Below are 286,706 nucleotides of genomic sequence, written 5' to 3'. Positions count from 1 at the left end.
ATTCATAATGCACTAAAAATTATAAAATATTTTGGTATAAATCCAACAAAATGTTATAAAATATGCTAACTACAAACACTGATGAAAGAAATCAAAGAAGACCTAAATAGAGGAGTTCCCGTCGTGGCGCAGTGGTTAACGAATCCGACTAGGAACCATGAGGTTGCGGGTTCGGTCCCTGCCCTTGCTCAGTGGGTTAAGGATCCAGCGTTGCTGTGAGCTGTGGTGTAGGTCACAGACGCGGCTCGGATCCCACGTTGCTGTGGCTCTGGCGTTGGCCGGCAGCTACAGCTCCGATTAGACCCCTAGCCTGGGAACCTCCATATGCCGCAGAAGCGGCCCAAAGAAATAGCAAAAAGACAAAAAAAAAAAAAAAAAAAGAGAAAACCTAAATAAATAGATATGCTACGTTCATGGATCAGAAGATTCAATATCATTGGGATGTTAATTCTTCCTGAACTGATAAACAGATTTAATCCCAATCAAAATCCCAGAAGGAGTTTTTGTCTTTCTGAAAATCAAAAAGGTGATTCTAAAATTTATGTAGGAAGACAAAGGAATTAAAACAGTCAAAATAATTCTGAAAAAGAACAAAGTTGCAAGACACGTAGTGTGATTTCAAGACTCACCAAAACCTACAGGAATCAAGATAGCATCACACTGGTAAAAGGATGGCCACATAAATCAGTGGAAAAGAAGAGAATCCGAGAACAGATTTAGACAAATACAGCCAACTGATTTTGACAAAGACGCAAGGACATTTCAGAGATGAAAAAGTCTTTTCAACAAATGAGGCTGGAAACATTTGAAACTGAGAGGTTAAAAAAAAAAAAAAAAAAAAAAAAAAAAAACTCAACCCAATTCTTCACCTCTAACACAAACATTAACTCAAAATGGATTGTGTAAACCATAATTATAAAACCCAAAACTGTGAGACTTAAAGGAGAAAACATAAGAGGAAATCTCTGTGACTTTATCTAAGAACATCTAAGCGTTCTTAGATACAATATCAAAAGCAGAACCCATAACAGGACAAAGCTGTATACTAGACTTCATCAAAATTTAAAACTTCAGTTTTTTGAAAGAACTATTAGGGAAATGTAAAAGATAAGACACAGAACAGCAGAAAATGGCTCACCCTTGAACAGCATAGAAACTTTGAAATGTGCAGGTCCACTCATTTGCAGATTTTTTTTTGCAATAAATACATCCTACATACAGTACTATGCTATCCGCAGGGAGTCAAATCCATAGATGCAGAACCTTGGATACAGAGGGCGAACCGTAAAGTGATAAGCGTATTTTTTAACTCTGCAGAGAGTTGGCACTTCTGACCCCACATTGTTCAAGGGCCAAGTGTATTAGCAAATCACATTTCTGATATAGGGTTTGTATCCAGAATATATAAAGAGCTCTCAAAGATCAATAATAAAACAAATGGAGGGGAGTTTCAGTTGTGGCACAGTGGATACGAATCCAGCTAGGAACCATGAGGCTGCGGGTTCAGTCCCTGGCCTTGCTCAGTAGGTTAAGGATCCCATATGGCCGTGAGCTATGGTGTGGGTTGCAGATGTGGCTTGGATCTGGTGTTGCTATGGCTGTGGCATAGGCCGGCAGCTGTAGCTCTGATTCCACCCCTAGCCTGGGAATCTCCATATGCCATGGGTGAGGCCCTAAAAACAACAACAACAACAACAACAACAACAACAACAACAAACCGCAAATGGAGGGTAGTTCAAGATGGTGGTGTAGAAAGATCCTAAACTCACCTTTTCCCATTGACCCAGGAAGTCTGTGGCTACATATGGAGCAATTCTCTCTGAAAACAAACTCAAGTGCTCCTGCACAACAGAGGATAAAAGGGCCATATGGAGATGCGTAGGAAAGACATAGATGCGTCTAACTCAAAACCCCAACCCGAAACTGGGGGGGGGGGTCTCACAAATATGGAGCTTCTCCCTGAGGAGAGAAAGGTTCATGCCTCACAGCAGGTACCCCAACCCTTGAGACCTGGGCCAGAGCCAGAAGGTGACACACCTGGCTTTGAATACCTGCGGAACTACCTCCAGGAGACACACAAGGATGTAGGGAATGGGGCCTCCACACTTAAAGGCTCACATGCAGACTCATTTGCCCCAGGATCCAGTGAAAAAGCAGCTGTTTGATAAGCGCTTGGACCATATGTGAAGGAGACGGACTGGTTAGCCTTAAAGCATCTGTAGGGGCAGGAGCCGGTTGAGACTCTCTCCAAGGATGGAGGCACGGACAAGCGTCATATTTGTACTCTCTCTCTACCTGGCTAGCACTACCTGGCTAAAGCCAGAGGGTTTGCCCCAAACTCACATTCTCCCTCGGCCCTGCTAAACCTAGTGGGCACCTGCAGCCTTCCCAGGGAAGTCCTTGAGTGCTTGGCTCTGGTGTCCATGGGGGCTTGCGTTTCTGGGCCCATGGGTCTGAAACAATCAGAGAGACAGTTCTTGGCAGGCTACCACCTGCAGACTGAATCACACTCCCCGTCTTCCTATAAGAAAGGCCTATTTACATGATTTGGAACTTCAGCCTGGCAGGGGGCTTCAGGTTCACCAAATATCTGGAGGGTTTGGAAGTGCTTTTGGAGAAACATGCTGGGAGATGCTGTCCTGAACTGTCCCTCGACCTCACTATGGCTCATGGGTACCTCCCAGAAAAGAGCTCAGACACATATCTGGAGCCCTGGTTTTTGCAACTGTTGCCAAGGAGCCACCTCCAGACTGCCTGGGCAGGAGGCCAACAGGGTTTATGCTTGTGGCCTCACAAGACTGTGTGTGTATATATTTAAAACATACGTATGTGTTTTAAAAGCTGCCTGAGGGTCTAGTTTCCAATCAGCCTGCAACTATGTGCTGCCCTATATCCCTCTCTCCGGACCACTCACAGGTCTTGGAACACTCTCAACAACTGGGACCTATCAGGAATAAGCCAGGCTGCTTAGATAATCACAAAGGTTCATGAGATAACCAAGAGCCAGGTCAAGGTTAAACAATAAGGTCCATCTCTTACTCAAGGCCATTCTTCAGACTGAAAGAGAAAGCTGTTTCACCTAATACAGAGATAAACACAGAGCCTCAAGGGAAATGAGAAAACAGCAAAAGAACAAGATAAATCCCCAGGGGGAAAAAAAAAAAGAAAATTTTAATGAAACAGAGATAAGTAATTTACCTAATAGAGTGTAAAGTAATGCTTATAAAAATGCTTACAGACCTTGGGATAAGAACAGATAAATACAGTGAGAACTTCAGCCAAGAGACAGAAAATATAAGGAGGTATCAAACAGTAAGTCACAGAGCTGAAGGATACAAGAACTGACCTGCAAAATATACTAGCAGGCTTTAGTAGCAGACCAGGTGAGAAGAAGAAAGGATGAGTGATTAAAAGACAGGGCAATGGAACTCACCCAAACAGAGCAATGAACATAAAAAGGAATTTTAAAAAGTGAAGAGAGTTTAAGGAACCTATGGGACCATATCAAGTGGAATAATATTTGCATTACAGGGGTCCCAGAAGGGGGAGAGACAGAGAAAGAAGCTAAAAACAGACATCCAGATCCAGGAATCCCAGAGAGTTGCAAACAAAGTGAACCCAAAGTGATCCACACCAAGGCATAGTATAATTAAAATGTCAAAAATTAAGGATAAAGAGCAAATCTTTTTTTTCATCTGCCATCTGATAAACAGTAAATCTTAAAAGCAGCAAGAGAAAACCAATCATTTATGTGTAAGAGAATGCCTATAAGACTATCAGCCGATTCATAAGCAGAACTTTGCAGGCCAGAAGGGAGCGGCATGATATAGTCAAAGTGCTGAGATTAAATACTTCCAACCAAGAATATTCTACTCAGCCAGGTTATCATTCAGAATTGAAGCTGAGAGAGTTTTACAGACAAGCAAAAGTTAAATGAGTTCATCACCACTAAATCAGCTTGACAATAAATGTTTTTATTTTATTTTATTTTATTTTATTTTATTTTATTTTATTTTATTTTATTTTATTTTGTCTTTTTGCCTTTTCTAGGGCCGCTCCCGTGGCATATGGAGATTCCCAGGCTAGGGGGTCTAATCGGAGCTATAGCCGCCGGCCTATGCCAGAGCCACAGCAACGCAGGATCCAAGCCGCACCTGCAATCTACACCACAGCTCACGGCAACCTCCGGATCCTTAACCCACTGAGCGAGGCCAGGGATCGAACCCACAGCCTCTTGGTTTCTCGTCGGATTCATTAACCAGTGCTCCACAATGGGAACTCCAGCTTTACAAGAAATGTTAAAGGAACTTCTTTAAGCAGAAAAGAAAGGCACTTAAGAGGAAAAAGAAAACATGAAAGTGAAAAAAACTCCCTGGTAAAGGCACATATATATGTGTGTGTATGTATACATATTACATGCTACTATATATATCTAGTAAATGGAGTGGATTCGTCACGTATGAAGCTAGCGTAAAGGGTAAAAGGCAAAAGTAGTAAAAATAACTACAGCTACAATAATTAATTAAGGGATATACAAAATAAACGGGGAAAAGACAGTCTCTTCAATAAATGGTGTTGGGAAAACTGGACCTGCACTGCCTACTGTGAAAGAATGAAATTAGACGACCGTCCTACACTGTGCACAAAATTAACTCAAAATTGATTAATGACTTGAACATAAGACCTGAAACCACCAAACTCCCAGAAGAAAATATTGGCCATATGCTTCTTGACATGGGTCGTGGTGATCATTTGTTTGGATCTGATTCCAAAGACAACCACAAAAGCAAAAATAAACAGACTCCATCCAACTAAGAAGCTTCTGCACAGCCAAAGAAACAGTCAACCAAATGAATGGGCAACCTACTGAATGGGAGAAGATATTCGCAAATCATATGTCCAATAAGAGGCTAATATCCCAAACACATACACTGAAACAACTCAATAACAACAACAACAAGCTGGTTTTACAATGGGTGGGAGATCTGAACCGATATCTTTCCAAAGACCATGTATAGAAGCAGCATCACTCATCATCTGAGAAATGCACGTCAAAGCCACAGGGAGCTATCACCTCACACCTGTCAGAATGGCAATTATCGAAAGGACAAGAAAGTGTTGGGGAGGATGTGGATAAAAGGGAAGCTTCATGTACTGTTGTTGGGAATATATACTGAGGCAGTCATTAAGGGAAACAGTGTGGAGCCTTCTCAAAAAATTCAAAGTAGAAGTACGATACAATCCAGCAATTCTACAAATTCCACTTCGGGTGTTTATCTGAAGAAAACAAAAACAGTAATTCAAAAAGATATGATATGTTTGTTTGGTGCAGCATTCTTTACAATAGCCCAGATATGGTAACAACCTAAATATCCACCAATGGATGAATGGGGAAAGGGGTGTGTGAGTACACAATGGAATCGTCCTTAGTCATGGAAAAGAATGAAATTTTGGGAGTTCCCATTGTGGCTCAACGGTTAATGAACCCAACTAGCATCCATGAGCATGTGGGTTTGATCCCTGGCCTCCTTCAGTGGGTAAAGGATCCGGTATTGCCGTGAGCTGTGGTGTCAGTCTCAGACATGGCTTGGACCCCACATTGCTATGGCTGTGGCGTAGGCCAGCGACTACAGCTCCAATTGGACCCCTAGCCTGGGAACCTCCACATGCCACGTGCAGCCCTAAAAAGACAAAAAAAAAAAAGGAATTTTGCCATTCATGTCGACATCAGACCTTGAGGGTATTATAAGTGAAATAAGTCAAAGAAAGATAAATATTGTATGATTCCATTACATGTGGAATTAAGAAGACAAAACAAATGAACAAACAAAACTCATAGATACAGAGAAGAGATATGCTGGCTGCCAGAGGGGAGGGCCAAATGGGGAAAGGGGGACAAAAGGTACAATCTTCCGGTTATAAAATAAATAATCACAGGGATGTATGCACCGCAGGCTGGTTATAGTCAATAATAGTGTATTGCATATTTGAGAGTTGCTAAGCATAAATCTTAAAAGTTCTCATCACAAGAAAAGAAATGTTTTTGGTAACTGACGACAGATGGTAACCAGACTTATTGTGATGATCATTTCATAATTTATACCAATATTGATTCATTATGCTGTACACCTGAAATTAATACTTTTTTTTTTTTTTTGTCTTTTTAGGGCCGCACCCAGAGCGTATGAGTTCCCAGGCTAGGGGTCAACTTGGCGCTGTAGCTGCCAGCCTATGCCACAGCCACAGCAACACAGTGTCTAAGTCATGTCTTTGACCTACATCACAGCTCATGGCAACACCAGATCCTTAACCCACTGAACGAGGCCAGAGATGGCACTGGCATCCTCATGGATGCTACTTGGGTTTGCTACTGCTGAGCCACAATGGAAAGTCCTAATATAATGTTATATGTCAGTTATACTTAAATTTAAAAAACAAAAATGTGGATAGATAAATAGAAGAAATGCCCATCTTAAAACTGGGCAAATGATTTCGAACATGTCATCAAAGAAGCTTTACAGACAGTGAGCGCAGGAAAGACGCTAAGTAGCACTATGGAAAAGCTCGTTAAAACCACAATGAGATGCTACTACGTACCTATTCGTAAGGCTAAAATTTTTGCAAAGCACAATACCAACTGCGGACAAGGATGTGGAAGCTGGAACTCCCATACCCCGCGGTGGGAATTTAAAAAGGTACCATCAGGAAAAGAGCTTGGATGTTTCTTACAAAGTTAAACATGCACTTACACCATTCAACCCAGCAATTCTATTCTGAAAAGAAATAAAAACTTGGGTTCCCACAGAAGCCTGTACACCCATGTTAAAAATCACCTTATACCAACGTAAATCACTAAAAACTGGAAACAACCTGTACGTTTTTCACCTGGTGAGTTTTCATCCACCGTATACCACTTAACAAGAACTCAACTACTGAAACAAACAACAAGGGGGCTGACTTCCAAAATCGGTAGCTAAGAGAAGGAAGCCAGACCTACGTCTGCGCAGTTCCATTTACATGACATTCTGGAAAAGACGAGACTCAAGGACAGAGAAAGATGAGCTGTTGTCAAGGGCTGGGGGTTCTGGGGGGGGAGGGTTGACTACACGGGGCATGGAGGAATTGGGGGGAGAGACATGATGGGAACTGTATTATATCTTGATGGCAGTCATGGTTATATACCTGTACATGTGTCGAAATTTAGAGCTGCACACATCCAAAAGAGTGACCCTTACGGGCATGTGAAGTTTTCACGTGAATCTTGAAAATGAACATATGGGCACCTCTGGGTGAAATTTGAATATGGGTTATGTTTTCAATGTTAAATTCCCTGCACTTGATCGCCCTATTGTAGTTTTGAAAGAGAATACTCTTGATTTTTAAGGAGAGCATGAAGAGCGATTTACAGGGAGAAGGTCATGCGGTTACTTTCAAGTTGATCAGGGGAAAAAAAAAAAAAATCCTAGCCTGTACATACAGAAAAAGTCTCAAAGAAACATGGTCAAAAGATAAGTACTAAATAAAGGTGAAACGCACATTCTGAGGTGCACTTTGCTACGTGTAAACAGTTGTTAAAATGAAAAGATTTTAGAAAAAGAAAGGATGGGAGGACAGAAATGTGGAGATGCCAGTACAGGCGATTTTGCTGAGTTCTGCTATAAAAGGAAGCAAAGAAATACGATAGATGTGAGAGATATGGGGCCCCCAGGAGGACTGGCTTTTTTTAAGATGATAAATACTATGCTAAGGTTTTGTGCTGTTGGGAACAATCCAGTGAAGGGGAAAGTTGAATAAATTAGAACCACGATTAAATCTGGCCTCTGTGCCATTAAACCTTTGCCTCCTTCTCCGCATCCTCTTTTTTGCCTTCTCCCCCAGATCACAGGCCCCCAGCCCCCTTGGCTTTTCCCGGTCCTTCCATCCCTGGACCACAGCCAGCTCCTTCCTCCCCTGGGGCCTTTCATATGCTTTACTTTCTGTCTGGAACACCTGTCCCAGCTCTTCTGAAAACCAGCTGCTTCTCAATTGTCCCGTCCCAGCTCCAGGGTCACCCCATCAAACCCCATCAGAGAAGCCTTTGCTGGACCACTCACTCTCCTCCCAGCCAATGTCACATCACCTACTTTCGTTATTTTCACAGCACTTGCCCCAGCGCAAAATCACATTATGTTTTCTGGCTTATTGTCTGTCTCCGTCTCAACACCACCAGAATCTCGATTCCCAGGTGGACCAGTTTTTCTCTGTCTTTCACTTCCACAGCCCATCATGTAACTGGCATCTTTTTGTTAAATCAACTTGGGTGGAATGAATCCATTTCTTAGAATACACTGGTTTGCTGGCAGCCCAATGGCTCCACATGGATTCCACTCCCATGTCTCCCAAACATTAGTTTCTTCTACAGGCTTCTGGTTGCTTCTCTGTTCAAAACATTGAACAGTTTCCACAGCCAACAAGATGAAGTTTGAACTCATCTTTTTTTTTTTTTCACAGCCACACCTGTGGCATTTGGATGTTCCCAGGCTAGAGGTCCAATCGGAGATGCAGCTGCCAATCTACACCACAGCCACAGCAACCCCAGATCCCAGCTGCATCTGTGAACGATGCTGCAGCTCACAGCAATTCCGGATCCTTAATCCACGGAGCAGAGCCACAGATCGAACTCACATTCTCATAGATCCTAGTCAGGTTCTTAACCCTCTAAGCCACAATGGGAACTCCCGATTTGAACTCATCTTGACTTACAATGCACCCAGCTCCGGCCCCTGGCCCGCCTCACCTCTTTCTCTCCTTTCCATGCACCTGAAGCCAGAGCCAGGCTCCAGCATAGGCTGCTTGAGAAATGTACCCTTTCTGAATCTCTCCTCTGCCTGAAATTCCCTTCCACCACACCTCACTGGTCTTTAAGATCCAACTCAAACCTTCACTCCCAAAGGCTTCTAACACCTGACGACATCCACGTGGGAGCTTCACTTCTCCAGGGACCACGAAACAGGGAGCACTTGCTGCATACCACGTATTGGGCCAACTGCCTTCCATGCATTATGTCCCTGAATCTGTACAACTCAATGACAAGGACACAGTACCATCTCCAGGTTATGGATGGAGCAATTAAAGTGCAGAGAAGTGAAGGAATTGGCCCTTCAGGATTCAGCTCCGCACCTGTGGGTGTCCAGAGCCCTAACCCCTAACCACCATGATTAACCACATGACCTTAGGTTAATCAACTCTTAGTTTTCAGATGAGAAAAACTCTCTTTCATGGATGCTCGAGAGCCTTACAATATCATTGGAAGGGAACAGGGAGCAGAACGTTAACACGTTAGCTCTGCTAAGTCGGTGGAGCCCCGGACGGCTGTCTGCTCCCATTAATTGTCTACTTGGGGTCTTCTCTCCCTTCCGGGGCCATCAATCCCCCTTGGGGTCTGCAAAGGGCCTGTACATACGGGGCCTCGGCGGTTTGTCCATCAAAGCTCCATTTGGGGCCTCTGCAAATTGCTCCATTGCTCCAAGGCTGTAAACATTTTACAAGGAGCTCACCATTTAGCACTTTTATCTACATTCCCAGTGAATCCTCAACAACCTCAGCAGGTGGGCACCGCCATCCCAGCATCCATCCTGTTTATGGATCTCCGCACTCCACTGCCACGAGAGAAGGCCAAGTGTACGTCCCGCAATCTGGGCACCGTGCCAAGCACTTAGGTCCTCATTTCACCTGCACAGTCACCCTGTTAGGGAGGCACAATCACTGGCCTCTGATTTCTATCCAAGGAACTGGAGCCACAGAACATGTACCCAGGGAGTTCCCGTGTGGCTCAGCAGGTTAAGAACCTGACATATATCCGTGAAGATGCAGGATTGATCCCTGGTCTTGCTCAGTGGGTTAAAGATCTGGCAGTGCCACAAGCTGTGGCGCAGGTCACAGATGTGGTTCGGATCCAGTGTTGCTATGGCTGTGGCGTAGGCTGGCAGCTGCAGCTCCAATTCAACCCCTAGCCTGGGAACTTCCATATGCCATGGGTAGGGCCTTTAAAAAAAAAGAAAGAAAGGAAACATACCTGGGTTCCCACAGCTCTTGAGAGGCTGGATTAGGATTTGAACCCACGGTCTCTGGCTACAGAGTCCATGCCTCTCACCAGGCAGCCACTTTGCTTCTCGTTCTACTGTGGCTGTGGTCAGCACAGCACAAAGATGTCTGCATCCAAGCCTGGAACCCGTGAAGGTGCGAGGTTGCATGGGAAAGGGGAATTAAGGTTGCAGGTGAATCAGGTTACTAATCACCTGACCTTGGGTTAGAGCAAGCAGCCTGGATTATCCAGGTGAGTCCAAGGTCTCTTTCACTGGGGACCAGGGTGGCAGCAGGTCAGAGTCAGAGAAGGATGCGAAGGTGCAATAGCCCTGCTGGTTTTGACAATGAGCCGAAGAAGGCAGGTGGCCGCTAGAAGGTGGAAAAGGAGTGGATCCTTCCTTAGAGCCTCCAAAGGAACACAGCCCTGATAGCACCTGGATTTTAGCCTTGTGAGATGAGATCCACTTCGTGTTCTGACCTCCAGACCATAAGACACTAAATCTAGGTTGTTTTAAGCACAAAGTCTGTGGTCCTCTGTTACAGCAGCAGCCAGAGCAAATTGAAACAGATGCAAAAGCCACTCACATTTCTGTCCTGCTCAAGGCTGACCAGGCTACCAGGGCTCTGGGGCAGGGTCAAAGGGCAAAGCCCCACCCCAAACACCCTCTCCTGGCCCCCTGCAGGGTGTCCCACCCGAGGCCCTCTCAGCCTTTGTCTGGCTACCAGGCGAAACCAGACATTTTTTTCCTTCTTTTTACACCGTACCTGAGGCATATGGAAGCTCCAGGGTCAGGGGTCACATGGAAGCTGCAGCAGCGACCTACGCCACAGCCACGGCAATATCAGATCCAAGCCACATCTGTGACCTGTGCTGCAGCTTACGGCAATGCCAGATCCTTAACCCACTGAAGCCAGAGTAGGGATTGCATCCACAGTCTCACAGAGACAATATCAGGTCCTTAACCCACTGTGCCATAACAGGAACTCCAAAACCAGACAGAGCCCAGCCTGAAAAGCAAGCAGGGCCCTGTGGGGTTCCTAGCCCCCATTTCTTGATTTTAGGAGCTTCAGCCTCCTTGCTCTTCTCTGGGTTCCAAAGGGCAGGTCCAAACAGTTGCTAATCAGGGAAGGGAGGGGATGCTGAGAAAAGGGAGGAACCGTCAAGAGACAATAGCGCAGCCTTGGGGCAGGATCCTGGTTCCCCCTAAAGGCACAATCTTAACAATATCTTTGAGCTCTTCTGCAGAACTAAAGACCCCAACAAACGAAGGATGTTAACTACTTGATGAAGCGTTCTTCATTCCGGAAAGAAGGAGGACCACCAGAACCAGTCCCAGGGCCACTAAACACCAGCTTTGAAGAAGGCAAGCGTTGCACCTACCCTGATCCTTACCTGTGGCCCTATTTTCCACCCCCAAGCTGTAAGACCATCTCCTATTCTCTCCCAAAAGAGGGCACAGTCTTTAGGGCACTAGCCTGCTGTGGCCTCCTTTGCTTGGCAAAGCAATAAAACTATTCTTTTTCTTCTTCACCCAAAACCCCATTTCCCCATTTCTCTTAGGCACCGAATGTTGGCAAAAGCTTCCCTGCAAATCAGGAACCAGGGCTGGGAGGATAGAAGTCAGGGATCCTACACCACAGGCCTGATGGGCTCCAAAGTCCCCTCCCTGGGGGCAGGGGGTGGGGGGGGGCTGGCAGGCCCCACCTGCCAGGGGCAGAGGGGCTGAAACTCATTACCAGAAACCCCAGGTCAAAGGTGGCGTTGATCTTTTCCAAGGAGCCCCTGGGTTCAAGGAGAGCCTTTATTGAGGGAGGAGTGGAGGCCAGAAGAGAGAGACGAGAGACATCAAATTTGCATGAGGGGAAGACAGGGTTTTAATTACTCCTTTTCTTAACCTCATTGTGCCTTGAGGTATTTTAACATCACTCTCCCTGGCAGGAAGGATTGATTGATCGTCTCTTGGCATTCAGAAACCCTGATTAATGTAAAACTAACCAGTCGTTCTGAACTCTGGGGAATTAATCACTTAAATGTGGGAATTACTCAATAAACCGTTCAAACATGCAATAAACCAAGCCATTAAAAATTAATCGCTCGACATCCCGGCCGTGTAAACAGGGCTAATAAGATCCTGGCAGCTCAGAGTGAGGAGGAAAAGGAGGCAGTAGTGGAAGCAACGCCTTTAACCAGCGGCCCCCCCAGGAGAAGAGGGGATGTGCCAGTGTCCAGGCTACGTGTCACAGATCATCAGGGCAGGTGACCTCTGGTCCCTCGGACAAGGGCAGGCAGGCAAGAAAGAAAGGAAGCCTCCCTGGGCTGTTAGGAGAACATGGTGGAGTTAGAGCTACAACCTGTGACATATATTTACTGAACACCTACTATGTGCCAGGTGTGCTGAGCTCTGCAGTTACAGGCAGACCTCTTTATTGTACTTCGTGGATACCTCATTTTGTACAAATTGAAGGTTTGTGGCCTTCCTGCGTGGAGCAAGTCTATTGGTGCCATTTTTACAAAGAGCATTTGCTCACTTTTTGTCTCCATGTCACCTTTTGATAATTCTTTTTTTTTTTTTTTGCCATTTCTAGCACTGCTCCCACAGTGTATGGAGGTTCCCAGGTTAGGGGTTGAATCAGAGCTGTAGCCGCCAGCCTACACCACAGCCATAGCAACATGGGATCCAGGCCATGTCTGCAACCCACACCACAGCTCACGGCAACGCCGGATCCTTAACCCACTGAGCAAGGCCAGGGATTGAACCTGCAACCTTATGGTTCCTAGTCGGATTTGTTAACCGCTGAGCCACGACGGGAACTCCTTGATAATTCTTATATTTCAAACGTTTTCATTATCATTGTATTGCTTACAGTGATCTGTGATCAGCGATCTTTGATGCTACTGTTGCAAAAAGGTTATGACTCACTAAAGGCTCCGAGGGTAGTTTGCATTTTTTTCAAATAAAGGTTTTTGTTGTTGTTGCTTTTTAGGGCTGCACCCACGGGCATATGGGAGTTCCCAGGCTAGGGGTCAAGTCCGAGCTACAGTTGCCGGCCTACGCCACAGCCACAGCAACGCCAAATCCCAGAGGCAGCTGCAACCTACACCGCAGCTCACAGCAACACTGGATCCTTAATCCACTGAGTAAGGCCAGGGATCGAACCCACGTCCTCATGGGTATTAGTCAGGTTCACTACCGCTGAGCCACGGTGGGAATGCCACAAGTAAAAGTAATTTTTTCTTAGGTTTGTACACTGGCTTTTTAGACTTAATGCTGTTGGGCACTTAATCGGCTAGAGTAGGAAGTGTAAACATAACTGTCATATGCCCTGGGAAAACGAAAATGTGGGGGGCTCACCCCCTGCACTATCTGCTTTATTGCTGGGTCTGGAAATGAACCTGCAGTGTCTCCAAGGTCTGCAGCCGTGATCAAGGAGATGGTGGAGCCGCCATTGGGGTGGGTGTGTGTGTGTGTGTTGGAAAACATATTTGTTTTATAAAGGAAAATAAAGCCGGGGACGAGGGGATATGGGGGTGGGGGTAGTTTCTATTTTAGGCTGATCAGAAAAGGCCTCTCTGAAAAGGGGCCATTTGCTGGAGACCTGAACGGAGTGCGGGCACAAAGCATCCAGATATCCACGAGAGGGAGTGGGAAAGGCCCCGAGGTGCGAGTTACCCAGGGGCTGGAAGGGAGTGACCTGGAGGTGTGGGTTTTGGGGGGGGGGGCAGCCATAGGGGATGCAGGGCGCAGAGCATCTAGGGCCTTGTCAGGAAACTGTAAAGACCCTGGCTTCTATTCCTCTTGCTGCCTAAGTTTTCCAAGCAGAGATGAGAGGCAGGGAAAGAATCACCCGGGGGTGAGGGCGGATGATGAGGCAAAGGCAGGAACCAGAAGACCAGTCAGGAGGCAGCTGCCACCCTTAGGGGCAGCTATGCTGCCCGCCCTCTATCCGTGTCCCCCTCCCCAGTCAACAACCCACAGATGTGGATCTTGCTTTGGATCTGCCCTTTCCCCATTTCCTCCTGTGGTTTGGATGGGGTTCACTCCACTCTCAGCCTCCCAACACGTCTCGTCTAGGGGGCTTATCCCAAGGCTTTGACCACAGGGTTCAGGGATGAACATGTGACCTGACTGAGGCCAAAGAAATGAGGAGTCATCAACTCAGGGATTCTGGGAAAGCATTTTTTTTCCTCTTACCATAGGAGCACCCCCACCCCTGCCCCGCAGAGAAGGATCTTCTCTTGTTTAGCATGTGGGTGCCAGGTCTGAAGTGGCCACAGCCTGATGATGAAGCAGACCCCTGGAGAAGGGTGGAGCCAAGAATGTCACAGAGAAACAGGACCAGGGCGTGACACCATGAACTTCTGGATCAGACTGCTCCTGAAGCCAGATCACCTCTGCAGCTTTCACTTCTTTCTCCCGATCAATTTCCTTGTTTAAGCCAGTTTGGGTAGGTTAGATTCCTTACTGACACAGAACCTTATGCTATGTGTATTATTTCATCTGGGGCTTACAAGTACCCTAGAAAGGAAGTCCTAGAGCCAATTTTCTAATTTACAGATAAGAAAACTGGGGCTCAGTAAAATAAATTGCCTCATGGCGTATTGCTAGGATTTGGCAAAGCTGGGATGTGAGCCCAAGTCTTACTGGTTTAAAAGCCCTCGCTTGGAGCTTCTATTCTCCCTTTTTCTGTGTCTGTCTGCATATGTCTTGAAAACTGTAGGGAACTTCTGCTGGGCTGAATGATTTAATCTGGGGACAACAGGTGCCACATACATGGTTCTCCCCCTACCACCCCTGCCAACCCCACACACTCTTAGCAACATCATTACTAAACAGGCATCACTACCCATTGGAAGAACTCTTTCCTGCAGAGCCCCAAAGCCAGGTGGAACCCCCTCCACGTCCTGCCAGCCACTTGGATCCCCGTGTGAGACAAGGACTAACACAGTCCTGGCAAGATTGAGAAGTAACACCAGCTGCTGAACAATGGCTTCTCAGCCAACACAAACCGCCCTCCCCCAGACCCCATCCTCCGGGGGCCACGGAAGGGAGTGGGTGTGGATGCTGAAAACTGGGAGAAGCTACTTGGAGGCAGGTGGTGGCTGGGCCCCTTGTGGGGGGACAGGAGTCCCAAGGAGAAGATGGCCAGGGACCACCCACAGGGGACAGCCAGAGGACAGCACTGGCTCCCCTCTCCACCCCCCCACATGGCCCCGGTTGGGTCACAAATTTGAAACCCAGCAAAAGCTGCCGGAAAAACATAAAATGGCAACACTGGTAAAAGAAGAAACCAGCAGACCAAACAAACTATTCAGTAAACTGAAATGGTAAGCCGAGATACCCCCACTGGAGGGTGGGATGGGCGAGTCCTACCGAATTGATTCTCCCGAGCTTACAGAAAATTAGAAAAGAACGGAACATTACCAAACTCATCTAACGAGGCTACTGGGATCTGAGTTTCACAATGAAACAAAGATACTTTAATCATTGGAAATCATAGACCCATTTCATTTACGAACAGATTTGTGACATTCCAAAAGCAAGTATCAGCCAGGCAGGTGTTCAGGGCTGACTGAAAAGAATCTGGAAGCAAGGCGGGGTGGCTTTATGGTTGAGAGACAGACTTGAGTCAGACAGCCAGGGTCTAGTCCTGATCCCTCCACTCCTCACTCACTGTAGCAACTCCGTTAGACCCAGATAAGAAGGGGGGGCCTCTGGCCTGGGCCTATGGTAAGCATTGGGACACATGCTCCCTCTATCCCTCAGCCCCAGCATAACAAAACCCCTGACTCAGCATCCACTCTCATAACCAACACTGCTCAGGGCCCAGAGGCTGCCTTGCAGCATCTCCCGCTCAGCATCGTAGAAACACAGGGCAACACTGCTGCAGACACCAGGGGGACAGAGCCTTACACCCCAGGAGGGACTGAGCCACAGAAATGTTTCCGTAAGGGAAGGGATGAATGTGTCAGATCTTTCTCCTAAGCACAATAGACTCCCGCAAAACCAAGCATCATGCCTGGAAATGCTTGTTTCCTTGGGCACGTCATGCTCCAATGTGTGAAGACAAAAAGTACCTGTGACTTGGCTGAATGGGAACAATATGCACCACAGCCTCACGTGGCAGCTCAGAGATATTCTGAGACAGTAGATGGCTCTCATATGGGCACAGGCAGACCTCAGAGACAGCATGGGCTCCATTCCAGACCACCCCAAGGAGAATTTCACAGTAAGGCAAGGCACGCTCATTTTGTGCTTTCTGGGTGCACAGAAGTTCTGTGTACACTATGCCGTGGTCTGTGAAGCGTGCGTTAGCATTATGTCTCAAAAACCAACATATACGCCTTCATTAGAAATACTCTATTGCTGAAGTTCCCATGTGGTGCAGCGGAAACGAATCCAGCCAATATCCATGAGGATGTGGGGTGGATCCCTGGCCTCGCTCAGTGGGTCAGGGATCTGGCGTTGCCATGAGCTGTGGTGTAGGCTGCAGTCGTGGCTTGGATCTCGAGTGGCTGTGGCTGTGGTGTCAGCAGGCAGCTGTAGCTCCAATATGACCCCAACCTGGGCACTTCCATATGCCGCAGGTGCAGCCCTAAAAAAACCACAACGAAACTCCATTGCTGAAAAATTCTAACCGTCATCTGAGCTTTCAGCGTGTCATAATCTTTTCAAAATTGTAACATCAAAGCTCACTGATCACAGACCATAACAAATATGAAAATGACTGGAATATTGCAAGAATTACCAAAATGGTAGTTCCTGCTGTGGCGCAGTGAGTTAAGAATCCGACTGCAGCAGCTCACGTCCCTGCAGAGGTGCCCGTTGGATCCCCAGCCTGGTGCAGTGGGGTTAAGGATCTGGTGTTGCTGCAGCTAAGGCATAGGTTGCAGCTATGGCCTGGGTTCAATCCCTGGCCCAGGGAACTTCTATGTTCTGTGAGTGCGGCCATAAAATTAAAAAAAAAAAAAAAAAAAAGAATTACCAAAATGACCTAAAGCGACCTGATGTAAGCAAATGCTGTTGGGAAGTGGCGCTGAAAGATTTGCCTGCCACAGGGTTGCCACAAACCCTCAGTGTGTAAAAAAAGGACCTGTGAAGCGCAATGAAGTGACACAGAATCAAACGAGGTGTGCCTGCACATACCTAGATCTACCTGTAATTCCAGTAAAGGCATGACACCAATTTTTTTTTTGTCCTTTTAGGGCCACACCACAGCATATGGAGGTTCCCAGGCTACCGGCCAACTGGAGCTGTAGCCACTTGCCTACACCACAGCCACAGCAATGCGGGATCCGAGCCGCATCTGGGATCTACACCACAGCTCAGGGCAATGCCAGATCCTTAACCCACTGAGCGAAGCCAGGGATCGAACCTGCATCTTCACAGATGCTAATGGGGTTCGTTAACCACTGAGCCACGACAGGAACTCCTCTCGATACCAATTATTTACATGGGCAATTAAATGGACATTGAATGCTAAAATTATATTTTCAAAGGGTAAATCAATTCAAGCTTTAGATAAGTTCAAATTTAAATTTGTATATATTTTACTTTTTATTGTTTGCAAATCATTTTAAACTTCAGATGAAAAATTTTTTGAAAGGCTCAGAAAATTTTATTTTTTCATTCATAGTTGATTAGTTGAATGTTGTAAGCTTTGAACACAACTGTGCTCTGCATTTTAATCTTTTAATATCGCTACTATCAATAAGACACGAACCATTGGAAAGTCTTAATTACAACAAAATTTAGTTATTTTATTGAATTGGAGACAAAGAAACACATTTTATAAAATGAATGTATAAATTATGAATTGTGTATGTCTTTGTTACTCATCTAAAGAGCTCAGGTTTATCAACAGGATGCCAAAATGTGGGCAAATAATTAAATTCTGTCATCTTGGTATCTTGCAAAGATTTGATCTTTACTGAGGTAGAGGAGGATGAGGTATATTTTATTTAATGGTTTGTTCACTTGTTTCATAATTGTAAATATTTATAATTGGTATATGAGCATCTATTTATACTTTTCCCCTGGCCCTGCAAATGCTGGAGTTGGGCCTGACTAGCTGTGTGGCTTTGGGCAGGTTAATTAGCCTTTCTGTGCCTACACTGTCTCACCTAAGAAGGGGATAATCAGTAGTGCCCAGCTCTCACAGTTGTTCTAAGGATCAAGTGAGTCAATATTTATAAAGCACTTCTAACACAGCCTGGCACAGAGACAGTCCTTTATTAAGTACTTTTATAGACAGAATGGGGTTTAGCACAGACATGCAGGAATTATTTCTCGAGACTGACAAAAGCATTTGATCAAGTTTCACATCTATTTATTTTTTTCAAACTCAAACACACAATTGAAGAGAGGTACCTTAAGTGGATCAACGTTGCATAATAACACCTAAAGCAAATGCCATCCTTGCCTGAGAATCTAAGCCTTGGTCCTTCTAAGACTGGAAATAAGGCAAGGAAGCCAGTCCCTCTGCCAGCCTTTCCACATCACACTGGAGGCCCGGGCACACTCGGCAGGACAAGACGAAACAAAATGTAAACTGACTGCAAGAAGAGAGAGAAAACTCTCAATGTTCACATTTAAGCTAATGATGTCAGCATTTATAGAAAAAAAAATCCAACAGAATCTGAATGGCTTAGAACCGGTAACTTAAAAATCAGTACAGCATCCTTCTACACTGGTAATAGCCAACTAGAAACGTAATAGCAGATGAGACATCTCTCATGTTATCAATCCAAAAATATGCCCTCTTTTGGAATTGACCCACATGCCCAAGACTTGTATGGGGGAAGTTTTAAACTATTAAATGACCAAAAAAAAAAAAAAAAAAAAAAAAAGGAACCTAAATGTCAAGTTAACCACATGAATATATTCATTCCCCAAAGTAATCTACAAAAAGCCAATAGAATTTCAATAACAATTACAAAGTTGTTTTTAAAGAATCAGATCAATTAAAATTAATCTAGAAGAAGAAAAAGCCCTTCAAGTGCTCAATCTCAAAAAGGTAGAGCAAAGCCTTTGGCCTCCGAGGGATTACGAGCCATCCCAGAGGTGCTGTAATAAAAACAGCTGGGATGTTCACATAAAAAAGCAGATGCACCAGCGGAACAGAAGCGAGAGTCCAGAAATAGAACCTTCTTGGTGTGCAAAGCTGAAGTGCCGTAAAGGTGGTTCCTGAAAGCTGAGGAGCAAGCTTGAGTGTGGGTGGTAGGGGCAGGGGTGGCTTTGATTGACAGTGTGGAGAAAAATAAAGTGTGCTTATCCTACCGAAAGCAGCCCCAAACAGACTCCAGATGGAGTAACGTCCTAGAGGGTGCCACGTACAACTATAAAGAAAGCTGAGGGAAGAAATCACCGGGAGATCATTTTGGCCTTGGAAGAAGAAAGGACTTCTAAACACAAGACAGAAAAAAACACACCCGCCCGCACAATTTCTAAGGCCAAAAAAAAAGGAGAGATGTAAGAATATAAGAATGATAGATTTCTGTTCGGTGAAATCACGGATGAATTTAACAGAAACATATCAAAAGGAGACAAGATCCTGGCAACGTCTAAATGCAACAAGTAAGGATCTCTTACCAACCAACAAGAAAGACCAAAAAAATGGGGGAACAGACAAGTGAGTGTATGAGGAGTAGATTCACAGAGCAGTCGTCTAAACACCCAGCAAGCAGGCAGAGATGTTCAACCACACACCGATCAGCAACACACACAGGAAAGTGAGATGTTTTATATACGTCGGATGAGCGACACAAGAAAGTCACCAGGTGCTGATGAGGATGCAGGGAAAGGAAGCTCCCAGCCCTGCTGGTGGGAGTGAGCTCGGTGGGATCTTCCGGAAGGTCATCTGATGGGACCTGGCAAATTCCGAAGGCACATCCTGTTGTCTCCGCGTCCCCATCTTGGGTTACATTCCCTCCAAACCTGCAATGGGGCTTTACAAGGACCTCCCTGCCGCAGTGCCCATGGAGCGGGAATTGGGGGCCTAAGTAACCAACGTGGGTACCACTCAGGGAGAGACCGAGCCCTGGAGGCATCCCCGAAAATCTTGCTCATCAGCAGACACGCCAGCCACACAGGCATATCTTGAGAACATAGTGTTGAGCGGAAATGGTTAAGAAATAAAACAACATCTTCAATAGCACAGTACCGGTGATGGAAGTTAACACGGATGCCGACATGGTTTCTATTGATGCGCAGGTACCTAGGGACAGACAAGAAGCACGTGTGTGCCCTGGGGCGGGTGGTGGAGTAGAGTCTGGGAATGAAAGATTGATAAAGAGTGAATCCAGAGAGGAGCCTTGGCCAGACGAGCAGGAGAATGACATGCACTGGCTTCACCAGGGGGGAAAAAACAGAATTCTTCAAATTGGTTTTGGCATTTGAAAAGCACATGTGGACTGAAGACAGGACAATCACGTGTGTCTTGATCATCCTGGTAGAAATTAGGGCACAAATCAGACTAACACATCTTGAAAGGAAGGCTTCCAAGAAAAATCTATGGGCCTTTCAAATCTCTCTATTATTCTCATGCTCTCTCTGTCTACCTATCCACCTATCCATCCATCCATCCATCTCTTAATTCTCCTTCCCTGCTCTCTGCACCCACAGATCAGCTGTGAGTCTTCTCCGAGAGGCTGTACCCGCTCCAAGATGCTGTCCAGGCCCTGCCTCCCAGCATCTGAGGGTCCTCTGCCCTCCCAGACCCCAGCCCAGGTGCTGTCCAGCTCCCCCACCAGACAGAGCTCCCTGGAGCACCTCCTCTGCCCCACTGGGCTCTGGCCCCGGGGAACCTCAAAGACGGCCAGTGTTTGCAGAGTGAAGTGGCAGCATGTGCTACAACACGCAGCATCTCACTGCATAATTCAGGACCAGACAGAAGGCAGAGCTCGGGCTGGTGAGGCTGCTTAGTTACATTGCACGTTCCACAGACTCACAAACTGATACAACCTCCGCCTTCTAGGCAGAACCGGCTTAATTAGCTAATTCTCTGAGATCCTTGGAGAGAACCCAGGTGCCCCTGGAGCCGAGTCGTGATGAGAGACAGCTCGGACTGTGGATTTACCCGGGGATTTGGCTACACAAAAAAGCCTTTATCAAGAGAGGGAAATGTCCTCTCTCACCTCTGTCCTCTCTGCTTCCAGATCCGAAGGCATTCCTGCCTCTTAATTATTCCACGTCCCCCCTTGTCTCCCCTGGAGCCAAGTCAGACATCTTGCACCACCCCCCCAACTCTATACCCCCTTCTGCTGGTGATCAGGCTGCGGTTCACTGGGCGCCCGCTACATGCCTGGTGTTGTGCTAACAGCTTTACCTACAGTCCATCTTTTAATCCTCAGAGCACCCGGAAAGCTGGGGATCCCCATCTTACAGGTGAGCAAACCGTGGTCTGGAGAGATTAATCACAGCCAGTGAGTGGAGGTCCCCACCAGAGCCACGCCCAGGCCTGAAGGCTTCCAGAACATTCTCTCAGGGATGCTCTACTCTCTGCTCCACAGGGAGGATGACAGGAAGGTCTGACTGACAAGTCTGAGAAAAGCTGCCCCCCCCCGCCCCCGCCCTGCCCCCCGGCCCCGCCCAAAGACTCCCCAGTCTCTTTGGTACCAAGGACACCTAACAAGGCATTTCTCATGGACATTTGGCTACAAAGCCCTGCTTCCAGGGACACTCACGTCCACAGAACATGGCTCAGAGATGCCGATGTGGCAGTAGGTCAGCTCCAGGAAGGACGGGGCTCCGCTCCAAGCAATCATGGTCTCTAGGACAGACAGGGGAGTCCTAACATGACGACAGATGGCTCATGTGTAACCCGAGCATCTCTCACAATGGGGCCTGGGCAGCTTCTCAGCCATCACCTCAAATCCCACAGAGGCCCTACAAGGTGCCATCCTGCCTGCAGGGGTGCAGACCCTGAGGCTCTGAGATGCTGGGGACCTGACCCTGGACCACAAGCCAGGCAGGAGAGATTCAGATCTCCAAGCCGGTCTGGTGGGAAGCCTGCCCTCCTGCTATGAAACTGGGGTTTCTTAGTCATAGGTGCTCCCACCCTGGGTGATAAGCCTGGGTGGGGGAAGCATGGGCCCAGAGGGATGGACACTATATTAACAGGACACTGTGTTGGATGCTGGCTGGCCTCTGCTCCATCACTCCAGCACATGATGGAGTAAAGGACTCCAGGAAAGGTCCCCTCTGGATGAACTCTGGAGAGGCCAGAGCAGAGGGGCACCAGGTCATCGGCCATAGTGGACTCTGCCACCAGCCTGGGTCCTCAGGGCTGGTCTGAGTCCCAGAGATATATCGACTCTGTCCCTCAGGAAACTCCCAGCTTGGAGGTGAACAAGCTTGACTCTAGGCAGACAAGTTAATACCCCAGCAAGCTGCCACCTAAACCTCCCTATTTGGTTCAAGCTGAGTCTAGAACATTCTGCCAGCTGCCACAGAGGGGTCCATCTGGAATTGGGTACAAGATGAGATCAAGAAGCATGTGGTTGGTGCCTAAAGCCGGCTGGACCTGGGGTTTGAATCCTGGACCAGCCCCATGGTATCTGTGTGAGCTTAGAGGTTGCAAAGTGCTTGGATCCCCTGTGCCAGGATCTTTACACACACACACACGCACACAAACACACACACACACGGAGCCATCCTCCTCCCTCCATCAACTTAAAACTCTCCCAAACCACCTTCTGTTTCTCCTCTTCGCCTTCACCCTGCAGGGAACCAAACTGTACCCAGAGGAGTCAGTCTGAGCATGCTCAGTAGCCAGGGCAGCTGGGGGTCTGCAGCACCTGCCACCCTACTGCTGACTTCAACACCCCCTTCCTGGGGAGCCACCCTGGGGGAGAGCATCCCTGCCAGCAGCCTCTGCTGAGCAGAGAGAGCCACCTCCTGGGTTCCACACTCACTAGCTCAGCTTTTAAAGGCCCCGGAGGGGCTCCTGGTGGGGGGGGGGTCATCCCTGACAGGGAGGGGTGGCAGGGGGAGGAGGGCTTGCCAACTGCTGCACCCCATGCCAGTTTGCTTGGCGCAGTCTTGGAATTGCCGGAGCCCAGATCAAGCCAGAAAACAGCCACACGTGCCAACCCAGCTCCCCTTGTACACGTATCGTGCACACTTGGGAATAAGAGTCACGGTGATCTGGGGGCATCAAAGGCGGGTCAGGTCATTTCAAGGTCATCAGCTCTACACCCCATTTCTACACATATCCAACCTATAGCGATCAACATGGGACCCCGGCCCTGCTTTTTCATTTCTGCTTTACAGCCTCCCTGATTGGAGTGAAAGGGAATCTGTTACCCCGGCGTTCTGGTGTGTGTGACATTCGCTCTCCAAGAGTGTTCTTTTTTTATTGCTCCTAAATCTTTCCTGGTGTAGCTAAAGCTTCCCTCTTAGTCCCAAGTTATGGAGGGAAGGGGAAACTAAAAATAGAAGGAAATTTACATGTGCGGAACACCTGTTATATTTCACTACATTCTTATTTAATCCTCACAAGAACGCTGGGAGGTGATGTGTTTTTAGTAGGGAAAGAGGCTGGGAGAAACCCAGGTCTGCATGGAAGAAAGCCTCCCTTTTGCAGCCTCCCTCGAAGCGAGGCATGGTCCTGAAACTGGTTAGTGGCCAGTTCAGGGGGTAAGTTTCTATCTACAACGTCTAGGAAGCATCCTTAATGGGAGAAAGCATGCCCTCCCTTGCGCCTTCTTGCTTCTCCGGCTGGAGCACAGACATGATGGTGAGTCCCCAACATCATCTCGGGACATGATCCACTTGGAGAATGGAAGCTATAACATAGCAGAAATAGACAGGAAGATGGATCCCAACTCAATGGGTCCCCATGCCATGCCACGCCACGCCACACCATGCCAGGATGGACCCACCTCTAAACTATTTGAACATGAAAATGAATCAACTTCTCTATTGCTTAAGCCTCTTATTGGGGATTTTCTGCCTTAATCTTTTTTTTCCTTTTCTTTTTCCAGCTGCACCTGCAGCATATGGAAGTTTCCAGGCTAGGCCATCAAATCAGAGCTGCGGCTGGGGCCTACGCCACAGCCACGGCAACACTGGATCCAAGCTGCATCTGTGAACTTTGCCACAGCTTGTGGTAACGCTGGATCCTTAACCCACGGAGCAAGGCCAGGGATCAAAGCTGCATCCTCACAGAGATGATGCAGGGTCCTTAACCCACTGAGCCACAATGGGAACTCCTCTGCATTAATCTTAAAGGGACACAAGGACCATGAGGTAATCCTCCTGTTGCAGTCCTTATCAGGACGCTGTCCACTGCACTGGCAGTCAGAGGGGTAGAGGGAACTTCCAGTATCACTGACCGCCCACTCCCACAAGGCGAGTTCTGTGTTTAAAGATGCTTTTCTCTGAGGGGGAAGGACTAGGTACTACCTGGAGGAGTAATCCTCTAGGATCTTTACATTGCCCTCAACTCCCACTCTCATGGCAACCAGAGCTTCACACAGGAATTTAGAAAGTTATACAAATTCAAACAGTGGCACATAAGATACAATCAAGTTCAAAAATTTACAGCAAAGAAAAGAGTCGAAAAAATAAAAGGAGATCAGAAAAGCCTACATACTTGCAGCACTTTGAGCTTCCTAGCAGCCAAAGCAAAGAAGGAAACACAACACATACATGGAGATTGTGGGTCACTCAGTATCTATTTCCCAGGCTTCAAGGCCTGAAAGTCATTTCCCCTGTAGAGCCTAGAGGGGACAGTGCAGTTGATGGACCAAGCCAGCAACAGTCTTGGTGGCGTGTGCAATAATGAGACCTGCAGTACAATGTATTTAATGCTCCCAACCACCCCTGGTATTGCTGTTAATTGCCATCCACATTTTACAGATGAGAAAATCAAGCCAAAAGAAGTAACTCTGCCCAAGGCCACCCATCTAGGAAATAGCAGAGCTGAGATTCCAGTCCAGGAAATCAGGCTCCATAATCCGGGCTTTTCACCAAGGGCTTTGACATTAGCCAGACCCGGGGTGAAATCTCACCTACTCTCCACTCCTGAACAGCGACTGCACCTCTGTGAGCTTCTGCATCCTCCCCTGTTGATGGAAAGAACCCCATAAGCCAACCAGGATGTTGCATGTAGCAGAACTGTGGGTGGAACTTCTCCTGATGCTCTGGCATTATACCAAAACCAAAATGAGAGACAAGGGGGGCCAAGGACCCTAAGAGCCAAGAGAGAGCTAACAAACAACTGGCTAAAATTGGGACCAGGCTACCCCTTCTTGTCCCCTGCCAGGATTTACCAGGAGGCAGCAGAGCCAGCCCCAAACACCAAAGTCTCCCTACGTGTGTTGTGTACAAAAGGTCAGCCTTACAGAAAGCAGAGTGTTGACCCTGGAGAGGTGACACAGGCAAAGAGATGAAGGTCATCCAGGATCAGGTGCCAGGAGATACCATCAGAGTGGCAGAGCCCACCAGAGTGCACAGACCGAAGCCAAAGCAGGGCAGGCAGCCCCCACCCTCTGCTACCTGCCCAGTCTAACAGAGAGCAAGAAAGACCCCTCCGCCCCCACCTCCTGGCAAAGCTTGGGGCTAGGAGTGAAATAGAGAGGGGTTTTTTTGGGGGGAGGGGGGCTGCACCCTTGGCATGGCATCCTGAGCCAGGGATCAAATCCACGCCACGGCCATGATTAGAGCCACAGCAGTGGCAACATCAGATCCTTAACCACTAGGCCACCAGGGAACTCCAGGACTGAAATAGAGAACTTTACTTACTTATTTATTTATTTATTTATTTTGCTTTTTAGGACCACATCCACGGTATATGGAAGTTCCCAGGCTAGCGGTCAAATCGGAGCTACAGCTGTCGGCCTACACCACAGCCACAACAACACAGGCTTCAAGCCACATCTCTGACCTACACCACAGCTCACAGCAGCACCAGATCCTTGACCCACTAAGTAAGGCCAGGAATCAAACCCGCATTCTCATGGGTACCAGCTGGGTTCATTCCCACTGCACCACAACGGGAATTCCCAAAATAGAGGACTTTAGATGAGGCTTGAGATCCATGGTTGTAAAACAGACTAGACAATGTTCTAGGGTTAGGGTTAGGGGTGAAGTTTAGGGGTTAGGGTTAGGGGTTAGGGTTAGGTTAGGGTTAGGGTTAGGGCCAGCAAACATGAAATCTGCCTGAGGACATTAAGATCCATGAAAGGAGAACTTGAAGGAACGCTGTTAAGGGCAACGAGTGGAAACCTTCAAACCCCTTTCTACCCACCAAAAATGAACCATCCCAGGTTAACATCATAAACAGACAGGAGGGCAGACAGTGCTCAGGAGAGAGGCCCTGCAAACTCGGGAATAAGAAAAGAGCTGCTGTCCCCAGTGTCAACCTAAAGGTGGTGGCGGGATGACAGGGCCCTGGGGGGAGGACAGGGTGGGTAAAATAGGAGTGCGGTGGAGATGGATGGGACGGGACTTCCAGCCACCCACCTGAGGCCTGAAGGGAGCAGACGATAAATGCTGTACTCGATCTCTGGCCTCCATGAAGGTTGACATTTGACGAGAAGATTGGGCTCTTTCCTGCACCCACAGCAACCAGAAAACCCTCCCAGACACCTGAAGGCAAAGGCACATGGTGGCATCGCTTTCAAGTAGATCTTTGTAAATGAGGGAATGTTTCCCACACATTTGATCAAAGCAGCCACAGGCCCGTGGAACCCAACTCTGAGCCTCAGTTTCCAATCTGGCAAGAAGGGTTCAGGAGTTCCCGTCATGGCTCAGTGGTTAACGAATCCGACTGGGAACCATGAGGTTGCAGGTTCGATCCCTGGCCTCACTGAGTGGGTTGGCGATCTGGTGTTGCCATGAGCTGTGGTGTAGGTCACAGATGCGGCTCAGATCTGGCGTTGCTGTGGCTCTGGTGTAGGCCGGCGGCTACAGCTCCTATTCGACCCCTAGCCTGGGAACCTCCATATGCCACGGGAGCAGCCCTAGAAAAAGACAAAAAAAAAAAGAAGGGTTCAAAACACATCCTTGGAGTTCCCATTGTGGCTCAGCAGGTTAAGAACCCAACTAGTATCCACAGGATGCGGTTCAACCCCTGGCCTCACTCCATGGGTTAAGGATCTGGTGTTATGGGCAAGCTGCAGCATAGGTCACAGACACAGCTTGGATCCTGTGTGGCTGTGGCTGTGGTGTGGGTCTCAGCTGCAACTCCGATTGGACCCCTGGCCTGGGAACTTCCATATGCCACGGGTGCAGCCCTAAAAAGACAAAAAAAAAAAAAAATACATCCTCTAGGAAGGAGAGAGAATGAAGATAAGGTAGGTCAGGCACAGGGCGGGGACATTTGCTTGCTGTCGGAGCTTAATAAGTGCTTGGTTTGCCCTGTTTTGAGCTCAGACTGAGGCAGCCGTCCTCACTTGCCTGAGCGGCTCTGATGCAGAGAAGGGGGCCCCTGAGGCGACAGGGCCTGGCTGCGGCCCAGCCGCGGAGGGGCTCGAATCCAACCCAAGGCAGCCGCGAGTCACGAACCGCCCAGATGGCAGCGGGAAGGGGGCCGCGAACACGCGGCTTGTCTCCAGCGAGGAAGAATCAGGTTGGGGGTGAGCTTTTTTTTTTCCCCTCTCTCTTCCTCGTGTGATGTGATTCTGACAGTAATCAGAGAACCATCCCCCCCGGGAGCCAACAATAATGATTAATGGTGTTAAATATAGCCAGAGACTGCCGGGGCAAAATTAGGCGCCATGCATAAAACATCACCCTCCTCGTCACGCAGGCAAATCAGCCGGGCTTTGGTGCCCGAGAACCAGCGCCCACCATCAGGGCGGCTTCCTCGCCGCCTGCCCACAGGGAGGGGTCTGCCAGGGTGCCCACTGTCCAGTTCATGCCCATGCATGCCCCCTCCAGAGCTCGGAGACCTCGCATAAAGGAATCACTGCGGAGGATGGAAAGAGCAGGCTTGGGACCCGAACGGACCTGAGTTCAAATCCCAGCGCTTCCACCTCCTGGCTGGGTGGCCTCGGGCAAGCCATCTCCCACCTCTGAACCTCAGTTTACTCCTCTGCGAAATGGCCTGCTCACGGCCAAGGGGTTGATATCAAGGTGTGGCGAGAGTCAGACATTCAGCCGACACTCCAAAAAACATCAGCTCCCTTCCTCCTGCTCCCATACTCCAACGGCTGTGTGACCTATGCTCCCACACTCAGCCTCTCTGAATCCAAGTTTGTCACCTACAAAATGCAGATAGGGATGGCTACCTTCACGGAGCACGGACAACACCTACTGTGTGCTCAACATGCCCATCCATTATCCCGTGGACAGGGGTGTGGTCCACCTGTGTGCCAAGCTATACTGGGGTGACCCCAAGGATTGAGCCATTCGGTCCCTGCTCCCGGGGTCCCTGCTGACAGTCTAGTGGGGAAACTGGCAAGAAGTTAAACGAAGTAACTACAGATTATAAAAGATTTTCTAAGGGGGGAGGAAAAAAGAGGCTCAAATAAAATGCAGGAGGGACTGGCAGGGGGCTGTTCCAAGGAGGTGAGATAGGAGAAGTAGCAGCCCTTCCTGGAGCATAGGAGATGCTATTTCCTTCCCGGTAATCACCGCCCAGGTCATCACCGCCCAGGTGGTCCTCACTCCATGTGAATGCCCCTCCCTTCTATGTCAGGGGTCCCTTCACTCTTGGGGTGGCTGGAGGTGGGTGGCCAAAATCACTCATTCCACTAAGAGCCATGGTTCCCAAACGCCTGCTTGGGCATCCATCCCATATGCATTGGTTTATAATTATAAACATGCACTGCCTGCCTAATTTTATGTACATCATTAAACATACACAAAAATACACCTTGAGAGGAGGAGGTGAGGACATAAATAGAAATGAAGCTCTGACTCTGGTTCCTGTTCTCGGTGGTTCCTTTCTCACCCTCCTGGGCATCCACGCAGCCCACGTGGTGACCACTGATCACAAGTAGCCCCGGAGTTGCCCGAGGCAGATGGGCCAGAAAGGAGTCAAGTTCGCAAGCCCACCAGCTCAACTCTCCCCCCAGTATGACCCCTGACAGTGGGCATCCGCTCTGGGCCCCTTTATGCTTGGCACTTGAACTTTTGAAGCCTGGTGGCACCCCTCCCCAGCCTCCCACCCCTCCCCTGTACCCAGTTCTTCCCACGGCCGCAGGTATCACGTGCCCTGCTGCCACCCCTCCTCCTGTCCCTCCTCCAGGGATTCCCCCCTCCCCACTTTCCTTCCTCACCTGGCTACCTCGGCCACCATCCTTGAAGCATCAGTTAAGGCAGCCCCACGACACAGAGCACAGAGCAAATGACACCTGTATGGAATCCATGATGAGGCTGCCCACGGCAGGTAGTGACCTTCCTGGGCGCTTGCACCACCTCTGTGTGCTCTGAAGGCAAGGGCATCAGGCCTCAGCACACCTGTACCCTGCATCCTGGCTGGGAGGCTCCAAGGCCAGGGAGCAGTCCTCCTGACCCCCTGCCACCTGCGCCCGCCCTGTCACGCTGGGTTTAATGATCCATGTCACACTGAGCTCCTTGAAAGTGGGGACATTCCTTGTTCATCCCACATCTGTGGTGAGTGGCCCAGACCCTGGAGCAGATCAGACGCTTGGTCAATGTGTGTGAGACTGAAGCGCTGACGTGAACTGAAAGCAAACGCGTGTAGGGGCGGAAGCCTTCCTAACCAATACTGAGACCCAGAGACCACGGCAGAAAAGACAGGCCCTCCTAACTCCACGACAAGGCCCAGCTTCCCCGGGACAAAAGAAATCGTTGACAAAGTTAACCGAAAACGCAGCATCTCTGGCGAAATAACTACTCTACGGAGGTCAAAAGAGGGTTAAAACCTATGCTCCACAGAGAGCTGACAAGGCGACAAGAAGGGGAAATGACCTTAGGGATAAATGAGCAAAGGATTCATGCAGGCGATTCTCAGGCAACAGCATCCAAATGGCCAAACAGACGAAGAGCAGCTCAGACCCCCCTGGGGGTCAAGGAGACTAGCTTCGTAACCTTCCTACAAGGCACAGAAGGGAGGCTTATCTTCCCATGTCCGAGATGAGACAACTGAGACCCCAAATGGTCAAGCAACTTGACCACCAGCACAGTACGAGGCTGGATGGAAGGCGCCTGTTTGGACCTAAAGGGGGAAACAGGGCCCGCCCCAGAAACCCCCAAGGTCAAAGTTATTAACTGTTCAGAGGCTTTCAGCCAACCGGCCGAGACCTCCCCTTTGTACCTGCCCAGGCCAAGAGCTGCTTCTCATTCCAGAATCCCAGGCCCAAGAGACACATCCCCAGAATACAGAGTCTCTCCTTAGAATGGAAATGAGCACTTACCTGCAGAAGAGGCCTGGAGACGGCAGGATCTTGAGAGCTACGACCTTACCATTCTAAACGCCTTAAAGAGCAAGAGCCCATGGCCTGGACGCACCAGGGGACCAGAGATGCAGAAGACACAGAGACCCAAAGGTCAGCGGGAATGGGGCTCTTGTTCCTCTATTCCAAGCCAATTTGGTCCAAGACACAGGTTAAAAAGTAATGAAGGTTTAAATAACAAACACCGCATAAAACAGAACCAGACTGACTCAGAGAACCAATGAGTGATTACGCATGGGGACGGGGGTGGGAGAGGGGCAGGAGAGGGGAAGGGGATTACGAGGTACAAACTACTAGGGATAAAATGAATAAGATACAGGGCTGTAATGGCCCGCACAGGGATGTAGCTGATCTTTTATAACAACCTTTAAGTGGAGAGGAATCTATAAAAACACTGAATCCCCATGCTGGACACCTAAAACAAACATTACAATTATACGTCCATAAGAAATTGAAAAATAATCAACACTACCTTCACAAAGGACCCCCAGGTATAATCGGACACAGGAACCCAGCTCAGATCCCAGGAAGCACGAAATCCAGTCCACCCACCCCCGGCTCTGGGCTCCCCCAGACCCCATACATGGACCCAGTATCGAATAGGTCCCCCGGTAAAGGGGTTTACAGCTAAAGGTTTACAACACACATCCCTGTACAGAAGCCGACACACAGAAGCTGCAAGGATGTTCACAACAGAATTACTCCTAAAAAAAGGAGCAGAAACAGGGCGATGTGTCCAAAAGCCGAAGACTGGTTAAGATACGTACATGTGGACACCAGAAGTCTCTGCCGTCAGGAAGGATGCTTCGGGACCATTTCTTCCCGTGAAAAGGTATGAAGTATTTTAGGTTAAAATGTGAGTTTCATGACTAATATATTATCATCTTCTTCCTGTCAAACAAAATTCAGAAGGAAACGTTGCGAAGGTCCTAGACAGAGGCATTACTGTGGCTATCTTCACAGAATGAGATTAAAGGGATTTTCTTTCTTGGCTTATCTGCATTTCCTCATTTTTTTTCCTGACCGTGAACAGATACAGCTTTGTACCATTGAACCAAAAAAAAAAAAAAAAAAGAAAAGATGAAATATGTAATTTAGCTTTTAAACCCAGGGAGTACTTTCACCCGCATGATCTCGTGTAATCCTCCAGACCAGAAGCAGATACCACGGCCTTCACGGCTGGTCCCCTCACTGCCAAATCCGACCTGCGCCTTCTGTGCGCTGTGTCAACGCTGTCTCTTCCCCCTCTGTTCTTCCAAAACTCTTCTCCTCTGGTGGAGAGTCCTAACTGGGGTCTCTGGGAGGTCAGGGATGGGCTTTGGGGTGGGGCAGACATGTCCCCATGAGTCAGAGGCCCAAAGTATAATGTGTTTTATAAAGTACATTTTCCTGGGGAAGAATCTGAAAAATTCCTATTCTTAATGATGCCCCTGGGAGGGATGGCCCACCGTGCCAGGCCTTCTGGAACACCCTTCCCGCCAGCTCCTTCACTGGTAGCCCGTTTTCCAGAGCCCCACTTTTGTCTGTGTTTGCCATGACCTGTCCTCTGTCCTACAGTCCCACCTGCTGGACACATGTCCTACAAGAGAGCTGACCACTCATCTTGGGATCTCTGAAAAATCAAAGAAAGCTGTGTCCCCCTGTGGGGAAGCGTGCACATTGAATTTTTGATGGGAGGAGGCTGCCTCCTGCAGCCCACCCAGGAATAGCCCCTGTAATAGGCTGAATAGGGTCCCCCCCGCAAAAAAAAAATCATGTCCACTCAGAACTTAAGATGTGGCCTTATTTGGAAATGAGGTCTTGGTAGACAGAATTAGCTAAGGATCGCGAGAGGAAATTATTGTGGATTTCAGCTGGGTCCCAAATCCAATGACTTATCAGTTCCTGATGTTCCCCCTTTTTTTTTTTTTTGGCCATGCCCTCAACATGTGGAAGTTCCCGGGCCTGGGATCCAACGGGAGCCACAGCAGTGACAATGCCAAATTCTCAACCACTTGGCCACCAGGGAGCTCCGCTGGTGTCCTTAGGAGAAGGGGAGACACAGAGACACAGGGCCCCATGGGGAGGAGGCCAGGGAAGGGATGGAGGCAGAGACCAGAGTGATGCTGCCAGAGCAGGGGACATCAGGGGCCACCAGAAGCTGGAAGAGGATGGATGCATCCCCCACAGAGCCTTCGGACAAGGCCAGGCCCTGCCAACACCCAGATTTCAGTACGGTGATATTGATTTCAGATTTCTAGACTCTAGCGCTGTGAGAGAACACATTTCTGTTATGTTAAGCCACCAAACTTGTGGAAACGTGTTAGGGCAGCCTGGAGAACCCAATACAGCCCCTCATGCCAGAGAGACTCCAGGCCCCAGTGAAGACCCTCCCTGACACCAGCTAGTAGCTCCGAAATCTACAGGTGCAAGCCAGGATGCCCTGGACACTCCCCACGGCCATGTCTTTGGCCTTCAGTCTCAGGGGGCTCCCCCTCCCCCACCCCAGTCCTTCTCCAACTTTCCTGCTCCTGTGCTGGTTTCATGGACCCAGACTCTGAAGCCAGCACCTGCAGCCGCAACGCACACCCTCCCCTCCCCGCCCACATCCCATTAATAAAACAAAGCAAAAAATTAAATTACTTCTAACACACCCCCAGTCTGCTTTCAAGAGGGCTGGATGGCTGGAAATTCTAATTTGCTTTCCAAGGTCTGGAAAGAATTTCACAAGAGCCCCAGCGAGGCCACCCCCATCCCTGCCTACATCACACAGCAGGATAGGACAGTGGGACTCCAGGCTACAGCTTCAGAACAGTCAGGGGAAAGGACAGTGTCTGGACAATGGGAGAACTGGGAACTGTCCCCAACCCCTCTGGAAACTCCAGGGGCATCTCAGGCAAGGCTCCAGGCCTCTCTGGACCGTAGGTCTTTCATCTATAATGTGATATGGGAGGCATATTCCAAGTCTGTTCAGGCCAGTGTCACTTCTTGGCTACTGCCAGTCACAAAACCAGAGGTTCGGAATTCCTGTAGTGGCTGAGCAGGTTAAGAACCCAACATAGTATCTGTGAGGATGCAGGTTTGATCCTCAGCCTCGCTCAGTAGGTTAAGGATCTGGCGTTGTGTTGCCGTTAGCTGTGGTGTAGCATAGGGCAGGAATTGCAGGCCCAATTTGACCCCCAGCCTGGGAATTTCCATATGCTGCAGGTACAGCCATAAAAAGAAAAAAATAAAAAGTAAAAATGGAGGTTCTAACCTGCTTTTTTTGTTTTTTTGTTTTGTTTTGTTTTGGTCTTTTCTAGGGCCATACCCGCAGCATATGGAGGTTCCCAGGCTAGGGGTCGAATCAGAGCTGTAGCTGCTGGCCTACACTACAGCCACAGCAATGTGGGATCCGAGCCACGTCTGCGACCACAGCTCACGGCAACGCTGGATCCTTAACCTACTGAGTGAAGCCAGGGATTGAACCCGAAACCTCTTGGTTCCTAGTCGCATTTGCTTCCATTGAGCCATGACGGGAACTCCCTAACCTGCTTTGGATTCACGGACTGTGATAAGAGTTCCTGGTGCTCATCCAGAGCCAGGTCCCCTCCCCAGGCACATGGAAGAAACTTCTCAGCCCTGGGCAGGGATGGGAGGTGGGCAGAAGACTTAGTTCTGGCAGGTGAAATGTGAGCAGAAGTGATTTCTTCTGGGCAAAGGCATTGATAAGGCATCAGGCCACCTCCACATGCTGCCCCCTTAGAAGTGACCACAGAGGCCCAGGTTGAGATGGTAGAACTCGGGTCCCCCCTGGATCTCTGAGTTACAGTGTGTGGAAGGGAGCCATCCCAGGGAGCCAGCCAACTCATCTTAGACTTTGCACAGGCGAGAGCCAGACTGGGTTGTTTAGGCCACCAAGACCTCTGGATGTATTTATTAATGCAGCACAGCCTGACCTGGCCTAACACCGGTGCTGTTTCCTTTTAAGGATCTGATGATGAGGAATCTGGGCAGAAGGTAAAAGTGACTTTCCCTTGGATCTGACAGCTCCAAGGGGCTGGATTTGACAGCAGTCAAATCCAGGCGAGGCGGAGAATTTAACAAGCAAGGCCGTGGGTGATGGGGGGTCTGGCACTGCCTCTACTTCAAGCCAGGCACGGGGCAGAGGTCAGAGGCAGCTTCCCAACAGAGGTCCCCGCAAGCTGAGTGTGGAAGGAGGTGAGAAGAGGCAGCAGAGGGCAAGGTCCAAAAGAGGAAGCAGCAAATGCAAATACCCAGAGGAGAAATGCAACAGGAGCCGTCAACGGTTGAGCATGGCTGGAATTTCAGGTGTGTGCAGGGAAACGAGGGCTGGAGAGGCAGAGACAGGAGCACCAGCGGGGAGCCGGTGACCAGAGGCTTTTCCATGAGACTGGACCCGTTCCGAGCACAACCAGCCCTGGGAGGAGGTGGGCCTGCAGACGCACCCCTCACCCCACTCACCCAGGAGAGGCCTGTCATTCATTCCCCCTATTATCTCCCTATCGGCCACTCAACTCAGCAGCCCACCTGCCACTTGGCACACACGCTGGAGTGCGCAGTCACGACTGGAGAGTGGGCTCCCAGGACGCACCCCTGCTGGGCTCCAGCCCTCAGACACACCCCGCCTGAGGCTAATCAGACACGGGTGTGGCCAGGACTGCCCACTTCTGCAGAAAAGACGCTAAATCTCTCCGCATCCCTCTTCCTCACACAGAGAAGAAAGATGGGCACAGAGTGGGGAAGCAACTCGCCTACAGCCACACAGCAAATCCGTGGCCCAGTTTGGTGACCAGAATGCAGACTGGATCCCAAGCATGCTATTTTTTCTTTATTTCTCCACTTTTTTTTTTTTGGTCATTTTTTAAAGTTTTATTGAAGTATAGTTGATTTACAATGTCGTGGTAATTTCTGCTCTACAACAAAGTGATTCCGTTATACATGTACATACATCCATTCTTTCAGATTCTTTTCCCACGTAGGTTATCACAGAATATTGGGTAGAGTTCTCTGTGCTGTACAGCAGGGCCCCAAAGGCCAATAGTTTCACATACCTCAGTGAATATTACTCAGCCATAAAAAGAAGGAAATAACACCATTTGCAGCAACAGGGATGGACCTAGAAATTCTACTACTCTACTTCCTAAGATCCCAGGGTCCTTGGGATTTATGTTCCACCAGAAATTGGCCCTTCTCTGATTCGGCAGCCATGCCCAATGGCACACCTTCTTCCCACTGGGTATCAGTTCTAGTTTATATGCAGGCAGGAGGAGAAAGGGGATCCAGGGCTCCCCCTGGACCATTGGGAGCAGCTGAGCTCGGGCCCTTCATGGGTTCTGGTAGAAACCCCAGCCCTGGGCTCCTCCCTACCCCATCCCTACCCCCCAGGAGTCTGAAAAACATCCTAGGATATGGCCCAAGAGATGCTTCAGGTTTGCAGCCCCTCTGCCCCGAATGACTCCACTAAGGAGATAGCAAGCCCTTTGCACCAAGACTAGAAGGATCTCAAGGCTTGGTACCCAGATAATCACTTCCTCTCCACCCCAAACTCCCAGAGGTGCCCCAGCCTAGGAGGTACCTCATGGCTTGCTGTTGGCAGAGCACCGTTGGATAAACACATGGCCCAGGATCGAGCAGTTCCCAGCAGTTCCCCCAAACCAGCTGGGATGAATAGAACTTGTCTCCTATCAGCCCTCAAAACAGCCAATGGGCACCTCCACCCATGATGCCAGGTTTCAGAGCACACGGCATGACAAGGGAGGAAAAGGCAAGAGGAAAGGTCCCAGCCTCAGATGGCAGGTTCCAGCACACACATTACCACTGGGCTCCCTGGCAGGCATGGCAGACATCATGAATCAATCACGGGATTCTTTCCCACTGAACCAAAGCACAGCCTGGAATCCCTCCATAGTCCACTCCAGGTAGCAAGGGCCATCTATCAGAGCTGGCGCTCTAGATGAAAGCCACTTTCCACATCTGCTCTCGCCGGCCAATCTCTCAGATACCAGGGCTGCTGCCACCTCCGGGCATGCATTTATCTGGTGGTATGAGTGAAAGAATCGGGACACACCTAGAAGTGGAATGACACATGCCTCGGGGCCCAGGACAAGGAATTTCAAGTGGTCCTCTGCCAAGCAAGAGATGCTGAGCACACAGAAGCCATGGTCGGGGGTGGGGGGGCAGGTGGTGTTTCCGTGACATAAACCATCAGTTAGTGCTCTGGAGAGGCCAGGGGGTTCCTTGAGAACCAGGACATGGAATCTCAGACTTCCTGAAGGGTCTGACCCTCCACAAAACGTACACTTATCTGCATTTTTTTAGGAGATGGGTTTGTTCTGCCGTGGTTAAGTTACTGGCTTAGAACCAGGGAATGAAGAATAGGGAGGGACAACATGGCTCACGTTCTCCTGGAAAGAAAAGTGAGGTCACCCTAGGGATTGGTGCTAGAACCAGTCTTCTTGAAAACCTTTACAAGTGCGCTGGGCAGCAGAACGTGTGCGAGACTGCCAAGAGGGCAGATGGCATCGACTCCACCTGCGAGGGGAAATGAGGCCATCGGGGACACGTGGCACCGAGAACGGAGCAGCGTGGCATGGAAGGCAAGCCGAGGCTGTGCTGGAGAGATGGGGGCGGTAGGAAAGCTGCTGTCCATGCTCCCGGGAGGCTGCCTGTGTGCCCGGGGAAAGAAGGGAACAAGAGCAACATGAGCCTAGGACCAACACAGGAGTTTTCATTGTCCCAGGAACCATATAATTCAGACTAGTCAGCCCCAGGGGGAAGACACAGAGTGTGGTTCAGATTCATGATCTTTGCCATCTTCTAGGTCCACAGCAGTGCCTCCCAGAAAGGACAGTTCTTGCCAGAACCAGTGGAAAAGGCGGGTTCCCTCCCGCCCAGGACCTTCATGCTGTTCTCACTGCAAGCTTCTGTCCCCAGCTCTAAAGCCTGCTATGGCTCCCTGTGACCCTCAGAGGCAGGTCACAAGTCTAGGTTGGGGAGAAGAGGCGACAGGTTGCAAATCCCATTTTGTCATTTCCCACCTGTGTGACATTGGCCAGTGACCCCATCACACTGCCCCTCAGCATCTCCACAGTGCAGGTAATGACAGCTACTTCCAGAGTTGAGGACAAGAGACAATGAGCCCCCATAGAGACTCAAGGGTTCACCAGTCTGTGCAAGACCTTCCATGATTTTTTGTCTCTAGCCTCGCATCCAACATGCCCCAATGTTCAGGAATGAACAGCCACCATACAGAACCTCCTGGGGTCTCTCAAGCACACCGTACTTATATCACTGTACCCTCCACCCCACCTTAGATTCCCAGGTAACTGCTCTGCTTCCAGTCCTCTCACTGAGGGACGCCTCCTCCAGGAAGTCCTCTTTGACTTTTCCACATAGACCAGGCACTTCCTCACACTGTCCAAGGATCTCTTGTCCTAGCTCTAAGACCCCCTTCCAACCCTCTGCTGGGATCACCAGCCCTGGTCTGTCCACTCCACCAGATGGAGACGTCTAGGAAGGTGAAAGTTAGGAGGGAGGGAGGAGGGAGGACAGGACAAGCCCCAAGGAGCCCCAAGAGAGCAGTGTTCGCACACAAACAGGGCATGAATTTAACTCAAGCCAAGAGACGGAGAGTGTATCTTTGAGTTGAATCAGGTTGCAGACTGAAGTGGCTCTTAGTTTTAGCGGTCATCGGTCACAGGTGACCTTGGCAGAAGGCTGCAACCTTTTGATGGTCCACCCTGGTCCAGCAACAGTTTCCTTTTGATGTCACTTTGGGTCTACCTGAGCTTTTAATGCTGATGGCACAGGCCTGGCTGGCTGGACCACCTGGCCTCTGGCAACTTTCTGTTCACTTCGCTCTAGAAACCCCCACCTGCCTAGCCCAGCACTGGTTAATGATCTTCTTGGCCACTCCCATCCCAAGAGCCACCTCTCCTTCCTCTGTTTCCAGGCAGAGCTAACTCAGGCTCCAGAAGCCTGAGTCTTTACTCAGATGGCACCTCTTCAATGGGTCTTCCCTGGCCCCTGGGAGTTAAAATTGCAAGCTTCTGAAATGCTCTCCAGAATCCCTGCTTTATCTTTCCCCATTACAGTTACCACCACCTGACACACTGTAAGCTACAAATGAGCAGAGGTGTTTGTCTGATATTCGCTGAGCACCTACTATGTACCAGGAGCTGTGTCTGGCCCTGAGGACACAGCAGTGGATGGGAAAGTCCACACTCCCACCCTTGGTGCTGACATTTGAGCCAGTAATAAACCAAGATGCCCAACGTGGCCAAAAGCAAGGGCACCATAGCTGTGCAGCTGGCAGAAGAGCGTCCCCCATTTGCAAAAAGGGGGAAATGCAGGACCGAAGCCACACGCAGGAAACAATTGTTTGTAAGGCTGCTGAGCCCTTGAGCATAAAAGCCCCCTACTACCCCCACTGGAGCCAAATGAGGTCAGATTTGGCCTCAGAAAACCCCAGGCTTTAGTTCCCGATCTGCTGTCTGCACAATGGACTGTGGAAAGGAATGAAGAGACACCTCTAGGGTTGTTTCAAGAACTGACTCCCATCTCTGCTCCCAACGTGCCAGGCATCACATAAACACGACCCCAGGCTCACCCTGCAAAAGTGGGATCATCATCCAGAAAACCTGAAGCTTAGAACCCCTGTCAATCCCCCAGTAACAGCATCTAGTCAGCTGGAGCCAAGCAGTGTCCTGCACACATTGCATTGTTATCTCATTTAATCCTCTCATCAACCCAACTCTGACTCTCTACATTTTACAGACAGGGAAGGGTGAGCACAGAGAGGTCAAGAATGGCACCCAAAGTCACACAGCTGATGGGAGAGCAGAAACTTGAGCCCTTGCAAACCTATCTCTTCTCCACCAGGTGAGACCATCCCCCACATAACATAAACTAGGACAGAACCTGGTACCCGAGGAAAGTTCATTCCAGATACAAAACTGCTGGACTTTCAAGCATAATAAATGTGTGGCTGGGGCTCATCTACCCCTCTATTCGGCCATTTCTGAAACAGCCAGCATTTATTCACATTGGCTGTCTGCTAAGAAAATGCTTCCCGTGCAGTCTCAGTTCACTGTCATTGCTAGGTCCTCTCATTTCACATGGGTGGAACCAGAGAGGTGAGACACTTGCCTGAGCACACAGAGCAAGGTATGGTGAGCAGTGAACCCCAGCTCCAGACTCTAAGTCCAGTGCTCTCCTGACTTCAGGAGGATGCTGGCAGGCACTCAGCTGGTGGTGGGAAGCTGCCTGCACTAAAAAGAGGTCTGCTTCTCCTAAACACATAAAACAGGCCCCTAATCCTTGTTATTAATGTAAATAATATTCCAGCAAAGAAAGCAAGCTCCCTGCCTCCCCGAGGGGCTTCGGGAGATTACGTCTACAGTGTCCGACGCAGCAAGGACAATAACCAGTTGACTCTTATTAAAACTCCAATAACGCTGGCATTGATTGCGGTTTTGATAAGCGCACTGCTGTGAGCGGGGGTCAACCACATTAGGAAAATGTAATTAGACTAATAAATTCTGGGCAATCCTTTCATGGGTTTTTTTTTCCCCTCTTTGCTCCAAGGAGGAGTCACTTCCAAGACCTCGTTACCCACATGGAAGTCCCATTGTGGGCTCTGCTGCAAAGGAAGGCAGATTCTTGGACCGCGTGGGTCTGACTGGAGAAAAACCCATCAGACCCTGGGGACTCCGGAGCACATGGCCAAACATCAGAGGCCCCAGGGAGCTGGGGCTGCGTGAGTGGGATGGGGTTTATTAGAGCACTGGTACGGTGTCTTGAGATCCAAAGGACCAGCGGCCAGGGGTCAGAGAGGGGACAGACATTGGGGGAGGGTCAACCTCACTCAAGTCCCAGGGGCCATGCTAGCCCTGAAGCACGGAGCGTGAGCCCACCTTCCAGGGCGAGGCAAAATGCACAAGGCAGTCCCCATTTAAAAGGCCCTCCCAGGCCTCCTAACTCCTGACTTCCCAGGACAGGCAGTCCTGCTGGAGCACTTGTTCTGAAAATGCAAAACTGTTCCAACACAATTGCTACATTAGGGGACAAGTTGAGCATCATGCAAATTTCATTTGCCTATGAAAGATTTCATCCACAAGAAACACAAGGTAGGAGTTCCTGTCGTGGCTCAGCGGAAATGAATCTGACCAGTATCCATGAGGAGACAGGTTCGATCCTTGGCCTTGCTCAGTGGGTTAAGGATTCGGGGTTGCCATGAGCTGCAGGGTAGGTCACAGACACGGCTCAGACCTGGTGTTGGGGTAGCTGTGGCGTTGGCCAGCGGCTATAGCCCTGATTCAATCCCTAGCCTGGGAACCTCCCTATGCCATGGATGTGGCCCTAAAAAGACAAAAAAAAAAAAAAAAAAAAAAAAAAAAAAACACTAGGCAAACAGAAACCCTGCCCTGACTGAACCAAAGACACAGGCACACACAGCTCATTGGACAGCCAGCCTCTCATCCACCCCTGCGGCTACACTTTGCATCCAATTTCCCATAACCTTCCTCCCTCCGCTTCCCAGGGCAACCCCACGCCCTCCCCATGATTTCCCCTCAGCCGAGTTTGTATTGCTTCTCTCCATCCTCTTGCCTTTTTCTTTCCTTTTCTTTTCTTTCTTCCTCTTACACACAGGGTGGCAGGTGTGTGAACTGAACAGGCAGCCAGCAGGTAGCGTGGCATACACTCCCACGAGCAAACTTCAGGTCTCCTTCAAGACGACGTGCCACGCTGATCTTAGCATTTACACATCTCTTGTCCTTAAATGTGGATTAAACTCAGCTACCATTTTTTATCATGGCACACAGAAGTTCCTGGGCCAGAGACTGAATCCCAGCCACAGCTGCAACCTACACTGCAGCTGCGGCAATGCCAAATCCTTTAACCCACTGCCCCCAGCTGGGGACCTGAGTTGCTGCAGTCAGATTTTCAACCCATTACGCCATGGCAGGAACTCCCAATTTCTTTTTTTTTTTTTTTTTTTTAATGTGCTTGAGGGTTGTGCCCCTAACCCCATTTGCCCATGAACCCTGTGGTTTTTATTGTGCAATTTTGCACAGCATTATGATTTTGAGGCGCTCCCTAGGGGCTGTTATAACAGAAGGGGCAGTTCTTCTCATGCACAAACCATCTTTCAAGGCAAGAGCAGTGATGGTGATCACGTCCCCATCACGCAGGAGGGACCATAAAGTCCAGGGTGGGTCAAGACTCACCAGTCCCCCAGTAACTTCACGCCAGCCCAGGTCTTGGGTTTTTATATTTATTGCTTACCTATCCTGCGTCTGATGAAGGTGGGAGAGCCCAGTGAGAACAGGCTTCAGAGTTAGAATTCCTGGGTTCAAATCCCAGCTCTACTGCTCAGCTTTGTGTCCTTGAGCTAGGTCCGTCATCTCTCTGTGCCTCTGTTTTTCTCATCTATAAAATGCAAATAGTGGAGTTCCCTGGTGGCTCAGTAGGTTAAGGATCCAGAGGCTCGGATCGCTATTATGGCACAGGTTTGATCCCCAGCCCGGGAAATCCACATGCAATAGGTGTGGCCAAAAACAAAACAAAATAAAATGAAGTGAAATGAAATGCAAATAGTTCAGGAAGGTTGTGAGATCACAAAATTAATAAACATAAGAGAACACTGACTCTTTTGTGCTGTCACTCATCATGTCTGGGGCATCGTAACCACCCCCTAAATATCGCTACTCTCACCATCAGGGCTTACCCTACACCCTGGGGACTCCAGTACCAGCCAAAAGGTGGAAGGAGGTAGGGATGTTGGGTTGGGAGGTGTTGGCAGGCTTTGGCCGTAAGACCCAGGTTCAAATCCTGACTTCCCCCCTTCCCTCTCTGCAGCTCTAGTCAGGTGACCTGGGCGCTCAGCCTCAGTTTATCCATCCATATAATGGGGTTAAAAATCCCATTAGACAAATACCATACGATTTCACTTATATCTGGAAAACAATATATGGCACAAATGAACCTTTCCACAGAAAAGACATGGAGAACAGACTTGTGGTTGCCAAGAGGGAGGGGGAGGGACTGGGAATTTGGGGTTAAAAGATGCAGACTATCACCTTTGGAGTGGATAAGCAATGGGATCCTGCTGCATAGCACTGGGAACTATGTCTGGTCACTTGTGCTGGAGCATGATAATGTGAGAAAAAAGGCATGTATACATGTATGTGGGACTGGGTCATCTTGCTGTGCAGTAGAAAACTGACAGAACGCTGTAAATCAGCTACAATGGAAAAAATAAAAATCATTATAAAAAAACAGAAACAAATTAAGTAAGAAAAATTGAAAAAAAAATCATACATGCCTCATAAGGCAGTTGTAAGGATTCTTGGAACTACGTGTGAGTCGCTCATGAGGGGGGCACAGCACATGCAGCCTGTGACCCTCCCAACCCAACACCCCCCTCTCCTGCCACCTCTGGCTCACGTGGGCTGTCACTACACTCCAGACTCGGCCTCATCTCCCTGCAGGTGCAGAGACATTGGCATGGAGTTGGAGTCACTGCCATCAGCAGCACGAGGTCAGAAGAGGATGCTAATGCAGCCAACTGCCGGTGGACAGGCCTCGACCCAAAGGACGGATCCTCCCAGACCCTCGCAGGACACCCCAGCTGCCTGGGACCAGAGCCCAGGACCAGGGTGGACACGAGAGCACAGCGGGACCCCTACCCCTGGTCAGATACCAAGGCCTGCATTTTATGTGCAATAACTCGTTTCACCCTCACAACCGCTTTGTCAAAAAGATCACCTACCTCCATTTTGCAGGTGGGGAAACTGAGGCTCAGAGAGGGGCCACTAAGCTAGGAAGTCCCAGAGCGGGTCTCTGAACCAGGTCCAGGACCACTCTGTAATGCTTCTACCACATAGCACCTCCCCGCCTAGCTAGGGGGGGGGCCTGGCCCGCTCGTCCTCTCTCCCCCACTCACCCACCTGTCAAATAGGGGCAAGGCCAGCCCCGTCCACATCGCTGGATTGTTCACAAAGCGAGACGGCAAGGAGATGCAACCTATTATATACAGGATGGATAAACAACGAGATCCTACCGTATAGCGCAGGGAACTGCATTCAACGCCCTGTGATAAACCATAACGAAAGAGAATACGGAAAAGAATGTGTGGGTGTGTGTACCGGAACCACGCTGCTGTACAGCAGAAATTAACACAACGTGGTCAATCACCGAAGTTTCAATAAAGGAAATGCAAAACAAGCAAGAGGGCAAGGTGCTTTGAGAATTAGGAAAAGGGAGCACCCGCCGTGGCACAGCGGAAAAGAATCCAACTAAGAACCATGAGGTTTCGGGTTCAATCCCTGGCCTCGCTCAGTGGGTTAAGGATTCGGCATTGCTGTGGATGTGGTATAGGCTGGTGGCTACAGCTCTGACTAGACCCCTTGCCTGGGAATCTCCATATGTTGCAGGTGCAACCGTAAAAAGACAAAAAAAAAAAAAAAAAAAAAAAAAAGGAGAGAGAGAGAATTAGGAAAGGGGACCATGGAAGAACAGGAATCTCCCCCTTCCCCACCCCCAGCCAGAGGTGCAGGAACCCAGTTCTGCCCCCAGCACTTCAGCATCCATCCACCCAGGGGGCCAGCTTCCCCCACAGCAATGTGTCAAGGGACATCTGGCCTCTGCTTGAGGACTTCGGGTGGCAGAAGCTCACTACGCCCAAGGCAGTGTGTTCCAACTTTGGCTCCCTCTAGCTGCTGGAGGCCTTGGAGCCAAAAATCCACTGGCCTGGAGGACACTCGTATTGGGCTTTTGGTGGGGGGGAACCCATCTCCTCTTCCTGAGGGCAGTTACTAAACACACTCCCTTCTCAGCCCAAGTCATCCCTTTCTAGGCCAAATATTTTACTGCCCTCAACCCATCCTCCCAGGATGAAAAGAGTAATGAAGAAGATAAAGGTAATTTCATTGACTAACATTTAACAAACATATAATAGGCATTATTCCTACATCCAGAGTCAGCAAACTATGACCCATGGGCCAGATTGGCTCCCTGCCTGTTTTTATATGGATGATCTGCAAACCAAATGCTTTTTGCATGTTTAAATGGTTGCAAAAAAAAAAAAAATCAGAAGAAGAGGACTCATTTGTGACACATGAAAAGTATATGAAATTCAAATTCCAGCGCCTATAAAAATAAAGTTTTATTGGAACTCAGCCCCTCCGTCATTTGCATACTGTCTGTGGTTGCTTTCAAGTCACTACAGCAGCGTTGAGGCGTTTGGCAGAGACTCTAAGGCCCACAAAGCCTCACATGTTTACTCTCTGGAACCTTTACAGAAACCATTTGCTGGCTCCTATTCTATCCACTCATGTTATCATCTCAATCCTTAGCATAACCTATGAGGAGGGGACTGAACTTCACTTTGCAGACCAGGAAACAGAAGCTCAGAGATGCTGAGTACACTGCCCAAGCCCCACAGCCTCCTGGCAGTGGAATCAGGATTTGAACCCAGACAATCTCATTGCAATGTCTGTATCTTACCTGCCCCCCTATTCTTCCCGTCAGAGCCCAGGGCAGACAGGTCCCACACACTGTGGTCCCAGTGGAACCATCTCCCTCCTCTGCCTACTCTTGGCTTCACGGGGTATGGTGGGAATGACCAGAGTACCTGGTCAGCACACTGGCCACTATGACCCCCAGATCCTCTTCTAATCCTGTTGGCTCTTGGGGGTCTTTTCCAAGTCCACCCTTAAATGGGCTTATAAACTCATTCCTCTCTGGATGCTAAAACATATCACAAGCACCCTCCAGACTAAGGGGAGCAGTAAGAGATGACAAAGCTGATAGCTCTGGCCAGAGGTCTCTAAAAATTCATGAGCGTCAGAGTTCCCATCATGGCCCAGTGGTTAACGAATCCGACTAGGAACCATGAGGTTGCGGGTTCGATCCCTGCCCTTGCTCAGTGGGTTAGGGATTCGGCGTTGCCGTGAGCTGTGGTGTAGGTTGCAGATGCGGCTCGGATCCCCACGTTGCAGTGGCTCTGGCATAGGCCAGTGGCTACAGCTCCGGTTTGACCCCTAGCCTGGGAACCTCCCATATGCTGCAGGAGCAGCCCAAGAAATGGCAAAAAGACAACAACAACAAAAAAATTTCATGAGCATCAATAAATCTTGTTCTCGGGCTGCCCACTGGCTTCAAAGAAACCTATCCTGACCACGATCTCGCAGAGGTAGAATGTAGAAGTCCCTGGGCCTGCTGTCCAGGTTATGAAAATATCAAGCCCTCCCCACTTTTCTCTCTCTGTGAATATACGGGGAAGGGAGAAGGTAGCATGCTCTGTTGCCATAGAAACCAGGCTAGGCTACATCTGCACGGGAAGGATTACAGAGAGACGTTAGAGGCGGAAGTGATCCAGCGGGAGAGGTCCAGGCGCACAGATTCCTAATCTGTGATTAAAGTTTCTCAAAGAGGTTTCTGCCCCATTATTAACTCTGAGCATAGGCGCACATCATAAACCACAGTGCTCATCAATAATTACAAATCAATATAAGTGGAAGGCAAATATTTGATTTGTATTTATATGCATATTAAATGTGGCCATCTCTTAGCCGGCTGGAAGAAACCCAAACAAGCCAGCCCAGGCACCGCAAGCCAGCAACCCACAGGCCAGCACCAGATCGCAGAGCTGCTCGTATCCGCCTTCGCATTCTTTCCCAAAACTTCTAAATGAGTTGCTCACATTTAAAATCTGAAATATTTTAGAGTGCAACTCAGAGTTCTGGCTTTTCTTGAAAAGAATCTAAAGATCTGGCAAAAGCAGCCCTACATAGCCGCAACTGGTTGGCCCTGACAGGTGGGCGGCGGTGGTGGATCCCTGGAGGCAGACACGTGTCCAGCATTTTTTCTCGCCTGTGCCTAGTCCATTTCATCATACCCTGCCTCTCCTGGAGGGTCCCTGGAGGCTTTTGAATTTGTGATGCCCCACCTGAGTACCACCAGCACCCCCACTTTACTGAGAGGAACACTGAGGCCCAGGGGGAAAAAAACACCATGCCCAAAATGCGACAGTGGACTCATGACAGAGCTAGTGTGCCCATGTCTAGGGCAGGACTCAGCTCAGACCTGTCTGGAAGAAAAAGCTGGAGGCTGGGTTAATATCTGTCAGCTGCACACGTGCCTAAGGTAAAAATGAGATTTTTCTGCTGACTCCCGATTTTGCCAGCTTTGTTCCAGTTCTTTGCAGGGAGATGGGAGGGAGGAGGGAACGCTCTTCAGGGACAAGAAGAAAGTCCCCTCGGACCCTCCCCAACCCCCTGCACTCCCGCCACCCCTGCCTGCCCATGGCCATGCTCGATGCTGTCCAGGAAGGCTGAGAAACGAAAGGCTGGAAGAACGAGAATGGGGGCCACAGCCCAGGACAGGTCGCCAGGCTGCCCCCACCCCCAACTTCACAGCTGATGACACTAACACAGAGAGCAACGAACATCAGCCAGGCCTGGGTGCAAATCCCCTCTCTGTTACTTGCTCACTGTGTGACCTTGGCCCAGTCACTTAACCTCTCTGAGCACCTGTCTCTTCACCTGTAGAGTGGGGCTAGCATTGCTGTGCACGTTAGAAAAGGCTCTAAGAAACCACTTAGAAGAAAGAGTATCAGGCACACAGCAGATGTTCCATAAGGCACTGTATTCCATCACTTCTCAGAATCTGCTTCCACCCCTGCCTTGGTCCCCACCACCACCCCCAGCCAGACACAGTCACCCTCCTGCCTGGCATTCAATTCCTTCCACAGCCTGCAGTTCCAGGCGCACTCCCTGTTCCCCACCAGTGAGTGCCTCACCCGCTGTCTCCGCCCCCATGAAACCCAGCCTCCGTGACTTTGCCCAAAGGGTGCGTCTCCCTCGGGGCACCCTCACACCCCAGCCTTCCCCCTTCTATTCATGACCACCCAGACCCAGAGTGTCCACAGCCTCCCCCAGACCCAGGAACCTCCAATCCACTCTGATCTCTGTACCTTCATCTGCTCAGAGGAATTTGGTCCTGCTCACTAAAATTCCGCAGGGTGACACCCTCTGCCTTCAGCATCTTGAAGATCCAGGATGCAGCTCACACATCTCTGAGATCCTTGGAGGGGGCATTAGGTATTTGTAGCAGCCAAGCACTCATCACCTCCTCTTTTGATCCCAGCCCCCCCAAATTCCTGTCCAGGACTGATCCTCCCTCCAAAATGCAGTCTTGGCGGGACTACTGATCGCAAAGTCCTGAACGCCCCCAAGCCAGGACTGGTCACACAGCCAAGACAGATCCCCTTCAGGTAGCCCCATCTCTCTCAGAAAGGGGAACCCCATCCTGCGAGGTCCTTAAAAGCAGGACCCACACATCCCGAGGAGCTCCCAGAGGCCTTTGAGCAGATCTGGCTAAGAGACCCCCTAGAACTACCTGGGCTCCTGGCCTTTTTATAGTCAGTCCTTCAGGAGTTCCTGTTGTGGCTCAGTGGGTTAAGAACCCAACTAGTATCCATGAGGATGATGCAGGTTCGATCCCTGGCCTCGTTCAGTGGGTTAAGGCTTTGGCATTGCCACAAGCTGCGGTGTAGATTGCAGGCAAGGCTCGGATCCTGTGTGGCTGTGGTGTAGGCCTGCAGCTGCAGCTCTGATTCCACCCTGGGAACTTCCATATGCCGTGAGTATGGCCCTAAAAAGAAAAAAGAAAAGAAAAAGTTGGTCCTTCAGCCCAACCTCAGATCCCATAAACTTCCTGCTGATTGATTCTTTTTTTGGCCAGATCCTGTTGTTTGCAAAAAAAAAAAAAAAAAAAGTCCTGACTGATTCTGCAGACACATACCACATATGTGCTCACACCCCCCTCCCAGAACCGAACCCACAGACACCCGGTCCCATCAAGGAGGCTCATGGGCACCACTTTCAGAAAGCCAGAGAGACCAAGACCCTCTCTTTCCTGAGGCTCTCAGGAAGCAGCCAAGCTGCCAATTGCTTAAGTAACACCACTTCATTCCTCTTCTGTGCCAGCGAACAGAACCCAAGTGAGCCCCAAAGCCAAGCAGGGGCGTACCTCTGGCTTGAAAAAAAGAAATAAAGGTAACAATGAGATGTAATTGAGCAGATTACATATAAAGCAGGTATTTCTGCAGATGCTGAAAATAAAAATTGAGAACCTAAGTAGGATAAACACAGCATGCATGGGTACTCTGTCCACGTCCGTAGAGCAAAGGGCATACAATATACCAAGAGACCAATAGACAAGACAGCTTCCCGGGCACACAAGAGCAGCACCCAGGGGCCATGAGCACAGAAGCAGCCAAACTCATGTCCTCAGGAGTGCAGGAAGGTCTTAGCCATGAGGGAAGGATGCTTAAAATTCAGCCGGGTGAAGAAAGGGGAGAGAAGAGATTTCTAAGAGGCGGCTCCTTAGACCCACTGTGGTCCAGGCAGCCAGTCCCCTCACGCCCCTGGACCATGGTGACAGCCTCCACACTGGCCCCTCTGCCTCACCCCCTAGAGCCTGTCTCAACAGTGGAAGCCAGATCACTACCAGCACCTCCCCACTCTCATCATTCTGACCTCACCTCCTCCAGCCCTGCATGGTCCGACCACAGGGCCTTTGCACATCCTGGTCCCTCCACCCGACACCCTCCTCCATCATGTATTCCTGGCTCGATTCTTGCTTCCCTCGGGTCTCTAACCCATCCCTGTACAGTCTAGCTAAGGTGTCCCCTCTCCCATCGCTGGATGTCCTCCTTCCTAATCCATCTTTCTCCACAGCTCTCCCACCCTGCAGCTGTGTTATCTGTCTACTTGCAGAATGTCTGCCCCAACTCGAATGGGGGCTCCAAGGGGGCAGCAACCTTATTCTGTTCAGGACTAATCCCTAACACCTAGAGCAATGCCCAGCACACAACAGGTACCCATAAACAATGAGTGAATGAATGAATGAATGAATGAATGAAATCCTTGAAGAAAAACTAGGTTACAACCAGGAAGGCTAACTTTTTTTTTTTTTGGTCTTTTTAGGGCCGCACTTGCGCCACATGGAAGTTCCTAGGCTAGGGGTCTAATCGGAGCTACAGCTACCGGCCTACACCACAGCCACAGCAATGCTAGATACTTAACCCACTGAGCAAGGCCAGGGATCGAACACACATCCTCATGGATCCTAGTTGGTCTGTGAACCACTGAGCCACGAGGGGAACTCCCAGGCTGACTTTCTGAACAGTTCATAGTGGGGTGGAAAGGAGCTTGGTCCTGGGGACAGCCTGGGTTCCAGGCCAAGCTCTGTCACCTCCTGGCTGCCTGCCCTCGGGTCAGCACACCCTCTCTGGGCTTCAGTTCCCTCATCTGCAAACTGGGGACAATAACAGCCCCATGAGGGCGGGCTGTGAAGATGAGATTTGTCACATGTGCCAGGCGAAGAGGATGGTGCCTGCTGAGCCATCAGGGCCCAAGCTTAGGATCTTTGCTTTTATATGACTGCTCTTCAAGTGCCAGCTGGGTGGCAGAATCCTCAGGAGGTCCCCTCTAAGGGGGCCTCTGAGCAGAAGGGAGGGGAGGCAGTCGGAGAGCACATGACATGGAGGCAGGAGGAGACCCGGGCTCCAGCCAGGTCCCATCACTCACACGCTGTGCCATTTAGGGGGACGCATACTTCCCTGCCCAGCAAGTCAGGGCCAAGCACCCCTCCCAGCTCCCGGGGCTGCCACGAGACCCCGAATGGGACCAGCAACATGAATACAAGGTTGAAGGGACAGCGACACAAGGCCCCCACTCATCAGTCATTAGTATATTTGCACAGCAGCCATGAGGTCAAAAAGCCAGAGTTCAAAGGTGACGATGCTGCCAACACCCTCCACGAGACACCAGTTCCCTCCAGAGATGTCAGCCGTGCTTTCAAAGCCTCAATTACAAGGGCAGAGAGTGTCGCCGCTTCTTACATTCCGGTCACAACATCACGCAAGAGCTGAGGGTTACGCAGGGGAAATTACAGTAATTACTCCGCAGGAGGGCGGGCTGCCTGAACTTCGGCTGATCTAAAACCCGGGCTGAGCTTCAACTCCCCCGGGGGCTCGGGGTGGGGGCCGTCCATAGGAACCTCTGCTTCCCATCAGGGTCCCCTGGGAAATGATACCCATGGCATGTAAGTGAACTCACAGCTCTTGTCAAGCCAAGCGGCAGGAAAGCCTAATGGTTAAGGACCCGGATGTCGAGTGGGAGCCGCTGGCTCTGCCCTCCCCGTGCTCACAGTGAGGCTGCCGCTGTCCTTAGACCTCACCTTGCAAGCAGCAGGGATGGCACATGTTTACCAGCTGCGATGGGAGCGAGGAGGTTGAGATCTATGAAACTGCCCAGGGCGCAGAGCAGACCCCCCTGAAGAAGCAGAGGGACCCCTCTAAGTTTCAGCTTCCCGGTCTCCAAAATGGGAGAATAACCGCGTGTCCGTTATTACATAAGGCTGACGTGAGGACCCAATAAAATAAGGTTTGCCATGTGCCCAGCTCAGTGCCCGGCTCCTGCTAAGTGTTCCAGGAATTTCGTAACAACAGGAGAGGCGTAGGAAGTAGGTAGATCCCAGGGCCTTGACACCCGGCCAAGAGGGTGGGTTTGTCCTCCAAACAGCCATGAGGGCCTCCTTCTGTTCTGCTCACAGAGAGTGGGTGGCCCAATGAGTCACCCACCAATGACCACACCCTAGAGCAGAGCAGAGCGTGGCATACCTAGGGCCCGCAGCTCATGCCACCAATGCCACAGAGAAAGCATCCCCGAGGTGGCTGCCCCCACCCGGGTGGATCCTGACATTTGGGGTCTACCCAGATCCCACCACCTGGACATGGGGCCCAAAGTCAAGCTCAGGCTGTGGGCAGGGGCACAGGGAGCAGCACGGAGGCCAGGGGCCTCTCTGCTGGAGGCTAAGGGGGAGCCGCACAGGAGATGCTGCAGGCCTATTAACACATCAGTGTCTGCACGAACTCCCACGGGGAGCCAGGCGGGCAGAGCTAGAGGCATGAGGGCCTGGAGACACGAGTTTTTTTAAAGAAATATTCAGCTATTAACACCCAGGCTCTGGGGCCGGGCTGGGACTGCATACTCAATGAGGCTGGTGGATGATCAGCAGCGTGTGGACAAGGCGAGGAAGAGGAGGTGGCTAGAGCAGACACAGGCATCAGGAAGGGGGTCCCTGGAGGGCTTCAGGCGGCTGGGCCACTGTGGTCACGGCACTGCCCCCACCAAGGGTACCCAGGCTCGAGCCTGCCTATTGGAATCTGGCCGTGTTCCTGTCCAGACTTATCAGAGCAGTGGGAAGAAAGAGCAATGACGAGGAAGGAAACTCCTAATTTTCAGGCTGACTTTGTACCCAGCCCCCGGCCTTGGCCCAGATTCTCACTGAGCCAGATTTTACTGAGTGCCAACTATGGGGCTGGGCACTACTGACATTTTAGGACCAGGTATGTCTACGTCATGGGGGGGGGCACAGGGGAGGGCATCTTGGGCAGTGTGGTTTATTTACGAGCATCCCCGCCTCTACCTGCCACATGTCAGCAGAACCCCCCTGCCCCCAAGTTATGACAACCAAAAGTCCCCTGGGGGACTATTGGTGGTGGAACATGATGGAAGATACTATGAGAAGAGGAATGCATATATATGCATGACTGGGTCACTTTGCTATACAGCAGAAATGGACAGAACATTGTAAATCAACCATAATAAAAAATAATTGGAAAAAATAAAGAATTTAGCATCTTTAAAGCAAATAATAAAGACTACGGGGCTAGAGAGATGAGAGCAATTAAAGAACAAGCCTCATCTCGCTGCTCCCCTGTTTCAAAGCTTTCCTGGCACCGTGACCCTTGGCATGGAACCCAAGCTCCGTAGCCTGACATTCAAGGTCGCTGAGACCAGGCTCCTCCAGGTCAGTGCTACAACTCCCGAGCACATTTTCGACCCTCCAGCAACAAAGCACAGGCCACCCATGCCTAGAAGCCCTCTAGCCTCTAGGCCTGTCCTTTCAACCCTCTTGTCTGCCTGTGTTTCGTTAAAGACATAGAGGTAACCTCCTCCAGGAAGCCTTCCCTGCTACACCCACCCCCCCGGAAGTAGCACACTGAGCTCCCACAGATCTAAGCCCACGGAGCACTCATCCCAGGATTTTGGGGGCAGGACTATGCCTCGGTAACCTGCTTGCCCAGGACAGCCTTCAGGCTCAGAGAACTTGCAATGCCATGAGTACCCTCTGCCTCTTACAGGAAGAAGCCCCACTCTCTGCTTTGGTCAAGAAGGGAAGTCCAGGGAGTTCCCATCGTGGCTCAGCAGTTACCGACCCCCACTAGCATCCGTGAGGACAAGGGTTCGATCCCTGGCCTCGCTCAGTGGGTTAAGGATCTGGTGTCGCCCTGAGCTGTGGTGTAAGTCACAGACGCGGCTCGGATCCTGCATGGCTGTGGCTATGGAGTAGGCTGGTGGCCATGGTTCCAGTTTGACCCCTAGCTTGGGAACTTCCACGTGCCGCAGATGCAGCCCCAACAAGACCAAAAAAAAAAAAAAAAAAAGAAGTCCAGAGATGGACGGAACGTGGATAACCCCCTGACCACAGGGGACCCGGATGCTCAGAGAAAGACAGAGAGCTCTTCAGCAAGGAGGGCCACCCCTGAGGCCGCCCCACAGCTGCTCCCCCCCCAGCCAGGGGAGGGACGAGGCTTGGGCACACATCAAGGAGCCGCTGGTTTCCTGAGCCTCTCAGCTCCCTTCCTCATGGCTTTGTTTCTGCCCTTTGCTGCCTGCCTCAGGGACACATCCCCAAAAGGCATGGCCGTCATGATAGGACGCCTGAGAGACGACACAGTCTCATTAACCCCGGTGACAGCCCTGTGAGGTTACCATTCCCATTTCACGAGCAGAAAACTCTGGCTCAGCCTCAGCCGGGAAAGCACAGAGCACCGTCTCCAGCCCAGGTTCCTTGAATGCAGCCGCCCACCCTCCCTCCATACCCACCGCACCTGTCCGCTCAAAGCTCCCACCTCCTATTCCTTTGGGCAGGGGGTGGGGGATGGGGTGGGGGACATTTGGGGGGATAGGGTGGGGGATGGGGTGGGGGACGGGGTGGAGGATGGGGTGGAAATTCAGGAAAAGACTAAGGAGCATTTCAATCCGCTCCCTCCTGTGCCCAACCCAGAAGCCTTGGGAACCCTCTCAGGAAGAAGGCGCCAGGCTAATGAGGAATTAAATTGGGAAGAGACAATGTAATCAGCCCTCAGAAAAGCCTCTCCAAGCCTGAGCAGGATTCAGTGTCCTCCAAACCATCCTTTCCAGAGAGAAATCACCAGACTCTCCTCCGGGCTAGAGGCCAGGGGCCCAGGGAGTGGCAGAGAGCGGGTCCTCCATCATTGTGGGTCTACGATGGAGAAGGGAGGGCAGGGCACCAGGGGGAGCTCAGAGCTCCAGGCTTGGGGGCCCCCAACCCCCTCACCCCCAGAGTTTGAGATGGGAGACCATGGAAGGGGTGGGGGGCATGCAAATTCGGCAGCGGGAACCAGGGATGTCCCCTCCCGGGGAGCCTTTCTGAGACCACACATCTCCCACCCACCCCGCCCCCACCCTCTCATCCACTGCATCCGCGGCAGAGTAGTCTCAGCGCTGCTTGTTATCTGAAATCCTTTCATGCCTGGGGTTGCTTGTTCATCGTCTTTCTCCCCACCCACGGGGGGCAGCACGGACTGGCTTCTGGCTGCGCTTGCTTCTCCTGGCCCTGGTACAGCATCCGGCAAAAGAGGACACGTTCAAAACGTAAAGGCTATATTCGTTATAGTGATGGGAAGTTTAAGTTCCCAGGCCTGAAACCAGCTGAGCCCTCTCTCCACCCCAGCCCCAACCCCTAAGCCTGTTTCATCATCGACACAGCAAATGACACAAATGACGAAATGCTCTGCGGGAATGATGGTGGCGGTGTTGCCATCTTGACATCAAAAGACGTGGGAGGTGGGGCGGGGGGAGGGTTGGGGGACCGGAGGGGGGGGCACAGATGTGCATGTGGGCCATGGAAGGAGCCAGGACCACTACAGGAGCCGCACCCACAAAGCCTCCATCCCTCCTTTAGACACCGTGAAACCCAGTCAGGAATGAAGCCATCAGCACAAGAGCTCAGCCAAACACCAAAATCCCACTGTTGTTCTGAGCCCACTGGCACCAAGGCCTCTCCCTCACCCCATCACAGGCTCCTTCGTCTCCCAGTGGGTACCAGATACTCAGCTCACTCCAGCCCCAAAGCCCCCCCACCCCACCCCATCTCCCAGCCTGACCCCAAAGACCCTCTCCTGGCTGGGGGTTTCTTTCCCACTCCCTCCTCTCATTGTTACCTGGACCCTACAATCCTTATGTCCATTCACAGGTGGAACTGAGTCCCCAGGAGATCAGGCGGGCTGCCCAAATCACACAGCCGCAGCAGAGCTAGGATCCCCGTGTGGCCAGAGTCTCCCCTCCTCAGCCGCCATCAGCTCAAAGGATCAAGTCCTAGGGAGACCCAGTCTATGGACTGGAGGTCACTCAGGGAGAAGCACCCCTAATGACCAGCACAATTGGAGGGTTCGGCTCCTCATGCACCCAAGCCCCTGGGCTCAGCCAGTGCCTGCCCCCACCCCCAGCCCCAGTGACTCCAGAGCCAGGCACCCAGAGGACTCTAGGCACAGTGCTAACACCTGCTAAACAGCCACCCTCAAAATGCCCAGCAGAGAGAAAGGGGCCCAGGGCCAGAGTTACCTGCCCCGAGGTGCGCCGGGGCCTGGAGAGGCTGAATCCTGACGGCTCCTGGCCCTGGTGCCTCCTATTCAGCAACTGACTCCAAGGAATCAAAGTGCAGCCAGCTGTGGGGCCCGGGCAGGCGCCCCTGGTTTTAAAGGGCCCGAGAGGTCAGGAGGTGGCGGGGCTGCTTTGTGCATGATGGGGCAATGGGCAGGGGAGGGACAGAGAGTGACCATGGAGAGACCCGGGGCCCAGCAGACTGGGGATTCTGTGCCTTCAGACTCTGAGGCCCAGGTCCTGCCTTTGAGGGTCGCACCCTTTGAGCCGCCCTCTCCAAGGTCACGTACTCTACCTCCACCCTCAGTCCCATTTGAGTCCTTTCTAGCAAGACCACCGATCCCCTGGGCTCACCCCAGCCACCAGGAACCCAAGTTTGCCCCCAGAGCATGGTCCTGCTCTCAGCATCTCAAGTAGGGTGCTGTTAAGAGGCTGCTGGACTTCTAAAACTATGTTCCTCCAAAAAAGCAGGAGCCCCTGGCATCCAGGTGACCTCAAATGAGCCCCTTGGTGACCCAAAACCTTCCCATCCAAGATGGGGGGGTCACCTCCAGCCCCAGATGTGAGGGGTTAAAATGAGTCAGGCACTAGAGCAAAGACACACATTAATAGCCGAACAAGGCTGGGCCCACACTCTCAGAAATCTCCCCCCCCCACACCCCCAGGGTTCCCTAGGGATGAATGCTTGGTCATTAATTGTCCCATTTTGAAGATGAAGCCCCAGGGGTCCAGCAGGGTTACATGGACTGGTCACAGAGCCTCTGTGACAGAAAGAACCTGGCCTAGGAAGATGGTTGCCTTTGACCAGGAGCCTGGCTTGGGCCCCAGGGAAAGAGGGAGGGAAGCAGGTAAAGCAGAAATGAAATATGCATTCATTAAGCGCCTGCAGTGTGCACCAGGATCTTTCTAAATGCCATGAGCCTGGAGGTTCAAATGCAGAGGTCCCTCTCTCTCCCTCCACCCCCCCCTCCCTCTCTCTGCAGTAAAGGCCCCGCCCCCACCACCCTAGCCCCCTCTGGCCCGGCCTGCTCTGGGGATCTGGTTCACTCCGATAAGGACTTCTGCAACCTTATTTAAAAGTCACTACTGCACATAATTAGAGGCACTTACCCCCTCACATCCATCCTTCTCCTCCGATCGGTTTTATAGCCAGTAATAATTCTCGTAAATTCCTCAACAGATGGAAATTTTATTTGACTAATCATGGCCATTGACTTGCTGGGGTGCGGTGGCTCAGGGCTCAGGCTGGCAGGGTGCCAGCTGAGGTGAGAGGGGGCCGGGCAAAGAGCCCAGAACCCAAGACCACCTTGCAGATCCACGCCCCAGAGGGAAGCTGCAAGAAGGCGTCTGAAAGCACCAGGCACTGGGCAGTGATGCACAGCTGTGCTCTGCTGTTTCTGGGTCCAGAGGTGCCCCTGGACAAGGCACTGAGACCCTTTCCCATCCCTCTAGGCTCTTGGTCTCTGGACACATGGTAGCTATAGGGCCAAGGAGAAACTGGAACATCCTTGGCTTAAACTCCTAATAAGATCAGTGTGTTGGCTGCCACCCCCGTGTGCTTATTCCAAGCCAGCCCCATGCCAACTGCCCCGTGGCCATCATCCCGTTTGGTCCTGCCAACTATTCACAGACGCTCAAAGAGGTGAGAGAGCGAAGTCACACGCCAGCCACTAGGCTGGGCTGCCTTGTTCATCTTCGAGAACTGAAGGTTGGTGTCGCCTTCACTCACAAGCAATCCTTCTAGGACCCACATGGAATCCCATCACTGCTATAAAAACACATGCACACAAACCTCCCAGTAACTCCTTAGCAGCCTCTGGACAAAACCCATTAGCCTGGCCTTCACCAAGGAACCCCATTCAAGGCATCTATCCAACTGGTATGAAAACATATTACACAGAAAGGCATGTCCATCTGAGAATATGCATAGCAGATTGTTCTAAACAGCCCCAAACTGGAAATATCAACATGAAAATGGATAAACAAACTACAATCTATATATACAATGAGCATCACTTTGCAGCCAACCAGGAGGGGGAAACACACAGGCATCTGAAAGGGGAAAGTTCCTGAATGATTAACTATAATAGAGAGATTGCACTAAGAGGGACTGGCTGGGGAGAAGTACAGAGAACTCCAGAGAACAGTATCAAGGGAGGACCCCCCAAGGGCTGAGAGAGAGCCCTGGGGAACAGCAACCCCCCCACCAAGCCTGGACGGAATAGAGCCCCAAGAAAGCATCCCTCTACCCCAGGGTGAGAGGTGCCCAGGGAGGAACCTCCCCCCGCCCGCCCCACTGCAAGGCTGAGGCAGAACCCCCAAGGAAGCATACACACAGACCTTGTTGAGCAGGGCACACCTGTGGCTCAGAAAATGGCAAAAAGCTAGTCTGGTGCCACACCAGCAAAACTTGCTAAAAATCCAACCTGTGGGACTTACCAGAAATCTGCCCTGGACGATGCCACACAAGCTGTTCACCAGAGGCACGCCACTACAAAACTGCCTAAGAACGGTGCTGGGGAAGCTGCTGGCTGCTGACTGCCACCGAGCACTGTGCACTGTGCACTGCAGGAGCCAGGCACTGGAGAGGCTGCACGTGCTGCAGAAGCCTGCCTGGGAGCACATGGAACCAGGAAGCAGAACTCTTCCCGGCCGCATGGTCTCTCCAGCGCCCTCTACTGGCCAAGCTTGAGCTTGCCAGCTGGCCAGGAAAGAAAATTTAAAGGGCCCAGATCCATTTTCAGCCTGCAGACAAGAAGGGTGAATTTGGAGCAGCAAGGCAATTAGAGCCAGCACACTCCATGCCTCTGAGGACTCAGCTTTCACATGAGCCCTTCGCATGCAGCGGAACTCCTGCACAACACGACACTGTGTTTCCACCTAAGCAGACACAGCAATTGTTCCTACAAGCAAAGTTCTCACTCTTTCCATAAAACGAAACCACCAGTCACACAAATCATTACCGACGCTATTTATTATTCTTCAAATGCAGTCACAGTTCAACATAATGTGATCGCCTGAAGACTAAATCATAAAGCTAACTTCCAAAAACTTGCATGTAAAATAAAACTAGAAAGGAAAGGGAAGAAAACTGTTAGCTGCTAAGTGTGCTTATTCGAAGTATTCATGCAAGCTCTGGGGAAATATTTTTACTTCTTTTTTTTTTTTTTTACTGCCTTTTGTCTTTTTAGGGCTGCACCTGCAGCATATGGAGGGTCCCAGGCTAGGGGTCTAATCAGAGCTGTAGCTGCCAGCCTTTACCACAGTCACAGCAATGCCAGATTCAAGCCACGTCTGTGACCTACACCACAGCCCACGCACGGCAATGCTGGATCCTTAACCCACTGAGCAAGGCCAGGGGTCAAACCTACGTTCTCATGGATACTAGTCGGGTTCATTAACCCCTGAGCCACAATGGGAACTCCACACTGGGAAAATAACTTCAGGGTGGGTCCACAGACCAACTGGGCCCACTGTGAGTCAGGCTAGAGCCGAGACTCTTTCGGTAATCTTGCATAAGCCCCACTTTGACTTACGGGCCAGAGGGGCACTGTAGGTCCCTAGGTGTTAGTGTGTTTTCAGAGCCAGTGCCAGGTAATCTCACAGCATCTGGGCATTTCCTTTCCCAGAGTGCGCAATCACTCTGCTAAATGGCTCCCGGTCCTGTGTGTGTGTGTGGGGGGGGGTGGTTTAGAGGAATATTTACAGGAAGTCCTTGCAGCAATGATGCAGGCTTCTTCCTCAGGGGGACCTGGCCTCCCAAGGGCTTCTGGGTCTGTGAAATGACCTAGATCTGGAAACTGGAGGAGAGGACCACACTGTCTTATGCTGGTGATAATGTGAGTTAGGTTCTGGCTGCCAGACCCAGAGTTGTTTGTTATAGATGGATGGATGGGTGGGTAGACAGATAGATAGATGGATATATGTAGATATCAAGGACTACTCTAGTAGGCTGCCATTTATTTCATTCCCAGGGACACTGTGCTCTATTGGCCATCACCATTGGCCATTACCAAAGACCCCTATGGTGATGCCATACAGAAGCCTTACAGGAGATGTGCCCACCTTGCCCCTGGCAGTGCAGTATGTCCCTCAGTCTCTGCAACTCCAAGAAGATGCCCCTATCCCCATGGACCTCAGGAAGTCCGTCTCAACGGAGACAGCCTCCGCAGTCACACCTCCTACCAACAAAGAGCCGCCATAGGGCATTTCAAAGATGAAGGGACTCCCTTCACACAGGGATTTCTCCACGCCTCTGTCTCCTGCTCCTTCCTCGCTGGAAACGCGGTGGGGCTAGGGTGACGATGTACAGATATCAAGCGATACATCCAGTCCAACACTCCTGTCTCCCAAGCCTTTGGATTCCCTCTTCCACACCATGATGCTGCAACCTCATTAACTGTAGGCCACTGTGGAGCCCAAATTTCAGTGAATCAGTCAAGGAAGCTGTTAGTGCCACCCCCAGCTGCACACACTAAGAATCAAACCTAGAATCTCTAGTAAGTACATCCAGAGCAATGAATTCAGCCCAATCTAGTGTTATATTCTGCCCTCGTTGGTCAAACACCCTTAGAATCTACTCCCACACATGTTCCCCAGGTTTCTGCTGATATGCATTAGAAAAGCCTTGCAATTATTTGGGTGTTTTTCCCGTAGGTCGTAGTGTATCCCTGTCACCAAGGAATGCGGAGATTTGACCCTTAGAGTCTAGTGACAATAGGGGTGTTCATGGAAAAGGGAAGGGGGGTTTCCTTTTTTGGTTTTTTCGGCCACACCCATGGCACATGGAAGCTCCCAGGCCTGGGACTGAACCTGCTCCGCAGTTGTGACCTGTACCACAAATGTGGCAATGCCAGATCCTTAACCTACTGTGCCACAGGGGAACTCTATTACAGGGTTTTTAAATAGAGAGAGAACAGCCTCTTCAGACCCTGGAAGGCAAACTCCCATCACCATTAAGGGAGGCTCAGAGCCACCTAGGCTTGGAGATTATCCGTTTCACCTGGGTCCCACGGACTCCCCCCGTCCACATCTCAGCACCCTCTTCCTTCCCAATGAATGGCTCAACTTTCACAGGAACCCTTTTTCAAGAGGTGAATTCAGTCGTGGTTGTGATTCAGCAAGCAGCACAATTAAATTCTGTATTTGATTTCCAGCAGTATCAGCCCTGGGGCTGCAAGAAATGAGAGCTGCTGTAAGGACTGCCATGGAAGCTCTCTGGTTCTCACACCAGATGAAAGTGAGAGTTAATGGACCTGAGCTTGTTTTCTCTCTGGAAGTGCTCAAGAGCCCTTGAAAGAACCCACCCCACCCCCACAGTTCTTATCCTCATCATTACTGCCCTAACGGTCAAGTGCAGCATCCCTCAGGCTCCCAAAGGATGTGCCTTCAGCGGCACTTTGTCTCAATCAAACATGGATGGTACCTTGGTTAATTATAAGACCATTACATGCCTTGGGTTACCAGCATCCCATTTCCCATTGGCAAGGGCTCATGCTCAAGCCCCAAAGCATGAGAAAAATGGTCCACAAATCTTTATAGGTCCATCTCCTGGTATCACTCCTGATACCAATTCTATCTTGGTTTGGGTCCAACCAAGAAAAAGAAACCACACAGTAATTTTAAGAGGGAAAGTTTCATATGAAAACTTAGACTAGGGGACTGAATCCACAGGCAGTGGTGAATAAAGAGGACTGAAATTAACATAAGAACAGCAGCTATAAGGAGTAGTGCAACCCCCAGAGCTGAAGTTGCACCCCTAAGAACCCACCACCCACCCACAGGGCTAAGATACAGTCCCCAAGGCTTGGGTAGAAACCCCCAGGATGCATTCCTCTGCTACCCAGAGGTGAAAAAAGCCCCAAAGAAAGAGTCCTTCAGGGCTGAGGAAGAGATGCCCCCCTCCCCCCGCCTCCATGGCTGATATAGAGCAAAGAACCCCCAGAAAGAAACCCCCACTATGGAGTTCCCCACTGTGGCTCCGAGGTAACAAACCTGACTAGTATCCATGAGGATGCAGGTATCCCTGGCCTTGTTTAGTGGATTAAGGATCCAGCGTGGCTGTGGCTGTGGTTAGGCCAGCAGCTGCAGCTCTGATTCCACCCCTAGTCTGGGAACTTCCATATGCCGCAGGAGCAACCGTAAAAAGGAAAAAAAAAAAAAATCTAGATCAAGAACCGTGTATTTTAAAAAGAAGAAAAGAAATTCCCACCAGGCTGAACTAGAACCCCAAAGAATAGCTCCCCCCCTTCTCCTGCAACCAAGCTGAGAAGGACCCCCCCCCCAAAGAGGAACTCCCATTCAGGGCTGAAATAGGGCCTCCAAGGAAAAGCCCCATCCTAAAGCTGGAATAAAGTCCCCTAGGAAAAGCCCCTGGGCTGAAGGAGAGCCCCCAAAAGCAGTACCCACACACACCTTCCAGAGCTGACGTTCAGACCTTGTTGAGCAGAGCACACCTGTGGCTCAGAAAATGGCAAAAAGCTAGTCTGGTGCCACACCAGCAAAACTTGCTAAAAATCCAACCTGTGGGACTTACCAGAAATCTGCCCTGGACGATGCCACACAAGCTGTTCACCAGAGGCACGCCACTACAAAACTGCCTAAGAACGGTGCTGGGGAAGCTGCTGGCTGCTGACTGCCACCGAGCACTGTGCACTGTGCACTGTGCACTGCAGGAGCCAGGCACTGGAGAGGCTGCACGTGCTGCAGAAGCCTGCCTGGGAGCACATGGAACCAGGAAGCAGAACTCTTCCCGGCCGCATGGTCTCTCCAGCGCCCTCTACTGGCCAAGCTTGAGCTTGCCAGCTGGCCAGGAAAGAAAATTTAAAGGGCCCAGATCCATTTTCAGCCTGCAGACAAGAAGGGTGAATTTGGAGCAGCAAGGCAATTAGAGCCAGCACACAGTGAAATATTACCCATCAATGGAAAAGAAGGAACTACTGATACCTAGATTAATCTTATAGATATTATGTTGAGTAAAAGAAACCAGACACAAAAGAGCACATTTCATAAGTTCCCATTTGTATGAACATCAAAAACAGGCAAACTAGGAGTTCCCTTCATGGCTCAGTGGTTAACAAACTCGACTAGGATCCATGAGGATGCGGGTTCAATCCCTGGCCTTGCTCACTGAGTTAAGGATCCAGTGTTGCCGTGAGCTGTGGTGTAGGTCACAGACGTGGCTTGGATCTGGTATTGCTGTGGCTCTGGCATAGGCCGGCAGCAACAGCTCTGATTAGACCCCTGGCCTGAGAACCTCCATATGCTACAGGTGCAGCCCTAAAAGGACAAAAGGAAAAAACAAAACAACAACAACAACAAAAAAAAAAAACAGGCAAACTAAGGAGTTCCCTTCATGGCTCAGTGGTTAACAAACCCGACTAGGATCCATGAGGACGAGGGTTCAATGCCTGGCCTCACTCAGTGGGTTAAGGATCCTGCGTAGCCATGAGCTGTGGTGTTGGTGGCAAAGTCGGTTCAGATCCAGCATTGCTGTGTCTGTGGTGTAGGCCAGCAGCTGTAGCTCCGATTCAGTCCCTAGCCTGGGAACTTCCATAAGCTATGGGTGTGGTCCAAAAAAGCAAAATAAAAACAAAAAAACAAAAACAAAAAACCAGGCAAACTAATCTACAGTGACAGAAATTTAAAAAACAGGATGGAGAGAGGTGTTTTACTGGAAAGGGGCACAGTGGAACTTTCTGGGGTAATGGGAGTCATCTCTGTTGTGATTGGGACAATGGTAACACAGGCGTTTACTTTTCCGAAAAAGCTTCAAACTGAATATTTAATATCTGTGCATTTCATTTGCACGTAAATTATAACTCAACATTTTTAAATTAAGCCCCCCAACTTTTGGTTTCAATTTCAGTCACCACATGCTCCTTGGACACAGGAGGTAAAGCAATATGTTTGAGTAAATAAATGCAGGCATGAATCACACACCCTTTTTGCTTTCCTCCTTTTTTTTTTTTTTTTTTTTTTTTTTGGCCATGCCCACAGCATGTGGAAATTCCCAGGACAGGGACTGAACCCACACCACATCAGTGACACCAGATCCTTAACCCACTAAGTTACCAGGGAGCTCCTCTTTTTGCTTTTCTCAATAACTTGACAATTCCCCAAAATCACTAAGCTACTGGGCTGATTTTCTGGGCTCCTATAGCCTTCTGCTCTTAGTTCAGTCATAACTTTTATTACACTGATGTTCCCTGCAGAGAGGAAAAAGAGCTATCAGAGTGACCAGCATGGAGTTCCCGTCATGGCTCAGTGGAAACGAATCTGACTAGGAACCATGAGGTTGCAGGTTCGATCCCTGCCCTCAATCATCGGGTTAAGGATTTAGCATTACCAGGATCAGTGGTGTAGGTCACAGACTTGGCTCGGATCTGGTGTGGCTGTGGCTGTGGGGTAGGCCAGCAGCTCCGATTGGACCCCTAGCCTGGGACCCTCCACATGCCATGGGTGCGGCCCTGAAAAGCAAAAAAAAAAAAAATTTTAATAAAAAATAAAAAGAGTGACCAGCATGTCTTGAGTGCTCTGCGCCCGACCCTGTTTTCAATAGTCTAACATTTCTAACAAACTGTGCAGTCGTTAATTCTGTCTCCCCCATTTTCCAGATGAGGAAATGGAGATCGAGTTTGCCTTCACTGTTAACCCCTTTGTCTCTGGAGTCAGACTGTGCTTGCTTCATACCCAGGCTCGTCCACTTGCTAACTATGGCTCTTGGGCAAGACAACCAATTACTCTGAGCCTTACTCTACCCCCCTCTGAAATGGGGATGATCATTCCCCTTGGGGCATCATGAGGTACAAGTGGTTTTCCCACATGGAATGGTTAGCAGTGTCCCTCTCAGTGCAGGCACTCACCGTGAGTGAACAATGCACTTCATCAATTCCGAGACCCCCATTTTCACGTCTTTGAAAGCAGAATGTGTCTTGCTATCGATGGCATCTCACAATCTCCTTGGACAGTGGCTGTCATGACACAATTCTCATGGCCTGTGCAGGAGGAAACCTGTTCAAGCCTGTTCATATTGTTGTCACTTCCATGTCAAAGTAAGCATCAAATAGCACTTTCCATAAGCATAAAATAAAAATACAGTGAGCTGAGAAAGCATCATGACATACTTTAGTTGACAGCCACTTTTCTCTCTTAGTGGTACCTAAATTAATGGTGTGTCTTACAGTCGATGGATGCTTAGAGTTGATGCAATGTACTACAGTGGTAGGCCAATCTTCCCCACTGTGGAGGATGAAATTAGTGTTCCCTATTCTTCCTGACTCCCTACTAGACAGTCAGACATCCATGCTTTTGTTGTGTGACTTTCCAGTGCCCCCCACCAGAGCAGCCAAAGAAAGTTTCCCCACTGCCCCAGCCTAGGGCTTGGCCATGAAACTTGCCTGGACTGTGAACAGCACGAAAGTGCACCCTTTTCCAGATGAAGCCTTAGGAGATATTGTATGTTTCTGCCCCGCCATGAAAGCAGGAGCTGAGGAGCCATGGTTACAACGAGGTGGAGACAAGTGACGCTGACCTGGATCCAAGTGAAGCCTGAAGCAGAGCCACCCCAGCCAACTCAACCCCTGAGAGCAAGAGAAAGAAGAATTGCTTAGCGTTATAAGCTGCTGAGATTTGGGGGGCTATTTGTTACACAGCATTAACAGAGGGGCAATAGCTAATACATTCTCTAAACTATGAGTGCTTTGAAGGCAAGGCCCACAGCCCATTTATCTCTATATCTCTTGTATCCAGACTGGATATGGTGGGTATAAAGGGCACTCAAACAGATATCAGAGATGGAAAAAGGCAGGCTTTGGAGTTAGACAGATCTAGATTCTATCTCAGCTCTGCTGCTTAAAAGTTGGGTGACCTTGGGTGAGTCATCTAGAGATCCTAAGTCTCAGTTTCCTCCTCTGTAAAATGGGGCTTCCTATATCCCAGGTGTGATGAGAAGTGAAGCAAAGGATAACCTTGCTCTCCAGATGCAGGCACTCCACTTTCCTTGGTAGATATTTATGACTGAAGACATGACTGAGACCCCGCAACCTATTGCCATACCCTGGAGCCTGCACAGCACTCTCTCCCAGATGTTCCTGGCACATGGCAGGCAGGATGCAGTGAGGAAGAGACATCCCTGAGATGGACGGTCTGGCAGGAGCCAGGAGGGACAATTGCCAAGCTGCTCCCTGCAGATCAGTCTCCCAGGGACTCCCTTTACTCATTCAATTTCCAAACCGCCTGGCACCCAGGAGCCCAGGCTTATGCCAGACTCAAACTTGGCAGACTTCATGCTCCCCCCAGAATTTTATGCCCCAGTTATTCTCTGTGAAAAGGCAAAAGTAGATAAGACAGGGGATGAGAGGGTTGCCCATCTGGTCCAGGCAGGGGCCAGGGGTGGGCCAGCTCCCCTGGCAGAAGATCCATCAGCCAGAGGGGCCACATGCACAGGAGGCCTCTGGACCAGTGCATCCCAGGCCACCCACCACAGGCCCCACCCTGGGACAGAGTGTTCAGCAAGGTGGCCTAGATTCCAGCCCTGAGTCTATCACAGCCTGCTGTGTGACCTGAGGTGGATCCCTTAACCTCTCTGTGCCTCTATTGCTCCTGTCTCTGTAATGAGTACTATCCAGGGATTCTCCATGGTTCAGGTCAGAGTCCCATCTGAGAAGCCGGAGAAGCCATGGACAGCCTCCCAGGAACAATGCATCTAACTTCAGAAGTCCAGGCCCTGGGAGCAGGTGGCCCCAATGAGCCATCTGCTGGGTGCTGAGAGCCCTGTGCTCCCAGAAATGTTGGGGCTGGAGGTCCAGGGGCTTCCCTCCCACTCAGACCCTCTTTGATCTCTCTCCAACCAAGAAGCCCCTTGTGGCCAGAGAAGCAGACCCCAGTGGGCCTTTTTCCTGGGCTTCTTCCTCTGTCACCTCAGAGACCCCCCCCCCAGTTCCTGGCCTCCTCCAGCCCTGCTCATTAATTACTTCTTTGTTGCCATGGTTTTTCTGAGCCTTCCATGGAGCGCAGGCTCAGAAGTAAGCAGTGAATCAGATCATCAGCCGCTCTTGGGCTGGAAGGTCTTCACAGGTGACCTACACACACACACATACACACCACACACATGCATGCACATGTGCTGACATGCATATGTCTGCACACATACACACATGATCACACACACACCCTCATGGGCACATATAGTCACACACACCTACATAAACGTATTCCAATACATGTATGCACACATGTGTACACATGTACATACATTTAAGCGTGTGTGCACACACGTGTACACCATTCCTCAGCCCTACGCCCTCGTGCACATTCCATGGCTGCTCTCCCTCCCAGAGGCCCAGTGACAGTCACCACCACCATCACATCCTCTGCCCCTCCACCCTCTGTCCCTGCCACGTCTTTCTGGCAAAGCCTCTGGTGCCCACCAAGGTTGGTAAGGCTTAAGGGACACAATGATTAATACTGGGCATCTGGAAACCACAGGATCATCAACCCAGTCACCCCCTCGCCCACATGACCCTGAGGTCATCAATGATATGATTTATGCTGCCACCGCTGTATTGCACACAGCCTTCAACATGCATCATGCCCTATGCAACATGCTAATACCTGAATTTCATCCTCACAACAAACCCCCAAGACAGATATTATTATTCCCATATGTTATTTACTCACTACCAGGTACAAAATTATCCCACAACTTTGCAGCTTAAAGAGACAAACACTTGTTATCTCATGCAGCTTCAGAGGGAAAATCTGGGGGAGTCCCCAGTGTGGTGCAGTGGAAATGAACCCAACAAGTATCCAGGAGGATGTGGGTTCAATCCCTGCCCTTGTTAGAAATTCAGACCTTTTGGTCTCACTCATCCACACCCGGGGAATCGGTCGGGGATCTGGGTTGCCGTGAGCAGTGGTGTAGGTTGAAGCCTCGGCCCAGACCCAGCGTTGCCGTGGCTCCGGCGTAGGCCAGTGGTTGCAGCTCCGATTCCACCCCCTAGCCTGGGAACCTCTATATGCCCTGGGTCTTGCCCTAAAAAGACTCCCCCCCAAAAAAAGATGATGAAGGTGAAATGATGCTGCTGCTGGCTACCGTGGTGATGATGGTGACGGTGACAGATAACACGTCCTTGGAGCATTTCCTGTGATGCTAAGACTTATATTTCATTTCATCCTCACAACTCTTGCCTTTCCACATGCGGTCTGTGGACCCGCAGCACGGCCACTCCCCAAGCATGTGTTAGAGATTCAGAGCTTGTCTCACTCGTCCACACCAGGGGAATCGGTGTGCACAGTTGAGTCTGAAATGTGCTGTAAGTTCTCAGACTCAAGAGCTAACACAACCAGGGCACATACCACTCTCTCTTTTTTTTTTTTTTTAGGGTTGTACTTGCAGTGTATGGAAGTTCCCAGGCTAGGGGTCGAATCAGAGCTGCAGCTGCCGGCCTACACCACAGCCATAGCCACAGCAGATCCAAGCCGCATCTGCAATCTACACTGCAGCTCACAGCAACCATATATCCCAACCCACTGCGAGAGGCCAAGTCCTCATGAATACTAGTCAGGTTAATTACCACTAAACCCACATCCTCATGGATACTAGTCATGTGCATTACTGCTAAGCCACGACAGGAACTCTTTTTTCTTTTTTGCACGTACCATTCTTGTTCCTACTTTGCAGGTGAGGAAACGGAAGCTTGGAGAATTCCCCCCCGCCAGCAGGGGGTAGAGCCAGAATACAGGTCTTCATGCTCACCCAGACCTCTTCCACTGGACCCCTCCTTTGGACGGAAGACTCTTGTCCGTCCCTGGGCGAGGGAAGATTACTGCCGTGGAGGATCCAAGCCTGAAAGCATCAGGCCTGGGCCGGTTGCCTCGTCCAGCAGTCTGCCTCCTGCTACTCACAGCCCCTCCTCCTGGCAAGGCTGTCAGCGGGTCGATGAGAGGCAGGGAGGCCCGCCTGGTAGCAGTGACCTTGCTCCAAATTACTCGAGGGGAAGGACACTGAGAATCAAGAGCCAGCTCTCAGCACAACGGCGCACAAACAGTTCCCAAAGAGGGGGAAAAAATTAAGTCTTCGAAATAACATTAATCATGATAATGCTTTTGCTGGTTCCCTCCTTGGGTGCTTGCGGGCTGTTCTTTCCCGGGGTGGGTTTAACCCTTGGTAGCCCAGGCTCCCGCAGAGTCCCCAGTGCTGCCTTCTCTCCCTGCCTGGGCAAAAACTCACCTGGTGCCTTGTGGCACAGGGAGCTCAACTTCTCCCATCTCACACCAGCCTTCCTGGGGCCAGGTGTCTTTCCACGGCAAGGTCAACACTCAGGGGCCTGACAGGTAAAATAAATGAAGGAAACTGGCTGTGATTAGGATGCAAGTACCCAGCTCACCCTGGGTTGCCTCCACTTAAACCTGAAAGACCCAGGAGGTCCCACGGTGGCTCAGTGGGTTAAGAAGCTGACTAGTATCCAGGAGGACGTAGGTTCAATCCCTGGCCTCATTCACTGGGTTAAGTACCTGATGTTGCCGTGAGCTGCAGCATAGGTCACAGGTGCAGCTTGGATCCCACGTTGCTGTGGCTGTGGTGTAGGCTATCAGCTGTAGCTCTGATTCAACCCCTAGCTTGGGAATGTCCATACGCTGCAGGTGTGGCCACAAAAAAATTAAAAAAAAAAAAAACAAAAAACCTCAAGGACTGGTATTCCAGGAACCCCCCTCTGTCCAGACGAACCACAAAGGGTAGTCACCCTAACTGGAACTGTTGCAAACAGAACAAAAAAAAAGTGCTATCCTGAGGAAGCAGGGGCTCTCCGCCTCAGGCTGATCTACATACAGCATGATAGTTTGGATCAAATTGCATCCCCCCCAGTTGAAACGCTAACCCCCAGAGGGACTGCATTTGGAAACAGGGCCTTTAAGGAGGTAATTAAGATTAACTGAGGGCCTCGGTGTAGGCCCCAATCCTACCGAACCCCTGTGCTCATATGAAGAGGAAAAGAGTTCCCATTGTGGCTCATCGAGTTAAGGACCTGACACTGTCACTGTGAGGATGCAGATTCGATCCCTGGCCTCGCTCATTAAGGATCCGATGCGTTAAGGATCCAATGTTGCTGCAAGCTATAGTGTAGGTCACATGTGTAGCTCAGACCCCAAAAGCTGCCTTGGCTGTGGCATAACCCAGCAGCTGCAGCTCCAATTCAACGTCTAGCCTGGGAACTTCCACCTGCCGCAGGTACACTGTAAAAAAAAAGAAAGAAAGAAAGAAAGAAAGAAAGAAAGAAAAAGAAGAGAAGAAAGAGCAGAGATGCATGTGGAGAAGAAAGGCCATGTGAGGACACATCAAGAAGGCAGCCGTCTACAAGCCAGGAAAAGAGGCCTCAGGAGAAACCCACCCTGCCGGCACCCTGACCTTAGATGTCTAGCCTCCAGAATTGTGAGCAAACAGGTTCCCATTGTCTAAGCAGACCAGTGTGTGGTCTGTGGTGGTGGCAGCCCTAATGTACATGGGGGGAGGGGAGGGACAACCAGACGAGGCAACAGTGACACCGTCCTCACGGAGCTCCAGGCCCTATTCTAAACCTCTACGTACCTTAACTTGTCTAATCCTCACAACAACCCTATAAGGTGGGTACTGTTGCCATCCCCATTTTACAGATAAGGAAACTGAGGCATGGAGTTTAAGTAACTTCCCCCAAAGATTCACAGCTAGAAATGCCAGCACTGGGATTTGAACTCCTGGCTAGGTGCAAAGCTTGGCTTTCTACTACTATGCTAGAAGTAGAAGCCCATGTTGCCCAAATTTTCAGTTTTCCAAAGGAAACTGAAAAATTGCCTGGTTTTTTTTAGGGCCGCACCCACAACATATGGAAGTTCCCAGGCTAGGGGTCTGATCAGAGCTGTGCCTGCCGGCCACGGCCACAGGCACAGCCATGCAGGATCTAAGCCGAGTCTGTGACCTACACCACAGCTCACAGCAATGCCAGATTCTTAACCCGCTGAGCGAGGCCAGGGATCGAACCTGCATCCTCATGGATGCTAGTCAGATTCGTTAACCACTGAGCCACAATGGGATTGCCTGATTGTTAAATACTGGCTATTAAGATTAAAATGGTATTTATGGACTTGGACAAGAGATACCTGTGCCTAAATCTCAGCTGCCAACTTATAATTGCTGCTCTTCGTGAATTGCAGCAAAGCCAGAATTCAAACTTTGTCGACTGCCACCCACACAACTACCTCTGCTTTCCAGTATGAGTATGGATCATAACAACTCTGGGGCTGAGGAAAATCAGAGAACAGTGGAGCCCACTGGGAATGTGGAGGCGGGGGCAACCAAGCCCTCCTTTCACAAATGGCACCGCTATGCTCAGAGAGGTTAAATAGATCACTGAGGTCACAAGGCAGGTTCATGTCAGAGCCGGGGAGACCTGCCCACTGGTCACTCATCAAATCAAGAACAAAAGGATCTTCCTCACAGCCACTTTTCATTGCCTTCTTTTCTCTCAGTCCCCAAATTTGGCTTTCTGTCCATTCAGCTGTCTATCTGTTCACCCATCCTTTCATCCACTCATTCATTTGTCCCCCCATCTATCCATCCATCCATCTACCCATCCAACTATCCACACTTCCATCCATTCAATCATCCATCCATCACCCATCCACCCATTTATCTACCCATCCATCCATCCATCCATCCATCCATCCATCCATCCATCCACGCAGCCTGCTAGTCAAGCTAGTCCAAGCTTGCCCAGATTTCTGAACTCCTTGAAATCAGGGGCTCTCTTTGCCTTACCTGTTTTGTATTCCTGACTATAACACAGTCTTATCCAACTTAACCCCTTCCTGGCTGTTATCCTCAGACAAGGCATTTTACCTCTCTGAGCCTCAGTTTTTCCATCTATGAAAATGGGGATAAATAGTACCTACTTCGCAGCGTCGTGAGAAGAAGAAGATGCGGGCACCTGGTCAGAGTGTGGTAACAGCCCGCTGTGATCATTAGCTCCCATGAGGACCTGGAGCCCACATTCTTCGAGGCCCTCCCAGTCCCACACTGCTGGCTCTGTGCTTTCAGAGGATGTGACAGGGCAGGTGGAAAGCCTTGATGCAGGAGAGGGGACTGGGGTGGGTGGAGGACGGCAGCAAGTCACAGAAGAGCCCGGGGTAAGGCTGCAGGAAGCTGACTGCAGAAGACAAAGAGCGACAAAGGTCAGCCTGGCCTCAAGGAACACAAAATCCCAAGTTGGGGATGCACGGGGGTGGGGGCAGCCTCAGGGTCCCTCCTAGAGCTGCAAACGCTCTGGGAGGCAAGGCCCATCCAGCCTGATCCCCGCTAGGTGCAGCTTCCAGAACCTCGCAGGGCTGCACTCGTTTCCCCATCATCAACTTCTGTGAAAAATCAACTGTGATAGCTGAACTTCTGTTCCATTGTTGTTATTGTTTTTTAATTATACCTCCTTTTTTTTTTAGCTCAGGAGCCAAATTGGATCCAGCCGACCTGAAATTAATTTGTGGTGTAACATGGTGATGGAGGAACTGGGCCATCCACTCTCAGGCAGCCAAGGGGAAAGAGAGGGAAGAAGCCAGGCCTTGGTCCAGAGGCCAGAGGGGAGGGGGGGTCCTGGGGGTTCCCTGCTCAGCTTCTCTGCCTCTTACCCTTGCCAGGGAACAAAGCCCTTCCTTGGGCACCTTAATATATTCTTCTTCCCACAACTGTTTATAAACACCTACTGGGTGCCAGGCCCTGGCTGGGCATTAGAGGTTCTGCCACAAACCAGTCAGTCAAGGTTCCTGTCCTAAGAGTTTGTGGTCCAGCTTAGTCACTGAGCATCTTAAGATTCTAGAGAAAAAATAATTTGATAAAGATGGGCCACTCATAGTCAGGGTTTTGTCCAGACCTATCAGCCTGGGATTTAGTACAAAATTATGCTGATGTCCCTAATCGCATTTTTTTTTTCCCTTTTTATTTTTAGGGCCGCACCTGCAGCATATGGAAGTTCCCAGGCCTGGGGTAGAATGGGAGCTGCAGCTGAGGCCTATATCCACCAGATCCAAGGCAACACCGGATCCGAGCCGCATCTGTGACCTATGCTGCAGCTTGTGGCAATGCCAGATCCTTAACCCACGGAACAAGGCCAGAGATCAAACCCACTCCCTCACAAACACCATGTTAGGTTCTTAACCACAGGGGAACTCCCTTAATCACCTTTAATAAAAGGTGACTTGTGGAGCTTTCACTGGGGCAGGTACTTTACACAGATCATCTCTTGTGACTGTTAAGGTGTTAATGTTGCCCCCAGTGTATAGATGAGAAAACTGGGGTTCAAAGGGGGTAAAACCTGCCTCTGGTGAGGAAGCGACAAAGCTGGGAGTTGAACTCAAATCTGTATGATCCCCAAACCTGTTCTTATAACCACAAGGCCGTTCCACCTCTCACAGGAAACTGTGGCACATCCGGCCCTCCCACTATACCGGTCAGACCTGTGCATAGTCCTAGAATGCCCGGGATGGGAAATGAGTGGCAGCCAAGGTGTGTGGGGGGTGGGGGGGGGCTTTAGCAGGGATGGTGGGCCCTGCCCTACCCTCCTCCTCACCTCCGACCTGGTCCAAGGGGCATCCTGTTCTCCCCCTTTATTCTCCATCCTGTCACTGCTGTGAAAAGATGTTTACTCCTCGGTGGAACCAAGGCTGAAGAAAAGTCGATGTTTCAGGATTTTGGTTCCTGTTTCAGGGCACCGATGGCTTGAGGACCCACAAAGGCAGTCAAGCTCCCCAAATCCCCCTCCCCAGGGAGCACAGGAGCCCTGGGGGACCATGGGAGCCCTTTTCCAAGACTGAATTTTTCTCTCCCTTTCTCGACTCTCTTTTTTCTATTGTTTAAATGTATTTTGGCTCGAGGTAGAGGGAGGGAGAGGGGAAGGAGCATCTTTCTCTGGTATTCCTGGGGTTTTTTGAGAAGGGCTTTCCTGCTCCTCCCAAAATGGGCAGGTCAGCCCATGTTCCAGTGCCCCAAGCTGGAAAAGCCCCTTGGAGGCAGCCAAAGTCCCGTGTGGCTCAGGAATCCTCTTCCCGCTGCCAACGAGGCCCCCATCAGGGGTGTGTCATGGTCCCCACCCCGCTGCTGGGCTCAGCAACTTCTCCCTTGGGACTTCTGACTCCCACCGGCCAGGAGGAGCTGCCCTGGCTCCCTCCCCCCACCTCCTCACCCACCTGCCCTTCCTCCCTCACCTGGGCACAAAGCAGACCCCCTCCCCCAAAGGCACCCAGCAGCTCCCTGGGAGGAACATGCCCAGGCAAGAAAACATTCCTAGTCCATTTCCCATCACCCCGGGCTCCACTTCCCAGCAGTCACTTTCTTTTCAACCCAAGTCAGCTTGGGACTCAAAATATAACAGGTCTGTACAAGGCAACCTTTAAAAAGAATATGGTATTAGGACAAATATATGTACAGACATTGAACTGTAAACAGCAGGTATCTGATGTAAACAGCAGGTGTCTGAGAAGAGGGAAGGTTACCAACAAATTTCACCTTCTATATTATTTTAATTTTTCCCTATAAACAAACAGTACTTTTTTTTTTTTCTTTTTCGGGCCACACCCATGGCATATGGAGGTTCCCAGGCCAGGGGTCAAATTGGAGCTGTAGCTGCCAGCCTACACCACAGCCACAGCAACACGGTATCTGAGTCATGTCTGCGAACTACGCCACAGCTCACAGCAATACCAGATCCTTAACACACTGATCGAGGCCAGGGATTGAATCCACAACCTCATGGTCACTAGTCAGATTCATTTCTGCTGCGCCACAACAGGAATTCCAAACATTACTTTTTTAAATCAAGAATATGAAATAGGGAGTTCCCACTGTGCCTAAGCGGGTTATGAACCCAACTAGTATCCATGAGGATGCAGGTTCGATCCCTGGCCTTGCTCAGTGGTTTTAGGATCTGGTGTTGCTGTGAGCTGCGGTGTAGGTAGAAGACTCGACTCAGATCCCATGTGGCTGTGGCTGTGGCATAGGCCAGCAGCTGCAGTGTCAGTTCAACTCAGCCTGAGAACTTCCATATGCTGTGGGTGTGGCCCTAAAAAGACAAAACAGAAAGAAAGAAGGTAAAATAGAGCAGTTTCAAAAATAGGCAAAAGCAGAAACTCCTGGTTCAGTCTCAGTTTGATGACTGAAGGTCTAGAACAGAGATAGGTAAAATATAGTTGGGGGGGTCCAAATCCAACCCACCACCTGTTTTTATGAATACAGTTTTATTGAGACACAGCCACACCTCTTCATTCACATATTGTCTACACCCCTTCAGCCCTACAACCATGTAGAGTTGAGGAGTTGTAAGAAATTATATGGCCAGCCAAAAGGAAAATATTTACTATTAGGCCCTTAAGAAAAAGTTGACCAAAAACAACAAAATTCACAACTAAAGGCTGAGCAATCTCCACCCAAATGGACCGGAAACCTTAAAAAAGATACCCTACTCCGGAAGAAAAAGAGGAGGCCACATCAAGAGGTAGGAGGGGTGATTTTGCGACATTAACAACCCCATACCTCCCACATGGGAAGCCCCACAGACTGGAAACTAACTGGTTCACAGAGACTCACTTACAGGAGTGAGGGTTCTGAGCCCCACATTAAACCTTCATGTGCAGGGATCTGGCACTGAGAGAAAGGGCCCCTGGAGCATCTGGCTTTGAAGGCCAGTGGGGCTTGTGCGCAGGAGCTCCACAGGACTGGGGGAAACAGAGACCCCATTCTTAAAAGGCGCACATGGATTTTCACGTGCACTGGGTCCCAGGGCAGAGCGAGGTCTCCATAGGAATCTGGGTCAAACCTGACTGCAGTTCTTGGAGGACATCCTGGGAAAAGAGGGGTGAATATGGCTTGTTGTGAGAGAAGGACATTGGAAGCAAAGCTCTCAGGAATATTCAGCAGCTGCCTTTCTCTGGAGGGGGCCATTTGGGGAAAATCTGGCCCCACACATCAGTCAGTGCTGAGAAGCCCCAGGGCAAACAACAATCCAGGTGGGATCACAGCCCCACCCCTCAGTAAACAGGCTACCTAAAGACCCCTCAGGCACACAGCTGCCTCTAATCCCATCCAGAGACTAAGCCCCACCCACCAGAGGGATTAGAATCATCTCCACCTACTAATGGGCAGGCATCAGCCCCTCCCATCAGGAAGCCTACAGAAAGCCCCCATACTAACTTCAGCCACATGGGTGGGGGCAGACACCAGAAGTAAGAGAGGCTACAACTCTATCATCTGTAAAAAGGTCACCACGCCAAAAACCTATAAAAATGAAAAGACAGAGAACTATAACTCAGATGAGGGAGAAAGGAAAAACCCCAGAAAATAAGCTAAGTGATGAGGAGATTCTCAGCATCCAGGAAAAAGACTTTAGATTGTTGATGCTAAAGATGATGCAAGACATTGGAAATAAACTGGAGGCAAAGATGGATAACTTACAGGAAACACTGAGCAAAGAGATGCAAGTTATAAAACTTAAGTAAGAAGAAATGCAAAGTACAATAACTGAAATAAAAAAATTCACTAGAAGCAGCTAACAGAATACAGGAGACAGAAGAACGAATAAGCGAGGTGGAGAACAGATCAGTAGAAATTACGGATGCAGAACAGAAAAGAAAAAAAAGATTGAAAAGAAATGAAGAGAGTCTCACAGAACTCTGGGACAACATTAAATGCACCAACATCCATATTATAGGGGTGCCAGAAGGAGAAGAGAGAGAGAAGGGGACAGAAAAAATATTCCAAGAGATAATAGCCAAAAACTTCCTTAACATAGGAAAGGAACCACTCACTCAAATCCAGGAAGCACAACGAGTACCATATAAAATAAACTCAAGGAGGAATACACCGAGGCCCATATTAATCAAACTAACCAAAATTAAAGACAAAGAGAAAATCTTGAAAGCAGCTAGGGGAAAGAAACAAGTAACATACAAGGAAACCCCAATAAGGTTATCCGCAAATTTTTCAGCAGAAACTCTGCAGGCCAGAAGGGAGTGGCATGATATACTTAACGTGATGAAAGGAAAAAACCTCCAACCACGATTACTCTACCCAGCAAGGCTCTCATTCAGATTTGAAGGAGAAAGCAAAACCTTCATAGATAAGCAAAAGCTAAGAGAATTCAGCAACACTAAACCAGCCTTACAACAAATACTAAAAGAACTTCTCTAGGCAGAAAAGAAAAGACAGCAACAGGAAACAAAAATGCCACAAATGACAAGGCTCACCAGGAGAGGTATATATATACAGTAAAGATACAAAATCATCCATGCACAATTATACCACCAAAATCAAAAATCATGAGAAGAGGTGGGTACAAATGCAGGACACTGGAGATGAACTTGAAATTAAGAGAACAACAATTTAAAACAATCTCATATACATATAGACTCTTATATCAAAACTTCAGAATAACTGCAAACCAAAAATCTACAATTGATACACAAACAAGGAATCTCTGGAGAAGAAATATATCTCATAGTAAATAAGCGCATAATCCACCAGGAAGGGGGTCATTTGACATCATTCTTGGAAGTCTTCTTAGATCTGATTCTGATTTCCTCTCCATCAAAGAATTTATGATAATTATAATTAAATAATGCAACTGTACAATTAAAAAAAAATTGGCCAAGCCCTGGTTTAGAATATCACTTTGTAAAGAAAAATTAGTCTGTGCCCAGTGCCAAGGGAAGGCACATTTTTAGGCTGCTAATCTGGGCATTACAGAATCCTTAGGTCCTTCAGGATTCAGAGGCCTCTCAGTCCATGCCCTATAGCTCTTCTCTGCTCTGACCAATCACGTAGGAAGAGCAATACCACAACCACCCTCTGATGGGGGAAGTCCTTCCTTTAGTCTCACTTAAATCCAGCACCGCCTAATCCTCCTGCCTCATGACTCACTCCCTTGGCCCAACCCCAGGCACTTTGGTGGGCCTCCCATTGTTATTGACCAAGGCTTGGATCTTGCCCTATGCTGGGTCAAGCCAGCAAGATCTCAACCATGGAGAGGAAAGATGGCACCATCCTACCCCTTCCCTCCCTGGCCTCCAGGCCCCAGGGATGCGCATGGGCAGGGGCTGACCGATGGGGCCCACCACACCAGCATTAGGAGGGAGCTGATGACTTGGGAAGCAATTGTACCACTTCTGGAAGAAGGATTACTTTAGCGTTGCATAAACACCCATCCAGACTCGTTCTGCGGGAATAAATGAAAAGTACAAGAGCATCTGGGCTGATTTATCTCGGCCAGAGGAAGCCAGAGAAATTCATTTCCCCCTTTAAACGATCTGCTCCGGGTCCTAAATATTCAATAATTTCCTAGCTGGGAAATGGATTTCCTCCCCTTCCCTGTGGCAGACAGTCTGCATTCTTATGCTTGACACCATCAAGGTATTAAGGGGCACACTTTACAACAGGCTCTGGGCTACAGCCCCTAACCCAGCTCAGGGAGACTTGGAGCACATCCGGAACACAGACCCCACTGGGGGTGGGGTCAGAGCAGCCCCACCCAGTCCCTGAGTCAGGCCTGCGGCGATTGGCCCTGCCCCGCCCCGCCCACCCAGCCCACTGCCCGATCAGCTCGAGAAGAAGTCGGGCTTCCCAGACCTGGAATCTGGTGAGAGCTCAGAGCCCCTAAATTGTCTGTCTTCCCCGCTAGGGGGACTTCAGGGGCAAAGACAGTCTCAAGTTTATTCCTATATCCCCATGTATCTGTGACATAGAAGGTGGTCCCTGTTTATGGAAGGAATGAATGGATAGATGGATGAATAAAATGAACGACGGAAGAATAAAAGGGAGGATGAATGGTGCTTTCAACAGCATTCGCTTGATTTCTTAGAGGAAGGATTGATTTATTTCTCTCTCTACTTCAGTGCCTGAAACATCATAAGCAGCCCATAAATGTTCGTGGAATTCATGTATCAGAGTCACTCCCCTAACCCATTTCCAAATGGGCTGGGCTTCCTGACGCAACCAAGATCGGAAGCCGGGAGCCGCTCAGTGGGGACTCTGACCCCTGAGTAGCCCTGACCCGCCCCTGGCCTGTGGGGAGGGGGAGAGGCAGGATGCTACCATCAGCTCCGCAGGTGCCCTGGTCAGGAGGGGGACATTTGCATCCACTGGGAGAGGAAGGGAAATAAGTCAAGCTGCCCGAGGGGTCCCAGAGCTTTGGGCTTGGAGTGTGTCCATCAAGAGGAAAAGGATGCAGCCAGAGAAGAGAGATCCAGTGGGAGAGATGCTTCCAGATGTCCCAAGGTGGTCAGGGATCTGAGGGTGACTGGAAGGATGGAGACAGACAAAGAAAGGAAAAATATAGAGAGAAGCAGAAAGAAGGGGGGAAAAACAGAAGATTGAGCCAATGAATTTAAAAAGGGGGACAAAACAAAGAAGGAAGAAAACAAGGCAGAGACATGAGACAGGAGGGCCTCCCAGACCCACCACCATGGGACAGGTCCCCAGGGTAAATCTGCTGTCATCTTTTTCTGGAGGCAGCGGGATGGACTGGGTGACGCTGAGATGCCTGTTGCCCAGAAGCTAAACTAAGGCCTGCAGGAAACCGTGTGACTCCCTTCTTGGCCAGGCTTTGGAAGATCTATCCACAGGGTGTCCTGGAAGCCTCACCCTCTGCCACTGTACCCAGCCCTGACCACTCTGCCTGCCCCAGGCTCCAGGCTCCATCACTTTGCCAGCCCTAAGGATGGAGAAAGAGATGCAGCTAGGGACCACACTTGGCAGCATCAGTGCTATGAACTCGAACATGAGCTTCATGAAAGCAGGGGTGTCTGTCTGTTTCACTCGCAGCTACACATCCCAGGCTCTAGAACAGAGCTCATGTGGGTACCAAATATTTGTCTACTGAATATGGGGGAATGAATGAATAAGAACCACCCCCCCAAAAACACGCACACACACACACACACACACACACTGGCAGTACCAGATCCAAAAGAAGCCATCTCAGTAGCTCCATGTGGAAGGTCCTGGGCTGCCTGGGCCCTGAATTTGGGGGTGGCCCTGCTGGGAGCTAAGCCCAAGGTTCTCCCCCAGTGCTGCAAGGTGTGTCTCTGCCTCTCCCATCTCAGAACCTCTAACTGGACACAGCTGCTACTCACTCATGTCACCCAGACCTCTCTGAGCCCAGTGGTTCGCAGCTCTTGACAACACACTGGAATCATTCAGAAAGCATCTCTAATTACCAGCTCCATCCCAGATCAATTAAATCAATTTCTCAGGTTTCAAACCTCCACTAATGATTGATTCCAAAATGCAGCCTGAGCCAGAACCTAGCATCTAAGTTCTAGAACAGCAGTTATCACAGAGTGGTCCCCAGACTGGCAACATTGGTGTCACCTGGGCACTTGTTAGAAATGTAAATTCTTTTTTTTTTTTTTTTTTTTTGTCTTTTCAGTGTCACACTCACAGCATATGGAGGTTCCCAGGCTAGGGGTCAAATCGGAGGTGTAGCTGCTGGCCTACGCCGGCCTACACCACAGCTACAGCCACGCCAGATCCAAGCTGTGTCTGCAACCTACACCACAGCTCATGGCAACGCAGGATCCTTAACCCACCGAGTGAGGCCAGGGATAAAACCCGCAACCTCATGGTTCCTAGTTGATTTGTGTCTGCTGCGCCATGATGGGAACTCCTAGAAATGTAAATTCTTGAGCCACAGGCCTGCTGAATCTACAACCCTGGAGGTGGGCCCAGCAGTGCATTCTGTTTGTTTGTTTCCTTCCCCTGAGTGTGTTTTAAGAAGCTCTCCAGGTGTTCGTGATGCAGCTCAGGTGAGAGAGCCATGCTCTAGAAGTATTCCTCCAGAATCCCTCTGGGGGAAAAAAAAATCACTTACAAGGACTCCATCAGGCCAGGAATGTGCTCCTGAGAAGGCTGGTACCGACAACAGAATCAATACCCCAGGAGGGTCAGTTCCCTGGGATGCGAGTCTAGGACTTCTTGAATAACAGCATCCTTGAGTGGTTAACACAACACTCCTGCAATCCCGATTCCCAGAGGCTGTGGTCCCAGTGATCCTTAAATACCAGTGTTCCTGGGGCATTAACTTTCTGGGGTATCAACGATCTAATAGCAACAGTCAGAGAACAGCAGGACGGGGACATTAATCTCCTGAGATGTGATTCCAGTCCCATTTCAATAGGAGGTCTGGCAGCGCATCATTTATTTCCAGGATGCATCTCTTCATCCTGTGGGAAGTCTCTGCCACCCCATTTGCCAAATGGGGCCTGTTCCATGATCTTTCCTCCCGCCCCAAAGACCTGGAGGAGAGGAAAGGCAGTGGGCTGTTGCGCAGGCTTCAAAAACTGCCTCCTCCTTTATCCCCCAAGTTGTTGATGGGCCCCCACTGGGGGCGGGGGGGGCGGGGAATGAGTGGCTGCCTGGTGAAATTGCAAGCCTCTTCCTGGTCCATGCACCCTCTTAATAATGGTCCAATCAGAATGGTGGTTTCTCCGGGGCGTGTCCATCCCAGCTCTGGGTCAGCACAGAGAAGGCGAAGTTTCAGACTCTGGAAGCGCAGGCCTGAAGGGCATGGCTTCCATCTGGCTAGACCCAGCAGAAGAGGCAGAAGAGGCCGAGGCAAGAAGCGGGGAGCCTGCAGCCAGGAGATGGGTTACACACCTGCCAGGTGGGGAGAACCCAGATACTCAGCAGGAGGGAGGGCCCCCTGAGGTCACCTGTCCTGGCCCTACAGACTGGAAACTTCTGGTCCTGGCTCCATCCCAAATGCTGTGTGATGCTGGAGATGCTATGGTCTCCTCTGGGCTTCAGGGACCACGTCTTTAAAAGGACAGAATGAGCCTAGATTGTTTCTGAGGCCCCTTCCAGTCTAATCCAATCCATCTCACCCAGCTGTCGGCCTTCATTCAATAAAAGTAATAGGACCATCATAAAGATGGAACAACTGAGGCCCAAAGAGAGGATGTGACTTGCCCAAGGTCAGGTGTTGCGTCATGGACAAAGGTCTAAGAAGGAAAATCTGATCACTGCCTGTAGCCAGATAAAGAAGGTCTCTGCCACCCCAGGGCCAGAGGTCTGCGGTGGCCCCAGAGGCAGCTGGGGTGAGATCAGGTTATTAATTCACCAGTCGAGCCCATTTCAATGGTTCTCGGGCTTAATTGCAATCAAGCAGACTGGGGGCTGCACGAGGGGTGGGAGGGGGGATCCACCCCCAGAACTGGGGCCTGGGGCCGAGGCAGCTGGGATACTGCACAGCACGCAGCAGGGGACATCAGGGACCTCCCCTGACCCTTGGGCCTGGTGGGGGGCTGCTGGGTGAGGTTTCGCCTCAGCTGGGTTATGCCCCCGTTATGCATATGAACCCAGCATCAGATAAACGGGGTTCCAGGCCCAGCTCTGCCCCCACCCCCAGATGAGCTACCACAGCAGCCAGAGCCTCCATGTCTACATCTGAACGGGGATCATAATAACCCATCTCAAATGCTTATTGAGAGATTAAATGAGATAATCCATATGGAACAGGGACACAGCCCTGCCCCCGTGCCCAGGGTCAATGATCGTGAGCCTGCAGTATTTCTGAGGCAAGAACAAAATGAAAGGTACTGTGTTTTAAATAACCACCTCCACAAAAGGCTCATTTGATGGCTCTGAAGGGAGGCTGGTGCCTTTAAGACAGGAATCGATCCAGCCCTCGGCCAGGCCAGGGAAGAATATCAATCCTCGGGCACATTAGGAGCAGGATTAATGGGGAGCTAGGCAGTATGATGAATGGAGGCCACAGGGACCAGGCTCTGACCCCCAGCCAGACCTCTTGGGCTACTCCTTGCAGTGGGGCTCAGGTGAGGAAACTTTAGACCCTCGGACCCGTGCCATGATTCCTGGGCCTTTTCCCAAAGGAGCAGCTGAGATCCAAAGCCCCTACAGGAGTTCCTGCTGTGGCACAACAGGATTGGCAGCACCTCTGCAGCACTGGGACACAGGATCCATCCCTGGCCCAGCACAGTGGGTTAAGGATCCTCTGCTAGGGTGTAGGTTGCAGCGGTGGCTCAGATCTGATCCCTGGCCTGGGAACTCCATATGCCGAGGGCTGGCCACAAAACAAAACAGGCATGGCCTCTGAGCCAGGCCCCTGTCCTGAGGACACTGCAGGACTCACAAACTCAATCCAGTTACACTAGGGTTTCCAAAGCACTGACTGTGTGCCGGGCCCTGGAGCTACGGGGGGCGGGGGGTTGGATGACACAGGCCCTGCCCTCAAGGAGCACACAGTCCAGTCTGGGAGACAGACTTGGAGCAGGGAAACTCTGCTCGAGGGATGGCTACCCTGAGAACCCAGGGGCTGCAGGAGCCCAGAGGAGAGGCACAGGCGCAGGGAAGAGGCCTCTGCTGAGTTCTAGAGGTGGGCGTGAGGCAAGGAGAGAGAGAAAGCTTTTCTAGTCAGGGGAACAGCATGAGAAACGGCCAGAGGCAAGAAAGAGCCGGGGGTTGAGGGGGGGACAAGCAGCCATCCTGCAGGAAGCAAGGCAGAGGGGTCCAGGTGTTATCCATGAACGATAAGGAAGGACGGGAGCATTAAAGGCGGTTAAGGAGTCAGCTCTAGGAGTCCCACTGTGGCTCAGCGGTAATGAACCTTACTATTATCCAGGAGGACGCAAGGTTCCATCTCTGGCCCTGCTCAGTGGATTAAGGATCCAGCGTTGCCATGGGCTGTGGTGTAGGTCACAGATGTGGCTTGGATCTGGGGTTGCTGTGGCTGTGGCATAGGCCAGCAGCTACAGCTCTGATTCAACCCCTAGCCTGGGAACCTCCATATGCTGCAGGTGCGGCCCTAAAAATAAAGAAAATTCCTCTCTACTAAACTGGCTGTGTGACCTTGGACTAGCCACAGCCCCACTCTGGGCTTCGGTTTCCACGCTACAAAATGCCATGGTTGGTACTGCTTGCCTTTAAGGGCTCGTCCAGTGCCAGCAGGCTAAACAGCACAAAGAGAACCATTTGGGGAATCAAAGTCCTGGCTCCTGGCTTCCTGGGCTGTGTGACCTGAGGCAAGTGTCCTGAACTCTCTGGGCTTCACGTTCTTCTGCAGGATGGGGATAACTCCCACCTGGCCACAAATGGAGAGCATGCAATGAGACAGCTCATGCAAAGCCCCCAGCACATCCTGGGCACACAGGGGCCCCTTCCTGCATCTGTGTGGTTGGTTGTCTGTGTGGCTTCCTGGCAGGGAGCCGGCTCTCCTCCAGCCCAGACTGGCTCTCGCCAGACAGGGGGAACGGGGCAGGGGAACAAGGGCTGCAACAAAGGACAAGGCAGCGGAAATGCACACGGGCACCGGCTATTTGTTCAGGCATTCGGTTTGGAATGAATCTCCTTTTATCCCTTCCAGTGAAGTCTCCCGCGCTGGGCAGCTCGTCCGAGGTGAGTGTCTGCAGTGGCTCAGGCCCCCATTTATCACCCAGGCGTTTGATGGAATATTCCTCCTGGAGGAATTGCACTCCCAGACACTCCTCACGCTCCGCCAGGGTCTTTGAAACTTAACAGCGGGTTCTTTAAAGGGACAGGAGAGGCGCGCTGCATCCCAATGTGCGGCTTTTGAACACGTCAACATTAATAGAGGTCACCGTTCTGGGGACTCGGGGCCCTTCCCCGGGAATAAATCAGCAGCTGGCGCCTCCGGCCAACCGATCTGTTTTCCTTTTCGATAATCTGCCGGAGCCCGGGGTTAGAGGGGTGGGGGAGGCAGACATCTCTGCACCTGCTTTCCTAGGCCTTGGGGGGAGCATCCTGTCTGAAAGAGGCCTAGAGGGGTCACCTGTCATCCTGCTCCTTCTGCCACAGCCAGGTAGGATCTCACGATTTCAGTGCAGGCTACCAGGGAGCCTTGCGGAGAGTTTAGGGAGCCAGGCACCAGCTCAGGGCTCAAGGTGCATTCTTCTATCTCACCCTTAGAGCTCTCGGGGGAAACTGAGGCCCAGAGACATTAGGGACTGAGGTCCCATAGCAGTTGAGGGGCTTGGCTGAGTCTCAAACTCCAATTCACCACAATCCAAAGTCTGACCTTGGAGTTCCTGTCATGGCTCAGCGGTACAAACCCAACAAGTATCCATGAGGATGCGGGTTTGATAACCCTGGCCTCACTCATTGGGTTAAGGAGCCAGTGGTGCTGTGGCTGTGGTGTAGGCTGGCAGCTGTAGCTCCGATTCGACCCCTAGCCTGGGAACTTCCATGTGCCAAGGGTGCAGCCCTAAAAAAGAGAGGAAAAAAAAAGTCTGGCCTTAACTGCCCACCAGGCTGCCTGTCAGAAGGGCTTTGGGGTCAAGAACACGAGGAAATGAGATTTCCTGACCTGCTGACCCATGGGTATGATCCTGAGTGACCTCATCTCATTTCAGTCCAGCCTTCCCTTTCCTCCAGAGAGAAGAAGCTGGAGGCTGCTGCCCATCTGACCACCAGCCATCTTTCCTGCCCAGCATCCTGCAGAGAACTCCTGCCTTATGAAGTCTGGAGGCAGCTTGGCTGGAAAAACACATCCCAGGCTTTGCAAGTAGACAGGCCAGGTTCCAATCCCTGCTCTGTTATGTCCTAGCTGTGTGGCCTTGGGCCAGTGTCTTGACCTCTCTGAGCCTCTCTGAGCATTTGAAACATACTCTCAGCCCTGATTTGAAAACGCAGCCTCTCCAGCAGGGTGTCTTGGGACAGCACAGTCAGGGGCTATGTGACAGTTGCCCCCACTGCCCCAGGCCCCTCTGACTCTTTTCCACCACTTCACAGCGTGCAATAACGCAAGTATAGAATAGCCGGCCCCTGTAATGTTCCTGCGACACTGAAAACTCTTAACCAATGCTCAGATGTATAATGCTTTATGCTTCTGTCGTTTCTCTGTTACTGATTGCTTTATCGATAGCGCTGCTTGTGGGAGGCCCATGATTTATCTGGTTCTGCCCCCACCTCCCCGGGTGGCCCTGGGCGGGTCATTCATCCTCCTGGATCACAGAGCACAGGAGCTGGGAGGGAGGGATCCCAGAGATCATCAATCTAGGGCTTTCATTTTATCAATAAGAATTACAGCAACAACTCAGGGTAGTCCGGTACACTGGCGCCCCCTCCTCGGAGCCGCCACCTCCGGGTATTTCTGCCCTCCTGGAGGCCCCACCCACATCGACCCATGTGACTTGCTTTGGCCAATGGGATCTGAGCAAGCGTAAGCAAGCGGGCGTTCTAAGGGTGCTTGGACTTTGGGCTTTTTGCTTTCCAACTCCCACTCTTAGAACACTACCTTGAGACTTCCAAGCTCTAAGGAAGCCCCGGTTGTGGAGAAGAACCTAGAAGCGCCATCAAGAGAACCCTAGCTGAGTTATGCAGCCCATTGCTCCCAGCCAGCACCAGCGGCCACCAAGGCGAGTGACGCCATCCTGGACGTCCCAGCGCAGTCACACCCACAGTCACACCCACAGACGGCTGCAGCTGCATGAGTGACTTGGGAAACAACGGTGACCATCTCACTTTGCCCAGGACTCTCTGGATTTGGCACTGAAAAGTCCCACTTCCTGGGAACGTGCCTGCTTCAGTCACCTACCGAAACAAATGGAGCAGAAAAACCAACTCAGTGTCAAGAGAAATAGTAATCAATCATTGTTTTATATCTCTAAGTTTGGGGGTGCTTTGTTACGCAGCAATGAAAACAAACATGTCCCTGATATGTGCCAAGCACTGGGACTCAGCCTTCAACGTAAGAAGTTCGCATCATCACAGCAGTCCTTTTGAGACGGTTTTATTACCCAACAAAAGAAGATTATGAGACTCAGATCAAGTGATATTTCATTTTAGGGCCACACCTGTGGCATATGGAGGTTCCCAGGCTAGGGGTTGAATCCGAGCTATAGCTGCCGGCCTACACCGCAGCCATAGCAACGCCAGATCCGAGCCTCATCTGTGACCTAAACCACAGCTCACAGCCACGCCAGGTCCTTAACCCACTGAGCGAGGCCAGGCATCAAACCCTTGTCTTCATGAATACTAGTTGGATTCATTACCTCTGAGCCACAATGGGAACTCCGATCTGATCAAGTTATATTTCAAGGTCAGGCATTCAGGGAGCAATAGAACCAGGGTGCAAACCCCAGTTTAACTCTGGCAGCTAAGCTATGATTGTCATCGCAAAAGCCGTGGATGTTATTAATTCCATTTAGCAAGTAGGAATGACAGTTCAGAAAGATGTGACTTTGCCAAGGTCACACACCGAGTTCACACTCAGGGCTACGTCCTGTGACATCCTAAGTTTTATAATATAACTTCTTCTCAGTCATCTAGACCATAGCAATGCTGTCTAACAACCATAAGAACTCGGTAGCTTAAAATAAGCATTTATTGAGCTCATGAGTCTGTGGGTCAGTTGAGTGGCTCTGGTTTGGGCTAGGCTCCCGAGTGTGGGGGTTGATTGGCTGTTGGCTGATCAACTGGGGCAACTCAGGTCTTCTCCATACATCTCCTGGTCTCCAGCAGGCTGGTCCGAACATGTTCTCGTGACAGAGCAAAAGTGCAGGAGCAAATGAGTGGAAATGTACAAGACCTAGCCCTGGAACTGGTGCCACATGGCTCCCGCCATATTCCCACCTGGTCACAGCCATCACCAGGCTAGACCAGGCACGAGGGGTGGAGAAGGACGCTGCCTGCCGAGTGAGAACAGCTGTGGGGCCTTCTGGCAAAGGATAGAGGCACAAGAAAGATGGAAAAATCAAGCTTGTTAAGGCAATCAATTTATCACAACAGAGTCTTTACCACATGCCAAGCAATGCAGTGGATATTTTATATTAGCTAGTTATTTCTCGAACCATTACTATCATTTGATTAGATCCTAGTAATCCAGTTAGGGAAACTGAGTCATATGACAATTAAGCGACTAGCCCCAGGTCATGCAGCAGGTAAGAGGCAGAGGCAGAATTCAAGGTCAGGTCTATGTTGCCCTTAACCACTGAGCCACACCAACTCACCCAGCTTCCTGCAGCTGTTCCAGCCTGACCTTCTGGAGGACAAGAGGCTGGGCTCTCTGAAGACCCCCCCTGGATTCCAGAACCTGTTTCTTCCCAGCCAGAAGTTTCTGCTGATGCAGCTGGAAGTCCTTCTCATAGAAATGAAAGCTCTTTGCCGGGCAAGGCAGCTCTGCTGACAAAGGACAGGCTTCCTTTAGAGCTGGTCCTCCGGGAGGGGAGCAGGTGGGAGCCACGGGAGGTGGAGGGAAGGCTGCAGCTGGTCCCTGGGCTTGCAGACAAGGCGCCAGGAGCCCACAGGCTTCACCTGCGTCAGGGGTGGAGGGTCCCCAGGCAGTGTGAGGTTCAGAGGCCAGGCTGCCTGAGCTAAGGCACGAGAGATGTTGGGGAAACAGAGGCCCAGAGAGTCACCGAGGCTGAGGGACACACAGCCAGGTAGAGGCCAACTAGATACGGGGCTCTCCTCCTGCCTGAGGGGGACCAATTCACCCCTGTATCATGTTGAGGGCCTCCCTACGGGCCCCCACTGAGAAAGGGGCCCAGTAAAGGCAGGGTCTCCAGGCCCTCATATTCCCCGGTCCTCGCGTCTCCAGGGGAAGTCAAGCCTTGGGGCATTCGGAGCCTGCAGAGTTATTTCCGTGTCTTTTCTTCAAGGAGATTCAGCGAACACGGGCTGATCAGCAAACACCATTTATTACGGCTGCTGCTCTTGGAGCTCCGTTCTCTGACACAGATAAGGTCCCTTATCACAGCCTGGAGAGCGGGGTGGGGGGAGGCCCGGAAGGACCATCCCCGTTCTGATGATAAGGACTTGGAAGCACCAGCCCCTGCAGCGGTGAGCAAACACAGCACCGGGGCGCACGCGGCAGCGTTTGCAAAGGGAATTTGACAAAGTGGAGCCCCCGGCTGAGTAGAGGACACAGCGGACACACCCTGGGTGCCACACAGTCCGGGCCTTGCCCCTGCCCCTGACTCCCTGGGTGACCTTGAGCAAATCAGGTGACTTCTCTGGACCTCCTCCCCATCCACTAGGAGGGTACGGATGAGAGTAGGGGTTTTCAAAGTAGATCCCTTGGGACCCTGGTGTTCCCTGGAATGGGCCTCAGCAGCATTTTGAAGTTGGCGGGGGGGGGGGGGGGGGGGGCGGTGTTGAGGGAGAGGAAGCGGAAGAGAAAGAGAAAGTGGAGCCCTGACCCTGAGCTGTCCCCCATCCAGACTCGCTTTGATCTTCTTGATGAGCTGGGAGACCACGTAAGATGTCACTGCAACAAAGGATTTCACTCCTTTCGAGGAATCTTAAAAGCCTGGACAAGATGAGTGGTGAAGGCCCTTCTGGGAGGCTAAACGGACAAGGATGGGCTGGGGGGGGGCGGGGGGGGGGAGATGGGACTGGGGGCTGCCCGATGGGGGAGGGGTGTCAGGACCGGAGACGATACAGCCCCACCTGACAGCTTCCCAGAGCCACACGATTCTCCCCTCCCCCCAACCCAGTGCCTCCCCCACGCCTCCCTCCCTTGAAAAATCTATCCCCTGCCTCCTGTTGGGTGGTCTGGCCCCAGTGACAGGGAGGATGGAGATAAGGAAGGAGAGCTGCCCTAGAAGGTGGAACTATAGGGGTGGCGGGTGGGGGGGGCGACGAGCCAGCCGCTGGACAGGAAAGAGGTCTGGTCTGGCTGCCGAGCCCATTCCCACTCTTCCCAGCTGTGTGACCCGGGGCCCCTGCCTTCATCTCTCTGAGCCTCCAATGCCTCCCTCTGTAAATGGGGAGGGTAGAGTGCCTCCCCATAGGATTGTGAGGCTCAGATAAGATGTTACAGCACTTAGCACAGGGCCTGGAGTGGAACAGGTGTACACTAAGAAAGACAGCAGGGCAGTTCTTGTCGTGACTCAGCAGTAACGAACCCGACTAGTATCCATGAGGACTTGGGTTGGATCCCTGGCCTTGCTCAGTGGGTTAAGGATCCCGTGTTGCTGTGACGGTGGTGTCAGCCGGCAGCCGCAGCTCTGATTTGACCCCTAGCCTGGGAACTTCCATATGCTGCAGGTGCAGCCCTAAAAAAAAAGAGAAAGACAACATAACAGAAGCCCAGCCATGGTTTTTAACTCCGGACCATTGGCAAAGCAGGGTACTCCTGAGTACCCGTGGGCTTGGGAAGGGGCGCGGAATGACCAGGCGGGCAGAGAGGCTGGCATGCGGCACCTCTTGAGTAACTCTGCAATTCCCCTCACCCACTGCTCACCTCCACCCCTTCTCCAGCCTCTGCTGCGAGCTTCCCGCAGCTTTGTGCAGGGGCTGCTTCCCAGCACTAAGGATGCTGACCACTCGCTTCTTGCACCTTCTCTGAAGCTGCAGCAGGACTCACATGCACAGCCCGAAGTGTGGGGGATAACACCCCTGGGCCACCTCGGCCCCTGGGGGATAGGAACCAACAGGTAAATGTTTCTCCCTTTGTCCCCCAGGTGGACAGTTGAGAAACACATTTCCTAGGTCTCAGAAGCTTCCAGCAAGGCAGAACACCAGTCCTCTGTGCCAAAGGCTAACTTGATAATGCTTGTCCCCTTCTCTATCCCAGTCCCCTGCTCCTTGGGATCAGGTCCCAGATACACCACCTGTGCCCCACCTTGCTCAGAGTAGCTTTCAGGGTGGGGAACCCAGGTGGAGACAGGTGCGCGCCAGGAGACGGGTTATGGCAGTGATAAGCCTATTGGTGCTGCCTGCTTGGAAAGCTTTTGGGGAATCTCCCGGGGTGGCCCCAGCCTCCATGTGGCTGCAGGAGGTGGGGGGCTAAGCTGGGAGCACCAGCTGAATGTCTCCCCAGCAAGCTCCAGGAGCCCCTCACTGTCCCTGCAAGGAAGAGTCCAAGGGCCTGCGGGAGGATGGGAAGGAAGAAAGGCTTGAGGCAAGTGGTTTTTATGTCTCAGGAAAATCAGGAGGACCCGTGGCCTCACCTCCAGCGGTCCACACTCACCAGGAGTACATGGAAGCTGATGGAGGATTCCTGCGAAACTCTGAGCCAGCTTCCTCTGGAGAGGCCACAGGATCCGAAGCACGAAAGCATGAAAGGGCCAGAGAAAGAGCAAGGCAGAGGGAGCTGTGGGCATCCAAGCCAGGCAGACCAGCTGAGTCCTGCTGTCACCTCCATGCTGTGTGACCTTGGGCAGGTGGCTCAGTCTCTGAGCGTTCTCTGCCACTGGGTTGTAGTGAGGATCAAATGAAGTTAAGGGTGTGTGAAGGGTGGTGCCCAGTACACCCCGGTATAGAAAACACTCAATTAAATGTTCCCGTAGTGGCTCAGTGGGTTAAGAACCCGCCGTAGTCTCTGTGAGGGTGTGAGTTCAATCCCTGGCCATGATCCGTGGGATCCAGCAAGCTGCGGCGTAAATCGCAGACGCGGCTCAGATCTGGCATTGCTGTGGTTGTGGCGGAGGCTGGCAACTGCAGCTCTGATTTGACCCCTAGCCCGGAACTTCCATACGCCACAGGTGCAGCCATAAAAGGGGAGAAAAAAAAAAAAACACTCGATGAATTTGATTTCAGTTATGTGCAGACTTTGTACACTGCCATCTCTATGGGATCAGGGGAGGCACTATTATACCCATTTTCTAGATAGGAAGCCCAAGACCCAGAGAGAACAAGGGATTTGTCCCAAACTACATAGCTGGTGTCAGGCAGAGCCCATCACCTGTAAACCAAAGCAAATTTATCCAAATCACTGCCTCTCTCACATGGTTCCTTGAAAAGAACCCCCATGGAAAGTTCTCCCGGATGCATCAGATATGGCACATAGGCTGCTCAGGTTGGCATTCACGGAGCCCTTACCTCCTCCCTGTCTCCAGTCCCATAACCTCTAAGCCCTGGCTCTGGCCCCCAGAGGGCCCAGTCAGAGCTAGAATTCTAAGGCAGGAACCACACCTCCTAGTCACATTCCTATTGCCGTGGGATGAGCATAAGCCAAGCTGCCCCCTTACTGGCTGTGTGACCTAGAGTAAGTGACTTTACCTCTCTGAGCCTCAGTTTCCTCAATTGTAAAAGGTGAGTTTGAACACAGCGTTGATGTGAGGTCCACTGAGACAGTGTAGAAAGAGAGTATACAATAGGCGTTTAGGACGCCACCCCCTGCTGGGACAGGAGTGCGGCTGGATGTGGGGTGGGAGGAGGCTGGGTTTCCCAGACCCATCACAGAAGGAACTAGCCTGCAAGGCTCCTGTGCCAAACTCATCCACTACTGGAAGGCTCAAGAGGTGGTCACACCGTGACTTCACAGGTAGAGCTGAGGTCAAGGCCAGGGGGCCCCTAACTTAGTCACCACGGCAGGACCCTGGCCCGTTCACCTGCCAGGGGTGAGCCCAGCCCTCCCCAGGTGAAGGGCAGCTCACAGAGGCAGGGAGCAGGAAAGGGGCTGATCCTGAACTTCTTTCCTCCCCCCTTGACCAGCCCTGGGGGCTCAAACCACCTGAGCCCCTGTCTCACCACCAATACCCCAGCCCCCGCTAGCCACGGGAAGAATGTTGGGGGCAGGAGTTTTGGAATTCCAGGGTTCAAAAGCCTTGCCCTAACCATTCCCAGCTATGTAACCTTGAGTTTAAAAAAAAAAGTCCCTAGTCCAAGCCTCCATTCCTTCAATTACCCCCCCCCCCGCTTTTCTTTTTTTTTTTTTTGGCTTTTTAGGGCTGCACCCATGGTATATGGAGGTTCCCAGGCTAGGGGTTGAATCAGAGCTATAGCCACTGGCCTATTCCATGCCACAGCAACTCCAACTCTGAGCCTCTTCTGCAACCTACACCACCGCTCATGGCAATGCCGGATCCTTAACCCACTGAGTGAGGCCAGGAATCGAACCTGCATCCTCATGGATACTAGTCAGATTTGCTTCCACTGAGCCACGATGGGAACTCCTCCTTCAACTATCAAAGTCAGCCTTAAAACAAATAAATGAGCTAATACATGTAAATCATTTAGAAGAGGGTCTAGCACGTAGTAAGTGCTCAATAAATATTAGCTGTTCTTATTTGGGGTTCTACCCAAGGTTCCCCCAGAATCCTCCTTCATGTACCGGCATCCCTGCCTCACCTCCCCCAGTTCTGGCAGCTGCACTGTCTTGGCTTCTGACATAAGGCAGAAGAGTGGAAGACAGGAAGTCATAAAAGCAAGGTTTCCTACCCCAGAGCAGCCAAGGAATCCCTGGGCTGAGCACAAGAGTATCCAAGAGAGCTGGAAGATGCTAGATTCTGATGGAAACTCCGTAAAGCTACGAATCTAAGACAAAGATGACTCATCTGCTGTTCCCAAGTCTCTGCATCCACACGGAATGAGAGCAGAAGAAATCCTGCCTGCTGGGTCCAGACAGAGGGCCACAGGTGCCCACATCCCAGAGGGAGCATGTTCCCCAGTCACAGATTGTCACCGGCTGGAGAGCCTGTAGGATCAGGAGTGAGGGGGACAGGCAGTGACTCAGTAAATCAAGAACTAACAACCACATAAGACCAAGCGCATCCCAAGGTGGGGAAGGGGCAGGGGGCGCGGGGGAGCCTGAGCCACAGTGATGAGCTTTCTGCCCCTGGTCAAAATAGAAAGCTGAAATAGAAATTCAGCTTTTTATTGCTCAGGTTTAGAGCAATAAAAAGGCTGCTTTTTTGTTTTTTCACCTCGCAATCGGTAGACGAGCCGTGTACTAAAGACAAATATATGTAAAAAAACTGAGAACTCTGTGTTACCAGGATTCCCTTGCTACAAGTAACACAGTCCTGAATAACTTCATGTATTTCTTTTACTGAATGGTCCCCATCTCCTGTCATTTAAGGACGGATTCCTGGAAGTAAAATTGTTGGGAGTCAAAGGAGACTACCTGCTAGAGGCTTTCAAGGTAATATAGAAGCACTCTCTTCCAGAAAGCTCGGACCAATTTTTACTGTGCCAGCCAGGGATAAACAGCCTGCCTCACTCCACCCTCCCCAGCATCAGGGAACATCATTTTGTCCACCTTTGCCCATTTGTTGGGCCAAAGAAGAAAATTTCGCTGTTTCCGTTTGCATCCTCCAGTTCCCAGAGTGAGGTGTTTGGGGAAAGTCAGAAATGTGAGGATGACAAAACCCTTGTTGAGCATGTGTGTGTGCACAGAATTTGTTAGGTAAGATGCCCACAATGATGAGCTGTGAACGCCCCCCTCCCCCATCAGAGAGCACCATCCTGTCATGTGGCTGTTCTGATCCTCAGTTCCCCCATCCATTAAATGGGGAGAACACCTGTCTTGCAGGAAGGAAGCAGTGGACATTTATTTGTAGTTTGGTGTCCTCTTCCCTCTCCCTCCCGCCGCCCTAAATTTGCTGGCCGTGTGTTTGGCCACAGGAGGGCTTGACTGGCCGCAGTGATTGGTACAGGAACAGGCACATGACCCAACTCTAGCTAACCACAAGCCAAATTCTGGGACTTGGATTGAGCCATTGAGTGAAGTGAACTCTACTCACAGGCATGAAGGAGGAATCAGCCAGTGACCATCCTAGAGGCAAGAGGGACAAACTCTCTGAAAATGATGCAACGCTGAGGAAGCAGAGCCAAGAAAGTGCTTTGGCAGCCCTGTGCCACGCAATCAGTGTCTGGAGGCTGGATCAACCCTTGCCTGAAGCAGCCCTACTTAATTTTTAGTTATATAAGTCACTGAATTCCACTTATTATATAAGCCCCTTTGAGTTAGGTTTTCTGTCCCCAGCCACCCAAATTGAATACAAACTGAAGATGGATATTATTGCAGGGACAATGCCTGGTTTGGGACATAGAGAGCCCTCAGGAGACCACAGCCTTCGACACAGAGGCCTGCGCACAGACGCATTGATCAGAGTCATCTAGGCTTAAATCACAGCTCTGCTGTGCGACCCTGAGCCAAGCTCCTCTCTAAGGAGGCCTTCCCGGGTTTTCATAAGAACTAAAATAAAATCCGTAGAAAGCGCTTTACAGGTCTCAGCCCAACTCAACAAATGAGCTTCGTTATTTATTAACAGTATTGTTACAGATGTGGTTTTATTACCTGTCTCCCAGGCTCGACAGTGAGCTCCCCAGGGGGACAGGGCTGAGTTTGCGTGCGTGGCCTTGTGTGTCTATTGTAACAACCTGAATTATCACTTCATTGTCAATTTGTGTTGCACTTTGGTTACCTGAACCTGGGGGCAAGTTCCTTGCTGGCGAGGACCAGGACTCACCTCTGGGCTCTGCAGGGGGCGGAGGGGCAAGCCACATCCCCGGATCCTTTCTCAGTGCTTGCGTCTAAGAATCCCACCTACCAGGAGCCCATCCCCATTCTCCACTCAGACCAGATGAGGAAAGTGGGGTCTGCTGGGCTGATGGGGAGCGCGAAGGCCCCAGGGCCGCAGTGGCAGCAGCAGAAGCGGCATTAGAACTCAGGATGTGTCCAGCTCCGGGCCGTGCTCTCTGCGCAGGTGTCATGGTGTTGAGACGCATCAGGGAGCCTGTGATGCACCCCGATGGGTAAAGAGATGACGGCGGCCCCAGAGCAGATGGGACTGCGGGTTTAGCGGCAAATGTTAACGTTTATTAAAATTGTTGTTGCTGTCATTACACACATGACACTAGCTGGTTGCTGTGGCTTGAGAAAAAAATAGTGGAGCTAATAGGAAAGAGCAAATGGCCCAGAGGATGAGTGGGGAGGGGGCTCAGGCAGACGGGAGATGAGAGATGGAGGAGTTGAGGCCTCTTGGTCGGGCTGCTGGGTCTCTGGCTCCTGGGAAGCCTGAGAGGAGGGTGGGGGCCTTGTTCCTGGGACCTCACTGCCTGCCTCAAGGCAGCTCATTCTGAGCCTTTAAGAGCCCCCCTACTCCTGGGCAGACGGAGAACGCACCAAGGGAGCAGTGGCTGAGGGCTGAGACAGCCCAGAAGGACCTGGAAAGTTCCAGAAAGGGATCAGAAATGGGAGCTGAAGGAGGTTCCCTTCCCCTGGACACCAGGAAGCAGAACATCACAACCGCTCTGGTGACTGAACATGAACGCTGGAGACACAGAGGCTTGGGGGGGGTTGAGCAGCTCACCCCGGGCTAGGGAGGTCCTTAGACTTGGAATCTGGGCTCTTTCCCAGCACTGGGAAGCTCCCTCTTGGGTCCGTGGTCAGAATCAAAGACAGGGGCTGCAGGGGCCCCTCCTCCTTCCCTCTCCCTCACAGGCCCTGCCTGGGGCAGCCTGACGTAAATCAGCCACTTCTTGGTTCCCACATCTGCCTCCCAGGCCTGAGATGGGAAATCCTGCCCCTTGCAAGGCCTGGGCGGGGGGCTGAGAGGCTTCGGATACCCATTGTACAGATGAAGATCCTGAGGCTCAGAGAGGACCACAGCACACCCTGGTTGCTGGCTGCAGGGGGCAGCAATGTTAGAACCCAGCGGTGTCCCCACCCCTGGTCCCTCCAGGGTGACCCCAGACTCAACCTTCCCCTGCAGAGAGGAGGCAGCAGGCACCTCCCCACAGGGCCTGAGTGTCTGACGAGGCGGGAGAGCCCAGAGTGTCTGAGCAGCTGAGGTTCTCAGGGTGTGGAAACCCGGAGACGTGAGGCCAGACGCTCTCCTCCGAGTCTGGAAGCAGAGGCGACAATGTACAAGCACCTGGGGTCAAAGGGGGAAGCATCTCTGCAGACTCCCAGCGCCTCTAAAAGCCGTCCAGCTTCTGTTCCTTCTTCTGTCCCACCACAGCCATCGATCCACCGAGGTCCCCTCTGCTCCTCCCAGCCCCATCCCAGCAGCCGCTCAGCTCCCAACCAGCTGTGCTGCCCTGGGTAGCCCCTTCCCCTTCTCGGAACCTCAGCCTCCTCATTGGAAACTGCAGGTGAGAAGGCCACTCCCCCAGGACCATTTTAGGGTGGCTCCCAGCCCTTCCTAAGGGCTCAGTACTGTGGGTATCTTTCCTGAAGAAAAACAGCCCAAATTTCAGGCCCCATCTCACCAGGCCTGCAAGTCTCTCTCTCTCTCCTCGGAGCGAGGCTCTGGGGACACCCTCGCTGCCCCTTCGCCTCTTGTCCTCTTGGAACCCAGAGTCAGGAATGTCCATTTCCTCGGGATCATTTCCCACAGTCTTGTTCTCCGAGTCCCATCGCAGAACCCATGTGAACGCAGTGAATCCTGGTTGAATAACCAAGCGATACCAGAGGCCAGGAAGTTGCCACCAGGAACCCCCTCCTCCAGGAAGACTTCCCTGACCCTCTACCCAGGCAGGGTTAAGCACTCCCCATATGAGCTCCCCCAAAGCCCAGAACTTTTTTTTTTTTAAGTGTAGGCTCTGGGGTCCAAGCCTTGGCTCTGCACTGGCAAGCTCCGTGCCTCCGTGGCCTCCCCTGTAAAAGAAGGATAATGATAACAGTATCTGGGAGTTTCCCTTGTAGCTCAGCCAGTTAAGAACCCAACGTAGTATCCATGAGGATACAGGTTCTATCCCTAGCCTTGTTTAGTGGGTTAAGGATCTGGCATTGCTGCAAATTGCAGCGTAGGTTGCAGATGCAGCTCAGATCTGGCGTTGCTGTGGCTGGATTTGACCCCCAGCCCTGGAAATTTCCATATGCTACAGGTGCGACCCTAAAAAGAAAAAATAATAATAATAGTAACAGGGCCTGCCATGGAGAATAGTCAGGAGACAGGAGGTCAGGAGACAGGTACCACACACAGCGTGGCGCCAAGCACATCTTGAGCTCCCACAGATTTTTATTAGCAGCCACGAGTATCGCTCGGTAACGTCTTGTTTACCAGGCTGTCTTTTGCCACCTGTCCATGAGCTCATCGGCACCTGCAGCAAAGCCCGCAGGCACTTTCCCGGACCCCCAAGGAGCACTTTTATGGCTTCTGTGAGCTTCCTCGCTGACTCTGCCCTCCCCCATGTATCCACAGGAAGCCAGGGCTGCTTCACCCACATCTACAGGGAACTGAGCTTTCTGGGACTTCGCCACCCCACGGCTGGCCCTTGGCCAGGGACTGACAGGTCACCAGCCAAGACCAACTCTGCGATGTCACTTATACTTCAGAGTCCGCCACGGGATCAGACTGAGTCTGTTCTCTTAGGGGCTTTGCTGGACATCACAGGCTGGCTCGGGGCCCCCAGTGGTCCCCCACTGGGGCCTGCCTCCCTCACTTCCTCACACCCAAATCCTCATCTCTCCAAGCCACTTAAGGCCGTGGCGGATGGCCTGCCCACCTGCACCCCCGCTCTAAGCACAGTGCCCAGACCTGAGCTGCTTGGTGAGCCCGGAGAAACTGTTTAACTTGACTGATGCCCAAGAAAAAGATTGAGCGAGTCAGGCAAGGGAAGAAGTCTGAGCGGGAGAAGCCGAGGCCGAGAGCCCATGGGTCTCCTCTGGACTCACCCGGCCCCATCGGCCCACAGCCCCCTCCCTCGCCCACACTGAGAGCCATTTGCAGCCATAAATGTTCAGCGAAGCATGTGGTCTTTAATGCACGGGCCTCGAGCTGCATAAACAAGGCTGTAAAACTTAAAGGCAAATCAAGCTGGGACCCCAGGGGCAGCCACACTGACACCAGAGCTGGGGGCAGAGCTGGTGTGGGGTGTGGAGCAGGACGCTTTCCATGGTGTTAATTCTGGGCTGGAAGGAAGGGGCACGTGGCCCCGACTGATGGTTGCTTCTGTTTGGTTTTGTCTATAATTATTGGATCTGAAATGATCAGATGGGAACACGACCACATTTAGACTGTACTGCAGCCAAGGGGGTTGGGTATGTTGTCTCTTCCAAAGAAAATCCAGCCACCGCTGTGGCTCGGTGGGTTAAGGGCCCAACGTAGTGTCTGTGAGGATGCGGGTTCCATCTCTGACCTCTCTCAGTGGGTTAAGGATCCAGCATTGCCGCAAGCTGCCATGTAGGTCACAGATGCAGCTCGGATCTGGAGTTGCCATGGCTGTGCTGAGACTGGCAGCTACAGGTCCAATTCAGCTCCTAGCCTGGGAATTTCCATGTGCTGCAGGTGCGGCCATAAAAAGAGCAGAACAGAGAAGAGAAGAGGAGGAGTTCCCGTCGTGACTTAGCAGTTAATAAATCCAACTAGCATCCATGAGGACACGGGTTCAATCCCTGGCCTCGCTCAGTGGGTTGGGGATCCAGCATTACCATGAACTGTGGTGTAGGTCACAGACATGGCTCGGATCCCACTTTCGTGTGGCTGTGGTGTAAGCCAGTGGCTACAGCTCCAACTGGACCCCTAGCCTGGGAACCTCCATATGCCGTGGGTGGGGCCCTAAAAATACAAAAGGACCAAAAAAAAAAAAAAAAAAAAAAAAGAAGAAGAAGAAGAGAAAAGAAAAAAGGAAAGGAAAGGAAAAAAGAAAATCCATCACTGTCTCTGCAGGTGAATAAGGGACCCAGCACAGGACCATGGGTGTCAAGGCTTCGGCCCCAGGGGAACAAGATGAGGCCCTGCCCTCCTGGAGCTTCCATTCTAGAGGGAGGGGGGAAAAGGTCAACCAATGAGTCATGACAATTTTCAGTTCTGATCAGTGCTATGACATCAGGTTGGGAGGGAAGGCTCTTTTAGATTGGGGTTCACCATGGGATGACACCCCAGCAACACGTGCACGTGGCAGGAGGCATTGGCCACAGTATGCTGGGGACCTCAAGGCCACTGCTCCATCAGCAGGCAGCTCCAGCCTCTTCCCCCACTTCCTTTCACTACAAACAGGACAGCATTTTGCAGATCAGACCCATTTTATGCAAGCTCACCCAGGGGAATCCCTCACCCAGCCTCCCAACTCTGTACAAGACTGTTTAAGCATGTGGCCTCTGGAGCCACAGTCCTGGGTTCAAAGCTACCGGCCACTTAGTAGCTGTGTGCCTCTGGGCCTTGTTTTCTGATCTATAGAATGGAAGCAAGGATAGCATCTCCATATTGGGATAGACAACGCTGAGGGGATTAAATGAGGCAGGGCATGGCCCATCGTTAGCCCACAGGAAGGCTAGCCATCATTGTTGTTTATATCATCATCAGTCCTTCCACGACCCGAGAGGGATCTGCAGTCAACACAAGCAGAGCCAGCAGGTCGGGGAGTGATGGGGAAGGCAGACTGCGGGCTGCGGGGACGCCTGCTTCTACAGGCTGGGGATCAGGACAGGAATGAACGTGGAGCCCAGGAGGCTGCCTCATTCAAGACATGCCACAGCAGGCCTCTGAGGGATACAGAGGATGCTCCTGGAGGCTCAAGCATGTCTGGGTGCGGGGGTGGGGGGGTGGAGGGGTGAGGGGGGCGAGTACCACAATTTGTAAGATGAGGGAGGCAGCAGAGGAGTGGTGTCAGGTAAGCCCAGGCCAATCTTGGCTCCGACCACTTGGAGGCTGAGTTAGGTGCTCCTTAAGCCTCAGTGGCACCATCTGTAAAATGGGGATAACCCTAGAATCCACTTCTCAGGGTCGCTGCAAGGATTGAATGAGACATTGCAGGAAGTCAGCACTTAATAGAAGTTAATAGAGTTATAGAAAATAGTTTCTGATTTTAAGACCCAGGGAAGCCAAGGCTCTAGATTTTATCCTCGTGGCTCATCAGGTTAAAGATCTGGCATTGTCACCGCTGTGGTTTGGGTCGCAGCTGTGGCACAGGTTTGATTTCTGGCCCAGGAATTTCTGCATGCCAAGGGCGTGGCCAAAAATGAAATTAAAAAATAGGAGTTCCTGTCGTTGCACAGCAGAAGTGAATTGACTAGGAACCATGAGGTTGCGGGTTCAATCCCTGGCCTTGCTCAGCGGGTTAAGGATCCGGCGTTGCCATGAGCTGTGGTGTAGGTCACAGACACAGCTCAGATCCTGTGATGCTGTGGCTGTGGTGTAGGCTGGCAGCTACAGCTCCGATTCAACCCCTAGCCTGGGAACCTCCATGTGTCTTGGGTGCAGCCCTAAAAAGACAAAAACACAAAAATTAATTAATTAATTAATTAATTACATTAAAAAAAGATGGTCATGAGTTTAAGATTAAAGCTTACTAGCATATCAGCTCTGTGAGGTCAGGGATTGGGTCTGTTCTGTTTATGATTTTATTTCTAGTACCTGGCACCCAGGATTTGGAAAATAGGTGAGCAATGTGTGTGTCCGTATGTGTGTGTGTACATATGCATATTGAATGAATGAATGAATTGACAGGACTGACCATTCTCTGTCCAGGGGCCCAAGCCAGAATCAAGAATGCCTCCCCTGACTTTCTCCTCACCCCACATCCATCCATCCATCACGCCTCTAGGGAACAGCTCTCCTGTCAGCCTCCAACTCTCCCCCTTGGAACGGACCCTGTGCTCACCTGGAACGCTGCCACTGGCCTCCCTCGCCTGCCCTCCCCTCCCATCTTAGAAATCTCATTTACGAATAGAAAAGAAGTTCATTAACCAAATTGGGGGCATTCTGCCGCAGGGCTGAACCATTATCGGGCACAAAAGAAAGTCTTATCTCCATCACTTACAAAATTAACTCCTAGGAACTCGGGCACCGCGGGCCAGCGCACACCCTCCTTTCCAGGAAGTCCTGGAGTGTGGCCAGGGGCTGGGCGGACCAGGGGTGGTTTCTCCCAGCCCCAGACAGTGGCAGGGCAGGAACCCACTGCAGTTAGGTCACACGTGGCCACCCCTCCCCTCCTCACCCCAGGACCCCCTGAACATGAGTCCAGCCGCTCCCAGCTCATTAGGCAGCCGGCACAGGGCCCTGGGAAATGTCTTAATTAGGTGGCCACACTGGTTCACGTAAATTAATTTGATAAAGATAATGAAGTTCAGCAGAGCAGAGCTGACCACGTTTCTGAGAGCAGCTGCTCTGAGCTCTAGGAATCAGGGTCTGGGGAGAGGTGAGAGGGCTTGTGGCCGATGGCTCCTGGGCATGCTGTCCTTCCTCTGTCATCCCCCCTACCCTCTCCCTCCCCATGCATTTCATCCTCTGGAAGCTGAAGGACCTGGGGACCTATCTTGTTTAGGAAAAAAAGCTGGGTTTCTTTTTTTTTTTTTTTCTTTTCTTTTAACAGCTGCACCTGTGGCATTTGGAAGCTCCCAAGCCAGGGGTGGAATCGGAGCTGCAGCTGAGGCCTACGCCACAGCCACAGCCACGCCAGATCCAAGCCATATCTGCGACCTATGCAGTTTGCCCCAATGGCAGACCCTTAACCCACTGAGAGAGGCCAGGGATGGAACCCGCATCCTCACAGACACTATGTTGGGTTCTTGACCTGCTAGCCACAGCGGGAACCCCAAGCTGGGTTTCAATCCCAGCTTTGCCATGGGCCACAGGAGTCAAGTCACCTGACCTCTGAAGGCGTCAGTCTTCTCTGCTGTAAAATGGGCAGGACAATCCCTCCTCCTAGCACTGATTAAATGACAGCCACATAAAGCATTTGACATACCTACTATGTGCCTGGAGTACATAGTAGGTCCTCAGTAAAAAGTAGCAGTTACTGTTATTACCAAAATACAATAGGGATGTCCCCTCATGGATGCTGCATGTCCATTTGGAAAACAGTTCTATCAGATAAACAAGTAACTCCTGATTTTCATGAGCCCTCTCTCACTCTGGGCTTTCTGTCCCCTTTGGGGTTCAAAGGGTTGAAGAATTTGGGTCAAGGTCACACAGCTGGTAAGTGGTAGATGCAGGATTTGAACCCAGTTTTTCTGACTCCATAGCTAAGCCCTTCCCACCATACCACGCGCTCAGGAGGGGCAATGTGCTGCCTGTAGACCAATGGGCTATCCCAGCGCCTGATAATGTTTTCCTTCTTACCAATCCATCCATTGTACAGGAGCTTTCAAAAATCTTGGGTTCATGCTGGCCACACTCAGCGGGTAGAAAGACTATCAGACAGGAGATCGGGAGACCCGGGGTCCAGGCGCAGCTCTGCTATAACTCTCTGTGTCCCCTTAGCTGGGTCACCCTCTCCACCCCTGAGCCCCATTGCCATCTGTCAAAAGGAAGGAAGGTTTCTGACTCTGAACAATATTCCAGCCCAATTCCTTCCACAAACCCTCCTCTGAGCCACCTGCTCTTAGGTTTGGGGGCACCTGGAATTTCTCAGCATGTACCCTGTACCCCGACACAGTGGCATTTCGTGGGAGCTGAGCACACCAGAACCACCTGCACTCCATCTCCTCAGAGAACAGCAAGAATGACTAAAGATAGACTTCAGGAGTTCCCTGATTCCACATGAGGCAGTGCTGTGGGGAGAAAGATCCTGCAAAGGGAAGTTCTCCTTGGGATGTAAAAATCTCCAAGCTGGGGTATGTGATAACCTCTGATCAGCAAAGAAGAATAACAATGATAGCACGAAGCCTTTTTTTCCTCTTGCTATAAACGAGAGAGATGCATTAGGTGTCTCATTAGCAAAATATTAGATAATTGGTGTAATCTGGTACTATTCCCTTTTTGACAGCCTCTGCTGTGCTATCCCATTTCAAGCTTGATAATTGTAATACTGAAAATGAAAAATCAAATCAGAGTCATCGGAGGCTCCCATTAAATTGATTTAAGGCTGGAAAATTAATGGGATTCCCTTGCCTCCCCTCTCCTCCCCCGCCCAGTCTCTGTCTCACTCTGTCCCAAAGCAGAGCTGCCACGGGAGGAGAGAGGAAGGGTGGGGCTCGGCCCCTGACCAGCTCCCACCCTGCAAAATGCTCAGGAGCCATCTTCCCTGAAGGCAGTTGTAAGATTTCCGTGACATAAGAGAGCACCCAGCATCCAGCCCGGACAGAGCAGGTATATCTTGTCTTTCCTTTCCCATGAGGCCTGAGACTCACAGACAAAACAGTTCAGCCCAGGCCATTTCTAGGATGGATAAGGCCAAGAAATGAAGTCGGTGTGATGCGTGGTGTCCTATCAGTTCAAGCAACCGAAATCACCTCTAATTATCTTAAAGGAGACGTCGACATGGATTGGCTCATGAATCCGGGAAGCCCAGCAGGAGAGCTGGCCCCACAACGTCTCCACATCCCCTTTTGTGTTCTTTCCCGCAGCTGGAATCGTTCCGCACTGAGCTGGTGTGGGGATGGAGGTGGAGGACATGACCACAGACAGCTTCTGGGTTCACACCATCCTGGCTTAGCAACCCCAGAAAAAAAACAGCCCTCGCACCCAGCTTCAATATATAAACCCCAGGGAAGGGCCCTGATTGGTTCATCTAGAGTCACATGTCCCTCTCTGAGCCAATCAGAGAGAGTTTCATATTATATTGTCTAGGCCTGGCTCTTGATCCATTGCTGCGAGTAAAGGAATAAGGTGTTAATAGGATTGTCCCCCCACCACCACCACCACCAGGTAGGCAGGCAAGAGACATCCCAAATGTGGTTACATGAAACAAACCACCCCAAAACTTAGCATCTTAGAACAACACCCTTCGTGGTGATCTGTCATGATTCTGTGGGTTGACGGGCTCATTTAGGTGGTTCTTCTGCTCAACACGACATTATCTGGATCTGTAGTCATCTGAGGACTTGACCAGGTGTCAGTGACCAAGACAGCTCTCCCACATGTGTTGGGCCCCTTGCTTAGGTCCTCTCTGCCTCCGAGGGTCTGCCCCGGTCACCTCTCCACCAGTGGAGCATCTCAGGGCTCCCAAGAGCATGGAAGTGGAAGCTGCCAGGCCCCAAACTGGCCTAGGATCATGTCCACCACATTCCATTGTCAAGCGGAAAGGTGGACTCCGATTCAAGAGGAGGGAAAAAATTTCCCCGTGTGGGCAGTGACAAGGAATCTTCAGCATCTTTCATGCACTCCAGGAAGGATGGGCAAACATGGACAGCAAGTGTGCCCCCAGGGCCCACGCAGCTGCGAATTAACTCCAGGAGCCGCACGGAAGCTCCACTCAGCACCAGGCCTGGCACCAGGGCCTAGGCCTCAAATTCCTACCCTCAAGGGAGGTCCCCCAACCCCAGCCTCCTCCCTGGGGGAGCCTGTGCGTAGGCTGTTGTGCATCTGTCGCCATGGAAGCCAAGCTGTTCCAGAGGTGCAGGTACTCCTCCGTTCCATCATCAAGAGGCAGTCCAGTGAAATGCAGAAATGGAGGAAGGGGCCTTTCCCTGGGAGAGAAGCTCTGGAGCTCTGAGGGGGCCCTTTCTTACTCTCCCTCATCAGAGCCAGAAGGTTCTGGAAACAGATTGTCTTGTACTTGAGTCCAGGGCCTCCAAAGTCCAGTCCTGTGGTCTTGAATGGCTCTCTGCACCTCAGTGTTCTCATCTCTAAAATGGAGTTGGTAACAACCCACCTTATTCCCCCTAAGGAGAAACTGGACTAATGTGTGGAGAAGCTGTACAGTGCCTGGCACACAGTAGGTGCTCAATAGTGAAGCCCTATTAGAAGGGCTACCACCGCCCCCCTCTCCCCTCACTGTCTCGACCTGTTCCAAGCTCTGTGCTGGGTTTCATCTCAGCTTCTTCAGCTTCTTTGTACCCAGGTGCCCAAGGCTCTCCTTGGCCCCTCAGTCCTGAGCCTCACTGGAGAGAGCTGGTGCCAGGGCCCTTCCTTCATCTAACTGTCCCCAAGAGAGCGCCAACCCTCTGAGCGCAGAGGGGTTGGACTCGACACACTCATTTCATTTCACACACACTGAGTGTGGGCCTCTTGAACCTCACATCCAGAGAAACATGCAAATGGATGCAAATGAGTCCCTGATTTATGCAAAATAGCATGCAAATGTATGTCCCTGGATTTGCCAAAGGAAAAGGCCTGGTCACCTAATTTAGCAGAAATAACAGGGGGAAAAGATCATGTCTGTCAGTCAGAGTCAGGTTCAGGCTCAAAGAACTCCGGAGGCCTTCTGCAACGGAGCTGAGGGATCCCTGGTCACCCTGGGCCTCTGACCCCCACCCTGAGGACCAGGAGCCTCCAGCCCTGGGTTTGCCAAGAGGCCAGCTCCTCAGTGGTGCCCAGTTCCCCCCCACTGAGCTCCCAGGGTCTCCCTTGGCTCCAGTGGGACCCTGGAAGAGGATGCCCCCCAGCCCCCTCCCCACCCACATACAGCCACGTGCTCACTACCAGCCAGGCCTGTTAGTAACATCATCCTACTAAAAAGAGCTACCACAGAGTGGGCAGGCCCTGTGCCCAGTACCTTACACGCATGGCTCTCTCACTCTGGGCAGCAGCCCGCGATACGGAACTGTTATCCCCATCTTACAACAGGAGAAGCTAAGGCTGGCGAGACCCCCCCCCCCATCAGCGCCCTCTCTCCCCTACACACTGGGCCTCCAAGAACCTTCCCTTTTCACACCTGTGTCACCCCTGAGGCTGGGGGCTCAGTTCCAGGAAGGCAGGGACTATATCTGCTCCTTCCCTGCCCTGGTCCCCGAGCCTGGCACAATAGACACGCGTGAATGAACAAAGCCCCCTCACTCCAGGGTATCACTTTCTCAAACACAGGTATGTTTTCTGCAAACCTAAACCATCTCTTTCCTGGACCCCTTAAACGGCCCACAATAGAATGCCTGTCGGACCATACAATGATCATTGCACTTTGCCCTTATTTTCTGAAAGCGCTCAGTGAGAGGCCCCAGTGTCTGTGTGCCCTAAGCCAGCAGGACCCATAGAACTTTCTGCATATGCTGCCGGATTCTCCAAGGCAGCCAAAGCAGAACTGTGCCTCCCCAAGGAGATGCTAAGGGCTCACCACGTGCCTGGGTGTTAACAGTCTAGAGAGAAGCATCTCAGATACAGACGCCTGGCAGAGCATCCGTGTGAGATGATAATATTCCAGTTACCGAGGGCTCACCGTGGGCCAGGGGCTGCTCGGCGTATCTTACGTGAATCCCCCCATTTCATCCTCGAAACAGCCAAGGAGGTCAGTGCCATGACTATCCCTAAGTTCCAAAACAGGAAATTGAAGCGAAAGATTCTCGAACACTCTCTGGCTTGCATTGGCACTTGGGCTCCTGTCCCCACACCTCTGTCCTCAGGCAGTGGAGGGAGGGGACAGGGCTGGGTAATGGGCTGAGGAGAGGGTGGCAGGGACTGCAGGGTTAAGGGCCTGGGCACTAAGGCCACAGCCCTGGAGTATTCTGTGCTGTGTGACCCTCAGCAAGTGACTTCACCTCTCTGAGCCTCAGTTTCGTCATCTATAAAGTGGGGATAACAACAGAACCTCCTCGGTTGTGCCGATTCACTGCCATATAATGCACTTGACATAGTGCGTGGACCTGGATGAGGGTTCAGGACACCTGGATTAGCCTTGGGCAAGAGTCAGCTTCCCGAAGGTGCAGGGACCTATGGGTAACACGCAAAGCAGGGACCCAGGCAAAACTCGAACCCACCTCTCCGGTCTCAAGGTCTGACACCGTCTCCACCACAGAGCCCATCCATCTGTCCCGACTGGCTTCCAGAACCAGTGCTCCAGGCACCTGTGAGAATCTGTCTCCTGCAGAGAAAGATCCAGCTGTCCGCCTTGGGCAGAGAGCTCATAATGGCCAGGCTTCTCCCCCAGGAAAGGTTTGTGGTTTCTGTTGATATGAAAAGATGACAAGAAATAGCTCAGGTAATTATATTAATATTCCTCAATTTACACATTCCTGCTATTTGCCATTTCCCCAGGAAAGTGTGAATGAGGCACTGAGAGAAGTTCAGCCGCGCTGTGATGAGGTCTGTGTGGGGAGAAAGTTTCTGCTGGGTATCTTGTTGTCGGATCTCTTTACGGTGGAGGGTCCTGCCTCCCCTCTCAGACAGGGAGCTCACCAAGGCAAGGGATCCTCTCCTGCTCCAGGCTGGGGGGCTCCACCCTCTGACTGGAGAACCCCCTTCGGGCAGAGCTGTGTCTCCCCAACTTCTCCTGGGAAGAAACATCATCCCCCTGAAACATCCCCCTGAAACTGGCAGATCCCCAAGAGTCGGGCTGCATCTCCTGCATCAGGATCAGAGTTCCCTAGGGCAGGCCCGGCTCCCCATCAGACTCGCAGCTTCTGCCTCAAATTCGGTGAGAGGGGCTATGAGTCCTCCATCAGACTGGGGGCTCCCGAAGAACAAGACCCCTCCTCCATCAGACTGGGGACGTTCTAGTCAGTGGCTCTGTCCACCCATCAGACTGGTGGGGTCAGTGCTGTTAACAGCCTCATGCTCTGTAGCTGATGCTCACCCTCCATCCTCGCGTGGACGCCACCCGCATGAGCGCACGGGCACCCGCATGGCACAGTCTACACAAAGCAAGCACCCGGCAGGTTTCAGAGGTTCTGCGACTCCCATGGGACAAAGGAACAGGTCTCCGTGTGGCCTGGACTTTCATAGGGTCACAAAAAACATGTTGGTGGCAGGAGGGCTGCTTCCCCTCTGACAGGGCAAAAAGGATCCTGCCATGGTTCTAGCTTCGGGGAGGGACAGCTGAGGTCCCCTGAGCTGATGCCCAGGGTTTGGAAACAGGCCAGGGGAGCTTGGGTGAGAACACAGATGGCCCTCTAGCCCAACCCCAGTCCCTCCCATAACCAGACCTCCCAGGATTACGGACCTGTGCCCACCATCCTTGCCCCCTTCCCTGGGCTGTGCGCATGTTACTGCACCCGCTGAGCCTCCGTTTCCCCATCTCCTACCCCTTCCAGTAATTCTGAAGAGTCACAGAAGTAATGCTTGTAGCAGTAGCAGCAGGACTCAAAGATGGAGTAGTGATAATAATAGCTAATACCTGACATCTTTGGAGCCTTACAGCCACCCTGCAAGGAAGGGATTATTAACTCATTTATTCAGCTGAGGATGTGGAAGCACAGAAGGCTGTCACTTGTCTAAGGCCACAGAGTAAATTCATAATAGAGCCAAGATTCCACCCCAAACCTGCCACCCTCCCCAAAGCTCACATCTGCTGCACCACAGCTCACTGCCTCCAGGAAGCCTCCCTTGATTGAATCTCCTTGGTACCAGCATCCTGCTGGCTGGACTGCACATTCCAAGAGGTCAGGGACACTCTCATATCCCCAGTGAGTCTAGTGCAAAGGTGCTGAGTTGTGTAAGGGGGTGATTTTTTTTTTAAGGTATAAGCCCAAGGATTATTTTCATCCCTTATAAATTTATTTTTTGGCTGCACCTGCAGCATGTGACTCAAACAGAACCACAACAACCCAAGCTGCTAGTGACAACACCAGATCCTTAACCCACTGAGCCACAAGAAAACTTCATCCCTTGTAAATATTGATGAGTCAGCGTCTTCCTGAGGGTGTGTGTGTGTGTGTGTGTGTGTGTGTGTTGCTAAGATGGAGAGGGAAGGTGTTATGGGCTGAATGTGGGTCCTAACACCCAGTGATGGTATTTGAAGGTGGGACCTTTGGGAGGTGCTTAGGTCACGAGGGTGGCGCTCTCATGAATGGGATTAGCATCCTTATAAAAAGAGACACCAGAGCTGCCTCCCTCCATCGTGCGCTGATACAGCAGGAAGGCAGCCTGCAAGCCAGGAAGACGCAGAATCAGCCAGCACCTTCAGCTGGAACCTCCCCGCCTCCAGGACTGAGAAAGAAGTTGTGGAAGCCCCAGCCAGGGACACCACTGATGGGAGGTGAGGATAACGCCCAGCAGCCTCACCCCGCAGCCGTGGTAGCTCTGAAGCTCTGTGCGTCAGCCGAGCTCCCCAGCGCGGGTCACGTGCTCAGTAACACACCCTGCTCTGGCGTCCATCCCACTCCTGCGTCACATCCCCTCTCAGTGTCCCCTGGCCTCACCTCCCTAAAAAAGGAGGTGTCTTAGGAGTTCCCACTGTGGCTTAATCGATGAAGAACCTGTCTTATATCCATGAGGATGCGGGTTGGATCCCTGGCCTCACTCAGCGGGTTAAGGATCCAGTGGTGCCGTGAGCTGTGGTGTAGGTCCCAGACATGGCCCAGATCCCGTGTTGCTGTGGCTGTGATCATGGCTGGGGTGTAGGCCAGGAACTGCAACTCCAATTCGACCCCCAGCCTGAGAACCTCCACATGCCCCAGGGATAGCACTAAAAAGAAAAAAAAAAATTCTTAGGATCTGTTTCTGGTGGGTCCCAGGCCAAGTCACTTCCTTGGACAAAGTCAAGGGGAAAGTCAAACACAGAGATTTTCACAGCCTCTGCGTAGCCCTCCCCAGGCAGGGAATCACTTTAAAAAAAAAAAAAAAATTGGAAGGGTACCTGCATCCACAGCATGGGGAAGTTCCCAGGCCTGGAATCAAACCCAAGCCACAGCAATGGCCAAATCTTTAACCACTAGACCACCAGGGAATGCTGGGAAATCCCATTTTAATTAGTAAGTCTGAAAAGGGGCCGATTGGAGGGGACGAGCCAGAAGATGGACACTGCCTGGGCTCCGGGGGAGGGAAATGGCTCTCCCAGCCCTCACCCTAGACCTCACAAGTCCGGAGAAAGTCAGGAAGGTGAAGGGTGGCTGAGAGCCACGGGCAGGGGTCTGTGTCCCTGATGTGCCCACCAGGGTGGGAGAGGGACGGAGACAGCCGGGTAGGGAAGGGCCTGCGCCTGCCGGTCTGAGATGGCCCAGGTGGTAAGTGTCCTTGAATGAGGGGAAGGACAGCAGGAGAGGGACAGCGGGAGGGGCACCCACGCGGAGGGGAGGGGGAGTCAGCCAGCAGCCTGCCAGCCGCCTGTGATCCATGGCACCCACCCCCCACCCTCCAATTCAGCAGCTGCGCAGAATCCCAGCTGGGAGGTGGGTCCAGCTCACAGCTGCCTCCTGCCAAGGGGCTTATCTATAGCCTGTGTCTGCTCATCGAGGTGAAGAAAGCGTGGTTTTCCCTCTCGGGCAAGGGCCAGGGGGTGAAGACGCATGGACTGAGAAGCTCTGGGCCCTCCGAGCTTCGGTGCCTGTCACTCCCTCTGCCCAAGAACCGCGCAGCCTCCCTGGGCCTGGCCGTCTCACCCAGGACCCACTCCCCTGGCTCTTCCCTAGACCCACTGGTTCTTCACCTCCTGTTTGGCTTTGAACCTGCTCCCACCAGTTCCCCCCCCCTGCTCGGCCCACATTCTTCTTGTCAAGGTCACCCGTGGCCGGGACGTGGCTGAACTGCAGGTCAGTTCTCAGGCCTCGTCCTACTGTCTCCGCAGCGCTGGACACAGAAGGTCGCCCTCCTCCTCCCAACACTTTTGCGGTGTTTCAGGATGTCGCCCCTCTTGGTTTCGCCCTTTGTCTACACTAGGGCTCCTCAGGCTCCCCGGGCATCCCGTTCATCTCCCAGACCTCCCAGCACCCCTGCCTTCCCTGTGCTCAGTTCCCACGTGTTCCCCACCCCCACCCCTGCAACCTGGAGAAACAGCCTGACCCACACCTGCCACCAGCCTGGACCTGTCCCTTCGGCTCCGAACTTCATCACTGTCCCTCTGCTTTTCTGCTCTGAGTCCAACGGCAACTCCAACGTAACATGCCCCAAACCCAAATCCTCATCTTTCCCTGGCATCCCCTCTCCCCATAGATGGCAGCTCTGTCCTTCCTGTTGTTCAGGCTAGATCCCTAGGGGTCACCCCAACCCTCTTTCCCTCCCAGCCCGTTATCAGCAAACCCCAAGGGCTCTAGCGTCAGAATCCACCAATACTCCAACCACTGCCCCTCACCACCTCACCCACAGAGGTCCCGGGCACCAGCATCTTGCTCCTGAGGGGCGGCAAGAGCTTCCTGGGTGGTCTCCTCCCTCCCCCACTTCCCCCCAGCCCCCTCGCATTATCCTCAATTTAGCAGTGACTTAGAAGCCAAAGAGAGACAGCATCATCCCTCTGTCTTTAGAGAACTTTCCGCCTCACCAAGGAAAAGGCAAGAGTCCACCTGGTCACACAGGACCCCTTCCCACTGTGCTCCCTCCCTCTGCTCCAGCCACCCTCCTGTCTCAGCACTTTGCACTTGCTGTTCCCTCTGCCCAGAATATTCTACAGCCGCGTGTCTGCTCCTCCTTGGGCTCTTTGCTTACACGTCACCCCATTAGTAAGACCTCCGGGGCCCTCTCCTCAGTACTTTTTATTGCCCCCCCCATCTCTGAGTCATTTCTCTCCAGAGCACAGATGCCATCTGGCACATTTTACTTACTTACTTATCGTCTGTTCCCTCTGCCCCCACCGTGGAGTGGAGGGACGGGGCAGGTGTGGTGGTGTCTTATTTACTAGCCTGCGAGTGCTCACCTGGACCCGGGTCCTGGCACTGAAATACAGCATGAACGGTCTGTGCCCAGCCAGGACCCAGACTGCAATTGGAACCCACATGCCGGGACGTGAACCCAGCCAAAACCCAGACTGGGACTTGAACCCACATGCCAGGACTCGAACTCAACCTAAAGCCAGATTGGGACTTAAACCCACAGTTTTAAGTTCATTACTCACCCTGTGTCGGGACTCACCAAGGCTCAGGTTCTTTATATGCCTCAGCACAGAAGGAGTTCGGAGAGAGACAGAGCGAAAGGCAAGAAACAGATTAATTAGGGTAGGACGCTTGTGAGATGCAAGAGGGCAGGAAAGGACACGCTCCCAAGCACCAGGTGGGCTACAGTTTTATCCTCCAAGGGGAGGAGGGTGGGAAAAGCCTGCCTCTTCCTTTCAGGGAGCAAGAGCTCCTCCTTAGTGTTGGTAAGCTGTGTATTCAAATCAGCTGAACAGCGGCCCTCAAACTCCTGCCCTTGGTCTGAATCTGAATGCAGGCCTCTTCCCATCCCTCACCCAGTGACCTGAGCTAATTCTCCCACCTCCACTAGTCAAGCAAGGCTGCCTGGTGCTTTCTTGAACTTACAGTGGTCTCCCAGCATCCCCCAGGTTTCTCTATCTGAGATCTCCTATCGGGACTTCCGCAACCACCTGTGCCTGCTCCATCCCTATCAGTACTTCGTAGGCTTTCAATAAACCCTGAAGGAATGGCACTCAGATCCCAAGGCAGGGACTGTTTACTGTCCCCTCCTGGAGACACAGAGAGGGTAAGGCACCTGCCTGACGTCACACAGCTAGTAAGTGGGGAGGCACAGCTAGAACTCTGCTCTGTCTGTCTCCAAAGTTTTGTTCTTGGGGGCGGAGTCCCCTCGTGACTGAGTCTGACTTGGGCAGCAGACAGACCTCAGTCTTGTCCCTGGCACTTTTTGGGACTTTGCTTAAATTCCGAGCCTCGGAGCCCCTACCTGCAAAACGAGGCAAACAGAACAGCTACTCAGAGCGCGGCTGTGAGGCTGAAATGAGCTGGCGCACCCGGAGTGCTTACGGTTATTATTACTCTGATCAATATCTGAAGCAAGGACCTCCTCTCCGATGCGAGGCACATCCTCCGACGCATCTCGGGAGCCGTTTCTGACGCCCCTGATCCTCCCTCGCTCTGTTGTCAGAGAGGAGCTGTTGACTGATATGATAATTTCACTCCAGTAGCGGAGGCAGGCATTTGCTCAGTGACAGATTTCACGGGCCCGTCACATCTCCCGGGTCCCCTTCAGCTGAGCGAGCTGCGGGTCTAGGATCTAATAGACCCGCAGAGCTCACAAACGCCAACTCCTGCACAAAAGTGGGGGGGGGAGGACTCCTTAATAGGAACAGTCTGCTTCAAATCTTTTGGAACAAGGCAGGCACAGCGATATAAGGAATCATCACAGAGCTGCCGCTGGAGAAGCATGCAGGCGCTTTCCATGGACTCATTACCATCCGTCCTGGGTGATTCTCCTCTCTGTTGTAGAAATGAGGAAACCGAGGCCTGGAGGCTGCTCTGGAAGAGACACAGCGGGGCTTTGGCAGAGCCGGACTTGAGCTGCTGCTGGATCCGAGACCCCAAGAGTGCCTGTCGTGCCAAGCAGCCTCTCCTGACCAGTCACTGTCCCAGGAAAAGCCTTATCTGGCATTTGTCCCAGGCAAAGTCGCCTCTGGTATTTGGCTAACGGGATAAAGGCACCCCTGGGAGCCCCTCCCAGACTGGGCATTCAGTAATTAACTTGAACAAGGAAAATGAAAAGACGTTCTTTTTCCTGAGTGTCCTTAGAAAGACCCCTCCTCTCCCACTGAAGGTGGGCAGGAGAGTATGTCTCCCTTTGATACGAACAGGAAACTGAGGCCCAGGGGAGATGGATTCGTCTAGAACAGATGTAGCTGGTGTGTCCAGGGCGGACACAGCATCCCCCTCCTCCTCCTGGGGACTTAACGGTGGACCACTACCCCCCCAGGAATAAGCCAATCAATGCACTGACTGCCCCTCCTTGAGGCTCTTTCCCCTCCCCCGCAGCACCCTTGACCTCCTCCCCCAGCCCTGGCCCACTGGTGCTTTGGCCTGCCCTCCCCTTTAACCATGCGCTTCCTGAGGCCGGGGATGGCTGCTGCCTTGCTCACCTCCATGGCCCCAGCCACAAGCATGGTGCCTGAGTATAGCAGCCCCCCCGCCCCCGGGGCAGGGGCAGGAAAGGGGATGCGGGATGACTCCTCCCCGGGGGTGGGGTTCCACCAGCTGGTCAGGACATGTCCCCTGAAATGTTTCGCATGGTTCCCGAAGCCTCCTGTGGAAACTCACGGAACCTTGCACCTGGGTCTGGTTGAGAGGTTTGCCCCCACCTTGGCTTCCCTCCTCCCCACATCCTGGGCTCCCACTGCTAAGCAGGGAAGGGAGAACAGATGGGAAGGCAGGTGGTGGGTAGACAGACACGCAGACAGATGACAGAGAGGTGGAAGGGTGGGGAAATGGAGGAAACACTTCCCTTCTGGGCGGTGGGCTTGGGTTTTGGGTTATTTTCTGCAGGCACCTTGAGAGAGACCTAAGGATGGAGACTGAGCCAGGGTGCCCCCCAATACCCTTCCCGCCCCCACCAACCTCCCCGCCACAGCCTGGGCTCTGCTCCCATGCACTGGAACTCACCCCATGCTCCCTCAGACCAAGGACCTCATCCCCCTCGCTGCGCTGCTCTGTTGCCCATAGCAACAGCCCCAGAGAAACCCCCCCACACACATAGCAAAGCCCTTCAGTCTGCCTCCCAGGCTTGTGGGATAGGTGCCAAGGCCTCTGCCTCCACACACTTTCTTCAAAAACTATTAAGGGAGTTGCCCTTGTGGCACAGCAGGTTAAGGATCCAGCTTTGTCTCTGCAGAACCTCAGGTCACTGCTGAGGCAGGGGTTCGATCCCTGGCCTGGCACAGTGGGTTAAGGATCCACTGTTGCTACAGCTGGGGTGTAGGTCGCAGCTGTGGCTTAGATTCAATCCCTGGCCTAGGAACTTCCATATGCCATGGGTATGGCCCCCCAAAAATTATATATATATGAAGACACTCCCAAGAGCCCCTCCTTGAGCAGGAGAACTTTCTGGGGAGAGGGAAACAGTCGTATCCATGTGGTACTCAGCACTCCCCACGGGATCCTCAAGCCACACCAGAAATGTGGCTAATGAGATTGAGCAACTGAATCTGTGATTCTACTTCATTTCAATTAAGTAACAAATTAAATAGCTACGTGTGGCCAACAGTGACCGCACTGGACAGCACAGTTCCAGGGCCTGCTCTCATGGTGTCCGGCCTGGATCCTTCCCGCCGGTTCCTGAACGACCCCATCCAGTGACGGCTGCACTGTCTCTTCCTCTGTCACACCTCGCACCAAAAAACCCCTCATTCCAAGGTCTGACGTCATTCTTGCCTTTTATTCCAGCATCTCCCAGAGCTCCAATATGTACAGACTTTATTTATACACATATAATATACACCATATGTACGTATTTATATATTCACACGCCGGCCCACACGCTCGCAGACACTCACACGCATGCGCCCTTCCGGGAGGGCTGCGTGGCTGCCCATGAGCCCCGCTCGGGCCCGGACGAGAGGTGCTGGGCTTGCCAGGCAGTTGTGAGGTTTTGTGTTTTTTGCATTTAAAAAGAAAGCCACTTCCTCCAGAGTGTCCTCCCGTGCCCTAAACCCAAACCACTCCCCTAAACACTCTGAACTATTTTTTTCTTTTCCTTAAAAATGGAAGAGGTTTTCCTCTGCTCCACTCAGGTAGTTACTGGAGACCCAGGCTGGTCTGCATGGCCCCGTGCAGGCCCCTGGGAGGCGATGCCACTCAGTGCTCCCTGGGGACCCTGAACGGCTGGAAGGGCCCACAGCAGGCCGAGGGCCGGGCACGACGGCGGCCGAGTGCGGCCGGGGCGGCGGCTATAGCATCAAGGGCACCTGCCAGATGAGAAGAGCGCTGTCCGTCTCCCCACACGGGGCCGGCTTTCCGCTGCCGCCCGGGGCACTGCCAAAGTTGCGGTAGCCCTGCCCTCCGGAGATGATGGCCACTGAGCAGATTTCCTTGCGGTGAGCGTCGCGGGCACAGGGCCGGCTGCGCACCCAGATGTCGGGGTCATCGGCCATCTCGTAGATGGAGCCGTCCTCCTCGCTGTGCTCCAGGGCCGAGCCGTCCATGGGCTCCGGCTCCCGCACAGAGAGCAGCGGGCCCGGGAGGTGGGCGGTGGAGCGCAGGCGGTACTGCAGAAGGATGCCCTTCTTGCGGGTCAGCTCTCGGCCCACGTGGCTCGCGGGGATGGGCGCTGGCTCGTGAGCCTGTCCATCCAGCTTGTCCTCCTCGGCCTGTGGCCCCTCTGCCTCCTCCTGGTCACTCCGCAGGATGTCGGGAGCCAAGATGCTGGTGGCCACGGCCAGGAAGGCCACAGGCCCACAGTGACCATTGAGTGAGACCATGCCTTTCCCTGCAGGAAGTGGACAGAGAGAAGGGGCCAAAGGCCCAGAGTTTTAAGGGATGCACTCAACGGGCATTTTAGAGAACTTCCTGGTTTTGCTGTGGGGATTTTTTGGTTACTGCGATCTATGGTGGCACCTTTCCAGGAGGCCATGGGTCCAGAGGGGAAGGTCCTCCATGCTCCACGGCCACTTTCTTGAAGGAGTGGAGCAGGGAACACAGTGACTTTATAAACCACATGAGGAACCTCGGTGTGGAAGCACCTGCAGCTCCCTGCCATCCTCACGGGTCCAGGCCTTTGCCCAAGCCACGGCCCCTGCCTAGAGAGCCCTCCCCATTCACCTGACTCTACAATCAGCCTTGAAGCTCAGCTCAGCTCCTCCCCAGGGCACCTTCTTGCAGTCACCCACGGAGAGATGATCACTCCCGTCCCTGGGCCTCGCAGACTCCAGGACACCTGTTGTCATGGCACCTGCCCCCTAGGTTACAAGCTGCTTCTAACAGACTGTAAGATTTGGGGGCAGGGTCTCTGCCTAGTGCATCTATGCAACCCCAGGCCCGGGCCTGGGATAAACAAATGGACCAATGTGATAAAATGATGGAAATGGGAGATCTTGCAATTCAGCAAGGGTGTCTTCTTTGGCAGAGAGGCTGGATCCACCTGGGCCTGATCTCCTGCTGGGCTTCTTCCTCCCTCTCCACTCACTTCTGCCCTCTGGCAGCAGCTGGAAGAGGCCACTTTGTGATCACTCTCAGGGCAGGAGGTGGAAAGGGGCCCAGAGCTTTGGGGTCTTCCCTGATCCTGGACCCCAGTGCCACAGTCAGGACAGCCTTTCTTCTAATCCATGCCACACAGCTACACATGGATGCCACCCCCAGGAGCCCTTGGTCATTTCTATTTCTGGAGCCTGGAAGCCACTGTGGGGTGGGAGCAGAAGGGGCCCAGCAGAGCCTCTGCCATTAGTCAGGTGTTCCAGCCAGTCCTCAAACCTTTGGGTCAGTGTGCCTCCTGTGCCCAGGGCCGGGTTGGGGCACTGAGACTCAGAAGGAAACTGTGGGGCCAGGGTGATTCAATTCCACTGAGCCACAGTGCCACGTGCAGTGACAGAGGACATTGGAAAACAGACCCCTTGCCCCATAACAGAAGAGAGTGCAAACATCTGGGCCCAAGAGTCCTCTCCCCCACCCCCAGCCACCTGCAGTCGACTTCCCGGGCCCCGAGAGGGTAGCTCCTAGAGCCTCACCTGTGATCTTAGGGATGCCCTCCAGCCGAGGCACAGGCAGCAGGACAATGACACCCTGGTCGGTGCCCACCCAGAGCAGACCCTGGCAGATCAGGAGGCTGGTGATACACAGGTGCTTCTGGCCTGCAGGAGAGAAGCCAGAATGAACAGAACAGCCTCTTGGGAGATGGCCGTGGATGGGGGGCCCCACAAGGTGAGAAAACGGCACGGTTTGGGCTCCTGTCCTGAGACAAGCAAGAAGCCCATTGGGGCTGTGCTTAAGACGTGGGGCTCGGGACACTGACCTGGCTGGGGTCTGGCCCCTGGACGCCCCAGCCAAGTGCTTCCCCAGCCCAGCCCCAGTTTCCTCCTGTGTAAAGTGGGGCTGCCTTGAGCTGCAATGAGGGGAGGCCATAGTGCTGGCCCACGTGGGCTCTCAATGCAGTTGCTGGCTTATCTGGCACAAGGTGCAGACTAAGGGCCCCCCATGGCAGGGACACCGTGGCCAGGTGGGGGTGGTGAGCAAGGCCTGGGAAGGTGGGGGTCTGAGGGTGGAGCAGAAGGTATAAATGGGGTGCATGGGGAAGGGTCCAGGCGAGCTGGCTGTTTGTCACCACCCCTCAGTTTCCAGCCTGGGCCTGACATCTTGCCCACATGGGCCCTTCCCCCAACAAGGTCACACCACACCCTGCAGTCCCAGGACTAACAGTACAATGGGCACTCAGTCCCAGGAAGCAGCATGTTTCTTATGTCAGCCCCAACTAATTCTTTTTCTTTTCCTTTTTCTTTTTTGGCCGCCCTGTGGCACATGGAGTTCCCAGGCCAGGAATCAGTTCTGAGCCACAGTTAGGACCTGTGCCACAGCTGCATCAACGCCAGACCCTTAATCCACTGTGCCGGGCCGGGGATTGAACCTGCGTCCCATCGATCCCATCGCGCCACAGTGGGAACTCCCCAGATTAATTCCTGTTTGGCTACTCCTGGCCTGTCTCTTCCTTTTAGCAAGAACAGCCAGAGCAGGGAAGGCCGGTCCCTCTGCTCTTCACCGGGGGGAGGCTGCACAGCACGTGGCTGGGAGCAGGGCTGTGGGGCCAGGTGCTGGGTTCAAACCCTGGTTCTGCTACTTCCTGGCTACATGTCCCAGGGCCAGAAACTAAACCTCTCTGTGCCACAGCTCCCTGACTGGCAAAAGGCGACCGTGATGATACTTCACAGCCGTGTCCTGAAGATTCAACTAGCCAACGAGTGTAAATCACACAAGCCGGTGCCTGGCACATGACACACGCAGGTGGGTGCCGCCTGCTGTGTTGCTGCTGTTCTGCCGCTAACAATTCAGATCCACGGGAATGGGCGCGAGAGAGGGGCTGGAGGCCACCCCTGCCCTTCCAAAGGGCTGTCTCGCTTCTGGCCTGAGTCCTTCCGCCCGCTGCGAGCAGTTCAAAGTCATGCCAATGACATGTGCAGTGATGCTTAGAACAGGGGTTCTTCAGCTGGGCATGCATCAGCACCCCCAGAGGGCTTACAACAGAGGGGCCAACCCCGACTGCAGAGGAGCGGCGGCAGCAGGGAGATAGTGAAAAGCAACGCACTGGAGACAGAAGTGCTGACAGACGGGAGTGGGAGGGGAGAGGAGGGGCATCAGGGACAACTCCGAGGTTCTGTCCCCAGCAGCTGGGTGCGTGGCAGTGCCTCGGACCCAGCTGGGGGAGGAGCGGGCTTGGGGCGGAGGCCCAGGTTCAATACTGGATGGTGTGTGAGAGGCGCACTAGACACCCAAGTGGAGCTGTCAGCAGGCAGTGGGAGAGATGAGTCGGGCGACGTGACGCGAATGCAACAAGTCACATGCACAGTGCTGATTCCCTGTGGAAATGCAACCCGCAGTGGGAAAAAAGCCAGTCCGTCAGAGGCTGTTTCACAAGCAGTATCTGGTTGTGGGGGGCTGGGACTCCTCCCCACACCCGCGTCCGTTCAGAGTGTGTAGGCTCCCAGTCCCCAGGGCGGCCTCCAGTCCCACAGGGGGTGCTCCCGGCCCTGCTGAAATTGGAAGGTGTGGGGGGCTCGGGCTGCGCACTCCCTCCTGTCGCCGGCCTTGGTGGCTCTGCTCATGGGCTGTAATTCCTCCCTTCTTCTCTTAGCTCATTCACTGTTTGCCCCCCCAAATGTAAGCTCCCCAAGGGCAGCGGTTTACCAACTCTGGGCGGATTCCCCTGGCCCCTGGCAGACACTCAAAAAGGCCTCATGAGCTCAAGAGGACACACCAGTGGTTCCCAGTGGGGAGAGGAAAGGGAGGAGGGGCAAGATAGAAGTAGAGGATTGTTTTTTATTTTACTTTATTTTTCTGCCCGTGACTGTAGCAGGCGGAAGTTCCCGGCGCCCCCGGGAATTGAACCTGAGCTACAGCGGTGACAATGCTGGATCCTTAACTGCTAGGCCACCATGGAATGGCATGGGGTAGAGGACCAGAAGGTACAAGCTTTTGGTATAAAATAAATCTGTACTGGATTTCCCGCCACAGCGCAGCAGGTTAAGAATCCGACTGCATCGGCTCAAGTGGCTTCGGAGGTGTCAGTTTGATTCCCAGCGCAGTGGGTTAGAGGGTCTGGCGTTGCGGCAGCTGTGGTGCAGGTTGCAAGCTGTAGCTCGGATTCAATCCCTGGCCTGGGAACTTCCATATGCTGTGGATGTGGCCATAAAATTTAAATAAATAGAGAGATAGATATGTTATGAGGATATATTGTACGGCATATGGAATATAGCCAATATTTCATAATAACTATAAATGGAGTATAACCTTTAAAAATTGTGAATCACTATGCTATACACCTGAAACTTACGTAAACTTGTAAATCAACCACAATAATTTTTTTTTTTTTTCCTAAGAAATACTGGAGTTCCCGTCGTGGCGCAGTGGAAACGAATCCGACTAGGAATCATGAGATTGCGGGTTCGATCCCTGGCCTTGCTCCGTGGGTTAAAGATCTGGTGTTGCTGTGAGCTGTGGTGTAGGTCGCAGACGTGGCTCAGATCCCGTGTTGCTGTGGCTGTGGTGTAGGCCGGCAGCTGAAGCTCCAATTTGACCCCTAGCCTGGGAACTTCCATATGCCGTGGGTGTGGCCCTAAAAAGACAAAAATAAAAATAAAATAAAATAAAATAAATAAAAAATACCTGTGGGTAAATGAGTGAATGAGAGAATGATGAATGAATGAATGAAAGCGGAGACGGGAGAATACGGGCGTGGGTGCTGATGTCACGTACCAGCTGTGCAAAGCAACAAGCTGCCGTCTCTCGCTGTTCAGGAAGGAGTAACACACGTTCCTCACTTGCTTTTACGATTATTAGAAATATAATGTATATAACACACGGTGTGCATCTATGAACATACCTATATACACATACGCACGTAGAATTCCATACACACACAGTGGAGCACAGCTCTTAGCCCACAGTATACAATCAATAAATGGAGGCCATTAAGACCGTGTTTGTGATTTTTAAAAGGACCTAGACTCTTAATGTTGTAAGATCCGCTCCATCAGAGCCAGAAACCCACAAAAATAATAAAAGCCAAGAGACGGAGCAGCGGCAAATTTTTCCTCTCCTGGGCCTCACCTCCTTTCCCTGGGCCCTGACACCTTGGGACCAGCGGGAGACCGCTTCCTGAGGCCCCTGTACCCCCTCGGCCCCCACTGGACGGCGGAAAGCCGGCCAATGCAAGGAAGGCGGCGAGAAACCCAAGAGATGCCGGAATTGAGAAATGACTTCATCCGCAGACCTCGTACCAGGGCCCTTCCTCCTCCCACTCCGCCTCGAGGAAAAGAGCGAAGGCACTTCACAAACAGTCCGAGAGAAAAAAGAAAAAGTCTAATGGTGGATAAATATTTTATCACAGAGACTTAATGCAGCAGCGCTCCACTCACCCGAGCCATCTATCTGGAGATATACAACTTTAAAAAGCTCCGGCTCTCGGAGAACATTTTATTAATGACCTGTCTAGTTAAGAGGAGGGGGGAGTTTAGGTTCAAAAATGCATTAATACCAGTCGGGGCCGCGAGTGGAGGAAAGGGGTCAGGAAAAGGAAGCGTGATGAATTTTTAACAGGCCCTTTAAAAAAATCCACACTTAGAGGAGGAACAAATTTATTACTAATTAGGCAATTATTTCATTTGGTGGTGTGGGGGGAAAAAATACCAAAAAAGCCTTTTAAAAATATCTCTAATAAAGAATTTAAGAATCCTGCTCTGTTGTTCTTCCGCCGGGGCGCAGCCTGGGGCAGACTAGAAGCCTCCCTCCACGGGGCTGGCTCCTCCTGGGCTCCGGACGTGCCAGCCCCCATGCTGCTCATCAGCAAAGGTCAGGGCAGGGGAAGGAGCCACAGGGCAGTAACTCCTGGGATCTTCAGGATGCCCTGTACCAAGAACCTCAGCCTCCACTCCGCCGTGTTCAGGGCCCAGCCCCAGGGAGGTCGGACAAGTAGGGAGGTGGCCTCGGTCTGTGCTGATGTGGGGGGAGGGGCACGGACTGGGGAGCGGGGGTGATGCATGGCCGGTGGGGACCGGTGCCTAAAGGGCAAGAATGGTGGTGAAGAAAAGGATGACAGGCTGCAACAGCCCGTACGGAGACTCACTGAGCCGGGGCCTAGGGGGCGCGATCCTCAATGGCTCAGGTGAGACCCACACCTGCCCTGCAAGGTGGGGATGGAGGATGGGGGAGATTGCCCACCTCTCCGGGTCACAGAGCTGGATGGCGGCAGAGCCAGGATGCCAGCAGAGCCTCTGGCTGACTCCGGGTTCTGATCTGCCCCACAGGCTCCAACTCAGATCTCAGGCCCCTGTGGTACAGATGGGGAAACGAAGGGCCAGGAAGCGCCCGCTCAGGCTGAGAGAGAGCCGCGATTCAGGTTCTGGCTCTGGCCTCCTCGGCAGAGTGACCTGAGGCCAGTTATTTAACCTCCGGGGCCTCTGTTCAACTGTTCTGGAATCATCCTCACAAAAACAAATACCCTTTCTAATTTAAAGGGTAACTGCAAAGAACAAGTCAGTCAATGGACATGAAAACACGTTTTAAACCCACACGGAGGTCGGAGCTGTGCGGTGGGAGCTGCTGGGTTTGCACCTGCAGGCGGGTCTGTCTACAAAGCCTGCCTCTGACTGCTTCATAAACTTGATTCTTTCTCTACTCTCCTCCACCCCCACAGATTGAGAAGATGAAAAAGGCCCATAAGATTATCCATTTTTTCCATTGTTCCACTAACTTGAAATAATTTAGCTATCAGCATAAATGTGGAAATATTTCTGTGACACAGAGAAATTTCCACTATAGTTAAAATAGATTCACCTCCTATAATGGCTAAATACTAGGAGAGACAAGGAAACCAAAGCTAAAAAAGAAGGAAGGGAGGGAGGGAAGGATGGAGCAAGGAAGGACCCACAATACATGCCCCAGCCCCTAGCCCACCCCCAGGAGCAGGTCAGGAAGGCATTTATCCTCGCCCAGGTCCAGGCGAGACGTCTTCCCATGCCTCCTGGCATGTGCCCCGAGCCAGGAAGCACCTCTTGTCCCACAGAGGGACCTGAGGCTCCAGGAGGCCCAGAGACCTGCTTGAGATCCCACGGTGGCCAAGCCAGGACTCCAGCCACCCAGAAACCACCTCCTCCCCGTTACACGCTGTGGGACTGTGGACTGAGTCTGACCCCACGTGACTCCCTGTCCTGCCTCTGGTCTGCTGTGTGACCCCTTTACCCTGTGGAACAAACCTCAGTTTCTGTGTCTGTAAAATGGAGACCGTGAGAGCCTGTACGTAAAGCCCTTGGGACCCAGCTCATTATAGCGCTCGTGGCAGGACAACCGCTACTAAAAACAAAGGCGATTGCTGCTGATCTTGCCAGCACCCACCATCTCCAGTGGCCACCAGTGCAGCCTCATGGACTGGCCAGCACGGCTGGCCGGGAGGAAGCAGGAGGCAGGGTGATCCCTGGGCACCCTACATGGAGTTAGAGACCAGGCCTCTGAGATAAGACAGGGGCCCCCATGGCCTCTGAAGTGCTGGCTAATGAGCCTGCTCTCAGACCAATCTCAGAAGACAAGGGAGATCAGACCCCTCGCTCGGCATGAGGCCACCTCCAGCCTCTGCCATAGCTCGTCTGTCGAGGCCTGGTAACAGCTCCAGGCCCAGCCGGCCACCCCTGCTGTGTTTCCCTGGGGCCTTCGGCTCTCCCAGCTGCTGCACCAAGCCCAGCCTGCTGCGTTTGGACTGGGCAGAGTCTCTGCATCCTCCCAGACCAGCCCCAGGTCAGTCTGTCTGGTGGGGTGGGGGGGTGGCAAGCCCAGGCCTGCTGGCCCCGAGGGCCGCTCTAAAGCCAGCTGGCAGTAGGGGCGAGCCCCGAGCAGGTGTCTGCCCAGGCTCCCTCCAGCACAGCCCTCAGGGATCTGCGCAGCCACTAGGACAGCAGATGGTAAGGGAGATGCCTGGAGTCAAGGCCTCGGGCAGACACTGGGCGGGCGAGGTGCCAGCGAGCTCAGATCTCACTCCTCTCTTGGGTCTCATAAACAGCTCTGCAGGAGGAAGCATGGCCCCCGGGGGGAGGATGTTCCAGGCCTTGCACCTCCCTCTGCCCCCAAACCCTGACAAACCAAGAGGCAACCTAAGACTACACTGCAGCTCGCGCCAACCCCAGACCCTCAACCCACTGAGCAAGGCCAGGAATCGAACCCGCCTCCTCATGGATACTAGTCGAGTTTGTTTCCGCTGCACCACAACGGGAACTCCTGCCTTTCTAAGGAAGGAGACCCTTAGTTGGCCTTCTCTCTTTCCTTTTGCCTTATTCTGAAGATAATTTAAGGCAAAACTGGGGCTCTGGTACACCTGAGGAGTGCCAGTCCCAGGGGGGCCTGGGTTCCCACTCAGCGGGGCTTCTTAGCCACCTGGCTTGGGGGAATCCACTGAGCTCAGAGCCTGGCCGGCCGTGCGTGCAGCAGGGAGAGGGAGCACAGGATGACAGCCGGAAGGGTTTTGTAAGGACAGTCCGGGGTTCAAATCCCAAGCCTGCCACTTCCCCTCTGGGAAGCCTGGGTTTCAAGGTGGACGGAAGGCTGCCGTGAGGGTTGATGAGATGGGCTGGGCTGGCCCCCCGGCCGTGGAAGCGGCTCCAGGAAGGTCCACTCCCTCCCTCCCGCCTTCCACAGCCCCAGGACAGAGGGCCCAGGGCCCTGCAGCAGCCTCACCTGGCAGCAGGAAGGTGGTCCTGGTGGCGATGTTGATCTCCTGCAGGTGCTCCAGCGTCTCCGTGTGGAAGAGGCGGATGGAGGAGCCGGAGGAGAAGGCCATCCAGACGCCGCTGCCTGCCTTCACCATGTGGGTCACGCTCACGGCCTCGTCCTGGTGCGCCTCGAAGCTTTGCTGCGGCACAGGAGGGGGCGGTCAGTGCCAGCTGAGCCTCCGCGGGACGAGCTAACCCGGCCTCGCCAGAACCCGGGTCAGAACTGGAAGGAAACCTCAGAAGCCCAGCAGTGGTGGGCTGGTAAAGCTTTAAACAGCCAGTGGGGGGCGCCATCCTGGCTTGTGTCTGGTGGGTTCCTGTCTCCTGTGATGTAAATTCTTCTGTGGCTGATCTCAGGCTACCCAAGTGACAGCACTGACCAAGGATCGATCGAGGACAGACAAGCGCACAGCGGGCTCTAGCGTGACACTGACACGAGGGACAGAGCTGCAGAACGTCTATGGAAAAGGAGGCGGCATCTTACGTATATGATCTAAGGGGCGAAAGCACCAAGAGAGCTGTCAGGAAGGGAGGCGGGGGGTGTGAGACAAGACCTCGTCTTCGCCACAGGAAGACGACACCTAATGCCCCCAAATGGATAAATCCAGAAACAGCAGAGATGACAACTAGAGCCATGAGCAAAGCGTCCAGTAGATTAAAAACAGAACAGGTGGGGAGTTCCCTTCGTGGCTCAGCGGTTAACAAATCCAACCAGCATCCATTAGGATGTGGGTTCGATCCCTGGCCTCACTCAGTGAGTTAAGGATCCGGCGTTGCTGTGAACTGTGGTATAGGTCGCAGACACAGCTTGGATCCCGAGTGGCTGTGGTGTAAGCCAGCAGTTATAGCTCCGATCCAACCCCTAGCCTGGGAACTTCCATATGCCACGAGTGTGGCCCTAAAAAGCCAAAAAGAAAAAGAAAAAAATAAAACAAAACAAAACAAAACCCAAAAACAGAACAGGTGAAAGTATTTTCTTCCAGGAAGCAGGATTAGTAGAGATGGGGCATGGTAAAGGCCTTTCCAGATAAACCATCCGTACTATTTGATTTTTTTAATAGGTATAAGTTTAATCTTTAGAAAAAAATAAATAAATCAACTATACTTTAATAAAAAATAAATTAAAAATAAACTACCTAGTACTAATACAAAATAAAAAATTAAAAAACCTTCTTAGAGAGAGAGGTGATAACCATCAGGCTTCCCATCCACTCACTGCAGGACAGTCTAGGTTCCCTAGCTCAGCATTCTAGGCCCCCCAGTTCTGTCCCAACTCCCACCTTTCCCGGCGGGCTCCCTATACCCCAGGCCAACCAAAAGCCCAGGCCTGAAGGATGCTCAGGGGTCACCACGTGGCCACACCTCTGCCCTCACCATGTCTGCACCACCCACTGCCATGCCGTTCCCCACCACCACCCCCGCCGGAAGCAGCGTTTCAACGTCCCAACACTCAGCATCCATGAAGCCCCCAGCAGCCCTTGCTTCAGCCACTCCCTCCTGCCCCCACGTTCCAGTCCAGAGACCACCTCCTCCCCGCCGGCCCTGCTCAATTGCCTCCTGTGCTGCTCCCCGAGCTCCCAGTGTCAGACGCTGAGCCTCAGGCCCTTCCACGTGCCCCCTGCCGGGCTCAGGGCCCAGCACACAGGAAAACTTGGGCAAAGAGCGACTGGACGGATGCTGGCATTCCAGCTCCGACATGGAGTTGTTTCAGACGCTGACAACTCCAGCACCCCAGCTAGGTAGATGCCCACCACTGGGCGTGGGCGGGTAGCTCTGCTGTATCCATTCAAGGACTGCTCTCTTCATCTCTTCAAAAGCATGTTTACAGAGACTGTGTGATGAACACGGAAAAATGGGAATGTTATAGCAGTCACTGCAAAAAGAAACAAAAACGAGTTCCCACTGTGGCTCAGCGGGTTAAGAACCTTACTAGTATCCATCGGGACACTGGTTCAATCCCTGGCCTTGCTCAGTCGGTTAAGGTTAAGGATCCGGTGTTGCTGTGGCTGTGGCCTAGGCCGGCACCTGCAGCTCCAATTCAAGCCCTGGCCTGGGAATTTCCACATGCTGCAGGTGCGGCTGTAAAAAAAAAAATTAAAAAAAAAAAAGAAAGAAAAAAAGAAAAACAAAAGGCCACATCCAAAACTGGGGGAGGAAGAAGGGGCAGGAGGAGCAAACCTCATACACTGAAGATGACTCCAGAGCAGGACCTGGTGACTTTCCTTCTTTCCAGCCTCCTGGTTTTTTCCTCTTTTTTTTTTTTTTTTTTTTTTTTTTTTTGTCTTTTTGTCTTTTTGCCTTTTCTGGGGCCGCTCCCTCGGCATATGGAAGTTCCCAGGCTAGGGGCTGAATCAGAGCTGTAGCTGCCGGTCTAATCCACAGCCACAGCAACTCGGGATCCAAGCTGCGTCTGTGACCTACACCACAGCTCATGGCAACGCCGGATCCTCAACCCACTGAGCAAGGTCAGGGATCAAACCCTCAACCTCATGGTTCCTAGTCGGATTCGTTAATCACTGAGCCACGACGGGGAACTCCAAATCAGACCTGCTTTTAAATCTTATTTCCTTGATAACTGCCCAGATCTGGGCCTCGGTCTCCCCATTTGTAGGCAGAGGTTGCCATGAGGGCTACAGGGGCCTGGGTGAGGGACAGCTTAGCACAAACCCTGTTCCTAATCCAGCCTCACTCATCCCACAGATGTTCTTGAGCCCCTACTACACGCCTGGCATGGGTCGAGGTGCTGGGAAGAGAGGGATGAACAAGGCAACTAAGGGGCCCACACAGTTAAAACAAATAAAGTTCACCCCCAATAATGAGAACCGCTTCACAGAAAAAATGCTGGGAGCCATTAAGATTGGGTGGCCAGGGAACATCTCTCTAGGAGGTAACATTTGTCAGAGACATTAAACACGTGAGGGACTCAGCTCTGGGATATGGGCTGGGGGAGTGGGAGAGTGATCCAGGCAAAGGGCACCGCAAGTGCAAAGGCCCTGGGGCAGGAATGAACACACCACGTTTGAGAAACAGAAAGAAGGTCAGTGTAGGGAACACAGTAGCAAGACAGAGAGGGAGGGGCAGCCAGGGGCCAGGTCACACCAGGCAGCCCTGATGTCCAGGGTGAAGAGTTTATATTGCATTCAAGTGTGGGAGGGGGCTGAGCCAGTAAGTGACAAGTTCAGGGTGACATTATTGTTTGTTTGTTGCCTTTTTTTTTTTTTTGGTGCTTTTGGGGGGTATTTTTTGGTAAGTTTTATTGAAATATAGCTGATTTACAACGTTGTGATCATTTCTGCTGTACAACAAAGTGATTCAGCTACACGTATACGCATAGCCATTTTTTTTCAGATTCATTGCCCATGCAGATCATCACAGAATATTGGGTGGAGTTCCCTATGCTATAGTTTACTTATTGGTTTACCTTCGAAAGCAGTTCAGTTCGAGAACTGAGTGGCAGCAAGCTGGAATTCTGGGCCTCGTGTGGGCTTAGCAAGTGAGAAATGGCAATAAAGGGACTCATTTCTTTTGCAAGAGTCACCCCAGCCCCAGCCTCTGCCCCAACTCCATCCTGGTTCAAATCACCGGAGGTCCCCCGGAGATAAAGCTGGGGGCAGAGAGTACTCCATGGGGAGCGAGAGGGAGCCAAGCCCGTGAATTCAGTTCTCTTTCCTGGTCAGAATGTGGGCCAAGACTATAAGATGGGCAATGAAATGGCTTTTTCTGAGCCAGTCCCTGATGGCTGAGCTCTGTGGCCCTGGTGAGGTGCTGTGGGGGGCGGTGCGGGGGCACAAGGAAGTGGAGGGTCCCAGAGGAGGAGCGCCGGGCTGCTCTCAGGAGGCAGGGTCCCACCAGGCAGCTTACTGGGGGTCCTGAAACAGGCTGAGCACTCGGAGGGAGGGCAGGGAGCCATCCCCTCCCCCAGATTGGGGGCTCAGAGGGGGGCCTCCAATGGGGTTGTCTCTGTGTCCCTTTCCTGAGCACCCACCCCTGTCCCAGCGAAGGCCTGGGCGCCCCTGGGACATGGTGGGAGGCCGGGCCTCCGCACAGCCTCCGCAAAGCCAGGCTGGGTCTGTGCAGTGCAGGGTGAGGGCTGGAAGGTCCCCATCTCTGGCCTGTCACTTCCCAGTCTGTGCCCACAGGCAGTGCTGGCCTATAGATCTTATCTTTTCTTTTCCTTCCTTCCTCCCTCCCTCTTTCTTTTTCTTTTTCTTTTTTTTTTTTTTTTTTTTTTTTTTTTGTCTTTTTAGGGCCACCCCCAGCAGCATATAGAGGTTCCCAGGCTAGGGGTCAAATCAAAGCTGTAGCCGCCGGTCTACACCAGAGCCACAGCCACGTGGGATCCAAGCAGCCTCTGCGACCTACACTACAGCTCATGGCAACACCAGATCCTTAACCCACTGAGCAAGGCCGGGGATCGAATCCGCAACCTCATGGTTCCTAGTCGGATTTGTTTCTGCTGCGCCACGACGGAACTCCTGAAGGTCTTTTCTTGAGAGAAGCTCTCCTTCAAGGAAAGAGACCCTTGGGGGGGATGACCTTCCCTACCAGCCTGTCCCCAGCTCTCCCGAAGGCCCAGACCCAGGCAGAGCACGAGGTTCAAACAGGACACGGCCCGAGGGGTCTTGCTGGGAAGCCCAGCCAAGGAACCACAAACCCAATCACACAGAAGCCATGGAGCCCGGACCTCACGTCCCATGTGCCACCGCCAAGCAGAGGGCAAAAGAGCTGGGGCACCTGGCAGGCTCTGGCTGCAGACTTTTCCAAAAACCAGCACACGTGTACTTGCACATGACCGTGCACACGCATGCGCACACACACACACACACACACCCCAACAGCAAGGCATGTGCATGCTCATACGTGTGCAGCAAGACTCCTGTTCTCTCCGGAGGGAAGGTCAGAAGCATTTCGTGCCTCCGAAAAAGCCAAACCGTACTACCCCCGAGAGGCCTGGGCCGGTGGAAAGCTGCACCTGAAATCTGCAGCCAATGCGCCCTGCTGTCAGAATCTAATTAAAAGAGAAGTCGGCAGCGGAAATCCAGGCTCATTTCTCCAGAGGCAGAACACGTCTGTCTCCAGGCCCAAAAGGCTTTACCCAAGGCCTGTGCAAACCTGCCAAGTCCAATGGCAAGGCAGGTGGGGGAGATGGCAGGCAGAGGTATGAAAATGGCAGTGCCAGCCCCGCCCTCCCCTCCCATGCCGGGAGCCTGCTGGGGAAGCTGGGTCTGGGATGCCTAGCAGGGCCTCGTGGGCAGGCACAGCAGGGGCAGGTGGCGCCTGGCATCGTGGGTCCCCTAGGGGGGCCGAGGGAGCAGGAGGCGATGACTACCACCCCTTGTTGCCGCTGTGCTTGGCGAGAACAAGCATGTACCTCATTTTGCTTTCCAAATGCGGGGCGGTGGGGAAGCCCAGAGAGGAGCTCAGAATTCATGGCCAGGGAGGCTGTCTGCTCATCAAGCTCTGCTCTTCTCCCAACTAGGCCTGGGTGAAACGCCGCCCCGCATGCACCCCAATTCCAGGCTGTGGCTCCCCAGTCTCTCCTCTGGACCCCTCCTCTAACCCCTGGCCAATGGGCGGCTCAGGAGTGGGGAGTCACCTTATTATCTAAGAGGTCTCTATGCCCTGGTCCCTGAAGCAGGCCCCCTGCCCACCTCAGTCGTGCCCCTCCTCTGGGCCCCGGAGGTCCTGGTGCTTCCTGCCTGCTTGGCCCCTACACTCCAGGCTTCTCACTGGCTGTTTAGCCTGCCCCGGGAATTGCTCTGCTAGGATGATATTCTGGGCCTGAGGTCTGCACACAATGGCCCTCAAGCTACGTGGGCCTGCCACCTGTTTGGATGAATCTAGTTTTATTGGAACATGGTCACAGCCATGGACAAAGGAATCCATTCAAGTAAGTTGGGAGCTCAGCACTCTGACTACACACTCTTGGTCCTTGTTTAAGAACAAAAAGATCCACAAAGGAACTCTTTCTTTCTTTCTTTTTGATATTTCTTTTCTTGGCCGCACCTGCAGCATGCAAGTCCCAGGGCCAGGTATCAAACCCACACCATGGCAGCGACCTGAGCTACAGCAGTGATAATGCCAGATCCTTGGACCACTGAGCCACTAGGGAACTCCCCCACAAAGAAATTCTAAGCTTTACTAAGTAGGCTTGGTGGTGGTGATGGAACAGGCACAGCGATTCTGAAGCTGCCTGGTGGGACTGAAGTACCTGATGTCTTATAGGGACCCAGGATTAACAGCAAGAATCAAGTGCAGAATGAGAGCTCAGGGTAGCTCTGACACCTTGGATTTGAATTAGAGGCCTTCGTATGAACTTAAGATTTGTTTTTTGTAATGGCTTTGTCTAAAGCAATGACACCCCAGCGGCAGTGACCACACCACTTTTGATTTCTAAATCCATCCCCCTGAAAGGGAACCAGCCAGAGCATCCTGGATAAATGGTTGATTAGGGCAGAAGTACCAGATGAGCCTGGGACTTCTCCAGAGGCAGAAAAGCAAGGAAGTTCACAATGAGGAAGTACCCCAAAGGACCCAGGTGTTGGCAAAAAGAAGCTCCTTTGGCCAAATCTGAGACAATGTGAGCATCAAAATAATGATGATCCCAGATTACAGCACACTGGATTTTTAAAAATAATCTTTTTTTTTTTTTTTTTTTTGTCATCTCACGGCCACACCCATGACATATGGAAGTTCCAGGGCTAAGGGTTGAACTGGAGCTGCAATTGCCTGCCTATGCTACAGCAATGCCAGATCCGAGCCATGTCTTTGACCTACACTGCTGCTTACAGCAACACCGGATCCTTACCCCACTGAACAAGGCCAGACATCTAACCCGAGTCCTCATGGATACTAGTCCTCATGGGTTCATTATTACTTGAGCCACAATGAGAACTCTAAAAATAATCTATTATCCTATACTCTCAGACTAGAAAAATTAATATTGTCAAAATGGCCATACTCCCCAAAGCAAACTACACAGTTAATATGACCCCTATCAAATTACCCATGAAATTTTTCATAGAAATACAACATATAATCCTAAAATTTATATGGAACCATAAAAGACCCAGAATTGCCAAAGCAGTCCTGAGGAAAAAGAACAGGCAGAAGGGATAACCCTCCCAAACTGAAGAAAGTACTACAAAGGTACAGAGTCAAAACAGCATGGAACTGGCACAAAAACAGACATATGGATCAGTGGAACAGAATAGAGAGCCCAGAAATAAACCTACACACGTAAGGTCAATTCATTTTTTTGTTTTGGTTTGTTTTGCTTTGCTTTGCTTTTTAGGGCCACACTCATGGCATATGGAAGTTCCAAGGCTAGGGGTCAAATAGGAGCTATAGCTGCTGGCCTACACCACAGCCACAGCAATGCAGGATCCGAGCCACATCTGTAACCTACACCACAGCTCACGGCGATGCCAGATCCCTGACCAACTGAGCAAGGCCAGGGATCAAACTCGCATCCTCCTGGATACTAGTTGGATTCGTTTCTGTTGCACCACAACGGGAACTTCCCAATTAATCATTGGCAAAAGGAGGCAGGAATACATAATGGGAAAAAGTCTTTTCAGCAAGTGGTTATTGGAAAAGTAGGACAGCCACATGTACATCAATGAAGTTAGAACATGCACAAAAATAAGCTCAAAAGGGCTTCAAGACTTATACATAAGATATGACACCATAAAACTCCTAGAGGAAATCACAGGCAAAACATTCTCTGACACAAACTGTAGCAACGTTTTCTTAGGTCAGTCTTCCAAAGCAATGGAAATAAAAACAAAAATAAACAAATGAGACCTAATCAACATACAAGCTGTCATGCAGCAAAGGAAACCATAAACAGAACGAAAAGACAACCTACAGAATGGGAGAAAATACTTGCAAACAATGAGACCAACAAGGGCTTAATCTCCAAAATATACAAACAGCTCATACAACTCAATAACAACAAAACAAACAACCCATCACAAAACGGGCAGAAGAAAGACCTAAAAAAGACATTTCTCCAAAGAAATACTAACAGCTAATAGGCACATGAAAAAATCCTCAGCATTACTAATTACCAGGGAAATGCAAATCAAAACTACAATGAGGTTCAACCTCACACTGGTCAGAATGGCCATCATTAAAGAATCTACCAATAGCAAATGCTGGAGAGGGTGTGGAGGAAGGGGAACCCTCCTACACTGCTGGAGGCAACGTAAGTTGGTGCGGCCACTATGGAAAACAGCATGGAGGTTCCTCATAAGGCTAAAAAGAAAGTTGCCATCTGATCCAGCAATCCCACTCCAGACATATATCCAGACAAAACTATAATTCAAAAAGATAACACGCATCCTTATGTTCATAGCAGAACTATTCACAATAGCCAAGACACGGAAACGACCTAAATGTCCACTGACAGATGAATGGACAGAGAAGATGTGGCACATACATACAATGGACTACTACTCGGCCATAAAAAGGAATGAAATAATGCCATGTGCAGAAACATGGATGGACCTAGAGTTTATCATACTAAGTGAAGTCAGAAAGAGAAAAACGAAAACCATATATTACTTAAATGTAGAATCTAAATATGACACAAAAGAACTTATTTACAAAATAGAAAGTGACTCACAGACACAGAAGACAAACTTTTGGTTACCAAATGGGAATGGGGGAGGATAAATTAGGAGTTTGAGATTAACACATACAAACTGCTATGTATAAAATAAACAAGGTCCTACTGCATCAAGCACAGAGAACTATATGCAAAATCCTGTGATAAACCTTAAATGGAAAAGAATATTTTAAAAAAGAATGTGTTGGAGTTCCCATTATGGCGCAGGGGAAACAAATCCAACTAGCAACCATGAGGTTACGGGTTCGATCCCTGGCCTCGCTCAGTGGGTTCAGGATCTGGTGTTGCCGTGAGCTGTGGTGTAGGTCGCAGATGCAGCTCAGATCCTGCCTTGCTGTGACTGTGGGTAGGTCAGCAGTTGTAGCTCCGGTCGGACCCCTGGCCTGGGAACCTCCATACGCCGCGCATGCGGCCCTAAAGAGCGAAAAATAAATAAATAAATAAAAATAAAAATAAAAAAGAATGTGTATATATATGTGCGTGTATCTGTGTGCACACGCACATGTGTGTGTATAATTGATTCACTGCTGTACAGCAGAAATAAACATTGCATTGTAAATCAACTTACTTCAATAAAAAGTAAACTAAAAATAATCTATGAATTTGCAGCGGTACCAAAGGAAGGGGATGAAGTTGGGGAGGGGAGAAGACTCCTCTTTAAATAAAGTTCACAGTGAAAAATCCGCTGAGGAACAGGATATTCACCCATTCTCCCAGAATCACCCGCGGCGCTTACACAGGGAAATTGGTACCTGGGGACACGGGGCAGACCCCACTTTAATAGAGTGATCAAAATGGGACCCACCTGTATTTCCCGCCTCCCCAGGGATGCAATGGGAAGGCACAGCTTCCCCATGCAGACGCTGGCCAAACACCTGATTCTCCTCAGGAGAAAACAATGGGTCAATTCCAGTTTGTGGGACCTTCTAGAAGACACCGGCTCGGCCTTCTCAAAAAAAGTCAATATGACGGAAACCAAAAAAAGGGGGACAGGAGAGGAATTGTTCTAGATTAGAAGGAGACCAAAGGAACACGACAATCAAACGTAACACGTGATCCCAGTGGATGCTGGGGGTGGCCAAGGGAGAGCAGCTGTGAAAGACATGTGGGGACACCTGGGAAATGAGCGTATGGATGTATATGGATGTTAAAGTCCCGGGCACGGTGATGCTGTTGAAGCTACGTACACAAGAGGCCCTGGCTAGCATTTAGGTGTGAAGGGGAATGATGTCTGCAACTGGCTTGTAAATGATTTAGCCCCAAAAAGGGTGTGGGTGTGTGGGTGTGTGGGTGTGTGGGTATGTGGGTGTGGGTGGGTGTGTGTGTATGTGTAATATGGGGGGGTTAGTAAAATGTTAATGGTTGGTTTACTAGGTGAAGTATACTTGTGAGTTCATTGCCTATTCTTTCAATTTTCCTCTAGTTTGAAATTTTTTTTTTTTTTTTTTTGTCTTTTTGCCCTTTCTAGGGCCCCACCTGTGGCATATGGAGGTTCCCAGGCTACGGGTCAAATCGGAGCTGTAGCCGCCGGCCTACACCTCAGCCACAGCAACACCAGATCCGAGCCGCGTCTGCAACCTACACCACAGTTCATGGCAACACCAGATCCTTAACCCACTGAGCACGGCCAGGGATCGAACCCGCAACCTCATGGTTCCTAGTCGGATTCATTAACCACTGCACCACAACAGGAACTCCTAGTTTGAAATATTTTAAATAAAAAAGTTGGGGAAGAAAGGTAAAGTTATTTACATTTTAAAAAATTAAAAGGCTGGCAGCTGGAGGCGGGGCCCAGGCCTGACTCTCGGCTCTCAGCTCATCTGGCGGGGTAACTGGGCCTCCTCCCTTGTCTGTCAATGGGGACAGAAGGAGAAGCTGCCTGCGGGGTGCAGGGAGGATCACAGGACAGGCTGGTGCACCGAGAGGGCCCACATACACTGGCTGAGGTCAGGAGCTGGTCAGGGGAGCAGGGGTGGGCCCAAGGGTCCGGCCGCTGCCACGAGCCCTGTCCCCTTGGCCCTCTCCCTGCAGCCTCATAGCAGCCCCACTGCAAACATCTGCTCAGAGAGTTTCAGGTGAGTGATCCTGCCCCAAAGAGTGCTGACACAGCTCAACCTCCAGGCCTACAATATTTATGTGCCTCCAGGTGACACTTCTGTGCCTGGTTTCCATAAATTCCTAGGGTGAGCAGCTCAACGCTCAAAGTCATTAGAGCTGAGATGACGCCAAGGAGCCGTGAAGGGGTATGGGGACTCACGGGGACTGGGAGCTGCGGAAGAAACAGGCTGGCAGAGCTACTGCTGGCTGGGCGCCTACTATGTGCCAGGCCTTGCCCACACCACCTCGGTATTTCCTCTTCCAGGAGGAAAAAGCAAAAGAGCCCAGAAGGGGAGATGATGAGGCCCGATGACTGGCCTGCCAGGTGGACTCCAAGCTGCTGGCTCGCCCCGCCACTCTCAAGCCAGGCGTCCCAGCAGGATGTGGGCGTGAAGGGCCCCTGCCCCACACTCTCTGCTTGGTCACCATGACCAGCTGGCCTGGTCATGGACCCAGAGATCATAGGACCCACGGAGCACTCGCCAGCACATCGCCAACTCTGCCTTCGCTTTGGGGCCCCACAACCTGGGATGGAGGCACCACCCTTCCAGCCCCACCTAACAGGCAGGACACCGAAGCTTTGAGAAAGCAGTGTGGGGTCACTCCGCCAGCCAGGGGATGGCGGGGACTGGGATGCAGAGGTCATCACTGGCCAGGCAGAGATGGTCTTTCAAAGACAATTAAGACAATGAATGCATAGCTCCCTTCCCTTATCTGTCTTTTTTTTTTTTTTTTTTGGGTCATTTTCTTTCAAATCTAAAATTTATTTTTTTCTTTTCATTGTATTTTATTTTATTCTATTTTAATTATTCAATGAATTTTATTACATTTATAGTTGTACAACAACTCCCCAAGACCAACAGCCAGTCCCGAACTTGTCTGCAAAAAGCCAGTTTGGTATTGATTGTGCAAAATCTGGTACCTTTGGTGCATTTTTCTAGAAAGACGATTAATTGTTTTTGCCACCATCTCAAAAAAGTCTATAAACCACTCTAGGCCCCGCTAAGTTACAAATTCCTGCACTAAAGCTGATTTATCACTAAGAACATAAGAAGGTTGGTACAGACCCTCCCACACGCCTTGTCTCCCCAACCACATCCGAGTGAGGCCCACAGAGAGGGTCACTGTGGGGATCCTGCTGTCGTCATACCCACATTTTGCCTTTAAAAGCAAAACTAAACTGAAACCCACTGTGCATCTTCTGGCTACTCTGGAGGAAATGAAATAAAAAGCATCTCAAGCGTGGGCTTCTGACACTCTCCTCATTAAGACCATTTAATTTCCTTTTGTTTTATTCAATTACGCAAGCCGGCGGGGGCAGCGCAGACACCTGGGGGGGGAGCCAGCTGCCGGCCACCTGGGGCCACCAAGCACCTTTGCTGCGAGTCTGCTCCAGCTCTGCCTTGCATTAGTAAGTGCCCGGCTGAGCCGGGGTCTGCCTGGCATCTGTCCCCGCCCAGCCATCACAGGGACCCTGGGGAAAACCAAGCATCACACAGGGGACGTGCCAACCTCGGCTGCACTCAGCTCAGCTCAGCTCAACTCACAGAGTCCCTGCAACCCCTCAGAGGTGGGACCACTGAGCCTGTGGTCAGATGAGGAAACGGAGATTCGGAAGGGGAGTGACCTGTCCTGGAAGCTGTGGGGTCCAGCCCAGGTGCCTAGCTCACCTTCTGGGTGACATCCCTGTGGCCCGAGGTTCTCGTCACCTGTTTCCTGCTTGCGAGAGATACTGAGGGCTATGGGCTCAGGAGCACATCAGGGTCCAGGTCCCAGCCCTGCCAATTTCTGCCTCACTTTCCTCAAGTTTACAGGGGCAGGGGGTGGTGGTGACAAGGTGACATGTAAGGCCGCTGTAAAGGTTACATGGGTCATTGCTCACAAGGAGCTTGGACCAGCGTCTAAGTCTTGATAAGCATTAACTCACCAGGGGTGCGGGGGGTCTCTGTCAACCCCATGACCCCCTTGCCACACCCACAGCAGAGGAGCAGGCCCATGACGGTGGGGGCCGCTGCTTGAGCCCCGGGCCTGGCACAGGGTCTGCAGCCCAGCCAGGGCCGCCCCCTGAGCTGGGGGGTAGGGGTTGGGGGGGGGTTGAAAGAGCTAGGGACGAGGCAGCCTCAGGTGGGAGGGGGAACTTTGTTCTGGAAAGATCCTCCAGAGGCCAAACCTCAGAAAACGTTTCCAGTGCCCGCTGTGATGGCTCTGCTTTGCTTCCCAGCTCCGAGGGGCAGATGGCATTGCACCTGCACACCATGCCTGAGGGAGCTTGAGGGGTGCAACTCCAGGCCCTTCAGCCAGCCCTCTGAGGCCCTCATCCCTTCACGCCCATGGCACCTGTTTCACCAGAGGGGGACCTCCCACCCTGTGACAGCCGGTCTCCCAGTTTCCCCTGGGCTCAGCAGCAGAGGTGAGCAAGCTCAGTCAAGCCATCTTCCCTGCCCGCCTGCTCAGGGAAGAAGCGAGGGGCACCAGGAAGGGCCACTCTCAGACCAGGCACAGACCCACACCCAGGACTGCCAGGAGCTGCAGCAGCCACGAGAAAGTCAGGATCAATCGCGACCGAGAACAAAGCTGGGACCCGTCCAGCGGGGCTGGGAGCTGGGGAGGAGGGGTTGATTACCGAGCTTGACCCAGAACCTGGGGTCCCAGCCGGACACTGTCAACACTCTCAGGCCACAGTCAAGGACGTATATGATGTTACTATAATCGACCCCTTTCCCGCTCTCTCACCTGCAGACACACCTGTGCACACACACACATGTTCACGAGCACAGGCTGGGACACTGGAGTCAGAAGTACCCTGAGATCCGGGCTCCCCCACCTACTGGGGGGTCCCTGTGATCCTGAGCAGGTCCTGTAGTCACCGTAAAACATCAGCTGGCCCCTGCTCCCCTGTGCTGACTCCTCACCAGGCAGAAGCCTGGGAGCATCAAGCTGCTTGGTCCTGAGGGAGGTTCTATAATTATCCCCATTTTATATGTGGGGAAACTGAGGCAATCAGTGGTGGAGCCAGTGGCGCAAGCCAGCCAGCTCCCAAGCCTGCTCTGGCCACCATCGGAACCCCCTCAGACCACGGCAGGGGCAGCCTGGAGTGCGTCCCAGGGTTCCCACCAGGCAGACCTGCCCCCGCCCAGCAGCCTGGATGGCAATGCCATCACATAAGCAGCTGAGTGCACGCCTGGCGCCAGGCACTGGCCTACCTCCCCCCATGTGGCCCTCTGCTCACATGCCCTGCCTCCGTGTATTATGGCCCAGCCAGGGCCTGGCATTCTGTGGGTGGGCCCCAGGCTTTAGGTGTCTTTGCCAAACCCCAGGGGAATGGACAGCTGCCCCTGTGGTGTCCGTCCCCCGTCCCCCAATCCTGCAGCAGGGCTCGGAGGGGAGAGTAACATGGGGTGGGGGAGGGTGGACTCTGACAGCCGGACATGCAAGGGACAGGGGCCCACAAGGCAGAGGACTGCTACGCGCTGCCACCGTCTGCACCCCCTCACCTCCAGGCCCCGTCCGTTCTCTCCTCATCACCTCCTCCCCTGCCTGCTCTCTGCTGGCTCCCCTGTCTCCTCCATGGATTCACAGAACCCCTTCCCTGAGCCACCAGCTTCAGACTATTTTTTTTTTTTAACCATGAAATCCTTTCATCAACCTAAATCTTCCAAGAATGGGTGGGGAGACCAAATACTGAAGACAAGAAAGCCCTGAGTTCTTCTGGGTGAGGAGAGAGGGGGCCTGGAGCCCAGCCCCTTGGCTACCTCAAGTCCCACAAGGCGCCCCCTGAGCTATGTCCCCACAAACCTCAGACCCCAGAGCCGAGGTAGCAACTATGGCCCTGAGCCACTTCTGACCCCTTGCTGGCCCCTGGGAAGGGGGGCCCGCAAGACTTCCAAACCCACTCACATTCTATCCTTCATAAGCTTCTTGAAAGGAAGTTCTTCTGAACATCTGACTTCAATCCTTCCTGCTGCCAGAAAATGTTCACCCTCCTTTGGAACCTGTTACTGTTGGAGCCTCCTGGGAAGTCTCCACTACCTTTAGAAAATTGATTTCTCAAGTTTCACCTGCCAACTCTTAATTAAAAAACAACAGGATAACAACGATACGATACACACATTTTAAAAAGTTAAAACTGCTGAACTGAGATGACTCCATGGCATAACAGGACTCCTTGCCCCACAAGCTTCGGTGGCCCGAACACTGGGGTTCCGGGCCTCGGAGGCTCCCTGGACACCAGTGTTACTTGGCGAATCTTTCTGCCCTCATGCCAATTTGCATACCATTACCCAAGAAGCCCTGCGCCTAGATTTCACTTTTGCAAATTCCCACCCGTTTCATGTCATAAATAAGATAGGAGACAGAAAACTAATACAGCCCAGTGATGCATTATTCATGCCGCGTCACACTGTTATGATAGATTTACAACAGCTAATACATGCAAACTAAGTTTGGGCACTAAACATGAAAATTCAGGGTGGGGAGGCGGGTGTATGTGGCAAGGGGCAGGGGGGAATCTGGGGGCTGTTGGTGTCCAGGAAGCCAGAGAAGTTTCTTTCCGGGAGTGCTTTGCAACAAAAAGTCTGAGTGCCAGTATCAGAAGGCAGCGCCCAGGTGTGACCGGGGCAGGCGGTGCTGGAGCCCCTGCGGGGCGGGACCACTGACGGCACGCGCTTGGGGGAGCAGCTTCCGCGCTCAGCCAGTCAAAGGTTCTGCCTGTTCCTGCCATGCACCCTGTGCACACTCAGACCCACCACAGACAGAGCCCTCTTCCCTGATGGAAAGGCCTTGTCTTTTTTCTTTTTTGGGTTTTTTTGTTTTGGGGGATATTTTTTGGTCTTTTTGGGGCCCCATCCGCAGAACATGTAAGTTCCTGGGCTAGAGGTTGAATCTGAACTGCATCTGTGACTAACTCCACAGTTTGTGGCAACACCAGATCCTTCACCCACTGAGCAAGGCCAGGGATCTAAAAGGCATCCTTGTGGATACCAGCCAGGTTCTTAACCCGCTGAGCCACAAGGGGAACTCCCAAGGCCCTGTCTTCACAACCTTCACCCAGCACCCACCACGCTGACACCAGAGATGCTGTGGGGGCAGCGGGAGCCCACCAGGTGGGGTTCTGCCCTTCGGAGCCTTAGTCTGGTTAATCTGATAATCTCCCCAGAACATCACCATGCAGCCGTGGCCAGTGCTGTGGAGAAGGGCCCAGTGCTGGTGCCGAGGCAGCAGGTCACAGGGCCTGACCCGGTGCAGGCGAAAGAGGGGGACGTGGTCCAGGCAGGCTTCCCTAGGGTGGGGTCCCAGGGCCCGATGGGAGACGGCTGCCCCATTTAACCCTCATGACAGCCCTGCTAGCAGAAGCCCCCGGCCTGTGCTTCTGCAACTGCACCCAGGAGGTTCTCAGAGCAAAGGGAGTTGCCCTGGAAACACCTCAAGGCTCGGGCAGGAGCAGGTCGGAGGTGAGACCTGGGCCCTTGTGGGACACAGCTGTCCTACCCCCATTTATCCCACCTGCCGAATCACTCTGCCCTGAGGTGGTGCCCTCAGGACGTACCCCACCTGGCCGAAGACCCTCTGACCAGCCCTTTCCCCACATTCTGTCCCCCTTTCCCATGTGGCCGCCTTGACTTGCTGCCTTGAAGACAGTCCTCTGGGGGCGCTTCTTCAACTGGCCCCAGAGCCCCCATATTTTCAAACTCTGACCCAGAAAGCTCAGGTAAGGGGGCGACCAGCCCTGCCCTCATCCCGTCCTACAGAGGATGCTCACATGCTGCCACCAGCACTGGCTGAGAGGCTGGCACTGCGCCCAGCCCTCTGATGCACCAGCGAACAAGACAGGCCAGGCTCCGTTTTCATCAATTTATGGCCAGGTGGGTGCAGAGGGACAGCAACAGTCTAGGGGATAATTTCAGACAGTGATCGATGCTCTGATGACAATAAAGCCACTGATGTGTCCAGACCCTGGCCAGGAGTGGAGGTGACTCTGATGGAGCTGTCAGGGCAGCCCTCACTGGGGAGGTGGCAGCTGAGCTGAGAGCTGGGGGATGAGAAGCAGCTGCCCAGGGGACACTGTGTGGGCACGGTGTTCCTGTTCCAGGCAAGGGAACAGCAGAGGCAGAGGCCTGGAGGTGGGAAAGAGCCTGGCTTATTCAAAGGCCAACAGGGGGCCAGTATGGCTGGAGAAGAGAGGCCACAGACTACAAGTCAAAGGCCTGCCCTCGACCCCACTTCCCCATACATACGATGGGCGCAGCTGACCTCTGCAACGGCCCAGGAGCCAGTTGCATAAAGCACACTCACAGCCCAGCCCCGTCTCCAGCATCCCTTCCTGCTGCTACCGCCACCCTCCCCTGAGCCGGGGGGAGGAAGACTCCTGCCCCCTGCCATGCCAGGGGGCAGCCTTGCCCTGGCACCCCACCCACAGCGACTCAGCAGAGGGCACCCCACAAGCCGCAGGCCTCCTGTACACCTGCCCCCTATTCTTTTTTTTTTTTTTTAATTAAGATGCAACCGTCATCCCACAGCCGGCTTCCCCTCCAGCGATCAGTTAAAATGAACTCCAGAAGACTGGATTAGACTTTGAAGGTGGCGATCTAGATAATGAACACGGAGGATGCGGTGTTGACACAGGCCCTGGCGAGCTGCATTATTATTTAACAGGCCTCGCCGCTGCCTCCGCTGGGATCAAGGAGCTGAGCAAGCGGTTGGTGGGCAAGCGTCAGGCCCAGAGACAGACTGAGGAGCTGCCGACTCCGCGGGGTGGGGCTTGGCAAGGTCAGGGGCATCTGGCAGAGGCCAAGGAGGACTCATGGAGAAGGCAGCTCAGAGGCCCTGCCCCGGGAGCCTCGCACCCCCTCCCACACAGCACAGGGCTGCCCCTGCCTGGGCCGGGCCTGCCCAGCCCCCTCTCCCCCTTCATCGCCGCAGCCCACTCACCTGCCCCACAGAGAACCTCCCCTGCTCCCATCTCTCCACCCACCGGGTCTGGCACCCCTCGGGCCTCCCCTGGGCTCCCACGGGGCCAGGGCCAGCCCCTACAGCTCTCCTCCCACTGGGCAGACACTGAGCGTCCTGGGCCTGGTCCCCATTCTGGACCCTGAGTCCCCGAGGAGCTGAGAGCAGGTTTCATTCGGGTCCAATCCTCCAACCCCAGACACCAAAGGCCTGCGAATCAGGACACGGTCTGTCCATCCACCATGTCTATTTACTCAGAGCACCTGCTATGTAAGCTAGGCGAGCTACGTGAGCCACAGAGATCCGAGGAGTCTAGGATCATCAGCGTGTAATCCTTGACCCAGACGATGTGTTGGTGGAAAAAGCACTTAAGCAACAAGACTGTCCGAGAGTTACATGTGACAGGACAGAGACTGCAGGGGGGACAGCGAAGCCCAGGGGAAACGGCGCGTCTGCCTACCCAGGCAGCCGACACCAGGGATAAGACTCGAGAGTCAAATGCCTGAGTTCAGCTCCCAATTCTGCCTCCTTCAGGCTGGCGGTGTGACTTTGGGCAAGTCACTAACCTCTCTGGGCCTCTGTTTCCTCATCTGGAAAGTGGAGATAATAAGAGCACTCATCTCTCAGGGTGACTTGAGGATGAAATGAGCTGACACGTGTAAAGCGCTTAAGCCCAAGCCTGGTCTGCACGGAGCACTCAATAAACGTTGGTTGTTACCACTTTCCTGAGGGGTGGGGTGGGAATCAGGGAACGCTCCTTAGAGTTAATATAATCCCTAGATGAACCCCCTATGTCTTCACATTTGGGCCAGAGCCACGTGACCACATGCTCGGCCGACAGGACACCCCCGGGTTCCCTGGCGTGGAGCACTGGGAAGCTCGGAGGATCTTCAGTCCCTGGGGGTTTCTCAGCCACGTTGCTGCTGCTAAGCAATGCTGCTCCTCTGAGCTGAGGCACTGGCTGTGGGGACATGTGCTGCTGAGCCCTTCAGGACCACAGCAGCCCGGACAGCAGCCTGGTCTGCAAGTGGCTCCGCTCCACGGCGGCTGGCCACGTGGTGGGCACCGAGTCGCCAGCCGTGTCGGGTGGTCATTAGCAGCAGCCAGACGGAGCTGTTTCCAGAGCCCCGATGCAGAGGTAGGCCGGCTTCCTCTTTTCCAAGCGGCAGCGGAGCGAGGCTTTATTAAATATGCATGGCGATCGCCTCGTTACTGTGCGAAGGATCGTGTGTACTGAAGGCGAGCTGCCCGCACCGCGCCGCACACAAACTTTTCAATTTCCCCCGCTGCAGACAGGGGCGCGGGCTGGCTCTGGCCCTGCGGCAAAGCCTCCTCGACCACCCCTTCCTCCATCCCTGCTCCCCCCACCTAGCACCCTCCGGACATCCTCTGTGAGTGCAGAGCAGGGGAAAGGCCACACTGATCCCTTCTTTAGAGCAGCTCGTCCAGAATGAATCTTAAATTTAACGGCAGCCTCGAGCTGGAGCCTCACGGCCGCTCCCAAAGAACAGTGGGGCTGGAGCTGAGCTGTGGGGCCTGGGCAGGACTGCACTGCAGTGGGCAAGGGATCCTGGGCCCTGTCCCTGCCTTCATCCACCCTTCTCGAGGTCCTGAGATGGCTGTCAGTGGAAGGAAGCCTTCCGGCCAGTGGAGCAAAAAGGTGGCAGACCCGAAATTCAGACACACGCCCCACACCCACCAACACCACTGGCTCCAAGGAGCAGCCTGATTTTCCCAATAAACCACACTACGGCAATAAAGATTTAAGTTAGGCAAACAATTACCACAATAACTGATGCTCATCCAATACCGTGTGCTGGGTCCAGTGTGATACAGCTCTTTTCGTAAACCTTGCCATTCAGTACTCCCGTAGCTCTACACAGTGCTACTGTCAGCCCATTTTACAGATGAAGAGACCGAGGTCCAGGGAGACTCAGTGCTTTGTCCAAGGGTGCACAGCTTGACAAGGACCCAGTGGGGTTCCCATCTGAGGCTTCTGGCAAAACACACACGTCCAAGGGAGTGGGGTACCCAGCAGACCTGAGGTGGGCATGGCTGGGACAGGGGCTGGCCTCTGCCTTTGATGCTGTCTCCCAATTCCTTCCCCTCCAGAGGCGTTCGTAGCCCTGGGAGGGGCTACTTGGGGGCCCAGCTTTCACCAGCTCCTCAGGCGCTGCTGCCCACCCCTCCATCCCCAATAACCATTAGCCACTTGTCTGCTCCCCAGTCCTGTGATTTCAGGGTCCTGCGCCTCTGGACCCCCCCTTAGAAGATTCTGTCTTGAAAACACCTCTTAGCTCACATCCTGCTTCCCACTTTCCTGGGCTGCCTCCTCCCTCTCGTGCTGCATTTTCCTGTTAGCAGTGCTGAGAGTGTCCGTGCCACAGGGAGTATGAAAGCCTGCCCCCTCCCATCTCACCCTGCTCCTGGCTTCTTCATCTTTCTGGGCTCGATTTTTCCTATATGGAGAACAGAGGGGAGGGCTGTGTCTCCTCCATCACACAGGAGCTCCCCAGGGGCAGGACTGGCTCTCCCCCATTAGACTAGAGGCCCCCCAAGGACAGGGCTGAGTATCCCCCAACAGACTGCAGGTCCCCAGGGGCAGGGCTGGCTCTCTGCCATCAGACTAAAGGCCCCCCAAGGACGGGGTGAGTATCCCCCATCAGACTGCAGGTCCCTGGGGGCAGGGCTGGCTCTCCTCCATCAGACTGGATGTCCTCCAAGAGCAGGGCTGGGACCCCCTTCCTCCGCCCCCCCACCCCGCCCCAAGCTGGCCCCCGTGCTCAGCTGCTGCCTGGGCACCCTCCCCCTCTCCCTCCTCCAGGGCTGAGTCGGAGCTTGCAGGGCACTGGTAGGAGAAAGCTGGAAGGGCACTGGGCCTGGCGTGGGGACAACTCAGGGATGCCTGGGGAGGGGCTTCCAGGGAGCCTCGTCTGTCTTCCTGACAAATGTCTTGACGCCCTGGTCAGTCGGGGACCCCAAAGGCCTGAGTGACAAGCTCTCCCTGTTCACCTTCCTCTCAGAAGGCCAAGGAAGAGAGAAGCCCTTAAGGGAAGTGACGGGGTCAGGTGGGGAGCTGGGAAGCCCCTCAAGAGAACCAGGGGCTGAGAGGGAGCCTGCGGCCACAGCTGCTCAGGGCTCCCTGTCCCCACTCCAGTTCTGCTCTGGAGAAAGAGGACCAAGAAATCCAGAAGCTGGAGGAGGGGAGGCAGCAAGGCCCTTCCCGTTGGCACCTTCCTGGCCCCTCTCGGGGCCACCCCACCTGGCCAAGCCCAGCAGCACCAGTGAGGTCAAAGGTCCCTGGTGTCAAGGTATGAGCACGGGGGAGGGGGCAGCCCAGGCGTCGCCTTCGGCCCCCAGCCCTCTGCTCCTCAAAGGATGGTTATAGCTCAAAACCCGAATCCTCTGGTCCGGCCCACGGAGCTGTCTCTCACTCTGGCTGGGGTGCTGGGTGCAGCACCCCCACGTCCCTTTCAAGCACCCAGAAGAGCCGCCTCTCAAATACCTCTGGGTGCGGGCCCTCACCAGGACTGGGCGCCCGAGCATTCCCGCCGTCAGCGGGCAAAAGGACCCAGGGAAGGGCCGCTTGTTCCCTTTTACAGACACAAAACTCATGTTCACAGACAGGCCCCCACGCCCCTGCAGGTGAGTGGCAGAACGGAGCACGCCCAGCTCCCAAGGCTGCACCTTGTGCTTCAACCGAGGTGGGAAGCCTGGGTCTCAGGGTTCACGCGCAGCTCCCTGGGCCTCAGTTTCCCCACCTGCCAAACCAGAATCGTGTCATCTGCGACTCGGCCCTGATTGCCTGTGAGCTTACAATCCCGCCTGGCTGGCACATAGCCACGGCCATTCCTGAGGTGACTGAGGGGGCGAGAAAAGGCGGCCCCCGCGTGGAGGCTCCCCGGGGCCTGTCTGTCCTGACCATGAGCCCACACCCACAGCTCCCCTCTGGGCCTGGTGGCAGCTCAAGCTGCTAATCCAAACAAATGTAATGACAGCCACCATCACTGAAACACCAGGATGGACCCTGGGCTGTGGCGAGGCGGGGCGGGCGAGGCTGTGGGTCAGCAATGGGCGTGGGTCTAGGAAGAAGCCCCTGGCCCAGACCCTCAACTGTGGGCGGAGGATCAGCAGTGCTCACAGCAGGATGGGACAAGGCAGGATCCAGCAGTCCCCATATCCACACTGTTCAAAGAGCCCCCGGTGCAGACGGCTGCGTCCATTCCGGCTATCCCCTCAGCACAGCGGGGTCCTGGGTACCAGCAAGGGCACAGGGACCCCAGCCCTACCCCTCTGGAAGCAGCAGACACAAATAAGGGTCTCAATCACCCTCCCTGGATGGCCCGGTGGTGCCAGGACCCTTCCCCTCCCAGCAGCCCTGAGGGTGTGTGTTGGGGCAGAAGGCAGGGTCCCGCGGGGATCTCGGCCCCCTCTGTTCCGGCAAACTCTGATGACCCCTGAGGCACAGCTGGGAGCAACAGCAGTGCCAGAGATCGCATAAGAAGGGTCACTGAGGGCGTGCTGGGAGATGCCCCCTGAGGGCCTGGGGCCACCAACCATGGGGCAGGGCCAGTACCTGAGTCTGCAAGCTAGTGGCATCCAGGACGGTGACCCGGGACCCACAGCTGGCCCACACGGCATCCTCCAGGCTCAGCAGCGTGCGGACGGGCCCTGGCCCCACGGTCAGGCACACGGGCGGGCTCTCCAGGTCCCAGGGGATGCCTCCTGGAGGGAGATAAAGAAGCGGGTCAGAAGCAGGGGATGGGGGTGGTGAGGGACACACAGGTCGGGAGCCCAGGGCTCCCCAACCCTCGGAACCATGGCCTGCAGCGGGCAGCCCAACCTGGGCTTCAGGACACCTTCCAGGCCCTTTCTCTGGTCCTTCTCCCTCGTCAGCAGGGTGGTGGCTGCTCCCATCTGCCTCCGTTCATGTTGCGCACACTGTGGGGGTCGCACTCCCCTCTCCCTCCTTTCCTCCCAGTCACCCTTTCCCTCTCTCCCCTCTCATTCATGCCACACACACTTAGTAAGCACCTTCTATGCCAGGCCCCGTGTGGGTGCTGGGAAGACAAGCAAATCAGACAAAGACTCTGCCTTCAAGAAAACCCCCGCCAGCCGGTGAAACCAACGGGTTAATGAGCATGAGGGGTGCCAGGCCCAAATGGCCAGATATGCACAGGGGCCTCCAGAGCTGTCAGGGTGGAAGGAATGAACTCTGCACAGAGGCAATCCAGGGAGGCTTCCTAGAAGAGGCAGCAGCTGAACAGCCCTTCCGAGAAGGCAGCCCAACATGGTGGGGAGGGTTCTTGCCCTGGTTCTGCCAGCAGCTCGCTAAGGACCTCCAGAGCACCTCTCTCCCTTTCTTGAGGCCTCAGTCTCCCATCTGTAAAATGGGGAGGGTGCTCCCAACCCGATAGTTGCCGAGGAATTTTCTGACCCTGTAACTTATGGAGACAGACTCTCACCTTCTCACAGATCTTGCCTACCTCACTCTGACGCCCTTTCTCCTCCAAAGATGCCACCACCCCCAGGCGTGGAAGGAGGAAGTCCTAAGAGGCCATCAGTCCCCAGCCCACCATCCCTGAAGACAGGCAGAAGAAGGGATCTGGCCTGGCACTGCCCCAGGCTCTCCCCTGCCCAGCCCAGGGATGCTCGGCTCACCCAAGAACACGCCGAGAATTTTCTCGAATATGCAGGCAGTGTCCACGGAGCCTGGTTTTTCTTTGAGGTCACCCCCGATGCTCCACAGAAGCCCAGTGGCTGTCCTGTCCTACCGGGGTGCCAGATGGGAAAGGAGGGTTGAGCAAGAAGTGGGGCACATGCCTGAGAGACAGGCAGCAGTGGCGGTGGGAGGCAGGACGGAGCCTGCAGCTGCCTGGCCTGTGCAGGGCGCCCCTCATCCTCCCTCTGCAGGGTCCTTGGAAGGAGTGCAGAGCAGCCCTGACACAGGCCCTCCCTCTGGGCCAGCTGCTGGGTGCTGCTGGCCCTCCCTCGGAGCACAGCTGTCTGCCAAGCTGGAGGGGTGCGGCGGGAGCGGCCTATGGAGGAGAGACTACCCCACCACCACCCTGCCCACCTCCTCCTGGAAAATAGGTTCTCCTCTCACCTTCAGTCCTACTTCAACTTGGCAGATTCCTAGCTCACCTAAGAGTTGGGGAATAGGGAAGTTCCCGCTGTGGCTCAGCGGGTTGAACCCGACTAGGATCCTTGAGGATGTGGGTTCAATCCCTGACCTCGCTCAGTGGGTTAAGGATCCGGTGTTGCCGAAAGCTGCAGAGTAGGTTGGAGATGCAGCTCAGGTCTGGCGTCGCTGTGACTGCGGTGTAGGCTCCAGCTGCAGCTTCAATCTGACCCCTAGCCAGAGAACTTCTATATGCCACAGATGCAGCCCTTAAAAAAGACCCAAAAAAAGTTTAAAAAAAAAAAAAAAGAGTTGGGAGGAGTTCCTGTCGTGTCTCAATGGTAACAAACCCAATTAGTATGCATGAGGTGACGGGTTCAATCCAGCGTTGCTATGAGCTGTGGTGTAGGTCACAGACACAGCTTGGACCCTGTGTTACTGTGGCTGTGGTGTAGGCCAGCAGCTGAGACTCCAATTTGACCCCTTGCCTGGGAACCTCCCTATGCCCTGGGTGTGGCCCTAAAAAGACAAAAAAGCGAACAAAAAGAATTGGGAAATAGGGACCTCCACCACTCCCACCTGCCCAAGCAGCACACATCCAGAGCTTTCCAGCCCATGAACATGAGCACGTGGGGAGCAGGCTGGGCCAGAGTCCTGGCGGCAGCCTCTGGACTTCTGCATGAACTTGGATGGGTGACGTCACCTCCCTGAACCCCAGTTTCCTCATCGGTAAAGTGGGCACAGTGTCTGATGACACCTCGCCAGATGCTGCAGGACTCAAATGAAACGTGTAAACACTTAGCCTGGGGTGGGCACCCGGTCAGCAGCGCTGACAGCGTTGCCGCATCGCATTGATACCCAGGCACGCCAGGCATTCTTTTCATGAATTATTTCCTCAGCTCCCACCAGCCTGTGCGCAAGAGTCTATTCTTATCCCTGTTTTACAGATGAGAAAAACCAAGACACAGGCTTAAAGAACAAATCCAAATCACACGCCTCAACGGGACCCGCTGCTCATTAGCTCTGTTTGCTGCCACTTGCCACAACGCGACAGCCCGCGACAGTGTTGACTCCACCTGACTAATGTGACAGCAGAGACACAGGGAGCCTAGAACTTACACAAAGCACCCAAAGGGGGTGGGCCAAGCGGAGTAGAAGCTCTGCCTGCCTCTGCTCCGCACCTCCTTCCCCAATCCCTGCTCCCCTCTCAAGGGGAGTGTCAAAAGACCTCTGGGGTCAGGACTGGAGTCCAGAAGGGGAGAGTAACCACCAGGCACCCAGGCCTCCACAAGGGCTCCTGACCCCAGGACAGCCGAGCCACAAAAACGCAAGGCTTTGAGCTCCGCCCAGTGGCCAGAAGTGAGCAGTGCGTGTGGCCAGAAGCTGGAGCTCCTGCCACTGTGGCTAAGGTGGGGGCTGCGACCTCTGCCAGGGAGGAAGCAGTTAGGGACGCTGGAACCTCACCCTGAAAACGGGGAAATGTGAGCTCTGCCCTGCGGGTCTAGCAGTGATGAGCAGCAGAGCCTGTGCACCCTCGACTCTGCTTTCATGGGACAGCACAGCTGCCTGCGGTAGGGCTGCAGTCTGACCCCCTTGAGGGTGACGTGCAGACTGACCACTCCCCGATTTGCTGGGAATCTCCAGTCATCCCCCAAGAGTCCTGAGTCCAGGATAGAATGATTAACTAATAACATGTAATAATCCCAATATGGTTATATCAAAAGGGACGCAGGACAGGAGTATCTGATTCGAGGGTCTACAATGGGACCCTGCAGAAAAGGTTTCCCCCTGCTGGGACTCAGTTTTCCCAAATGCACCGCAAGGGGACAAAACCCCGATCTCTAAAGTTCTTCCCAGCCCCTGGAGACCGCAAGTCTAAGGCTTCGAACGTAATAGCCGTGACTCTGAGCAGGGCCACCCCCTCCGCTGCTCGTCTGCTGGGGGATCCATACCTGCGTCCTGCCCTCCCGTGGCTCTAGGGTCACATGCACAGCTTCCAGAGCACTCGTGCATGCCTATAAATTCGCACACACACCCGCCCCCTGCGTGACAGCCCATTCATCTGGGCCCGGCACCAGCTCTCAGGCCAGACGAACAGAGACGAGGGCCCCGTCTCAGCAAAGGCACCTTCAAGAGCCAGGAGCCCCTCCTCCCCCAGCCTGCCGAGGAGAAAGCCCGGCTGGTCTCCTCGGGGCTCCAGATACAGCCAGGGCCAGCAGCTAGGACACAGAGTGAAAGTCACTGAGACTTAGAGGGACCCAAAGGGCAGCCAGTACCCTGGAAGTAATAACGGCAGTGACAAGGACGCCAGTGGAATGCTAACAAGCATGAGCGTCTGTCCCCCAGGCTCCATTCTGGGCCCCTGAGAGACTGACCACACCTGCTCTTCACAACCACCCTGTGCGGGGCACTGAATCCATCCCCATTTTATGGGTGAGGAAACTGAGGCTCCAAGAGGAGAAGCAGCAACAGCTGCAACCTCTCACAGTGGGGACTGAACCCCAACAGCCTGACCCCCAGCCCATACCCTTGGCCATTCTGTCACCTGGCTCCTGGGGGGCAGGAGAGGGGGGGACCCTGGCCCACGTCCCCAGCATCTAACCAGGGACGTTCCTGTTCGCAGGCCTGGTCACATTCCCATCCCTGCTCAGTGACCAAGGGGGTGGGGGACAGAGGGGATCCAGACAGCTCTGCTCAAACACTGGATGGGCAGGGACAGCAGCCACCTGGCTCGTGTCTGGGTCCCGGTGCCCCTAACCCAATATGACTGGGGTTCATAGCCAAAAAGGCTGTTCAGACACAGGCTCCCCCAAAGAGACCACCACGTGAAGGTGGGAGCCGTGGTGCTACAAGCCTAGAAACTGCCCACGTCTGGGAGAGGGGCCTGGAAAACATCCTTCCCCAGTGCCTTCCGAGGGGGCCTGGCCCTGCTGACGCCCTGACCTCGGACCTCCATCCTCCAGAATGGGCGATGGTAAATCAAACCGCTCAGTTTGCGGCACTTCGTCACGGCAGCCGCAGCAAACCCATAGGCTCCCGCACCCCCTCCCAACCCGGGCGCACAAACTGATGAGTCAGGAACCAAGAAGGAAAGGGCCAGAGGCAGCCACACCGGGGGCCAGAAGGCCAGAGCGGGCGGGCAGGGCTCCAGTCTCCGGGGGAGCCAGAGGGTGGACGTCCCTCCAGAACCCCTGGTCTAAATCTCCGAAGATCTGAGCCCGGATTGACATTCAAACACACACTCTGTCTGACAGTGAGAGGGATCTTTCCCCCCTCCCTCTACCCCCTTTAATTAAAAACTATAAATGCCTTATCAAAAGCTAATTTAAAATACCAACACAGTGCCAAGTGGCAAAAAAAAAAAAAAAAAAAAAAAAAGCTCAGTACAAATATCCGCTTGTAATCCTGCAACAGGCTGAGATGACGCAGCAATTAGAGGCGGGCGGGAGGAGGAGGGAGGGGGGCTTCGGCACATCAGCCCTCCCTGGGGGCCCTGGGGCAGCTCCCCGCTCCGCCCAGCCCTTGTCATCGAACCGAGAGCTGAACACGCCACAAGGGGACAGGGGACCACAGTATGCTGTGTCCCCCCGCCCCGCTTAGTCTCAGCATCAGCATCCATAAAGAGGAGGCAGTTCTCAAGGGTCGCGGCAAGAATTAAGCTGATGCGCCTGCATTAAGCGCTGCACCCCCTCCTGACGCACAGCTGCTCAAACGCTGTCAGCCTTGCCCTCCAGACGTCATCATCTGTGCCATCAAGAAAATGATGGAGATTGAAACGCCTAATGCCACTGGGCACTCGCTGTGCCAGGCCCTACACTTTGCCTTCACTGAACACCCCACCCACACCCACAAGCGGTGGCTGTTACCCCGATTCCCATTTTACAGATGAGGAGACTGAGACACAGAGGAGAAGGTGCTCACCCACAGACACAGCTGCCATCAGGGCAGGACCTGGACATGAAGCCAGGCCTCTCTGAGGCCAGAGGCCCTGCTCGTACCCACCCGCGTGTCCAGCCAATGGGCTGAACTGCTCATTGGTAGGGAGCACCCCACTCCTATGAGGACCCCAGGGGGGGGTGAAGGAGCTCCACTCTCCCCACATTTCAATTCCCTGACTCTTTTCTGAGCTGCCTCCTCGGCCTGCCCCCCACAACCGTTCTCGGTACAGGACCTGGCTCTCGATCAGGGCCCCCACCGCCCCCAGCCCCCCATCCTTACCACTGCTCCGAGGGTAGGCGGCAAGGGTCCCATCCTGCAGGCCGGCAAATAGGTGGAAGGGGCTGTGTCGCAGGCAGAGCACGGGCTGCAGGCCTGGGCTCCTGCAGGTGGCCAGGCACTGGGTGCCCGTGTCCACACTGCTGTAAACCAGGATGCTGTAGAGAGAGGCCGAGCGACTCACTTAGACCCGCAGCCGCCCACGCTCCACACACCCTCCTGGGGAGCAGGCTCCAGGCTCCCGCTCAGCCAGTTCCCCGCTGGGTGACCGTGCCATGGCCCTGACTCTGCCATGGGTGGCCTTGAGAGGATGGTACCCACCCGCCTCTGGTCCCTGTCCCATGGAAGCGGGGGTGCTCAGGAAATCGCACAGTGGAGGGTTTCAGGGTCACACAGACCCGGGCGCAAATCCAGACGTGCCCCCTCCAGCTGAGTGACCTCTGAGCCTCAGTCGTATCCAGAAATCAGGGCCGTGATGCCTACTTCACAGCCGTAAAAAGGAATGACGCACCGTGTGGGACATGGATGCGCCCTGACGACGCTGTGCTGAGGGACAGAAATCGGGCATAAAGGCCACACATTGTGTGATTCTGCTCATGAGAAGTGTGCGGAAGAGACAAATCCCCAGCGACGGGAAACCGACTGGTGGCTACCGAGGGTTGGGGTAGGGAATGGGGAGGATACAGGGTTTCTTTGCGGGGCGATGAGAATGTTCTAGAACTCTGTACTGGTGATGGTTGCCCACCACGAACATACTGGAAGCCACTGAACGACATGCTTTAAAATGGTTCAAATGGTGACTTCTATGTTATTTCCCTTTCGTCTCATTAAAAACAAAAAGTGGGAGTTCCCGTCATGGCGCAGTGGAAATGAATCTGACTAGGAACCATGAGGTTGTGGGTTTGATCCCTGGCCTCGCTCAGTGGGTTAAAGATCCGGCTTTGCCATGAGCTGTGGTATAGGTCACAGACATGGCTCGGATCCCACATTGCTGTGGCTGTGGTGTAGGCCAGTGGCTACAGCTCCGATTCGACCCCTAGCCTGGGAACCTCCATATGCTGCAGGTGCGGCCCTAAAATGACAAAAGACAAAAAAAAAAAAAAATGATCACCAGGCCCCCGGGGTTCTGCGGACCCAGACCCAGACATGGCAGGGCCTCTAGTGTCTCCAAGTTGGTTCTATCTCCATTAGCTTTTAGCTCCTCCCTGGGCTGCCGTGTGGGAAATGGGAGGAAACACTACTTAGGGGGGCCGCTGAGAGGCTCACAGCCCTGGCCTGGGGAGCAGCACACCATAGGTGCTTAGGAAACATCCTCCCCTGACACCAGGGCAGGCAGGAAAAGCATGGAGATACGGGGGTGTGGCCCAAACCTTCCAATTAACCAGGATGAATATTCATTCTCTGTCCACAGGCCAACCTTCCAGGAGCTAAAGCTCTGGCCAGGGCACCCCTTGCTGCAACGGAGCGTTTCCTGACTCACCAGCTCCGAGCAGGTCTTAGAGGGGGATCCTCCTCTGCCAGCAGATCCCACGACCCGGGCACACCCAGGACCCCCCTACAAGGCCGACTGAGGCCACAGATGGATGGACGCCGTCACCGACAGCCAAGGGACCTGAAGGCTTCAGGTGTCCCACATCCTGGCGGATGGACCCTCACCACAGCCTTGTGTGGGAGGATGCTAACACCCACTTTACAGACAAGAAACTGAGGCTCAGAGCAGTTAGAGGGCATGCCCAAGGATCCACAGCAAGGAAATAGTGGATCCAGATCCAGCTCCAGCTGACACCAAAAGCAGTGTCACCTTTGGTACCACACTACCCAGGAGGGATCTCGTTCACACAGAGCAGCAACCAAAGGGTCTCGGATGAAGCACAAGCAGCTTCTGACACTCTTACGCTGGGCTTCCCTGGTCCCCGCTTCCTGCTCCCAACCAGGGGCAGAGAGTGTTGGTGGGTGACAAGTGGAAGCGGGAGCAACAGCCCCACCCCACCTCTCCAGCCCTGGCCCAGGCCATTCCCAGCCCCTCCCCCAGGCCCCTCACCTGCCATCCTGGAGCCCCAGGCAGATGGTGGGGTGCACACCAGCTGAGGCGTCAGCAGCCCGGCGGCTCTCCTCGCCATCCCTGCTCTCCCCCTCCTCTGGCTCAGGAATGTACTCCATGCAAAGCACAGGGGCCGCCAGCGGGAAGGACTTGACCGTGCGGGGCGAGGGCCGGTTCAGGGAGAAGATCTCGACCTGGCCCCCTGCACCCTCCTGCCCGCCCCCAACCTGGGGCAGAGAACCAGAGAGGCTGTCAGGCATCAGGTGAGAACCAGGAGGGCAGAGGCAGAGCCCAGCCCCTGCCCTCCCAGTGCCCCACCCTGAAAATTTACAAGAGGCACAGCCCCCTCCCGCCCACACAGATCTTGCTGTCACTGAAGGTCGCTTGTTCCCAGCTGCCATGGCAACAAGTTAGATTCAGGGTCCAAAGGAAACCAGGTTAAGTCCGAAGGGGGACTAGATCCCCAGTCAGCCTTCTATTCCCTTATCTCTAGGGTGAATTTCAATCAACATAAATGAGTATACACTCTGCCCTTTCAAGTGTCCTTCCCAGAGTTCCCATTGTGGCTCCCAGGTTAAGAAGCTGAGGATGCAGGTCTATCCCTGACTCCACTCAGTGGGTTAAGGATCCAGTGTTGCCACAAGCTGTGGTGTAGGCCAGCAGCTGTAGCTCTGATAAGACCCCTAGCTGGGAACTCCATATGCCGTGGATGTGGCCATAAAAAGAAAAAAAAAAAGTCCTTCCCTGTCCTGTTCACTGTTTTACCTCTGTGTCTAGCACATGGCAGGCGCTCAATATACACTTGCTAGACGGATGGATGGATGGATGGATGGATGGATGGATGGATGGAAGGAAGGAAGAGATAGAAGACTGAGTAAACGGATGGATAATGGAGGGAGGGACAGATGAGTATAAGGATGGATGGATGGAGGGAGGGATGGATGGAAGGATAACGGATGGAGGGAGGAACGGATGGATGCATCACATTAGCATGACACCAAGGAAACAGTGAAGAACAAATCACCCTCCGAAGGGACATTTGGCCTGGGCTCTGAAGCCAGAGTTTTCCCGTCTGAGTACGTGGAGGCAGGAATAAGCAAGAGCAGTTGAAGGCTGACCAGAATGGTGGTGAGGCTGCAACCTCAGGGACTCTATGGGAGGCCACAACCTGCACCACAAGGAGCACAGGGGTTGAGGAGGGGGACAATATTTGACTCTAGGGAGGCTCTGCCAGGAGCCCCGGGAGCAGAAAGGTGGGCTGGGATCTCTGGGAGGCGAGATGGGCAGCCCTGCGCCCTGACCCCAGGGGGAGGACACTGCCATCCAGACACTCCGCACAGCTCCCCATTCACTTCCCTTGTGGCACCAAGGTCATTCCCAAGAGTCAAGCTCACTTCTTTGTCCCCTGGTTTTCTGTTGTCCCTAGTGAGGGGTGAGGGGGCACCTGCCAACTCCAAGCACAGAGCCTGGTCAGAAGGTCCCAGGAAGACCCCCTTCCGGCTCATGCCCCAAGGCTGGGCGCAGCGGTTACTCACCCAGAGGTAGCCCTGTGGAAGGGAGGTGCTGACCGCCGAGAAGCCCAGCAGGGGACAGCTGACAGGACTGTGGACCAGGGCCCCAAGCTGAGGAGACAGACAGCACACACAGGGTTAAATGTCGAGGTGCCTGAGATGCCTGACACCCACTGGGAGGGGGGAGGGCTGTTAACCCTGCAGATTCCTGGGTCCCCTTCATGCCAGAGGGAGCAGGGGGCCCCCAAGGGTGGGGCCGGAAAGGGGCTGGAAAGAGGTCAGCTCCTCACCAGGCAGTTCCTATGCGCTCGCATTTGTCCATCCCTCTCCTAGAACCTTCTGGCTAAAAGGGGCCTGGGACGTCCCCAGGGTGGCTCAGTGGAAACAAACCCAACTAGTATCCATAACGATGCAGGTTCAACCCCTGGCCTGGCTCAGTGGCTTGAGGATCCGGTGAGCTGCGGTGTAGGCCGGCAGCTATAGCCCCAATTGGACCCGAGCCTGGGAACCTCCATATGGCACACCTGCAGCCCTAAAATAAATAAACAAACGAATAAATAATTTGATTTAATTTAATTTAAAAAATAAAAGGGGCCTGAAAGAAACTCTGGGCCAGCAGAGGGATTTTCGAACGGGGCAACTCCCAGATGAGGTTTGTTGAAAACCACTCAGCCCGACCCCCACACCTTACAGACGGGGAAAACGAGATCCACGGAAGACACGCAATTGCCCTTGGCCATGGGGACGGCGAGGGCCAGGGCCTTGGCCTTCCTGCATTTCCCCCGGAGAAGCACAACGGAAGGGGGACCCTAGGGTCAACAGAGCCCCTCTGCAGATGACCCCACTAGGACCAGAGTATGGGGTCCGCGGCCTGGGGGCCCACCTGTAATGGACTGTCACTGAGAACTTGCTGTTTGCTCCCTGTGCAACACACCAGCTGGCTCTCCGGGGCCAGACACACCCTGAGCTAGACACACCCATCTGTCTCTCTGGCCAGAACAGCAGTGCGAGGAGATGGCTGGCCCTTTCTTGGGCCTTGCTGGAAACTCCAGCCCGACAGAAGCAGGAAGAGGCGGACTGGGGAGAGGGAAAGTGCCCGGAGGAGTAAGGCCACCACCAGACCCTTTGGCAGGCAGGTGCTGCCCTCTGCTGGTGCCGAAGGCCCGGACAGGCCCAGCCCTGCATGTTCCAATAAAGTCTCTAAGGGCCACAGGTAAGGTGACCACACCCAGCCCCTTCCTTTAGGAGTTAGCGACCTTGAAGTTTGGTGGGTGGGGACATGTGACTGGTTTAAGGTCCTGCAGCAAGTTAGTGGCCAGTCAGGGCTGGAATTCCGTTGTGAATCCCAGCCCAGTGCCCCTTCTGGTTAAGTCCTACCCAGAGGCCAGGCCGCCATGCTGGAGGCTTCAGCACCCTGGAGTAGGATTCTGCCCAGCTGGGAGCTCGGGTCCAGAGCCCTGCCCTCCACCCCTTTGCTTCCTGGTGTGGCCACATCTAGCTGGGTGCCTGGCCCTTTTTGCTAGGCTGCTGCTCCTCTCCTCTCACACAGGGAGGGGGCGACCGCAGCTCCGACGTTTCCATGGCAACTCCAGGGGCCGGGAGGTCAACAGAGCCCGGGTCCCAAGACGAGGGCAAAAACGCAAAGAGCTCCTTGGACAGGCTGGACCCAGAGGTCCTCTTTGTGCCAGGAAGCCGACTCCCCCACATCAAAGTGCCGTGGGCAGAGGAGAGGAGGGCACGGGCTGGCGAAGGGGGGCAGGGCTTCGGATGCCGCCAGCTGGGCTCCAGTCCCAGCTCAGCTGCCACTGGCTGGGTGACCCCACAAACCACTTTCTCATAGTCATGGGGACACTGACATCTCATCGGGGCAGCTGCGGGACAAGGGGTGGTGGACATAAAGCACTCAGCGGGGAGCTGGGCACTCGGGGGCAGCCACTGCTGCTGGAGGACTTTCCATGGGAAGAGCTAGCTCTTGACATCCAGTAACTCCATCAGCAGAACCACACTGAGGGGACGGGCAGTTCCAGACGAGCAACTGTGGCATGGAGTTAGGGGACAGGGACGCACGCATAGCAAACCTCACTGGTGGAGGATGACAGCCAGGACGGAGGACAGAGGTCACTTGGCCAGTACACTGAGGCCTAAGCCACCCTGCCAAGGAGGCCCTCTGCAGCTCTGGGCAGCAGCCCCTGGCCCCGAAGACACTCCCCAGAGCCAGTTAACACTCCCCAGAGAGGGCAGTACCCCTCTCCACCCTCCCAAGCCCCTGTCCCCAGTCAGGCCTCTGAGTGGACCTCAGCCGAAGCGGAGATGGGTTTGCACTGAGCTCGCCCCTCCCCGCCTCCCCACCCCCTCCAGGGACAGGCCTCCAGCTTGGATGGAGCCGGAGGTCCAAGAAGAACCTCCCATCACCTCAGGAGTCAGGCCACCAGCAATCCCCCAGAACAGAACCCAGCGACTTCTCTTTCCTGGGGACCAAAACATCCTCCGACATTTGCTTCCAATTCTTGAACTCTGAGGGCCGGCCATGCAGCAAACTAATAAGCATTTACAAGAATCGGATTCTTGGAGTTCCCGTCGTGGCGCAGTGGTTAACGAATCCGACTAGGAACCATGAGGTTGCGGGTTCGGTCCCTGCCCTCGCTCAGTGGGTTGAGGATCTGGAGTTACCGTGAGCTGTGGTGTAGGTCGCAGACGTGGCTTGGATCCCGCGTTGCTGTGGCTCTGGTGGAGGCCGGTGGCTATAGCTCCGATTCGACCCCTAGTCTGGGACCTCCATATGCCACGGGTGTGGCCCAAAAAAGAAAAAAAAAAAATTAAAGACCTTTAAGTGATACCCCTGTTGTTATTGCTGTTATTGTTATTATCAATGGCCACTGTGTCCTGGGCAGAGGCCAGGCGTCAGGCTCTGTGCTGGGAACCCAACCCAGACTCTCACTGAATCCCTAAATCAGACTGAGGCACAGGGAATACCACCCCACCCCACTGACACAAGCCGAAGACCTAGCACAGCCTCCCTCTCCCTCGTCCTCAGCCCTCCCCACCCCACCCCACCCCCACCTAATCTCTCGCCAGCCAGTCCTCCCCCTAAACATGTCCCCATGTCCCCCACCCACTGCCTCCACCAGGGCCAGGACCAGGGCCGGGGCCAAGAGCGTGGGCCGCTCACCCTGGGGGCACATCTTTAGGGCACCAAAATGCTCAGACATTAAGAAAATACTTTAATGCAAGTTTTTACAATAAAAATTAATGCAAAAAGAATCCAGGGTCAACAATCGCTAAGAGCCTAAGTAACAACAGGCCCCGACCCTGCCTTACCCAAACCTCAGCCCTTATTTATCGAAAAAAGCAACAGACTTGTGGTTGCCAAGGGGAAGGGGGAGGGAGTGGAATAGACTGGGAATTTGGGGTTAACAGATGCAAACTACTGCCTTTGGAATGGATAAGCAATGAGATCCTGCTGTTTGGCACTGAGAACTCTTATCTAGTCACTTATGATGGAACATGATAATGTGAGAAAAAGAATGTATACATATATGTATGACTGGGTCACCTTGCTGGACAGTAGAAAATTGACAGAACACTGTAAACCAGCTATAATGAAAAAAGTAAAAAAATCACTAAAAAAAAAAAAAAAAGCAGGCAAGCCAAGGCCACCATTTGCCCGACTGATTTTTTTCTGCAGTGTTGCGTTAAAATATCACCTATCTTGATGATTGAGACGGTCGGCGCCCGGCACCCAAGGTGAGGGCCTCGCTTGCCTCACCCTAAACTGCCCCCAGTCTCCGCCCTGGCCTCTGCCCTGGCCTCCACCTGCAGGAGCCCCGCACAAAGCTGTGTGCACGTCTCTTGGTCTCCAGCCCTGCTCCCTCCATGTCCACAGTTCACTCTCACTCAAGAGCCAGAAGAATCATTTGATTGTAAACCACACTGTGCCAGCCCCCTGCTTGGAACCATGCTTAGTTTTTTGTTGCCCTGAGAATGAAATCCAAGCCCAAGCCGGCGTGGCCCAGCTCACCCACCCAGCTGCCCTGACTGCTCCTATCAGGGGATTCTGTGTTGGCTTGTCTAACTGGAAAATTCTCCCCCGGGCCCTCACACAGTAGATCCTCAGCATTTACATGCAGAAGGGATGAATGACTATATGAATGAATGACTGGAGTCTCAAGGATATGCTCCTTCAGCTTAGAGGAGCTGTTTAGCAGAGCCCCAATCCACAACCCAGCCTGTCCCTTGGGGATTAATCCGGGCTCGGGTCCCAAGCTTGCTCTCCCCTCCCCAGAGCTCAGATGACCTCATCTCCTTGGGAGAAAGACGGGCAGTAACTACTCCAGACAGAGGGGTGAGCTCAGCCAGGACATCGGGGACAGCGGACACGGGAGCTGAGCATCCCTGTGGTTACGACCAGGGGAGCTGGGGTCAGACCGAGCCAGTTTCCAGTTTCTGCACTCATCCTGACCTGCTGTGTCATTTTTTAGAAAATCATGTCACCTGTCAGAGCCTTGGCTTCCTTACCTACAAAATAGACCTAGAAACATCTATTCGTGGGGTTCTCATAAATATTCAAACAAGAGAGCGATGAAAAAGCACTGAGAAACACGATGGCTGTGGAGCCAAAGCAAGCTGCCCCCAGCAGCATCATAAAGGGTCCAACCCACAAAGTCTGGCACAGCCGGTTGGGTATATTACAGTCTATCTTCTGAGCTGGAGCCATGCCACCAACTGATGAGATCATTGCTATTTGTTAGCTCAAAATGATGGAATTTTCCATTCCCTCGACCCACAGAGGGCATCTACCCCTCTTTTCGGTAGGAAAGCTGACTCCAAGAGCAACAAAAAGGCTCGACCAACTCTGTCAACAAGAGGTCTGGAAGCTGGAACTGGAACTGCTTGTCCCAGGAGCCACCTCTGTGGTGGGCTCGGCAAGACGCGCTCCACTCACCTGCAGGCTGAGGCCCCGGGAGGAGAAGGCAGGGATGCAGCAGGCCAGGATCGGGCACCAGAACGGGGCTTTGCTCTTCTTGTCCTCATCGGGACACAGCCAGCCTGGCTGGTTCTCCTCTCCTGTGGCGAGAGGAAGGAGGTGGGGGGAGCCGGTCAGGGTCCGGGGACCGAGCGGGCCATGAGGAGCCTGCAAGTTCAGGGAGCCACTGCAGGCCCCAGAGGCCTGGCCCGCAGGCCCGGCTGACCCAGCCAGCTGCCGCCCAGCCCCACGCCTGCCCACTGGGATAAAACCCGGCCTCACTCCATGGTCATGGCCGTGGATCCCAGGTTTGAGTCCCGGCTTATTCACCTTCTCCTGAGCAACCCTGTACAAATCCCCCAACTCCCTGAGACTCAATTGCCTTTTCTTTTTAGGGTCACACCTGCGACATATGGAGGTTCCCAGGTTAAAGGTCGAATTGGAGCTGCAGCTGCCAGCCTTCACCACAGCCACAGCCACAGCAGATCCGAACCACATCTGTGACCTACACCAAAGTCCGGGGCAACGCCGGCTCCTTAACCCACTGAGCAAGGCCAGGGATGGAGCCCGCCACCTCACAGACACTATGTTGGCTTCTTAACCCACTGAGCCACAGTGGGAACTCCTGAGCCTCAAGTTCTTCACCTATGAAACAGGGACGATGAAAATGCCTTTGTCTGCTGTTGCTTCGAGGACCCAGTGAAATAACACAGGGGAGAGGGTTTCCAAAAGCATGAAGAGGAGGTCCCGCTGTGGCGCAGGGGGTTAAGAATCTGATTGCAGCAGCTCAGGTCACTGTGGCAGCAATCCCCGGCCCAACACAGTGGGTTATGGATCCAGCATTGTTTCAGCTGCAGCGTAGGTCAAGTTGTGACTCAAGTTCAATCCCTGGCCCGGGAACGTCCATGTGCCACAGGTACAGCCAATTAAAAAACATCAAGACGCTGAGCAGAGTTCAGGCCTCTGCTGCCTTGACCTTACCTTCTAGAGGTGGAAGGGGGCCGAAAACAAGCTGGCAGACAAGATGTTTCTAGACCGAGACAAGGCAGCCATGCTGCTTTTATACCTGACTTTCAGAGGAAGACTCTCTTGCTTCCTTCGAGACCTACCCTGAAACCCAGGAGGTCGCCTGCTTCCAGGTCCTCCAGTCCAGCTGGCATCAAAGCCCCCAGGGACCTGTTACAAGGTCAGATGCCCAGGCCCAAGCTCGGACTCGGGACTCTCGTCTGGAGACTGCTGTGCTCAAGAGCACCTGCTAAACCACCATCCGTGGCGTCTCCTTCACACGGGTCTGGTCTCCTTCACGTGCCACCACCTCCAAGAAGTCCTCCAGGGCCACCCTGGCTACAATGGCCCCCTTCTCTCAGGAACCACACTAAAGACCCTGTCTTATTTCCCACAGAGCCCTCACAATCAAGAATCAGGTTTTCTGTTTCCTTGTTTGTGGTCTGTCTCTAGGATGTTAAGTTCAAAGCAGCAGGGATCGGGCGGTCTTATTCACCACTGAATCCCTGGCACCCAGCACAGAAAAAAAAAAAAAAAGTTGCAAGAATGAATGAAAGGAGTGAATGAGCAAATGAGTAAACCACCATCTCTCCCAAAGAAGTCTTCCTGCTTAAGGAGCCCACCTTCTTTCTACTCCATGTGATGACTGCCCCCCGGGGGCTCAGACAACACTTACTGTGTGTCAGGCACACACCGAGTGCTCTAGACGTGCTCCCTGGCTTCATTATCACAATAACCAAGTACAGTCCGAATAATCATTTTCCGCTTATGGATAATGAGACTGACGATTGGGGATTAAGCAAGGTGACAGGGTCACGTGCACGGCTAGGTGGCTGAGTCCACTGAGGGACCCAGGTCTGTCTGACTCAAAGGCCTGGTTCTTTGCACAAAACCAGACCATCTCCCAGAAAGCACACCTCCACTGATGCCCCTGGGCATGACTGATCCGGGACATGGCGACGTTGGACAACAAGGAGTCAGCTCGGCCGGGGAGAGTCAGAGGCACCGGACAGGTGAGAGGGGCCACTTAACACAATGACATCAAGATGAGGGCTGCCTGGAGCTTTCGCGATAGGAAGAGAGGTCATCAACCAGAGGCTCCGACAGCGCTCCCCCACACATGCCTACTCAGTGACAAGGAGGAAGGTCAGCTCAGTCCAAGAGTGCCCGGCAGCCACGTGAGACCTCCTGACCCATCTCCCGTGGTACCTACTGCCCCCTACAGTCGCTGCTCCGCAGAGCAGCCAAAGCCATCTTCCCAGAGACTTCGCCATTCCCTGCTTAGGAATGTCAATCAGGCCCCGGCCACTTGGAATAAAACCCAACTCGGAGTTCCCGCCATGGCTCAGCAGTAATGAACCTGACTAGTATCCATGAGGACTCGGGTTCTATCCCTGGCCTCACTCAGTGGGTTAAGGATCTGGCATTGCCGTGAGCTTCAGCGTAGGTTGCAGACATGGTTTGGATCCTGCGTTGCTGTGGCTGTGGTGTAAGCCAGCAGCTGCAGCTCCAATTTGCCCCCTAGCCTGGGAACCTCCATATGCCACAGGTGCAGCCCTAAAAGGACAAGGACCCTCCTTCCGTCTCAGGCTCCACCCTCGGTCACAGGCTCCACCGTGCTCGGCTTTCCTCAGCAGCTTCAATAGATCAGCCCAGGAATCTCCCTCTGCCTGGAACGCTGTCCCTAGTGCTTCCAGGGCTGGCTCCGCTCCTCTCTGAGGCTGAGGTTAAGCCTCCACCTTCTCAGAAGGGCCCATCACCCCGCACGCCCCACCCCCACCTCCATCACTTTCTGTCTCGGCCCCTGTTGGGGTAACAGCCCTTCCCGCAATTTCTGGCTCTTACTCCCCGCTCACAAGGAGCTTACACTCATGCAGACCCTGGCCTCCACTGGACAGGAGCCCAAGAGAGGGGTCCAAGCCCACTTCCTGGCCTGGAGCTCAGGGGGGGAATAACCCCCTGCCTCGCCCCATCACCCCAAGCTCGCCCCCCTCCTCCCCCCACGCACCCACAGCCCATCGGGTCCTGGCAATTTATTACTGTAAATTTCTTTAATGATCTGACCTTCTCTTTCCAGATGGTGCCTTCTCTGCCTGCGATGGGGAACGTTAAAAGAAAATGGAGTTGTTGTTCCCCATCTGCCACTGCCATTGTTCCCGGCACAAAACCAGAGCGGCTGAGACCAAATTAGAAGACTGTTGCCGCTGAAAATTGAAAGCCCGCTTGGGATAAGTGACATTAAGAACTGGCACCGACAGCAAGGCCGCTATTTCCAACTGACATTAAGTGGGGGCTTATTTAGCACCCAGCACTGTTTGCCAGCACCCACCGAACTCAGGAGCACCCCAGGGGGCAGTGGGAGCCGCTCCAGGGGTGGGGCCCACGCACCCACCCGCTCCCGCTGCCCCCAAGCCCTTCGACAACCTGTCGGCTAACTCTGCCAGAAGGGAGCTGTGTGGCACAGAGCTGGATACTTAACCTCTCTGAGCCTCTGGCTGAATCTGGAAAATGGGGGAAATAATTCCAACTATCTCCAGTTGTCGTGAGCACTGGAAAGACTATATATGTTACCTAGTGTATACCCGGCACTCAAGAAATAGTACCCACTGTGGTCAGGGTCACTGTCTTCACAGCTAAAAGGATGCCCGTTACTATGCTGGAGGGGGCTGCCCACGGACCACCCACCGCCGTCAGGGGAGCCCACCACCCCTCGTTGGCCCTGCTCTGCTTCTCCAGCTCCACCCGCCTCCCCAACTCCTCCTGTGCTGTTCCAACACTCAGTCCAGCAGACAGCCCGGACTGCCTTTGCTCTAGCTTCCTAAATCCAAGGCCCCCTCACACCTCCCAGCACCTTGGAGATGCTGCTGGTCACAGCCACAGTCATCACAGCACGTGTCTGAGCCAGATGCCTCACCCCTGCAGAGAGATGCTGCGGTCCAGGAAGGCCAGGCAGCGGCTGTGGTCACCCAGCTGGGGTAAAACCGGAGCCAGGCTCCGGGACCAGTGCCCTCCAACCCTCTCCTGGAAGGCAGACCCACTGCTTCCAGCCAAGCAGCCTTGGGCAGGTCCTGGCGCCGACCTCTGGGATGGTTGAGGGTTGATGGAGATGAGACAGGAGGGCTAGCGCACAGTCCGCTTGTGGCCTGGGCCATGCTCAGGACTCTGAAACCAGATCCATCGGGAGACAGAACACTGGTGTCAACTGTGAGGACCGAGGGCTGGACAACTAACCAGGCAGCGGGAGACGGCCCACCACGCCGCCCGGCGAGGACCTGTCCCTCAAGTGTGGGATTCACCTGGGGCCTGCGAGTGTATACCAGGTCCTCCGGGGATGGGAACAAGGAGGGCCACAGTGCGGGGGGCTCCAGGGGTCCCTGGGCCCCAGATGCAGCACTTAGAGCTGGAGAGCCGTAGGGAGACTCCGGAAGGAGAGCCAGAAGCCCCTGGCTTTCCCTCTCCCCCTCTGGGCCTCCTAGCTGCGACCTGCTACCAGAGCCTCTACCAGCTGGAGGCTAATTGGCAGAGAGGGGTCCAGGGCATCCAGGCTCTGCTCTGCACTAAATCGAGTGTGACCCCAGGCGGGTCACCTCCGCACTTCAAGATGCAGACACTCCCCCCTCCTAGAAGCGTCTCCTGCATGCCAGGCACTTGCCAGGCACCAGCTCCCCGCAAGCTCACATGAGCCCTGTAGGGGGCACTGGCATTATCCCCATTTTCTGATGAAGAATCCAAGGCATCTACAGGTTCAATTGTTTGCCCAAGATCACATAACTGGTGAGCAGCAGAGCTGGGAAGTGAACCCTCAACACCCAGCTCCCTTCCCACGGTGCTAAGATCCTGAAACCCAACAGGAAAAACACAAACGGCACTCTGGGCCAAGTCACAGGAAGGAGCCTGACATTCTCAGGCCACACCGCATAGCCACGGCCACACCACATGGCCACGGCCACACTGGGATGTAAACCGGGTCCCCAGCTTCCCCAGGACCCCCAAGATTCCCCCCCGCTTCAAGGGGCAGAACTGACCCTCCCCATCCTGGATCCCAGGCGCCCCCAGCCCAGCCCTCCCTTGTCAATCTTCAGTGGATTATGATCTCAGCACACTCCAGTCAGGAAGAGAGAAAGATACAGGAAAAAAAAAAAATTAAAGTAATAACATCCTTTGTGAATAAATGTTTTTAACATATTCTATTTCTACCGGGCTCATATGATTTTCCCCTGCGCCAGGCACTGCAGATTAAAATAAAAAATAAAAAAAAACCTGGCAAAATAAAAGAAACAAATTATTCAAGCCCCAGGGGAACTCGGGCATTCAAATAAGATTTCAAATGACTCTCCTTCCATTAAAAGTTTTGCTGCAGTGAAACCATGTGGAGATAAGGCCGCTGAGAATGAAGATGCTCACATCAGTCAGCTACTCTCCTGCCAACGCCAAGGCCCACTCAGCAAAGCATCTGGGGTTCAGGTGTACCTGCCTTTGGAGCAGATGTACAAACAAGGCTCCGACGTTTGGCCAAGACATTCAGCTCCACAGGATGAAGGGAAGTGTGTGGCCCAAGGCCCAGCAGCCAGGCCCCCTTAGCCCTTCCTCAGTCAGGATCCCCACAGTCCACAGGCAGGGCCAGGGCAACCTCTGCTTAAAACCCTTCCTCCACCCTCCACCCTCCTGGTCACCCAGAAACATCTAGCAGAAGCCTGTGCAGTGTCAGCACCGGATCCAAGAAGGGGCTGGCTGAGTAGAAGGCTCTGATCCTGGCTCCTCCAAAGCCACAGTCTCCTCCCCGTCCCTTCCCCAAACTCCATGCACCCCCCTCCTCACAGCCGCCAGAATGACCCACTTAAACAGAAATCAGGTTTTCTGGTCTCAGAGTTACAGCAAATAGCCCCCCAAACACATCCAGAAGGAGTTCCGTACACCTCACCCCCTGGCTTTCTGGAAAACCTGCTCCCTGCTTCCATGTGCTAACTCTCCCCCGCATTTACCAGCTCTGGCCACCTCAGGACCTTTGCACTTGCTGTTCCAATTCGGGGATCATTTTACTCAAACCTCTGCACAGCTTCAGACATCACCTTCCCAGAGGCCCTCCCTGAAAGCAGTCCTGACCCCTAGCCCGGAGCCTGTCAGAGATCAGCTCAGTCCCCTTCACGGGACTCCCCCCTCCCTGTGGCTCTGCTCCTGGTGTAATCTCTGCCTGCTCCCCAAAACCATAAGATCCTTGACCTTTCTGCTTTTGTCACTGTTATTTTGCCCATGCCTAAAATTACTGTCAAGACTCAATAAATACTTTTTTAATTGATGAAAGCCATTGACGAAGATCCTGACTCCTTTCCAGAAATGTTTTTAAATCTATTGGAAATATATACTCATCAATGAAAAGATCACGCCAGGAAGAAAAAAAAAAAAGAACAAAACCTCCAAAAATCACTGCTATTGACTAGAATCAGCAAGTGGGAATTCTAGTATGTCCCAACAAGTAATGGCTCTGAGCAGCAAGAAACTAGGCCTTTCATCAATCAAAGCAGGCACATGTAATTATAACTTTTTTTGCTCTTTTTTTTAGGGACACACCTGCGGCATATGGAAACTCCCAGGCTAGGGGTCAAATCAAGGCTATAGCCGCCGGCCTACGCCACAGCCACAACAACTCCAGATCTGAGCCACATCTGCGACCTACACCACAGCTCATGGCAATGCCAGATCCTTTAACCCACTAAGCGAGGCCAGGGATCGAACCTGCATCCTCATGGGTACTAGTCAGATTCTTAACCCACTGAGCCACAATGGGAACTCCCACAAGTAATTATAACTTAATGAATGTTGTTTGGTGGACAGAAGTTCACCAACTGGAGGAAACAGAATGGACGGGGACCAAGAGTGGGCTCTAGGGGTTCTGAACCTGGTTCTGAGCCCCTTCCTGCTGCGTGAGCTCAGACAAGTCACTGCATCTCCCTGGGCCTCAGAATTCTCAGCTGTATAGAGACATTCACAAGAGACTTATCTCTTAGAGTTACTGTGAATGTGAAATGAGAGAGAGATCCGTAAAATGCTTCGAAAAATGCCTGCCACTCAGGAAGCATTCTATAAATATAAATGTCCATTATCTCTCTGTATTATTATTAGGGGAGCATGAGGGAAAAAATTATAAAGAGGTCTTTGGCTGAGAATCAGTTTCGTCTAACCGGCATCATTTTTTGTCTACAGTTTTACTGAGATAGAATTCAGGTACCACAAAACTCACCCCGTTAAAGAATACATCTCACTGGCTTACAGCTAATTTGAGAACTATTTAATTTGAGAAAACAGACATCACTCCCACCAAAAACCAAACAGGGAAAAAACCTTTAGTGGTCGCTCTCCTTTCCCCTCTCCCCCCAGGCCCCCGGCAACCACCAATTAACACTCTCTCCACTCCCACCATTTTACAGATGGGGAAACTGAGGTTCAGAGAGGGGAAGTGATGTGTCCAAGGTCACTAAGCCTCAGCTGTTTCTCCTCCGCACGACTCCGCCCCTCAGAAGCCTCCCTGTCCCCCTCCCCAAGCCTGGAACCACCCACCCCCGCCCCTGCCCCCACCCCGCCATGCACTCCTACTGCCACACCCCAGTCCTCCCCTCCCCCAACCCCTGACCCCCAGGCTTTACTCACGGAGTCCGATCTTGGCCAAGTGCAGCCTGTTGACCCAGGAGATCTTGCTAAGGGGGTTGGGGGTGATGAAGACCACCATGAAGCTGATGGGGCGGCCAGACCTGCAGTGAGAGGGCAAGGGTAGGTGCCAGAAAGGGGCCTGGCTCCCCGGGGAAGCACCCAGGTCTTCCACTGGCCACGCACAAGCCCTGGAGATAGAATGAGGCCTGCCCTGAGCATCGAAGCGTGGCCACAGCACCTCAGTCCCCTGGGGGAGGGGTCCCTCCACCCACAATGGCCCCAGGAGGGGCTGACTCCCCAAAGAGACCAGGCCTAGCAAGGCTAGCAAGGCTAGAGGAGAGCTGGCCCTCCGCAGGCTGCGACACAAGAGGCCCTCCAGGGCCACATCTGGTCAGCCTTCCAGGGCCTTGTCAGACACCTGCACACACCTGACCTGGAGCCTCGCCCTTGGGCCTGTTCCCAGCACCCAGCACGGAGCAGTCGCTCGGTAAATGTTTGCGGAACAGACAAATGAATGAATGAAAAGTGCATGAATGGGGGTGTGCACGGTCTTAGGGCTCCTGGAGACCACTGCTGTCACCACCCTGTCACCTCACCTTGTAGCAGCAGGGGCCCCTTCATTGTTCTCAGAGGCCTGTTCCTCGCCTCCCCTCCACCCCACCCCCGTGTGCCATCCCAGCCTCTGGGAGGCAGGCAGGACTAGAGCCACTAACCTTCTATGACACACAGAGAGGAAGAGGCACAGATGGGGTGGGGGGAGAGAGCCCTTCGGGAGGACACCGTGAGCCACAGTGCAAAGCCACACAGCACGTTCAAAGCTACTGACTCTCAAGACTGCAGTCATGGGCTTTGCATCCCGGCTCCCGGCCCCGCTTCAAGCAACAGCGCCCCAATCTCCCCTTCCCTGCAGCCACTGTGCTTAGAACACTGTCCCCACACACCCGGGAGGTCCAAACCCAGGCTCCGAGCTCCCTCCTTGCTGCACCAGCCCAGGCTTCAGAGTCAAACCCCAGAATCCAGCTCTGCCTCCTCCTTCTGAGCCTCACCTTCCTCATCTGCAGAGTGGGGAGGAGATACCTTCCGCAGCTCTGCATCAGTTCCACAAACAGCAGCTGCGGGTATACTGAGCACAAGCTCCCTGGGGGCATGTAGGGGGCAGGGGACATTCTGGGGGGGCTGGGGGGAGGCTGGATCCATGGAGGAGACCCAGGGCCTGGTCCCAGGGGACAGCACAGCCTATCAAATAATGGCAGAGGGTCTGAGTACCCTGGCAGAGGAGAGGCTCACCCCAGGTATGAATAGGTCACTTGTTCATTCATTCATTCATTCGCCCGTGAGCAGCTGCTCTGTGCCAGACACTGCGCTAAGCTCCATCTGCAGTGCACACACACTTCACGACGCCCTCCCCCAGTTCCCTCCTCCTCTCACTTGTCGGGTTTCCCTGGAAGCAGCAGCCTGAGGCGGCACTTGTTGGCCGAGTGAATCTCCTCCTCCTTTACCCGCATCAGCCGCTGCAGGGCCAGGCACCAGTCTTGTGCCACGGTCATGTTCAGGTTCTAGGATCAAAGAGGCCGAGGAGGTCACCACACAGCCCACTGGCTCCCCCGAAGCCACCCCAGATCCCATAGCAGTAGGGGCGCCTGTAAGTGCGGGAGCTCAACCTGGGCGGCTCACTCAGCCACAAGTCGGGGGCCGAGTCCCCAGGCTCCAGACCCTGGTTCAATCCACCCCCCACCTACCCCCACACTGGCACCTCTCATTGAGAGGGACACACCCTCCCAGCCGCTTCCTCTCCCAGGCTGGGGAAGGGGCTGCAAGACAGACCAGACACTGTGCAGAGAACAAAAACAAATAAATAAAACTGCCCACAGCCAGGGCCACACCCCAGACTTCCAGGAAGCCACGGGAGCTGCAGCCAGTACTGCTGCTACTTAGGGGCCCCAGCGGCCAGGGAACTTGGGGGTGCCAGGCAGGAGAGGAGCCCTGCCTCGCGCTTCTGCCCAGGCCGGCGCTGGGTACCTGGTAGGTGCCGTGCAGCGTGCTGATGAGGAGGGTGATCTGCTCTACCACGGCCAGGTCCTTCTGCAGGTCCTGTAGCTCCTGGAAGAGGCGCGGGGGGCCGAGGTACACCTTATCTGGGCAGAGAGAGACCCTACTCAGCCTCAGGGGTGGGGAAGGTGCCAACTGGAACCCAAGCAGGGCGCCAACCAGTACTTGCCACAAAAAAAGGAAGGGCTATCGCCCTGGGGACATGGCACTAGACATACAGAAGGAAACGTTACCAAGCACTTGTCCACTCAGGGGACAGATCCAATCATAGGTAAGGTCTAGGACCTGGGATCAGGGCCACACTCAGTCTACACGAAGGGTCACAAGAGACCAGAAGAATGGGACCCAAACATGCCCATGAGAGGCAAGGAACCTCCATGAGCCCAGGAGAGTAGCAGGCACTGCCCAAAAGGAGAACAGGAGGTGCAAAGGCACTGTGGCTTGAGGAAGCCTGGGAACAGTATGTTGATCAAAAATGCACTGAGACCCCATGTATGGCAGGTCCCCCTCAATGTGCTGGAGAGACAGGTATAAATGAGACAGACAGGGTCCCGGTTCTGATCCTATGGGAGTTTATGATCCTATTGGGGGGGGGGGTGTCAATTAACAACTGCAGGTGGGGGAAGGTACTGGAGAGAAAGACATCAGGGCAATGGGACAGAAATGGGATGGGGATGAGGGTGCCCACACCTCTGGTGATGACACGAGTGCGGCATCGGGGGCGTGGTGGGAGGGCAGCAGGAAACAGAGCAGGCAGGTCCAGCGGGACTAGGGGGGAGTCCCTGAAAGCCTGGGCAGGGATCTGGGCCGTGTTCTCTGGGCCACGGTTACTCGAGCTGAGGTCTTAGGGAATCCCAGGGAGGGGCAGAGGCACCTAACTTGGGTCTTCAGCTAGATGATTATCTAAAAGACACGTGCGCATCCTCAGTCACCCGGATACACTGACTTTAAAGCGACATCCTGCATCTGGAGTCTCCGGTACCACCCGCTACGCGATGGTCCCCAGGTAAGGCGCACAGAGCGAAATGGACATAGAAGTTAAGAGACACACTCACTCCAAAGGAAGGGCCAAGAAGGGCCCGCAGTGACCCAGTGGGCTGAGCTGGTGGGAAACGGGGACCACCAGGAGGCACCCTGGGGTGCAGGGGCAGACAACTCCAAAGAACCTTCCCCGTAAGAGGGTCGCATCCATATGAGAGCAATCTGGTTCCAGCAAAACAGCATCATCCATCACATTAAATTAATGCTGTTAATTGGAATTTTATTGTTTTGTAACTTCATTTTTATTCCATTTTTTATTTTGTTTTGGCTTTATGGTTGTTTAAGTGATATAAGCCTAAGGAGTTTATGATACCTAGTCTTATATTTGCACATATTTGAATAACAATTTAATAAAAAAAATCATTCAAGGCCAACTGGGGTTCGACAAGGACTCCTTTTTTCCACTTTAAAGGGGAATCTGGCAGCCTTTTACTCTAGTTTAAGAAATGTGGCCACAAGTAAAACAGTGGTTGATGGCAGGGGTCCCAGAGCAAGGGCCAAACAGAGCGGGGAGAGTGGAGGGAGGCCAGGGCTAACAGATGCCTCTGGGGGAGGCAGGGGGGCCAGGAGCCACTCCCAGGGGTATCTGTGAACAGCAAATCAGGAACACAGACCAGCCCTCCCTGCCTCCCCGACTGGGGAGGGGGACACAGCACCTGAAGTGGGTGCAGCCCTCTGAGGGCGAGACCCTCAGAGCCACCTCTGGGCTCAGAGCTGGCCAGTGGGGACAGGCGGAGCCTAGCGCCATCCTGCTGACCCCGCAGTTGCCTCCTTCATTCATTCAACAAACGTTTGCTAACACCATATGCACACCGGGCTCTGGAGAGGGCTACTGTCACACCAAGAGGAGAGACGAGACGGCAACCAGACCCTCACTATAGAGGCGAAAACACCACCAGACCTGAGAGCACAGGACGGGCCCTGGCCAGTCCCAAGGAATCAGGAAGTGTCACCTAAGCTAAGACGAGAGGGGAGGACAGACCAAAACAGGACGGCAGGACATCCTGGAAAAGGGCAGAGGCCCGGGGAAGGCCCTGGAGCAAGCGCAGGTTCAGCCCTGCAGAGACCAAGAGGCCCGGGTCGTCAAGCGCAGGGAGTGAGGAGGCGGAGGGGGCTGAGGCCCGGGGACTTCACCCCCGGAGCCATGGGAAGCCATCGGATTCCAGGTGCAGGGTGACACACAGCTCTGATGTGCATTTTGAAGAGCTGGGCCCGGGGATGGGTGGGGAAACCTGCTGAGCACCACCCAAGTTCTCATTGTCCTGGCCATCATCCGGCAGGATCTGAGGGGACAGTCAGGACAGAGGAGGGAGGATCCGGGCGGAGCCAAGCAGCCCTAAGCCCGGGCCCGAGGCGTGAACTGAATTGAGGTCCCACATGACCACTTGCTAAAGTCCCCCAGGGGGGCAGGCAGTGGCCAGGCAGGCACTGGAGGTCATGCTTTCCGACTCAAGGTCACTGCACGTGCGTGGCAGTAGGGGGTGGGGGCAGTGGAGACCCGTCTAGTATGAGTGCATGGGGCGTGTGTTCACACACAGGTGGGGCTGTGGGTGTGTGTTTGTGTACAGTCACTGACAGCAAGAAACGTCCCTCGGCCAGTGCCCGTCGGCCGGGGGTCTGAGCCTGGGGAGGCGGTCCCGACACTGGGTCAGGCGGTGGCAGGGCAGGTACTCACTCTGGGCCTGGCCCGAGGCAGAGGCCTTCTTGGCACCGGCATGCTGGATGAGCACGTTGTCCTTGTCATAGGAGCCGCCCTCCTGGCCCACCTCTACCACCTGCACCTGGGGCAGCGCCGTGTTCCACTTCACCACGTACTTGGGCCCCAGGGGCACCAGGCTGCTGATCTCCAGCTGGCCCCTGCCAGGAAGAGAGGACACGAGCCTGGAGAGCCCGCAGCACCCAGTCCCGGGGCCAGCCCAGCACTGCTGCTCAGCAGGTCAGCTCAGCCAGGCGCTTCACAGCCCAAGCACAAGACCTTGGGCCCAAACCAAGCCAGGCCGAGCAGGGAGCCGAGGACGAGGCAGAAGCATCAGGGCGTCCAGGCCCCAGCCCCAGATCCAGAATCACGCGCCCGTACCCAGCACCCCTCCCAACCCCGAGCCCCTACCTTGGGTTGGCAGGCCTGAGGAAGAAGACAAGAAGGGTCATTACTGTTCCTGAATGATTTCTGCAGGTGCCGAGACCCCCCGGGGGCCGGCCATGGGGCTGGGCCAGGTGCGGACAAAGGGGACCACCCAGAGGGCCTGCTCCCTGGGTGGGGGAGGGGCCGCTGGCCTGCCTTCCCCTCTGATTCCCGCAGCAGCCTGACTGGGAAGCTTGTGCTATTCTGGAAAAGGATACTGAGGCTCAGACAGGTCAGGCGACTTGTCCCAAGGCCCCCAAAATGAGCCCCCCAAAGTGGGCCACCAGCATCCCCATCACACTTTCACACTGTGCTGGGCTCCAAGCCGCAGGAGGGCAGGGAGGGTGACGGTCAGATCCCTGGAGGCTTCAGGGAGCCCAGGATATAAATAAGACTTTGAAAGTTCAGTTCTTGGGAGTTTCCTGGTGGCCTAGCATTTAAAGGACCCGGTATTGTCACCACTGTGGCTCAAGTTCAATCTCTGGCCGGGGACCTGCTGCCAGCTTCGGGCGTGGCCAAAAAACTTAAAAATTACAGTGAATGAATGAATGAAAGAGTCAGCCATCAGTACCACCACACTGACCTGGGACAGAGGCTTCCTTGCCTGAGGTCCCTACCAGGGCCAGGTCCTGCCCAGACCCGTGAGCTGGCACAAAGTAAGAGTTCAAGAACTATTTGAGGGATGAACAGACCAGTGGACAAGTGGGTGCAGCTAAGTGAGTGTGCGAGCCCCGGGACAGCCCTGCGTCCTCCCTGCCTTCCAGAACATGTGATCCACAACCACAGATGAGCCTCAAATCTGCTCCACGGTTGTGCGCAGCTGACTCTGGGCTCAGGGTCTAAACCAGGCCCGACCCCAGACGTGTATGCCAGCTGGGCGGTGGGCAAGCCAGGCTGGGGTTGACCCCTGACTTGGGGTGACTGTTTTCCCTCGTGGATCTGGGTTGTTGTTGCCACGCTGGGGTTTCCACGATGTTTTTGAAAGTGCTGCCAGGTACTGAGGACGGAGATTTCCTCCACTCGAGCAGGCACGGTCTGACTAGAGAGGCCCAGCTGGCATTCATTGGTCAAGGGTTCCAATCGCCGATGCCCAGAGGACCAAGCAGGGGGCGCAAGTGAGTGAGCCGGGCCAGGTGGGGACAGAAAGTACCCAGAGCAGGAAGCCCAGCGGAGAGTTCTCGTACCCCAGCTGCAGGCCCATGGCCCGGGCCGTGTGGGCCCAGAATGTGGGATCGCCACATTTTCAAGAGAAGCCAGATGTCTCAATCTTTGTGTGAAAACCCCACAGTAGCCAGACATAAGATTTCCGGAGGCCGAATGCAACCCACAGGCCATGAGTCTGCAGACACGAGACTAAAGGCTCACCCTCACCCCACCACAGGGCTCCAACTCCAAGTTGACTCCAGGGCCACAGCTGGCTCTGGGCTTTTCTACAACCTCTGACCCAGAACCAGGAAACCAGGCTCCTGCAGGGCCTAGGGGGAGAAGCGAAGCTCTCCCTGAGATCTGGCCAGAGGAAACTCTCTCCGAATTAAAGCAGAGGGGACCTGGGCTGGATGTGAGGAAGAATGAACCTCCTGAGTTTCAAAGTGGTCAAAATTCAGCAGGCTGTTCCGCTCCAACCGCGGAGTTCTAGGACAGAGCATCCTGTACCACGGACAGCTGTTTGCCCTGGGCGACCTCTGCAGGTGCTTCCTAGCTCTGGGGGCCGGGGACAGAGCAGGCACAGAGGGATGGAAGAGGAAGTCAGAACATCAGAGACCTCAGCTGAGCCCGAGCAGGAGCCCACATGTGACAGACGGAGACATGGCAGGAGGAGTCCCCAGGGAGGGGCGATGGCCGGGCCCGCTTACTTGTAGTTGATGTTGGCACAGACTAGCATGTCATTGAGCAGGAAGACCCTGCGCTCCTTGGACTTGATCAGCTGCCCGCGGTCGCCGTACACGGTCTCCGTCAGCGTCTCACATAGGAGCAGCTGCCGCTGGCCTGAGGTCAGAAGCTGGGGGAGGGGACGGGGCAAGGTCAAGAGCAGCACTGCACATAGGCTGCTACAGAGACACGCAGAATTCTCCCTCCACAGACAAAGGGGACAGCAGCTGGGAGAGGGGGAAGGGGAGGCAGGGCCCCGCCTCCATCTGCAGGGGACAAGGGGCAGGGACCGCCCCCTGCCCAGCAGCCAGCACCCCTGCTCAGGCGAGCCAGACACTGCCGGCCCATCCCCTATAGCAATCCCACACGCAGGTCACTACCAGCGGCACCGCTCCAGAGCCACAGACCCGTGCTCTGACCCTGGCTCCTGGAGCGCCCGCTGTGAATCCCTCTGGCAGGTGTCACGTGGGCCATACCTCCAGGGCTCACACCACCAAGGTAATGCATGACCAGCTCTGGCCACATAATCCGCAGAGCCCAGGACAAGAGGAAAGCACAGTGCTCGCTCAAACTTTTTAGGAATTTCAGGGAATTCCCGCTGTGGCTCAGCAGTAACGAACCCGACTAATATCCATGAGGAAGCAGGTTCGATCCCTGGCCTGGCTCAGTGAGTTAAGGATCTGGTGTTGCCATGAGCTGTGGTGTAGGTCACAGATACGGCTCGGATCCCGGGTTGCTGTGGCTGTGGCTGTGGCCAGCATCTGTAGCTCCGATTCAACCACAACCTAGGAACTTCCATCTGCCTCTGGTAAAGCCCTAAAAAGCAAAAAAAAAAAGGGGGGGGGATTTCAAGGTGGCAAAGGCACAGCAGTAAATTAAACATGGGACCCTTCTGAGTGCCGGCCCTGAGCACAGGCCGCACACCCAGGACGCTGGCCCTGCAGTGGGGACACCCCACAGACAGTCCCTGTCCCCACTGCTGCTGCTGTCCTTGTGGCCTCAGGCAGGGACTCCTGGTCCAGAGGTGGGTCCCATCCCTCACCCTGACCTGTTGACAGCCTTGGCCGCTCACCTCGTGGAAGGCCTGGTGCTGGGACTAGGACGATCTGCTCGTCCATGAGGTGTTTCTCTAAGGAGGCATCAGAGCAGGAGTTGACCCATCTCGGCTGGACACCAAGTACCTGCTGGTACCAGTCCACCTTCAGACCCAGGGACCCACTGGGAAAACATCTCTTTACCAAGAGGGATTTTTTTTTTTTGGGGGGGGGAGGATTTAGCAAAATTCCTTTCCTAAATCCACGATTCTGATAACAACCGCCAGCCCTCGTCTTCCTTCCCATGCTCACAAGGAGAAGGGCGGATCATCCCAAAGCCTCTCCTGGAGAGAACGCCCTGCTGTTCTCCCAAGAACCGCATCTCCCCGGGAAATACAAAAGCCTGAGAGGCCCCACGTGCCCCCCTGGTGCCGGGCGCTGCGCTTGGCACTGAACAGTCCACCTCTCATCTAATCAGCTCAAGGGCCCCAAGGCCTCCCTGTGCCAGGCTGGGGACACAGAGCTTGCCAAGGTGAAGTGCCTTTGGAGACTTGGGGCTGGTTGAGCGGCAGGGCAGGACGGAGCCCTGTCCCCAGCATCAGGTGGCAGCCACACACCCTCCGGCTCCTGGCTGGACGTGAGAGGAGCCTGGGAAAGCTCACTGCCCCCGACATACTAAAAAAGACTCAGAGGTCCCCCCATGACTGCTAAGGCCAGGCTCCCCCTTCCTACAACTCTTACCACCCAGCTGATCACCAGCTCGTGGAAACACAGCCGGGAACCTAAAGACGGCAGGACCCAGGACCCAAAACTTGGGAGAGGAAAGTCCCCTGGTTTTCAGTGACCATCCTCCTGCCACTTAAGCAGATAAAAAAGAGAAAGACCAAAGAAAACTCAGATATTGCACAAATGGCCCCCTGGAGCCAGGTCCTAAACAGGCACATTTTGAAATAGCCAACACGGTTCCGCTTTGGGCACACCCAGTTTCATTTCCACTTCTCTCTGGGTGACAGGCAGCCACAGGGACATCACTGCCCTGGCCTCAGAACTGGCCGAGACCACCCAGGGAGGGGCCCTGGCCAGGGAAGGCACTGCCACCCTCTCCAACATGCCCACTTGACAGGTGGAGAAACTGAGGCTCGGGACCAAACAGGTCCTCCTGACCTTCAGCCAGGGACCACTGCTCCTCACAGCCTGGGGGCCCTCAGGGGACAGCGCAGAAGGGAACAGACAGCATTTCCTGGAGAAAGGTTTCCTTCTCTGGAGGGATCTCTTCCCACTGCAGACACACACACACACACACACACACACACACACACACACACACACACACACGTGAGAGCCGGAGCAAGAGAAACCCTCTTGGCTACAGAAGAGGAGCTAAAGGGGGAGACAGAAGAAGACACTTCCCAAGTGCAAAGGCCATCAAACAGCAGCATGGCAGCCACAGCTGGGCTGAAGTCTTTTTCCAAAAGAGAGGGCTTGTGTGGGGGAGTCCTGGCCTGGAGCCAGGGAGGGGGACCACCTCCAGCCACCTCTCAGACCCACCCCGAGCAACCCTGGATGGGGACACCCCCAACAGCGGGCTCCATCCTCTGCCCCATCTTTTCTTCCCAGCTCTCTCCTCCTGGAACAGGTGATGGCAACTCAGAGGCCTGCAAGGCCAGCAGGTAACCTCGGTGGAAAGATATGAATGGGGACTGGGGGGTGGCATGGGCAGCAGCTACGCAGGTGACCTGTGCCAGGTAGGGGAAGGTGGGCTAGCATGCCAGCTCTTCTTACCCTACAAGGAGATGCACAAGTTGAAATTCTGTGAAACATCATTCCCTTTTTAAACACTAGCAACTAATTCCATTTTCTTAAAAATATTGTGTGGGCCTCAGTCCACCTGGGCAGCCTGAATGTGGCCTGAGGTGGGAGAGTCTTGAGAGGTAGGACCCTGGAGCTTAGAACTAGAACAGACCCCAAGAATCATCTCGTCCTGGCACTGCTCTGCAAGCCTCTGGAGAGCATCAGGGATGACAGCTCAAGTTAGAGAGCATCACACACTGGCACCGGCAGTCCACCTGGGAGGGGACATTACAAGGTTCCACCCTGTGTGGCTGAAATCTCCCTGGCCTCAGCTCTGCTTTGGGGGCCCACAGAGCCACGAGGCTCCCGTTTTCCCCCAGATGATCTGAACACCTCCCCATGACATCACACAATTTCCCTTCCCCAAAGAACAACCCTTGTTCTCACCAAGGGTGCTGGGGCGGGGTTGCCTCACCCAGACCGGCCCAAACTCCACCCTCTGGTGGGTGTAAGAAGGTGGGGTCCGGGTGCAGGACACCTCCCAGATCTGGGGGTGGCTGCGAGTGGCTCATGCCACAAGCCACTGGGAAACAGAGGACTAAAGTTTACCAACAGGTGACTCTAGGAGGTGACTAAATTGTTTGTATCAACTATGTGTTTTAAAAACAGGGATTTCTAGAGTTTCCATCATGACTTAGCGGTAACAAACCCAAAGAGTATCCATGAGGACGTGGGTTCAATCCCTGGCCTCACTCAGCAGGTTAAGGATCCGGTGCTGCCGTGAGCTGTGGCGTAGGTCGCAGACCGGCTCAGATCTGGCATTGCCGTGGCTGTGATGTAGGCTCTGATTCGACCCTTAGCCTAGGAGCTTCCATATGCTGCAGGTGCGGCCAAAAAGACAAAAACAAACAAACAAACAAACAAAACAGGGTTTTCTACAGACTCATTTGGAAGTTTTCAAGTTCCCAAAACAAGGCATGGATTTTTTTTTTTGTCTTTCTTCTTCTTAAAAAATAACACTAACAATGACAGGGGTCACCTTGAATTAAGGGCTCTGCCACTTTGTCAACTCTCTCCTTGGCTTGCAGAAGCCCCAAGGGTCAGGCTCCAGCAAACTACTCTCATTTCAGAGGAAGGAAATGATGTTCAGAGAGGTTGGGTGATTCCCCTGAGGCCACACAGTAAGGACGGGGTGGGGAGGGGGGGAACAGGGGGGAAGGAGGCAAAATCTGAATTCAAATCCAGACCCTGACTCCAAAGCCCATCCGTTGAAGCAGAATACTAGGCTATCACTTCTGGTGTCTTCACTGGCTATCACACTGATGGACAAAATCAGTTTCTATCCGAAAACCACATGAATAGTAATGAATGTGGGGGTCCAGGCAAGACTCACCCTCAAGGTAAGGTGTGTGGGCTCGGAGAACACTGCCCCCTGGTGGGGGCCTTGGGGCAGGAGGCACGCACCTTGTTGAGGCTGCTGCGGTCGCTGACGCTCTTGGTCAGCTGCTGGATCTCCGCCACCTGGTCCGCCAGTCGCTTCTGCTCGTTGAGCTTCTCAGCCAGCGTCTCCAGCTCCGTGAGGGCCAGCTGCAGCGACAGCCTGTCTGGGTGGCCCCTGGGGGTGTTCTTCAGCATGTCCTGCCGAAGCCAAAGGCAGCCAAGACTGAGACTCCCACCCCCTCCCCAGCAGACCCTCCACTGGCTGGGATCACAGCCTCGGCCTCCATGCTCCTCACAGAGACCAGGCCTGAAAAGAGCCCAGCCTGTGGCCAGCACAGATGGGCTGACACAGAGCAAGGCCTCAATGAAGAGCAAGTGAATGAAAAACTGATGTGTGGCCCCATCCCTGAGTTACCGACCAACAGGAGGCCGAGATGAGACCCACACCTGCAGGTGGTTGTTCTGAGGACAGAGAGGAAACTCAGCAGGGGCCCTGGGCCTGGCAGCCAGCATCCCCCCAACCCCCCCAAGAGGGGGCTCAACCCCTGACCGAGGGCCCCAGCAGCCAGGGGAGGTGGCCCCAGCTCGCAGGGCCCTGTGTGGGGCTAACACTCCCTCGGGAAGCCCAAAGTGCCCAGATCGGCACACTCACAGGGCACCTCCCTGCCAAGAGCCCCCGCAGGTGCTGGGAAGCTGCGGGTCTTCATCCCCCCACCCCCGCAATCTGGGCTGAGTCGCCACCATTCCCACCAGGAGAAGGGAAAGCTGTCAGATGAGATGAGCTCCACTCCAGGAGTGGGGGAAGAGGGGGCTCTGGGTGCCAAGGCGCCGCCCACGGTGCACCGCAGATGCGAGGGTGGTGGGTGTCCCCACCCCATGAGGCTGGCGCCAGCCGGAGCTGCCCCCGGCAGGTCAGTCGGCGGCGCCGGAAGCCCCGTAGTACCTGAAGCAGGAGGATGAACTGCGGGAACCTCTGGATGGGCTTCACCATCAGCCCGTAGAGCGTGACGCGGTCGGGGCTGCACACCTGCCGCCGCTGTGGGAGACCAGGTGGATCATTCGCTGACCCTCCGTGGCGAGGGCCCAGCGCCCAGGTACCGACAAGGCCCGTCCTAGGCTCCTCTCCCCGGGCCCAGGACCCTGCTCAGCCTCAGGCCCGAGAGAAGAGCCCAGGGCAGTCCCTGGTTCTGCAGCCAGGGGTCCCTACCACCACAGGGATCCCCTGCACAGCCCCGCACCCCGGGGAGCCCAGAGCATCACACTGAGGTCCTAAAGGCAGAACTGGGACATTCCATTGATTCACAAGGCCAGGCTTCTGGAAGCAGCTGAGACGAGCTTTCCCTCCACTTAAACTAAAGCGGATGAGACCCGGGCCAGGGTGAGGGGCGGGCACGCGGGGGTCTTACTGGCCTGGCTCTCGCTTCTGTTTCCCCCACTCCATCCACACACCTGTCACCTTGACCAGGGTCCTCAGCCCTGCGACCCAGGCTGCTGCCACAGCTTCTCCACCAGCCTCCACTTCCATGTGCCTCCACCCTAAACCTCGGGGGCTCCCCGCTGACTGAAATACGACATCCTCACCCCTGAGCCTGGAGGAACAGATCTGCCCCTGGCTGCTCTGGGCCTCTCTCCCGGCACCCAGTACTCCCAGGTTCCAGCCAGCCTGGCCTCTGACCTTTACCCCCCCAACCCTTGCACCCGGAACACCCCCTCCTCTGTCTCTGTTTCAACCCCACAGTCCCCGCAGGCCCCAGGTCACAGTGAGAAAGCACGCTGACCCGCTGGAGTGGGGCTGTGGATTCCTCCGCTGGGGCCCCACTCCTAGCCCTCCTGCGCCCTCCGCTGGCACGTTCCCTGCAGCGGGATCTCCCTCTGACCCGCCTAATTGCGCCAAGGAAATGGGGCAGGGGGACCTGGCGCCACAGCTACAGGAGGCCTTTGGTCCTTTAGGCACTATCCTCCCGCATGACCCCCAAGGCACCCCTCTGAGGCGTTCTCCCCCACCCTTTCACACATGAGGAAAGGGCGTCAGCCAGGCCACAACCTGAGCCTCACCGAAGACCCCCCAAGCCTAGCCCTCCAGAGGAACACCGTGCGTGCCGCACCTCCGGGTCTGCCCGCGTGGACCCACCCCTCACCTCACCATCCGCGAGATGTCACAGGCCTTGCCTTCCACCTGCCAAAGCTCCGGGATCCCAACCAAGCAGCTTACAGACACTTTAACTCTTTATCACCCTCCTCTTGGGTCGGGGCGGGGGGAAGGCTCATATTTTCCCCGTGGGACTCGGGGTGTCCCAAAGGAAAGAAGCGAGGGGCCCGGGCCAAAGAAATGATGCTCCAGCGATCCGCCCCTCCTGGGAAACCTCCCCACCCCCGCCCCCTCAGGCCCACCTTGAGGAACTCGAGGAAGGCAGGCTTGGTGAGACAGGCCTTCTTGATGATGGACATGGCGTTGGTGAAGTTGTTCACGTAGTCGCTGTACACGTCTAGCACCATGGACTTGGAAAACTGAAACAGACATGGCCGGGGCCCGCAAGGGTCACGTCCAGACAACGGGAAGCGGGCCAGGACGCTCCCCGCCGGCTACGACCTCCTCCTCCACGTGGAGGGGCTCAGCTACCCTGAGGTCAGGAAACCTGTCCCCCGGTGAGGGGAGGGGACGGGGCTCAGAGAGGTAAAGAGACACCGAGGTCATGGGGAGGAAGAGGTGGTGCCAGCGAGAGCCCAGGATGCTCCTGTCCCCTGGCACGGCCCCCCACCCCGAGGCAAAGGGGGCCAGGATGGCCCTGAGCTGCGCGTATTTCCTCAAATCCCCCGCCCTCCACCCTCAAGGACGGTGCACTTGACCCTGAGCCCATGGAGACACCAAGCAGAGTGTCAAGTCTGTTGAGTGCTGGGGTTTTCAGAACAATACTTTTTGCCTTTTAGCAGAACCCCAATTTCCTAAAACAGATCAGAGCAGGTCCCCCTGACTCTGCCCATCTGTCACCCCAGGAATCTTGTCTAGACCCAGACTTCAGTTTTAAAAACCATAAGCTGAGCGCATCTCCTCCTTCCACAGATAGGGACCTGAGCCCAGAGAGAGCCCTGGCACAGTCCGAGTTCACACGGCTGAGCTGGGACCAAGCCAGGTCTCTGGAGGGGGACCCCAGTGGGCTGGCCTAGCACCCTGCAGCACCCTCTGGGGCCAAGGCCAAGCATCTGACAGTGGCCACTCCACGAGCACTCAGCAGAGGGCCCTCAGATCGGCCACGGGGCTGCCCAGTGGCCAGTCTCCTGGAGGTGCTGCCTGGGCAGAGCCAGAGCAATGAGCAGGCTCCAGAGGCACCAAGGCAGACATCCGGAGGGTGTCACACCCACCGCCGGCTCAGGCCAGGCCGACTCAGGCCCTGCTGCTCTCTGACCTGCCTGCTTGGACAAGGCAACCAGGTGGAGGCAGGACGCTGACCCGGAGGACATCGGGGTCAGGGCCATGGTTTTCAACTTGGTGCGCTGGGGAGAGAGAGCTTGGGGACACCTACTGAAGCCACGAAGAGATCCCCAATCTTCTCGGTGGAGTCCCACTCGGCCACACGGGAGGACAGGGCGATCTGGAACATGGAGTGGCAGTGCAGGATCTCCTTCACGCGGAAGAACACCACCTGGCACTTGCGGACGCTCAGCGCCTTGGGCTCCATCTCCATCAGAGGGTTGCGGTAATCCTGTGGGGAGAGGGGGAGGGGCGAGCGCCCCCGGGCCAGGTCATGGCCACCTGGACGAGGCCAAGCAGATCAGTGGACCCTCCTGACAGGGGAAGCACTCACCCTTCTGGAAGGATCTCCATGCATGGAACACACCCGGCCCTCTGGCTCACCCACAACCCACCCCCATGACGTCTGTGTTAATAAGCTGGGTTTTGGGAGGAGGTCCCTGCCTGCGAGGAGCTCCAGACGGGCTCTGCCCACAATGGAGCCAGCCTGTCTAATGGAGTCATGGCAGTGATGTCACAGCAAGGGCCCTTGTCCCCCAGACCTAGTGCCACCCTCTCCAACCAGCTTTGTCAGCAACACAGGATACTCTCGTCTCTACCTGCCTGGGGTCTGGGCTTCCCCACTGTGGATCCAAAGTCGGGAGGGGACATAAGGGTGTCACTAGCATCCTCCAACCCCAACAATTTCCTTCTCTGTCGTCCTCACCAGGAGCCCACATCCCAGAAGACTCAGCATTTGACGAATGCGATCTAAGGCTGGCACAACTTAGACACCCAAGCCATTCCCAGGCAACCTGATGTTGGGGGGGGAGGTGCAGCCCACTCCTCGCCCCCGGGAGCCCAAGATGAGGGGGAGTCACGGCCCCGCCCAGGGGCTCCCAGAGTGGCGAGGAAGAGGGACCCATGTTCTCAAGACTACAAGACAGAGCTCTTTTCTGTGAACCCCAACATTGTTTGAGAAAATCCAGTCCTTCTGAGAACACCAAGGCATCAGGAATTCTTGGTGTCACCCATTTGGGGTTCCTGCTGTCCCCAGAAAAGTGCTGGTCTTTGGCCTTTCTCCCTAAAAATGCCTGAGTTGGAGCTCCCATTGTGGCTCAGTGGTAATGAACACAACTAGTAACTATGACGATGCCGGGGTTCAATCCCTGGCCTCGCTCAGTGGGTTAAGGATCTGGCATTGCGGTGAGCTGTAGTGTAGGTTGAAGACGTGGCTCGGATCTGGTGTGGCTGTGTGGCTGTGGCAGCGGCGTAGGCCGGCAGCTACAGCTCCGATTCAATCCCTAGCCAAGGAACTTCTGTATGCCACAAGTGCAGCCCTTAAAAAAAGACAAAAAATAAAAAAATAAAATAAAAATGTCCAAGTTACCAAACACTCCTCCTAAAATGCTCCTCCGGGGTCCCCCCTGCACCCCTGGAGACATACCTGGAGTACCCGCTTCAGAGACTCCACGTAGCTGCCTTCGCTCTGCACGATGGAGCCCAGGATGTGCCTTCGGACCACCTGCTCGGGCGGAAAGCACAGTCAGCGCCTGCGCCAACCTAGGCACAGAGCAAGCACCTGCTGTGTGCAGAGCCCCAGGTGACCGGAAGAGGATCACCTCACCCAGCAAGCTGAGGGCTGCTGGGACAGAAGGAACGTGTCCCTCCCAGGGCCGCTCCTGGACCACTAGGGCCTGGGGGGCTGGCATTTCCTTCGGAGCCCCTGCCTACCCCAGACAAAAGCCCTGCTCCCCAGACTGCAGAGCAGGGGCAGGGGATGCCAGGACTCTGCCCGCCTATATCCAAGGATGGAGAATCACGGCTACCCACTCCCTTCCCCCAGGGACAGGTGGCCTCCTCCATCTCTGGATGACTCCAGTAAAAAATTCCTTCTCAGGAGTTCCTGTCATGGTGCAGTGGAAACAAATCCAACTAGGAACCATGAGGTTGCAGGTTCAATCCCTGGCCTCGCTCAGTGGGTTAAGGATCCAGCACTGCCATGAGCTGAGGTGGGGAGGGAACTTTGCTGTGCTCTGGAATCACGTGGCTCCCACCCCAGACACTCTGAATAAAGGCTCCCACCCCAGACACTCTGAATGAAGGGTTACGGGGTACGACCTGGGCAATGGGGGCTTTGGGGGGGGTCCATTTCTTAAACATTTCACTGAAGCACAGTTGATTTACAATGTTGCGTTAATTTCCTCTGTACAACAGGAGGATTCCATTCTCCCTGCACACACATCCACTCTTTTTTTTTCTTTTCTTTCTTTTTTTTTTTTTTTTTTCCTAGGGCTGCACCCACAGCATAGGGGCTTCCCTAGCTAGGGGTTGCAATGTGGGATGCAAGCTGCATCTGGACCTACACCACAGCTCAGAGCAACTCCGGATCCTTAACCCACTGAGTGAGGCCAGGGATCGAACCCAAGTCCTCATGGATCCTAGTCGGGTTTGTTACTGCTGAGCCATGAAAGGAACTCCACACATCCATTCTTTTTCAGATCCTTCTCCCATACAAGTTATCACAGAATATTGTGCAGAGTTCCAGTGCTACATGGCAGGTCCCTGTCGACTATCCATTCCATGTACGACAGTGTGCATATGCCAAGCCCAAACTCCCAGTCCATCCCTCCAACAGAATATTACTCAGCCATAAAAAAAGAAGGAAACAATGCCATTTGCAGCAACATCGATGGACCCAGAGACGACCATACTAAGTAGGTAACAGGGCTTTTTAAAGCTTCCCAGGTGATTCTATTGTGCAACAAGGCTGGGACAGAGCTCATGAAAGGTGTCATAGGTGAGAGGTGTTTGAGGGGGAAGCCTGTCCACCTTGGTCCAGAGCTGGGTGACTGACCCCCACTGTGCCCCCAAAGCCATCTCCTGAGATTACTGATCCAGGGGCCACCACCACCATCTCCCTTGCTCTCTGCTGCCTTTCCCCCTCCCGCACTCCACCTCGCCCCGGGCACACCCTTTGCATCTCTTCCCACCGCCCTGCTCAAGCCCAGGCCTGACTATGGCCCCACAGCTGTGTGACAGGCCTGGCCACTGTCCTTCAAGCTGCCCCACAGCTGGATGCATTGCCAGCAACCCCCAGGTGTCCCCAGAACAGAGTTCTCAACCTCGGTATGTTGACTTTAGGGCCGCCCTGTGGTCTGTAGGCTGTTGGGCAGTATCCCCAGCCCTGCCCACTAGATTCCAGTAGCACCCCCACACACAGCTGAGAAAATCAAAATCATCACCAGACATTGCCACCTGTCCCCTGGGGGGCAAAATCGCCTCTTTTGAGAGCCACTGGCCTAGAGTCACTAACACTGCCCATCCAAGAGATGCCAAAGGCTTGTGGGGAAACAGACCCAGCGGGCACCAGAAAGGGGAACCCTGGCTGGTGAGCCAGCGGCCTGGGGTCCTGATGGCCTCTCGCTCTGACAGTGACTCACTGCACAGGGGAGGGGGCTGGGGGGGGTCACCCTCTTGATGCTGCCGGGCCAGACAGGAGAAAGAAGGAAGGAAGGAGGCAGCTGGACTCCCAGGACAGGAGGTGTGGCCGCATCAAAAGAGGCCCAACATCAGGATTTCCTGCCAACTCCAAACCGGCCAATCCCTGCCCTGCGTTTGCCACCCCGACACATCTGGCTCAGAGCCCTCGTGACCAGGGAAGGCAAAGGGCTCTCACTCTGTCTCACGGCCGGGAAAACCCAAGAGGGAGGGATTCAAACACGATTCTACCAGGACCCAGAGTGCAGATGCTCAGATCTCAGTGGGACATTCCAGGAGCAGGAAGATGTCACCCAAAGAGGCGCCCACTCCTGGAAGCCTGTGGCCACTCTAGGGTCTGAACTGATGACAGGATGGGGCCAGGCGCCTCTGGAGTTCCCCCCCCGACCCCATGTTGGATTAGCTCCCTGCTTCCCTTCCCACTGGCCCTTCCTCCAAACACCATCCTTTGGAAACAGTTACCCCCGCTGGCAGCCATGGGGCTGGGACACCAAGAGCCCCAAATGCAGGGCCCCCTCCCCCACCAGGATGACAACATGGAACCTGCAGGTCCCACTGGGAAAGTCCGAGCAGCTGGTTGAGAAGAGAACCCAGGAGCTACCCCCTGACCCACCCACCCAAGAGTCCCTGATCATCACCTCCCCCTGCAGACCCAGGCCATAGGCTGGGACCCTGCCAGCCCTCCCCCTGAAGACACCCCCCTTCTCCCACTGACCTGCTGAGGGCTCAGGCCATCTGGCATGGGGCCCAGCTCCGGGGCTGGGGGCTTGATGTCCGTAACGCTGACCTCCAGGAGCCCCATGTCCTCCTCCTCTGAGTCGCCTGCAAAGTCAGATGGGCCGGTGACCAGGCAAAGCGAGAATGGCACACCCTGCTCAGACTCCAGGGGCAGGGCACCCCTCCTAGAACAGAGTCCTGGAGGAGCAGCTTCTGGGGCCCTGGAGGGTCAGAGCCTGCTCACTGCCTTCACTGCCACCCTCTGCTAGAACAGTCCCCCCGGAAATCACAGAGAGGGAAGGTGGGCGAGGGCGTGTGAAGCAGCGTGCCACGGAGGTTTGACTCTCAGAATCCGCTCTGCCAGAAGTCTCTGTCCCTGCTCAGACCTGCCCGCTTCTGGCCTGGCAAAGGCCAGGCCGCCCATGTCCCCATCACTAGACACTAAAAATAGTTTTCTTCTGGACACCGAAAAGGGGGAAGAAAGTAAGTCCCAAGAACAGGGCTGTCAGGCTCTGTGTTTTCATCTTTCCCGAAAAAATGCAAAGAGACCCAAAAGGGAAGAAGCTCAGCTGGTGTCCACTAGGAGAAAACGACATGAGTGGGGACAGATCTCAGGGGACAGATGAAGACAGAGGCGCCGGCAGAGAGAAGGAGGGGAGGTCAGGCAGAGGGCGGTGATCCGGCCTTGCAGCGCTGCGACCCCAAGAACGAGAGGCACAGGGACACGGGACCCTACTGCCCACAGATCTGAAACTTGGCACCAGCGGCCGCGGGCAGCAGGAAGTAGGTGCCGTGAGGAAGCTGGGAAAAAAGAAGTGGCCGTGACTCCCGGGGGGCCAAGGAAGCCGGGACATGCAGCCAGGCCTTACCTGAGCAGGAGACAGAAGAAGAGGAGGAAGAGGGACAGCGGATGACAGCGCGGGGGTAGGGGGGGTGGAGGCCCTCCTGCCTGGCCCACATGGCACCCCGGGCATCACTCCGCACCCACCCCAGCCGCCGGCCCCGCAGCTTCCTCTTCCCCCATGCGCCACTGGGTAACATTCTTGGCCGGTGATTCGAGCCCTGCTGTGGCTATTAATAACGCCTCTGGTGGGAGGGTCACTTTAGGAAAGGCTCCGGGCTAACGGGCGGGGTGGGGAGGGCCCTGGGGTGGGGGGTGGGGGAGCCTAGAACAGGAACAGTTTCCAGCCAGCCAGCAGGTCCCCCTGTCCTTTCTCCAGGCCACCTCCTCGGCCCATCCCCTCCCTTGTCAGGGGCCAGGGCTCCCCCAAAGGTTTCTGTGTGACTCAGGCACATGCAGGGACAGGGCTAAACCCATTTCACAGATGAGGAGCGTGGCCCTCCAAGAGAGGGAGAACCGGGCAAGGTCACCCAGCCAGGAGGCCGACGAACCAAGATCAGAACCAGGCCAGGGAGATGCCATCCCAGCACCGAACACTTCTTCTTAGTGGCTATCACCAGGCAGAACGCCTGCCACCAGGGGCCAGGAGTTGTGCTGGCCTCATTCCGTGCATTACCCGGTCATCCTCACCAAGGGCCCCTGATTCAGAGGCCAGATGAGCCCCATTGTACAGATGAGGAAATTGGGGCCCAGAGAGGGCAAAAGACATAGATTTCAAGAGCGTCGCCTCAAAGATTGAAAGCCTGTGCTAACGCAGCCCTGATCTCTCACCCCTGCCCTCACTCTGGCCAGAGGCAGCCTAGCCCATCCCTTCCAGGCCTGGGTGTCCCCAGGCAAGACACTGAACCACTCCGCACTGGTGCCCACATCTAATGGGAACAAGACAGTCCTCTGCACCTGCTCAGTGTTTGTATGGGTTCAGAAGATGCTGTGGAGGTCGGAGGAGAGTGCCCGGCACGGAACAGACCCTCCATAAACACCGACCATCACAAAACTCATTTCTCCAACGTCTCATCCTCCCCCACCGCCCGGCCTTTGCACATGTTGGCTTCTCTGCCCAGAGCCCCCTCTCCCGTCCCGCTCCCCACTGCCTGCTGGACATGGGTCTCCTCCTTCCACTCTCAGCCCTTCCTTGAGCTTTCGTCCCCGCATTCCAGACTCCGTCCCCCACACCCCCACATGGTACCCCACTGTGCGGCTTGTCCATCCCTACTGTCACATCCTGTTGACGTGTTTGTCTCCCCCCACTGTACCAGTGTACCCCCACTGTGCCCGGAGGAAATGCTCCCTAATTCATCCTGTGGTCCCTGCACCTAGCACGGGGCACGGCACTTCGTAGGTGTTGGATAAATGTTGGCTGGTGGAGAGATGGGTGAATGGACAAAGGAAGGAAAAGAACGGGTGCCTTCAAAGGTGAGGCTGGGTAAGCCAGATGGAGGGGGAGGCAGGAGGCCAAAGAGGCCATGACAGAGACCAAGGGCAGGGACCCAGAAGGGAGCGGCCTACGTATCCCAGAAGAGCCAGGGTCCGCCTGCCAGAGACTGGGAAACAGGCTGGCATGTTTGGGGCTCAGTCCCAGACCCCCAGCGACCCCGCCCACCCTCCGCTGCCCAGCACCGCCCACCCCCGCCCAGGCCCGGCCCGCGGCGCCTCACCAAGGACATCCTTCCTGTGCAGAAAGGACACTTTGCGCATGACGGCGATCCTTGTCTTCTCCAGCCCGTCCTTGGTCCCGCTCTTGGCGGCCTTCATGAGCTGGGTCATCTGAGCAAAGGCAGAGGGGCTCATCAGGGAAGCAGGGGGAGGCCCTGGGACACCTGTCACCAAGGGCCATCAGCCCCAGCCAGGCCTCCCAGCCAGGGCTACAAACACAGGGACCCTGGGGCCCACTGCCTCTGAGGAAGGTGGCAGCAGAGACCACGAAAGACAGCAGGCGGTGCCACCCGGAGACCTCCTGGTGAGATGGGCATTCGCCCCCCACCCGGGGGGGGGCGGAATCTCCCTGGAGGTACCCGCCTGGCTGGCAAGGGGAGGTCCTACCTAGATCTCCCCCCTTGGGAAAAACTACTTGGGAGAGTGTCAGACTAAGGACATGGGGAGACAGTGTGGACAGGCTGGAGGCCTGGAGTCGGAGGCCTGGTTCGAATCCCAGTCTCACCCCTTTCCAGCCACGTGATGCTGGACCAGACCCTTAACCTCACTGAGCCTCGGTTTCCTCCCTGAGACCTGCCAAGTCTGCAAGGACTAAACACACAGGGTCTGGGGAGGCAGGCTGAACCGTAAAACGAGCTGCACAAATATCCGAGCTTACTTTAGGGGCAGCTCAAAGGAAGGGGGCACCCTCATCCCATCTGCGGAAGCCCTGCCCCCCACACAACCAGGTTTCTTCCTGAGCCACTGCCCAGGACCGCAGGGGAGGCCACATCCACCTCGGAGCAGGATGCGGCTTCCCCTGGGCCTGAGGAGTTGAAGGCACCAGCGCAGAAAGCGAAGGCTTAGGCAGAGAAAGGCCCAGGCCAGGGAAGCAGCCCCCTGGGCCTGTGCACAGGCTGCTGTCCCCTCCCTCACTGCTCTGTCACCTCAGCCCCCAGCCCAGTCCTGGCATCTTCCCCAGCGCACAGCCAGGGCTGTCCAACAGAAGTTTTCACAAGGGTGGAAAACGGTAGCCACCTAACCTGATCTTTTTCCCCTTGGGAAAAATTACTTAGGGGAGTGAGAGCTGGCTGGTGCGCTGAGGACCCAAAGTTTCACTTATATTTAATTTTAATTAATTTAAATTTCTTTTTTCTTTTCGGATTTTTTTTTTTTTTTTTTTTTTGATTTTTGGCTTCTCGGCTTTTTCTAGGGCCGCAACCTCCTGGGAATGGAGGTTCCCAGGCTAGGGGTCTAATCGGAGCTGTAGCCACCAGCCTATGCCACAGCCACAGCAATGCCAGATCTGAGCCATGTCTGTGACCTACACCACAGCTCACGGCAACGCCATATCCTTCACCCACTGAGCAAGGCCAGGGATCGAACCTACAACCTCATGGTTCCTAGTCGGATTCGTTAACACTGAGCCACAACGGGAACTCCTAATTTTAATTAATTTAAATTTAAAGAGCCAAAGCTATCATAATGGACAGCACAGCTCTAGGAAAACCCTCTCTTTCCTGCTGTTCTCCACTGAAGGTGGGGAGCAGGCATTTGGGGGGTGCTTGGTCTCACTGTCAACTTCCTCCTGCCCCCAGCATAAGGGTCCTGGCACTTCTCAAGGGTCTGGGCCGGGAGGGCTTGCGGAACCCCCAGTGGGCGCTGAGGCTGGAGGCAGGGTGATAGTTTTTCAGGAAGAAAGCTGACTTTCTGGAAACAACCACCAGCCAGCAGAGGGGGTGGGGGGATGGGAAGGGAAGTCCCCCCCCGGCCCTGCATCTAAATGGTACAATCCAGAGCCGGGGTTTTGGGGCTTTCAGAGAGAAGTGTGAGAATATCACAAACGCTTGTGAGAATCTAACAAGAGGGACAGCTGTCGACCCCAGAAGCTGTACAAAGATGCTCAATCTCCCCCCGAGGGGGCAGGGGTCACAATCCCCTGATGGGAAACCTCTGTCCTGGAGCCCAGGTCCTGTCCCAACAGAAAGCAGTTGGGGGAGCCGAACTGGGAACCCCGAAAGTGGACTTTGGGGGAACCATCAGAGGTCCCATTCAGGCTAAAGAGAGCAACAGGTGAGCACTTGGAAAGGGGTCCCAGAATCAACCATCTTCACTGCACAGAAGCTGGGGCCTGACCTAGGGGCCGACTTAGGGGCCAGGCTGGGAAAAGCACCCTGCTCTCGGACACCCCCCTACGTGCTCCCAGCATTCTCTGGGTCTCAGCTTCCTGAACAGTTAAATGTGACCCCAGCCCCCAGTTACAGGCCTTTCAGAGGGTGTCTGTATAAGGGCCCCACAACCTATAAAAGGCTTCTCAGTCTCCTCCAGAGAGGCCTCCAGTTCTGATGAAATGGGCAGGGCTACAGGACAGAGGGTGTGCAGGCTCGCGCAGACCCAGGCTTAAACCCCCAGCTCTGCTGCTGACCGCTGGTGTGACACCCAGCCAGTAACTTCTCCTGCCGGCCTCACCAATACTAAAGGACAGTGGCCTCCCAGGCGTCCCAGGGGAAGAATGGTCAGGCACTCAAATAATAACCGTCAGCCACTGTGCAATTAGGCCGTGCCCAGCGCAGCACCAAGCACCTTACAGATCGGAGCTCGCGCCCACCCTGGGGGCTGGTACTGTTCATGCCACCATCTCACAGGCAAGGAAACCGAAGCTCAGAGAGGTCAAGCGGCTTGCCCAGGATGACAGAGCGAGGGAGAGATAGGACTGGGGTTCAAATCCAGACCCGCAGGCCTCCCAAGCCCACAGCACACAGGAGGTGCTTAATGAATGGCAACTACTGCTGTAACACCAGCTTATGCAAAGTGGGAGTCCCATTTAAGAAGGCACTGCGGTTTCTCCTACTGGCATCCTTACCCCAGATCTCTCCAAACGGCTCAGTGGGGAGAAAAGTCCAATGTCACCAACAGTCATATTTTTCCAAGTATAACCTAAACCCACCAGCCACAGTTATCAAATTCGCAGATTCCTGGGTCTTGACCCAGACCTGCAGCATCAGCCTCTTGGGGGATGGAGCTCAAGAATCTGCATTTTTCAAATCACCCAGGTGCTTCTGAGGGCCCTGAGGTTTGGAAGCCCACCCAGGAATCTGGAGGGGAGGTGGACACTCACAGCATGCGGAAGTTCTCAGGCCAGGGTTCGAAACCCCGCCACTGCAGTAACCCGAGTCACAGCAGTGACAACACCGGATCCTTAAACCACTGAGCCCTGAGTTAACTCCCATCAGGAATTTTTATAAGAGTTAAGGTGTCAGTCACTGAGGGTGAGGAGAAAGAGAGGTGGGGACGGGCGCAGGAGCAGCCAGCATGTGGCGCTGCCCAGTGCAGCAGGTGCAGGATGTGGCCGGGTTCTGGGTTCCAGGGCAGCCCCGGGACTCAGCCCCACCCTCGGCGGCCCCAGAAGCAGCAGGAAAGGCCCCCGGGAGCCCCAAGGACTTAGGGGGACAGACAATACCTTACAATCGTACTTGTGCTTCAGCTCCTGCATGTCTCTCCCCCCAACTCTTAAAGCCAAGATGTCTCTCTTAGTCCTGGCGTATCTCTCCTTTAGCCTAGTCAGGTCTGGAGAAAGCTGGAGCCCCCAAGCAGCCAGGCAGAAGGAGAGCAGGTGAGAGGAGCAGGCGGGGCAGGCAGGAGACAAAACACGGGCAACAGAGGAAAAAGGAGACTCAGGTAAGGTGGCAGATGGACAACTCGGGGCAAGCGGGGGACTGGGGACCTGGGGGCGACCAGGCTCCTGCCTGGAATCAGCTCCAACAGCTTCCAGCCCCTATGTGCCAGGCAGCCAGGGGCTGGGTCTCTGAAGCTGTAGGGGAGGAGGGGTGGGAGGGCAACGGCCCAGGCCCCCCTCCCAGGGAAGGGGTACAGTGCTAGTCATCTCCCCATCCCGGGGGCCCAGCAAGGGGCTTGTGACATAGGAGGCTCTCAGCAAGTTAGTGAGACAGATGGACGGCAGGTGCACGGATGGATGGAATGGGTGGGCAAGAGGATAAAGGGATGAGTGGGCGAATGCACAGAATGGAGAGAAGGATGGCTGGACAGATGGAAGGACCATGGCCAGATTGGTAGATGAACAGGCTCATGGATGGGTGGATGGTGGGTGAGCAAATGGATACATTTACTTGGATGACCAGAGAGCTGGGCAAATGGGTAGAGGGAGGAACAGTCAGATGAATGAGTAAAAACACGGATGGACTAGCAGACAGACGAAAGCAGTGCTATGCTGGTAATTAATCATCTTGTGGTTCTCCAGGAAAAAGCGTCCTGCTCTGTAGTATTTCCACGGTGTGAACTCGCCCACCATGGCCAATTCCAAAGTACCAGTAGGACATCACTGAGCAAGCGGCTGTGCGTGATTAGTTCTTGGGGTCTTGAGAGTGAGGATGAGCTGGCTCGGGCACACCACTAGAGGAGGGGTGGAAGAATAGAGGGAGGAATCGATGGAGGGAGGGATGGAGGCAGCTGGATGGGCGGCAGGGGGCTGCCTGGCTCACACACTCTGGGGGAAGATGGATGGGTGTACAGACAAACAGAGAGACATTCAAATGCATGAACCCTAGGCGCCGTAGTGACAGAACACCAAGACTGGGACCACTTGTAGGGAAGGGGACAAGTAGAGCGATCAAAAGGACGAGCTTGGAGGCAGATGCACCTGCCTCCAAAATACTGCTCCCTGCTTACTAGCTGGGTAAGGCTCTTTACCTCTCTGAGGGACAGCTTCCTCACTGGTAAAGTGGCCACAATAATAACTACTTCAGAGTATCACTGAAAAGGTTAAATGGACAAAGCACACGAGCCCAGGGCTTAGTGATGTTCAAAAGAAAAATGGAAGCCATTATTACGTTATCTTTCAAATAACAAGAGCTCAATATTTGTTGAGGAATGGACGGTTGAATGGATGGATGGATGGATATGGATGGATGGATGGATGGATGGATGGATGGAAGATCAGATGGACAAGGTATTTTTTCTTTTTTTTTTTTTTTCATCTTTTTAGGGCTGCACTCACGGCATATGGAGGTTCCCAGGCTAGGGGTCCAATCGGAGCTGTAAGCACCAGCCTACACCACAGCCACAGCAACACCAGACCCAAGCCATGTCTGTGACCTACACCACAGCTCCCGGCAATGCTGCATCCTTAACCCACTGAGAGAGGTCAGGGATCAAATCAGCATCCTCATGGATACTAGTCGGGTTTGTTAACCATTGAGCCACAACGGGAACTCCCGGACAAGGTATTTTCTTTCAAATCCTATGTGATGTTTAGTTGCGGCTCTACCACTCACTGCCTGAGTGGCCCTCACCACTTCACTTAACCTCTCTGAGCTTCTGTCGCTTAGGTTCTCTAATCAACAAAATGAGATTCTTAACGCAAATAATACCAACCGCTCTAGGGTATCAGGAACCATAAACGAAACCGCTGCATGAGCTGTACCACTCAGGCAAAGCATCACTATTGTTATGCAAAAAAGGAGCAGGACAGGGATCCTTTGGACAGGTACTTGGACTCCCCCAAAAATTGTAGTCCCGTTTCATCTATAAATAAGCTTGACACGACAAAATCCTAACTGCCCTGGGCCTCTGCCTCTCTCAGGATCAGAAGATCTAGGCCAGAGGTCAACTGCAGAATTGGTCAGATCAGAGTCAACAAGTTGAGGACAGAGCCATCACTGCTGCCCAGGCCATGGCCAGCTGGATCACAGTCGCCTTAATCATGAAGAGATCACAGTCAGAAAGTGGAAACGTGTGATACAGCCCATTCCACAGCTGGAAAAAAAAACACCTCCCATCGATCGTGGGTGGCAACCGGCAGGATCAGGCTCCTGCTTACATCTGGGTCAGGTGCTTCAGAGGAGCCCCTACGCAGACGCCTCAGTCACCTTCTTCAGCAAAAATCTGCCCACCGAGGGCTGGCTTCTCCAGACACCTGCAGGAGGGGCTCCACTAGTTCTCAGGAAGCTGCACAAGGTGTCAGGCCCCCATCAGACTCTAAGGACAGGACACAACACGTTCCCAGGCCCTGCTGCCCGATACCACGCAGCACACATAACACACAGCCAAGCAGTGGTGGCCCCAGAAACATGCAGGTGCTGCGGTACGAGGGGTGGGAGAAGGTGCAACCCAAGCAGCTCGGGAGGGCAGAGCCCCACAGGCCGGGCTCAGCGGGCTTTCCCGGGGGAAGGCACCCAAGGAAAGACCTCCCCTACTACCCCACCTCCCTGGAAGGCTGCTGTTTGGGAAGCAGGTGGGTCTGGGCCCATGGCCAGAGAGAAAGTCCTTATGGTTAGAAATTCTAAGATCTCCACCATATCATTTATCTGCTGAGGAAGAGTCCCAAGCCCCCAGCTTGAGAATGTGAAGGACACAGGTCCTCCAGCAGCCCCCAGGGACCCCAGCCCTGGGGTCAAGGTAAGGGGCCTGCCTAGTATTTCTCAGAGGGCTCTGTGGGCCCCTTGCATCCCCTGAGGACAGAGCACTGTTAAAAAGCAGATTGTGGGGTTCCCGCTGTGGCTCAGTAGGTTAGGGCCCGGACATTGTCTTTTTAAGGATGTAGGTTTCATCTCTGGCCTGGCTCACGGGGTTAAGGAGCTGGCATTGCTGTGGCTGTGGCTGTGGCATAGGCCCCAGCTGCAGCACTGATTCAACCCCTGGACTAGGTACTTCTGTATGCCACAGATGTGGCTGTAAAAAGGAAAAAAAAAAAAAAAAAAAAAAAAAACAGATTGCCAGGCCCCACCCAAACCCTGAACCTGGGAGTAAGGCCCTGGTATCTGCAATTTAACCTACTACACATGATCCTGATGCCCATCAAGCCCGAGAACCACAACGGGAGAGGCCCAGATCAGCTTCCCCTGCCTCCTGCCTAGAGAGGAGCCCATGGTTCCCTCTCAGTCCCCAGTAAGAAGGCAGGGGGCTGGGAAAGTGGCCGTGGGGAATTGGGAGGGACAGCCAGAGGCTGAGGACAGGGCTGATCCAGGCCTGGAGTCCCACCTGCTCACAGTCTTCAGAGCTGGGCTGGGACACACGATCCTGCCCTCCTATGGAGAGGCTCCCCAGGGGGCGTGGTGGCTTCACAGTCAAGGCCCCCTCTTTCCCCTGACCTGGAACACATTGCCCCTTCCAAGTACAGAAGCAGGAAGGGGCTTGTTCCTGGGCTTTGCCTGGGCCATTCCTCCAAGTGCAGCCACCTTTTCCATCTCCCCTGGCTTCTGCACCCCAGCTCCCAACCCACCTCCTGGGATCAGGCCCATCAATCCCCCACCCCCACCGTGTCAGGCAGGCAGCCATAGGTACATGGGCCCAGGTTTACAAAAAGGCATTTATGTCTTTGTTTTTGGCTGTGGCCCTGGCATGTGGAAATTCCCAGGCCAGGGATCGAACCCATGCCCCGGCAGCAACCCAAGCCGCTGCAGTGACAACACCAGATTTCGAGCCCACTGCACTACAAGGGAATTGTATGTCTTCATTTCGGATAAATTGTTTCATACTCTGTGTCTCCTCCTGGGCCACAAAGGTTCCCGGAGCCTGGGTCGGGTCTTCCTGTTCCCATGTACCCCAGCCCACACCCTAAGACAGGGGTTGGGCACACGGTAGGTGTCACAGATGCTTAACTTTTTTGCTAGCAAGACATCAAGGCTATTTTCTGTGGGCCCACCCATGAGGGCCCAGACTCAAGGAGGCCAGGGTTCAGGAGAGACCTGTTCTGCCCCAGGGCTTCCTGGAGATTTGGGAAGCCTGTCTGTGTGAAGACTCTTAGCTGTGGGTGCTGCTCTGGCCTGCACCCCTTTCGAAGAGGGGATCCCCAAACTTTGAACGGGGCAAGAGGCACTTGGGAAACTTGGAGTTGGAGGCCCCCCCCCCAAATCCAGCCCGGGCCTGGGGCCCCTGCCTAGCCCCTGCCCTGCCTGTAGGCAGGGCTCACTGACAGGTTGAGCCCACTTGCCTGTCTGTGTCTTCTCAAAAGGAACTTGAGAGGGACCCAGTCGCCTCCCATTAAATCCCACATCTCGGCATGGATAGACTCTGCCTTCAGATGGCTTCTACAGAACAGGGCAAGGCTGTCACAGAAAAGAAGGAACCAATCTTCCTCCTCTTGGCTTTCGTGGCTCCCGCCACGAAATCCGCAGAGTGAACTCTGTTTCAGGCAGAAACACAGGAAGCAACCATCGCATGGATGGCATTTTGAAAGGCTTGGAAAGACGCCTTCCAGGCAGCTCTGTCTCTGCCCGTCTACTCACTTCCCCAGGGCAGAGGGCTGTGGGGGTCTAAGATTGGTCTGAGAAGCATCCTGTAGGGCAGGGAGATCGGACTGACTTGACAGCCTGTTTTGCCAACTCTCATCAGTGGGCTGGGTCACCCAAGCACTGTGTTGAGGAGGATTCCAAATCTATGGGCTCCATCTGCCATAGGCCTGGCGTGGAGGCAGCACCTGTCCAGGCACTAACCACGCCCATGCTGAGCTGAGGGCTCTCCGCGGCCAATCAGCAATGCCGGTGGGTTACTGCCCCGTCTCGCGATTACTTCCGCCCCTTCTCGCTCCCCACACGTTCCTGGGAATCACCGCTGCTTCCAGGAGACTCTCAGGCCCGGCCCACGCGCTGCCCCACCCCACTTACAGGTGCCCTAGCTGGGGTGAGAGACGCCCCACCCCCTCACCTTGGGCTGGAAGGACACTCGGTGCTTGGTGGGCTCCACCTCCGGCTTGGCCTCCTCCGCGGAGTCCTCGCTGTAGCTCTCAAACTCGCTGGAGCTCCAGCCTAGGTCCTCCGCCTCCCGGGGCGCCCCGTCCCGGTGCACATCCTCGTAGAGCAGGTTCCTCTCCGCCCCTGCTGGCCAAGAGACGGGGCTGGTGAGCAGAGGCCCCGAGGCCAAGCCCACCAGGCTCAATTTCGGAACCCAAGCGGGCACGTAGGGGGGTGGGTCAGAGTGGACCTCCAGCTCCGCTTCCTCCTCCGAAAGAGGGACGCAGTGAGAACACGACATCCACCTTGTAGAGGGGAGGACGTGGGAAATGCAGAAAAAGCTCAAGAAATGTGTCTGGCACACAACAGGCTCCATAACTTCCTCCACTATCAGAATCACTTTTCTGGGATCTGAGCGCTCTTTCTGGGCCTCTTTGGCATTTTTTAGTGGAAAAAACGAGACCAAGGAACAAGTCCTGACTCAGGTGCTCAGCTCTGGCCTCAGCATCCTCAGGGGTAAAATGGAGATGGTCCATTGAATGAGTCAATCCCTCACCCCAAATCTGAGTTTCCCGTCAGGGTCCAGGATGGTCCAGTAGGGGGCGCGCCGGGCCCAGCATCCTGGAGCGTTCCCTTTTCTTCCCCGGCCATACAGGAAATGCCTTGAACCAAAAACTGGGGGACAGAGGCCTGATAGTCCACTGGCCTGAAGGGACAGGTGACACCAGGACCAGGGACTCTTGGGGTCCTTGTCAAGTGGGGTTTGAGACCCTGCTTCCAGACAGATGTGGGAAAGACGCTCCCCCAGGCCCAGAAGACAGGGCTCCAGCTCTATCGCTGGATGCTCTCAGCACCCCCTTGACCCCTGGGCTGCACTTCCTGGGCTGATACCTGGAGAAAAACTGAACTGCAGGCCTCACTAATGTGAGGCCAGACTCCAAAAGGGCACGAAGGTGAAAATGCTTTTTTGTCAACACAGAAGAAATACGGCACTGGGAAGGATTTAAGAAAAAAAAATCTGCTCAGAAACCACACATGCTGAAGAGCAGAGAGCTGTGGTCAATCAGAGGCCTCTCTGCAAAATGGGGATGATAACAAGCCGAAAGGTGGAGTTAGATAAAATATACTTTAGCAAGGAGCCTGGCACATGGCAGGCGCTCAGCAAAGAGCAACTGATCCTGACTCGCGGGGGCTCTGGGTGGGCTCGGGTATCTCCACGCTGACCCAAAGCCTCCCCCTCCCCCGCACAGGAAGCTGGGTAGGGGAGAGGTCTGGGAAGATTGTCAGCCAAAGAGCAAAACAGACACACGGGGCTTAGCTGAAGGCTTGGATCCCAGAATTAGGAGGGAGCCCGAGGTTATTTTTAAGCAAAAGATGATACTGACTAACGTCTCCAGGGAACAGAGCAGCTGGTGACCAAGCTGTAACCTTTATAAGGCTGGGCTGATTGTCCTATGCCTGCAGCGGAGGCCCCGTGACCCAGGAGCCCAGTTTGGGGCTGCCCCCGAGGAAGAACCACACTACAAGCAGCATCTGCTTCTCCCGGCTTCCAAGGGGCATTGGCCCCGCCCACCCACATCTACATGCCGGATTCTCCCAGCAGCCCTCTGGGGCCAGCAGGGTGCAAATCATCACCCTCTCCTATTAGTCAAATGAGGAAACGATGCCCAGGGAAGACAGGTGTTGGCCCAAGGTCAGGCAGTGAGCAGGGAGGGGGCTCCATCCATTGTCTTCGATGAAGGCTCCACCATGCTCCTGATCCCCCGGGCTCCTCTCTCCAGTGGAGACAGGGTCACAGATTCCTGAGTCGGTGCCAACTCTTCAGCTTTCTTGGGCCTCAGAGCAGTCTGGTCCCTGCCCTCTGCCTCCCCTGCCTCCTGGGGGCCTGGCGCTTCCCTAATGCTCAAGATCACGGCCCCCTTTCAAAGCTCTTACCATCGCCCGCCCATGCTCTACATCAGTCATCTCCTGGCGTCCTCACAACCCCCAAGGAGAAAGCTATTATTGCCCAATTGGGCAGATGCCTTGACTGAGGCCTGAGGGATTAAGCAGAAGTCCTCTGGTGCAATCCTCCCCAAAGGCCTATGAGGTCAGAATGATAATCTGATTCCACATGAAGAAACCGAGGCCCAAAGCACAGAGAATCAGCAGCAGCCAGGATTTGAACCCAGGGCTGTGTGTGTCCACTGGCCCATGCTGCCTGCATCTCGGCGGAAAACCTCGTCACAGGCTGCACAGGTCAGTGCTGGGCCCCGGCAGGTATGACACTCCTAACAACAGCATCCTTGTGCCGTGCACCTGCTGAGGGCCGGCCACAGCCTCTGGGACCCAATCCTCCCACAGCTCTGAGAGTGGGGGGTCCTGGGGCAGGGGTTCTGGTCCTCAAATTGTAGGTGCAGAGCTGGCTCCCAGACCACCTGCTCTTGTCTGCCTCAGAGTAAACTGCAGGACATGCCAGACCCCACATCCTGAGGACACGATGGTGCCCAGTGCAGACTGTGGCCAAGTCTTCAGTGGTTGATTTGATTCAGATGGGAGAACAGCCCAAATGGGTCAAATGACAGCCTCAGGCTGCTCAGATCTACCAGCTCTGGGACCTGCATACAGCCGCCCGTTCCCACTCTCCTGGATTTGCATGAGCTACAAGCAGGAACAGGCCCAGGTCCATTCGGGGCTTGCCAGATAGATGCGTGTATCACTGGCCCACCACCCCTGTTCCTGGAACAGACATCAGGAGTGTCCCTCTGTGGGCCCTCAGATGGAGTCGTGTTGTCTGTGTGTCTCTCCCATTGGATTATACGCTGCCCCAGGATGGTCCTGGTCGCCCCTGTCAGACTGAGAACTCCTCAAAGGCAGGGGATGTTTCCTCTTCTAGATGGGGAGCCCCTAAAGGCAGGCAGAATAGTAGGAAAAGCAGAGTCAGGCAAATGTCTATTCCAGTTCTGGCTGTGTGATGTGGGGCTGGTGGCTTAACCTCTCTGATGTGACTGTCACCTGGAGCCATAAACCCTGCCCCATCACGGGGTCACTGAATAGGGGGAGCAAATGTGCTTCATCCATCATAAAATGCCACCCAAGTCCTTTGGGGGGTAGGGCACAGAGCATTGGACTTGGATTCAGAATGACCCAGATTGGAATCCCCCCTCTACAGTTTCCTCCTCTCAAGAATAAGGAAGTAAGACTCTAAGCGAAGTTTGGGGACAAAACATGAAGAGCAGCTGGCATAAGGTGTTCCAGCAAAGATGGCTCTGGCTGTGAAGGGACATGAACTAGCCCTCCTCCCTGGAGAGTCCCCCCTCCAGCCAGGTGAGTATGTGGGGCCCAGTTCCGGCAGGACTCACCCTCCCCGGCTCTGTTCCCCTCTGTGGCCACCACCTCCCCGCCCTCCCTGCTCACCGCGGGCCTCGCCCCAGAGCAGGGCCCAGGCCTCACCGGTCAGCTTTAATAAACTGTCCTTCTCAACAGCTCTGGGGCTCTTAAACCATTTTCAGGAGGAATGGAGACGGAGACGTGAAAGAGTGGCCTGGGGACCCACAGCCCAGGGTGCCCCTGCCCTGGACGCCCTAACCCCTCCCCAGCCCCAGCCCGGCCCCGCCCTCCGCGGTCTCCCGACGCTCCCGGGAAGAGCGCAGGGGTTTTTTAAAGCAAGAAGGCGGGGCCATGGACTGGGTGGGGCCACGGAAGACGCGCAAGGAAAGACCCTCCCCCGGCCCCGCCCCCCCGCCCCCCGGTCCGTCGGGAGAGAAACAAGGACGCCCGAAGGAGACTTTACCGGATTGATGAGCGTCCAGGTTCTCGCAGGGGACGTCGTCGTAAATCACATCTTCCTCCAGGGCGGGGAAAGTAAACCTCTCGACTGGGAGAGAAGGGAGAGGAGGAGAGCTCGAGCCCGGCTCTGGCGGCCCAGGCGGGAGGCGGCAGCCGGAGTGACACCAGGACTGCACCAGCTGGCGGCTCCCTCCCGCCCGCATCCCCGCGGCTCAGCTGGGCCAGCATCCTGCAGCCCAGCCCCTGGGGAGCCCCGGCCTGCCACTGCGCTCAGAGGACCGGGTTCCGCTGCCTCTTCTCGCCCTCCAGCCCCTCCAAGGCGCCCTCCCAGTGACCGAAGCACACTCCATCCGCCTCCCGGCCACCCGCAGGCCGGCCCATCTGGCCGATGGCACTTGCAGGGAGCATGAAGCAGACCCAGCATTTGTGCCCTGGGGCCCGGAAGCCTCTTCTATTGCCCAGGCCCCCACGACTACCCCAGAAGGAGCCAGCTCCTACCCACCCAGAGGTGGGGGAGGGCAAGATGGCTGTAGGGAGTACAGGAAATGTCCCGGTGTAGGGAAAAGGATTTGGAGAGTGGGGTGAAGGGGTGTCCCACAGAACTCAGCCAGCGGGGTCCTGATTGGTGAAACATTCAGCAAATGAGCACATGGCTCCCCTATCATTTTGCTGGGCAGGCTAGGAGCAGGGCAGAGCTCACAGCCTGCCCCTGTTAGCAGCTCCAGGGATGGAACATTTAATGAGCTGTTCCCCCCCCCCCCCGCTCCGAAATTGTGCACCCAATCTCTGCCCCCTTTAGGGGCATGGAGCCCCTGCAGAGGTAGGGTTTGGAAAAGCAGTCCCCACCCTCAATGGGAGTCTGTCCTCACCTGCATAGGACCAGACTCTGAAGTCCCCACTGTCCTAATTGCATTGCTTCCTACGGTCCCAGGGCCCCCAGAGCCCAGTCAGATCTCCTCACCTGCCCACCCCACCCCTCCATGGATTCTGCCTCCCACACGGCTCTGAAACCTGCCCATCTCACTCCAGGTCCCTGGCTCCAGCCATCAGCCTCCCTCTCCTGGTCAGCCTCCAGCCCACCCACCTGTCTCAGAGCATCACCCCATCCCACAGTGACAGGACTGAAATGCACACATGGCCGCATGGCGCTCTCATGGCTTCCTAGGGCCTCTCGTGACTCCCTTTTGCCTTCAGGAAAGTGCAGCCTCCAAGGCCCCCCACACCCCAGGAGGAGCTGGGGAGAAGGCAGCCTCGCCTGGCCTGCTCACCCCTTGGGCCCTCCCTCCACCGCGCCCAGGTTGGCTGCTTCCCATGTGCCCGGCATCCCCTCGCCCTCGGGCTCCAGCACAGGCTCCCCCTCAGCCTGGCCACACTCACCCTGACCCCTGCTCCTTCACTCTCTGCCTTCAGGACTCCTGGGCTCTCCTAATCCCCCCCAACCCAGCACCTGTGGTATCTGCCTGCCTGTGTGTCTGGTTTAGCTCCCAGAGGGACCCCATCTTGGTCACCAGGGTACACCCACCACCAGATCACCTTCGGAAGTACTGAGGGGACAGAGGAACAGCTGAATGCATGACCTACTCCTGGGCCACAGATCTCATCAAGTGACAAAGGGGGCCACTCTCAAGGGTGGGCAATGGCCGAGTCACCTCATAGCAGCCACCAAGCCCACAGCAGCCATGCAACAAGGACGAGCCCTTGGCTTGCATGAGCCCCCATCAGCTCTGGGCCCCATCCTGGCACCACCCTCCTGGGGCTGAGACCTGGGGTCTGGGCACTCACTGCGACGGGAGCTCTTCCGCCTCCAGCTGGAGCGATGGACCCCGGAGAAAGCTGCATCCACGGCCTCCCCATTGCTCAGCACAACTGGCGCCCTGTGGGCCAAGAAACGGGCCCAGTGAGCAGGGAGGACAGGACAGCTGATGCCTTGAAGCCACAGGCAGCCCCTCACCAGGTGACAGGGCCACTGGTCCCTGAGGCCATGGGTCAGAGGGCTGAGGAGGCCACGTCTGGGCTGGCCTTGGACAAGCCTCTTCTCTCTCGGTTCCCTCACCTTTAGAAGAGGCTGTAAGGCCAGCCTGCTGCTTTACACGCGCATAAAGGTCAAACGTATTCTCAGGGGCTCCCCAGGCAAGGGCACCCCTTCTCCAGAGCAGACTCAGCGGGACTCGCCATCTCCCCATTATCCCATGTGCAAAATGGAGGCCAGGGCTGGGGGTTCCTGCCTGAGAAACAGGCCATAGAGCCTCACAAGACCATGCCCGGAGGGCAAGCTTATTCCCCACACACACTCGAGGATAAGCTGGATTCAGAGATGTGCTTCCCAGGAGCAGAGGAGCAAAGGGAAAGCAGGGGGCAAAGAGTGGACACACCTTCACCGAGTGGCCACGTGAGCATCGCCGGTGACATCACACGGGCATCACGTACCCCTGGAGTGATGCAGCAAGAAGGGTGCTCACCCCTGTGGGATTCTTACCCCAAACCCACAATGCCAGGCTCATCATGAGAAAGACACCAACAAACCCAGATTACAGGACAGCTATAAAAGCCCTGCCCATGACTCCTCAATGCTCTCGAGATCCTGAAACACAAGAGAAGTCTAGAAACTGTCACAGGGCAGAGCAAAGTAAATGACAACTGAATGCCACGTGGGTCCTGGATGGGAACCCCACACAGAAAAGGGACATAAGCAGAAAAACCGGAGCAATCCCGATACGGTCAGGAGTTCCGAGGATGGCAATGTACTAGTGCTGGTTTCCGAGTTTTGACGAACATCCTGTGGTCATGTGAGATGTTAACAATGGGAAAACGGGGTGAGGGGTATATGAAACTCCGTGCTACCTTAAAACTATCCCGAAGCAAAAGGTTTTTTGTTTGATCTTTTAAAAATCCACTCAAAGAAAAAGAGGCCACATCTGCCAAGCCAGAGGGTAGAGGCCTTCAACTCTCCAAGGCAGCAGCCACCATTGCCAAGAATTGACTTGAACTTGCCAGCACCCAAGCCCTTGGAGGAGGGGGAGGAGGGGGGGGAGATGACAACCAGGGAGAGCGGAGGGAGGAGAGGGGGGCGGGGAACACCCCCTGTGAGGGCCCTCTGCCTCCCCTCCCCAGGAACACTGACAGGCAGATCCTGGAATCCCTCCCGCTCGGCAGGTGGCAGGGAAGAGGCACCTGCCCAAGATCACACGATCTGTGAGTGGCAGAGCCGGAGGGTGATGCCAGCTCTTGGGCCCCAAAGCTGGGCTCTTCCAATTGCATCTCAGGTCACAGAGCATGGACGGCTGTGACAATGGAATCCTGCTAGTCCGTGCCGCCCAGTGCGCCATGTGTCGCTATGGGGCACTTGGAAGGTGGCTAGTGGAACAGGTGGCTAAGGAACTTAATTTCTCATTTTATTTCATTTTAAGTAATTTAATTTTAACTAGCCACGTGTGGCTGGTGGCCCCCATACAGGTCAAGTGCTTGTCACTACCGGAGAAGCCAGTCTCAGCTCCAGTTTTACTGCCAGAAGTCAGCCATGCCACCTGAGGGCGAGGGGCACATTTCAGTCCTGGGATAAGGCTTTCCATCAACGGCAAGTAAAGGCCAAGAGGGCTCGTCTGGACCAGGAGGGAGCTGCCTGAGTCCTCTTCACGTTTCCCTGAGCCATGATGTCGTCAAGATGCTTGAGTCCTGCCACTCAGAAATGCTCAAACAGGAGTTCCTGTCGTGGCTCAGTGGTTAACGAATCCGACTAGGAACCATGAGGTTGCGGTGCGACTCCTGGCCTTGCTCAGTGGTTAAGGATCCGGCATTGCCATGAGCTGTGGTGTTAGGTTGCAGGTGCAGCTGGGATCCTGAGTTGCTGTGGCTCTGGCATAGGCCAGCGACTACAGCTCTGATTAGACCCCTAGCCTGGGAATCTCCATATGCCGCAGGTACAGCCTTAGAAAAGACAAAAAGACCAAAAAAAAAAAAAAAAAAAAAGAAAAGAAAAGAAAAGAAATGCTCAAACAGGACCAAACAATTCTATGAGAGCCTGGCAGGGTTTGGTTTGAAAATTGGCTTTGCTCTATGTTACTCATGCAATTGGTGACCATCACAAAGCACCTGCCAGGCGCTGCTTGATGTGCTTTACCTGTATTTGCATATTTCATTTCACAAGAGCACATGCGGGACAGGCATCGTCATCCTCATTTACAGATGGGAAAACTGAGGCTCACAGAGCCTTGATTACTCTTCCGGAAGGCACTCAGTTCATCAGAGAGGGGCCTGGGGTTTGAAGCCCAGGCTCTCCACCTACAAAGTCTGTGTTCCTCAGGGAAGCTACATTCAAACATTCACCAACGTCAGAGACTCGCTGTGTCACGAGGTCCCTGAACCTTGCTTGACTACTTAGCTACCTGTTTTTTTTTGGGGGGGGTGTTTTTTTGTTTTGTTTTGTTTTTTGTTTTTTGCTTTTCAGGGCCACACCTGCAGCATATGGAGGTTCCCAGGCTAGGGGTCTAATCGGAGCTGCAGCCGCCGGCCTATGCCACAGCCACAGCAACGCCAGACCCAAGCCACATCTGCAAACCTACACCACAGTCCTTAACCCACCGAATGAGGCCAAGGATCGAACCCACAACCTCATGGATCCTAGTCAGGTTCTTTAACCACTGAGCCATGAAGGGAACACCTGTTTCTTTTTGCCACCTGTTTTTTAAAAAAGAGAGAAAGAGCACTCGGCATAGAGTCAGAGACACAAGTTCAAGTCTCCACCCAAGAGAAACCCTAACACCCAGTTCCAAGGCTGCAGTGCATCTCAACCAGAGGACACCCGAGAAGGCCCTGGGTAATCTCTAAAGGTGGCATTGAGGCGGAGTGGGTATTTTGGGGTGAGGTCAGACAGCTTTAGAAGGGATCTGGAAATACTTTATGACACACTAAAAGCCAGGGTGGGGCTGAAAATATAAGCCTCTAGTTTGCACCTTACCAAAATACAATGAACTTATTTTTTCATTTTAAGTAGTTTAATTTTAAATATCCACATGTGGCCAGCTCCCCCACCCCCACCCCGCCCCACCCCTGAAACAGAACAGTGCAGGTCTAAGCCACGAGCACTGCTGGAGAAGCCAAACTGGGCTCCTGCTTCCACGGAACAGCTGCCCAGTTACTCTTTCTGGCCTCTTGGGAGGGGGCGCTGGGGTCACAGAGCAGAGCAAAGTCACCTTCATGCCTCCATGGCTGAGGCAAACAAAGAGACCAGGAGCTCCAAGGGAGGGAAGGCCAGTGCCTGTGGGTGGACGGGTCTCCCCAGGCTTGGCTGGAGACCACCGCCACCCCACCTGCACTTTGCAGGCATCTACGCTGCGCCCAGCGCCATGCAAAATGCTCAAAGACAAGTGTGTGTCTTATGACCATTTTACAGATGGGGCTCAGAACGGGCAAGCAGCAGGCTCTGCGGCAAGTGGCAAAGCTGCAGTCTGCCTGCAAAGCCTTCTCCTGACACCAGCTCTGCTGCTCCACACTGGGGCCAGCATTCTCCATGCAGAAGGGAAGGGGAAGAGCCTCCCAGGCAAGGGAAGGGGCAAGCGTGGCAAGAAATGAGGCTGGGGGTGCCTCCTCCCTCCCTGGCCCTCCTGCTCAGGCCACGAACCCACCCTGCACCCACCCAGGGGCGGCCTCTCCCAGCTGCTGCCTGGCTGGAAAGTCTCATTCTCCCCGGGAGCAGACACTCCTTCTGGGGCCTCCCCGAAGATTTCAGATAATAAAAGAGCCATTAAAAAGCAATAAAAGGCCAATGATCTCACCCTTATCTGAGCTTCCTGCACTTCTAATGCCTCTCGGCTTGCACAGGAGCGAAAGGCCAGCCACTTAAATGACACTACTCTTACAAGGTGAGGTCACCGCCACCGTCACAGGAAGAAAAGGAGCCGAAGGACAGAAATCGGGGAGGCTGGGTGAAAAAGAGGACGCAGGGAGGACAACAGATTTCTCCCAGGTCCCCGAGGACAGTGTTCGCTGACCAGACTTAGGTCAAGTATACCAGGAAGCCACCAAGGAGCTCGAGGCACCTTCTGCACCCATCACCTCTCTCTCCAGGAACAAGCCAGGGACGAGAAGGGAGTGGGTGCCCTGTGACTCCGACCCGCGGGAGGGGAAGGGCCCAAGCATTGGTGTTTGTAAAGCTCCCCACTGTCTCCAAGGTGCAGCCAGGGTTGAGAACCGGGGATCACGGGCTTAGGGTGGGAAGAGACACACGCTCCAGAGCCAACAGGTCTGGGATAAGACGGCAGCTCTGCCACTTGGCTGCGGACCAGGACAGTGGCCTGATGTCCTGGAGCTGCTGTGGAACATGGAGAATAATCACTCCTCTTCCTGTTGTGCAGATTAAATGAGATAACACAGGTAAAGGACTTAGTGACTCTCGATGCCTCGGTTTCCACATCTGTGAAATGGGGAACAACAGCTCCCTCTTGGGGTTCCGGGAAGGAGGAAATAAAGAAGAATTGTAAAATTCTTAGCAGAGGGTCTGGTACATGATAAATCCCTGGAGTGCACGGCTTCCCATCCCCCCCTTCCCCTCCACCCCTTCTACAATTACAAGGTCCCTGCATGCATAGCGCCTCGCCACCCCTCACGGGCAGAAGTGTTCCGGGCCCCAGTCCATTTGTCCTGAGCCACCTCCCATGAGGTCACAAATCCACTTACTGAAGGAGCAGAGTGGTGAGGAGCCCCTGGGGAAATCTGAGGAGGGGCCCCTGACCCGGCATCCTTAACCCAGTTCTCCACAGAGAGCAAGCATCGAGGCCCAACATCAGGAGCCTGGCCCCTCAGCCACAGACACGGATCCAGGCCCCGCCTTGACTTTCGGCTCCACGGTGCACGCACCTCACCCCGACATCTCAAGGGCCCCCAGCTCAGTGGTCAGACCCTGGACAGACACTGCTCCCCCAGCAATAACTTATCAAGAGCCGTGTAAGGTTCCCATGGGAAAATGCTCTCTATACATGATTCAGTCAAAAGGCGAGCCAGGAAACAGCATATGCAATAAAACCACAGCTCTGAAAAAAATGTATACATATGTATTTTACATATATGCAAGGGAGCTGGGCAGGAACACACCGGGGCAGAAGTAAAGGTTGCTTTTAGTCTATCCTTTTTTGTACTTTTCAATTCTTCTCAGATAAACATGCATGACTACTGCCAAAAAAAGAAACCATGAGTGAAAAGCAGAAGGAAAACATATCCCAGGAAATGTTGAGCAATGGATTGGCCAGCACGGGGTCTCTTGTGCCCTGGAGTCCCGCTCCAGACAGACCCACAGCCTTTGGGGCCAGTGACAAAGAGCAGCTGGCTGGCAGAGCATCTGGTCCTCCCGTCTCATGCAGCCTCCGTGTTACGGGACGAAACGGAAGGGTGGGATGATCAGATAACAACCAAGCCTCAGGTCATGGAGCCAATATGGAAGGGGGGCAGGATCCAAACCAGATCTGCGCGGCAGAGCGGAGGCCAGAGGTTAGAACACTGGGCCTGCAAGCCGACTGGGTTCAAGCCTGCCTCTGCCTCATCTCAGCTCTGTGACCTGAGGCTGATGACGTAGCCTCTGGGCACCTGCTTCGGCCCCTGTAAAATGGGGATTACAGTAGCGCCCACCAGTGAGTGTCTGGAGGATGGATGAGATGAGGCAGGTGAGGCTCTGCGAGCAGAGCCTGGTGAATTCTAAGTGCAGAATACGTGCAGGCCGTTATCATCTGGCCAGAGCCCACACACCCAGGTGCAGAATGGCAGCCCCCAGGAGGGCAGGGACGGTCCACTAGGTCTCTGCGATGCCAGGCACGTTGCAGACACTCAGTGAAGATGGGCAGGACAGAAGGATGGAAGGCAGAAGAAGGGCAGGGAGGCCAGAACGCTGGCCTGGATGGGAGGGGGCTGCTGAGGAAGAACAAGCAGAGCCCCGCCTTCCGGCTTTGAGCCCAAGGGCCTCCATGTGCCACCCAGCCCCCGGGACCAGTGCCTGCTCCTCTCTGGGTCTGCACAACAGGATCCATAGTAATTCTTTCTTTCCAGGGCTGCTGGGTGAGTCTCCAGCCTCTAGAAGCAGCCTTGGTTCAGGGGCCTCCTCCGTCGTCAAAGCCAACCTCGCAGCATCTTTCGATCCCTCTCTGACTCTGCCCCACCCCTTATCAGGGTTCTTATGATTCTAATGGGCCTGCTGGGATAATCCAGAATCATCTCCCCATCTCCAGACCCTCACCTCCATCCCACCTGGACAAGGTAATACATTCACAGGTTCTGGGGATTTGGACATGGAAATCTTTTTTGGGGGGGGAATTAATCTGCCCAGTCAGTCATGCATCAAAATGAGAAGCGTGTGGCAAGGACTACATAAACTGTAAAGTCCATGCACACATAAACTATGAGTATCTCACCCTCTTTGTGCCAGATACTGAGAATGAAGATGCATAAGGCAGAGACCTGTCACTGTGAGGATCCGGGGGTGGACTTGGCACATTCCTGAAGGGGGATTCAGTGTAATGAATGCAAACCTCTGTACCTTTTTCAGGCCACAGGCTGTGTGGTCTTCACACAGAGTACTCAAAGGGTCTGTGTGATCTGAAGGCCATGGCTCCCCCATGGAAACCCCTTGTAAGCAGGGGTGGAAAAGAGAAAAAAGAAGAACAAAAATAGGAGTTCCTTTAGTGGCTCAGTGGTTAACAAACCCGACTAGGATCCATGAGGATTTGGGTTCAATCCGTGACCTCGTTCAGTGGGTCAGACATCCAGGACTGCCGTGAGCTATGGTGTAGGTCGCAGATGCAGCTCGGATCCCATGTTGCTGTGGCTATGGTGTAAGTCAGCAGCCGTAGCTCCAGTTCGACCCCTAGCCTGGGAACCTCCGTATGCCGCAGGTGCAGCCCTAAAAAAGAAAAAAAAATAGATGCAGAAGAACAAAAATAGCTCTTCTAATTTAGCTAAGGGGCCAGAGAGAGGTCTTTAATGGAAAAAGGGGCCTGGTCCCCTTAACCCTCCCACGAGGGACTCCACTACAGGGAAAAGCTGGTCTCCACCAGTCCTCAGGTCCCACTCACACCCTGCAGGACAGGACACGGGAGGCTATGAATGCTCTGGATCTGGGGAAACAGCAAGTTAAGAACAACTCAAGATGCCAAACAACTTTGGCCTGGGTCCGCAGCAATCTTGCAAAACTTGAGGGACAACGCCGTTTCCTCCCAAGGTCAGGGGACACCCCAGGCTTGTCCAGCTGACCCCACACACATACCCTCAGGCCTCAAAAGCATCAAGACCACAGCCGGGCTGCAGGCAAGCCCTCCAGCATCATTTCCATTCTGTTCAAATGCTGCTTCCCCAGGCCTGGCCTGATGCCCTTGGCCCCATATGTCCAGGGAGGATGGGTCTCCTTGGCTCTTCCAGAAATCCAGCTGCCCAGCTGCTTCCCTCAAGGTCCAGGCCCAGGTGAGAGATGCTGGCCAGTTGGCCACCCAGTCCATCTTGTCTAGATAAGCCCAGGAAGGGGCAGGACAGGCACTTTTGGGAGTCACTGAGAGTCCCTGCAGCTGGGCCAGGAGCCAACAGGAAATGCCAAGGCTGCAGGGGGCCAGCAGGGATGGCAGCAAAACTGGGCAGGAAAAGCAAACAAGTCCAGAGGCCGGGTGCACTCAGAGGTGAGAGGGGCCGCCTGAGCCCGGGAACATGCAGGGAGCCGCAGACATACACGCTCTGTTTTCCCAGCAAGCACTGGGCGCTGAGGGTGGCTGTGAGTTCATGGGGTTCAAAGTCCACCAGAAAGGCCAAGCCTGCAAGCTCCCAGGGGTGGATGGTTATGGAGTCACACGGGCTGAGCTCCAGCCCCGTCACTGAGCAGCTCTGCAAGATCTAGGGGAAACTATTTCAACTCTAAGCCTCAGTTCTTCATCTGCAAAATGGGCATAATCAGTAGCCCATCTCCTAGGGCCACGGTGCCAGGAGGTGAGATCGTGTGCGTGAAGTTCAGGCTGCAGCTCAGGAAACAGCAGCCAACACCGCCAGCATCAGTGGGATCAGCCACTCAGCCACTCCGAGCCTCCCTTTCCGCTGCCCACTGTCCTGGCCCCCGTCGGCCGCCAGACTCAGAACCAGGGTTCAGAGATTCCGTTTCCACACCATTTGTTTTCCCTTCATGTTCACCGAGAGTCGTCGCCTTTCAGACCCCACTCGTCCTTCTGTCCATTGGAACCATCCTTCTTTCAAGAGCAATGTCCTCGGCACCCAACCTGTGCCTGCACTGTGCTAGGCCCAGAAGATAGAGCAGCAAACCAAACACTGCCTCTCCCCCAGCAAGAAAACCCCCTGTGGCCCCAGAGGCATCCTGCAGGTGGATAAACCCCTCACACGCCCCTCTACTGTCGCCAGACCTCTGTGCAGGGCCAGAGGGGAGGGGCCTTCCTTTCCTCTGCTCCCGTTTCAAAGGGAGGGGCCCCACCCAGAATCGCACCCAGGCAGTGCTGAGGCCCCTCTGCTTGGCGCCCCTTGTAGGGCCTATGGCACATTCCAGGGACAGCTTAGACACTGCTCTCCTAAGAGCTCAGAGAGGCCAAGTTAGATCTCAAGCAGGCTAAGTTTCTATCCTAATAAACACACACAGAAGGAGATCATTCATATAGAACCGGCCACACCCGCAACGTGAAGCAAAGTCTGGGGCCCTGAGCTTGGCCCCGGAGTCCCCAGCACATCCCTGGAGGGTGGCCTAAGGGTGGAGCACCGGGCCTCTGGGCGAGGAAGCTCTGGTTCTAGTCTCTGGTGAATGAAGAGGTACCATCTATACACAACCCTGGCCGCCTGCCTTCCCCGAGCCTCAGTGTCCCCACCTGTAACATGGCAACGACAGCGTCCACTTCCTAGAGATGGGAGTCGCAAATGGGACCAGCACACAGTAAACACAATCATCGTTTTCACATTATTATTCGCTATCATTATTGTTGTTGTCATCTGATAAGATGTCCCACTGAGGAAGGAGAAAGCAGCAGCCGCTGGCCAGCATTCTGATGCTTCCTTTGCAAACCAGCAACAGCAGGACGAACGAGAGCCCGGCCATCCTCTCTCCTTGGGATTGCTGAGAGGGGAGGCCCGACCCTAAAATCATCCCACAGGCCCTGGCACCACAAGAACCCAGCAATACCAGCAACTCGGCTTACCACAGAGCAGCCTGGCTGGCTCCTCTGAGCAACCCCACCCAGCAGGGGAACGTACCAGGGAGGCCACAGGTCTCAAAGCCGGAGATGGACCCAAGGTGCCAGCCAAGGTCACCTGGACCTCCCATCAGCCTCAGCTGTCCCCAGAACCACCGGCCTGGCCGGCCGTGATCATCTTCTCTGTGCGGACACGGAGAGGTGGAGGAGCTGGATCAAAGCCTGGTCTGTGTGAGTCCCAGGATACAGAGCCCAACCAGCCCCTCTTGCACCGCATCTAAACCAGGATCCAGAAAAAAACAACAGCAAATACACTGGGGGCAGACAGCGCAGGCCCGCCAGACGCGGAGCCAGGTAATTGTTAACCTACGGACACGTCACAGGGCCCAGCGAGAAAGGAGATTTCTTATTCCCATTTCACTGATTAAGAAAGAGAGGCTCAGGACAGGAAGCAACTTGCCCAGTGACACACAGTTCGTTAGTAGGCCAAACTACTAGGCCAGACTTGAAGCCCGCTCTGTGTGGCTCAGAGCCCAAGCTCCTAGGACGCCAGGCCTCCCTTAACCCACAACACTCCTGCCTGGGCCGAGTACCAACTGGGAGGGGGGCATTAGGGCTGGCCCTGCCTCCCCACCCACTCCCAGCTGTGGACCAGCCCTGTAGGGTTGAGGTCCCTCTGAGATCCGGGCATGATTCTTTTTCTTTTTTTTTTTCTTTCTTTCTCTTTCTGTGGCCACACCTGCGGCCGATGGAAGTTCCCAGGCTAGGGGTCAAATCGGAGCTGGAGCTGTCGGCCTAACACCACAGCCACAGCAACGCAAGATCCAAGCCACATCTGCAAGCTCTGCCACAGCTTGCGGCAATGCCAGACCCTCAGACCACTGAGTGGGGCCAGAGATCGAACTGGCACCCTCACAGAGACTATGTCAGGTTCCTTTTTTTTTGCTTTTTGGGGCCGAACCCATGGCATATGGAAGTTCCCAGGCTCAGGGTCAAATCAGAGCTGCAGTTGCCAGCCTACACCACAGCCATAGCAAGCGGGATTTGAGCCCCGTCTTCGACCTACAGCAGCCTACTGCAACGCCAGACCCTTTAACCCACTGAGCGGGGCCAGGGATCAAACCCAAGTCCTCATGGATCCTGGTGGGGTTTGTTACTGCTGAGCCATGACAGGAACTCCTGGGCAATGATTCTAACTCTGCTATCAAGAGCTTCAAGTCAGGCAGCCCCTGCTTCTCTGGAGGCCGGGTAGGCAGCCAGGCAAAGCCAAGGCCATTTCCAAGCCTACAGGCAGCAACCAGAGAGGAAAGGCAGCGAGAGGAGGTGAAATGTCCTCCGCTTGAAGACTGGTTTTTTCAAGGCACTGTTTGTTTGCTTAGGAACCACCTTTGGGGAAATATTTTTAAAAAAGAAAAGAAAGAAAATCAAGATTTTTTTTTTTCCTTTCTCTTGGACAACAAGGAGAAGGAAAGTGATTTGGTTTGATTCTTCCACCAGAGGACTCCCGAGTGGAAATTCACCATCCAGGAAGGAGCTAGAACATAAATAAAGAGAGACTAGTAAGGGAGGGACAAGGCTGGGAGCAGCGTAGAGAGCACAGGACAAGAAGCCAGGAGGCTGCCAGCAACTCACTGGGTGACTGTGGGCAAGTCCCACCCTCAATCTCTCCTTATCTGTATCTTAAATTTAATCTCTCTTAATCTGTACAATTACAGGGCTGGAATGCATTTCTCAGGACTCCTGCTGCAACTAATATTCTGCAGGTGGGCCCATGGCCCAGAAATCTTTGCCCCATCTCAGAAGTGATGCTTACTCCCACCTGGTGGCAATCCAGGCCCCGCCCAGGGGCCAGAGGCAGTGGGGACACAGTCTCTGCCCCGTCAGCCCCCCTGCCCTGGAAACATCCAAACTGGACAGGAGGGGGGAGCAGGAGGAACCACGATGTGGCTATTCAGTGCTTTCCGCCACCAGCCTCGTTATTCCTCATGATGCCTAGAGGCAGATATTTCCATCGTACAGATGCGGAAACTGAGGCTCAGAGCTTCAAAGCCACCCAGCTAGTGGGGGTTGAGTGGGAATTTGAACCTCCAGGAGATTGTGGGTGTGCACGGAGGCTGGGCTAACTCCAGGACCAGTTGTAGGACAGGTGGGGATGCCTGGGAGTGGCTGGCGGTGGGTTAAAGGCAGAGGCAGGGCCCCCTCCCAAAAACCCCTGGCCCACGCTGAGTGATCCTGACACAGTACAGCACAGCTCTGGGGACTTGGGTGTGGCACCTGCCCCAGAAACACAATCTGGCTGTAGTCACTAGGCCTCCAGGACACACACAGAGAAGAACGGGCCAGACTGCCATGCTCCTAAGCCTAAGGTCAGGGATCAAGGCCTGAGAGAATCAAGAGCCACATCCTGGGCAGGGGTGCATGCGCTCTGCTCGCCACCCACACCATTCCCCCCTCCACCCTGCTCTGTGGCTTCCTTGGGTGGCCCCTCCCCTCTCCCTTGGTGAATCTACACCCACTTGCTCAGCCGAGAACACCCCAGCGCTCCCTTGAGTCAGCATCCCCCTTCCCCGGGCACTCTCCTCTGCCCCACTTGGGCTGTCGGCATCCTCCTCCAGACGGAGTTTCCGGGTTTCCGGGTGGCTTCATTCCTGGCACACCCTGAAGGGCTGTAATCCCTCAGAGATCAGAACCATCTCAAGACTCCCCAACTCAGGTGCAGAATCGCTGCTTTATTTCAGGCCCCTCATCCAGGAGAGAGCAGCCCCCACTTGTGGCCTTAATTGCACAGCAGCGGCCCAAGCGCGGCCCCCACTTCTGGCCTTAATTGCACAGCAGCGACTGAGAGAAACCCTCCCAGGGTCCACCCACTCCAGACCTGCCTAGGCTCCAGGGGCCCAGGCCACAATCTGCATCTCTGAGACCTCCAGAGGGGCGACACCTGATTCAGCAGCTCCAGGAAAATGAAGGGAAGCTCAGACACCCAGGGGAGGATTGAAAGCAGGGCCCCAGGCACCCCAGCTGTAACTCAGGGCCTAGATCCACCACCAACTCTTCCTTTAGAAGAAGTAACAAACCCAACTAGTATGCATGAGGATGTGGGTTCAATCCCTGGCCTCACTCAGTGGGTTAAGGATCTGGCGTTGCCAGGAGCTGTGGTGTAGGTCGCAAACCCGGCTCGGATCCAGTATTGCTGTGGCTCTGGCGTAGGCCAGCAGCTGTAGCTCCGATTAGGCCCATGGCCTGGGAACTTTCACATGCCGCAGGTGAGGCCTTAAAAAAGAAGAAGAGGACTTTCTAAACACCCGGGTCCCCAAAGCCAGGCAGTGAGCAGAGCTCTGAGAAGCCTCAGATTTCATGGCCCCCAACCCCCAAATGCACAGGCCAATTTTCCAAAGACCAGAGGAACAGCAGCCTTGATTAGGTACCTGCAGTGACTGCTAGGTGTCTTACCCAACAGTTCTTCATTCTTCTAGGGAAGAAGCCATGGCCCATTTTACAGATGAGAAAACCAAGGCCTGGAGGACTGATAACTACACGAGGACCCACGGCCAGTCCTGGGCCTGGAGCATGATGCAGGCAGTCACCCCAAGGCCCAGACTTTTAGCCTTTAGGCTGCCCTGCCTCAGACAGGCTCCCAGGAGAAGGGCAAAGTCCCCAACAAGGGTCACGGGAAAGGCAGCGGGAATGGCGATGGCAGGGACAATCACGGCAGGTGACACTGCGGCCAGGCACACCAGACGGCTGCCTAACTCCCAGCCCCAGCCCAGTGGAGGGGGTACTTTCTTGTTTCCATCTTGCATGTGAACAGACCGACTTCGGAAGAGTTTAACGTGACCCCTTCAAGTCACACAGCTGGCAAGGAACAGAGCCAGGCTGTGGAACCAGGCCTGCTTTCTGTTTCACAGGCTTGTGGGGAAAAATGAAGGAAAAAGCCACACGGTTCAGGGACTGACCTCTTCCCTGGGGCCCAGGGATGTTGAAACGCGTTCCTCCCTAGCCAAGACCTGTGCTGAGCCCTCGTGGCAGCAGCTCCAGCCCTTCCCACATCCCCTGCCCAGTCCCTCCTCTTTTTCCAGCCGCCAAAGCAAAGGAACGAGGCTCACTTACTGTGTCTGGGGCGGCGCGGCCGCTGGATCTGGGTCTGCAGGAGAGGAGCAGAGAGAGAGTCTGTCAGGCCGGCCGCTGGCCAGGACTCCGCACATCCCCGCCCCTTTCCCAGCCTCTGGCGGGGGGGGGGCGCGCACCGGAGACGCGGCCGGCCAGCCTGGGTGCCTGCTGCGTCCCTGTCTCCCTCCCCCAGCCAGTGCACTATCATTACACTCCCTACCTGTCCACCTGCCTGCCCCCCACCCCCACGGCCCACATCCCAGCTCCAGCGGCCCTGCCTGCTCCGGGCCTGCCCCCACCCACAGCTCCTCAAGGAACCCCTTGTCCCCAAGCCTGTTCGTCCAGTCCCCGGTCCCTCCCGACGACGACAACAGAATCAAAGAGCCCAGAAGCTGCCATTTAACACTGGTCTTATCACAGCCTTCCCGCCCCCAGGGCCACCAGCTCCCGCAGCAGAGCTGACACGGGCGGAGAGACCCGGAGACTCCTGTTCCGGCTGCTGTGATTCCCTGGGAGAAGCGGCAGGGAGAGGGGAGCTTCAGAGACACAAGCCCAGGGCAGGGTCTGTCGCCGAAGCACAATGGAGGGCCAACCACTTCCATTTACGATGTGCCAAAGCGCCCAGATGCTGCAGGAATGCCAGGAATGTCCATTTCCCAAGGGGAGCCACGGAATGCAGCATCTCCCCAACCGTCTTTCTTCCTTCCGGCTTTCTGGTGACAGCGGAGGAGCCACGAGGCATCACGGGGAGCCCAGAGCTTCTGCGCAGCCCTGAGCCCTCTGAGCCCCGAGGGAGGCCCGGAAAGTGAAGACCCCGGGCCCCCAGACGCCTTACCCGTGGTGGGGGCAGAGTCCAAGTGGATCAGTGGGGCATCTGCCTCCTTCTCTGGAGCAGCGCCTGGGACACCCAGGCCAGCACTGGTGTCCTCGTCATCGTCACTGTCGTCAAACTCAAAGGCCTCACCAGGGTCGTCCTCCGCCTGGGGGGAGGGGCCTGGGCCTCCAGGAAGCAGTCGGTCTCCTGGGGAGGGGGGTGGAGTTAGCCCGCAGGGTCTCAGGGTCTGGTCCCTAGAGAGATGACTGCAAGTGGGAAGCCGCTGGGGTCTGAATGACAGCATGAGGACAGGTCCCAGAGACTCGATTAAACCCATGCCCAGGCCAAGTGGCTCTCCTGTGCCTCTCAGGTGACATTTGGGCTCTAAGCAGATGGGCAGTAGACGGAGGGCAGAGAGCAGTCTTCCACAGTGAGCGTGTGTGCACCTGGACTTGAAAGTCAGTCCTTCATTTCCTTGTTGTCTATTTTCCTAGGGTTGTATAAATGCACCCACCCTTGTGCATGTGGGCACACATCTTTGCATGTATTTCCACAGGTGTGTTTATGTCTGTACGTTTTGCATTTGTGCACTGAGCACCTTCAGGCTTGGTCTGCATGCTGCACTTTTTTTGGTGTGCGCTGGGGCAGGAAACACAGCTGCCTGGAATCGTTTGGGGCCTGAAGGAAGCCAGCTTTCAGGTCCCAGGGCAGAGGTTGCCTGGGGCAGGGCTGGGGACCTATGCTCCGGGCCTGGAGCTCTGCCTGGCCTCCCAGCCCACTTCTCCCTCCTGGGGAGCCCCTTCATGGCAAGGTCTGCCTCGTCATCTCTCAAAGCCTGACTTGAGCAGAGAGGCCCCCTGCCCGCATCCCTTCTCTGTCTTAGCCTCTTGTTTTCTTCATCTGTCCCCATATAATGTGCAGTGATTTATTTGTCTCCTTTAAGGAGACAGGTCCTGGCCCGGGATGTGGGGATGAAGATGCCATATCAGCAAACAAAGGAAGTTCCAGCCTTCAAGGCATCAGCCACTGTGCCGAGCCCAAGGGTGCACCCCGAAGGGATTCAGGACAGGAAAGAACAGGATATTGGCCCTAGAGAGTTAAGGTGCAGGTCAACACAACGATTTCAATGAGCCCAGACTCTTTGCATCTTCCCGTCCACAGAAGAGCCCTAAATTCCTTAACCTGAGATATTTGGTTTTCTTTCATTAACAGTAATCTTTCGTGAGTTCCTGTTGTGGCGCAGTGGAAACAGACCCAACTAGGATCCATGAGGACACAGGTTCCATCCCTGGCCTCGCTCAGTGGGTTAATGATCCGGTGTTGCTGTGAGCTGTGGTGTAGGTTGCAGACTTGGCTCGTTTCTGGCATTGCTGCCCCTGTGGTGTAGGCCAGCAGATGAAGCTCTGATTCGACCCCTAGCCTGGGAATTTCCATATGCCCCAGGGGCAGCCCTAAAAAGAGAAAAGGGAAAAAAAAAAAAACAACAACAACCAAAAAAGAAGTCATCTTTCAGTGTTCTGACTACCTGGTTTTGTTACAAAGCCTCCCACACATCCTGCCCCCTCCCTTACCTCTTCAGAGCTGTCCCTCCGAGGGATGTGAGAGGCCCCCTCTCAGGCTTAAGCCCTCAGTAAGTCCGCCAAATAAAACATAATTCTCAACCTTCGGGTTGTACACAGTCAACAGGCAGAACTCAGAAACTTTCATTAGAGTTCCCCTGTGGCTCAACAGTAACAAACCCGACTAGCATCCATGAAGACGTGGGTTCAATCCTTGGCCCCACTCGGTGGGTTAAGAATCCAGCGTTGCCCTGAGCTGTGGTGTAGGTCACAGACACAGCTCAGATCCTAAGTTGCTGTGGCTCTGGCAGAGGCCGGCAGCTGCAGTTCTGATTCAACCCCTAGCCTGGGAACTTCCATATGCCTTGGGTGTAGCCCTTAAAGAAATTTTTTTCCATTAACAAGTGAGACATGGATTCTCTATCCTAAGGCATACAACTAGCCCTTGCCTTCCCACCCATTTCATCCAGCGAGGTCCCCCAGTCTTCATCCCCAGAAGACTTCTTTCCTAGAATCTGAGCCTAAACAGAGCCCCAGGCATTCCCTTAGCCCATCTCCCCACTTCACGCAAACCCACCCCAAAACCAAAGGCCAGACAGTGGGACTGGTCTAAAGGCTGCAAAGCTGACCGCCCCTCCCTGACCTACCCCCAGGAGGACTGTCTCAGCTCACATCCCACTATTCAGAGCAGAAGCGTTGGCCCCAAGTGGTCCAGTCTGGCCCCCCTTCACCTCTCTGAGTCTTGGCTTCCCAGTCTCCCCGTAAATGGGAGAATAAAACAGCCCCTGCATCATAACGCTGATAGGAACTTGACCTGAGATGTAGCTCAGGGTTTCTGAGCCTCATTTGGGGGCTGTACTGTCCCTGGGGTGGGAGGAACTGCAGGAAGGGCAGCCGCACTCCTGGCCTCTACCTGCTATGTGCCCTCCAGCTGTGACAACCAAAGATGTCTGCAGACACGGCCAAGTATCCCCTGGGGGACAACCCCCCCCCCAGAACTGCTGGAGTAGATGTCGCACTTGGCATAGTGCCTGGTAGATGCGAGTTTACACAATGACACCTATGGTTGTAATGACTGTCCCCTCCCCGCCCAAGATCCTTGAGGACAGGACTGTCTAGGCCATGACTGTGGGCCCAGCCCCAGCACGTGTCCATAGCTGGATGAATAAGGAACTGGGTGGGGAGGTGCATGGAGCAGAGACAGCTGGATGGACAGACGGATATATCTGATTCTGAAAGCCTCTCTGACCAGAAAAATCCAACCCCTCCCACAGCGACCTGGAGGTTTTCCAAAGCAGAACATTTCAGGTGCAAGTGTATCAAAAGCAAGAAGCCCCTTCCTCGGCTGCTTCACTGCAGCAGAAGCTCAGACGGAGCTCACCTCCCTCCCTGTCTCCTCTAGGGGGTGATGACCAGATAGAGGCTACTGAGGTAGGGGCCCAGCCCCTCCTCCTGGGAGTTCTGGGGACCCCATGGTGGACTCCTCTGGGAGGGGATATGGCCTCTGGCAAAGCTCCCTCCCCAGATGTGGAGAAACAGACACCCACTGAAAGCCTGCAGTGTGCCCCAGGGGGGTCCTCGCTTGAGCCTCACGACCACCCCCATGTTCTAGGAGGCTGCAGAGACCTCGAGAGGCAAACAGATGCACCCACAGTCGCACAGCAAATAAGTAGAGAGCCAGATTCGAACCCAGATCTGCCTTAGATCCCATTCTACACAATCCGCTAAGCCCGACGGTCTCCTGGAAGTCACCTGAGCTCCTGGACACGTGGCCTCAAGGTGAATTAACAAAGGAAACCCAGGGGCTGAGTCGAAAGCCGGATTAGTAGTTTTCAAGTCACAGGTCTCAACCCACTCGGGGCTCAGAAAATTAAGTGGGGTGCCCAGGCGGGAACCTGCTTTGTTGTTTAGGACCTGCTTACTTGCGAGATTTCTTTGTATTAATAAAATGACATTTGGTAGTACATTTGTTAGTGTTTTCAACACTTCTGTTTTGGACATGTGTCTGCTATATCTGCACATCTGTATATATGTACACATAGAAAACCACATATGTATTTTACACATTCACACATACACACCGAAAACATGTGTGTGTGGAATCTTCTACTACCTGCCCCACCCGCACCTACTCCAGCCACACTGGTCTCCTCTCTGTACCATGAACCTGCCAGCTCTGTTCCTGCCCCAGGAGCTGCGTACTTTCAGTCCTCGAGTCCAGAATGTTCTTTCTCCAGGGTCTTCTCCTGCTCTCACCTCCTTCGGGTCTCACCATATGTCATCTCCCAATGAGGCTAACAGGGCCAAAACTACCCACAGTGACACCCCGGGGCTCCTTCTTTGCCTGGCCTGTGCTATTTCTCTCTGTGGCCCTTATTGCACGTGGCTCACTGTAGGCTCTATTTATTTTACTGTCTGTCTCCTCTACCAGAGCATAAGCTTCCTAAGGGCAAGTATGTGTGTCTGTTTCACTCACTGGCCTACCCCCAGCATCTGGTACTGGGCACAGCAGGCATGTGAGTATTTGTTGAATACACACACACACACACACACACACACACACACACACACACACACATTCCTGTTGTCAGGTCTATGGATTGAGTTGTGACCTTGTTTTGAAAATGCTGGAGGAGTTCCCATCATGGCTCAGCGGAAACAAATCGGACTAGCATCCATAAGGACGCAGGTTCGATCCCTGGCCTCACTCAGTGGGTTAAGGATCCAGCATTGCCACGAGCTGTGGTGTAGGTTGCAGACATGGCTTGGATCTGGTGTTACTGTAGCCGTGACATAGGCCAGTGGCTACCTGATTAGACCCCTAGCCTGGGAACCTCCATGCACTTCGGGTATGACCCTAAAAAGACAAAAAAAATAAATAAATAATTACTGGAATAGGAGTTTCCATTGTGGCTCAGGAGTAACGAACTCAACTAGCATCCAGGAGGACACGAGTTCAATCCCTGGCCTCACTCCGTAGGTTAAGGATCTGGCAATGCCCTGAGCTGCGGTGTAGGTCGCAGATGCAGCTCGGATCTGGCATTGCTGTGGCTGTGGTGTAGCCTGGCAGCCTCAGCTCCGATTTGAGTCCTAGCCTGGGAACTTCCATATGTCACAGGTGCGGTCCTAAAAAGACAAGGACAAAAAAAATGCTGGAATAAATGACCATAAAGTCCCCACCCACTATGGCTACTGATACAGACCCATCCTGACCAAGGGGGTCTCAGGGCCCACAGTCCCACCCACTTGAATCTGATGGGCAGACAGTGGGGGGCGGGGGCCCCCTACAAATACCCAGAATCACTTAGTGACCACAGTTTCACTGGTGGCCTGGATTCAGACTCTAGGTTTTCCATATACTGGCTGTAGGAGCGCCAAGTTCTTTAACCCCCTGCAAGCAGCAGTTTCCTGGTCTGCAAAATGAGGACAGTGGTAGTAACTGCCTCAGAGGCTTATTGGGAGGATGGAATGAACTGACTAACACATCTAGCACCCCGTGCGAGGCATGTGTTCTCCAAATGTCAGCCCTCCTTACAACGATGATTCTTCTTATCACTGTTGTCACATCATCGTTATCATTATCATTATCACTATTATTACTGCCTTGAGTCATAGCCCAGGCCCTGACCCTGGGTGAGATGGAGAGGCCTTCCTCATTCACAGGCCAGGCCCAGCCCCCGGCAACCCGGCCCCCAGGCTGCATCCAGAGACTTCGGCTACCTCTGCACCTTCTCCCTTTAAGAATACAATCAGCTTCTGTCAGCCCATCAAGCAACAGGGTCATGCCCACATCTGGGAACTACTCCCAGCCCAGCAGCCTCCGGGCCAGGAGGGTCAAGCAGAAGTAAGACATGGCCCCTCAATGTCAAGGAGCTCACTGCAGGGTGAGGCAGACAGATGCAGCAAGAAAAAGACACAAAAACCCAGAGATTGGGCCAGTGTTTTTGTTTCTTTCTTTCTTTCTTTTTAGGGCTGCACCCGAGGCATGTGGAAGTTTCCAGGCTAGAAGTCAAATCAGAGCGGCAGCTGCCGGCCTATACCACAGCCACAGCAACGCGGGATCTGAACTGCATCTGTAACCTACACCACAGCTCATGACAACGCCAGATCCTTAACCTACTTAGCCAGGGATTGAACCCACATCCTCATGGACACTAGTCGGGTTGATGAGCCACAACAGGAACTCCTGGGCCAGTGTTAAAAGAGAGGAAGGGGCTTATGCTTGCTGGGCCTAGGGCACAGCTTTGGTGCTAGGCTGCCCTAGCACAGAGCCTTAGAAGGTGAGCAATGGTCTGACTGGCTGGGGTCGGGGAGGTAATTCAGGCTGGGGTCACAGCAGGAGCAGAGAACAAACAGCAGACAGACCCAGTGGAAGCAGAGATGTGAGCAAAGATGATAGGGAGTGAGAAGGCAGCTGCAAGGTGTTTGGGGGAATTTGCACTTATTTGTTAACAGCATGAGAAGCTCTCAAAGAATCAGAAAGTGGCAAAGAGCCTGGTTCAACCAGACGATGCCTGCTCTCAGTGTCAGATACAGCTGAAACAAATGTTTGTCACCCATTTGCTGAATGGAACCGAATCAATTTAAGCATAAAGTAATTTTGCTCTGTTTGTATGCCTGGCCCCTTGGTGTGTAGGAGAAAGGGTCAGGATACCTATGACAGTGGGAGCAGGGGGGTGGGGGGATGACGTACTGGGACCCAAAGCCATGGCCAAGAATCGGGAAATGCCCTTGTCTCCAAGGCTATTCCCAGGATCCTGAATCCCGGGCAATGAGACACAGCGCCTCATTGGAATGAGAAATCAGGAGACCCATCTCTGGATAACTGAGAGCTGAAGCGAGCCCTTCCCATCCACCTGCACAGGTGGCATGACTGGAGGTGACTACGCACGCTTTTGGCGTTCCTGGACACACCCCATCCCCGGGAGAGTCAGCCCCAGCCAGACCCCAGCGAGCCCAGGAGGCCAGGACCCAGGAAGCCGCCTCAACTGTGGAGAAGCTGGGCCCACCATGCTGGTCCCCCAGCCTTCGGGGAAGACCACGGAGAATGGGGGTGGGGTGGGGAAGAGACTCCTCCCTGGGCTCTGCCCGGGGCTCAGAGCAGAGCACAGGCAGCCCATCCTGCCAACACCCCACTGATAACAGCTCCCGGGCCCTGAGCCATTGATTGATTCCCACACGCCAGGCCCCACCTGGGTTTACACCCTGCAACAACACGGGAGAGGGTGTCATTACTGCGTGTTTGTGGGTGACAAAACCGAGCCAGAGAGACACCCAGTCACTCAGCTGAGCTCACAGTGGCAGTGGCAAAGCTGGGGTGGAGAAAAAGCCCTGGCTCATTACCATTCTGCTATCTGCCACCCTCTCCCCACCCCCAAAGAACAAGAGGGCAGGAAGCTAATGGCCTCACATCCAGCTCCTCCAAGGCAGGGTCTAGATTCAACCAGCAGCACCCAAGACCGCACTGGCAGGGTGCCAGATAAAAACACAGGACAACAAATTGAATTTCAGATTTAAAAAAAGTTCTTAGCTTAAGTATGTATTTTTCTTCTTTTTTTTTTTTTTTCTTTTGTTTGTTTTGGCCAACTCTGGCCACCCCACCACGGCTGCGCGACCCGACCTGAGTACCTTAGCAGATGGAGATGAATGGCCCAGTCCCTTCCCCTCGGCCCAGCTCCCGACTCTCAATTCATACCCTTTACCCCCAAGCACACCTCAGTCCCCAGAGGGGCTCTGCGCACCTCTCCAGGGGCTCGTAGGGAGACATAAAGCATCAGCCCTTGCCTGGAACCTGCTCTATGAGAAGGAAACTATTATTTTCAAGTTCGAGGCAAGGAGGCAGAGGAGCAAGGACCCCTGCCCAAGGGCACACAGCTGACCGCCAGCAGGGCCAGAGTCCCAGCCAGGGTCGGTCTGCTCCAATGCCAGTGGACCTGTGCCAGCCCCCAAGGACCCGTTCAGAGGTGGGGAAGCAGAGAACCGTACCTACGGCAGCCTGTGGAGGATGGGAGGAAGCCATCAGACAAGGTGCAGCTCAGACCGGCACCGTCCCAGCTGCTCGCCTGTGAAAAGAAGGCCAGAAACCCAATTACATGGCGCTCGAAGCCAAAGTTTCAGCAACAGAGAAGGGTCACCGGCTAGCGACCTGTGCACTCCAGCCCACGGGCTCTCACGCTGTTTCCCAGCAGCTTCAGGAGCACAGGACAGCTCCGGCAAGGCCCCAGCCCCCACCACCATAAATCATTAACCTGGAGAAAAACCAGCAGCTGCAGAACCAAAACCCATCTTTCCAGAAAGCCCCTGACACCAGACACCCTCTATTGCCCAATGCCAAGGACCCTCAGGAGCCTGGTGGGTCCAGCTAGACTTACAGGTGGGGTCCCCTTGGGCTCACAGGTGAAGCTCCAGCCCCAGAAGCCAGGATCACCTTCAGACCCCGAGTTCCAGAAGCCGGATCACACCTGAACTGTCATATACGTGGCCAGACACTTCCTCCTTCTGGCTGCCGGGTAACCACGGGCACCCTTGGGTCCAGCCCAGCCGCTCTCACCAGCCCCTACCCCCGTAGTCCCACTGAGGGCCATTCACTCTCTCTTTGTCTCTTGCTGTGCTGCCCCAAGACGGGCCAGCTGGCAAGGGGCCCTCGGGACTACGCATGTGAGTGAACTAAAGGATTACACGGAGGCAGCCGGCTCGAGAAGGGGCAGAATCCCAAACGGTCAGAGCTGGAACAGCTTCTTCTGGCCTCGCAGTGGAGGCTCCCTGGGCCCTGGAGCCAGCCTTGCCAAATGTCCCCTGCTGAGCAGTGAGATAAAGAGCTCTCCCCCCTCCCTAGCCACACCCACCATTCCAAACTAGAGGCAGTCCTTCTAGAGATCCCCGTGGAGGAGGGGAGGGACCTGGAGGGGCAGCCCCAAGCCTTCCTATCTAATCAGCCCCTGCCACAATCTGGCTGTGAGCCTGTCCAGTCCTAAAAGGCTTTATTTTTATTAGCCGGGCTTCCTAAATAAAATTGCATGCACGTAAACGGCAGTTAATTAGTAACAGCACACATCTATGCAGAGCCTAGATAATAACATCTCAGACAATAGTATCTTAGACAATAAATGCTAACATCTATTAATCCAAATTATGAGCAAATGAGGCCCAGGGTGGTTCAGGAAGTGGCCCAAGATCACACAGCTAGTAAGCCGCAGAGCCGGGGGTGTGATCCCATGCCATGGGCCCCAGCAGGTGCTCATTAAGTAACCACCATGCTCCACTGCCTCTCAAAGCCCATACCAGACAAAGGCTGCACGGAGTTCCCACTGTGGCTCAGCGGAAAGGAATCTGACGAGCATCCATGAGGATACAAGTTCGATCCCTGGCCTCGCTCAATGGGTGAAGGATCCAGCACTGCCGTGAGCTGTGGTGTAGGATGCAGACATGGCTCGGATCCCACATTGCTGCGGCTGTGGTGCAGGCCGGCAGCTATAGCTTCGATTAGACCCCTAGCCTGGGAACCTCCATATGCCACAGGTTCCGCCCTAAAAAGACAGGAAAAAAAAAAAAAAAAAAAAGACAAAGGCGGTACCACAAAGAGTAAGTCTTCCAAATCCCCCAGGATAGACCAATGTTACTGGTTTCTTATCTCTCCTTCCAGCTCTACGTCAGAGTTCGTACCAGCTTACATACCTTACACACGTGCCTTGTTTTATCCAGGAGCGAGCATACCGCATGCCCTGTGCCACAGCCACTTTTTATTTTATTTTTTGAAATAAAAAGTTGATTTACAACATTTCAAGTGTACATCAAAGTGATTCAATTAAACATCCATTTAAATATTTTTTCAGATTCTTTTCCATTATAGGTTATTACAAAATATTGACTATAGCTCCGTGTGCTATACAGTAGGTCCTTGTTTATCTGTATCTGTTAATTCCAAACTCCTCATTTATCTCCACACCCCTCTGTCTCCCCTTTGGTAATCACAGGTTTGTTTTCTATGTCTATGACTCTATTTCTATTTTATAAATAAGTTCATTTGATTCAGTTTTTTCAGATTCCACATATAAGCGGTATCACATGATGTGTCTTTTTCTGTCTGACTTCACTTAATAACCTTTTTTGTTTTTCTTTGCTTAAGAATCTCAATGATCATTTCAGAACAGTACATAGAAATTGGTCTCACTTTTTTTTTTTTTTTTTTTTTTTTTGGTCTTTTTAGGGCCACACCCATAGCATATGGAGGTTCCCAGGTTAGGGGTTGAATCAGAGCGGTAGCCACTGGCCTAATCATAGCCACAGCAATGCCAGATCCAAGCCGTGTCTGCAACCTACACCACAGCTCATGGCAACGCCAGAACCTTAACCCACTGAGCGAGGCCAGGGATCAAACTTGCATCCTCATGGATGTTAGTCAGATTGGTTTCTGCTGAAACCACAACGGGAACTCCTGGTCTCATTTTTTAATGGCTGCATAGTATTTGCGGGGGCGGGGGGTTGTATATACTGTAATTGACACAATCCCTATCAATGGACACTGAGGTCATCTCCAGCCTTTGGTGTAATAAACAGTCCTTGCTATGCTTGGCCTTGAGCGAATGCTTGCGCGAACCTCACGGGCACACTCCTAGACAGGGATCTGCCGGGTCAGAGAACTGCAGTATTCAGTTTGATTAAATGCAAATTGCTCTCCACCAAGTGTGTGTGCGTTTTAGCCCCACACTGAAAGCTCAGCAAAGCGATGGGGAAAGCAAGCTAAAATGTCCGCAAAACCCTTTGCAAGTTGAAAAATCAAACAATGGCCATCCTCCTGCAGGTCATCTGTCCTCCCTGTGGGCTCATCCAGAACCACTTAAGAAGGAGCAGGGGCATAGTTCCCATCGTGGCTCAGCAGAAACGAATTTGACTAGCATCCATGAGAACGCAGGTTCAATCGCTGGCCTCACTCAGTGGGTTAAGGATCTGGCATTGCCATGAGCTGTGGTGTAGGTCGAAGACGGGGCTTGGATCTGGCATTGCTGAGGCTGTGGTGTAGGCCAGCAGCTATAGCTCTGATCCGACCCCTAGCCTGGGAACTTCCAGAAGTGCAAGAGACCCTGGAGGAAGCTCAAAGGAGTATCCCAGGGGCTTCAAGCCATGGGGATCTGAGTGCAGCCGGATCTACCTGCAGGGTGAGCAGTACCTCATCCTCTTTGTGTGACTCCAGGCCTCTCCTTGGCCTCTCAGAGCTTCAGGCTACATCTCTATAAAATGGGCATGAAGTACCCAGCCAGACGACACCATAGGCTGAGCCAGGGTGTAGATGTGAACATGCTAAGAGGTGAGGTTGCTCGACTATTTCCTTTTTAATTTTTTTTTTTTTGTCTTTTTATGGCCTCACCTGCAGCATATGGAGGTCGAATTGGAGCTGCACCTGCCGCCCTACACCACAGCCACAGCAACACCAGATCCGAGCCACATCCGGGACCTACACCATAGCTCACAGCAATGCCGGATCCTTAACCTACTGAGCGAGGCCAGGGATAGAACCCACATCCTCATGGATACTAGTCGGGTTCCTAACCCACTGAGCCACAACAGGAACTCCCTTTTTAATATACTTTTAAAGTCTAGGCACTTTCAAGGTCGGAGGAATTATGAGCCAGAAGAAACATGTGATGCCCCTGAAACGAGCCTCTCTCTCTGCAAAGCAATCCAGAACTTTCCTGCCACAGCCGTCTCCAGCCTAGCTGGTTAAGGAGGGTGAACTGAAAAGCCAAGCATGGCCCAGCAGAATTATCTACAGAATCATCCACACCAGGGATTCTGACCGTGTTTTTGCAGTGCAGAGAGGAAAAGGACAGAAGGAAACCCACTAAGGTATATGAACTATTTCTTCAGGTGGCAGAGCTCCAGAAGATTTTCTTTTGACCCTCTTTCCATTTTTCTGAATTTTTCAGATCTTCTACAATAAGTATTCTAAGGAGGGAAGATGAAAATAAGCATTCTTTTTTTTTTTTTTTTTTTTTTTTTTTTTGTCTTTTCTAGGACCACACCCGCAGCATATGGAGGTTCCCAGGCTAGGGGTCTAATCGGAGCTGTAGCCGCTGGCCTACACCACAGCCACAGCAAAGCCAGATCCTTAACCCACTGAGCAAGGCCAGGGATCGAACCCACCACCTCATGGTTCCCAGTCAGATTCGTTTTCCCCGCGCCACGACGGGAACTCCAAGCACTCTCATTTTTAAAACAGAAGACTAAGGCAAAACATCACAGGTCGGATCAGACAGTAGCTGCAAGACGGTGTTGCTCCCACTGGACAGATGTGGAAACTGAGTCCCAAGGAGGGGAAGAAACTTGATGGCAGTGGCTGAAGGGCGGGATCTGCTGCTAGATCTGAGTTCAAATTCCAGCTCAACACTTGCCACTCTTAACAGTTTACATCCTTCTTCCTCACGCCCGCCTCGCAGAGGTCCCCGCACTCATGAAACAAAATGGGACTGTGGTGCCTGTGGGTGTTTCCCACAGAGGAAGCTCTTGGCCCCAGTGGCTTCTGTTATCACAGCGATATTCACAGCACTCCACGTGGCTGGTTAGGATGACAGGAGACTTTCTTCTCTGGGGGGGTCACCTCTTTAAAAAACTGACTGCCTAAAACCATTCATTTCCAGAGACACTGCACAGAATGGCTTAGCAGGAGGACGAGCGTTTCAAACACATTCAGACAGGGTGAGACGCAAAGGAGCCAAAACAGAGTCCCCAGCTCTGGGTGTGCCCTAGCAGGGCAAGTTCAGTGACCAGGACCACGCAGGAGCAGCCAGAATTAGCACTTCCCTCCAGCCTCGGCAGCCCAGCTCACCACAGCAGGTGTCTTCCTGCTCTAATGTAATCAACCCTTTACCAGTTCCTCCTTCCTCTAGAGTTCAAGGTCCATCCAGCCCAGAGGCCCAGCAGGAAACCCTCCTCCAGCCAGCACGCACCTGCCCTTGCTCACTAGCCCGTGAGACTCGCCCCATCCCGGGCCACCTCCCACTTCCCACTCAAGAGAATGGCCCCATTGATGCCTCCTGAATGAGGCCCAGAGAGACACACCGGAAAGGATTCGGAAAGTAGGAGAGGCTGCACAAGTCTGGCCACGAGTTCAAGGACAAGGATAGCAGGACTCTGAGGAGAGAATCCAAGTAGGGAGGGGAGGGCGGACAGGGCTCCAGGCAGGCAGGCAGGCCCAGGAGGCCGGGAAGCGGCACATGCTGGCACACCTGAGTCCAACAGCCTCCCAAGAGGAAGGGTAGATGCCACCTGTCCCGCACGGAGGGAATCAGGAACAGGCTCTGGTCCAGGCCCGCATCTGCAACCCTGGCCTCAGGGGCACCTCGTCTGCCTCCTGGAAGCCGGGGGAAAGTGCGGGACACGGGGAAAGTCGGGACCAGGGCTCTCTCTCCTGCTGCCCCACCCTCCCGGAGGGCTCTCTCTTGCTTTCCACGCTTCCCAGGTGTGAACTTGGCCAACCCACCCACCAGTGGCTGTTCCACAACACACACCAGGTCCTAAGCAAGGCCCTCACTGACTCGCCATGCCCACCCACCCAGCCCCACCCCCGATCCCCACCAACCTCTCTGGACTTGGCAGCTCCCACTCCGGGCCTGACTGCTTCAGCCCTCTCGAAGGGCTTTGAGTCCATCACTGTACCTGGTCCATATCTCTGAGTCTTTGCTCAGGCTGTCTGTTCCCTCCAGGTAACATTCTCTTTCAGAACCAACAAGCTAACTCCTACTCAACTTTTAAAACCCAGACCCTTCTCCTCTGTGAGGCTTCCCCAAACCCATCTCATGCAGTGGTTCCCAAGCCGGTGTAAAAACTGCCTGTGTCCCAGGCCCACGATTGTGAATCAGTAGCTCGTGGGTACAGCCGGAGAAAGTCTATTTTCAAAGAGCACCAGTGATTCTGGGCCACCTAGAATCCCCACCGGAACTGTCTCCCTACACTGACCTCTTCATCTCAGTGTCTGGAGTACCAGCCCACACGCTGAACAACAGATGCCAAGCTGCACTGAACTAAGCACCACAGCCTGAGAACCTGCATCTGCTTAGGATCCACTCACTGAGGAACTCATGAGGCTGGGGTGTCCCCAGGCCTAGGGCACCTGCAGGTGTGGGGCTTCCTACCTAGCAGAAGGAGGGGCATGAGCCCAACTGGGAACCCCCAGGTGTTCTCTGTCCTGCCCAGAAAGTCCGGGGCCAGGAGGAAGAGAAGCGCTACCGTGTGGATGGTGGGTCTGGTGGGGAAGAGGGACCCGCGGCCACAGCATGCAGGATGGTACCTTGGCCCTGGAGTCCCTCAGCACAAATGGTGCCCTGCTGCAGACTGCGGAGGGGCTACCTTCCAGGGGCTCAAGAGACAGCCAAGAAAACACAGACGGAGCCACAGCAAGAAGAACACATCCAGGACTCAGAGCCACCGAAAGAGAGATGAGATGCGTGGAAAGGGCTCAGCCTGTGGTAGGAGCCCAGCTTCAGATGCTGACTCTGCTGCTCTCCAGTGGCGAGACCTCAGGAAGTGACCCACTCTCTGTCCTTCCTGTCCTCATCTGTCAGATGCAGATGCAAATGGAATGATGACTGACAATGCGGTAGGTTCTTAACAAATGGTAGTTCCCTTCCCAGAGTTCCTGCCACTCTTGGAGGGCAGTGTCGCCCCATTCTGAAGATTGCTCAACTGAGGCCAGGCTGACCATCCGCCAGAATACCAGCCCTGACCTTCGTGACCCTCACCATTCTTGAGATCACAAAATCATCGTCTTGGAAAAGATAGCGGCTGGCGTCTCCCAAGCCCTGCTGTGCACCAGCCCCCATGCTGAACATTCTAGAGTGTCTACATGACTTCCCACAACAGATGGGAAAACGAGGCTGAGAGACTGAGGGATGTTCCCAAGGCCACGCACTGCTGAGCAGTCTCGGGGCTGTGAGCTGGGGGAGCCAAGGTGGACCCTGAAGCTGGTTCTCTCGATGTCCCAGCATGCACCAGGCGTCAGGTAAACAAATGCTGGGTGAGGGCGTGGGGGGATGGGGGAGCATCCTCCCAGGCCCTCCCCTGCCTGTGGCAGGAGCCTCCAATCACCAGTGGGACAACTAGGCCAGCTCTTCTCCCGGCCCACTAGGCGCCTGGCCACTCAATGGGCTTCCTGCTGCGGGCAGGGGTGAGGCCGGCCAGTGGCTGAAGCCTCAGACAATGGAGGCTCTGTCCCTGCCTGGAGTAAGCAACCCCTCTCCCCCCACTGACCTCCTAGATGTCCCCTTGGTCAATGATCCCCAGGCATGACAGGTGGGGAGCGCCCCCCCCTTTACCCCAGAGGAGGTCTCTGGGCAGAAGAGCCCATCCAACTCCTGGCAGAAGGGACCCACCCCCTGGGGCAGGCTGTTGCTGGGAAACCAGAGTCAGCCTAGAGAAGCTGCTGGACCCTATAAGGGAGGAGGGCTGTCGCCAGAAGAGCCCCAGCCTTTCCCCCTTTTTCTCCCCCTCCACTTCCTCTTCCTCCCAGCCCCCAGGCACATTAACCCCTTTGTGCCCAGCAATCCAGTCCAGGCGGGAGGCCCCAGGCTGAAGGGCTGGGTGAAAAATTGCCAATCGGAGGGTCCCACATCTTCGGCCACATCCTGGGAGGCCCATGTGACTCGGCCCTACAGCACGCACACCTGGAGGCCTGAAGGGGACAGCATGGACCATGCACCACCCATCACCTTTCTGCGCCTCAGCTTCCCCATCCAAAGCCCATCTCTGGGCCACTCAGTGCCATCGCGGCTCTGGAACACTCATGGCAGCAGCTGAGCATGTTCATGCTGGAACCAAACCCTGGAATGAAGAGGCTTCATTCCCTCCTCTTCAAAGACAGGGAAATGACTTGCCCAAAGTCTCCCCAGCAGCGTGAGGTGGGGGCAGAGAGTGGAGGGGGTCTGACTCCAGGCATCTGATAGAGCGGGATGTGGGGACGGGATGGATGGCCCAGGCTGAGAAATGGCCCAGGCAAAGGACCCCAACCTCACCTCCATCTGCGCCTCCCCAGGTGACCTTCCCATTTCATGGTTTTTAAGACCATCTCTAAGGTGACACTGCCAGCCTGACCTTCCCTGGAACTCCAAACTCCTGCCCAGAAGTCCCAGCACTTCCGCTCCAGGGTCTACGGGGCATTCTGAACTTAACATCCATGCCAAACTCTGGATCGCGGAGTTCCCAATGTGGAGCAGCAGAAACAAATCCGACTAATAACCATGAGGCTACAGGTTCGATCCCTAGCCTCGCTCAGTGGGTTAAGGAGCTGATGTTGCCATGAGCTGTGTGTAGGTTGCGGACATGGCTCCGATCTCGAGTTGCTATGGCTGTGGCTGTGGCCGGCAAGTGTAGCTCCGATGTGACCCCTAGCCTGGGAACCTCCATATGCTGTGGGTGCAGCCAAAAAAAAAAAAAAAAAAAACCGCCATCCAATTCCTCCCAAGTGTCCTGTCCCACTTGACGGCAGCTCCACCTGCCAGGTGCTCAGGCTCATACCTACATGTCACCAAACCTCGTTGGCTCTACCTTCCAAATGTGTCCAGAATCAGACTACTTCTTGCCACCACCCCTGCACCCACTACCACCCTGGTCCCAACCACCATCATCTCTTACCTGGACCATAAAACAGCCCCTTGACTGGTCTCTTGCTACTTCCTTCACCCCCGACCCCGCACACTCCGTTCTCAACGCAGCAGTCATGCTACTCCTCAGCTCAAACCCTCAGATGCCTTCCGACCTCATTCCAAGTGGAAACTGGGGTCCCCACCTTCGCCTACATGAAGGTCCCCCCACTAGCTCTCTGCCTTCATCTCCTACCTCTCATCCCAGTCACAATGCCCGCCGTGTGCCATTCCTTCAACATCCTACCTCAGGGCCTTTGCACTTGCTGTTTCCTGCCCGGAGCACTCCTCCCCCAGACAGACACCTGGATGTCTCCCTCGCCTCCTTCAGGGCTCTGCGCAGAGGTCGCTATGTCAGAGAGGCCCGCTCCAACCGCCGCCTTTAAAAGCACACACACACATCCCGTCACTCTTTCCCTGCCCCTGCTCTCCCCGTAGCTTTCTTCGTAGCATTTAGCATCTCCAGGCATCTATATATTTTAGGTGTTTATGTCTGTTTCCTCCTACCAGAATATGGACATTATCATTTACCTTCACCGCTCCATCCGCAGCCCTGGCAGAGTGCCCGGCACACAGCAGAGCTCAACACATATTTGCTGAATGAATGAAGGATGCTGGCCCACACCCGCCCTGGGGTCGGTCCCACCACCACCATCAGAGGAGCCGAGAAGGCGGCCTGGGGCCAGGGGCTATGCCTCCTCCCACCTGAAATCAGTCTCGGCCAGGACATCAGGACAGCTCCTCCCAGGACAGCTTCACAAACAGATTGAGTGGCGAGCTGGGTAAGAGGCGGTTCCCCCCAAACCAGTATGGGAAGAGGTCCGGGGCCCGTGCCAGGCTGTGATCAGGAGAGGGGTGGGGCAGGGTAGGAGGAAGGACTTGGACTATTTTTACAAACTCACTCCCCAAAAGACCACATTCTTGCTCTGGTGAGTCAGAAGCACATGGCTGGGACTGGGGACAGGACCCTGAGGCCCTGGAGGCTGCCACCCTCAGTGGGCAGGTGAGGGACGCTAGCAGACACCCGGTTTTCCAGGGAAGGGTCCCAGGAGCCCCGGGCTGGCAGGCCACAGATGGGGGAGGAGGTCTCCCTGTCAAAGGCCACAAGGATCCAGTCTGGCTCCAGTCTCCTCTGGCCCAAGCTTGACCTCTGTCTGGACAGGAAGAAATAACCTTTGCAAAAGTCGGTGTTAAAAACAGCTCAGGAGTTCCCGTCGAGGCTCAGAGGAAACGATCTGATTAGCATCCACGAGGACCAGGTTTGATCCCTGGCCTTGATCAGTGGGTTAAGGATCCAATGTTGCGGGGAACTATGGTGTAGGTCCCAGACCTGGCTCGGATCCTGCGTTGCTGTGGCTGTGGCATAGGCCAGTGGCTACAGCTCCGATTTGACCCCTAGCCTGGGAACCTCCATATGCCACTGATGCAGCCATAAAAAGACAAAAACAAAACAAAACAAAAAATCCCAACAACAATAAAAATAGCTCAGGCCACCCAACCCAGGCAGGGCAAGCTGGCTGGGTGGCATCTGAGGTCTCCAGAAACTCAAGGGCCCCAGGGTACCCAGAGGCCTCAGCCTCAACCAGCATTTAAGATTCACCCCCTTCCCACTGTGCCGCCCTCTGGCAGGAAAGATGTGGCCGTCATCCCAATGGCTCTCTGTCCTCCTACCAGCCCCCAAAGGTGGGGGGGGCATCCACACGTGGAGGGGATCGGCCCCATTTTACAGAGGAGGAAACTGAGGCTCAGAGAGGTAGAGAGATTTTCCCAAGGTCAAGAAGCTCATCAGAGGCAAAGCCATGATTAATTTTTTTTTTTTTTTTTTTTTTTTTTTGCTTTTTTGCTTTTTATAGGGCGGCAGCAGAGGCATATGGAAGTTCCCAGGCTAGGGGTTGAATCGGAGGTGCCGCTGCCAGCCTACACCACAGCCACAGCAACGTGGGATCTGAGCCGCATCTGCGACCTACACTGCAGCTCAAAGCAATGCCAGATCCTTAACCCACTGAGCAAGGCCAGGGATCGAACCCATGTCCTCACAGATACTGGTCAGGTTTGTTGCTGCTGAGCCACAACGGGAACTGCATGTCCACGTCTTCCTCCTGTAGCTGGCTGCCTCTCCCTCAACAGGCCAATGGATCCATCCCACTCCCTTGCAAGGAACTTCACACCTGAGAAGGTGCTGCCTGGGGCTCTGGGAAGGGAGCGGAAGAGGCTGGGCTGGAGGTGTTGGGGGGAGAGGGGGTGAGTGGCAGTTTCAACCATGAAATAGATTTGTCCTGGGTAGAGTCAAATCCTGGACTATGGCCCCCACAGGGAATGGGCACCAAACATGGGTCCTCTTTCATTATCAGCTTTGGCAAGCGCTGAACTAATGCTCTCCAGCCCCATATCTGGACTCATGAGGGACCAGGTAACTCAGATGCCACCCAGAGCCTGGTCCTACAGAGAATTCCTCTGTTCATTCCCAGCAGTCCCTCTGCCCTTAATACTGAAACCGCACTAACTCTGTCTGTGTCCTGCTGTCCACGGAAAATGGGGGGCCCACTGCACTCAGGGTGTCCCCATTCTGACACAGTCTCTGGTCCTGCAGGGTATTCCTTGGGTGGCCCTTTTGCCACCATGATGCCACAGGTATGGTTTTTAGGAGTAAGCTCTGGGATCAGACCTGGCTGGGGTCTGGTGGCCTATCTGGTTAAGGATCTGGTGTTGTCACTGCTGTGGCTCAGGATCCCTGGCCCAGGAACTTCTGTGTGTTGTTTTGGGTGTGGCAAAAGAAAAAATAAAAAATCTGGTTGGGTTCCAGCTCTCCACTTACTGATACAAAGACGTTTCACTGTTCTGATCCCTGGTCCCCTCCTCCACAGGAAAACTCTGAGAATCCCCACTGTGTAGGGTTGTTACCAGGATGAAATGAGATAATAATTGACATAAAATGCCTTGCTGAGAGCCTGGAATACATGAGGTGCTCAATAAATGTTTGTTAACTGAATGAATGAATGACCACCTCCTTCTAACAGGACAGAAGCACCATCCTCCAGAGCCTTTCTGGGTCCGTGCAAGTCAGCTTAGGAGGCAACAGTCCCTCCTGTGGCATGTGACCCTGCAGTGGCCCCACTGAGGACCAGCAGTGCCCATGATGTGCTCTGGGACAGTCACGAACTTGGCATAGCTATGAGGCTGAAACTCAGCTATGCAATCTCCCCAAAGCCTCCACCCACCTCCTGCCCCCTTTTAAAGTCAAGATGCCAGGAAAGGAGGTCACAGTCAGGAAAGGGGAGGACCCCAAAAAGAGACAGCGATACTGAGTTCCCTTAGTTGGCGTGAAACTCAGCAACGACAACAGCTCGGTGCACGGTGCCAAGAAGGCATTCCAATTGCCTGAATTCGTGTGGTCAAGCAGAGGCGGGGCCTCCAGCTGGCTGTGGACGATCCCCTTATGTAAAGTGTCCTGGCTGGAGAATCAGTCCCAGGGAGAGTTGCAAATACCAGGATGCTTCCATTTCCTTGCTTGAACTCAAATGTATTCTGCTAAATTCAGGAACAGCAACCCCGCTCCAGGCAGCATCCTGATAGCGACCCCCAGCCTGCCCATGGCTATGACCCGACCCTGCATCAGGAGCATCCTCGAGTGACCTGTGGAAAGAGACAGGCCTGGGAAGGCAGGATCCAGGGCTCTCCTCCCTACTTACAGCCAGCACACGGAACAGGCGCTCCGAAACGCTAGAAGGGGGTCGGGGCGGGGGGTGGGGGGGGTGAACGCGTGCATGGACACCTGTGTATTCCCTCCCAAGGCTGGGTCTCTGCCAGGTTCATCTGCTGTTGTGGCTCAGCGAGTTAAGAACCCAACTAGTATGCACAAGGATGCAGGTTCGATCCCTGGCCTCACTCGGTGGGTTAAAGGATCTGGTGTCACACGAGCTGCAGTGTAGGTCAGACGCAGCCTGGAGCTGGCGTTGCTGTGGCTGTGACATAGGCCAGCAGCTGGAGTTCCCATTCAACCCCTAGCCAAGGAATTTCCACGGGCCACAGGTGAGGCCCTGAAAAGAAAAAGAAAGGAACAAAAGGATCTGACCGAGAGCCTGTGGCCAAGGTCTCGGTCAGAGGACAGCGACACGGTTCCCCTTCACATTAGGATGCAAACCAGGCAGTGAGCGACAAAGGCCACGTCTTCCGCAGAAGTGCCGTGAAGGTTAGAAAGGAGGTCTCCAGGCCCCGCTGTCTCATCCTGGGGACCCGCAGCATTCGGGGGAAGGCAGAAAGGCCAGTCTTTACCTCTCTGGATCCACCTAACAATATCTCTTCAGCATTCCACAGATATTTATGGAGCACCACTGTATGCCAGGCACCATGGAAGGTTTTGGAGATTTGCCTCCTGCCCTCCTGAAGTCCATGGTCCCACAGGGAGCAGATGGTAAGCAATCACCGGGATCCACGCACGGTTACAAACCAGGATAAGCACCACAGGGTGAGGGGACATCCCAGGGCTTCACTGACACGCACGCAGAGGATCAAACATTCCGACTCAACCCTCCAAGGACGGATGCTGGTCCCCTGCGCTCCACGTGGTCACCTGAGGACCTGCCCTCCACTGTAATTGCACAGAGCAAGGGGACACAAGCCCTGACAATGGCCCCGTTAATTTAGCCAGAAGCTCTGCCTCTGTGTGGCCTTGGCCAAGTCGCACAACTGCTCCGGCCCCCAAGGGCCCTCCCACCTCCCAACGGATGTTGGTATTTTAAACCAAACCCAAGGAATATGGGATGTTGTGGGCGCTTTTTTCCTCTTTGGCTTTTTTTGGAAGGAGGCAGGATTGGGTTTCAAGTTTTCCATCCCATCTTTACACAATTACGGTTTTACTGCTCCATCTAAGGCAGTGGTTCTCAACAGGGGGCGAATGTGTCATCGTCATCCCCGTCCCCCACCCCCCCACCCCCACCAGGGACATTTGGCAGCGTGAGGAGACATCTGGGTTGTCACAACCCGAGAGTGGCGGACACTAGTGGCATCTACAGGGTAGAGGCCAGGGATGCTCTGTACATCCTACTGGGCACAGCCCCGCCCCCACAACAGAGACTTATCCGGCTCAAGTGTCGACAGTACTGAGGCAGAAAACCCCTGGTCTCCGGTCATCTGGTCAAGTCCTTTGAGGATCTAGAGCAGATACTGGCCTGTTACTGCAGGGTCGTGTTACTGTTATTAGACACAGGGACACGGAGACCAAAGTCATTGCCACTGGTTTCCATGGCAGGTAATACCAGGCTCCAAGTCTCTAAAGAAACTGCGTTATGCTCTGGTTATTTATTTTTGTAGGTCTCCCCACCAGACCGGGGGCAGAGACCACGACCTACTTGTCCCTGTGCCTCCACCACCTGGCATGGCATCTGGAAGACAGGAAGTGGGCAGCAAGGGCCAGAAGGAAGGAGAGGACGGACTGCAGCCTCTTCAAAGCAGGGGCCACATCTTCAGCCTCCCCCAGCCTCAGCACCCAGCACGGTTCCTGGCACCTAGCCGCTGTCTTCTGAGTTCATGAATAAACAACCAGACCCTGAGGCCTCCAGGGCCAAGGGCGAAGCACCCCCCCTCCCCCGGACCCCTGAGCCGAGCCTAGGGCACCACTCAACCCTCTATAATTATCCATGAAGCATCTCCAGTCTGCTGGGCTCCTCCCCAGGTGCCGGGCTGGGGCAATGGTCAGCGAGACAGACCTGGCCCCTGGTCCTTAGAGCTCAGTCAGGCAGGGGAAGGCGACTGGCACGGGCACCAAGCATAAACAGCAGGCTGTGCTTCTGCGGGGGACACCTGGGGGCCTCTGGGAGCTCCTGGGAGTGGCCCTGAACTTAGGTGGAGGGGGGGATGTCAGTTAAGGCTCCTTGAAACAGTGACAACAGCATAAATAGTTCATCCTGCAAGGCCTGGGGCACGGGAGCAGCAGAGAAAGGGAGGGAGGGAGACAGGATGCTTCCAGTGGGAGTCAGGGCCCCGGTGCTGCCCTGGCTCGTCTGTCGCCAGCCACCTGGCCCAGGTACTCACTCGTCCACGAAAGCAGCACCGAGTGGGTGGCATCCAGGCCCAGGCACTGGGCGCGGGAAAAAAAGGCAAACAGCTCCTTGAGTTGCCCAGTGCCACCAAGGAATGAGGGCCAAAACCAGCATCATAGCATCAAACGCTTATCAATTGCTTCCTAAGTGCCCGGAGCCGTTCCAAGCCCTTTACTCCTGTAATTACTTTCATCTTTATGATAACTCTAAGAGACGAACTATCACCCTCCCATTTTTTCAGATTAGGAACCAGAGCACAGAGAAGGTGAAAATTGCTCAAAGTCACACAGTAATATATGGAGGAACTAGGATTTGGATCCCGGGCCATCTGGCTGCAGAGCTGTGCCTTGAACCCCTACAGTGTTTGTACCTCCAAACCTCACCCACAGGCCAGCCACCAGCCCCTGGGTATTGCCTGAGAAATGCCCAGGTGAGCAGGTGGAACCATGAGGTGGGGGGGAAGCACATCAGGAGGAGAACTTGGGGGACGAGCAAAGTGCTCCGACCCAGGGGTCCCCAGCGAGGGTTCCAGCTATGCAGCCCCCTCCCAGAGCAGCCAAATGCAGACACATCAAGTCTCACTGGGCATCCTTGTCCAGAACCACCTGGAGGCCCAGGGCAGGCATGTTACTGCGACCACCAGGGACTCACACACACCGAGCCAGCCACCACCCTGGAGCAGGCACCCAGGCAGGCTCAGCTCGAGATTCAGGTCCCACTGTGCCACCCATGTGCCAGCCTCTGCCTGAGCCAACACCCTCCCCTCTGCATGTCTGATGCCGGGACAAGCCTGGAAGGACCCCCTTAGGGCTGGGAGTTTCTAACCTGGCTCCTTTAAGGATGCCGGCGGATCAGAGCAGGCTGGAGGATCTGCTGCAATTAGCAGTACTGGCCCTGCCACTGTTTCTGAGTCAAGCATTCTGTCTTTTCCCACAATCAGTCACTCTCAGAAGAAAGGGATCTTTGAGAAGCTGAAATCCAACCTGTCAGCCAACAGATGGGTGGGTCAGAGCACAGGCTTTGTTGCTTTTTTTGGCCACACCCGTGGCATATGGAAGTTCCAGGGCTAGGGATCTAAACCGGGCTACAGCTGCAACCTATGCCACAACTGCGGCAAGGCCAGATCCTTAACCCATTGCACGGGCCGGCAATCAAACCCGAGCCACTGCAGAGACACTGCCTGATCCTTAACCCACTGTGCCACACTGGGAACTCCCAGAGCACAAGCTTTGAAATCAGGCAGCCCTGACTCCAAACCCTAACCCCACAACCTAGCAAATGTGTTACTTGACCTCCATGGGCCTCGGTTTACTCATCTGCAAGCTGGGTGTAATGACATCCCTGAGACCCAGTTAGTATACATACTCATTCATTCATTCATTCATTTAATCCAGGTTTATTAAGCACCCCTGTGAGCCAAGGACTGTTCTAGGTGCTTGGAATAGATCAGTGGACAGAAAAGAAAAGGCCTCCCTGCCTGATGGAGCTTACTGAGCCCAGGCCCGTGCCCGGTGCAGCATGGCTACTCCACGGATGCCCCACCTCCACCCAAGCCTGAGTCATGGCCCCACATCAGATTCTCACATTTGAACTGCTCCTTTGGCAGAAGACTCACATTAGAAAGTGAGCCTCTGAGGTTTCTCGGAACAAGGCTCCTCCCTCCTGCACGGGACCCCTGTCAGCCAGCCCGCATCCCCATGTCAATCACGCCCTCGTTAGGATGCGTTCCAGGCTGCCACTGGCCCTCTCGTTAGTTCAACAAATGCTTCTTGGGTGCCACCACGTACCAGGGGTGGCCCACCCTGGGATGACATCTGGGTTGCATCTCCTCCTGGTCAAGGTCAGGGCACACATGTGGACATGGCAGCCTCAGTTCACCCACAGGGACATTGACCCACATCGCCAGCGTGCATGGAAAATCAAGGCCACCCCTCCAGAAGTAGGTCCTGGGCTTGCCCGCTAACACGTGTGAAATCAAAGCGACAGGAATTCACATGAAATCCCGGCTACTGTTCCCACTCGCTGGGACTCACACTATGATTTCCGAGATTCTAGTAAAACCAGGAGCTGGAGTTCCTGCTGTGGCGCAGCAGAAACAAACCTGACTGATATCCATGAGGATGTGAGTTCAATCCCTGGCCTTGCTCAGTGGGTTAAGGATCCGGTGTTGTCGTGAGATATGATGTAGGTCACAGATGCAGCTCGGATTCCGAGTTGCTGTGGCTGTGGTGTAGGCCGGCAGGTGCAGTTCAACCCCTAGCCTGGGAACTTCCATATGCCATGGCTGTGGCCCTAAAAAGAGAAAGAAAAAAAACAGGAGCCATGTGTGCAGCTTCACCTGTGCCTCAGCGTGGAAAGCCTGGCCCCTATGTGACACTCAGGCACTAGTGAAGCACCGTGGCTGCGTCTGCTGGCCGCTCTGAAGTGTCTAGCACTGTGCCTGGCATCTAACAGGCGTTCAATCAATGTGGGTTGGATTGAACTGAGTCAGGAAATGGAGGCTCAGGAGTTCCCGTTGCGGCTCAGCAGTAACAAACCCAATGTCATGGTCAGAAGTAACGAACCCAACTAGTATCCAGGAGGATGTGGGTTCGATCCCTGGCCTGGCTCAGTGGGTTAAGGACCTGGCATTGCCATGAGCTATGTACGGTGTAGGTGGCAGAAGCGGCTCAGATCCTGCGGTTGCTATGGCTGTGGTGTAGGCTGGCAGCTGCACCTCTGATTCAAACCCTAGCCTGGGAACCTCTATATGCTGCACCTGCAGCCCCAAAAAGCAAAAAGAAAAAGAAAATGGAGGCTCAGAGAAGCAAAGTGACCGGCCCAAGGTCACACGCGGGAGAGGGGCAGTAAGCCCCACACCCAGGTCTGCATGGCTCCGATGCCCCTGCTCGGCCTCACTTTGAACTTCTCCAGGTTGGAGCAGCTGCGGTCCAACAGCCGCCTAGCCAGGAGCCCTCCCAGCACAGGCTTCCTGGGCAGAAGCCACTGCCCCTCCAGGCCCCCAAAAAGAAGAGGTGAGCACTGCATGAGACCTTATTAGGGAAAAGTAAAGAAAGGAACGCCAAAGTGCCCTGGCGGGCGCCTGCAAAATGTTCCTAGGCAGGCCAGAGAGGCCAACAGCCCAGGGGCCCACCCCAGGCGGCTGATGGAACAGCAGCAGGACCCAGCCTCAGGCTAGCGGTCAGGCTGGTTCTGCCACCAACTCCCACCAAACGCTGGAAAAATCACTTCTTCACCCAGGCTTCTTCAGATTCTCCGGGTCTGATTTTCCAGGGGTCTGGGCTGCCACTGCCCACAGGGACGGGGGTAGGAAGGACCAGGTAAGAGCCAACATCTCCTTCTCTCCCAGATCGAGCTTAGCCCATATCCCACCCGCCCCGCTGCAGCGCTGACGCTCCATCCTGCCCCATCCCCAGCTGCCTGCAGGACCGCTGCACGTGGCTCCTGGGCTGCTGGCATCACCAGGAAGCGGTCTTCGCTTGCCTTTCAGACTGCTGGTCCCTTTCAGCCTTAGAAGACTATCCCCAAGCACCTGCTTTACGCCAGGAGCTTTGCGAACACCGTGTCCCTTCCTCCTCGGGATGCCCGATGAAGTATGAGTTATAATTCCCGTCTTTCCTGTCATAATTCAGTTCCTTTCATGGCTCAGTGGTTAACGAACCAGACTAGGATCCAAGAGGATATGGGTTCGATCCCTGGCCACCCTCAGTGGTTTAAGGATCCAACTTTGCCGAGAGCTGTGGTATGGGTCACAGATGCAGCTCGGATCCCACGTTGCTGTTGTGCTGTGGCTGGGGTGCAAGCCAGTAGCTGCAGCTCCAATTCGACCCCTAGCCTGGGAACTTCCATACACCGCGGGCAAAGCCCTAAAAAAAAACAAAAAAAAATCCTGTCTTTCAGAGGGAGCTGCCGAGGCTGAGCCAGACAGAGACACCTGCCCAGGATCACGCAGCTAGCAAGAGCCAGAATGCAATCACAGGTCCTGAAGCCCCAAATCTGTGTTCTCGTTTCCCCCTTTTTTTTTTTTTTTCGGCTTTTTAGGGCTGCCCTTGTCGCATGTAGAAGTTCCTGGGCTAGGGGTTGAATGGGAACTGCAGCTGCAGGCCTACACCACAGGCACAGCAACGCCAGATCTGAGCCACATCTGCAACCTACACTGCAGGTTGTGGCAACACCAGATCCTTAACCCACCAAGCGAGCCAGGGATCAAACCCGCATCCTCATGGATGCTGAGCCTCAACGGGAACTCTTGTGTTCTCATTCTTCCTCGTATGTCAGCTCCCAGAGGACAGGACCTGTGGCTGGGCCCTGTACCGCCTTCAAGAGGAGGCCTATTTGATTGGCCAGGTGGTTACTCCCAAAACCCTGCCCAGGCCCTAGGAGAGCTTTGTGTGTTGCAGACAGGATAACCTCCCTGAGATTCTGCCCACAGCATCACTGCACTCAGGTGCTGTGGGCCTGGTCCTGCCTGCCAGGGACCCCATGCCATCCTGTCCCCACTTTGCAAAAGAGGAGGAGCCAGAGAGCAAACCTCAGCATGCGTGACACACGCAGCATGCTGGCATGCCCCTGGCAGCAGCAAGGAGACAGCGGGCTGGGGAGGGGGGAGGATTTGCAGGGAGACCCTCCCGGGTCCAACCCCAACTTCCCCCCACTAGCTGCATAAACCGAAGCAGACCTCCTGCACTCTCTAGGCCTTGGTGTCCTCCTCACCGGGCAGTGATGGCAGTAAAGGCAGTCACGTGGACAGAGCAAGTGCCCTTTCTTCCCCCCGGAAGGCGCCTGCCCTGCCTGGCCACCAGCTGGGGCGGGAGGCTCAGAACCTGGCAGTCCCACAGGCAGCCAGCACCAACAGGTCTACATCGGGGCTACATCTCTGGAGTTAATATTTACCTGCTTATGACCCAGATCTCCTGGGGCATCGGGCATGCCCGAGTCGCTCAGCCCTGGGAATGCAACCCCAGCGGGAACAGGAGGTGGGAGAGGCAGCGTGCTGAGTCCAGAGCCCCCACGGACCAGTACGACCCTCGCCCGCAGCACCCAGCCCTCTGTCATGTGACATCCCATCTTCACAGGATCCCAGAAACAAGCAAAGGCTTGTGAAGGGGGAGCTGGGACCAACAGACGTGACCCTGAGCCCAGAGTCTGAGGGCTGTGGAGGTCGTTGTCCACACCGCCCTCACCAGATGGAGATTGAACTCTGCTGGTTAAGACCCAAGTTTTCAGGAGTTCCCGTTGTGGCTCAACAGTAGCGAACCCCACTAGTATCCATGAGGATGTGGATTCGATCCCGGGTCCCGCTCAATGGGTTAAAGATCCATGGGCTGTGGTGAAGATCGCAGAAGCAGCTCGATCTGGTGTTACCGCGGGTGTGGTGTAGGCTCTGATTCGACCCCTAGCCTGGAACTTCCATATGCCGCCGGTGCAGCCCTAAAAAAATAAAAGACCCAAGTTTTCAGACCTCAGTAATACGCCCAGGACAGAGAAGGATCCCCCAGACTCCGTGCTCCTCCCAGAAATCCCTTGGGGCATCAGCCCCCCACTTCACAGATGAGAAACCTGAGTCCAGAGCCGGGCTCAGCTTGCCAAGGTCTCTGTAATTAGTGAGAGGGAGAGGTGGGATTCGAACCAGGCCTTCTGGCTGCAAGCACCCCAGCCTGACCGCCTCCAAAGCGCCACACTTCAGCTCACCTTTACCAGCTGCTCACCAGCGCCAGGCCCTGCTCTAAATGCCCCTCACATGACAACTGTCTTCATTCCAGGCACCGGATGAGGGAGAGGGTGGCATTTATTCCACTGGACACACAGCAGCCAAGGGGCGGAAGTGAGAATCAGAACCAGGCTGATTCCAGAAGCTCTTAGCTACCCTGCGTCTTCTCAGAGCCTATGGCACCCAATCTCCCCACCCGCCAACCAAGGCTGAGCCCCTAGACTGCAGGAGAACCCCAGACCTGGGAAGGAGTGGTGGCTCAACGAGGTTTCACAGCTCGGATCCGCTTACACAAGGAGAGGAGTGAAGGCCGAGGAGGCCGAAGAAGGGGAGAGCAGGGGGGCCCCCTCGGTCCTCGCTATGCCCCCCCTTCCCCAGCCCAGGGAGCTGCACCCTGTCCAGGGCCCACCGAGCCACAGGCTTCTCAGCACAGCCCACAAGCCCATCCCTTCTGCCTGCATTTCCCCATTTCACCGGCAGCAAATGTTTGCTGAGCACCTACTGTGCGCCAGGCATCATGGATAAATGACCATGGGAAACAAGAGACGGAACCTGAGCTTCAGGAGCAGAGGAGCCCCCACCTGCCCCAGCAGCGAGGACCCGCCTTCCCCAGTGAAAGGCCCTGCCTTGGCCTGGAAGCCGTGCCCCACCTCATCTGCCTGGGACCCTCCCGCCTACATTTTTCTTTCTTTTTAGGGCCGCACCTGCAGCATATGGAAGTTCCCAGGCTAGGGGTCAAATCGGAGCTACAGCTGCCAGCTGTAGCTCCAAGCTACAGCCACAGCAATGTGGGATCCGAGCTGCGTCTGAGAGCTACACCACAGCTCACGACAACACTGGATCCTTAACCCACTGAGCGAGGCCAGGGATCGAACCTGGATACTAGCTGGCTTTGCTTCTGCTGTGCCACAACGGGAACTCCCCACCTACACCATGAGACTTAACACAAGCCAACTTCGGGGAAATATCACAGGATGTCCCCAAGGAGAGCCAGCCACTCGCCCCTCTGAGCAACTAACACTCTGGGTTGGAACTGCTTGCTTTGTTTTCCGACTCCCCCACCCTCCTGAGTTCCTTGAGGGCAGGGATGCTGCCCTCATGTCTGTCTCTCTAGTACCCAGGGCAAGGTCCTCAGCACATGGGAGAGATTCAAGAGTAATGGGTGGATGGGTGGATGGATGGATGGGTGGATGGATTCATGGATATGTGTACAGGTGAATGGATGGGTGGGTGGATTAATAAAAGAATAAGTGAATGGGAGTTCCCGTTGTGGCACAGTGGAAATGAATCCAACTAGTATCCATGAGGATGTGGGTTCAATTCCTGGCCTCCTTCGGTGGGTTAAGGATCCAGTGTTGCCATGAGCTGTGGTGTAGTTCGCTTCAGCTCCAATTCAACCCTTAGCCTGGGAACTTCCATATGCTGCAGCTGCGGCCCTAAAAAAGCACAAAGAAAAAAAAAGTGAATGAAAAAAATGACAGGAGTCCATAAGCAGTGAGCAGACGTCACTGGGCTCAGACCCCTACTGCAACCTGGAATTTACTAAGCTCAGCTACGCAGGAGGCCCGGCTTTGCCCCGTATTTAGTCTGGCCCAACCACTCTCCATCCCGTGTTTCCCCAACCTGGCTAAGAACCCTATGTGATCACTGTCTGTCTCCTTCACCAGCTGTAGCATAGGTGACATAAAGTCCGAGACTGTGTCTGGCCTAACAGTGACGTCCTCAGTGCCTTCCCCGGACCTAGACCACTGCAGGAACAAATGACAAACCAATGAACAAAAGACCCAGGGAGCTTCTTAAACCTGGAGCTTTCTGGTCCCAGCCAAGATCTGCTGGTTTAGAATCCCTAAGAGTAAGCCTCAAGAATTCCTATTTTGGAGTTCCCATCATGGCTCAGTGCTTAACAAACCCGACTAGTATCCATGAGGACGTGGGTTCCATCCCTGGCCTCGATCAGTGGGTTAAGGATCCAGCGTTGCCATGAGCTGTGGTGTAGGTTGCAGATGCAGCTTGGATCTGGCGTTGCTGTGGCTGTGGTGTAGGCCGGAAGCTGCAGCTCCCATTCAACCCCTAGCCTGGGAACTTCCACATGCTGTGGGTGCAGCCCTAAAAAGACAAAAAAAAAAGAAAGAAAGAAAGAAAGAAAGAAAGAAAAGCTATCTTCCTGGTGAGCACACCGTTCCATTACATGCAAAGCAGCCAACTCAGTGTCTGGCACACAGTGGTGCTCAATCAATGCTTAAATCATAAGCTAACCGTAGGGCTCTCTGAATTGTTTTCTCAATTCATTCTGTCTCTTATCCCAGTGACAGAGGAAGGGAAACAGAACACAGAGGCAAACTCCCAGAAACCTGAAATCCTACACTTGCGGATTATTAGAATTGGTAGAGACCCCAGAATCTCTACCAGCCCATTTTGTAGAAGAAGAAACTGAGGCTTCGGGTGAAGTTAGGGGCAGGATGAAATAGCGCCCAAGCTCTCCTGACTGGTTTGAGGAGGAGGCGGGGTTAGAACCGGTCCGGTGTTCTTCCCGAGACGCTGAGGGCATGACAGAGTGGAGGCTGGTGTCCCCAGGATGCTAGGATTCTTGTCCAGAGTTGGCTGTAAGGTAATGCTCGAGGGGCCTAGGCCCACCGGGGGCTCCAGGGCTTTGTGATCAAAGGGGTTAGACTAGATTGGGGTGCCCCAAAGCAGGGTGAACACAAAGCTGGAGCCCCAGAAAATTCTATCAGGTGATTTCCTGAAGAAGTTTGAGAGGGACCAGAGGGGTTTCAAGGGAAGGCTCCAGAGTCAGCTGGATCAGGGTTCAAGTTCTACCACTTACGAACTGTGTGACTTTGGGCAACTTACTTAACCCCCTCTGCTGCCCCGTCTGTAAAATGAAGATAATAACCCTCCATACCCACAGGACTGCCCCGAAGAACGGAAGGAAGATAACCCATGGAGCCTGGCACAGCCGAGGCCCTCAGCAAACATGGGTTATTTTTTTCAGTCTCTTAGGAGCATAATTACTAGCAGCCCTGTCTCACAGATGAGGTAACCGAGACCCCAGAGAGGCAAGACCCCTGCCTGGAGTAACAGGGCTCACGTGGAGCAGGGCCCCCGCCCCTCCCAGCCCCAAGAGTGAGGCCTCCACCTGGCATCCATCAAATACAGCCGCCCCCCCCCCCCAGCACGGACCGCCTCCCTCCCTGGCCTCATGTGACCTGGCCCTGCCCCAGAGAGTTTTCCAATCACACTCCGGGGAGGAGGCCAATTCCCTGGGAAACTGCTCAAACATGGGGCCCTGGCGCCTGGGAAGGCTGGCTCCTCCCTCCCAGAGGCACCACCCTTTCTCTGAGATGATAAGAGAGCCACATCTAAAGGCACAAGGGGACCTGCAGATGGTGACATTCAACGGGAGCCTCCCACAAGCCCCTCCCTGAAGTCACTCTCCACCTACTTCCATCCTTGACACTCTGGTTGTGTCACTCGGAACCAGCCTGAGCCCAGACACCGTGATATGCTGTGTGACCTCAGCAAGTCACTTAACCTCTCTGAGTCTCGGGAACCTCTTTAGAAAAGAGAAACGTGCAAAGTTTGGGAAGCACGAAGGAAGCAGCCGAGTTCACAGAATGACCTAGAAGCTGGCCTGGAACAGCCCCAAAACGTCTCCCTGATGTCCCCGTCCCTTTCCACCAGGACGAAAAGTCCTAGCCATGCTGCTCACGTCCCTCCCCAGCAAGAGACACTCGAAAGGCTCTCCATGGTCAAGATAAAGTGTATGCTCCTAGCACAGAGCTCTCAAGTAGCAACGCCGCTGCACCCTCCTGACCAGCCAAGGCCCTAGCATGTGCTCAGCCCCAGCCTCTGAACACGCCTGGACCCGTCCCTCTCCCGGAACCAACTCTGCCTCTGGGCTGCTCTGCTCAGCACCCCCTGGGAAGCTTCTCTGAGCCCCTAGGCCTGGGTCGGGCACGATCCCCCCTCTGTCGGTTACCCGTCTGTCCCCCCAAAGACAGAGAGCCACCGTTTCACTCATCTCTAGCTCCCAGCCCAGTGCCCTGTTCCCAGTAGGCGCCCAATAAAAATATGTTGGGAGGAGAGGAACGGGAGGACCAGCAAGTGAAAACAAATTAACTCATTCGGGAGCTCCGGCATCCTCCCCCGTACACCGGGCATGTCGTGGGAGAAGCCCGCTGGCTCCCAACTCGCCCCACTTCTGTAGCTGCAGCACTCAGTTAGCGTAAGGACTTGCTGAGCTAAACCTCTCGGAGCGCTCAGCTCAGTGCCTGCCACAGGGTGGTGAGTTCCGAAGCTCCCGTCGTGGCTCAGCAAAAACGAATCTGACTAGCATCCATGAGGACACAGGTTCAATCCCTGGCCTCACTCAGTGGTTTAAGGATCCTCTGTGGCCATGAGCTACGGTGTAGGTCGCAGACATGGCTCAGGCCCCACATTGCTGTGGCTGTGGTGTAGACAGGCAGCTACAGCTCCAATTTGACTCCTAGCCTGGGAACCTCCATATGCTGCAGGTATGGCCCTAAAAAGACAAAAAAAAAAGGTGAGTTCCTTGCACTTGACCTCTGGGGAAGAAATGTGGGAGGTGGACGAGAAATGGGGTGCTGAGCTTCTGCTACAAGGACTGAATTCCCTGGACACCACCCTCCCAGCTGGCTCAGATGCTGCCCCCAGCTGCCAGCACAGGTTTCAAGCCCTGGCAGCCCAGTGCCCTGGAGAACGTGAGTCCCGCAGAGTCAGGAAACGAAGGCTCAGCCCCACTGTGCCATCTCAGACCAACCACCAACCTCTCTGATCCCTTCCCTCTACACCAAGGCAGCTTGTGGGGACCCAGCAATCTCCACCTGTTCCTTTAGTGGCTGCAGAAGGACCTCTGCCAGGCTGGGCAGTCTTGGTGGGCCCTTACCCCACCCTCCCCTGGTCAAGGTTTCATTGAGAAACATGAGACCGTCCCCAACATCCCCTCATGTATAATCTAAATCCACCCCACCTTCTCCCATTTCCTAAGAGCATCCCTGCTCCCATCAAAGGTCAACGCCTCACCCCGCCAGCCCCGCACCATCGCATTGGGTACCACCCTGTCTCCTTCGCCTAAAGATCTGATCCCATAGCTGTCCCCGTGTGTCTTGTTCCCTCTGGGGGCAGTCCTGGACACCAGCAAAAGCCACTCTCCTGGGTGCTCCCTCTTCCCCTCCAGCAGAGGCATCTCTTCCTAACTCCCCTTCACTCAGCCAACATCTCAGTGCTGTCCACACACACCCTCTCTCCTTGTTCCCCCCTGTCCCACAGCCACACCCACTTCGGATTCCAGCCCCATCATCTTCCAAAAATGTAAATTCTTTATTTCAAAGCCAGAGAAAACAGGAGTAAGAACCTGACCAGTGTCCATGAGGATGCAGGTTCAATCCCTGGCCTCGCCCAGTGGGTTAAGTATCCAGTGCTGCCGTGAGCTGTGGTGTAGGTTGCAGACACGGATCAGATCTAGCGTTGCTGTGGTTGTGGTAGAGACTGGCAGCTGCAGCTCTGATTCAACCCCTAGCCTGGGAACTTCCATATGCTGAGGGTGTAGCCCTAAAAAAAAAAAAAAAAAAAAAAAAAGCTTTTCTTCAGAGAGGCCCCCCGACCACCTCAAGCTGACAAATTTGCACCACTACCCCCCATGTACACCCCCTCCTTTCCCAACAACCCCCTCCTCCAGTTCCCATCACATTACATTAGGTTGTTTCCTTTGCAGGACTAATTACATAACATGCAGTTACTTTATTCACTCATTTGATTTGTCTGGGTTTGTTTCTGTTTGGGGGGGGGTTGGCAACACCCACAGCAGGTGGAAGTTCCTGGGCCAGGTCCTGTACCGGAAACACAGCAGGAACCCAAGGTGCTGCAGTGACAATGCCAGATCCTCAACCTGCTGCACCACAAGAGAACTCCCTAATTTGTCTGGCTTTTGTCTCCTCCATCATCACATAAGATCCCCAAGGGGCAAGGCTCTGCCCAAGTGGCCTGCTCACTGTTGTAACAACCGCCAACACTGCCAAGCTCTGACATGGACCAGGCACTTTCCCCATTTTCCCCTAACTGAGATACAGAGGGGCCAACTCAGTTGCCCAGGTCCAGCAGAGAAAGAAAGAGGCCCCACAGGAAGCAGGATCCCCCACACCCCCTTCATGCCCTGCACAGACCCCGCCCTTTGTGGGCCCTAAATAACTACCCTGCCTGATGCACAAGGGAATCGCCGCATCAATGACCGTCACAGACCACAATATTGAGAGAGGTCGTCTTCAGGTGCTGCCAGAAAGGGGGAATTTCCATTTTCTTCTCCCGGTATTTGCCAAGTTTTCTTCAATGGTCACATAACACATGCATAATTTAAAGTAAAAATAAACCCTTATTTGCAAAGACGTCCAAAGGTTTGGGGTAATGCCTGGGTTCAGGAATATTTTTCTTCAATTTCCAGAGACTATTATTCCTCTACTTCATTTAAACCATTGTTTTTCTAGGGAAATTGAATAAAAAGCCCGCATTTTTAAAGCTCGCTCCAAGTCTGCCCACTTCAAACAATGAAGAGGGCAGTGATGGGAGCTGGTTCCCGCCTCACGCCTTGCCGCCTTGCGTGCTAATGGCTGGAACTCAGGGATGCATACCAATAATCAGGCTGCTGCTGGGAGGGGCAGCTGGGCAGAGGCGGGGGGGGGGGGGGGGCACTGTCCAGGCTCTAACCAAGACGGGGGCACAACCTGCACTTCTGGCCAAGTGACCCATCGGCCGCCCCTAGTTCCCACAGCATGCAGGCCCTGCTGCCAGGGGCCATCAAAGGCACAGCCAGGCCAGACCCTGGAAGGGGTGGCACCGCGCCAGGACAAAGACACGAGGTTGAGAGCTGGGGCTTGGGGACAAACAGAACGTTAACCCACGGGGCTTCTGCTCCTCACAGCCTCGTGGCTCTGGGCAGGCAAGACAACTTCCCTGAGCTGCAAAACAGAGCTGACAAACAGCCCACTTCTCAGGACAGACGGCTGAAGACTAAACAAGCTCCCTTGAGCCCCGCCCACCAAGGTGCCCACCACCCTGTCCCTACCATCCCTCTGAGCTACGGCTATCAGCACTCTCCATAAACACGGGCCATTATTATCAGCTCTTCCCAGACAGCAGCCCTGGGGGCCCATCTGGGCTCCAAGTTCTGTTCTAGGTCTTGACCCGATGGCACAGGGTGATGAACCAGCCACATGGGTGCAAAAACACACGTCCACTCCAACAAAGAATGGCTGAGTGTGTGGAGATTCCAGACATGTGGCGAATCCTCTCTCCCTCCCTCTGCAGAAGGAAGAAAGGGGGATATGGTAGAAAGAGCTCAGGGCCCACGGGGCTTGGATTCTGCCACTTCCCCTGGGGCCTTGGGAAAGTCACTCATTTCTCTCTCTCTCTCCCTTTTTTTTTTTTTTTTTTTTTTTGGCTGTGCCCATGGCATAAAAACTTTCTGGGCTAGCGATCAAACCCATGCCCCAGCTGTGATAATGCTGGATTATTTAACTGCTAGGCCACCAGGAAACTCCACTTTAAGACTCAGTTTCTTCATCCTAGGATGGGATAATGGCACCCACCGGCAGGATCAGTGTGGGAATTAAATGAATCAATGCATGAAAAATGTCATGTACAGGCATTACAGTATAAACGTGAGTTGTGTTTAGACAACTAAGCTCCTGATTACCTGCCTAAAGGAAGGGTAGACATAGCAGAGGTAATCAAAGACCCCGGATAACCTAAATAACAGTTACCTTTTTTTTTTAAGTGACTTTTATTTTTATTTTTATTTATTTTGTCTTTTTAGGGCCATACCTGCTGCATATGGAGGTTCCCAGACTAGAGGTTGAATCAGAGCTGTAGCTGCCAGCCTACACCACAGCCACAGCAACACCAGATCCTTCACCCACTGAGTGAGGCCAGGGATTGAGCCTGCATCCTCATGGATACTAGTCAGGTTCATTTCCACTGAGCCACAATGGGAACTCCACCTTTTTTTAAATTTTTGGCCATGCTTAGAAGTTCCCAGACCAGGGACTGAATCTGAGCCACAGCTGTGACATGAGCCACAAGCTGTGGCAATACTAGATCCCTAACCAACAGTGCCAGGCCAGGGATCAACCCCACACCTGTGCAGCAACCTGAGTCACTGCAGGCAGATTCTTAACCCACTGTGCCACAGCAGGAACTCCTAAATAACAGTTACTTTTATCTTTGGCTTTTCTTGTATTCTTGAGGGTAGAGAGAGGGCAACAGACCCACCTTCCCAATTCTGTATTTTTTTGGACTGATATTAAAATGAAAATCTTTTTTAAGAATCCACCAGCCACAGCTGCTGGGGCTAGAGCATCAGCAGGCTTGGAGGAAAACAAGAAACACTGAGAAAACATCAAGATCTGCAGGGGGAGGGGTGATCCACAGAACACAATGCCCTGGGCACGAGAGGCCTAGCAGGTCCCCCTGCAGGTACCCAGACGATGCTGTGTGCTCTGATTTGAGAAAGGTTCAGGACTTGCCCTGTTCTGTCACAAGCCCTGCAGGCTCCTGGTTCACCTGACACCTGAGCCAGACTGAACTTCTAAGAGCTCATGCCTCTGAGCCTTTGCATGAGCTGTTCCTTCTACTCGGCTCCTTTCCTGCTCCCCACCCATTCTTCTGCTGTAGTCTGCACACACCTCCACTGTATGTCACTGTGCACGTGCCCCTCTCCCAACCAGGGCTCTCAGACTGTACAAGAGCTACAGCCTGTCCATTCAACAGTCTGACTTTACTCTGTCCCTGAATCCATGTGGACGGGTCCTGCCTACCACTGCCTAAGCCACCCCCCCACAGCTCTCACCACCCGTGTCCTGGCCATCTCACCTTCCCTGCCCCGAGCTATCAGACCTGTCCACGGTCTTTCCTCAGGCACCATAGCCGCTTTGCCTCCCAAACACCCGGGTCATCTCGAGTGTAGTTATTCCATCAATGGCAGGGCAGGCTCTCAATTAACTGGAATTGATCCTCATCCAGGTCCCCTCTCCTTGGTGCGCGGGAATACAACAACACAGCTTCTGGAGTGGAGCGCTCATTAGAGGGCCACTTATAACCCTACCATCATAGCAGACCAAGCCCAGCCGCTGCCACACTCTCGAGGACCCTGAACCAGCCCTTGGGTATTGTCCCATCCAAATGCAAGCTCTGGGGGAGGGGGAGGGAGTGGGATTCAGAAGGAGATTGGGGTTGGAAGATGCAAACTCTTCTATTTAGAGTGGATAAGCAATGAGGTCCTGCTGCACAGCACAGGGAACTATGTCCAATCTCTTGGGACAGAACACGATGGACGAAAGTACGAGAAAAAGAATGTATATACGTATATATGTATGACTGGGTCACCATGCCGACAGCAGAAATTGACACAATACTGAAATCAACTATACGCTAATAAAAATAAAACAAAATAGGAGTTCTCGTCGTGGCTCAACAGTAATGAACCTGACTAGTATCCATTAGGACGCGGATCTGATCCCTGGCTTTGCTTAGTGTGTTAAAGGATCCAGCATTGCTGCGAGCTGTGGTGTAGGTTGCAGATGTGACTCAGATCTCACGTTGCTGTGGCTGTGGCACAGGCCGGCAGCTGCAGCTGCAATTCGACCCCTAGCCTGGGAACTTCCTTATGCCTCTGGTGCGGCCCTAAAAAAACAACAACAACAACAACAAAGAAAATGAAACAAAAAATAAATAACATAGCATAAAAAGAAGGCATGCTCCAGGGAGGGGCTGTGCCCAGGTCACTCACTGCTGGGTCCCATATGTACTGGTAAATGTTTAACAACTGGTTCTTGAGGTTTAGGGAGGGTGTGTGGGGGGGACACTGATTCAGTGATTTCCAATATCTATGGTGTAAATACTCTCTACTCTCGCTGTGGCCCATTTCAAGCTACAAGGTGACACTGCTGAACAAAGTGCTGGCAAGCGATGGGCAGCAGCACACACCTTACGTGCGTTACAGACTGTCCTTGACTTAGAAAGGTTCACTTACGAGATTTTTCAACTTTATGATGGTGCAATTTTTCAACGTTATGAAGGTGTGAAAGCAATACACATTCAGTGGAAGCCGTACTTGGCATTTTGAATTTGGATCTTTTCCTGGGCCAGTACAACGCTCTCTCGCAATGCTGGGCAGGGCAGCAAGCCGCAGCTCCCAGCCAGCCCCGGGATCACGAGGGTAAACAGCAGATACACTTACAACCCAGACAGCCACTCTGTTTTTCACGTTCAGTACAGTACTCAATAAACTGCATGAGATATTCAACACTGCACTATACAAGAGACTTTGTGTTAGATGATTTTGCCCAACCAGAGGCGAATGGGAGTGTTCTCAGTACATTTAAGGTGGACGAAGCTGAGCTATGATGCTTGACAGGTTAGGTGTATTAAATATAAAACGTAGGCTATTTTCAACTTATTATTCCCAACTTTCAACTTACAATAGTTTATCAGAATCTACTGTAAGAGAAAGAAGTGATATATATGCACACACACACACACACACAAAACACAAATCACCGCGAACACATAAGTAATAGTGAAAACACAGTGAAATAATAGGGAACCACCATCTTTTGAATACTTATTACCCTTGTTTGGAGGATAATTTATTTAACTGTAAATTTATATACTACAGCCAGTTGAAACACTATAAACTTACAATTTAACAGCAGTCTTGCAAAATTCCTAAAATTTAACAATCAGCTCTCATGCTTTGGTACAAACTGACCCCAGCACACCACTGCCCAGGGCCAGGCACAGGCTGGGGAAGGACAGGTCACTCCTGGAAGCTCTAGCAGACAAAGACCCCAGAGGAAGGTGACGCTAAGGCCCTCCCCTGAGGCAAAGAGAGACCAAGGAACCCTTCAGGGACACATGGCAAGAAATGAGCTGAGACCCAGGCAGCACAGTAGAGCAGAAAGAGGACCTTGGCCTGATGAGTCTGATTCTCTTTCTGGGACTTGAGGTCAAGGACAGAAGATGAAAATCCAAAGACGCTAAAGACAAGTTTGCAGAGGCAGCAAGGACTAGGCGGTCAGGCAGACCCAGGCCTGAGACCCTCGCTGCCTGGGACCTTAGACAGTCATGTGCTGTGCTTTATCTTCCTCATCTGTAAAGTGGGTATGAGCCTATCTTCACTGCCTAATTATCAGGGCTGCTGCAGAAACAGAGAGATAGTGAACACTGAAAGGGCAGCAGAAATCTAAGGTACTACGACCATAATGTGTATATACAGTACAGATCACCCACTTTGTCTTTCCAAAACTTAAACCTAAGAAGATTATATTCTCTCCACTCTGCTCCTTCCCACTGTTTAAGAGATCATCTAAGAGCTAGCCCAGCATCCGGCACATACCAGATTCCAGAAAGATCTGTTAAGTTACCGTTAATCTGTTAATTTTTTAATTGAATTTTTTGTTTGTTTAGGGCCTCACCCAAGGCATATGGAAGTTCCCAGGCTAGGGGTCGAATGGGAGCCACAGCTGCCAGCCTACAGCACAGCCACAGCAACACCAGATCCTAGCCGCATCTGCCACCTACAGCACAGCTCACAGCAACACCAGATACGAGCTACATCTGTGACCCACACTACAGCTCACAGCAACACCAGATCCTTAACCCACTGAGCAAGGCCAGGGACTGAACCCTCATCCTCACAGACACTAGGTCGGGTTCTTAACCCACTAAACCACAACGGGAACTCGTACAGTAACAGTAGGCCTTTCTCTTAAAATTAATGTGTACCTGGGCCCCGAGGAGTCCATCAAGTTTCCCTCCTTCCCAGCCTCCGCCAAAGCTAAACTGTGAAAGAGCACAATTTAAGAACCACTAGTTCTTAGACATCCACATAATCAGCAACGATGTACTGAGTACCTACTATGTGTCAGGCACTGCTCTAGGCTGGTGATCAGGACAGGCATGGTCCCTGCTGTCAAAGGCTTGTAGCCCTCTGGGAGGGGCAAAAAGCCACCCAGACCATAGCGAGGGCTCTCTGAGCATCACGAACAGAAATTCTTGAGCCAGCCTGGCTGCCCAGAGAGGAGAAGATCCCTGAGTGAGAAGCAAAGAAGGAAAGGATGGGATGAGCTTTCTGGAGAAAGGGAACAGCCAGGGCAAAGGTGCAAGAGAAACAGAAGGCAAATGTGATAGAGCAGAGACAGACTAGGGCACAACCCAAGGCCTCACAAGCCATAAGAAGGGGTCCCGGCTTCACTCTGAGAAGCTTCAACCCTCAGGCACGGGGACCATCGCCTTCCTTTCCAGTTTATGTCCCCAAGGCCTGGACACTGTGGGGCCCAGTGCTGAGTGGACAGAGGGATGGATGGATGCTGCTGACAATGTTAACAAGATTGCACAACCTGTCCGCTCTCCCCAGCATCCGAGGAGCAGCAGATGGGGCTTCGGCAGGCGGGGTGTGACTTCCCCTGATTGAAGCCTTCTGGAAGGCCAAGGACTTTGAGGCAGTATCTCAGCTCCGAAGCCAGTGGGAAGTGGGGCCCACCCCCACCACCCCCTGCTGTGGCCCAAGGCAAGGCCTCAGGCTCTCGAGGCTAAAGGAAGATTCCCAAACCCTGCCCTGGAACCCCAGCCTGGGAGAGAGAAACAGAACTAGCCCACACTCTCAGACATCAGGCCTGGCCTCTCAGAGAGCACCTTGCAGGCCCAGGAGGCTGGGCCTCATCTGCACAGGGCCCACCCGGACACACTCTTCCATCTCAAGGAGTGGCCAGGCCTGCCCGGGCTCTGTGGCCACGGCCTTCCAGCCAACCCGGCCAGCCTCTCCTCCCACACTCTTCTCCTCCAGGAGGCTGCCTCTGGGCCAGGGGCCAGGGGCCAGGGTGGGAGAGGCTGCCCTGGAACAGAAATGAGAGGAGTATCTCCTGACTTCACATAACCCCAGGGACCCTCAGGTCAGTGCAGGGGGAGGTGAACCACAGTGACAGCAGGACTTGAAGGCCGGTGAAGCAAATGGAAAGTGAAGCCCAGGGTGGGGGTAGTGATTCCCAAACTGTTCCTATGGCAACCTGCTGAGGACACACAGGGACACACACACACACATACACACACACACACACACACACACACACACACGCACACACGCTGATGCACAAAGGCCAGGCAGGAGTCATGCCGAGGGATGGGACACCCGAGGGACACAGAGACTCTCATGGGGGGAGGGGACACACACACTAGTGATACAATCACTCCAATGACACAGAGAGACGACTTCGGCTCTGGGACTCTGCCCCCCAGAGACACCGATACACAGCCGCGCACGGAGGAGCCAAGGGTTCCGGGGAGACACGGGCTCCGGGAGTCTCCCTCGCAGAATCGGGGCACACAAGGATCCCGCAGAAGCAGGGGCCAGGACCCCACGCGCGATCGGGACCCTGGACTCGGTGACACTCTCACAGGGACGCCCGCGGCCCCGGAGAGACCCGGAGCCCCACCGACGCCCCGGCGGCGTCTCGGGAGCCCGCGGAGCCCCCAGCCCGGCGCCCCCCGGCCCCGCCCCGCGCCCCCCGCGCCCCGCGGGCCGCACTCACCGGCTCCAGCCGCTCGGCCGCGCCTTTGTTGTCCGCGCCGCTCACAAAGGCGCCGGCGGCCGCCCCGCGCCTCAGCTGCCCCGGCGGCCGCGGGCGCCCATGGCCGGGCCGGCCCAGCCCCGCGCCCCAGCCGCCCGGCCCGCTGCCCGGCCCGCCGCCGCCGCCGCCGCCGCCCGAGCCAATGGCCGCGCCGCGCGCCGCCCGCGAGGTCACGGCCCGGCCGGGAGTGCGCCCGTCGCCGCCGCTGCCGCTGCCGCTGCCGCCGCCGCCGACGCCGAGCGGCCTGGTCCAGCCGCCGCGCACTGCGCGCCGCGGCGCCGCCCCCGCCCGCCCGGCCGGCGGCCCGGCCGCCTCGCCGCGGCTGAAGTCACCGCTTAACCCCTGGTGGCCGGGCCGCTGCCGCCGCGCCCCGCGACCCCCGGGAGGCCGGGGGCTCCCGCCCACCGCCCGCCGCAGCCCGAAGGCTCCGATCCCTCCCGCCCCCCGGGTCACGCCGACCCAGCCTCTGGCTGCACGGGTGGGGAAACTGTCACCCGCAGGGGAGGGTCACAAGAGACCCCCGCACACACTCCTTCCCGCCTCGGATCCCCTCTCCCTCCCTCCATTCTCCCATCAGAGGCTCCCCCACACCACCACGCTTCCCCAGTCTCCCCGGAAAGGCCCCCAGCCCTAACCCTCACTTCCAAGAGTTCGCCCAAGGCTTCCCCAGAAGGCTGAGGGATGGGCCCCGACCCAGTCTCAGCCGCAAGGGGTCCTCCAGACCCTCCTGCGGCCTTTAGATCAGCCTCGCACCCTGGCTTCCCTTAGGCAGCCTTGAACCCTGGCGTCCTTTAGGAACCTCAGGAAGCACCATCCTGGAGGCTGCAGGCATTGAGGGCTTTGGACTAGCAACCCCTCTGCCATGCAGCTCCACTTTCCAGATGAAGACAGAAGCTCAGAGCTATAACTTGTCAAAGCTCACCCAGCAAGGAAATGGTAGACAGAACCCAGATCCTAGCACTCCCCTCTCTCTCAGCTCCCAAGCTGCCAAACTCCCCAGTGACTCCCTCTCAGAATTCCAAAGAGGAAATTGCAGATATGATGCAATTAATTATACTTATCAGGTCATTAATTAAGATTACCCCTGTTGTTATAAAACACTGCCCTGCTACCTCTCGATTTGCAAAGAAATTCACACTCAGGCTTATCAGCAATTACTCCTGGGTTGATAATTATGAGCTCTGCAGCCTCCAAAGGGCACAGGTGTATGTGGGCTGACGTCTGTGTCGGCCTGTGTTCATTGATTCAAACAGCCAGCAAAAACGTGTTTTAACTACTCCCTATTGGTCAGGCAGCAGCCTAAAGGGCTAAGAATGAAACAAGGAACTACACGAACCCTGGCCCTGCCCCCTTGGCTATCCTAGGCTAGGAGGAGACACGGATAACAGGCCACTACAGTGCAGCGAGACAAGCCACGCCAGTCCGCGCTCTCTGAAATCATCTTACTCATTGATTGGTTTGCTTGTTTATTGTCCATCTCCTCACGAGAACATAAGCTCCATAGAGCCTGTCCTAAGAGTTGTTCATAGAGTCATCCTAACCCTGGGGGCGAGGGCAACACTGGGCTCATAGTGTGTGGCCAGTAAATCTTTGCTGAGCCCTCCCTAGGTTCCAGACATCATTCTAGGCACGCAGGAGACACCAGTGAACAAAACAGACAAGGCCCCTGCCCTGCTGGAGCTTCAGTTCCAGGGACGAATAAATGATGGCTGTGACAACGACAGAGAGGAAAGTTGCTGAAATGCCAGAAAAATAGCAAGAACATCTTCGGATGTCTATCGAGTGACCTCAGGGCTCATGGTATTAAGCCTTGGACCAGAACTTAGATGTTCATGTCCTGCTGGCCCAGACAGAGCCAAATACAACTCCCTGGACCCGCATTTGCAACCTTTCAGACCTACTCCAACTCCTTCTCTATCTTGTTTCTCTTCTGGGCCTGAGCCCCCCTGAGTCCACCAGTCTGAATGCCTGCCACCTCTTCAATGGCACTAAGGCTTACCCTCCCTTCAGGAACTATCAGAAGGCCCAGGAATTCCCGTTATGGCTCAGCGTGTTAAGAATCCAACATAGTGTCCATGAGGATGCAGGGTCCATCCCTGGCCTCGATCTGTGGGCTAAGGATCCGGCCTTGCCACAAGCTGTCGTGTAGGTCTCAGGTATGGCTCGGATCCAGCGTTGCTGTGGCTGTGGTGTAGGCCAACAGCCACAGCTTCGATTCGACCCCTAGCTGGGGAACTTACATATGCCTCAGGTTCGGCCCTAAGAAAAAAAAAAAGAAAGGCCCAGAATCCCTAGGAAGCCTCCCCACATGATCTTTGTTCCCCAACCACCTCTCCTCTGAGCTCTATAGCACTCATGCTTTGGTTAGCTACATTTGTTAGCTGATTCTGGGCATGTACTGACTTGAAGCATCAGCTTAAGGGCAGCTATACCCAGGCTTGAGGGCAGAGGTCATACCTCAGGCCCCCATGGTGCCCCCAGACCCCAGCCCAAGTGAACACCCTCAAACCCTGACTAATAGAACCCTCTGGATTCACGGTTGCAATCTACCAGCTTGTGGAACAACTAGAGCATGCAGAAGCATTTTCTTTTGCCCACAGTGGTTTTGTTATTATTGTTAATTAGTTACCAACATTTAACAGTTGGAAGATTTCCCATCAATAGCCAGACTGCTGGCTTCTCTTTAAAAAATCTGAAGATCTGCCAGTGCCAGGCCCCCCTGGCCATACTCTGTAGGCCCCAAGGAACAGTGGCCCCTTAACAGTGTTCTTCCACCAGCCACCATCCTTCCCAGCCCTGACACCCATTTGAACTTGTGGTCCCTCCTCTAAATTAGTGTTTTCATTTCATTTTCCCTCCACATTCTACTTTTACAAAAAAAAAGAAAAATCACAAAACACGTAGTCGAGGATAAGTGAACCTGCAGCCCTCACCTTCCAGGCCAGGCCAGGCCAGGACCCCGCCCAGGCCAGTTCTCCTGCAGGCTTGCTCTGTCACCATCTTGCTCTCCTGGCACACACACCCTCTTTCTCATGCCTGCCCAGCCTCACATTCTCAGCTCCACGGCATGAATGAATGTACAAAGTATTTCTTTCACTGGGCCTTTCACCCGCGGCATATGGCAATTCCCAGACTAGGGATCTAATCGAAGCTACAGCTGCCAGCCTACAGCACAGCTCACAGCAACGCTGGATCCTTAACCCACTGATAGAGGCCAGGGATCAAACCCTCATCCTCATGGATACTAGTTGGATTCTTAACCCACGAAGCCACAACAGAAACCCTTCATGGGGCCTTTGCCTATGCTGTCCCCTTTTGCCGTTACTGCTCCTTCCCCTCCGACACCGTGGCTTTTCGAAGCTCTCCACACAGACATCACCTTCTCAAAGATTTGTTCTCTAGAGCCCCAAGACTGGGCTCCCAGGCTCCCTACGGTCCCTCCTCTGTGCACCCATCCTACCGTGTTATGTGTCATAGTTCCCCCATGGCTTTTCCCAGACTGCGTGAGTCCTCAGGGGCTGGGATTCTGCTGTCTGGTTCAGGCTGGAATCCCCAACACCTGGGACAGAGCCGGATGGAGCATAAGCACGAGATAAATATTTGCTAAATAGATGAGCAAATGGGTTTCAATAGCCATGAAAGGAACAAAAAGGATTTCTGGGAACGTTTCCATGTCCCAGAACATTCAATTAACCAGAATGTCCCCCTCACTGAGCATTCTGGCCATGCGGGATTTGTTGTGCAAGCACAATCATGAATGACACATCTGGATGGAACTGGGACACTGTCCTCGCTTGTCTCCACTGCTGACCTGGGAAGGAGTGCTTGGTGGTATTTTTCCATAGGCTAGAGAAGCTAAGTGAATTGCCCAAGGCTGCCCAGCAAGCTGGTGGCAAAGGATGGGAACTCAGGGCTCCTGCCTCTGCCTCCCTGCCCAGCACCCCCCTTTCCACTGCCCCAGCCCTATAGTGAGTCAAAAAGGAAGTGGTGTGGAGTTCCCTGGTGTCTCAGGGGGTTAAGGATCTGGCATTGTCACTGCTGTGGCTCTGGTTACAGCTATGGTGCAGGTTCTCTTCCTGGCCAGGGAACTTCTATATGCTGCAGGTGTGACCAAAAGAGGGGAAAAAAGGAAGTGGTCAGAAGGGAAAGTGGACTTCCCAAGTCCAGATACCACCTTTGCAAAGGCACGAGGAATGGAGAATGTGCAGAAAGCAGCTAGTCATTATTTCCTGTACCATCAAACCAATCAGGAACAGGCTCTCATCTGAGAGAGGCTGGATCATATTTTTTTTTGTTTTTTGTTTTTTGTTTTTTTTTTTTATCTTTTTGTCTTTTTGTTGTTGTTGCTATTTCTTGGGCCGCTCCCGCGGCATATGGAGGTTCCCAGGCTAGGGGTTGAATCGGAGCTGTAGTCACCGGCCTACGCCAGAGCCACAGCAACGCGGGATCCGAGCCACGTCTGCAACCTACACCACAGCTCACGGCAACGCCGGATCGTTAACCCACTGAGCAAGGGCAGGGACCGAACCCGCAACCTCATGGTTCCTAGTCGGATTCGTTAACCACTGTGCCACGACGGGAACTCCTGGATCATATTTTGATTATGAATGAGAGTGATAGAGTCGGTCTTACCTGTTCACATACCACTCTGGCCCCTCCCTGGTTAGTAGAACCGGCATTTTGAAGGGGGCTGGGATGGACTGAGCAATCTGCCCACCACATCCCAGTGTCCTCAACTCACTTTTTTTGTTTGTTTGTTTAAGGGCTGCACCTGTGGCATGTGGCAATTCCTGGGCTAGGAGTCAAATCTGAGCTGCATCTGCCAGCCACAGCATAGCAGGATCCAAGTTAAGGGTTAAAGATTCGGCATTGCCATGAGCTATGGTGTCATTCCCAGGCTGGGGGATCAAATCAGAGCTACAGCTGCTGCCTAAACCACACCACAGCAACGCTGGATCCAAGCTGCACCTTCAATATATGCCTCGGCTTGCCACAACACCAGATCCTTAACCCACTGAGCAAAGCCAGGGATCGAACCCACATCTTCTCGGATACTAGTTGGTTCCTACAGAAACCAACAGAAACTCCTATCTCATAGGATTTTGAAAGACCAATCTAAAGCATTCTAACAGATTTTCAAAGACCTCACTGACCCAAATTAGACAAATATGCTATATTATACTATATTATCATAAACAACCATAACTACTCTTTATGAGAGGCAGCCCAGTATAGTGCAAATCAAGAGTTCAAACTCCAAACATGGTTGGAGAAGAGAATTACAAATATGAAAAGGGAGAAAAATAGAAAAAAACCCTGTGGTGTTGGACTGGAGTTAGAGATATTGGTGTGAGCTCATAGCTCTATACACCTAAAAGGCCTGGGACACAGGAATGCCCAATGGCAATGAACACACTTTGCAGCCAGATCATGGCTTCTAAGTACCATTCTCCACTGAAAGAAACCAGAGCTCCTTGGAGAAAGGGCTGATTCCAGGGGAAGAACAAGTTGTGCCTGAAACACAAGGTTGGGCCAGAAATTGCTCAAGAATTGATGGAAATCCAGCAAAAGGACACAGACACCAACTCAAAGAGGCTTCTACTAGCCAAACCAAGGGCAAATTGAGCATCAAAATAAATAATGATTATAAGGATTTATATTCTATTACATACAATAGGAAACCAAGAGGTTATACTTTTTTTTTTTTTTTTTAAATAGGGCTGCACCTGTGGAATGTGGCAATTCCCAGGCGAGGAGTCAAATCTGAGCTGCATCTGCCAGCCACAGCCACAGCCACAGCATAGCAGGATCCAAGCCGCATCTGCAACCTACACCACAGCTTGTGGTAATGCCGAATTCTTAATCCACTAAGTAAGGCCAGGGATCAAACCCATATCCTCATGGGTATGAGTTGGGTTTGTAACCTGTGAGCCACAACAGGAACTCCCAAGAGTTTATGCTCTTGATGTAAATAAGTAAATGAATAAATCGAAAGCTAGGAATACTCTTTGCATAGTCTTAAAGTACTTCCCCATAAAGTATTTATTAACCACAAAGGGGGAACAAGCAGCTGTCTGGTAGAGAAACTTGGCAGAGGTCTCCTCACCCACATGGTCAAATTGGGTTAATATGACCAGTGGGGGGATATTTGGACATCATGAGAGCCCTGATGTAATTCACTGAGAAAGGCATTGCACGATATTCCTGCCTGAAACACACAACTCACATAATCACAAGCAAACATCAAACAAACCCAAATTGAGAGACATTCTTCTAAATGCCTTATATCAACTATGATGGCAAAAATAAAAATCACATTAAAAAAAATAAATGCCAGAGTTCCTGTCCTGGCGCAGTGGTTAACGAATCTGACTAGGAACTATGAGGTTGCGGGTTTGAACCCTGGCCTCGCTCCGTGGGTTAATGATCCGGCATTGCTGTGAGCTGTGGGGGTAGGTCGAAGCCGCGGCTTGGATCTGGCATTGCTGTGGCTCTGGTGTGGGCCAGTAGCTACAGTTCCGACTCAACCCCTAGCCTGGGAACCTCCATATGCCAAGGGAACGGCCCGAAAAGGCAAAAAGGCAAAAAAGAGTAAAAATAAAAATAAATAAATAAATGCCTTCGTAAGTGCCCCTATCCCAAAAGTCAACGAAAGACCGAGGAACTTTTCTAGATTGCAGGAAACCAAAGAGATTCGACAACCAGTTGTGACATGTGGTCCGAACTCCATCCTTTCAGAAAGGACATTATAGGGACAGCTGGCAAAACTTGAATAGGCTCTGAGGATCAGGTAGTAGAAACGTCTCATGTGACTATCCTGATTTTGATGGCTGTATCATGGTTGGAGAGAAGCACTTCCTTGTTTATAGGAAACAGACGCTAAATATCCAGCGTCAGCGGTTTCCTCTTAAATGCCTCAGAGGGAAAGTCATGTTGTACTTGCAACTTTTCTGTAAGTTTAAATTCATTTCTCAGCATTCCCCTTGTGCCTCAGCGGTAACGAACCAGACTAGTATGCACGAGGACGCAGGTTTGATCCCTGGCCCCGCACAGTGGGTTAAGGATCCGGTGTTGCTGTGAGCTGTGGAGTAGGTCGTAGAAGCAACTCGGATCCTGCGTTGCTGTGGCTGTGGCATAGGCCGGCAGCCGTAGTTCAGATTGGACCCCTAGCCTGGGAGCTTCCACTGCCACAGGTGTGGCCCTAAAAAGCAGAAAAAAAAAAAAAAAGAAATTGTTTTTAAAGTCAGATGGGGCTATGCTAATCTAGACCAAGTTGCTTAATTCTCTGAGCCTCAGTTTCATCATCTGTATAGTATGGATGAAAGTAATAGTACCTACCTTATGAGGTTGTTTAGAAAATTAACTGAGATAATATTTTCAGACTATTTAACACAACTGGATGGACACACACATATATATATATTCCAAAATTTTGAAAAACTATATAAATTTTTCTTTTTCTTCCTGCAGTTCTCATTCCTTGGGAAAGTGCCAGGATATGGAGTAGGGAGTAAACTCTAGGACTTAGGAGGCCAGGTAGGAGATGGAAATGGAAAAAGTAGGTTGAATGTGACAACCGACACTATGTCTCAAGGTTGGGGACACTGGAGGCCTGGAAAGCACTGTCCCAGGTAAAAGGGGCAGTCACTACCCAGTTCTAGTAGAAGAGTCACTATGCCTGGTATCTCCAGAGGGTTTTTTTTTTTTTCCTAAGAAAACCTAGACATCCAGATTTCTATATTAAATCCTCTGTTTTGTAATATTGACAACTATTTAATATATTATTTTATTTTAAGTGCTGCACCTGCGGCATATGGAAGTTCCCAGGCTAGTGGCCTACACCACAGCCACTGCAACAGGGATCTGAGCCACATCTGTGACCTGTGCTGCAGAATCTTAACGCACTGAGCAAGGCCAGGAACCCACATCCTTATGGATACAAGTCGGATTCTTAACAGGCTGAGTCACAATGGGAACTCGGCAATTATTTCTAATTCTAACTGGATCAATAATTTGTGAGCCAACAGGCTCCAAGTGCCAGCAGCTCCAAGTGTTCTGAAAGCTTGTCCTAAACCCTGAAAACGTGGAGCACCCCTGTGGGGTAACAGATAAAGCACTGTTCACCTTTCTTCTGCTGCTCTGATAGAGCCTCTGAAGAGGCTAGGCTGGACGTGCCAGGACGCATACACTTCCATGTGCAGTGACAGCCTACTCCTCCCCAGCGCACCTGATTGGACAAGAGGGCGAGCATCTGACCAAAACTGGGCCAGTCAGCTCCTTTGATTCAAGAATTTGGAATTGAGAGCTGAGAGACTGAGTCTAATGACTACGCATGCTGAGCCTGAAAGATGGTGCAGAGCCAGGGCCGGCATTCATGCTGCCACAAACCACAGCCAAGTTCAAACTGAGGTTCTGGGAGAGCAGAAATGCCATAGAAAAGCAAAAAAAAAAAAAAAAAAAAAAAAAAAAAAAAAAAAAAATAGTGTAGGAGACAAAAACAGTGAAACAGAGATCATCTAACCCTAGCAAAAATAATAGCAATAATAATAGCAACGTCTTCCATAGCACTCTGAACTGGGCTCTGTTTAATCACTTTATGTGTCTTAACATTTAATCCTCACAGCAAACCTATAAAGTAGGTACTTCTGTCCCTATTTTCAGATAGGGAAACTGAGGCACAAAATATTCTGTCCTAGCCTTGAATGTCCATCTGAGTGACCTGCTGTGTCCTTACTGAGACCCCCTGGCCCCACTCACTTGTACCTACCTGGGTGGATTTTTTTAATTATAGTTGATTTATAATGTTCTGTCCATTTCTGCTGTTCAGCAAAGTGACCCAGTCATATATATGTGTGTGTGTATGTGTGTGTATACACATTCTTTTTCTCATATTATCTTCTATCGTGTTCTATCACAAGTGATTGGATACAGCTCCCTGTGCTATACAGCAGGACTTCATTGCTTATCCATTCTAAATAGTTTACATCTACTAACCCTGAACCCCCAGTCCACCCCACTCCCTCCCTCTCTGCCTTGGCAACCACAGGTCTGTTCTCCATGTGAGACTGCTTCTGTTCTGTAGATAGGCTCACCTGTGCCATATTTTAGATTCCACGTATAAATGATGTCATACAGTATTTGTCTTTCTCTTTCTGACTTCACTTAGTATGAGAATTTCTGCAAATGGCATTATTTCTGTCCTCTTTTATGGCTGAGTAGTATTACCTGGGTGGATTTTCATTCCTGTGGCAAGAGGAGGGTGGTGCCCAGTGCCCGTATCTACAGGATGAGGGGGGATTCTGGAGCCAGTGAATGGATCCAAACATCCTGCTCTAGCCTATCTTTTTGTTTGTTTTTGTTTTGTTTTGTTTTGTTTCATTGGCGGGGGAGGGCACCTTCAGCATATTGCTCTACCCTTTCTGTATCTCCCCAAATGGAAAAGATGAAAGGGAAAAGGGAGGTGTCCCAGGCTGAGCCATCAAAGGCAGCTGCAAACACAGTGAGATCTCTGCCCATCAGCCCAGACCCCACCTGCCCTGTGTTCCAGACCCATCTACCCCAGGAAGCCAGCCTCACCCATGCCTCCACTGGGGACAAGAAGGCAGAGGGGTTAGGGCTGTCTGCCGAGCCAAGGGGAGGTTGGATTTCTCCGCTTGGGGCCTGGCCAAGGAGCCAGAAAGGACAGAGAGACAAGGTCTTCACTTTCTGGCATCAGGTTACTGCCCCTACCCAGGGCTGGGGGTGCCAGGCGAAGCTCCCAGACAATGAGAATTGCCAGTCAGCTGACAGCAGACAGGGTCCAAGGCCTATTCTAGAGGTGGCCATAAGGATGGAGAGGATGTGGCACTCACTGGCTGCTGAGGAGGAGGAGCAGAAGGGGAACTCAGGAGACCCAGTGAGCTTCCAGCCTTGCCAGGCAGACCAGTCTGGGAACCAGGGGCCAGACAGAAGGTCTCCAGAAGAGAAAGGCCTGGGCCTGGGGAAAGGGAGGCACAGCAGCTGCCAGCCTGACTCTGCAGTGACACGCCAGAGGGACCTTAGCCCCAGCCAACAGGAGAGCCTGGCTGTGGCTGCTGCCTGGCACCAACCCCAGAAACCTTCAGCAGCCCCCAGTTTCGCCGCCCAGGGCTGGGAGGTTCCATAAGCGCCCTGGTCTCCCAGATGAAAGACGCTTTCTAAGAGTCATAAAACCGTCCCCACTTGGAACAATGGGCCCTTATCCCGCTGTGTCCTTCACATAAACTCCCATTAGCAACACACCAGAAGCTACAGGCAGCAGTTTTATAGACTGGATTTTTGGACCAGCCCCAGCGTTCATTAACAACTACTCCCTCGCCCTCCGTGCAGCCTGCACAAACGACTCCCATTTACGGAGGCCCACTGTGTGCTCGGCTTCTTGGAATCCTGTAAGGAAGGCGGCTCTGTGAAACAGTACCAAACCCAGAGAGGTTAAGTGACTTACCCAGGGTCACACAGTGGAAGCATGGAGGAGTCAGGATTTTTTTTTTTTCTTTTGTCCTTTTTTTTTCAGTGAGAGTTGCAATAAACTAGTTTATTTCCGTTTCTCCCTTTTTTTTTTTTCCTCTTTCTTTTTTTTTTTTTTTCAAATTTTATAAGGAAGTTCCCAGGCTAGGGGTTGAATCGGAGCTGTCGCTGCTGGTCTACACCACAGCTCACAGCAACACCAGATCCTTAACCCAGGCAATGAACCCGAACCCTCGAGGATACTCATCAGATTTGTTTCCGTTGAGCCACAGTGGAAATGCCTCTTCTTTTTTTCTTTTCTTTTTTGCCACACCCAAAGCATGTGGAAGTTCCCGGGCAAGGGATCAAACCTATGCCATAGCAGCGACCTGAGCCACTGCGGTGGAAACACAGGGGCCTTAACCAGCGAAGCTATCAGAGAACTCCCAGGAGCTGGGATTTGAATCCAAAATCTGCTCCTTCCAGTACACTCTATGGGCTTTGGTTAAGATCACCCAAGTCCTGCCCCATGGAACCCAAGAGATGAAGGCACAGTTTTCCTAGGTTTTCTCCTGGAAATAGGCATCTTCTGAGACCCCAGAGCCTTTACCAGGAGGGTCCTGTTCACCTACCCAATATGTCAGCAGAGACACGGAAGGCCGGGGGTCCCAACACCTCACAGAGGGACCCAAGCCCCTGCCCTCGGATGAAATCGAGTCCCTCACCATATCTCTGTTTCACTCTCACAACCCCCCCCCATTCCTCCCTAATGGCCACCAATGATAATGCTAGCCCCCCTTTACTGAGCAGTGAACCCCTCTTTACTGAGACACAGGCAGGCCCTGTGCTCTTCACTCCTGACCCCGTTTACTCTTGTAAGACCTCTGTAGAATGGCTACTTTCAAGAGCTCCCTTATTTCACATGAGACACTTAGGCACAGAGAGATAGGTAAGCTCCCCGAGGTGACACAGCAAGAAAGCAATGGATTCCAGGTCTAACTCTACCTACCACACTTCCCAAAACTTCACAATGTGGGGTTCAGCAGACACTCCATCTCCACCCCCCCAATCACACAGTCCTGGCTCACCACTCTGGGTGTCACCCTAGATAGGTGGGAAATGACAATAGCAGTCACTTTTTTTTTTTTTTGGCTTTTTAGGGCCATATTCGCAGCATCTGGAGGTTCCCAGGCTAGGGGTCGAATTGGAGCTACGGCTGCCAGCTTACACCACAGCCACAGCAACTCGGAATCCACACTGTGTCTGCAACCTACACCAGAGTTCATGGCAACGCCAGATCCTTAACCCACTGAGCAAGGCCAGGGATCGAACCTGAATCCTCACCATTCCTTGTCAGATTCATTTCCACTGCACCATGACGGGAACGCCAGAAGTCACTCTTTGTTGAGTAACTTCTAAATCGCTTCATCGTCTCCTGTCTACACGACAAACCTCAATGCTGACATTGCAATTCCCATTCTGCAGATGAGGAAACTGAGGTTCAGAAAAGGGAAACGTCTTATTCACAGTCACAGAGAGCAAGTAAGTAGGGGTGCCAGGGTTTGAGCTCACTTCTGTGGGTTCCAGAACCCTTGCTTCTTACAGGCAAGCCAGCACGAGTTAAACCAGATCCTCCCAAGAGAGTCTTGGTGGGTGTTGTGCTGCACCCCACAGGCCTGCAAGCCCTGCACGAGCCCAGCCTCAAGACCAAAGAAGAGCCTGGGGTCAGTGACAGAGGCATCAATGGCGTAGTGGATGGGGGGTCTCACGTGTCTGAAGCAAGATCCTAAAGCCACACCCTACCATGTGCAGCAGATGGTGGGCTTCCACGGGGTGGGGGTGGGGGGGGAAACAGGTTATGGGTTACAGGGGAATTGACATCAGGTTGCCTCATTGGTGACCAGGGAAACCAGCAGAGAAGCAGGCCCCTTACCGCCCCTTTCATAAGCTGTGGTGATGTTCTGATCTAAAGATTAGCACATTCACTAGCTGGGCCAGGGGGCAAGTATGCAGACAGGCTCTAAGATTAAGAGGAAAGGTCAGAAGGGTGTAGGTGAAGCAGGGTCTGGTCGAGCTTCGGATGTACAGAGAGCAAGAGAATAGCCATCTTGGGTCATCTGATCATACAGCGTGCATTCAACTAATAACTCCTCAGTTAGGGGCTAGAAAGTTCCCTGACACTGTTCCAGGAGATGGGGAGAACAGCACTGAACAAGACCACCCTCCTCGGCCCCTATCGGCCCCACGGGGACCATCAGAGATGCCCTGACCACTCTTGGCTGCTCCCCCTAGAGCTTCATCCTTAGCCTCCCCGCTGCTGAGCCCCCAGGGCAGGGGCTCAGTCCCACCTCTGCTGCCTTTGGCTGCCCTGCTACCCCCTCAGCTTTGGGAACTTTCTAGATAACCTGCCCCAGGCCTGCAACGGACAGTCTACTGCCAATCCTGGTCTCCTGGCTGATTTCCCCCTAAGACATGCCGTATCCATCTCCTCACTGGACCAACCAGTCAGGCAGCTGCGTCAGCTGGGGCTCCCCCCAAGATGCCCTTGGACCCACACACCCCGCCACCAGATGGCACGGCCAGCACCCATGGCCTCTTTGTTGAGATGATTAGCTCACAGCTGCCCCACCCTGAGAAGCTGGCTTAGGGCCTGCCTTTGGTCACCATCTCCCTCTCACCTGCTGTGGCTGCCAAGGAAAGCCAGCCCGGCCAGCACGACTCATGGGCACGCACAGTGGGGGGGCCCTGTTTCAGGTGATCTTAGTCGTCTTCGTCTTCCTCACATTCACGTTCACGACCATCCATCATTATCATCACAAAAACACTTACTGAGCACTTGGGACAGAGCAGACCAGCCCTTTTTTTTTTTTTTTTTTTTTTTTTTTTGGCATTTTGGTCTTTTTAGGGCTGCACCAGAGACATATGGAGGTTCCCAGGCTAGGGGTCCGATTGGAGTTGCAGCTGCTGGCCTGTGGCTACTAGTCAGATGCGTTGCCATGGAGCCACGACGGAACTCCTTGGCCAGCTCTGTACTTACATCATCCCGTCAACTTTTCACAATAACACCAGGTGGTAAGTATGGTTATCATCATGCAGCAGATAAGAGAACTGATAAACAGATAAGGCCACAGCACCCCAGGTACTGTCTAAATTGCACTGTATTGTCTAAATTGTCATCCTCGCTCCCGCATGATCTCCCTCAGGGCAAGGTGTGTCTGTTTTGCCCAGAGTCATATTTTCAGAAGGCAGTGTCTGGCACAGAACAGATTTTCAATAAGCTGACTTTGGAGGGATGGACAGATCGATGGACGGGTGGACAAATGGATGGAAGGATGGGTGGGTGGATGGATGGATGGATGGATGAATACAACGAAAAACAAGAGAAAAAGAACTAAAGGGCAATAAATCCCCCCATCCCAGCCACTCACCCTTTCAGTGAAGCAGGAGTAAGCTGGATGTGGTTTCTCTGCTAATTGGAAAATCCCCTAGCCAGGATTTCAGGAAATGTGGAGAAGGGTCTGGTGATCTCTAGGGGAAGGAAAAAAGAAATGCCTTCTGGGTAAGGAGCTTGGAGATAGCAGCCTGTAGCTTTATTAGGCATGTTCCCTCTTTCCAGAAACTACTACTTTGCTGGAGAAGTTCATCTGCTCCATCCCCAAAGGCATGTCTTTGGAGTTCCCATCGCAGCTCAGTGGGAACAAATCCGACTGGTATTCATGAGGATGTGGGTTCAATCCCTGGCCCCACCCAGTGGGTTAAGGATCCTGCATCGCCATGAGTTGTGGTGTAGGTCAGACACAGATCGGATCCTGCATGGCTTTGCCTGTGGCATAGGCCGGCAGATGCAGCTCCCATTGGACCCCTAGCCTGGGAACCCTAGCCTGGGAACCTCCACATGCCACAGGTGTGGCCCTAAAAAGCAAAAAAAAAAAAAAAAAAAAAGCATGTCTCTGAATCAGGGCCATAAATCTGCCATCTGCAGTGAGCTCCTTGCCCTGTGGCTCCAGGGCTAGGCAGAGGAACAGATCTGTCCCAGGAACAGAGCTGTCCCAGACCCTGGGGTTTGGTCAAAGTCAGCCCCCATCCACCCCCTGGGGGCTCTATTGGAATTCTGGAGCAACCACCAAATGCCTTGAGCTCTAGTCGGCTTGTTCTCTAGTTAACTGGGAAGACCTCACCCTGACACATAAATCCTAATGTCTTTTGAATTTTGATTGGTCCTTTGAGCCAGCACACCAGACATGAGGGTGAGATCAGTGTGAAGCAGGCTGCCCCCTCCCCACTATGCACTGGATGGAGCCCAGGACCCCCAGTTTCCCATAAGCGAAAACAAGATTCAAGTGTGAAGAAACCCAGGGTCCCAGGAGAGCAGGCACTGAGGCATATGGCCCAGTTTTGGAGTTTCCAGAGCTACTTTAAGAAAGAGGAAGAGAGGAGTTCCTATTATGGCTCAGCGGTTAATGAATCTGACTAGTATCTATGAGGATACAGGTTTGATCCCTGGCTTTGCTCAGTGGGTTAAGGATCCAGCGTTGCTGTGAGCTGTGGTGTAGGTCGTAGATGTGGCTCATTTCTGGCATTGCTGTTGTTTGACTGTGGTTGTGGCTGTGGCATAGGCCAGTGGCTACAACTCTGATTCGACCCCTAGCCTGGGAACCTCCATATGCCATGGATGTGGCCCTAAAAAGAAAAAAGAAAGAGGAAGAGGGAGCTCCCTGTAGACATTAAGGATCTGGTGTCACTGCTGTGACTCAGGTCCAATCCCTCCCCTGGGCACTTTTGCATTCCTCAGGCGCAGCCAAAAATAAAAATAAATAAATAAACAGAAAAAAGAGGAGACTAGAACTAAGGCCATATCATCTGTATCATTATCCTCATCACACCTGAAACATCTGCTCATCAGCATGCAATGTGGCATTGAGATCCCAGAAAGCGCCCTGAGGCATCCTCTTATCCTGGAGTGGCAAGGGCTTGGATGGCACTGGTGCCCGGGCCATGCCCTCCCTTTGAGCATTTACTATTCACCAGGCCAAGTGCTCTGCCTGGGAGAACGCCTACGGCCCCAGAAGTTCGGTACTGTGATCTCCCTATTCGGATGCCGTAACTCAGACCAAGTGACCCACCCAAGTTCACACCATCAGGAAGGATGAACTGGGATTTGCACCCAAGCCTGACTTCACAGTCTGTACTTTTTCCACGAACAACCAGGTCCAAAGGGCCTCAGGCAGCCTCTGCCCTGCAGTCAGGCAAACCATTGGCATCCTGGGTTTATTTCAAACATTGGCCAGACAGAATAGGAGTGGAGTTTGGGGAGGGTTTTTTTGGCGGGTTTTTTGGCCACACCCACAGCATGCAAAAGTTCCCTGGCCAGGGATCGGACCCTAGCCATAGCAGTGACAGTGTTGAATCCTTAACACCTGGGCTGCCCAGGGAACTGCTAGGAGCGAGTTTTAAAGGAGATCACTCCCATCTTCGCCAGTTGCTTTGTATCAGAAGCAAACAGGAGTCTCCCCAGCATTCCTAGGCTCCCTGGGCCAAGTGGGAGGAGCCAGAGCCAGTGGGGAGCTCAGAGGACATTGCAGGGCCATCCATTCAAGCATTTCAAAGATTTTCAGAGCTGGCAGGGTCCTTGGGGATAATCCAAGCCTTTCACAGAGGGGGAAACTGAGGCCCAGGGAGGACAAAGGATTTGCTCAAGGTGCACAGGCATGAAGAATGGAATGGGAGCTGTGATGGCCTCCTGGCTCCCAGGCCAGGGTCCCCTCCCCCACCCCAGCTGATCTCAAACAAGCCATGGCATTGGAACCCCTCTTATCAGATGGAATGAATGGTTATCAGATCTCATTAGGATATTGCTCAGGAGGAGAAGCAGGGGACAGAGAAAGATGGCAGGGAGGGGGTGGGCAGAAGTGCAGGTGAGCCCCACAGCCTCTTTCCCTCCCCTTCCTGGGGCCAAAGACAACTCCGCAGTGGCCGAGATGGGCCACGCTGGGCCAGGAGGAGGGATCAGGGTTAGCTGCTGAGCAGGTCCCAGAATGGCTCGGGGGCGGGGGGGGGCCTCCTGCTTTCCTGATCCCCTTGGAACAAGGAGCGCCTCTGTCCCTAGACAAGGAAGGATGGGGGAGGGGAGGTCCCGATCCCTCTGTTGAAGGGCCCGGTGGGAGGGGCCTGAGCCGGAAGCTAGGGACTCAGTTCTTAGCAGCAGCACCCCCACCTGCCCCGGACCTACAGTCTGACCCCCGTGAGCCCAAAGGGTCAGTGTCTCCAAACACAGGGCTCCGGGCCTGGGTACCTGGGAGATCCCCCTCCCCAGGGAGCTGTCTCTCATCCTAATGAGGGGTGTTCGCTTCTGGGACACAGACTGGGTTCAACCTTGCTGCCCCACCTGCGAGTCCTGTGACCTTGAACACGAGTTTCTTCACTTCCCTGAGTCTCAGCTCCCCTGCTATGGAAACAGGCTTGCATTCCTCCATCCCGAGAGGGTTGCAGGGATCAAATGTCAAGACTGCCCCAGGCACAGAGGGTTCTGGAGACGCTGCTTGGGTAATTTCATCTCTTCATACTCATTCGCAGCCTGCATATGTGTCAAGGTTTTTAAGGCATTCTCAGCTGTGGCTCTAATCCACTGCCCTCGGTGAGATCACAGGAAAGAAATTGTCATCTCCTGCACCCAGATCAGGTGATCCAGGCCCCCAGAGGCTGGGTTGCTTGCCCAAGGTCCTGTGGTGTTTGGAGGCAGAACACAACCAGAATCCATGGTTTTCAAGTCCCACACAGCCCGGCCAAGTAGGCAAGGCTTGAAATCTGGGGCCACCCAAGCCGGACTCTGGCCCTGGCTGCGCCATGAACCCAGCAGGCAACTTTGGATGATGTGCGCTTTTGACTTTCTGCAGATGATGGCAGTGCCCCCAGCTAGCTGTGTGACCCTGGGCAAATGATGTCACCTCTCTGAGCCTCAGCTTCCTCATCCGTGAAATGGGAATTTTCAGAAGGACTGAACAAACTCTGGTGTGTGGGCTGCCTGGCACAGAGCTCAGCATATAGTCAGTGCCCAGTAAATGGAGATGGAGGAACAGTGGCAGGCGCCGTTGTCAATATCGCTGTTAGTGTTGTCACTATTACCAGGAAGAGAGGACAGAACGGAATCACCCTGGGGACCTCTTTTTTTTTCCTTTTTTAGGGCCACATCCACAGCATATGGAGATTCCCAGGCTAGGGGTCGAATCGGACCTGCAGCTGCCGGCCTACACCATGGCCACAGCAATGCCAGATCCAAGCCACTTCTTTGACCTATACCACAGCTCACCACAACGCCGGATCCTTAACCCACTGAGTGAGGCCAGGGATGAAATGAACTCACATCCTCACAGAGACTACGTCAGGTCCTTAACCTACTGAGTCACAACAGGAACTCCCTGGGTACCTCTTGCCCACGTATCATCCTGCGGAGGGAGCCCAGGAAAGAGCCCAGGGGTTCTTCTCAGCCTCTGGGTGGTGGGAATGTGAATGAGGCTAGACCAGTCACCCCCTGAAGACTCCAAAATCCCAGTAACTGAGGACACCCAACTGGGAGGGCTGGTGGCATTATTCCCAGAGGAGCTGAGCCCTTGAGAGGATGGAAGAGAGGCCCCTGAATGAACCTCAGGGGACCCTGAGGAGGCAGCCTCACTCAGACATCTCTGTCCCAGAGGTCCCAGGAGCCTCTGGAGGAAATGCCACAGGGAGGAGGGGCCGGCCTGGTGCAGCGAACACTGTTAGGAGCCAAGAGGGAGGGTCTGACCCTCTGCCATCTCTTAGCTGTGTGACCTCAAGTAAGTTCCCTCACCTCTCTGAGCCATGGCCCTCCCCCTGGGAGGTCAACCAGAGGGACACACAATGGCCCAAGGTCCCCCTGACAACCTCAGCCTCACCAGGCCCAGCAGGACCCCCCCGAGCCCTGGAAGCCTCATCATTCTGGCCCTGCAACAGCAACCAAGCGACAGAACTCAGGGCTCCACTGGGCTCTAGACCCAGGCTTGCCCAGCTTCAAATCTCAGGTCCCCTTTCTTCAAGCTGTGACATCTCGAGTAAGTTACTTAACCTCTCTGTGCCTGCTTCCTCAGCTATAGACAAGAACGATAATAATAAAACTTACCTCATGGGGTGCTGGGAGGATTCAGTGGGTTCATACATGTCACATACTAGCTTAGCAAAGCGCCTGGCACAAGGCAAGTGCCCAGCAAGCATGATACCATCCTTCGCCAGACGCTGGCCCCACAAACGAAACTGCTGCCTCCGCAAGCAGTGAGCTCTCCGTCACCGGAGATACTCAAGTCGGGGCTAAATGGCCACCTGTCTGAGACTCACAGCCAGAACAACCGGGGTGACCTTTAAAACGCTTCCAACTCTGAGCCCATGACATCACACCCATGAAACCGTGCGCAGTGTGTTTCTTCTAACGCGGCCAGGATAGGAGGAGGTAAGAGAGGGCTGCCAGGATGGGCTGGGGGCAGAAACAGAGGGGCAGGCGCTAAGGGGCAGGGAAGGAGCACAGGGGGGGAGGGGGTGGGGGGAGCAGCTAGCCCCTCTGGCCTCTGACTCACAGAATGACCTAGAGTTAGTCCCTCTCCCTGGGGCCTCAGTTTTCCCAGCAGTAAAATGATGCCACTGAGCTGGGTGTCCTCTGAGGCCGTATCCAGCTGCAGCTATCAAACTCTGTGACCTTAGAAGGGAGGCGGGCAAAGTTCCCACTGCCACACACCCCTGCCCGGCTCCCTCTGCCTTCCTCACCCCCGCCTTGCCCCGACCTGCTCCGTGAGGGTCAAGGTCATGATCCCCGAGGCTCCCAGCCGAGTTCTCCCGAGTGCCACACAAGGCATTCCGAGCCCCACCACCACCTGGGACAGAGCAGGGTGTCCCCAGGCCCAGAGCCCAAGGGTGTTGACGACAACGAGACCCAGACACACACCCAGAGACCGCCAAAGTGTCCTCCTCCAGCCCAGCAAAGGACAGAGATGGCGAAACACCAAAAGCCTGACCTGGATTCTGTGCCGTCCAACTCCAACCGAGGAAGAAGGGAGCACGGGTGATGCGGGCAGGCCCCCACGGCAGGGAAGGGTCTCGTCTGTCGCAGCGGCTGGCAGAATGGGCAGGAGCCCAGGGGGTCACATCCACTGGCTCCCCTCGCTGGGCGTGCAGTGGGCCCAGGGGTGAGTCACTCACCTGCCAGACCTGCCAGGCGGGCGGGCAGGAGGATGGGAGGAGGCTCCTGGCAGCCCACAAGGAAGGGCTGGACCGAGTCAAGCCAGGCAGGCAGGGCTGGGCCAGGAAGTTGTTTGGGTGAGGAAGGGAGGAGGGGTGTGAACCGGGGAGGGGGGGCTCTAAAAGGGGGCTCGGAGCAGAAGGACTGAGTCGCGACAGCTACCTGCTGGCCCAGGAAAGGGCACAGGGCCTGGGCACAGGGCAGGGTGGGAGGTTCATCCACGAACCAGGAGCCTTGTGACCAGAGAAGGTGGAAAAAAACAACAACAACAACAACCACGACTCTGAAGTTGGAAGCTTTCAGGTTTGCATCCTTGCCCTTTCCGGCTGTGTGGCCTTGTCCCTCCAAGCCTCAGTTTCCCTCTTGTTTAACAGGAGTCATTATTAGAGTACCGACATGATGGGGCTCTTATAAGAATTCAATGAGACTGTGTAGGGATAGGGCGCTGGAATCCCGGTTGCTAGGAGACAGACAATAGGTGGCTCTGATTACAAGGATGCCTTTTTGGGACAGCGGGATGGTACACTGAGGGCTGGCCCTATTGGCATTCTCATTGCTGGTGTTAATCACCCCCACATGTTCGCCAAACATCTGCTGAGCTCATTAAAAGCATGAGGATCTGGACACCAGGAAAAGAAGTCATTTAACCTCAAACACTTACTCTGCCCGAATCACGTGTTCCTGAGATCCCAGGATGAGGTCTCAAAGGAGATCAGCCTCAGCCCTTTAAAGGCTCATTGACAGAGAGTTCCCTGGTGGTCTAGTGTTTAGGACTTGGCACTCTCACCACTACGACCGGGGTTCAATCCCTGGTCTGGGAACTGAGATGCCCCGTCAAACCACTGCACACTGCAGCCCAGACAAAACAATGCTCACAGACAGCCTGAACTTCACACCAAACCTGACCCGACGCTGCTCCACCTTCTGTTATGAGACAGAGGCAATGGAGCCTCGAGGTCTTAGATTGGGGCTCAGCAAACTACCTTGAGCCAAAGCTGGCCCTGCATCTGTTTTTGTAAATAAAGTTTTATTGAAACTTGGGCATGCTCATTTGCTTATTGTCCTTGGCTGCTCTGGAGAGACAAAGGCAAAATTGAGTAATGGCAGACACCAGAGGGTCTGTAAGACCAACAGCATTGGCTGTCTGGCCTTACCGGGAAAGTTCATTGACACCTGCCCCAGCGGATGATGATAAGCCTGGGTTTTGGCTTCTGCATGTTTATCCACTAAAAATCTCTTCATGAATAGCTTCATATAAGCCTCACAAAAAGTCTCCCCCTTTTACAGAGAAGGAAGGTCAGGCTTTTGAGAGATCAGTAACTTGCCCAAGATCACAGAGGGCCGTGGATGGGTTTTGTTTTTGTTTTACTGTCCCGCTGTTGGGGAGATGGCCCAGATCATCAGTGTCAGAAAATGAGACACATGGACAAGGGGAGATCTTGACAAGACTCTTTACTTCTACAGGGGGGCGTGGGTGCTCAAAAAGCACGCAAAAAAGAAAAGACCCTCCCGATGTATCCCTAACACAGGTGATGTACCTGTCCCCTTCCCATGCGTCAGGTCAGGGCACACCTTCTTCCCAGTTGGCTAATTGAAACAAACTGTTGCTGAGAGAAGAGGGAAAGAGGAGGGGGTCACAGGAGGGCGTTTCAGCTGAAACCAGAGCAAAACAGAGTCACCAAGATTTCCTTTGATAGAAAAGACATTACGTCACTTCTCACACCACCTGCGGCATATGGAGGTTCCCAGGCCAGGGGTCAAATCAGAGTTGCAGTGAAGCCTACACCACAGCCACAGCAACGCTGGATCCCAGCCATATCTGTGACCTACACCACAGCTTGCAGCAACCCCAGATCCTTAACCTCTTGTGCAAGGCCAGAGATTGAATCTGCATCCTCATGGATACCAGTCGGGTTCTTAACCTGCTGAGCCATAGAGGGAACTCCTAGATGGGTATTTTGAATCAAAGGCTGAGGGACACTGGGGCCTTTGGAGAGCCTGGGGCACAAGGAGCTCGGCAGACCCTAGCAGGGCTGGAAGTTTTGCCCCACGGGAGAAAGTAACCCCAGGCTGGGTTCCCTGGGTTCCCACCCAGGAAGCTGCCAAGCCCTGGACGAGAGGCAGGTGGCCCCAGTCTGAGTCCTAGCTCCACAGGGAGGTGACGAGGATCACGAAGAATTTAAGCACCTGGAAAAGCACTGGGCTGCCAGGAAACCCCTCTGTCATCGCTAGAGCTTCGCTGCCATTACTATCAGGGCTTAAAGTGTGAGCAAGAGGAAGCCAGGAGAAGTAGCCCGTCCACCTGCAGAATGGCAGGAGGGGAGGGCTCTTCCTTCAAGCAGGCCTGGCCAGGGTCCAAAGGAATGATTCCTGGGTCCAGGGGCCTTGAGAGGAAAGATGCCATCCACCACCACCTCCCTCACCTCCATTCTAGCATCTTCCCTCAACCCTGGGCCAGGAGAGGCTGCCACTGTTGGGAGGCTGCCTGTTTGTTCCCAGAACCCCACCCAAGAGGACACTGCCTTCTCCCACCCAGAAGGGCTGGCCTGGGCCTTTGGCTCCCAGAAGAGCCGTCACCAAAAGTCATGGTGGGAGAGGCCAGAGTCACTCCCGGTGTTTCTCTTCGGAAACCTGGACCACCAGTCCATCCCCCAACTTCTGAGGGTACACAGGCCTCTAGAATTTCCTCTTCTGTTCTCTGTGGGTCCTCTCTTCTCTGGCCCTTCCCCTCTCTATCCACCCCCAAGACCCGGGGGGCAGAGGAGGGGCTGGATATTCGTTGAGAAAAAGCCATGAGTTCAGGAAAAACTCGATAAACCCACCTCTGTTTCTTTGGTCCAAACTGTGGGTCCCTCCAAGAGATCAGGGGAGGCTTGCTTTCTGCCACCCACACATAACTGGTTGCCTGAGCAACGCTCTGCTAGGTGAGGCAGCAGGGCAGCATTTTGGGAGCTCCTGTGTGCCAGCAGTGACTATGCTTACCCACAGCAACTTATTTATTCGCTGATCCAGTGCCCCGGAGAGCCCCCGTCTCACCAAGGGGGCCCTTTACCCCCAGTCTGCTCCTCCATCTGTGCAGCCCTTAAACACTTACATGCTGAGCTTGCCACTAACTGAGGCTAAACTTGGATGCTGTAAAGACAGAATCTTGGAGTTCCCTGGTGGCTTAGCAGGTTAAGGATCTGGCATTGTTGTCACTGCTGTGGTGCAGGTTTGATCCCTGGCTGGGAAACTTCCACCTGCCATTCACGTGGCCAAAAATAAAATAAAAATAAAAAAATAAACACAGAATCTAAGTTCCCACTACATGCCAGGCCCTCGGGCACCTCCCCAACATAGGGAGGGGTTAGGTCCTTTCCAACCTTTGAATCCTCACCAACCCCCCTCTTCACCCAACTTCTAGCACCAAAAGATGCTCACGAAGATTTGCAGGGAGTTCCTGTTGTGGCTCAGAGGGTTAAGAACCTGACATAGTGTCCATGAAGATTGAAGTTTCATCCCTGGCCTCATTCAGTGGGTTAAGGATCTGGCGTTGCCATGAGCTGCGGCATAGGTCACAGATGCAGCTCGGATCCGGCGTTGCTGTGGCTGTGGCGTAGGCTGGAGGCTGCAGTTCCAATTCAAGCCCTAATTCAGGAATTTCCATATGCTGCCGGTGTGGCCCAAAAAAACAATGAATGAATGAATGAATGAATGAATGAATGAATGAAATTAACAATAAAGATTTGCCCAATGAATGGATCTTCCAAGTAGCTCTAGACCAGCGTTTCAGCCTTGACACTGATAATGTGTTGGACCAGACAACACTTTGTTGTGGGGGTCAACCCGTGCTCTGTAGGCTGTTTAGCTGGCACCTCTAGGTTGTTGAGCCGGCACTTCTTGGCCTCTAATTCTTGGATGCCACTGGTACCCACCCATCACTGCTGCATCAACAAAGAAAAATCCCGAAATTGCCAAATGCCCTCTGGGAAGCAAATTGCCCCCAATTGAGAACCCCTGCTCGGTAGTCATCGGGTTCACATGACACCTGCACCCACATCTAAAGAAAACAGACAAGTATTATTAGCCATTTTACCAATGACAAAACTAAGGTTTCATAATATCAAGAGACAGGTCCCATGTCAATTAGTTAGTGGCTCCTATTCACAAAACAGAAGTTGGAAAAGGTACAAGTCACTCTGTTGAGGGGCCTGAAGGCCGACTGAGGATGCTGAGGGAGAGGCAGGGCTAGACCAGAAACCCCCAGCCCCAGAGGTTCTGAACCAGCAGCTGGCAGACATGCCCTCCTCCCACACCTGCAGCCAACCAGCTTCCAAGACAAGCAGCTCCCCAGGCCAGGTCAAGATGTCAACCTAAGTAGGGTCTGGGATGACTTACAGAGGCCCCCAAGCTTATACCTCATAAACAATAAGCCAGAAGATACCGAATGTGCATGGATGCAGAAATTAACATAGCATCTCTTCAATTCTTCTGATGTAAAAATTCCAGATGGGTTCATCAAAGTGGAACTATTTCCAACTGGTGATATCCTAGCTTTCGTTTCTTACTGAAGGGAAGGCTGCCCGGTCCCAGACAACTCCCATTTCCCATTTTCTGAGAACCATTCTGCACTCCCAAGGATGGATCCATTTTGGCATCTTGCAGCCCCACACCAGAACATCCACCTCCAACAATCACAGTTTCAGCCTCTGAAATTTGGAACTAGCTTTCTGCTGGTGGCTGGAACTGAGCACTTGCCACTCAAACGCTGCAGGGTATCCACCCTCTGCCACCTGTCCAGAGACACCAAGAAACCTGGTCCCAGATGCAAGGAGAGAAGCCGAGATGAGATAATGCCATTGGCCTGATTCAAAGCCAGAGAGTGGAAACAAACAAAGCGGGGAAACAACCCAAATGTCCATAGAGGGATGCACGAATATATCAAATGTGATGCATCCATCCCTCAGCTTTACCTTTCAGCCCTTAAAATGGAATGAAATCCAGCCACAAGCGGAATACATTGTGCTAAATAAAATAAGCCCGACACAAAAGGTCATATTATAGGATGCCATTTATATGACGTGCCTGGAATAGGCAAATTCATAGAGACAGAACGTAGAATGGTGGTTACTAGGAGCTGGGGAGGGGGGTGGAGAGTGGTTCCTTAATGGGTACAGAGTTTCTATTTGGGATGATGAAAAAAAAATCTAGAGATGGATGGTGGTGGTGGTGGTGGTTGCACAAGATAGTAAGTGCGCTTAAGGCCACGAAACTGGACACTTAAAATAGTTACAGTAATAGGCTTCATGTTATGTAGATTTCGCCACAATTTTTTTTTTTACTTTTATACTGATTTTTATTTTTTTATTTTTATACTGATTTTTATTTTTTTATTTTTATACTGATTTTTATTTTTCCATTATATTTGGTTTATAGTGTTCTGTTAGTCTGCTATACAGCAAAGTGACCCAGTCACACATATATATACATTCTTTTTCTCACATTATCTTCCATCACGTTCCATCATAAGTGATTAGATATAGTTCCCTGTGCTACACAGCAGGCTCTCATGGCTTATCCATTCCAGATGTGATAGTTCACATCTATTACCCAGACTCCCAGTCCCCCCAACTCCCTCCCCACCCTCCTTGGCAACCACAAGTCTGTTCTCCATGTCCATGAGTTTCTTTTCCATGGAAAGTTTCATTTGTGCCCTATATTAGATTCCAGATATAAGTGATATCATACAGTATTTGTCTTTCTCTTTCTGACTTACTTCACTTAGTATGAGAGTCTCTAGTTCCATCCATGTTGCTGCAAATGGCATTATTTTGTCCCTTTTATGGCTGAGTAGTATTCCATTGTGCATACATATCACATCTTCTTAATCCGTTCATCTGTCAATGGACATTTAGGTTGTTTCCATGTCTTGCATATTGTGAATAGTGCTGCAGTGAACACAGGGGTGCGTGTATCTTTTTCAAGGAAAGTTTTGTCAGGATATATGCCCAAGAGTGATTTCACCAAAATTTTAAAGAAGAGAGAGGGGCTTCCCTTTGTGCCTCAGCAGTAATGACCTTGAATAGTATCCATGAGGATTCAGGTTCGATCCCTGGCCCCACTCAGTGGGTTAAGGATCCAGCATTGGTGTGATGCAGAGCAGCATTGGTGTAGATAGCAGATGTGGCTCGGATCTGGCATTGCTGTGGCTGTGGTGTAGGCCTTAGCTACAGCTCCGACTCAACCCCTAGCCTGAGAACTTCCATACGCCGCAGATGTGGTCCTAAAAAGCAAACAAAGAAAAAAAAAAAAGAAGAAACAGACCATGAGAATAGAGACAGGCAGTGCTTCCTGGCTTCCCAGCCCCTGTCCAGCTCCTGATTTTAGCCCCAGTGAGGCCAGGCCAGCTCTCTGGGTTTCAGAGACACCCTTGAATTCTCAGCATATATTTCCTTTTTTGCTTAAGCCCATTCGTGCAGGGCTCTGCGCTTGCAAAGGAAGGGATCTCGGTCGAATATCAAACATTATTTCTGGAAGGGCATCACCTTCTGCTCAAGGTCAGCCCCCAAAAAGATCCGGTGCCTCCATACCCCAAGCATCTCTTCCTGACCCGTAATAGAACCATCCTCCACACGTTTATTTTAAAACTGCTTAAATTAGACCCACTGCCCTCCAGGGCAGAAAATCTTTCTCTCCCGGCCGCCCTCCCCGACTCCCTGCCTCTTACTTCCAGTTTGCCCCTGGCAGCATTCCCCAGCTCACACCTCCACCCAAAGGCAGCAGTCTTGGGTTCAAAAGATTGCTCACTAATTCCAAACACCAGATTCACCCTCAGAGGATGAGTTGGCCTCCCCGGAGCATGGAGAAGTTCCCTGGCTCCTGAGACATTTCCAAGAGCCCAGTTCCCGGAGGAGCCTCCTGACAGGTGACCCTCCTGAAGGGAAAATTGTCTTTTGCACAAATAAGCACTCTCAAAATTAGTATAAAATCGGAGAGAGGAGTTCCCG

The 286,706-nt window shown here is 53.6% G+C and overlaps 1 protein-coding gene across 23 annotated transcripts; it reads right to left on the bottom strand.

The window, feature by feature from the left end:
* ARHGEF10L (Rho guanine nucleotide exchange factor 10 like) lies at nt 114,655-279,753 on the bottom strand. Of its 23 annotated transcripts, none has more exons than XM_021095432.1 (30): nt 279,497-279,753; nt 225,986-226,062; nt 218,463-218,648; nt 217,628-217,661; nt 204,153-204,244; nt 202,375-202,458; nt 198,577-198,749; nt 194,242-194,325; nt 193,376-193,492; nt 189,939-190,047; nt 187,381-187,487; nt 184,612-184,689; nt 183,238-183,417; nt 182,108-182,224; nt 180,660-180,752; nt 179,741-179,914; nt 175,436-175,581; nt 173,568-173,582; nt 173,136-173,317; nt 170,390-170,505; nt 169,799-169,926; nt 168,371-168,471; nt 160,700-160,821; nt 155,782-155,868; nt 154,247-154,473; nt 152,209-152,363; nt 146,446-146,594; nt 124,161-124,335; nt 116,960-117,082; nt 114,655-115,725 (listed from the first exon to the last, which is right to left on the bottom strand). In XM_021095432.1, exons 2-30 carry the CDS (start codon nt 226,017-226,019, stop codon nt 115,187-115,189), a joined length of 3,927 nt encoding a protein of 1,308 aa, XP_020951091.1. In that variant the 5' UTR covers nt 226,020-226,062; nt 279,497-279,753; the 3' UTR covers nt 114,655-115,186. The 23 variants fall into 23 exon arrangements, with proteins under 23 accessions (XP_020951091.1, XP_020951097.1, XP_020951090.1 ...); XM_021095438.1 differs by lacking the exon at nt 279,497-279,753 and adding an exon at nt 278,614-278,808; XM_021095431.1 differs by lacking the exon at nt 279,497-279,753 and adding an exon at nt 259,977-260,089.

Source organism: Sus scrofa, chromosome 6 (genome assembly GCF_000003025.6).
Source record: "Sus scrofa isolate TJ Tabasco breed Duroc chromosome 6, Sscrofa11.1, whole genome shotgun sequence".
NCBI lineage: Eukaryota > Metazoa > Chordata > Mammalia > Artiodactyla > Suidae > Sus > Sus scrofa.
This window is presented reverse-complemented; position numbering and strand designations above follow the sequence as displayed.

Coding starts and splice junctions, on each gene's coding strand:
- ARHGEF10L (XM_021095432.1), bottom strand. CDS start 226,019: ATGGCTTCCTCCCATCCTCCACAGGCTGCCGTAG. Junction 217,662..218,462: donor GGACTCTGCCCCCACCACGG/GTAAGGCGTCTG, acceptor CCTCTCCTGCAG/ACCCAGATCCAGCGGCCGCG. Junction 175,582..179,740: donor ACCGCAGCAGCCTCAACAAG/GTGCGTGCCTCC, acceptor CCCCTCCCCCAG/CTTCTGACCTCAGGCCAGCG.